Raw genomic sequence first — 288358 nt, forward strand, 5'->3', positions numbered from 1 at the left:
CCGCATGTGGCTCTATGGACGTAAGAGGAAATCTCTTAAGTGGACCTATCCAATACATCAAAACAAATCAGTGTTTTGTATTTGTAGAAGAGTATTGACAGGAGACACACTTCACACTGCCACAGTATGTTTTACAAGAGGTTCTTCACCTATATCACTGCTGACAACCAAAATATGAGTCAGTTAAGTCATGAATACTGATTAAGTTGCTGATAACTGACTGGGAAATACAACTACCTCAGGTAAATATTCCTCCCTATGTTTAACCAAGATTCACAAGCTCAATAGCAGAGCCGACATAGCAATGTCCACAGTGTATCAACATGTAGAGTACTACTTGTGTGAGCTTTTAAAAATGTCTAGTGCTGGGTAATTTTGTAACAATTTGTGATTGCTCCAGAATTCAGGATGCAAATCTTTGTTCTAATCTTTTGGTAGACATGGCAGTCTCACCTACACATTACAGAGACATACAAAAAGGACAGGAAGCCATGTTGTCCCATTAAGAACATTTCAGTGTGACAAGGACCTAAGTGTCAAAACAGTGTTCTGCAGAACTCAAATGCTTGCACACTCTCTTGCATCACTTTGGTTCGTCCTAATAACATTTACACATACATAAATCACTAGCATTGCATCCATAATAATGTGATTTTCAACATGCACTTCTGAGCATGTAAGGTGCAACTAGTACTTTTTTTTAATACACTTTTTAGAATAACTTTCTTTTTACTCTATAACGAAGGGCTGAAGATGACAAAGCACATGAGGGAGAATCTATTCTATGTGATTTAATTGCACTGTTACACTTGGGAGTGAAAACCTAAAACTGAGAATACATAGGAACACATTCCTTTACATGAAGCAATCCTCTGCTGGAAAACAAAAGAAAAGAAAAGAGTTAAGACACTGGGAACCTGGAGGCCACTTGATCTTAAGTGAGTAGTTCTGAATGGAGAATCAATACACAGTCATCTTTCCTTTAGGTATAGTGTTTGTTTTTCATTCTAGGTTTTCAAATGATTTGGCTGGCGGGGGAAGGCTTCGCGCGAGGAGCTTTTCTTTACAAGCAGACGCCTGCACGTCCAGCAGGAGATCAGTCCAAACACTCAGGCCTCGTACTTCAAAGCCCCCATCCTGGGCTGTCAGGTCTCTGAGCTGCGCCAGCACCGCGCTGCGTAGAGGCTCCGGCCCTTGGCAGAGGCAGCCGACACGCTCCCGCACCTCCCGCCAAGGCGCCGCCGCGCCTTCTCCGAGGCCGCCGGCCCCCCACTCCCCGCGCAGCGGGTCGTAACGGAGCCGGCTCCCCCAGGCCGCCAAGAGGCTCAAGTAAGGGGCGCGCAGCTCAGGGTGGCGGCTGCAAAGCGAGGCCGCCCACGAGGCCGGCAGCAGGCGGAAGAAGGCGGCCAGGCGAGGCTGCTGTTGCTGCTGCAGCAGCCAAGGGAGCAGCGCCGCCCTGGCTTCCGCTTCGCCGCCGGGCTCCAGCAGCGCCGCCGCCACGGCCCTGTGCAGCGCGGGGCCGCAGGGCAGCTGCTCCAGGAGGGCGCCCTCCTCGCCGCCTTCCTCCCGCAGCCGCGCCAGCAGCAGCTGCCCCTGGGCTCTAGCCGGAGAGGCCTCGTGAGGAGGCGGCGGCGCCGAAGGGAGGAGGAGGAGGAGGAGCTGGGCGGCCGCCTTTCGCCTCGCCAGGCGGTGGGCGCGGAGCTCCCCGTCCTCGCCGTGCAGGAGGGCGCGCAGGAGGGCGCGGCAGGCGTCGGAGGGCAGCGCGCGGTTCTCCAGCAGCGCCAGGCCCAGCAGCTCCGGGCAGCGCTTCAGGTGGCCGAGGCCGAGCGGCGCTCCCCGGCTGCGCAGGCGCCGCTCCACAGAGGCCCAGATGCCGCGCTCGGGCGGGAGGCGGGCGTGCAGCCCCTGGAAGAAGCGGCCCCAGCTCAGGGCCCGGCGCACGGCCGCCGCGTCCCAGCCTCGCACCAGGCCCGAGCGCGACGCCGCCAAGAGGCTGGGCAGCAGCTCGGCTGGGGAGAGGAGCGTCTCCATGGCGACGGGCCCAGCAGGGGAAACAGCGGCTCCTCTTGCCGCCTTTCCTTGGCGCCGCCGGTTTGAACAGTGGAGAGGCCCGCCTTCACGTTCGTGAGGCTAGCCAATCAGAAGGCAACTCTTCCCTGGATTGCTACTGGGCGTTGGAAACGCAACTCTTTCTGTTTGAAGCAGGCGGGCTGAAAGGGTTGCCACGCCTCTTTCTCTGCTCTGTAACTTTTGATCACAGGACAATTCCGTCTTTTTTTCCTTTTTCTGTGGACCTGCGAAGGCTGCGGGTCAGGTGGCCGAGACCAGATGTTCCAGGACGGGACAAAGCTAGAGGGTTGTTGTGCAAGAGATAGATTATTTGAGCCTCGTTCCAGTAAATGTCCTCTGTCCCTACAGAATCCACGTAGAAGGACCTGCTGTCTGAGCCCCGTTTGAACTACTATTGAGTTCCTGGCTTGTCTACCTGGCTCAGAAAACAGGGGGAACAGTCGCTGCATCCCCGAATAGTGCACTTGAAAACTAACCCCAAATTGCGGAGGAGACAGCTACTGACTGTGGGCGACCTGCTGTTAGATTTTAATAATAATAATAATAAGGATCAAAGAGCCACTCGTTCAGATTAGCCCTAACATTATTCACCAGCAAGCCTTACTGATGGTCCTCTGAACAACTTTGTGTGTGGCACATACTCAATGTCAACTTTTCACAAAGTTCTTCCCCCTCCACCTTCCCCTAAAACTGCCAGGTCAGTGGTATACACTGTGTTTATCATGTGTGCTCCATGTAGCCACATCTTTATCGAGATGGACAGCAGTGGTGTAGCATCATTTTATGTGCCTTACAACATGAAGATTAACATACAGTAATTAAAATAGTAGTCATGAACAATAAATAAAACACATTAAAAAGTACACACAAAAATTGAACAGAGTGTTGGTGCGAGTTGCAATCCAGGAAGATCTGGACGGCCATGGGTGTAGCCGGGGGGGGGGGGGGCAGCTGCCCTCCAATCAAGTAAATAAATAAAAAATACAACTAAGTGAGGTTCTGCCTTCCCTAACATGAAGCCTGGCTCTGCCCCTGTGGAGGGCCACAGATTCCCCATCCCATTTTTAAATTTAGTATGAGATGCATCTATTAAAGTGCAACTGAAACCCAGTTTTAACGGTACTGCATCAAGTGGAATTTGTAGTCCAAAACATTTGGAGGGCTCTGGTGACTGTGAAGGCTGCTCTTAAGATTTGCTAGCCAATGCTTCAAACTGACCAGATCATTTTTTGACCGATTACAGTCTCTGAAATGAACCCACTCCTGATTTCAATTATGAAAAAGCTTCCCTGTAGTTTCATTGTTGTTTCTGACCTTCCTTTCAAAACACACATAGAGAATATTCAAGTGTAAATGACAAACTACATGTGTAGTTCTGTGTTGAATGACATATAGTCATGGAGAACTTCTGGCCCTCCAGATGTTGTTGTACTCCAACTCCCATTATCTCTGGTCACAGTTTCATCACCCCTGATGTACAGAACCCTCTGCAAGAAATTTGAAAAGGGGATCCTGTCCGTTTTCTCATAACTTCTGGTTTAATATGAGAAAACCCAGCCATTTAAAATGTTTGTGCTGCCTTCACAACTGCTTGAATGCCTGCCAAATGTGTGAAATTTGATCAATAAAGGAGAAAGTACTCTTTTGTTAGATAATGTGTGTCCCTCAAGGGAGTCATTGGATTAGAGGCCTCAAAAAACCAATTCCAAGCTATAAAAAGGAAACACTCCAGTATTCCAGTGAACTATAACAGCAGAAGACTGTGCACAACTTCATAGCTTCATTATTTTGCTCGAGTTCTGCTTTATGTTAAACTCAGGTTTCAAACAAAATATTCACATTATTTTTGGACATATATATGTCTCATCACTTCTGTTCATAAGCCAACAGAATCCACCCAGAATTTAAACTTGTCTGACAGGTTCTTTATAAATGAGTGCAGTGGCATGGAAACTGTGGCTTCTTCCCACACAGCCATGGTAATATTTGGAAGCAGAAACCATATGGCTAGACACACAGCACATTTTCACTCATTTATTGTTCTCCCAGCCAGGCAACAACTAGGCTGCAAGAGACCCTTGTGATCGGCCCTGCCCACCTTTTCTAGTTTTGAAACATTCCAACGTAACTTAGGCAAAATGAGAGGAAAGTGACCTCTGTTCTGCTTTTGATACGTACATATGAAGCAGCCCCAACTCCATCTCTCCTCCCCCAGACCAGTACAATATTTGTATTAAGAAAACAAGAAGGAATCGCTTCTTCTATATATCCTGTTGCTGTGCAGACAGCTGCTTTTTCAGTTTAGGATTGCTTTTGGCATACCCTCTAAGTACTAAACAGAAGAACATGTGTAGATGAGTCTATAATATTTACTTGGAAGTAGGGCTGTGCACACACTTCCATTTACTGTGCATCTGCTTTGGGAAGTGATGCAACACACAACAATAGCCACAACCCAAATATATCCTGCCATTTCTTATGGAATACAGTTATTCCCCGAATGATGAGTTATCCCCAAAACCACCTTCAATCCAAATTGAGAAAAAGAATGCCTAGCTGTGTTTTAAGTTGGCAACATGTGCCTGCCAACCTAGCAGTTCGAAAGCACGTCAAAGTGCAAGTAAATAAATAGGTACTGCTCCGGCAGGAAGGTAAACGGTGTTTCCGTGCACTGCTCTGGTTCACCAGAAGCGGCTTTGTCATGCTGGCCACATGACCCAGAAGCTGTCTGCAGACAACCGCCAGCTCCCTCAGCCAGTAAAGCGAAATGAGCATTGCAACCCCAGAGTTGTCTGCGACTGGACTTAATGGTCAGGGGTCCCTTTACCTTTTACACAGCCCAAGTCCCACGGTGTTCAGTATATTCCTTTGTCATTTAGTATAAGCAACATAAGGCATACTTCAGAGTCAGTGATCACTTTTGAAAATCTTGATTTTTTTCCCCAGTGGATTTGAAATGAGGAAAAGTAAAGAAGTGTGTTCTGATCCATCAGCCAAACATTAATTCATTCAGAATGGTCTTGAAACAAAATTGTAGATTAGAGGCTTGGAGTGGAGTTCTTAACTCCTTTTTTATGTGTGAGACAAAAGGCTTTTTTCCTACACAGGAGAGGTTTACTTGGTATTAAAGTGATATTTTTACACTAGAAAGTGTGATATTTTTACATGTATAAAATCTGGTGCAGGGCAACTGTGACTTCCGCAGAAAGCTGATTGCTTGGTTATTGCCAGAAAATTTTGGGGAAGATAGTTTGAAGTTCATTCATTGGCAACTAATGGCTGGACAATCTCCTCCACCTCCTACTCCAATGGGCAATTTACAGATAGTTTGAATCTGGAAGTGAAAGACAGCAGAGTTTAGAGCTATGCATTTAACTTACCCAGTTGATTCCTGATTGGTCTATGGGGATCCACACTGCTGGTTTGGAAATCTAATGTACGATTGGGATGAGTGGTTTTCCTGCCAGCTAAAAGTGTCTGCTTGCTTCCACTAGTGTATTCGTGCATAAAATGAACATTACAAAGATACCACAAGTGGCCACGTTCTTTCTTATGAAGGAAGCTAAATGCTGCAGAATTGCCCCTCTTCTTACTAGCCTGGGGGAGATGGGAGCATCTGAAGATTCTTATGGCACAAGCTACTTGGATTTTCTTCTGTGTCTGCCTATACCTTTTGAGTTTCTTTCAGGCTAAATGTCCTGATACTTCACAGCTACCTTGAGAGAATCTGTAGTTATGTGTATGTGCTTATGCACTCTCACACGCCCCACCCACAGACACAAAGAGACAGGGTTTTTTTCTTTATTAATCTGCAATAAGTTTCTAAGTGTCTGTTGTTTCCATTTTCATTTCTCCAAAGCTTTTTATGTGCATTCTTCCAGCACATTTCTCATTATTCTCTCAGTCTTTCCTCTGCTGGATAGCTAAGCTTTCCAGACATATAACCTGAAATGTCCTGGGAGAATTTACATAAAAACAATAAAGCCAAGGAAATGGAAACCACAGAATATATACATCAGTTTTTCAGCCTTTGCTACGGAGCACATTGGTTCTTGTTTGCTGGGGAATTCAACTTTCCATATTAACATCCATTCACTATGAGGCAAATGTACAGAGCAAGGGATGCTTGAAATCATTTGAGTTGGCGTGTGTTTCATGACTTAAGTGAATACTCTGAATTTGGTGGCAGGGCTTGTATGTTAATCTCATTAACCATAAAAAGAGTATTTGTGCACAAATTCTCACACATCAAGAAGAGTGCTCTGTGCAAAATCATCCAAATGGTAGGATCAAGCTAATGCACAATTTAAAGAAGCAGAAAAAACATTCATATGTTCAAGGAAAGCTGAAAGGTGCCTGCAAAATCTAATGGTGCATTTGATCATTCTAAACCGGAAAGTTTTGGAAACAGAATAGACTGTGTGAATCAATATAGCAATACAGATACTGGGATTGGCATAGGCATAGAGAGATTCTTAGCCAAAATTGCATGGGAGGGCAGTGATTGGGTCTGCCCCTGTCATGTCGAGAGCTGGGGGCTGGGGTGTCGTTTAAAATACAGCCGTGCCTTGGTTTTCAAACAGAATGCATTCCTGAAGTCCGTTCAACTTCCGAAACATTCAGAAACCAAGGCACGGCTTTCGATTGGCTGCAGGAGTGTCCTGCAGCCAATCGGAAGTCGTGGAAGCAGCGCCGGATGTTCGGTCTCCGAGGCAAAGTTTGCAAACTGGAACAACTCCTTCTGGGTTCGAGTTCCAAGCTGTTCATGAACTAAGCTGTTTGAAAACCAAAGTGTTATGTACTGAGTTGAACAGGATTCAAAATGCAGCAGTCTGATTGGTCCTAGAACAATGCAGCAGTATGATTGGTTTGCAGGAGCCACCCAATCCAGCTCCAGATGGAAGTGAATCCACAACCTGATTGGCCTACAGGAGAATTCCGGAATTAGCCAATCACGTGCAGCCCATTGGATAAATAATGTATATAAAGCAGATACTCTGGGGAAACTTTCATTCCTCCTCACCACTATGAGCTGAATGAAGAGCATGAAATCCACTCTCGACTCTGAGTATATTTCACAAAGTATGACTGTACTTTCAACTTACTTGGGGGTTATGGTCCAGGGATAGTGCATAAAGCCAAAATCGTGTATAGTCAAAACTCCAAATGCCTTCCCAAGGCCACTTAACACTTTCCCTGTGCCTCTGAACACTCTCCAAAGGTGAGCTCAATGGCAGGTAGGATTGTTGACTGTACTATAATGTGCACTTTGCGGGTTACGTCCTCCTATCATAGCAAGGGGCAGTTCATTAATTTGCCTCTTTGCAGATACGTGAAGCAGAAGGCAATACCAAGTGTTTGTCTGCAGCGAACCAGACTTCTGAATAGCATTTCTTTGTTCATTACCATAAAAACATAGTGTTTATGTTTGTAATACAGCAAACACCAAGTGTTATGGACCTCTCCACAATTCTTTTCTTGAAGTATTCAAATGACCAAATAAATACAATTATTCCATGTTGTTGTTCTTTAGTCGTCTTAGTCGTGTTCGACTCTCTGTGACCCCATGAACCAGAGCATGCCTTGGAAACTCTCACTTTCTTTTCAGAGCTTCTCCTTTTTTATGTCCATGGAGTTTTCTTGGCAAAATACTGGAGTGGTTTGCCAGTTCCTTCTCCAGGTGGATCACATTTAGTCTAAATTCTCAGCTATGTCCTGTCCGTCTTGGGTGGCCCTGCATGGCATTGCTCATGACTTCCTGAAGTTATTCAAGTCCCTTTGCCACGACAAAGCAGTGATCCATGAAGGGGTATTCCAGGTACTATGATACAATAGATTAGAGCTGATATTAAAAACTGCAACAACTTCATCTGCAAACTGAAGCAGAATAGCTCATGAAAAATAATGACGCTTGATTCTGCTGAATTTAAAAACGGATCCTAAATCTTAGCATTCCGGAAAAAATGTATGCTCGGACTTGAAGCCTGGAGAAATTGGCATTTAATTGGGTTTTAATAGGAAAAAGGGTGGGTGACACAAATCATTTTCTTTCTGCCTTTACAGTAAGCAATACTGGAGATGATCCAGAAACGTTCCCTTTTCAAATATTTCTCCTTCCCAACACACCCGATTCTAACCCTTATCATTTTTAAAATAGTACTTTTACTACTGAAGGAAGCCCACATGGGGTTCTCAGGTAGCTGCCCATCCAGGCATTGACCAGACCAAGCCCTGCTTAGCCTCAGCAATGTGACAGCTTCATATACCCCCAAGACTCAGACCATGTTCTGGAACCTAGCCAAGAAAGTAAAAAAGCTACACACAGGGACTTGATAAGCAGTTAATGGTCCCACTGATTTCAGTGGGAACTATTTATTGGGGAGCATATCCCGTTCAATATGGTGAGGCTTCCTTCTGATGAGCGCCTGAGGGCCCCATCCTGCCACTCACCACCTGGTCTAGGGCAGGGCCTGACAGGCTCCACAAAGGACTGCTGCCACTGCTGCTGGGCAGAGAAGGCTCCGTTTTTGTTTTTAAATTGCTGTTATTTTTTAACTATGTCATTTTAAATTGTGATATTAATGCTGCATTCTTAGTTTTAGATTTTGATTTATGTGGAAATTGTTTTCCATTTGGTTGTGTATTTTTTGATGTGGTTTATTTATTGTTTATGTCTTTTGTAATTATGTAAATCTTGTCATGTTGTAAGCCGCCTTGAGCATTGTTTTTAACTGTGGAAAGGCGGCATACAAATAAAATGATGATGATGATGATGATGATGATGATGATGATGATGATGAATGGTCATGCATAGAATTGCACTGCTACTGTGCTTGAAAATGTTCAGTGAATGTGTCTGTTTTCTTACATTTACATTCTGCCTTGCTTGTGTATTAGAACTCAAGAAGGCATACTTGTGCTTCCCAGGTAATCACCTGCTTAGCTTCAGCAAGATGGTAGCTTCATGTGCCTATAGACCTTTTCCTCCCCCCCCCTTTTTTTTGTATTACAGATTTGAAGACCCAATGTCTGAATTCTCAATAACTTAAAAGCAAGTAATATTTTCAGTTAAATGATTCCTAATGTGAGAGCATGGCTTCTCACTCTTAACTCTGCCTATCACATCCAAGAGTTAAATGAGTAGCTTGCTTTCCGTTTGTCTTCATTATTGGCTTCTCTGGACATCTGCTTTTAGAGCTGGCTTGAAATTTGAACCTGCTATATTCAGCAGCATGTGTTATTAATGTACATTGGGTAAGCAGCATGCCCATTGTTTGTAAATCAGAATATGATTAAGAGCAATAAGCAGCAAAATCTCAGCCAACAGCAAATTAGGAAAACGTGCTTGAAGTGCAGGTCCTAAATGCATAGAAAAACAATGTCATTTACCAGAAAGGAAAGAGAGAGAAACCGAAGATGCTTTGCAGTCATCCTCAATAACAGCTGTGCAGCTTCACTGAAATGTCTCAGGGCCAGTTCATTCTGCTGCTTCTGCTGCTGCTGTTGTCATCTGTTCAGTATTCGTAATAGCACATCTAAAAGATCAGAAATTTTGGTCCAGTCCTTCCAGGTCTGTGTGGGTTTGCATGTAAAAATGAAAAAATACACACACATGGAAATGGAAAGCTAACATATCAAAGAGATGACAGTGCTGAGGTGCTACCTTTCCACATTCAGATTTTCCTACTTGGGGTATTTTGATATGAAGAGTATTTGAATATGTAATTATGCACATGTTTCAAGTGGCATAATACCAGGAGGACTGTTCGAATAAGCTTTCAAATCTTGCGAGATGGTATCCAATGGAGTTCTTGGCAGAACCCCAATATTGATTTGGCTACTTTCAGAGAGGCACAAAGATGTTGGTCAGTAACTTACTTCAACATGAGGACTGGCATTCCCATGGTGAATTTCCTGATCCCTATTTTTATTGTGAAGCAGAGCTCCCCAGATGAATTGGGCTCATCTATTCAGTGATGTTGCAGCACACTGAATGCTAGTTCTCTGCTTCCTTGGAGGTTTTTAAGCAGAAGTTGGATGGTCATCTGTCATGGATGCTTTAGCTGAGATTCCTGCACTTCAAGGGGTTGGACTAGATGACCATTGGGTCCCTTCCTACTCTAAGATTCTATGATCACTCAAGTGGGTGAAAGGTGGGGAAGCTTTGATGGCCCAAACTTGTTCAGCTTCTCAATACATTGGGGGTAGTGAATTCACGCTGAATGTAATATATACACCTGCTGAGCTTCCTCTTATTCAAGATAAGGGAGATGTGATTGCTCAGTCCATATAGACAAAGCAAGGACCTAGTGGGTCTTGATGTTGCAAATGCATCTCAGAGGTGCATTGGTGGAGTCATATTTGGTCGTAGATATGAAACCTGACCTGCCTTTTTCAAGGGTTGAAATTTCTCTTTGAGACTACAGATGGCTGGACTTGCCACCAAAGTCTTCAGCAGAGGCTCAGGACCAGAGGAAGGTGGACCTGCCAGCACTCTTTAGGCTCTGCAATGTTTAAATGGACGATGACTTCATCTGGTAATGGAAATGGGATCCATACTTGGAATGGGGTCAAAAAGTTGGCTCACACACGTGAAAGGCTAAAAAACAAAAGGAAACAATCTCAAATTAGAACCTGATGCTATCTCCTATTGAAATTAATACACTTTTTTTTCACTGACTTCATTAGAAGCAGATTTGTCATTTTAAAAAATACTTTAGAATACTGCAAATACAAGGTCAATTTCACACAAGAGCTAGCAAACATTTGGAACACGTTACCAGGGAAGGAAACTGAAACAAAAATATTAATGAGTTTATGAGAAACTTAGATTTGTATCCTGCAAGGAAGAGACTGTATAGTAATATAAAAAGCAGAAATGTGGGATTATAGATAAAGGAAGTGCAGATGGGCAAGCTGACTGGGCTTTACTTTGCTTTCTACAAGTTTTTAAAAATTGTATTCTTCTGGAATGGTAACGTTTTCGGGCTTTCTTTTCTTTGTATCCTTTCTCATGTGCTTTTAAAGGAGTAGTTTATTGCTTTTTTAGAAAAGCAGTTGCTCTGAGTCTTAGATAATGCAATAATATGATTGTGAAACAGAATCATAGTGTTTATGTGCAGGATATTTCAAGTTTTCAAAGCACTTCATATACATCATGCCAGTAATCCACAGAAGAATGCTAGAAGATCGACCAGGATGCCTGTTCCCATGTTGTGAGGGGAGAACACATGAAAAGGGATTGAAGGTTGGCAAAAGAGCTGTCTTCTTTTTTTAAAAAAAGAAAGAAAGTGTAGCATAAAAAGATAAAGGTACCCCTGCCCATACGAGCCAGTCGTGTCTGACTCTAGGGTTGTGCGCCCATCTCACTTAAGAGGCCGGGGGCCAGCGCTGTCCGGAGACACTTCCGGGTCACATGGCCAGCGTGACGAAGCTGCTCTGGCGAGCCGGCACCAGTGCAGCACACGGAAACACCGTTTACCTTCCCGCTATAAAGCGGTACCTATTTATCTACTTGCACTTAAGAGTGCTTTCGAACTGCTAGGTGGGCAGGAGCTGGGACCGAATGATGGGAGCTCACCCCGCCGCGGGGATTCGAACCGCCGACCATGCGATCGGCAAGCCCTAGGCGCTGAGGTTTTACCCACAGCGCCACCCGCGTCTGTGTCTTTTTTTTTTTAAAAAAAAGAAAGTGTAGCATAGGCTGTCATAAATCATGTGATCATTTACCCAGATGGTTCAAGAGAAAGGATTACATTGACTTTATGTTAGAACACAGGTGAGATTCAGTGCTGGCTGGTGTCCCTTAGGACCAGAAGAGTGGAAGACATGGAGACCAATAGTTGGTGGAGCCAGAGCCAATGATTGGTGGAGCCATTTCCTGAAGAGGTTGCAAGAAGGCAGGCAGATGGAGGCTGGCTGGGGGCAGATTGAAGTTGCTTGGGCAGTGCCCCATTTAACCTAACAGACCAGCCTCTGCTGGTTAGATCAGGGATATAAGTTAGAGCCTTCTCAGTGATGGTACCGACCCCCTCAGCCCCCTTCCTAGAAATATCTACCTTAGCATCTCCACATGGGTGTCCTCCAGACATTTTGAGCTACAAGTCCCATGTTGCCTGGGGCTGATGGGAGTTGAGCCTTCAGATGTTTAGGACTACATCTACCTGGACTCTTCCTTGCTGCAGGCCCTTCGTAGCCAGCTGCAAGTATTTCTTTTTCCATCTGCTTTTGGCATGAGAATAATATTTTCTTCTTTATTCTGTGCTATTTTATGACTGTTCTGCTTTCTGTTTGTTTTAAAGTACTGTTTAAATGAATGTCAACATGGTTGTAGGAGTACGGTGCTTTGCTGTTGTTTTTTACTCTGTAATGGGAGCTAATAAAGTACAAATAAATGAAAATAAAACAACACAATGCCCAGACTCAACCGATTCAACAAATAGATTCTTGGAAAGGGATCCAATGTCAGTCAGATCAGTACAACATCATAAACCAAGCAGAGGTACCACTGTTGCAGGTTTGCTATATGTAAGGGTGAGATATTATAGGAGCTTTTTCTGACAGCCCCTTTGTTTGATTTCCACAACTTTCATTCCAACTCTTTTCTCTCCTCTGCATCTCATGCCTTCTTATAACTTCCATGCCACACTCATAATCAACAACATTTATAAAATTACAAGACAAGAAAGGCTTTTATGAATGGGAAGTGGAAAAAGTCATTAATTCAGTTGCAAAACAACAACACAAAAGGGAAAATCGGAGTTGTAGCTAACCCTACATTGTTCTCTATTGGATTTATGATGGCACCTTCCCAATTTTAGTGACTGAGAAGATTAAAATTTTGCATCGGTTCAACTATAGGCCAGCTGCTGCGACAGGTGCTTCTTGTCCAGACACCCAGATAGCAGGCTGATGGGTCATAGCATCCCAAATGGTGAACTTGGGGATAGCCCAGATATGAAACATCATAGCGTGCCCCTTAACCTTGGCCAACCCTACCAATCAACAACCAGCAGATGGACTGCTTGATTTCAGGATACACACTCAATGCCTATGCCAAAACCTGCTGACATTGGTAGTCCATAAAGTTGTGGTAGTCCCAATACCACTGTCCTGTATCTCATTGTTATTATATTATACACGGCCCCCTCCCTGCCTGTGGCTGCTCTGCACCTGGGCCCACAAGGCATGAATAGCCCTGATCCAAGGACAGTTTTGAGCCTCTTTCCATTCCAATGTCTCATCTGCTCTTCTGGCTTCCCAGTTGCCTCAGAATATTCATGTGGAAAAGCAGAGTTTTCTTCAAACATGAGCCTTGCAACCCTATGGGTTTAGACCACTGCTAGTCTTGCACATGGATAGCCAATATGGTGTTGCTCTAGAAGTTTTGGACTACAACTTCCATAACCTCTGACTATTGACCACCCTGCCTGGGGCTTTTGGGAGTTGTAGTCCACAACATCAAGGGGGCATCACATCTCACATCTCATTAAATGGGTAAACAGGTCCACTGGCACAAAAGTTGAAGACGGAACTGCTAGACAGAGAAAAGCTGCAATCCAGTGGCACTAGGGAGTACATCCATATTGGTTTTCTTTAGGATATCAGGCACATGGATGAGCACAGCTGACCCCCAAAGTACAGATGTATGAACTGCTTCAACCTATACTGGCTCCCTCCCTTTTCAAATGAGTGACTGAAATAAGGCAGAACTAGCCACAAATGAGGACTTGAATTGTAGTGTGGTAGAGGCTAGGCCATGGGACACGGGTAGCGTTGTGGTCTAAACCACTGAGCCTCTTGGGCTTGCCGATCAGAAGGTTGGTGGTTCGAATCCCTGCGATGGGGTAAGCTCCTGTTGCTCAGTCCCAGTTCCTGCCAACCTAGCAGTTCGAAAGCATGCCAGTGCAAGTAGATAAATAGGTACTGCTCCAGCGGAAAGGTAAACAGCGTTTCCGTAAACTACTCTGCTTTCGGTGTTCCGTTGTGCCAGAAGCGGCTTAGTCATGCTGGTCACATGACCAGGAAAAACTGTAGACAAACACCAGCTCCCTCAGCCTGTAAAGCGAGATGAGCGCCGCAACCCCAGAATCGTCTGTGGCTGGACTTAACTGTCAGTGGTCCTTTACCTTAACCTTTTTTAGAGGGTAGGCCAATGTATTATCAGTTGCTTTCTAGGACCAACTCAGTAACAATAACACTCCCATTCTTGAATTTTAAAATGTTGGGGTTGATCATGAGGGACCCTGAAAATGTAAGGCAAGACGTTAGCATCTTAGATAACATTTTTTATATTTCCTCTGCAAACCTTATTAAAAGCTGTCCTTTGAAGAGTCGCCAAACTCGGAGACAAAATTCAATCACAAGTGTGAAACAGAAAAGGCGCAAACTTTGTTTGAAGTGCAAATCCCTCCATTATTTGTAGCTTATAATGTAGATTTCAGCTGTATGTTTGGCAGTCTGGTCTAACCAGGCCTTCTTCTATAGGGTTTGCTCTGAGTTGTGCAGATTTACTAGCCTTTGTTAAGCTATATTTTGCAGAATGCATTAGCATTTGATGGCTGCTCAGCAAAAGCAAGAATAAAAGCTCAGTAAATGTATCACATGCAAGAGAGAAAAAAAGTACAGACTAACTAAATATAGACATTTTGGCATGTTCTCCTCCCAGCCATATGTCTTGGACCATTGTTTAAGGCACGCATTATCCACCATTTTAAGGGGGAGTGTGTATGTGGCTGCACAACCTTTCCAACTTTTTTTAAGCGTGCTCCACAGTTAAATACACATATACATAACTGGCTAGTTTATAGCCTGGAATCTGGAATAAGTTCAGAGATTCATTCCAAATGCAGGCTTTTTCTTGAGCAAAGTATGAAGTCATGCATTTTCTGGAAAAATTTGGATTTTCTTGATCCTGTGTACTTCAAAGTGCACAGAATCAAGTTTAAAAGACCATTTACCAGCAACATATAGATAGCAAGGAGGAGTATGACTGGTGCCAGTGGATGGACTAAGTTCTTCTCCAACTATTACAAAAAGCAATTTCCTCCAGTTCTGCTAAGGTGGTACAACCCATGTTTCTGTCCCCAAGGCAGCTGTCAGTTTATTTGTGTGTGGATTTTGGAGGAATGGCTTCAATCAGTCTGGCTTCAGGCGTCAGGGAAGAAGTATGGTAGAAAAAAGCAATTTCTATTTTATCTATGCAGCCTTTGCCAACCTGGTGCTCTCCAGACGTTTTGGATTATAACTCCCATCAGCCCGCTAAAACTCCTGTGTTGACTGGGGCTGATGGGAGCTGTAGTGCAAAACAGCTGGAGTTTATCATCTGAAGCTGATCTCCTGTAAGGAACAAACTTCTTCAGCAAAAAGGAGACAAATAAACAGAGGAGGTGGGGTCTGCGATCTGTTTGGGTTACTTTAAATCTGTTTGCATGTGTTGGGGCCATTGCAAGAAACTAATTAGGTAAATTTGGTTAGGGGCAGCCATTGTTTTATGTTATAGAAGATGGTTTTAGTTGCTGATGTATTAAAAATAAAATGGATTAATTGTGTGATCTAGCCACGTATTTGATTCTTAACTGAAAACGGTGGTTTGGATGTAATGCTAAACCATAGTTTAATGCTATGACAAAAAGCCTAACCTCCCTCCAGGCTCACATATTTCCTCTTCCTCATCTGGTGAGGCTGTAAGGAGTTCAGAAGCCTTTTCTGATTTTTGCTTAATTACAGTTTACCTTGTGTTGTTCAAGCACAAAGCAAACTATGGTTAATCCTAACTATGGTTAGTGGAAACAGGACAACTTAAAACCATAGTTCATGAAGCTGATTCATGTTCACTTTCCTTAGTTAATATTAACTACACTTTTGGGTCTGGAGGATGTGCTGAACTCTGCTTATTCTTAAATAGAAACAGGAGGTTCTAATCTCCTCCTCACAGCCTTGTGAAAGGAGCAGGGAGTATGTGAGCCTGGTGGAGAGGCTAGACTCAACCTCATAACATCTGAACATATCCTCTATGTTTAAAGCAGTTTGTTGTATGTTTTTTGCATTGAATGTTTGATAGTAAAAACGTTGGAGCCAAGCCAATCAGCTGCAGAAGACACACAACTCTAAAGAAGCAAAATGGTCTTAAGTCTGGAAGTTATAGTTTATTATAAAATGTTTAAAATACTACGTGCTGTCCAAAGAGTTCCTGCTAAAATATATTCATATATTACAATCTAAGAGTCAGGATACAAAAGAGGAATATACAAATATACAAATGAAAATAAGGTTGGAAGGATATATAGGAAAAATGATTAGATATAGAAGATTAAGCAAAAATGAACTGAGGAAAGAGAGAAAGTAAAATAATAACATATTAAAATAAATTATTAAGTTAAAAAATAAGGTTGAAAGGACTTGCTGAATTAAAAATTTGAATTTGAATACAGAAATGGGAGGTGTGGGGAGGTCAAGAAAATAAGTAAAGGGAAGTTGTCATGTAAAGGATTTAAACTGTTTTTTTTTGTTTGTTTTTTTAATGACTGCAATTTTTCTTTGTATTTTCTGTTTTTTTCTTTTTTCTTTTGTATTTTTTCTTTCCTGCTCTTTGTGTTGTATTGTGTATTTTTTGTTTTCCCCCCCATGTTTTCTCTGTAATCTTTAAAAAATTTGAATAAATATTATTATAAAAAACAAAAAAACAAAAAACAAAAGAGGAATATACAAGGTTATAGAAAGATTACGTATCGACCAGGTGGGATGGCTACTATAAGTGAATAGCTCAAACACCATTTCTTTCCATAGGAATTTATAGTAAGGTACTGGCCTATGCTGCGATGCAGCCAGGTAGACTGGGGTTGCTGGCTGGACTAGGGTTAAACTGGTTTGCAGATCAAGCCTCAAAGAGTGCAGTATTTACACTTACAACATTAGCAGGACAATTCACACCCCAAACTGAAATGTGCTCAACAGGCAAGTGTTCCTTTTGAACTTGGAATTGCATGCTTGGTGCCATGCTCTTGGAATTGCAGCTGTATAGAATCAGCTTCCGATGGAACTTAGACAAGCACCTGGCACCTTTCATTTTTAGGCAGTTATTGAAAACATATATTGTAAAGAGGGCTTTCCCTGAACAGTAGCTTGGCTATTTTATATTGTACTCTGTGTGTAATTTTGCAATTTTATGCTTTTAAGACCTGTATTTTAGATCGTTATGTACATTTCTTTCTTTTTTTAAATAATATTTATTCCAATTTTAAAGGTTACAAAAAGAAAACACTAAATTCACACTAAATACAAACAGACAAAAAAAAATAGAAAATAAATATACGAACAAAAAACAAACCAAACCTTCCCGTAACTTATTTTTCATCTACTTATTTCCTTGACCTCCTCACACCTCCCTTTTTTGTATTCTAGTTCAATTAGATGTTTCAGCAAATCCTTCCAACTTTGTTTTTATCCTAATAATTTATCTTGATATACTGTTATTCACATCTTTCACAAATTAAAAAGTCACTTTTAACCTAATCCTTATATCATTTCTGCTAAGACCACATTACTTCATTCCAACAACCTTCTAACATTCCTTAATTTTACAATGTTTCTGTAAATAGACTTTAAATTTTTTCCAATCTTCTTCCACCGACTCTTCACCTTGGTCTCGGATTCTGCCAGTCATTTCCGCCAGTTCCATATAGTCCATCACTTTAATCTGCCATTCTTCCCGGGTGGGTAAATCTTGTGTCTTCCAATACTTCGCGATGAGTATTCTTGCTGCTGTTGTTGCATACATAAAGAAAGTTCTGTCCCTCTTTGGCACCAATTGGCCGACCATGCCCAGGAGAAAGGCCTCTGGTTTCTTCTAAAAGGTATACTTAAATACCTTTTTCATCTCATTATAGATCATCTCCCAGAAAGTCTTAATCCTTGGGCATGTCCACCAAAGGTGAAAGAATGTACCTTCGGTCTCTTTACATTTCCAACATTTATTATCGGGCAAATGATAGATTTTTGCAAGCTTGACTGGTGTCATGTACCACCTGTATATCATTTTCATTATATTATCTCTTAAGGCATTGCATGCCGTAAACTTCATACCTGTGGTCCATAACTGTTGACTTTTGGCATTTCTGTTGTACAAACACTTTGGAAGCATTTGTTGGAAAGTGGTTTACAAATCCGATGATGATGATGATGATGATGATGATGATGATACAGTGGTACCTTGGGTTAAGTGGTACTTAATTCGTTCCGGAGGTCTGTTCTTAACATGAAACTGTTCTTAACCTGAAGCAGCACTTTAGCTAATGGGGCCTCCTGCTGCTGCCGTGCTGCCGGAGCACAATTTCTGTTCTCATCCTGAAGCAAAGTTCTTAACCTGAAGCACTATTTCTGGGTTAGCGGAGTCTGTAACCCGAAGCGTATGTAACCTGAAGCGTATGTAACCCGAGGAACCACTGTAATAATAATTTATTTATACTACGCCCATCTGGCTGGGTTTCCCCAGCCACTCTGGGCAGCTCCCAACAGAATATTAAATACATGATGAAACATCAAACATTAAGAACTTCCCTAAACAGGGCTACCTTCAGATGTCTTCCAAAAACAGATGGTTGTTTATTTCCTCAGCATCTGATGGGAGGGCCTTCCACAGGGTGGGCGGCACGACTGAGAAGGCCCTCTGCCTGGTTAAAGAGATGAAATGCTCTAATGATTGCATATGCTCCATGCACCCTTTCTAGAGTGTATGGAATAATTTGTATGCAGAGTCACTATTTGCATAATGTCACAATGTTTTAAGTCATTATTCCTGCAATATCCTACCACAGCTGCCACCGAAGTGCCCCCAAATTTTCTGCCTACTGAGCACCAAGCTTCTTATTTAAATGGCAGCAACTTTATAGCCCATCAGGTCTGGGGCAGTTCCACTAATTGCAATATAACCCATGCACAACAAAAGTGAGTAGAGCCAAATGTGGAAGAGCATTGTCATTTTACTAACCGAACTATTGTTTATGAAAGAAGATCTGCGTAATGTTGGGACTTGTATAATCAGAAATTGTTGGGTTACATTGGCACTCTGCTCTGCAATCCATTTGAGATATAGTTGTGCCAAGCAAAGGTCTCTTTCATTATAGCAGTGCCAATTTGTAGGCTCTGCTCCAGATAGCATGTCCATCACATTGTGTTTAAAAGATGTGCTCAACATTTCCAGTATTTTAAAATCCCATCACCACGAGGCAATTCCCTCTGCAGCAAGGCTATCTCAGCTTCCATTACAGTACATGAGGACTGGTTACGGCTGTACTGGTGCTAGAGAGGACCAGTGCAACTAAAAGAATGCTCTGAAGAACAACATTGTTTAAAATGTGCTTGGAAAAGTCCTGGGATGTTGCACAGGTGCATCTGTTCCAAAGGCAAATTATGTCTTATGAATGTTAGAACGATGTTGGACAGAAATTAAGGGGTTTCCAGCTGTAATGCTTAAGAGATATGAAAAATAAGGTTTAGAAATAAGTAAAAACTAAATGGTGAGGATTTGCTGACCTAACAATTTGAATTGGAATACAAGAAAGGGAGGTATGAGGAGGTCTGGAAAATAAGTTACAAGAAAATAAGTAATGGAAATTCTATGTGTTTTTAATTATTTTTGTATTTTTATATTTTTGTATTTATGTTATTTTTTTCCTTTTTTTATTTCACATTGTATTATTTTTGGAAAACTTTAATAAATATTCTATAAAAACAAAAAACAAAACAAAGGCAAATTATGTCTTAGGCAAGCAACCGGTTAAGGCAAAGTAATTGAGATTAGTCCATTGTAACTACAAGTATTTGCATAAGAGCTACACATTGGAGCATTTGGAGCCCAGGAACCATGGCCGTCTTACCCATAGGCGCTAGGGGTGTGGAGCACCCAGGCCCCGGGCTCTCAGGGACGCCAGGCCAAGAGTCCGGGGCCAGAGAGTCAAGTCCGGGGAAGAGCCAGCCCATCAGTTGGAGAGCCGTGGTGGGCTCTTCTATTGCAGGCAGCTCTGCGCCGTAAGTTCGGGGGAGACTGAGTCAGCGAGATGCAGAGCCGGCCAGCCGGCTCCACCCTCCTGTGCGCCTGGGACTGGGCAACCTGGGGGGGGGGTGCTTGGCAGATCTTTGCACCCCAGCACCACATATGCTTAAGACAGCCCTGCCAGGAACTGACCATGTCAAAAAACTGTCAGTTGTCAGTCCACAAGTATATACTGACAGTATTTTGGACTGGATAATTTTAGGTACCGGACAGTCATAGGCTGGAGCAGACCTGTAGTCCAGCATCCTGTTACCACAGTGACCAAGCAGATGCTCTGTGTGAACCAGGTCTTGGTCTGGGGATTCAGTCAAGTGTTGCAGTTCTCTGCATATAAGGCACTTCCTTAGGAGTCAGAGGTGTACTTGCATGAGACCTACAGATGCAGCCCTACCATGAAGAAAGGTGAAGTGATGGTCTTAGGCTGTTGATTTTGAGTGCTGGTGAGAATGGCATAGCGGGAGACAAACAAGCCTGACTCAAGGAGGCTAGGACAGACATGAGGAGCCTGTGGCCCTCCAGATATTGATATACTCCAATTCCCATCACCGCAAGCCAGCATGGCCAATGGTCAGAAATGATGAGTGTTGTAGTCTAACCGCATCTGGAGGGCCACAGATCCCTCCCCTTGCCTTGCTCTAGAGAGTTCTTTTGTGCAAATCTTTCTGCTGTTCATTTAATTGACTCTTAGCCAGGAGAGCTTTCTAGGAGATTGTACCATGTTAATTAGCGGGAGGGTTTCATGTGGACATCCCACAACATGTCTTTAGCCAGCAGAGAGAAAGTGTATGTGGAATTAATGTGTAAGTGGATTAATGGTATCTGAAGAAGTGTGCATGCACACGAAAGCTCATACCAAGAACTGACTTAGTTGGTCTTTAAGGTGCTACTGGAAGGAATTTTTTTTTTATTAATGTGGTTTGAGCTTTATCAAATGCCTGGGAAAGGGGGAAGATGCCCATGAAAGTTAATACTACAGCAAACCAGCCACAACACTTTATTGTGTTTTCAAATCAGTGGGAACTTTGCCACTGACTTCAATGGGATGCGCCTCTCACCCAATGATCTTTTTAGGAAACAAAGCTAAAAATTAAACCATCTCCATAAGAAACATTTTACAACATACTGTGGTGTCGCAGTAAACGCTTTCCAATAAACCCCAGCCTGCTGCTTATTATTTTTAAAGGGTATTTCTCACCCATCCCTCCTTCCCCTCCACCAGAATATTGGAAGCAGCATAAATAAGAGCTGGACCCTTCTCAACCCAAAGTCCTTGCCAATAGTTTGTAATTCAATATCTGCGTTTCAAGGCTGGGTAAACCGGTGTCAATTGTATTTGCCGTGTCGTTGTTTCAACGGCCCCCCCTTTCCCTCCGCCAGAAAAAAGTAAGCGTTAAACTTCCGTTCAGTCTATGTGGACTGATGAAATGTAGGAAATCTGTTTCTGGCGAGGAAAAAAAAAAGGTTTCCCAAAGAGAGCACCAAGTAGAGAGATCAGAAGTATGAAGAGTGGCAGTAGTGCTGCTGCTGCCGGGCTGCTCAGGCGAGGAAAGCAGGACGGACTGCAAGAGAAGAGCTTTGGGGCATCGCGCACAGAAAGTGAGTGAGAATTTTTTGCAAAGGGCGAGAGAGGCGGGCGTGAAATGCTGGCTGGCTACTAATAAATAGCCGGGGAGGTGGGGGGAAGAACTCTGGTGGCCGCCGCCGAGAAACATTAACAAACATCTGACGGGGGTGGGTTGTTTTCTTTCCTTTTTTTGCAGCTGATCTAAACAAGGGGAGGGCGTGTGTTTAAGTGCGCGGCGCGTTGTTTGTTTCACTGCTGCAGTTCAGTTTAAAGGAGAAGACTTCAGAGGAAAAGAAGGGAGCCGTTTTATCCCTGATCGGTCCGCACCTCCAGGGTTTTCTATTGTTTGTCCACCTCGCTCGCCTTGCAAGGCGTTGGCGAGCAAGCGGCTCACCTTCCCAGGCACTTTGGCAAGAGGGGAAAGCGCTCTCGTCCTCTCGCCCACGCGGCGGGCTTAGTCTCGCCTCGCCAAAGTTTACAAACAAGCGTGCAGCAGGAGTCTGCTTTTCTGCGAGTTGGGAACGATCGCATTTTTAGTACAAAGTTTCAAAGTTGGCAGGAAAGGAAAAGAGGGGAACGGTGCGTGGTGCGCGCCGCTTTCTTTCGAGCGTCGTCGTTTCCACTTTCAGGAGCTTGCTCGCGCTCTGCAGCAGAGCTTTTTGCGCATGAAAGTCAGGGCTGAATGCAGATAAGAGAAAGCCATCTCCGCGCCCCCCCAATGAATGCTGGCATTGTCTTTTCCCTTAATGAGCGGGCTCATCGCGTATAGAGCGAAGCCCTCGCTTTAAGCCCTGTATCTGCGTGAGGTGGGGAATATTGTTGTATATACAGTATGTCTGCAGCATTGCGCCAGTAGGTAAAAGTATTGTTAAAGAAGCTAAGTTCAGATTTCCTTAGCGATCTGCCGAAAGGAAGGGGGCGGGGCGGGTGGATCTAGAAGATCGTCAGGAGAGCTCCATCCAAGGTGGGATGGAATACAATGATTTCTGCAAATTAGATTTTTGTAGCCGGTCCAAAGAGGGATAAGTAACTAGGCACCTGGAGTCTCTTCGCACACCCTCCTGGATCCACTGAGGTCTAGACCATCATACGGTTGTATGGGGGGAATATCCAGTTTGAGCCTGGATATTCACTAATCAGTGCCTGACAGCCTACTCAAGTCTCATTGAGGGCTATAGGTAAGTGTGGCTAGGACTGCAGCGTAATTCTAGGCACGCCTTCTCCGAAGTGCCACTCGCGATCAGCAGGACTGCTCCCTTGGTCAGTGTGTGTAGGATTGCAGGGTAGGAGGATTACGCAGGGCGCTTCAGCCTGCCCTGTTGCACCGATTTGAGGCGGTTCCGTTCAGATTGATAGCCCACCACGTCTAGGACGTTGGGGTTCGGGTAGTAGGCGAAGCAAAATAAATAACTGCGAATGAAGGAACGCAGAAACGATCGTTCATGAAACAGAACATCTACAGGAAATCTACCGCCTTCTGCCGCTGGGTTAATCACGCTGTGTGCAAAAAAAGAAATATAGTTACTTTTTAAAAAAATAATAATGCATTGTTCTCTGGAAACATCCGCAGTGAGCGTTGCAGCAAGTGTTGGCGAGGGCGGGGTCGCTGGGCAGAGCGCTTCCCTCGCTTAACTGCGGATCTGGAGGTTAACCCTGTCCAGCCCCGCTGGGACAGCGCTTTAAGGCACAGCCCTCCCCGCTCCTTCCACGGCCGATCCCTCCTCCAACTCCCCTGCGGTGGAGAGAGATACAGACAAGCGAGCGAGACAGGCTCTCTATTCTTGATGTGTTTTGCAGGGGATCAGGTTACCGCCGGGCTTCTTCAGACTGCTGCTGCCTCCCACCCGCTCGAAAAATGATCGAAGCTCTTTCCCGGAGCGGGGGGGGGGGGATCTGGGGGACGGGACTGGGGGAGGAGAGCTTTCCCCACTCCGCGGGGAGGGTTTTGCCTCCCTTGGCTTTGAATAGGAAACGCAGGGAGCTCGTCTCTCTCTCTCTGCACCGCACCCCCTGCTCCTCCTCCCTGCCTTCCCCGTCGCATTGCAGGTTTCCCCCACCTTCTAACGCAGCTCTGCGTAGCTTCGCATTTGCCATCATGCCCATGAACTGCAAGGAGGAGGGGAGAGCGGGGGAGATATTTTAAATGATTATTATTATCAGCCTTTCTCCAAAAAACGCATTAAATCTTGGATCAGGGCTTCGGTGATGGCAATCCGACGGCGTGCCAATTGTGATGGGCTTTGTGGCGGGCTGTGACTGAATGGGAAGCTCGCTGGCCTCCTGCAAGGCTGTTTCGAGGGGCCGTAGAGCGGCATGGAGGGACTAGGCGCGCCTGCCTTGCCGAGGTTTCGGGCCCCGCAAGCGCGACGCTGATCGGAGGAGCGGGGCGGGTGGAGGTCGGTCGGTCGGTCTCATCTAGATTCCTTAGGGAGCGGCAGGAAAAGCAACAGGTTTGCTGTTAATGGTGGGATGAAAACAGATGCTAGCGTTGCAGTGGGCTTCCTGGTGGAGAGCATCTCCCCAGGACCTCCTTTCATAGCAGGGTTCACCTCTAGAACATGCTGTAGGCTGAACATGGAGAAGGCTTAAGAACACCAGAAAGCGGTCACACCAATCCTACATCAGGCTCTGGATTGCCTGCACTGACTGGCAGTTGCTCTCCAGGGTTTTAGGCAAGGAGTCTTCCCTAGCCCTCTTTGGAGGCATGGCGTAGCCAGGATTTATGTTGGGGGGGGGCAGGACCAAGCTATCGAGACTCCATTGGTCAGTTTAAGTATTTTTATTTATTTACTTGATTTAGGGGGCAGCTGTGCCCTGCACCCCCCTGGCTATGCCCATGCCTGGAGGTGCTGGGGACTGAACTGTTACCAGGGACCTTCTGCAGGCAAAGCAAATGCTCCACTACAGGGCTGTGATCCCTCCCACAATGAGCTACACATCCTTTCCTTCCCCCACCAATCCCTGGGTTCTGAGCCTTCTTCCCCTGTTAGTTCCCCAGCGGGTTCCTCCCACCATTCCTCTGTGGCCAACCAGTCCATGGCAATCTTTCTCTCCTATTCCACTGAAGTTCTGGGCCACAAGGGAACAGCTCATGAGACTCGGTTGTGGTGTAGTGGTTAGAATGCTAGACTAGGAACTTGGAAGACCAGGGTTCAAATCACCACATGGCTATCAAGCTTGCTGAAGTGACCTTGGGTCAGTCGCTGCCTCTCAGTCTAACCTACCTCTCAGGGTTGTTGTGGGGATAAAATGCAGACCAGGGAAAGAACCATGCGCTCCTTGGAAGAAAGATGGGAGAGAAATGTATTAACTATAACAATAAACTCCTTCTGTAGCTTCTACCTGAGCCACCATCACCTCTACCAATGGCTTTGCTAAGTCTGGTAATATGGCAACTATGTTTCTGGCCTCCACTTTCTGTAGTGACCCAGGGCTTCTGGTTACGATATCTCAAAAAATGGTGTCTAAAAAAGGCAATAAAACTGGAAAGGAGTTCAGCGCAGCTTCCCTGCAATGGTTGACTTTTAAAATTTAGAAGGGCCAAGTTGGCCAAGAAGGAACAGGATAGATTTATAAAATTATGCATGGTGAGACATAGTCTCCCCCTTTTATAATACTAGAATTGAAAGTAATCCAGTGAAACTGTCAGGACTGGGGAAATTAAATATTCCATACATCATACTATTAAACTATGGCCTTCTCTATGACAAGTTGTGGATACCCCTTTCAAGTTAGAGAAGAGGATCAGACAAATTTATGTAGAAGAATAAATCGGTTGATTCTAGTTATGAGGGGTATTTGCAACTTTCCAGTTCAGAAGTGGAATTCATTGAACTCCAGTTGCAACAGAGAAATAACAGAATAGAGGTGTTACCTGGTTCTGTGCTTCCTAGAGGTATCTGTTTGGCTGCTGGGACTAAGGCTGCTCTTATGTTCTCACATGATCTGAGTAGCATGGGAATAAGATGCCGGTAAATGGCTCTGTGCCATGAACATAGCAGTAGAAGAGACCCGCAAATTGTAGGAGTCAACTAGGACAGCCTGACCATGTGATTATCACATCATCAATGCCCTGTCAGGTTGCTTCAAATGTTATGAAAGGTGCAGGTTAAATCTTTGAATTCAAAGATGTGATCTGAAGCTAACTTGAAGCCAAACAGTAGGGTTGTGCTCTGGATTCAGCAGAAACCTAATTCCTGAGTCCGATTGTGTGGGATGTATTATCACTGAAGCAGTCAAGCACAACATTTTCCTGTTGCCTAGAGTGGACCCACAGGGAGTTGTGGCTCCAGACAGGGAGGACTTCCTCTCACACCTGCTCTGGAGCCTCCCCCCACTCCCCGTGTGTGACCAGGTAGATGGGTGTGACCCTAGCAGACCCTACAAAAGGGCTAGCCATGCAGCCATCTTCCTCTCTTTTTGGACTCTTGCTCTTTTGCCATCTTCCTCTCTTCTGGCTCTTAGCACATGGCTCATCCTTACAGAGGATGGAAGTCACAAGGTAGAAAGTCTGAGGCATAGCTCGAACTTCTTTTCTCTACAAATGTACCAGTAACTGTAACCACAAGAAGAAAGCCTGCCTTCAGAATACTACTGTGAACTGAATGCAAGTAAACTTTACTCTTACTTTTAAACAAGACTGTCGGGCTATTATTATTTTAAGAGGGAAATAAAAGGGAAAACTTACCAGGAACAAGCCAGACTGGATTGCTTAGCTTAAATGATTCTGACGAATCCATCAACTTGCTTCCAGCAATCTTCAAGGGAATCTTCAAGCTTTGCTGCTTGCTCACTAGTGTGAGTAAGGAGGGATAATATTTAATCAATATATCCTCTCCTACTTTCCTCAACATTCCCACAGACTGAGCCTACTGAATTAGATTCAGGCCTTGGATGAGGTCTGGTTGAGACACCCACCAATTTCTGCAGATTGGGTTGGAGGACGCAGAGGGAACTGGGACTGTCCAGGGATGGGGTATCAGTCAAGCAGGAGAGGAATGCATCAGGAGTGCTATGAAAGGCCAAGACCTAGGTGACTGCTGTCTGGGTCTTCTTGGGAGATGGGAGGAGCCCAATGCAGCTTGACTCTCCTTTCTGCCTGATGCCCCGCAGGATCAATACCTCCACTCAACACCTGTTGTGATCCCGCATGGTGCAGGGCTCTTCTTTGTGGGTGCCTTCCCTGCAAGGCCGTCTTAAGGGTATCTGGCACCATGGTGCAAAAATCCCTCCACCCCCCCCACATTTCCCTCCCAGCGGGGAGGCTGGAGGGTGGCTCCTCCAGCAGGGAGGAGACTCTGGGCGCAGCAGAGGGCAGCAGGGCAGAGGGCAGCAAGCTGTTGCTGGGAGGTGCCATGTCCTGCCTTTTCTCGACCTTGGCGCCCTTCAGAACTTGGCGCCGTGGTGCCCCGCGCCACTAGCCCCTATGGTTAAGACGCTCCTGCTTCCCTGCAAAGGAGCTGCTTCAGAAGCAGTACTCTGCAGGATCTATGCCTCCACTCAACAACTGTTGCATGGTCCTGCAATTGGTCCTGCATGGTGTTTCCCAGGATGCAAGCCACTTGTGAGGCAGCATCCTGAAGGCTCAATTCCTCTTCACAACAGCAAGCTTGCAAAGGAGCATCCTGCACAACCTAACCCCCATCCTTGATTGGGAGGGAAGGAGAAGGAGTTGCAGCAGCATCTTCCCCTCCCAAGCATATGTTTAACTCATTTGGGGCTGGATTTGTGGTGGGGCAGGTGGTCCCTGGGTTGACCCAGATGGCCCCTTCTGGATCAGAGCCTGGCGGCAGATAGGGAGGGGGCAGCTTGAGCATGGAGGTTTCCCTTTTTCCAAATAGGTAACTGAATATTTGTGCCAGGCTGAAATCCTTGGTTTGGTTGACTGCAGTGTGCCAAGGTGAAATTAAAACATGTGGTCTGAACAAATGAACTGCAGGATCCAAAGTGCAGACTCATAGGTTCAATGGTGCCGTTGTCGTTCCAGTATCTGTATAGTCCAATATCCACTATAGCAGTCAGAAATGCAGAACTGGATGTGAGACGTGTGGCATTTCACACTGTTTGACAATCTTTGGATCTTGGGAAACAGAGGAATCACCTGAGGCAGAGAGAAATATACCTGTGCTTGCAGCATGCAAACTGTATTTTGTTGCAGTTCATTAAAAAATTTAAAAAAGCATTCCCAAGACTGAACAGACTCAGATTGTCCAAGTTAACCACTCCATTCCATGTGCAAAACCTTCCTTTTTTGTCAAATCTTTTTTGTTAAGTTTTACATTGCATATTAAAATTCAAACATTAAACATGAACATAATCATTTAGAACAGGCTTCCTCAGCCTTGGCCCTCCAGATGTTTTGAGACTACAATTCCCATCATCCCTGACCACTGGTCCTGCTAGCTAGGGATCATGGGAGTTGTAGGCCATAAACAGCTGGAGGGCCGAGGTTAAGGAAGCCTGATTTAGGATTCCCCAAATCCTTCAACTCCCCTCCGTCCTTCCATGGTTACCATTGTCAATCTTTTCCCAACTGCTTCTCTTATTTTCTCTCTCTCTCTTTTTTTTAACAGTCCATTTTAACCATAGTTTTTAATACATTACAAGCATTATTCAAATCCTGCCAAAGTTTTTAGTTGTTTACAGTGTTCTCTTAAATATATTATAATTCCCCCCCCCCCATTCCTTCTTGAAGTTCTTCTCTTTCTGGTTTCTGACTTTCCCGGTCTGTTTCGCTATTTCGGCATAGTCCATCATCTTCATCAGCCATTTATCTCTGGTCAGGACTTTGTCTTCTTTCCATCCCTGGGCCAGTAATATCCGCACTTCTGTTGATGCATACATAAATAATTATTTCTGCTTCTTTGGTATCTCTGCACCTAAAATTCCTAATAAAAAGCCTCTTTTTTTTTTTCCAAACATTAGTTTAAACATGTTTTCAACTCATTATAAATCATTTCTCAGAATGCTTTTGTTATCTTGCACGTCCACCACATGTGGTAGAACATGCCTTCCTTCTCCTTACATTTCCAAGAAACATTTGAAGCAGTTCTATACATTTTTGCTAATTTTACCGGCATTAAATACCATCAGTACATCATTTTCATACATGTGCTAGACCTTCCTACCAGGAGAGACAATCAAATACAGTGGTACCTGTGGTTGCAAACTGGATCCATTCTGGAGGCCCGTTAGCAACCTGAAAGGAACGCAACCTGCGTCTGCGTGGGTCATGATTTGCCACTTCTGCACATGCGCATGACGTCATTTTGCGTGTCTGCGCATGCGTGAGCGGCAAAACCAGGAAATAACTCTTTCCGGTACTTCCCGGTTGCCACAGGACGCAACCTGAAAATGCTCAACCTGAAGCAAACATAACTGTATCCTGATCCGCACTGACTCCCTTACTCTCAAACAGTTCTACGCTGATCTTGGTAAAACTACTGAAGAAAAATGAATTTGGAAGTTCTCAGGCTTTTAATGACCAGCTGCAAAAAGATAAATATATTTGCTAATTTCTTTTGGTGTTGGCTTCCAACCCACAAGACTTACATAAGTATTAAGCCTCAGTGTGCAGCCATGTGCCAGGTTCCTGTCCCACTGTGCTTTAAGCACTCCATGCACTTTGTATCAAATGTATTCATAACACAAAGGACAAAGGCTGCTTGTGAACTGGAGTTTACTTTATCAGAATAGATCACATTTTGATGTAAGCCCTTAAAAATTCTAATTGATTAATGAGTTTCAGATGGTGGTTCGCCTTCTTCCTCCCCACTCCTCCTTCCCTTTAACATGTGCAGCATGCTTCCAGCTAATCTGGGAGAGTTCCAGAACTCTGGGCTAAATTGGTTGCAGTATGGTTTATATGGATAATAAAATAACTAGAGAGAAAAGATTGAATTTCCTTGCAGAAATATAATTGTGCTTGCTGAATATGAGCGAGCTTATGTGTTATCCAGTTATTTGTTATTGTTGTGGGAGGGGAAATAACCATTAAGATTATCCATCTTGTGTACCCTCAATGTAGTTAGAGTTAATTTGTATTTTCTTATATTTTATTCTCTAGCATAGCCTAAGATCCAAGGATAACTTGAGCAGCAGGCTCTTAGTAAAGAGTATTCTAGTTCTTCAGTGGCTGCACAGTTGCCGTATTGTCTTCCACTCTCAGTATAAGGTGTGGAGGTGATCTATAACCAATTTTTGCTCAGCGTAGGGATGGAAAAAATGTCAATTTCAGTTCTCTAAAGTTCTCATTTTCCTAGTATTAAATTCAGTCCTCAACATTTCCACATTTTTTTAAACCCTCATGAAAATTTGTCAGCATTTTAATGTGCATTCCTCCTAATAAACATATTTTTGTATGCATTTTTAACTAATGGAGACATGTCCCCGATTGTCTTGTATCTTACTTTGGTACTAGGCCCCCCTTCAGGGGCCAATGGAATAACTTTTTTTTTACCCTTTGGGACCTCCTTTTTTCATTGGAACCCTCCCACCTCCTTAATGAAGATTGGGGTGGTGGTGGCGGTGTTGCTTCATATGGCTTCTTCGAAGGAACAGTAGTTGCTTCCTGTTCCTAAGGAGCCCCTCCTAAGAGGAGCCACTTTAAATTTAAGAAAATTAGAAAATGTGCTTCTATTTTAGCAGGTTTTCAATTACTGATGTTTGCCTCTGCTGTATTGTACTTCCAGTATTATTCTTTCCTAACATTTCTAGTATTATTTATATGGGTTTGTGTTTCTGTGTTTCTGTAGCATTATAGTTTACGACGGTTTCATAGTATGCTTTTGGTGCTTTTTGGCAGAAAACTATTACAACTGCTAGAAATAAATAAAGGTCTGGCTTTAATTCTGTTCACTAAGAAAGTCTAACGTTTTGAGATTCTCATCTTCCATTTCCCTCTGCCTACCCCACAGGGTCTCTGATAACTTAATATAGCATAAGGGGCTGCCTTATATTGAGCCAGCCAAATGGCCCATGTGGTCTGGTGCTGTCTTTTCTGTCTGGCAGCAGCTTAGCAGGGTCTAGTAAAGAGATCAGAAACCTTCAGCCCTTTAGATGCTATTAGACTACAACTCCCATCATATCTGACAAATGGGGTTGATAGGGGTTAGAGTGTAACAACATCTGGAAGGCCACAAGTTCCAGAATCACTTGGAACATACAGAAAAGCTGCAATAAAATTAATAAAAGCCACCAACTAAAAACATCTTGTGCTGTTAGCGTTTAAGAATTATTGGACACCAACATTTTATTCGGTGCTGGAAAGAATAAATGTGATGCAGTCCCTGCTGAGTTGTTTGGGATTGAACCAGGGCCCTGCTGCCTATGCTCTACCACTGAAACAATCCTCTCTCTTGTTCTGTGTGCATCGGCTTATCAAACTGCCTGTTCTTCTCACTAGTCAGCTTTCCTGGGCCATCATTCCACTCTCCATCAATTGGTTTTCTTCACTCAGGCTTTGACCTGCAATGGATATGCCTCTGTTACTCCACTCCCTGCCTGGACATACTGCTTCCTGTGTGCTCAGCTACCTATGGCTCAGATTTACAGTAAATAAACATAGCCATTATGGCTAGTAGCCATTGACCGCCCGAGACGCCATGATGTTATTTGCATCAAAGTACCTCATGTGAAAGTTATAATTGGGGTTGCATCTTAATTTTTGGACTGAATCCAAGGTGATGTGTACACGTTGCCTAGATGCGTAACTTGCTCTTAGAAGCAAAACCTTGGTTCGTTCATCATTAGGAGCTGTTGGCAATGTTATCCTGCCTGCGTAAGCCTCCGTTTGTGTGGAGATTCAAATCTCCTTACAACAATAATTACATTAGCTAATCTATATACATTGTGTGAGCACAATGTAAGTACTGTTTTATGAATATCGGATCCCCACGTCTCTCTCATTCCCAGCAACCTTCTTGGCAAGTTGCGGCATAGAACTGCAAAATGTGTGATTTTTCCTCATTCCTGTTTGAAAAGAAATCCATCAACGCTGTGAACCAAACCAGGAGGGAGACAAAGAGTCAGAAGAGTTTTGCTCTTTTCTAATGCCTTTTCTGTGTTAATGAGAACTAGCAGGGATAGCAGAAACTTATGTTAGACCCGGCTGAACTTCACTTTGGCTTCTGATCCCTCGCTGCTCATTTCTTTCCAAAATGGATGCTCTCCAGCGTTGTTACTGTGCAAGCCAAAGATTCTCTGCACTTGCAGCTGGTAACCCCCTCTGTTTAATTAGTGTGGTTGCTGCTGTGCTGTTCTGCAGCTTTTAGTCACTTTCTGAAAAGGATCTCTTCTTGTTTTCCTCCAGTGGCATATAACTAGGGTTGGCCAGTCTAGCGTCTGCTTGACACACAACCTTGACAGGACTGTACTGTGGCCTCAAAAGTCCATGCACCATATTTACAGTTATTAAAGCAATCTTAAATTATGTAAACTTTTCCTCTTTGACAGTTTAGAGACTGATTAGAGATACGTTCAAGGCAGATGATGAAAAGCAAAGCTTGCTGGGAGGCTCAGTTTGGGCCACGGGCCAGGCAGAATGATACAGTTGCAGCTGTTGCTCACTACTGTGAGCCGGGAATCGCCAAAGCAGTACTCTTAAAAGGCACACAGCCAGTCTCCACTCGCTTAATCACAATAAATGGTTCAGAGGAAGGCTAGCTCTGGCAGGTGCAATAGTGTCCTGCTTCTTAAAGAAATGGGATTCTAGTCCACAAGGAATCTTGCAGCCTCAAATATTATGATTGCATTCCAAAAGTTTGACTCTTAAAAGCTATTTATTATGTGGTCCTTGTTTTGGGGTGTACATTCCCTCCCACCCCCATAATGTAGGATGCTAACTAATGCTAGGCTATGCAATCTGCCCCCATTTAGCCCAGTATTGCCTAATCTGGCTTTCTGCCAGAAATATTTGCTTTCACCTGCTATTAAGTCTTTAAAAAAATAACAACAAAAAACTGGAAGTGCCAGCATTTGAATCTGAGACCCATGCATTCTGTTTTTCAGCTATGGTCTTTCTAGTGGGATAACCTGGAAAATGCTTCTGTGATCAACACAGAATTGACTAAGGGCCCATCTCACTGCACATTTAAGTTGGGATCATATCACTTTAAAGATTCATGAATCCAAAGAATAGTTTTGACACCCGACACCCTTAACAAACTTCAGTTCCCAGGATTCTTTGGGGGGAAGCCATGCCTTTTAATATTATGCTTTAAATATATAGTGCAGATGTGGCCTAAACCTGTAATGTTCCACTGCTGCTGGTCTAATACTCCAATTTATGGACAAATGCAACCCAGATTAGTTGATAGTTTATGCCAATATCACATCCTCTCTTGGTTGAGAAAGTGGATGCTGTCTATCCCACCCTGATTGATACGACTTGTGCTTTTATAGTTTGACAAATGGTGGAGGCCAGGGCTGCATAGTGGCTAAGAATGTGAAGTAGGAAGTCTGTGGCTGAAATCTGTCATGAGGGACACAGCTGGCATTAAAAATGCCACCTCAGCTTCATCCCTCCCCTTTCCTGTTTGGGGTATAGAGATAACAATACCGGGCCAGTTTACAGCATTGTTTGAAGGATCACAATGTATAGGAAAAGCTTTGAACACTCAAAAGTGCTATTTAAATCTTAACATTCATTGCAGTTCAGATTAGCGGGTGATGGATAACACAACATTCAGCTTGTTGTAGTTTGTGCATTATGATTGGTTTTCTAAGATTCACCTTCAATACAATGAGAAAGTGCCTGAGCAAGAGGTAGTTACTTAGCATTGGGGGTGATAAATAGTGAAATACTGTTCACGTCTATTTAAAAGTAAGTTCAACTGGATTCACAGCAATGGGACTTACTCCCAGGTAAGTAGGTATAGGATTACATAGGATTGTGATGTAAGGTACCAAACCTACATCCTTGGTCGCTGCATATGTGGGACTAAATTGAAAAGATAATTTGCACAAGTCCTTGAACAAACCAGTTTTTTCCACCCATACGCGGCTTTAATCCACAGTTGATATTATTACTTTAAAATATATTTATATATTGCAAGTTAGTGTCAACAAAAAACCACCACCGCAACCCAACTTGGCTGCATGATAGCAAATGGTCACCTGACCTCTCTTGCTTACCCCTGGCGATTACTGACAAACATCAGCAGACAGTTTAAATTACTGGGCTGGCAAGCTACTGGGCTGAGCTACAATACACAGAAGACTAAATGCACTACTGTCTAGTAACATAAAAACCTCACTGTTTGGTGGGAGTGAATGGGGAGGAATGCAACCTTCCAGCTTGTTGAAACTGTTACATGCCATTAGGTGTACTGTAAACTATCCTGCCCCAAATCCTTTACTCAGACAATAAGGCTAAGAATTAGAGATGCTTTGTTACTATCTGAGAGGTGGGGCGGAGGGAAAGAGAGGGAACACATGGCATAAATAGGAGGTGCAGCTCAACTGTGTGTAAATAAAGTCCTGCTCCCAGTAAAACTCCATTGTGAAGGAAACATGAAGAGGGGCCTGTTACTGAAGTATTAAGACACTGAAGAGGTAAGTATGTCAAGGGAGGGTTTTTAATGTTTGAGGTTTTTCCTGTGCTTTAACATGTTGTTGGAAGCAGCCCAGAGTGACTGGGGTGACTCCGTCAGATGGGCAGCATATAAATAGGAAAGTTGTTGTTTATTTGCTGGACTGAGGTAGTTCATCATATGTCACAATTTCTCTAGAAGCATACTGTCTTTACCTAAGTGTGTAATGTGTTTATTTTCGAGAAGTCCTGTTCATCTTAAAATCCAGAACCACATGAGGGTATTCTGCAGTTTGATCTTGAAATTCATCATAGAATTGTAGAGTTGGAAGGGACCTAAGGGTCATTTAGTCCTGTAATGCAGGAATATGCAGGAATATACCCCCTGTAATGCAGGAATATGCAGCTTCCCCAGATGGAGATCAAACCTGTGACCTTGGTGTTATCAGCACCATGCTCTAACCAACTGAGTAAACCAGTGTCATGTGCTTGCCAGTTTCCTGAGTGGTTCCACTGAAGATCTGAATAGTCTTAAGGGAGCATATAGGCAAGTGGATGTGGACAAGAAAGATTGGGGTTGAAATCCCTGCTTAGTTGTAGTGAATGACCTTGGGTTGTTGTGAGGATAAAGGTGGGTGAAGTCACATGCATGCTTTCTTCAGCTCTTTGAGGTATGTGATAATAAGAACATTGGAAGAGTCCTTATGGACTAATGGCCCATCTAGTCTGGCATCCTGTTTCCCATAGTGGCTAACCAGATGCCTATGGGAAGCCCACAAACAGTACATGAGCACAGTAGCTTTCTCCTCACTCCTATTCCACAGCAACTGGTATCTGGAGGCATGCCACCATCATCTCTTGTAGCCTTATCCTCCATGAATTTGTCTTTCCCTCTCTTATCCAAGTTGGTGGCCATCACTAAATCTGGTGGGGGCAAATTCCATACTTTAACTATGTGTTGCATGAAGACATGATTTCTTTTACCTGTCCTGAATGTTCAAACATTCAGCTCCATTGAATAACTTCAGATTCTGGTATTATGGGAGCGGGAGGAAAGCTTTTGTCTTGTATGACCACCTGTCATGGATGCTTTAGCTGAGATTCCTTGAGTCATTTCCAACTCAAAATTTTATGATTCTATGCACTTTCTCCATGCTACATAATTTTATGCATCTCTAAAATGACCTCCCTTGTTTGCCTTTTTAACACACACACACACACACACACACACACACACACACACACACACTTTTCCTCATAGGTGATCTGCTCTAGCCCCTTGCTTATTTTGTTTGCCCTTTTCTGAACCTTTCCTGCTCTCCAATAAATTTGCTAAGACGTGGCAACCAGAAGTGCACACATTATTTTATGGTTGCTCCATAGAAATAAAAATTGAACTGATGAACTGTAGCAAAATTAAATGAAGTAAAACTTTTGCTACTAGTCTCATAGGATTTTAAGTTCTCCAGCATAAAAATATCACCTTGGTAAGCTATCCTGAACACCTTGAAATAAGAGTAGAACATAACTCAAATAATAATGGTCAGTATCCAATCCTGGTCATGTTCAGAGCAGACCCACTGGAATCAATGGACCTTAATCCGTCCCTTAATGACTAGCATGGTAAGGTTTCAGGTGAGTAACAGCAGTGCAGAACAGTTTGCCCAGTGTATTTTACTCTAAGCATAAATGCACCGACTTTCTGACAGAGCTGTTCAGCCGTGGAACAGTCTCCCATGAGAGGTGGTGGGACTCTCCTTCCCTGGAGCTTTTTAAAAAGAGGTTGGATGGCCATCTGTCATTGATGCTTTAGCTGAGATTCCTGCACTGCAGGGGGTTGGATTAGATGACACTTGGGTCCCTTCCAGCACTAAGATTCTATGATTCTATGATATTAGTGGACCACATCTAAGAGCTCTCATAAACAGAATGCTGTAGGTGCTGCTATGTTCAGTTTAGTAGCAGCAATGTTTATCATTTTTGTGGTTTGTAACAAACGAGAAGGGAAATAGTTACAATAGGCTAAAGTTACATGAGGGTAGATTTTGGTTGAACATTAGGAGAAACCTATTGACAGCAAGTGCAATTAAGCCAATCTACTAATGACTAAGGGGCTGATGGGCCCTGCCTTGCTGGACTGTTTGTGTTGCTGATGGATTTCCTGCATCAAGCTGAGGGTTGTTTTAGGTTGTCTACAGGCTCTGTTCCAGCTCAGTGATTCTAAGACTCTATTTTGTGAGCTCTGTCTATAAAACATGGGAACATATGTTCTGGACAGTGTTTGACCAAGTCCAAATCTGTCCTCCTTCCATTGCTTTTGCTTTCAGTTCCAGAAATGAATGTTTGCGTATGGGAGAAGAGTTTATGAAGGCAACAAGGTAAACCAGCCAGTAGTCTTTAAGAGAGAAAACACAAGGGGATGGTGCCCCTCTGCACTGTACATTTAAAGCAGTATCATACCATTTTAAATAAACATGGCTTCCTTCAAAGATTTATTAGGAGTTTTTAGGAGACCCTCCATTCCCCTCACAGAGCTACAATTCTCAGAGTGGCTTAACAACCAAGCCCTCTTCATGGGGAACTCTGGGAATTAAAAGTTCTCAGAGGGGACTAGGTGTCTCCTAACAATTCTCAAGCACCCTTAACAAGCTACAGCTCTCAGGAATCTTTGGGGTAAGCCATGAATGTTTAAAGTGGTGTGATATTGCTTGAAATACATAGTGCAGATGAAACTGATGTTTGGTGCCAGCAAAATATAATGCATAGTAATTTTGTTTGTTTTACCCAGTCTGGAAATTCAGTGCCATGGGTAGGATAATAAGGGGTCCATATTTTCCCCTTAGTGGCCTATTTTTAATTATTTAAAGTTCCAAATTCAGTGTGACACCCCTGATTACGTGGCCACATGATATCCTACTCAATTTGCTCCAGTGATGTGGTGAATGGCTAGATTGTCCCTAATTTGCCTGGGGGGAAAAGGTGTAAAACTATATCCTTTGCTTCAATGTGTACATGAAGCAGCATTGATATATGTGCAGTTCAGCTAAAACAGATCTCTACTCCAACTCTAATCCAACTCTCCAAGTCTAGCTCAAATGAAAAAAGGATTTTGCAACATTGCTGGAAAATGCTCCAGGGAGGGGAAATTCCATTGTTGTAGGACAGCCACTTAAAACAACATCTGTATGTCCTCTGCTAGCTGATTTTACACATAAGTACATGGATATTATTCTAAGGAGGTTCCACGTGATTAATCTTAAAGACCGAGTGGGGTATGATAGGGGAAGGAAACTGGTTTCCTAGGTATTTAGGGCTTTACGCACCACAAGCAGCATATTGAAACCAACAGGGCTGGTTGTAGTTTTTTTGTAGCTTTGGGTCACAGTTTATAATGATCATTCAGATTCATAACAAAATACAGGTTAGAAAAACACAAACGTCCTGTAGAGTTGCATCTTGCCTTTACATATTCAACAGAGCCTCATTCATGTAGGAATTTAATCTACCATATTTTTTAAAAGAGAGATCAAAACAGCTCCAAGGGACTCAATTCAGTTTATGACTATGGTGTTCTACAAGGGTTTTTAAAACCTGTTTCCCCCATGCTATTTTTCCTACTTAAAATGCTCTCCGGCTGATATCCCACCCCCCATGTCTGTCAAAGGATGCTTGGACTCAACCCTGCAATTCTTTAAGTTCTATGATCTATCTGCATTTTTCTGGATGTTCAAATATTATGGTCAACGTTCAAATTTCCTAACTCATTTACATAGCAGAGACAGTACTCTAGATAGGCAATGAATAGCCAGTACAGTACAGTATTATTGCCTTGCAGTTAAGGGTTTGTGTGTGTGTGACTTGTTTGAGCATCTATGCCTCACCTTTCTATGATAAAATGAGATTTAACCAGCTTGCAAATTAACAGTATAAAACACAGCAAATAATAGAATCATAAAATTGCAGAGCTGGAAGGCATACAGAGGGTCATCTAATCCACCCCCCTGCAATGCAGGAAACTAAACTAAAGCATCCATGATAGATGGCCATCCAGCCACTGCTTGAAAACCTCCAATCAGGAGCCCATTCCACTGTTAAACAGCTCTTACTGACAGAAAGGTCTTCCTGATGTTCACTCGGAATCTTTTTTTTGGTAACTTGACGCCATTGGTTCAGGTCCTACCCTCCAGAGCGGGAGAAAACAAGCTTGACCTTTCTCTGCCTATTTCTGCTATAGGTAGCCTTATATGTGTGAGTTTACATGATAAGTGAAATGTTGATGTTTTATAAATACCATTATCGTCTCACAGCAGGGAGACTGAGCGAGGCTGCATGTACCCTGCAGTTGTTTGGCAATTGCACAAACCATTCTGATGCTTACAGAGAAACCTGAAAGTGTGGTCCTTTGAGAGAGACTACTAGATCCCTACTGCTCTGAGTTGTGTAACATGCTGGATTATTAGCTTCTAATCCTGTTGCATGCTGAAAAACCGTGCTGCTTTTTGGACCTTGCCCATTGACTGGGACACTATCCAGATTCCTAGCTTGACTGATTCTTTAGAATCTGAAAACTCCCCTTTGGTTCAGAATGGCACATGGCCTTTTCTTGAGCTTTAAAAAACAAACAAAAAACACCTCCACCTTGTGCTCTAAGGTGAGGCTGCATTCGCCCATCTTTGACTGGGATAACAGCCATCAGCCATGATACTGAGTTTTGAAAGATTATTTGTGGGATAAGCAATAGAAATGCACACTGCCTCCCTAGTGGAGGTTACATTTAAGGAAGAAACATAGTAGATAAAGCCTTGGAAAGTCGCAAACGTTGTGAGATAGTAGAAAAAGGATCTCTCCCCCTCACCATTACTTGTGCAATTGGGAGGCTCTCAGGCTACTGTTTTTTCCCCTGTTTTCCTTTGGCTACTTAAGAAACTTCAACATCATATATTTTGATCTTAACCTGATTAGCACTTCTAGTGCAACTGTCCCCAGATATCTGTGTTAATGATCTGTGTTTTCTGCAGAAGTTATGATCTTTGTCATTTCACCCGTTCTCAGCTTGGTAGGCCTCATGTTGATAAAGTGACATTCTGGCTTTTGAAATGAGAGAAATATGCCTATTTTGCTCTAGCTATTGCTCCTTCCCAACTCCACCCGGTGATTCTAATAAATTCAACTGCTCTTCACCCCTCCCCCCTGCTCCATTTCCTATCTGTAGATTGTCTTAGAGACTTAGGTAGGAGTGCCCAGGAGTGGTGCAGGCTAGGTTGTGTCACAAGGACTCTGCAAAGGCTTTCCTGACAAAACAGGATTTGAGGAAAGACCCAAAGAGAATCAGAAATAATATTTGCAAATCTAGAATATTTTTAAAATGAATGAATTAATTACTATGCTGCTTAATGCCAAAAGAGGCATTACTATACAGTACTCAACCGGCAAAAGTCACTGAGCAGCTCCTTTGGCACTGTTCTGGGGTCATTTTTATATATGGCAGCATCCTGTCCCGTCCAATTAAGCATGTCATGGGGAATCTCTACTATTTATTTTCATATCTATTTTGCCATGCAATTTGCCCCTTTCCCTAATCACCTCTTTTTTTAATTATTTGAATCTTTTAAATCCCTGCTTGCAGAGATATTTGACAACATGCATACCGAGGTAAGTACAAATGTATCCACCTAGCCCATGTTCCTAGACTATCACTAGCAAAACACTCTATTATTATTATTATTATTATTATTATTATTATTATTATTAAAAGCAAACTGGTTGTTATCATGTACATTGTTTCATGGAGCAAACCTCTGTTTGTCTGGCATTACACTCATATTGAATGTGACCCATTGGCAACTATATATAATAATAATAATTACAAGTCTTGACACAGCATGCTAAACTAATTCTTTCTTTTTACTTCTACAAAATAGGTAGCACCAGTGGTTAAAAGATGTGCACCTCCCTCAGCCCAAAGGCCCGAGGCCCTGGCCTCTCCGATATGCACCAGTATAGCCAGTGGCTGGCTAGCAGACATGAGGCTAACTTGCTGCCGATGAAGGAGGATTTGGCCCTGTGGCTGACAAACCTGCTGGGTAAGGTTATTTTTCTATGCTGTGATTATTGCCAGAGCTTTCTAAGGGGCAACAGTAATTATGCTTTGAGTTCCTGAAGCGCAAGTGGAAAGTTCTGCTCTAGGGTGACTGTTAGCATTCTGGAGTCTGTCATTCTCTCCTCCTGTTGAATTGGGATGCTTAGTGGGACATTTTAAGTGACTTCCCAGCCCAGAAAGCCACAGAGAAACAAGCACAGGCTTAACTGTCCTTCAGAAGTGATGACATACTTTTTTGTTAGGTACTGCTGTACATGGAAGGGCAGAGTGCAGAGCCACCGTTATTATAATATATTTATTTATAACCCACCTTTTTTCCCTGACAGGGACTCAAGGCAGCTTACATATAACGATAATAACAGCAAAAACATCAGGGGGGGGCGCGCTATTCAACCATACATATAATTACAATAGAAACAACATGGCAATGTCAGAAGTCCAGGTTCCCAGCTTGATAACACAGTAAGCGTAGGTAATTCAAAAGGAGGATTTAATGCAAAAACAAACAGATAGCTCTGGACAGCTCTAACAAAGCCTCTGGTACCATTACTCAAGATGAACCTTCTGAAGACTCCTTCCGGCGTCAACAGGAGACATTGAACTTACAACCCTTACGTCTCTTGTTTTGCTTCCTGTCTAGCAGCCCTCCCATTCGCCGACTCTTAGGACTTAGTGGATCAGCTCCAACATCGTACTGTTCAGAGAGGTTGTCTCTGAGTTGGTTTGTGCCATTTTGTGTCTCCTGTGAGCTTTGGCTGTGTTCTAGCCTGCTCTCAGCTGCTGCCTTATCAGCCTGCCCATCAAGGTCAGGAAGAGCCAAAGTCTGCAGCTGCCGGCTCTCCCCTGCATGCCTGACACCTAAGCCTCTCTGTTCCTGGCTGCTTTCTGCCGTTGGCTGCACATCTTCCCTTGGAGCTGGCTCATTCCTGACAGGCACCAGCCATTTCATTAAAAGCAATAAGTTCCCCAAAGTCATCACATGTTAGCAGAAGGACAACAAGGAGGGAGCCAGTCTAGCTTTTCCAGGGAGGGAGTTCCAGAGTCTGGGAGCAGCCACTGAGAAGGCCCTTTCTTGCACCCCTTGTGCCTGCAAGGGTGGCAGGAGCATGAGAAGGGCTTCCCCTGAAGATCATAAAAGCTAGGCAGGTTCATATGAGGGAATAAGGTCTTTCAGATAGCTTGGACCTAAGCCATACTATATGTCACAACTAGCACTTTGAAATTGTGCCCAGAAACAGTCCAGTAGCCAGTGAAACTTTTCTAACAAGGGAGTCGTATGCTCCTTGTAACCAGCACTGGTCAGCAATCTCTTCAAGCAGTTGAAGTTTCTGAGCACTTTTCAAAGGCAGCCCCAACTTAGAGTGCATTACAGTAAGCAGGAAGTAACTAAGGTGTGCATCACTATGCCAAATTAGACATCTCATGGAATGGGCAGAGCTGGTACACTAGCTTTAACTGCTTAAATGCTCTCCTGACCACTGCAGAGACGTGGGCAACCATGCTCAGGGCTGATTCTGGAAGCACACCCAAACTACAAACCTGTGTCTTCAGGGCTACTGTTACCCCATTCACCACAGGCTGAATCTCCACGCCCTGCTCCACCTTCTGACCAACCAAGGGTACCTCTGTTTGTCTGGATTAAGATCCAGTTTGTTCACCCACATTAAATGTCTGGTGTATTGCACTGTCTGCCTCAGAAATCCTTGGCAGGCTTTTTCAGTATCTCATTAAGCATGCTAGTGGTTTCCTGCCCATACCTTCCACTCTCTTTCCACATGCATAGAACTTCTTCAGTGATCACTCGTAGCCAAGTAAGATTGTCTTCCATGAACACGGTCTTAACAGTAAGTAAGTAAGTGACTGTGAAGGCCAGTTCTGGATCCACACATCCTTCCACAGTGGGGACATAGGTTTCCGGGCAGGAGTTGATCATGGTGAGGGTTTGCCAAGCGTGCCTTCCTCTTACCACATTTCTCCCTTTTGTCCTGAGTTCGCATAGATAGCAACATTATGAGACAGAACATACACCTGGACCTTATGTAATAGCCTTCACAAGTGGGACCAGCAGCACAATGTCACGGCTGGAAGTTTGGGAGGCAGCTGAAGCTTGCTGCTTTCCTCCAGGAAAACACACTCTTTACCACTGAATTGCAGCAAACGTCACTCTGTGGAAAGCCCATTTGATGTTTGTTCTGATTCAGCAGTAAAGAGCCAGTTTTCCCCAGGGAAAGTGGCAGGACAAGCAGAAGTGCAGATGAGCCCCAAGTTATGTATTTCCAATAATAAACAACTTTGTTATTTTATTTCATTGCAAGCATCTCTCTGTGTGTGATTAAAACAGGTAAAGTCTTCTCTCTAACAAAAGTTCACACACCTTATGCTGCTTACTCTTAATATTAAAGAACTCTAGGGCTGAACAGCAGCACCCCACTTCCAACAGTTATAGCATATCCTCACTTTTGTTCAGGGTTCCAGCCAGCCATTCAGGGAGTGATATTTCAGACATTTGCATGACTTCAGATCAGAGGAAATTAGACATTTTAAATGTTTCTGTGCTGGAACCAACCTAACAGCATAGTCCTAAGCATGTCTATTCAGAAGTAAGTCCTATTTAATGCAGTGGGGCTTATTCCAAGGTAAGTGAGATAAGGTTTGTAGCTTAAATTAATTCCAGATGAAATTAATGTGACTTAACTTATGATCATTTCCCCCCATTAATTTCAATGACCTAAGTGAAACTAATTTAATCTAGATCCAATTTATGTTCATCACAGCAAGTGAAGACAGTTCATGTCTGAATTTCCCACAATTTATTAATGTTTAGCACACAGCATGCAATTTAGATCTTTCTGTGTCCTTGTTCAGACATATGTATATGTACTTTCATGTTCTTGTCTCTCTGTGTGTAAGTGATATGTAGCTTGAAAGACTGTTAAGGCATCCAGCCTACTCAATCTATTTACTGTCTCATTTTAATTGCACGATGCTAGCAAGTACTTTCCTGTGATCTCCTGCTGCTCCGCCTCCTCATCTTTTCCTCCTGTTCCAGCAGTTTTGTTCTTTTTTTCCTGCTTTGCTCTTTTTTTCTGGTCAAGCTGCTCCATCTACAACCATTTGCTTCTGCACATCTTTCCTCTAATTTATATTCATCAGAAAGTGGCTACCTAGGACAGAAATAATGTGCTTAAAAACAGGCATTTCCTTCTCCTTCCCCAAAGGTGCAGATTGTATAGTTTCATCTGCTACTGATGTCTGGTGCAGCATTGTGGCAAGAGAATCAGGAAGGCCCAGCTTTGTGTCTTCCCTCTGCTATGAACTCATTAAGTAGCCTTAGCCACTTTCTCTTAACCTCAGTCCCCTCACCTGCAATATGGGAGACAATAATACCGAATGCATAACGCACTGTGAACACCTGAAAATGCCATACAAATATTACGTATTGATGATGGTTTCTCCATTCACCAGAAGCTATAGCATCCTGGGATAAAGGTTGCATATAAAAGCATCTGTGTTGAAACACACAATTATCCTAGCACATTGGTTTTCCTCCTTTCTCTCATTAAGATGCCCTTTCCACATCCATTTCTCTGCTGAGGAAGATCTGGATTTTCAGGTGAGGTTAGTAACCAAATATCCTCTCCCAGGCAGACAGCTCTTTCCCTCCCATATTATAATTTAGAGAAAGAACAGGACTGACTGTCGGGGATTAAAAAGGCGTGCAAGCATTTTGTTAGAATGAGTAATGGACACATCTAACACTTCAAAGCTCCAGGAAGAGTTTATAACTCCTAAAAAGTCTGCCCTGTGTGCTCATTTTGACATGGATCAGGACAGAGAGGAGGGGGAAGTGCTTTCTGTCTTGAGTTCCAAGGTCCATTTCCAACCCTTTAAACCAGAGCTGGGGGACTTCTGCTGCTCTCCAGATGTTGTTGGGACTCCAACTCCCATTAACCCCAGTAAGCATAGTCAATGGAGAAGGATGGTGGGAGCTGGAGTCCAGGAACATCGGAGTGGTGGTGTCACAGGTTCCCAAGCTCTGATTTAAGCTGGAATTTCCAAAGTTGCATTTGCTCCCCTTTTACTTGGATACAGAGATCTCTAGTTTTGGGGATGGTGCCAGAACAAGGATTTCGTGGTTTGAACATAAAACATACAGCTTTAATATTAAATGAGAAAATCCTACAGAGAGGGCTTTGTTTGCATTCCTGAGCAGGCAGATTTCACATGGACAAAGTCAAACATGAAATCAGCAAGGGAGCATGCATAGCAACTTGAGGCTCTGACATGCCACACCGAATTTTAATTCTTTATAAAGCTTCACAGGAGGGTTGGCACTCAGAAAGGGTATCTTTGGGATTCCAGTGCAGGCAACTCTGTTTTAATTATGAAACAATATAGTAAGGCATTATTAACATGGATAAACTGCCTTTTGGAAGCAAAATATATTTGTGATTCTGGTATGCATATCTAGTCTATGGGCCCATTGAATTCCTTATAGCAATAGCTAGCTATGTAGTTCAGTTTGCACGGTAATGGGAATCTACCTAACTTGCACTTCCAAATCAATACATGATTCAAAATGAAGCTATCCTTTGAAATTTAGTTTTCTGGATTTTGTGATGCTGTGCTCCAGAGAAATATGCATATACTTTTGTATGTGTATGAGAGAGAGAGAACTTGCTCAAAACACAACCCCCCCCAAACTGTATATTTTAGAACTGTGCATGAGATTGTGTGTGATTTTCATGCATTTTTTTTTAAAAAAAATGCAAAGTTTTGTGATAATGAATGGAACTAAATTTAAAACTGAAAAAAGTAAAAAATGAAGGAAACTCAAACAGACAGATTCCTCCATCCCTATGCTTCCTCTTCTAACTCCACCACCCTCAGCTGCATAAGGCCTTCCAGCATAGGGAGGGTAGGGAGAAAGTAGAGACATTCCATTCTATCTCAGTATCACTGCTAGTTAGTTGTATTTATTGAGAGTGGCTGGAGAAACCCAGCCAGATGGGTGGGGTATAAATTATTGTTGTTGTTGTTGTTGTTGTTGTTGATGATGATGATGATGATTTTCTTTTCCCCCTCAGGCTTCCCTAAATGCAATACATAAGCTCAATTATGTCTGTGTTTAAAATGCTGCAGTTTTGTGTGTTTCCTCTAATAATTTTTGTATCTGACCAGGAGGTAATGCTCAAACGGTAATAATGATGTAGAATTGAATCTCTCTATTTTCATCTGAGGAATGTTGGAGGGTATGCTGTATGAAGCTGTATTAAATGACTCTGCAAAAAACAACAACACACGATGCCTTCTGGAATCACAGTTGTACTACATAACATATTTTTCATTAGTTGCATGTCGAGGTCCCCAAGCCACCCCTCAAAATACCTCATAACTCACACATAATTTTTGTTTAAGGTTTTTGGCATAATTTTGGCCACAACTTTATTAAAATACATACCTGTGAGTGGTTGCTTAGGCATTGGTTAAGACTATCTGTCCCCCCCGCCTGGGACGGAACTGACTTCCGAACTCCCTCGGAAGCCAGTGAAGGGAAAACAATATTGGGGGGCAATGGAGCTGAGTCACAGGCCCTCACCACTCACCCACATGCTCCCCAGAGCTTGCCGGCCCTAGTCCCATTTCAGGGATTCGGACAGAATCGTGGCAAGCCCCTGGATTCCTTTAACAGATTTCCCTTCTGCACCACCATTGGAGGGGCAGGCCAAGCCAATCCTTACCCCTCCTCCAACCAATTTATAACCAATGCCTAACCGCAACCTTACAAGTTGTGACAATTTGCTACGTAGTAGGCAAAAACCAAATGGCTCAGCCAATCAGCCATATGGACAAAATTCCTACCAGGCCCCTGCCCCAATGGCAGACGACCCCATGGCAGGCATAGCAAGGTCAACCGGAACTCAGGGCGGGCGGGCGGGTGATCCAATGCACTCAGCGAAAGAGAAAGCAATAAGCTGAGTGCCCCAATATTTAAAACCTTTAATCCCACCCACCACATTGCAACATGCAATTTGCCCCAGCAACCCAGCCATCCAATCATTGCCCCAGATCAGCATATTTAACCCTGCCTGGCAACAGAGGGATGGCTCGACGGACCCCACTGCAACACGTGCTCTCATTTCAGGGAGAATATGCTTTACAGATGTTGAATGCAAAAACCCATTCACTTTGTAACAAGTACTTCATCTTGGTTTACAAAATGTAACAATCAAACCATAAATGTGTGTCAGACTATAAAATAATCTATGTGGGTTTAGATGGTGTTGGTAGAAGCATCTCTCCCAGCATCAGATTAACTTTTAAAATAAAAAAATTGCTCTATATTTATCAAATCAACCCAAAAGGTAGGACAGACCCATAAATCCTGAGACAATATGTTAATTTAGAAGAATGACCATTTCATTCGGACTGGAAAGTGTAAAAAAAACCAGCCCAAAACTATGCTAAATGGAATGTCATTTGTGACAATTACACTATACACAAATGTATCAATCTCTATTCAAAGCAGTGAGCAGATCCAGATTCTATTAAAATGTTAAATTCCAAGGAAAGAAATATGAAACTGCTCTGATGAAACAGATAGTTTTTGCAAAGTGAAGAATGTCGGGAAAATAGCTTTCTTTGCTGTTGGCTGGTGTTTGTACACTAACCTGGCAGTCTGAGCAGCTGGCACAGAGGTGACCTTGAAAATACAGATTTCCTTCCTCCCTGCATTATTTCTACTATGTACTGCTCAAGTGGGTCCTATGACTATTATCACACAGGTGATATCACACACTCCCCTTTCTGGAAATCTGCAGGCTTCATGGCGTATTGATTATTCAAATACTAGCCATGTGTATGTTGATGTTGTAACATGCTGTGCAGCATACAGTATATGAAATCCCACATCAGAATTGCCATCTGAATCTTCCCAAGGCAATTTGTGACAACTTGCTGGTTGAAAGCTAATGCCGTACTGTATATCCTATTTTGTTTTGGTAACAGCAGAGACTGTTATGGTCTCAGTTCCTTTGAGAAAATAAAGTTTTCTGGGAAGAAGATACCAAAAGTGATTTAAATATTAAACTTGAGGAAATGCAAGCATCACTTATAGAGGATCTCTCCAAAGACAGAGGCTACTTTAGAATTACGATTTATCTGCTTTCCATGTAATTCTAACTTGCTATTTGCTGTGCAAACAAGTGTGCCTCTCTTCAGTTGTCTTCTTTACTTTTATTCAGCTAGTGGAAAAAGAATAATTTGCAATAATTTAAATGCCAAGCCTGTTAAATCTATTTTTGATTTGTTACTTAAACTTTCAATTTGGGGTGCCAAGTTAAGAAAATCTGTGATTTCTGCATTGTTATTACACTCGTTTTATTTTTGGATTTCGTTTTTGGGCTGGCTACAACATGAAAACCACAAAACGCACAAGATAACATATCAATTTACAAATTTAACCAAAGAAAACATAAACTGAAGCCTCTTTTATTTGTTGAAAGTTGAACCCAAGCCACTCAAACCCCAGCTAAAACAGAGTGCTTTTTAAAACTTCCAAAAGTGATTTTTGCTGAGGTTTTTTTTGCAAAGCCCTCCTAACAAATCATTGTAATCATAACTTGGGACACAGAATCATAGCTAGCAACGTTTCCCCTTTTTAAAGGCAAATTCCCTTATTCCGAATAGGATTCCTCGCAAGAAAAGGGAAAAGTTGACAGCTATGCACAGAATCAGGACAGTAAACTTTTTACTGTTTGATGTAGAACAGCAAACTGATTCTCCCCCATGTGTATTATACCCAAGTCTGTCCAAAGTTTGGCACCTTAGACAAATTAAAAAACACAAGTTTTTCTCCCTAGGGATAAAAATAGTACAATAAAAATAAATGAAAAAAAGCTGTTCTTTCAGGGCACCCAAAATCAGCTGCCTGAGATGGCAGCAAGGCATTTGATTTCAGCAAGGCATTTGACAAGGTGCCCCATGATATTCTTGTAAAGAAGCTAGTAAAATGTGGTCTTGACTATGCTACCACTCAGTGGATTTGTAACTGGCTGACTGACTGAACCCAAAGGGTGCTCATCAATGGTTCCTCTTCATCCTGGAGAAGAGTGACTAGTGGGGTGCCACAGGGTTCTGTCTTGGGCCCGGTCTTATTCAACATCTTTATCAATGACTTGGTTGATGGACTCAAGGGCATCCTGATCAAATTTGCAGATGACACCAAACTGGGAGGGGTGGCTAGCACCCCAGAGGACAGGATCACACTTCAAAACGACCTTGACAGATTAGAGAACTGGGCCAAAACAAACAAGATGAATTTTAACAGGGAGAAATGTAAAGTATTGCACTTGGGCAAAAAAAATGAGAGACACAAATACAAGATGGGTGACACCTGGCTTGAGAGCAGTACATGTGAAAAGGATCTAGGAGTCTTGGTTGACCACAAACTTGACATGAGCCAACAGTGTGACGCGGCAGCTTAAAAAGCCAATGCAATTCTGGGCTGCATCAATAGGAGTATAGCATCTAGATCAAGGGAAGTAATAGTGCCACTGTATTCTGCTCTGGTCAGACCTCACCTGGAGTACTGTGTCCAGTTCTGGGCACCACAGTTCAAGAAGGACACTGACAAACTGGAATGTGTCCAGAGGAGGGCAACCAAAATGGTCAAAGGCCTGGAAACAATGCCTTATGAGGAACGGCTAAGGGAGCTGGGCATGTTTAGCCTGGAGAAGAGGAGGTTAAGGGGTGATATGATAGCCATGTTCTAATATATAAAAGGATGTCACATAGAGGAGGGAGAAAGGTTGTTTTCTGCTGCTCCAGAGAAGTGGACACGGAGCAATGGTTCCAAACTACAAGAAAGAAGATTCCACCTAAACATTAGGAAGAACTTCCTGACAGTAAGAGCTGTTCGACAGTGGAATTTGCTGCCAAGGAGTGTGGTGGAGTCTCCTTCTTTGGAGGTCTTTAAGCAGAGGCTTGACAACCATATGTCAGGAGTGCTCTGATGGTGTTTCCTGCTTGGCAGGGGGGTGGTCTCTTCCAACTCTATGATTCTATGGTTGCTTTGCTCTACCTAATAGTAGGGCCAGGCTTGCTTATGAGGGAACACATTCTCCTTCTGCTGATAGAGAACAGAATGAAGAACAGCAGCTATACAACACAATGAACACTTTCTGGCTCCTCTGTGGAGGTACTGGGTGGGGGACCGGGATTCAATTCAGTTCACATTGAAAGGTGAACCTACCTAATTTTCACAGCAATATGTGAACCAAAACACAGCTGATCTTTGAAATTGGCAATTGTCCAAATTTCTAGTGCCGTTCTCTAGTCAACCAGTGTGTACAAAAGTGCATATACTAGGGTGAAATGTGCATATAAATACACACACACACACAATACAAAATATTAGGGAGAATTGCTTTGCAAAAATGTGTATCTTAAGGCAAAATTGGATATAAAAATGTGTATATTATGGGAAATTTGCACTAAAATGCTGGTGAATTTTCATGAGGAGCTTTTGGCTTTTTTGTTTTTTAAAATCAAAAACTGATGTGGAGAACAGAAGTGAAGATGAGGAAAAACGAGAAGCTGAAATGGATAGACGTATTTTCCCATCCTTAGTTCTGTACCAACTGTATGTAGGAAACATACCTGGCTATTTCTGGCAAGCTCAGGCCTACCCCACCCAGCTTGGTGCTCTCTGGGCCCCTGCTGCATAGTCTACTCTGAGAAAGACTATGATAGTTGTCAGAGCCACCCGAGGTCCCAGCTCACAAGAGACCAAAGTCCAGTCCAAGTTATGTACAAAAGGATTTATTGAAGATCATTGTAGCCATTACATCCCAACTCCGTGGCTCCGCATCTGTTACCCTTAGATGTTAGAAGTCCCCTCTGAGTCCGTCCCTCCCCTGCACCAATTTAAGAGGCTTGTACTGCTCCACCTTTTCCTCTCTTTCCTTTTCCGCAGGGTCTTCCTGCCCCCTGTCTTCCCTCTTTCCGGGACTCCCCAGAGGCTGAGTCTTCTCCCGCCTGCTCCCCCCTCCTTCGTGCTTTGGCACCAGGCTCCTCCTCAGAGCTCTCCTCATTTCCGCGCGCCTCTATATTTGAACTTGGCGCGCGTACGTTGCCTCTGACCTTCCTTTCTACAGTTACGCTGCTCTCGGTACTACACTCCTCCCTTTCAGGCAGGACGTCTTGCTCCGAACTCCTCCCCCTTCCTCCTTCCTGTCCTGCTCTTTCTGACACACTGGCAACTCCCCCCCCTCCACTCCTTTCTGACGGGGGAGCTGGTCCCGCTTTGCCACTCCCACTGGGGATTCCCTCTTCGTTCCCCTCTTTCTGACTGCTTCCCTCTCTATTGCCCCTTGGCTTGACCAGGGGGGCTCCCTTCTGGGAATCCTCTGATTCGCTAGACGGACTTTGGGACAACCTCGGCTCGTTGTCGTCCTCTTCCTCCTCGCCCTCGCTCTCTGTCTCCTCTCTCCCTAAAACCCTGACAATAGTGCTGCCAATGGGAACTTGGGAGCAAGGGACATGGTATATACATACTGTATAGACAAGGCAATGGAAGAGAGGAACTGAGCTTGAGTTTACTCAGTGCTCTGCTCTCTTGGTGAAAATAGGGCTGGGTGGTTCTGATCTTTAATCAGATGGTATTTCTAAATTGCAGTATCATATTGAAATGGAACAAAGGCCCTTTTGATAGAATGTGTGAGGATTCATGCAACCTCTGCCCTGAGTGATCCCACACTTTCTTCCACAGACTGGTCTACAGGGGGATTCTAAACACATTCAGAATCCCTTCTTTGATCAGGAGCCCTGAATGGTTAGGATTCCTTAACAGATGTAAGTGTGGAACTGTATTCAACTGTGCTCAGTCCTCAAAGGTTAGGAGTGGCACATCCATGCTCCCTACCCCGTTTGAGCACTTACATGTTCTTTGGAACACCTGAAGGAATCCTGCATATAGGTTCTGTAGGAAAGCTATTGCACATGACTGCTGCCCATATCTGTTACAAAATGGAAATGGATAAAGCATTGAAAACTGAAACAAAGAAAACCTTATCCCAAGACTCACCTCAGTTCTTTGCTTTTTGTTCTTGACAGGTAATGAAAGCAAACAAAATGCATTAGTCTGTCTTCTCAGGCACATATGACATTAGTTGGTTTAGTCATTCTGGCAGCCTTCCCCAGAATACATAATAATTCATCAATGGAGGGGTGGGGAAAGTCTCCCTCCCCCCCCTCTCTCTCTCCTTTCCTAACCATTTTCAAGCAAGTAAGTTTTTCTTCTGCAGTAAAATCTTTTAGAAAGTCTTCTTGAGCAGGTCTAAATGATCATGATGAAACAGACGGACGAGGCAAATTCTATGGCTGTTAGTAACAGCTCCTTTCCACACAATTTGCCGCTGAAAAATAGTGCCAGGAGCTTGGGCACTATGAAATTCATTCTACTGATGGTCTCATATTGTCCCCGGTTGGCACTCTGCTTCCAGACATGAAAACTAGTTGTAATTCAGCTAATGGCTTTGCAGTGCTTAGTGCAGACAATGTTCCAGCCAAAGGTTTCCTAGCTGCATCCTGGTTATTTTCCTGCCTTTCCTCTTTTATTATTGCAGTTTTTCATTGTTATTTCTTAAGGAACCAATTCCGTGTTTATCCACTCATTAAAATTGATTTCTTTAAAAACTCACCACCACATTGACTTTTTTCATTTTATTTGCAGACATTGAGAAGTAGAGAGAAGCAGGGTAGTATTCACCTTACACAACCCCAACTATTTCACAATCCTATAATCATGGCTCGCTCACAGAGAGAGAAACCATATTTCAAAAAATATTAATACAATAATGTGCCTGCTCCACTTACCTTTTGGGTCCATAATCAGAGGTTTATTCTAAAAACAACTCCACTATTTATTTTCAACAACTGGTGACCATGTACTTTGATAATATGACATCAGATTCCTTTTAAAGACACAACTATAATTTGGCACAAACTAAAATTGCAATATAAGCATACCTGCTCAGAACATTGGTAATTGTCAAAGCTGATGCTGAATGCTGTTATTTTTATTCCATTTCAGGAAAGGAAATAACAGCTGAGACCTTCATGGAGAAATTGGATAATGGGGCTTTGCTCTGTCGGCTAGCGGAGACTTTACAGGAGAAATTTAAAGAAAACTGCATTGAGGTCAACAAGATTGGAAAGGTAAATGTTGGTTAAGTCATGAGACAGCATGAACAATCATTTCTTTGAAAAAGTTTAATAGCCTTCAATATCTCTAGATACAATGACCCACCTTTAATGTTTTATCTTTACTCGTCGTCTTTCTTCTTCGCTCTCATCACCCACTAAAATGATCGTGGCAGCATTGATGCAAACAACTTTAGTCAAGGCACAACTCAGCCACAATTTAGGGGCTGAAAAACAATGTCATTTCCACACTAGACATTTAGTGCTACACTTCGTTCACTCCCTTTTTAATGGGGCATCTCCATAACTTAGAATTAAATCAGAGCCATCCTGTGTTACCCCTGTGTTCCTCCCATCTTTTTTCCAGATTGAAGAAAATCTAACTTTTTCATTGAGCTACTAATATCCCCAGATGTGGTTCACCTTAGCACTAGAGTACCCAATGTGGTACCCCCCCCCAAATCAAGGCCTGCTGCCCCTTCCTCTTTCCTTCTTTCAGGTCTTTGGTTACCTGGTAGGGGATGCATACTTTTTTTTTGTCACCCCCCCCCCAGTGTAGTTAGTGGGTGGCTCACTAGACTGGACGGATGGGAGGTTGTCTGCTATTGATGGGATTACAATTCCTCTAAAGAAGTGAGTATGCAACTTGGATACTTTTAAACATTAAAAGCTTCCCTAAACAGGGCTGCCTTCAGATGTCTTCTAAAAGTTTGGTAGTTATTTTTCTCTTTAACATCTGGTGGGAGGGCATTCCACAGGGCAGGTGCCACTACTGAGAAGGCCCTCTGCCTGGTTCCCTGTACCTTGGCTTCTTGCAGCAAGGGAACCACTAGAAAGCCCTCAGCGCTGGACCTCAGTGTCCGGGCCGAACGATGGAGGTAGAGATGCTCCTTCAGGTAATGACTTCATCTTGCCTTCCTGGGACTTTGCCCTCTTGGGACTCTGCGTCCCATGCTGGAATTTGACAATGCTGAGTTCACATTTCCTTTTTCACTGGAGTCATTTGGATTTCACAGAGCCCTTTTCTTTCCCAGTGGTCTGTGGGAGTCATGTGAATGAGATTAGAAAACCTCATTCCAAAGCTATGCAGTGTGTGTGTGTTATTTCACATTCTGTAGCGTAAGAGTGCAAAGAAATGGCAGGGTAATGGCCTTTGTGTCATTGCCAATTGTTACGGAGGCATCCCCTCCCCACCCCCCTGTTTCACACTGTAATTCCCTGTGTAGAAAGTCTCAGGCAGCAGACTCCACAACTGGAAAATGTGGGCCTCGGTGCCAAGAACGTTATCCGAGAATAAGAGTGCATGAAATTCGGCATAGTATGGATTCCATATTACCCCCTCGAACCATTAGCCTCTGCCGCATTCATAATATACGTGCTGTCATGGAGCCATGAGGCTGTGCAGGGATTGAGAAGCATAGTATGGCTTTCATCCAGCTGCTACCTTAAAGATGGCTTTTTGCGGCAGGCAGCTGGGCCTCTTAGACACTTCAGCTGCTATTAAAATAGATAAAGCACTCTGGATATATATATATATATATATATATATATATATATATATATATTTGTAGGTAGGTGTGGGCTGATACAAAAAGTGAAACAGCTGCCAGAGGAACTGTGCTGGAGACAGCAGCCAGGCTGCAGCTGAGTGAGGGGGCGGCTGTCAGTGTATGAGAAGGCCAGAGCAGGGAGAGAATATTACAAGTCAGTATTTTCATAAGCTTGAAGGAGTATGGGTGATTTCTGCATACTGTGTCAGGGCTGAAATTTTTTCCCCTGAGAAATACCCTGTCAGTCACTGGCTTTTCTATATCCCCCCTCCAATCAATTAAAGCACTACCGCTGAACCTCCTGAAAGCATTCCTTAAAAACAGTAATGGAAGTTCTCTGTGTATGGCCAAGTCACACAGCTTTGGATGCAAAAGAATAAGTTATTAGACATGCACATTGGATCTCAATAATGGGTATCTGCTCCTCATTGATGAGTAGGCCAAGGAGGAGATGTCTTTTAATTATATGGGGAAAGAAACACACAGTGAAATTTACTGGGATGAATCAAGATGGCAGGCTCCCATGCTGGAGGTTATGTGATTCAGCACATAAACAGAAAGGGTGTGGGAAGCAGAGCTTGGGAAAATGAGATATGAAATTGCACAAATTTGGGAATCGGCACTGTCAGTGAACTCAAGAGCCCTTCAATCTGCCATTTCATGTACCTGGCATCAGAAAAAGGAACTGCTCTAGAGGTATTTGTTATGGTGAATCAGAGCACCTGGTACCCCAAAACAGTTCCATTGGAAATCAATGCAGTGATAATTAATGCATTGCCTCAGTGGGGCCAGTGCAAAGCCTAGTCTCAAATCCTGGAGGACTATCTCCAGTCAGTGTAGACACACTAAGGTAGATGGACCAATGGTCTGACTCTGTTGTAGCCCACCTAGGAGAAGGAAAACTGTGATCCTAAACCTCCTCTGCAGGAGAAGAAAAGGCTAAGCAGTTAACCCTACACAAATCTGGAGTGGAGATGGCGCCTTGTCCACCTCCTTCTGGTCAACTTCCTGTGTTCTGCGATATCTATGACACAGTTCTTTGGAGACAAGGATTGCTGACATGAGTATTTACCATATAATCAGGCCAACCATGTGGGAAGCTGGCATGTACCTCAGTGGCGTGTGACTGAAGCCAAATGGAATTCATTTTCATGGCAAGTCAGCTGTAGTGTTGACATTATATTTGAATAGATCTTTATTGTTTCTAAATGCTGCGGTTGAGCTTTTAAGCGGCAGCGTTTTTAATATAGGTGTTCAGAACCAAAATATAAATAGGCGTTAGATGCTCAAGCTTCTATTTACCTTAACCAAATTGCTGTTTTCAGAACAAAGAAACACAATTATCAATATTTTCAAAGCTAATGTTAATTGGATTTAAAGACATAGCAATCTCTTAGGAGACAAACTAGCAAAAAATGAGCATTGCCTTCAGAAGTATAAAACGTTTAAGGCATTATATTTCCTTGCAAAAGCAAAAATTAAATTAGCAAAACATAGGATTTTCTCTTCCTTATTTGTCAATAAGCGTTCATGTGCTTTTGAAAAGAAACAAAAGGTTGAGCTTTTCTAATGATTGCATTTGGTGAGTTTCTGCTTGTCATAGAACAATTCAAAGGTACTTCTGGAGGGTAAAGTGGCAATTCTGGGGAAACTGAACATTTTTTTTGCAAGAGTTGAAATCATGTTGACGATGTTCCCTAGAGGGTCAGAAGACCTGGTCTTTTGCCCTCTTGAAGACAGTGTTATCTTCAAAGTTGTGGAGGGCTTTGGTGACACTCATATTTCATCTTTGCAGTGACTCACTTGGAGTGACTAATGCTATAAGGTACTGGTGATGTCAGTCAGATAAGCACCATCTGGCATTAAGTGTGGTCCTGTATGACTCCACCTTCGATTGAAAAGGAGAGAGAAAAATAGGCTTCCTTTGCATATTTCCTTTCTTGCTGATATGCTTTCAGAGGCCACAACAGCGTAGGGGTGCATCATTATCTCCTTCTCAAACTGATGGAATGCAAGAAAGTGTACTGGTCCTGTCAAACTCAATTTGAGCACTGCTGCCTCCATAGTAGAAAGCACTGGGAATAGTCTCCATCGAAGCATCAGTGTGCAAAATTCCCGATAGCAAGACTATAAGGGTCCCATTGTGAACAATCTGGGACAACTGGGGAACTGGGAGTTCACATTAGGGGCATGAAATTTCCATGAGTCATGTGGCACACGTTTGGTTTTGTCTGCAAACATGCCTGGAGCTGCTTCTCTAGATAGACATTAAGGAATATTTTGCAAATACAAGCCCCCTTGTTAAGTACGTTCATGCAAGAGTTGTGTTTTTTTCATGTCACTGGTGTCCAAAGTTTTTAGGCCAGACACCACAATGCCTTTTTTCTTAACTCAGAGGTCTCTGTACTGGGAAGCACCAATCCCTAACACCTTCTATCACAGAATGCTGATGTAAACCTTCTGAAACATCTGGTGTGTTTGGAACTGTTTGGAAACCACTGTCCTATGCTGCTATTCTGCCCTTTTGTTTGGCCAATTTACACATTAGAGCTGCCACATGAATTTTTTAATTTGTTGAATGTTGCTATTTATTATTATGAATAAAAATCTATTATTTTATTATCTACCATGTTGTTAATTACATTAGAATGCTAATTCTAATACTATCACCAACTGTCTGGGTGCTGGTACGAGTCATGCAGCTGGGCTGATTTGCTACATTTGCTATAGGCAGAGGGCCTTCTCGGTGGTGGTGCCTGCCCTGTGGAACGCCCTCCCATCAGATGTCAAAGAAATAAACAACTATCTGACTTTTAGAAGATATCTGAAGGCAGCCCTGTTTAGGGAATTTTTTAATGTCTGATGTTTTATTGTATTTTTAATATTTTGTTGGAAGCTGCCTTTCTTTTCTTTTTTTGGTAACTTGCAGTAGCGTGGGGAAAAAAGGCCTCAACTACATGGCAAGCTAATACACCCAGATGGGGTGGATTAAAGCACCTTCCATATGGAGTGTATTGTATCTCCAGGGGAGGGACCACAGCTCTGAATCTTACAAGCAGAAGGTCCCACGTTTAATCCCAGTCTTCCCCCATGTTATTTTTTAAAGGGTCAGGTAGCAGGTAATGTGAAAGATGTGCCTAAGGCCTTGGAAAAGCATTGCTAGTTGTAAATCACAGGAGACAATACTGAGCTAGATGAACTAGTCAGATCTGACACAAAGCAGGCGGTTACAGTGGCTGAACCAGTAGCATGTAGACTGATCCTTAAAGCCTTGATTGTTCACTGTTTCTAAAACTTTGATAATTAAGACCGTCCTAAATATCACAAGAGCAGGCTACTGGCAAGATGTTGTCCCTTGCTGAGAGAGCTGCACTGGTTGCTGATCTGCTACTGGGTAAAGTTATTGTGTTAATTCACAAAGCCTGAAATAACAAGACCTCAAACTCCTTGAAGAATGGCCTGATTCCTTATGGTCCACCTTGATCACTGAAATTTCAATTCAGTTTGCATTTAAAGGTAAAGATACCTAATTCACCCTCCCTGAAACAGCCTAGGAACCAAAATGCAGCTACTCTTCAAAGTTTACATGTCTCTAAATTTTGCAGTGCAGTTCTGTAGCCAGGTAATGTGCACAGAAATGCACATTGCAGGGCAAAGTGTGCATATAAATCAATATATTAGTGAAAGTCACATACAAAAATGCATTATATTAGGGGGAATTGCTTGCAAAGATACATCTATCAAGAAAAATATGCACAAAAATCCTGATGAATTTTCCTGAGAACTCTTTTTTTAAAAAAATGCAAACTGATGTAGAAATGTGAAGAACTGAATTTAAGACTGGAAAAAATAAATAATTGAGAGAAACTGAAATTGACAGATTCCCCCATCCCTCGCGGAGATGGGGCCCTCCATTTCAGCAGCATCCCACTTGCTTGAGGAAAGTTGAAAACTTTCACGGGACTTACTAATAACTAAGATAGGTTCAGGGCTGAGGATGTGGGATAGCTAAGTGGTTGACATTTCAGTTTAGCCATTCAACTCTTAAAAGGGCTCTTCGGTTCACTAACATGAAAATAATTGCAAAACATAGCCCAGGAATGTCCCTTCCCAGCGCTTCTCAACCCTACCAAAAAGCAACAAATAATACCTCTGTGTATGGATTTTTAGAACCATTAAAACAGCATAAAGAAAATGTAATCATTCCAACCTGGATGAGGATTTAACAGTAGAGTGGATACAGAGGAATATAGCGATCATTTCTGAAGGGCCTGATTCCATTTTTTCCCTGCCTGTGAAACCTACCTGTGGGACGCCATGTGGTATTTGCATTATGACTAAATTTATATTCCAGCAGATTTAAGAGACAGGGAGATTCAGTGACAGTTATGTTAATAAATGCTGGGGATTTGTATAGTAGTAAATGGCTGGTTCTACCCATGTTATGGCTAATGACCTACTGCCCCCAAAACTGCAGGTTTATTATTATAGCAAGTGTGATTCTGTAAAAAAGTGATTCATATTGCAGGAGTCCATTTTGTAATTTTCTCCCAGTGGCTTGGATTTCATCTCCTTGCTCTCCAGGCCATATTTTACTTCTCCTGACAGATAGTTAATTTGAGAATTTCGCAGCTGTACAAACAAATTTAAAACGCCGAGGCATGTGTGGTATGCACAGAGCCCACGTTAGCTTGGAATTATTAAAGCAACTTTTTTTTCAGATTTAAAGTAAACTCAAATAACACGTGTGTTAATAGTTATCAGGATAATATTCAGGGCATTCTTCCAGCTCTCTCTGAAGAGGGATTGCCATTCTGGTGTGACTACGAATGGGTAATATTGGGCTCTGAAATAAAAGCATATCAAACAGAAGATGGGAAAGTTTTGTATCTGTCAAAATGGGTATTTAAGAGCAGTTTTAATATGTAGGCACTCAAATGGTACAGTCCTCTCAGATGACAGTCTCATCTCAGAGGCATGTGTGTGATTGGAAGGGCGGAACTGCTTATCTGACCTCCATTATTGCTGTTGCTGTGGTGTAGCAACAAGGGTGGGGAGGTGAGGTAGTGGCAAGGTTGGCATGGCGCAAACACACTGGTAGAAGCAATCTGGTGTATATGCTAGTGGTTTGCACCATGCTGACCTTACCATTCATTACCTTGCCTCCTCCTCACCCTCCTGTTACACCGCAGTGACGGGAGATCAGGTGAGTAGCCCTGCCCCACCAACCACTACTGTGTGAGGATGAGATCGTGAATGCAATGTGAACAGAGGGTGGAAAGAGAGAAACAAATATGCCCTGAATGAGGACTGGCACCAATGAGTGGCCCTGTGTATGCAGACAAACACAGGAAAGCACATTCAGCCAGTGAATACAACTAGGAGAGGAGGACAAAATTGTAGACAGGTGACACTGGAACTGTAGCTGTCAGCAGCAGTACCTTCCAAGGCCCACAGCTGTTTTTAACTAGCTGTGGTGTCGATTTTTGTGGAGAGAGAAAAGGGCATACATTTGCAGGGTGTCCCAGGAACAGAAAGTAATAGTTGGGTATACATTTATTTTTTAATGCTCTTTCACATCAAAAATTTTTTCCTCCATGTAATAAATCTATGCTGTAAGGAACAAGCTAAGCCAGAACCCTTTTACCTCCTCAACATGGAGGGATATTAATTTCCCCCCCCCAAATGGGCAACCTGCCAGTATTGTGGGCAGATTTAGTCACATTAAAGGAGTGCTACCAAGAGTGTCTGCAAGTTTGAATTGGTGCTCCATTCTCAGCTTGAATTCAATTTAGATTGTACTTAATAATAGCCCTGCAGCATAGGCTCTTGCACTGGCGGAGGAAGAGGAGTGCAGGGGGAGCGCACCGCTCCCGGCAGCATGAACCCCAGGGTGCCATCGCGGCTGCCCTCCAGTGGCACGCCCTGCCCTCAGGACGTGCTCCTTGCCCCCAGGACACGTGCCAGCCCCGCCCCCGCCTGCTCTCCGCCACTGGGCTCTTGACTAGCATACAAATTTTCTCTAGGAAAGTTTCAGCCACGCATTTCATAGGTGTAGGTGAAATAGAAGTTACTGGCCTGCAAGCACCATTCAAAAGCCTGGACACCACATTTTGGACCAACTGAACATACAAGTGTCCAATTCAATGTCACTTTTTTTTTTTTTTTGCCTGGGCCCACAAGCATTTTAATCAAATGTGATAAAAAGAGTGCCAAGTTTGACTTTTAAGGAAAAGGATTGGAAAGAAATACAAGTTATCAGAAAATTTGTATCAGGTTAGCTAACCTGTGGCTCTCTAGCTCTTGTTGTCTATCTAGCTCACTATTGTCTATGATCCAGTATTAGCTTTCCAGGATCTTTTTTTTTATATAATGATATTTATTAAGTTTTTGTTTAAACAATAATAAACATACATAATAACATAGTGTTTTCCAATATCCACATTTCATTCTCATCTTTGGACTTCCTCACATCTCTTGTTCCTGCATTCTAAACTCATAGATTTTGCTAGCAAATTATTAACCTATTTCAATTCATATGATGTAGTTTTCCAATATTAAATCTCAAATTTCCAAAATTTGTCTTTTCTTTCAATTGCATTTAGATTTGTATTCCTTATGACTAATTTGTTGGAGCCGAACTATTACTAATCTTACATCTTTTTTTAACATTCATACAATTTACAATATTTTTGTAGATAGTCCTTGAATTTCTTCCAATCCTCCTCCACCAATTCTTCTCCCAGGTCTCGGATTCTGCCAGTCATCTCCGCCAGTTCCATATAGTCCATCAGTTGCATCTGCCATTCTTCCAGTGTGGGCAAATCTTGAGTTTTCCAGCATTTGGCAATGAGTATCCTTGCTGCTGTTGTAGCATACATAAAAAAAGTTCGATCCTTCTTTTGCACACTCTGGCCGACAATGCCTAAAAGAAAGGCCTCTGGTTTCTTAGGGAAGGTATACTTAAATACCTTTTTCAGCTCATTGTATATCATTTCCCAGAAAGCCTTCACTCTAGGGCAAGTCCACCAGAGGTGAAAGAATGTTCCTTCAGCTTCCTCTACACTTCCAACATTTATTGTCAGACAAATGGTATATCTTTGCAAGCTTGACTGGAGTCATGTACCACCTATATATCATTTTCATAATGTTTTCTTTCAAGGCATTACATGCCGTAAATCTCAAACCTGTGGTCCATAACTTTTCCCAGTCAGCAAACATTATGTTGTACCCTATGTCCTGTGCCCATTTTATCATAGCTGATTTGACCGTTTCATCCTGTGTATTCCATTTTAGCAGCAAGTTATACATTCTTGAAAGTATCTTAGAGCTGGGTTCTAACAGTTCTGTTTCTAACTTTGATTTTTCCACCTGGAATCCTAACTTTTTATCTGACTTAAAAGCTTCTTTGATCTGAGCGTAATGTAACCAATCTCGCACTTTCCCCTTTAGTTTCTCCAAACTCTGCAACCTCCAGTTGTCTCCATCTTTTTCTATTATTTCCCAATATTTCGGCCATTTGGTCTCCATATTGAGTCTTTTTGGGGCCTTAGCCTCCATTGGTGATAGCCACCTTGGGGTCTTATTTTCCAATAAGTCTTTATATTTTGACCAGACATTGAACACTGCTTTTCTGACAACATGGTTCTTGAAAGCCTTATGTATTTTAACCTTGTCATACCACAGATATGCATGCCAACCAAAAGCATTATTAAATCCTTCCAAATCTAAAACATCAGTGTTTTCAAGAAGTAGCCAATCTTTCAACCAGCAGAAAGCTGCTGATTCATAATACAACTTTAAGTCTGGCAGGGCAAAGCCCCCTCTTTCTTTAGCATCAGTTAATATCTTAAACTTAATTCTGGGCTTTTTGCCCTGCCAGACAAATTTAGAAATATCTCTCTGCCACCTCCCAAAACACTCCATTTTATCCACTATCTGTAAAGTTTGAAACAGAAACAACATTTTTGGCAATACATTCATCTTGATAACAGCAATACGTCCTGACAAGGAAAGTTTCAATCTTGACCATACATCTAGATCCCTTTTAATTTCAGACCAACATTTTTCATAATTGTCTTTAAATAAATTCCTGTTCTTTGCTGTTATGTTTACCCCTAGGTATCTTACTTTTTTGACCACATTTAATTCTGTCTCTTTCTGAAACCTTTCTGACTCTAAAGGAGTCAAATTTTTTCCCCAAAACCTTAGTTTTTTGCTTGTTAAGTTTAAATCCCGCCACTCGACCAAACTCATGAATCAGTTGCAATACCCTTTTAGTACTAGACTCTGGCTCCTGTAAGGTCAAAACTAGGTCATCTGCAAATGCTTTCAATTTATATTGTTTCGCTCCGACCTGAATACCTTCCACCAACCGGTCTCCCCTAATCATATTCAAGAGCACTTCCAGGACCGATATAAACAGCAAAGGGGATATAGGGCAACCTTGTCGTGTTCCTTTCTCAATTCTAAACTCTTCTGTCACCACATTGTTAACTATCAATTTTGCTTTTTGCTCTGAATAGATTGCCTCTATCCCATTATGAAACCCCCGCCCCACTCCCATTCCTTCCAAATTTTTCTTCATGAACTTCCAAGAGATATTGTCAAAGGCCTTCTCCGCATCTATAAAAATTAACACAGCTTTTGTATTAATGTTTGTTTGCAAAAGTTCCAAAATGTCAATAATATTCCTTGTGTTAGCAAACAAGTGTCTACCTGGGAGAAAGCCTGCTTGGCCCTTATGAATTACTTCATTAAGGACTTTTTTGAATCTTCTTGCTAAAATGTCTGCAAATATTTTGTAATCCACGTTTAAAAGGGAGATGGGGCGGTAGTTCCTAAGTTGCGTCTTTTCAGATTCTAATTTGGGTATCAATGTGATGAAAGCTTCTTTCCACGACTCTGGTGCCTTCTTCCCCTCCATAATTTCATTGCAAACCTCCATTAATGGATGCCTCAAATAGTCTTTCAATGTCTTATAATATTTGGAGGTAAGCCCATCTGGCCCTGGAGACTTGCCCAATTGCATGTTCTGAATGGCCTCCTCAATTTCTAATTGTGTTATTTTGTAATTCAGGATTGTTCTGTTCTTGAGAGACAACTTTGGTAAACCGTTCTTCTTTAAAAATTGTTCTAACTCTGATTCATTTTGTGGCCCCTGTGTATATAGTTGTTTAAAGTATTTCTGGAAGCACTTTCTGATTTCCACCGGGTTCTGAATATTTCTTCCCTCAATTTCCAAGTTTGTTACTGTGTTCAACTTTTGCCTCTTTTTCAGCTGCCATGCTAGAAGCTTTCCACATTTATTTGCCTATTCAAAGGATCTTTGTTTCATTAACTTAATTTTCCATTCCACTTCTTGATTTATCAATTTTGAATATTGTTCTTGATGATGTTTAATTTCTCTTAAAATCTCCTTTGATTTCGGTCTCGATCTTAGCTTCTTCTCACCTTCTTTAATTTTCTCCAAAATCTTATCTTTCTTGTCATTCTATACTTTTTTCTTAATTGTATTTTGTTGTATCAGAAACCCTCTCATCACCGCCTTACTTGCATCCCAGACAGTTCTTTTTTCCACCGTAGTGTTCAGGTTTATCTCAAAATAGTCCTTCAAAACTTTTTGGGCCTTTTTGATAATATCCTGGTCTCTAAACAAATTGTCATTCATCCTCCATCTGAAGGAGCCGGTTGGAGTTAATCTCATATCCATCTTAACAGCGTTATGGTCGGAGCAGGTCTTTGGGCAGATTTCCACTTTTTTTATCTTGGGCGCCAGGTATAGGTTGTGGCCAAGTAACACTTCACCCATCATCACTTTTGTCATGGGAGCTCAGCAGGCTTCAATGAACGTGGGCTCAGATCTGGAATATGCGCACAGAAAATAATGCATTTGAGCATGTGCTTTCTTGCATGGCTGAGTAAAAACTAGCCCCCCCCTCAAAAGAGATTTGCTGGTGAAGTTGCATATCTGGATATGAATGCACACTGCAATACTCATCAAGTTCCTACTGACTTCAAGAGATGTATCTGACGTAGAACTGATACATCTGTATCACAAACAAAGCATAACTAGACTTGGATCAAGGCCAGTATTTACATTTTGGCTCATATTGTCTGAGAAAGTATAATCCATGCTTCACTTACCTCCTGACTGGATTAATGTCCTTTATGTGAAGCTGCCTTTGAAGAGAGTCCAGAAGCGTCAACTGGTCCAAAATGTGGTGGCCAGACTTCTGTCTGTTCTTTTTTTTAATATCAGCTCTGTTGGCTTCCTGGTTTAATCCAAAGTGCTGGTTCTACCATTTAAATACTTAAATGGCTTAGGATAAGAATGTAAGAAAAGCCCCCCAAAAGCACCTGAGCACAATAGTGCTCCCTTCGCTTAAAATTCCCAGAAACTGTTATGTAAAAGGCATACTGTCTCTGGCAGTAGAGGTACAACATAGTCACCTAAAGCCTTATCCAAAATGAATTTGTCTAATCTTTTCTAAAGCCATCCGAACTGGTGGCCATCATTGCATCTTGTGGCAGTGAATTAAACTCTTCATGAAGAGGTATTTTCTTTCGTCCATTGTGAATCTCCCAACATTTAGATTTATTGGATGGCTTCAAATGAGAAAAGGAGAAAAAGAAAAAAAAAACTTCTCCATATGCACTTTCTCCACCCCATGTATAATTTATCAGATTACCTTAGGGACCCCTCGCTCCCAAACGAACCAGTCCTGGGATGAAATCATTGTGGGATGCCTTGTTCTCAGTGCAAGATGTGATGGTCCTGGAACTCTGGAATGCATTCCCAGTTCAGGTGCATCAGGATTAAGGCTTCCTCTTTGTACATCTTTAAGATACCAAGGACACCTTTATTTTGATGGGCTTTTAATGTGCAGTTCATAGTTTCATTGCTCCCTCTTTTGATGTGTAAGATCCTATGCCTTTCCTTGGCTATATGGTCAATTTTTAGAAATTGCTGTTTGTTATACTTGAAGTGTTATGATTATATTTCATGGCTTAACAATTATGCTGCTCTGGGGCATTTAACTGATAGATATACTCAGTTTATACTAAAGGGAATTTTTAATGTAACTCATCTGTGCTGCTTTGTGTTACTGGATTTTGTTTTGGTAGTTTTTTATATCATAAATTTTTAGGGTGCTGTAAACCACGTGTCAATTTTTCTTTGAAATGTGCAGTGTATATATTACTTAAATGAATGAATGAATTTCATTTAATATTACAATAATAGATCCTTAAAGACAGCATTATACATTGACAAACACATTAAACTAGAGTTTCTTGAACTTTTTCGTTCTTAGCACTATCATGAAAGCCTTGTCTCTTTCGCCTTTCTCAGAAGCATTGAGCATAAGCATCATGGTAGATCTTGTATACTTTTTATTTCACTGCTTTGCTGCTAATGTATGGTTTGAATTGGGAAGATGTAACCCTGTGTTAACATTTGTTAATCCATCTGGACAGGATTATTTTCACATGACTTTAAAGCTGCTTGGAAGAGGATCACTAGTATCCTTGTCTAGGCTGTCAACAATATCTTACACCCATGTTTCAGAGACTCTAAAAAATCAGTACCTAATTTAGAGCAGGCAGAATGAAATAGACTTCATCTGCAACAGCAACTAGGTCTTGCATCCAAGTAGCTAACTCTAGTTAGTGAGTGGCAGAAACCTGCTAAGTGACAAGAAATGCACAATTACAAGGTAAGTGCTTTAAGTGGGGTATCAAACATCACTCCATGGTGCAGGACATGCAAAGAGGGGGGCACATGTAGCACACCCATTTTGCATGCAGAAGGACCCAAGTTCAATCCCTGTTATTGCCAGGTAAGGTAGGGAAAGAGCTTGCTCAAGATCCTGGAGATTTATTGCTTTATTCCATATAGAGCCAGAGCAGCAAACGTGGTGCCCTCCAAATGTTTCTGGACTAGAGTTCCCATCATCCCAGACCATGGACCAGATTGGTTGATGCTGATGGGAATTATAATGAAACGCTCCACAAAGGCTACCCTTGGTATAGACAGCACCAAGTAGACAGCTACATGGATTAATGGTCTGGCATGTATCTGGAGTGGCAGGGGTTTCGGGAGAGGAGCCTCTGACTATGAATATAGGTGATCCTGATCCTGTGATGGACTATCAAAGGAATGCAGCTTGGACATCAGACCAAACTGCTGAAAAGCCCCATAGAGGCCACTTGTACCTCCTGTAACAAAGCTCATTCTAATGTAACCTTGCAAACTGTAAACTTGCTCCTTTTGGATGTTCCCCATTGAGAACAGTTTGAACTTTAACTCATGAGAAGTTCCTCCATGGCACCTATGTCTTTCCTAGACTGAGTTCTACTTTTTTCGCTCTAGTTCCTCAAGCACTGCTTCGGCACTTCTACCATATCATCTGATGAAAAACAACTAGAGTTGGGTTTCATGTGAGCATTGGTGACACCTCATTCCTGATCTCCTTAGATGACCTCACTCAGTAGCTTCATAGGAGATAGTAGCAACAGGGGGACAAAATGGAACCCTGTGGGATCCCACAGCATAAATGTCTTGGGGCCAGTTGAAAGTCTTCCCTTGACCTTTTGGAACTAACCATTAAGGATTGCAGGGGGGAAAGAATCACACTTATGCTATTTCCCCAATCCAGACTCTCACCCAGCCTAGATCCAGTCCCCTTTGCATGATCTCACCTTTCTCATGTGGTTCCTCCCTTCCCATGTTTTGAGAGGTGGGCAATACTGTTTGTGTCATGGGGAAGCAGCTCCACCGATACTGCTGTTGTAAGAATTGTTAGTTTGTGATGATGATGGGTGAAGTGTTACTTGGCCACAACCTATACCTTTGACCAAAGCTCTGTGCTAACTGATTCCAGGCTTTTGTGACTCTTCTATAGATACATAAGTAATATTGCTCCATGAAATCCTAGAAGTACTTCATTTTCTCCATGATTTATCACCTCACCATCCCAGACACTTGTTGGAGTGGAATGATCTGTTCTATATTAAGAGGGAAAGAGAGATATATTGTTTTAATTGTCAATAGAAGGAGTTTGGATTCCCATTTGTACTAGAGACACGATAATACATCACTGTCATATTATTTCTTAAAAGTGCTTTAAAATCACTTGGATAGCTTTATAACTGCTTAGTGTGTTGTAATGGGAGATTGCATGGGAGCGCAGGGAACCTACATTACTGGATGATGTTACAGCTTCTGGGCATAAATGCATGAGTATGGTTTGGTTTATGGAAATTCCTTTGAAATTAAACAACTGATTAGTAGATCTTAGGAACAGATGCACCTAGTTACATTAGCTCTGATGGGCTAGTGTAATTTTGAATTTTAATTAAAAAACCAGATATTGGGAAGAACTTAGGCTAGATAGAGCACTCCAAAATGTTACCTTGATGAGGTTCACTTGCTTAGTTTTGCATTTATACTTGCGATACATTCAGGGCCAGTCCTACCATTAGGTTGAATGAGGCAATCACCCACCCTCTGGATTTGGTATGGCAGACGCCCAAAAGGAACCTCTAGCATTGTGTGTACCTGCCTTGTAGCCCGTTCTAATCTGACTGATACATGCTAATCTTTTACAAGTCTGGGGGAAATAGATGAGTTTATGGGCCAAATCAGATGTGGATATCAGAGAATTCATGATCAACCTTCATTTCTCTCTATATAGGTATTTAGGTTAATGCTCCCCCCCTTTCCTGTTTTTCTGATGAAAATCATCTCACCTCTGAAAGTGCTGCTTGCACCACTGGAGAAAACAGGAAAGTATGTTGGTGCCTCTCCCAGCACAACAGTCCCAAGCAGATGAGCTGTACAAATCTACACCAGGATCAGAATAGAACCAAACTAGCCAGACAACAGGAGAGGGAGAAAGACAATGGCTTGTTGTAGCATATGTGTTCATGCTACAAACAATCACAGCTCTGTAGGCATGATGAGTGTGCGCAGAGAAGCTTACCTTCAGAATTTCAGACACCGAGTTAAGGCCAGTTTGGAAATTTGGCTCTGTCTGTTAACATTCCAACATGTTTTTCAAATCATGGAGCCATTTTTATATATTTATGTATTAAAAAAAAAAACCCTTTATCCAGCTTTGAATTCCCAAAATCTCAGCAGCTTCTTTGTGGTTTCTGATTGGAAGAGTTTTTTTTACAGAAAAAAAATTAGAATCTTTATCGCAGAGGCAAAAATGAAACATTTTCAGAAGAGTGTCAAACTTAACTTCAGGAATTCATGAATGAAATCCCTTGTGAACATTTTGGGTGACAGCATCAACATCTCTGAACATCTGTCAGTCTGAAAAATGACAGCAAAGGCAATATTAAATTTTTAAAAAGGAAATTCTTTCTTTAGATTATCTAAATTGCTATCCTGGGGTATTTGCTTGACACTTGGCTCATAAAAGGTAAAGCACCATTTGGAACTAATTTTGCAGAAGAGTTCAGGGGAAAATGGTACATTTTGAAGAATTGCATAGCATGAGGCTGACCATTAAGAAGCAGGGAGAAACAAAGGGAGACAAGATAAGTTGAATATGACAACACATTCCATGTGGTCCTGACTGCTGCTTGGAATTTGCACGGATTTTTACATTTATTACTCATATTGCAGTGTGGAGCTGTCTGCATTATTCTTTAATGGTCAGATGTTGATACTTCCAAATAATGACCTTGCTCATTATTTGGGGAAGTTGGCATAACTGATGGTAGTTCTCTACCATGCATGCAAGTAGTCTTTCAAACTTTTCTGACTCAAGACCCCCACCTTTAACGCCAGATTGCAATATGAGACCCTTTCATCTTTCTATCTTCTCCCTCTTTCCTCTACAATCTTCTATTTTTATCCTTAGAATTTCATTCAAATGTCTTTAACAACTACAAACTCTGGTATAATCCACCATAGATCAGGGAAGAAACCAGCGGAAGGTCACAATCCATCAGTTTGAGACAAAGGTTTACGGAAGGGAAGGGAACCTACTTATTGTATTTCTGCCACTATCTCTGACCATTGGTCATGCTGGCTGGGGCTGAAGGGGGCTGGGGTCCAACACCACCCAGGCCACTTTTGCCATCCCTGGCTTACTATAATAGGTCAAAGGGTTGTTGGTGTTTGTTTGAAAAGCGTGCACACTCTGCTTTCAAGGCTGAACTGGTGATTTAGAGCAGTGTTTCCCAATGTTTTGCCAACCATGGCCCCCTTCCGATCTTGTTTCCTTCCTGTGCCCCCCCCCCGGGTGTAGCCAAGGAGGGGCAGGGGGGCAGCTGCCACCCATAAGTAAAAATCAGTAAAAATCAATACATATTTGAGGTTCTGCCCCCCCTAAAAAAGGCCTGCCTCCTAACAAAAATCCTGGCTAAGCCCATGCCTCTCCATTCTACTAGTAGAAAGGTAGCTATTTAAATGTTTTGTATGTAAATAGAACAGATTTTATTTATAATGTTTATAATTTAAGCACGGCTCCCCGTGCTTTGGGCACCCTCCAGAGCGCTCCCTGTGCTTCGGGTGAGTGTCTGCAAGCCTTGCGTGCCTGGCGGGAGCCTGCAGCCTGAAGCACGTGGAGCCCTCCGGAGGGTGCCCCGAGCTTCGGGCAGGTGTGTGCAAGGCTTGGGGCGGCAGCCGCGGCTGGGGTGGGGAATAATTTTTTTTTATTCATTCCCCCCCCCAAAAAAACGCAAGCTCCGGGGGCAGCTGGGAGGCGCAGCGCGTCTTCCCGCTGTCCCCGGACCTGGTCTGCAGGCGGGCGGCGGGGAGAAGAGCGCTTCTCCCTGCTGCCGGCCCCACAAGCGCCTGGGGGGGAAATAAATTTTTTTTCCTTTATTTCCCCCCCAAAAAACTTGGTGCGTCCTATGGGCCGGTGTGTCCTATGGGGCGAAAAATACGGTAATCATTTCCAATCAAAACAATTATTCGAAATGGCATTTTACCCCCACCAACTTCTTCTAAAATGCTCCACACAAGCGTACATGTGAACAAAAACGTAAAAAAATGACATGTGGCCATAGCTCAAAAACTTGACCTGATTGAGCAAAACCAATGTGATTTTTGGATTCAGCGCATCAGATTCGTCCTAAATCAACTGAAAAAAATGCAGACAACAAATTTGTTGTTGACCAGTGTTATGTGTCATTTTTCTTTTCTTTTTTTCATTGTTGCGCTCTGCTGTGAGCAGTGGCAATAAACTTAATAATAAATAAGCAAATTAGTTACCTTCACTGTTGCAAGTCTGTCGTCCATTTCACCTATCATATGCCTCTTGGAAAGTGCTGTACTGTCACTGAAACTAGAGGCAAAGAGGTTGATCATGCAAAGAGCTCTGCTAGGTCAGGCTGAAGACCCATCTAGTCCAGCATTGTTTTGCAGTTGCCAACGATATGCCTATGGGAAGTCTGATAGGGAACCAGATGCCTTAGGGAAGATTAAAAATGCAATTGAGACATATCTGAGTTGGGCAGAAAACCACCAGGGCATGCCTGTACAAGGTTTATTGTGCAGCTGCAATGTTGTCCTCTATCTTCATTTATTCTTAAAATGTGTTAATTGCTTTTCCAAACAACTTGCTGCTGAAGATGGCTCACAATTTTAAGAAAAGGTAAATTCAAAAATACAGATGAATATAATGCTACATTTATAACTGCTAAGGGCAGTAAAAGATCATGTATCCCAAATGCCAAATAATAAAAATGTTTTTACCAGATGTCTGAAAGAATTAGGCAGGCCCCATTTATGGAGGGCGTTTCAACACTGAAGTGTCATAACAGTGAAAATTCAGTACTGAGTCCTGCCTAGACTGCGGCCTCACAGAAAGATGGAACTTAGGGAAGCCTTCTCTTTCATATCGTGTACTTTGTAGATCAGCCAGTACTCAGGTGTTTTCCCTCAAAGCCGCCACACCGAAAAGGGAGAGGTGGGGTCCTTGCTTGCTGGTGGGGAGCTTTGACAGGGAGCTGCTGGGAGAGGCTCCAGCTTCCCCGTTGAAACCGTTCCCACCCACCTCTTCGGGGCTCTCCTCCCGCGCTCCTGCCATGCACAGGAGGCTTGGGAGGCAAGCTGCACGCCCAGGCATGCAGGGAAAGGAGAGGCCGCCGGCAATGCCGCACAGCTTCCCCACTTGCTGGGGCGTCCGTGAGAGGGCGGCGCTGTGGCACAGAGCACCACTAAGCTCTATGGGAAAGACAGCTCTGGTTGGGTCCATCCACGTTTTGCATCACTATATTTTGGCCTCTCTCGTTTATGCATTTCTTTTTAATATCTTTAAGTCACAAGCAATAATACTAGAGTTCCAAAGCTAGACATGATGCAGTTTCCCCTGAACTGTAGGCCTTATGTTTGACTTCTCCCCCATGTAAACAAATTCCTCTCTGTATGAAGAACAGTGTGTTTGGCAGGGGGCTACCACCTCCCTGACATGTAAAGCTTTCTATGTCAGTTCCTCCCTCCTCTGCATCCTCTTTGGGTGGGTGTTTAAAGATGGGATTCTGGCACCTACAATCTGAAGTGAAATGGTTCAAGAAAAACTCTTCTGTGTGATTCTACTGTATGTGTAGATCAGCTGGGGGGAAAAGAGAATGGAAATGATAGCTTCTTTAGGCATAGTAAGGAAAACCTGAAACTCATTTTCTATAATCAGTGAATGATAATAGGTATGAATGATTGCTGCAACACCAAGAAAATATTAGCTATCATATTTTGATAACCTGGGTGAGTCAAACTGTTGGGATCTTTTTCTGATAAGCGGCCTGGCTGACTACAACCCCCACTGTTTTAGGGCTTACTTATTCACAGGAATTTCAAAGTGAAATAAAGAAAGGGTAGCTTCTCTTTTCGAGAGATCTTAAAATATGCTTTGAGTCTCCCCAAAGCAAACATTTTAAAAGCAAAATTATGGAACCTCTTTTGGAAAAATTATATCAATCTATTTCTTTTTCCATGTGATTTCATAGAGCCAGAGCCCCTCTTGGGGTGCCGAAGCAAACCTGACCACATTTTTCCAGGCTGACATCATCTGTTTCACTCACACTTTCACATCCTGCATTAAACCTCCTGCATGCACATCAACAAGTCAGGATTGTAAAAGGAGTGTAACTGGGGAACTGTTTTGGGGTGATATTTGATAGGAGCAATTGTGCGCACTGCTGTTTTAGAGTAACTGTGGCTATAGTCTACTATGTCAACAAAAGTCACTTTTGCCATATGGAAACCTAATTATGTCAGGATGATCTGTTCCAAAACACTTTGGAGAAATTCAAGTCATTTAAACAAAAAGTAAATCAGTTCTTTTCTTTTTTTTTTTAAAAAAAAGCATTTGAGAATCAACCTTCCTTAAATAACAGTGTTCATATTTCAGAGTTAGAACTTACAGTTAACAGATTTGAGAATAATAAAAAGGACTTTTTAGTTATTTTTAGGTGGTTGAGAATTTATTAGGTGAGAAGAAAACATAGATATTTCCCCACAGTCCTTCAGTATAAGTTTAATCTTACTTTCATGTAAGGCACTGAGTAAAATTCTGGCTCTATGGATATAAATGGCAAAATGCTCCTTGCCTCCCCACTTCAGTGTCAATAGTATTTTTAATAATAAACAACAACTGTCCCACAAAGACCCACACATTAAAGCACATTCAAAGCATATAACCTCCCCTGAGGGAATGTAGTTTACCCCTCACAGAGAGACAGTTGCCAGCTGCCTTTACAAACTACAGTCCCCAGGATTCTTTGGGGGAAGCCATGTGCAATGAATGTGCTTTAAATGTATGGTGTTAATGTGACTGATGGTATTTTGGTCTCCTGCACATGTTTGGCCCCATTAATGGGAATTCCTTTTGTGTGAGCCCCATTGAGGTACAGTAAAACTGCATACGGACAGTTCCCATGCATTTCAATAGGGCCCTTGCCCAGCAGAAGTCCTGCATCACACTTAAATATAGTGCTGTAGAATATTCTTGCAATGACAATTTTAACGGGAAGAGCCCAATATGGGATGTTCACTCACAATCCCTTAAGCATCAACCAGAAATGTTAAGGAAGTCCTAGGCATTCCAGAGCATGCTCAGTTCACTTGGGTCATTGGCCAGGCCTCTGGTCCTCATTGTAGGACTCTATCCTACAAGATGTATGACACAATCCAGTGGTTATACAAAACAGGGAAAGTTGGAATGTAGGAAGCTGCCTTATACTGAGGCTGACTATTGAATCCCGTAGCTCAGTGACTGACAGATGCTCTCCAAATTCTCTGAAGATGCCATGGACTGAACCTGGGGCCTTCTCTGTGTAAAGCTCTAACCCTGAGCTCCTGCCCCCCCAACTACTGCACTCTGCCCCCAAGAAACAGAAAGGTGGATAGTGATAAATACAAGCTACTGTCCAAGGAAGCCTGGCCATAACAGATCTCACTGAGGAACTGTATGGCCAGAGGCCATCAATACTTGCATAGAAGAGGTGTCAGCAGTTGTCATTTGTTATACAATAGAAATTCTGCTGAAATTCTCTCTTCAATGCGACTATTAAAGGTGCAGGAGCCTTGGTAGTATTCAGTTATAGTCCTATTCAAATAAGACCTATTGAAGTAGACCTACGTGACTAAATTAGGTTCATTATTTACATTGTGTCTACTCTGAGTAGGATGTAGTTGTATACAACTCGCTGTCATGTTTGGCATTTGAGAAGCTTCCAGATAAGCTTTCAAATCACCCCAGGGGATTCCTGGATCAGAGCTTGAAACCACTTTGCACTATGTGATTTAGGTAAAGTTAAAGGGACCCCTGACCATTAGGTCTAATCTTGACCGACTCTGGGGTTGTGGTGCTCATCTCGCTTTATTGGCCGAGGGAGCTGGCGTTTGTCTGCAGACAGCTTCCGGATCATGTGGCCAGCATAACTAAGCTGCTTCTGGCGAACCAGAGCAGCGCATGGAAATGCTGTTTACCTTTCCGCCGGAGCAGTACCTGTTTATCTACTTGCACTTTGACGTGCTTTCGAACTGCTAGGTTGGCAGGAACAGGGACCGAACAACGGGAGCTCACCCCGTCGCGGGGATTCGAACTGCCAACCTTCTGATCGGCAAGTCCTAGGCTCTGTGGTTTAACCCACAGAGCCACCCGCGTATGTATGTGATTTACATACATTTAAAAACACCGGTTCTGGTATTTGACCTGCATCCCAAACAGGAGGCAAAAGGGAAAGTAAGAGGAAGGAAAGGAAGTGTCTTGCCAGTGCACCCCCTTCTGCATCAGTTACGTCCCAATGATATGTTGCTGTCTTTCTGCTCCTTCTGCACAATGGTTGCTCCAAGCAGTGAGTCACTTCTGTGGTTTGGCAGTTGCTTTCTGGTTTGTCTGTAGGCTGCCATCTGGAGAGTTTGGCGGTGACATAGTGGCTTGAGCATGTGCTTTTTGCGTTGTGGCTCCAGTTCTCTGGAATTCTCTTCCCTTCGAAGTGAAGCACGCTCCAGCATTGTCATGTTTATGTCGTCCGTTAAAAACTTTTCTTTTCTCTCCAATTAGCCTATTTTATTTCTGCGGTTTTTCATTCGTGTTGGTGTGTATGTCTTAATACTGTTTTATGATCTGGATTATCTTTCATGTTCTGTTTTCGTTCTCCACTCAGGTATTCTCTGAATATAGAGCTACTTGTAAATTCAGAAACAAACAAACAAAATTTGTGGGGAGAAGGAGGGGACCCCAACATTGTAAATTTGCCAGTAAAAAAAACCTAACTCAGTTTATATACCATTATGAGTTTGGGGAAGAAGGTTCTGTACAGAGACCCTTCTAATCCCTGGCTTAGCAAGTGTTAACATCTAATCGAGGCTTCTAATTCTTGGAATAGCCAGGTTATCCTCTTGGTGAGGTGTAGGGAAAACAAAGGGAGTGGCTTTGTGGGAGCCGGCAAATGGGTGGGACAGATAGTGAAAAGGACAAAAGCCAAAGCTGAGAGCTGAGATTTTTTTTTTAGGCAAGCTGGGGGGAGAGCCAGAGCAACGTTTGAGAGCAGTGTTGGATTTCTGTTTGAATTCAAGGCTGCAGCTATGGGAGAAACAAGACTCTCTTGGGGTGTTGATGCTGTGAGCCCCTCCATCGTAGGCTCAGGTTGTATATATGTGTAAAGAACTATATATCATAAAGACACCACAGTCTCTGCTGTGCTACATTCCCAAAGGAAACATATATGCTTAGAATCCCTGGAATATTGCACCATTTGGAGATTGGAGTGGCGGGCATTAGCTAGTGTAACAGCACCCTCTCTGTTCCCAAAACTATTGCATCACTTCAAGTGGTCCTTTGGGCTTGGATGCTATATCAGCTGTGATTCCTTTGCCAGTAGCTGAGGTTATGTGAAGCCCATTCAATCCCATGTTGTTTGGCTTCCTTTCCCTACTGCCCCCCCCCCCAGTGTTTTGTGATGCTTCCAAGAAATTATTTGGGACTAGTTTTTTTACCCCTTTTTTTCTTTTCACAAGCAATCTATGTCTGGACATGGAGCTGGAAGCTTTTGCAGACATCATTTGAGCTTCTCAGCGCTTGGCTTATACAAAATATTGCATTTTATAACCAGATCCAGAACAGAAGCAGATACTCCATAAATCACTTTAATAGCCAAGCTGCACATTTTAACTATTTATTTTTAGTCTTGCTTGCTCTGGGATGAGAAAACTTTGAATGTGTATGGCACTGTCACACCTATGTATCCTGCCAAGCGGATCCCCTCCCCTTGTTCTTAAAAGTTGATGTCATACAAAAACTGGCCATTTTTAGCAGTAGGGCTGAGAAAGTGTATTCATCTCCAGCCCTCTTAAAATTCCAATCATCTACGAGTTTTATACATCCTGTAAGTGTAGACGGAGGCTGAGAAGAGGGGCACTTTCACCCGATCCAACACCCCTTCAAGCCCAGCACATATGGGGTTTGGGTTGAAGCCCAAATATCCCTCTTCCCCCTACCCCCAGAGGGGTGTATAAAAGACTGCATAGCAAGTCTGGGTAAAAAAGAGGTCAGTCAGGGCCCCTGCGCCTTTTGATACGTGGACGAGGGAATTTTCGTAGGTGTAGCTTGTCATGCAAGCTAAACTGTCTAAAATTCCCTCTTCTGCACAACTATTAAAGGTGCGGGAATCCAATACTTTCTTTTTCTATCCACCTGCAATAGGGGTTATGAAAGATCTAGATGCATGTGAGTGGAAGTCTTTCCACAGCCCTCTGGGATCTGTATGTTCACACAATTACAATCAGTGTAATAAAACTAGGAATATTAAAAAAAAAAAATCCTATTGATTAACTGGAAGCAGGCACACCCTGGGAATATTTATCGAGAGGCATGTCCAAATATTAATAAGCATCCTAAATCATCATGTAATGTATAATTTTCTTTCTGTTTGCATTACAGATAATGCCGGTGAGGAGAATCCCATGCAAAGCCAATGCACCACCTGGATCCTTTTTTGCACGGGACAATACAGCAAATTTCTTATCCTGGTGCAGAGATGTGGGAGTAGACGATACTTGTCTATTTGAATCTGAAGGTTTGGGTATGTGTCAACTCCTGCACATCACAATTTCCAGTGTACTTATATCGGAGCGTCAGTCATGTCCCTAGTGATTATCACTGGGGGCAGAATCAAATCAAGGTGTCTTTGAAATCATGACGCACCATTGAGTCACTTTTTTAAACAGAATGTTCTAGGCCACAGCTGCTTATTTGTTTTAAAATACTGCATTCAAAATATTACAGATACTGCCTTCTATTAAATGTGGTATTACTTTGAGTGGTGATGAAAATGAAGGATGTTTTGTGGAATTTCAAGAGAAAACCTGTTCTAGTTTAATTTTGACCACAGTCAGTTAATTCTGCTCTGCAATATTATGGACGGTTACCTTGTGACAGTCAGTTTCACCGCACACAATGGAACTTCTGTCCTGAATGCATACAGAACACCCTGTGCCATACTGATGGCTGCTGCAGGTCACGGATATTTTGATGTCAATAGTCACTAATCAGGATATTAGGAAGCAAGCATAACTCCACACTATAACTGAATGAAGGGCCTTAGGCAATGCTTAGGCTGCTCAAAACCTCCTGGCATGCTAGCAGAGAGCTCCACCTGTGGCAATGCACAGCGAACGACAGCAGGGCATGTTGGGTGTGGGAATGGATGAACCACATCAATTGCCCCTTTGTTCCCTGACAAAATGGCACAACTTCATTTCAGCCCTGGGGCTGGTGTAGTTAATTCCCTCCCGCTACTGTGAGTTGGTAGGAAAGAAGAGAGGAACTGAGCGCCCAAACCTCCTGCCCTATCCTCAGTGAATCTGCACAGTGGGTGTGACAGCTGGGCCATAGGCAGATCTCTTTTCCTCTTTGACTTTGTTAGTAGATGTCAGGGGCTGGACTGAGGAGGAATGGTGGGGGCTGCCCCCTTTCTCTTGAACCTTCCTGAGAACAGTAGGACAGTATAGATTTAGAACAGTGGTTTGCAAAAGGGCATAGTTCAGAGGCTGCAGAGGGGAGAAACTGGGAAATATTGGAAGAGGAACAGCAGGAAGAAGAAACACCAGGGGAGAAACAGCTGACAGACTTAGTGTCTTTGGAAAGCATTCCTGAGCCCCCCTCTCCCAGCACCAGGCGAGCATTGAGGGTAGTCAAACAGAAGGCTCAGAGGCAGAAAGCTCAGATTAGCTGACGCAGGGGTGACGTAGAATAGGAGAGATGTAGTGGGGTGGGACTTTACTTGGAGCAAAACCATTATCTCGGGGATACTGCATTAGTTCATCTCTCACTGTAAATATTGAATAAATTGGTAAGAACTTTTATTATCTATCTGCTTACTGGCTGCCACCGTGGGAGGGATCAGATTCCCAGAAGCTTGACAGTAGCTACTGTAGAACTGGGAAGATGTCTAATTCTGCAGGACTGGACCTTAGTTGGATCACACATAAAGTTTCACTTGTATATTCAAAATCGGCATTTTATGAATGAATGAAGGAATAACTAAATGCTGAAACAACATCTAAATAATATTGGAACTATGCATTCCACTATGCATAGTTCTTGGTCTTTTAGTTGCTGGCTCTTGAAAAAGGAATTCTATCTACATAGTTCAATTAAGCATGCTTATTGGATCATTATTATTGGCATCATTATGATATCCTCCAAATATTTCTGTATACTTAGCATGTGACTTTGTCAGCTAATTGTATGATTACTGTTCTCTTATTATGCATATAAAAATAAATACACTCTGGAGTGCAAGAGAAATGTGAAAGTGGATGTTACTGCATCATACCAGACCCAGTCGATATACATTTCAACAACAGCCAGAATTCTGTATGCCCAAGCATGGGAAAAATGATGAAGCAAGTAGATTGGTTCTCAGTCCCCCCCCTCCCCCATTTTTCAGGAAAATCTGAAAACAATGGAATATTATTAAATTTACAGTGATGTTAAATGGCGAAGAAAGACTAGTAGATGGGATTATTAACCCAAACTGGCAATAGGGAATTTGGAGTGTTGGGAAGTGGTGTGGAGTATATGTTGATGTAGAGGATTAGTAAAAGAATAGTAATAGTATCCTGCTGTTAGGATGTGAATAAGGATAAATATTGGAAGCAGGCGAAAGCCATAGAGAAAGAGACAGGCTTGATTTCTGCAGGAATCCGAGGTCGTGGCTATGGGAGAAGCAAGATCCTCTAGGGGTGTTAATGCTGTGAGCCCCTCCATCTTAGGCTCAAATTGAATATATGTGGAAATAAACCCTGTATCATAAAGACATCACAATCTCTGCTGCCCCTCATTATGAGGAAACCAAACCCTGGGGTAAGCTCCTGGAACCTCTGGAATCTTGCACTGCTTGAAGATTGTGGTAGCATGCAACAATATTTTCCTGTGGAGGAAAAAAAGAAGAATTAATAACTCCAGTAAGCTAATTCTTATTTTAATTTCATACTTAGGCCAAAAACAAGTCCCAAGTGAACTAATAATTAAGCACAACACCAAAATTACTACAGCTCTGTAATAACTGCAATTTATTGCTTTGCACTGTGCACTTGAAACTGTTTAAATGAAAGAGGGATGGTATTACTGCTGGACTGGATCCAAAGTTGCCTTGCGTGAGTGAGTGGAAAGGCACCTTTACTCACACAAAGCTTTGCTGACTTCACTCTCCATCCCATCCCACACAGCTGTCCAACGCTGTTTGGGAAGGTTCTCCCAACGGTCAAGCGGAGACTTTGGTGGTGTTTCCAAAGGTCCGCAGTGGGGAGGAGAAAGGGGCAGGAAAGCCATATTGCATGAGTGGAACTCTGCTCATACTTACCCAGACCCACCCCTTTATTTTCCCCAATAGCATTCATGATCAATTTGCCTACATGAAAATTGTACCATACTACTTAAACAACTCTAATTCCAACCAAGACCCTGGATTCATCAGCTGAGGCCCTTCTGCGTGTGCCTCTTTTGAGGGAAGGGTGGAGGGTGGTGATATGAGAATGGGCCTTTTCAGTAGTGGCTCTCCTCTTGTGGAAAGCTCTGCCCAGGAATGTGTCATCACTATCAACTTTTAGGCAATAGGCAAAAAGGTTTCTTTTTATCTGGGCTTTCATCCTTTAATTTGGATGAATTTCATCCTTTTGAACTGTGGGATGTGTATCAATGTGTTATTTATTTTGTGCTGGTTTTATAATGTTCTTGATCTTTGTACTGTTTTGCCAATAATTTTGAGTCACTTTTGGGGGAAAACAACCAGTAACTGCAAATAATAATAGCATGTGTGTAGAGTTTTACCTATAACTCTTTGCTACACTCGGCAATTGTTTTATTTTGAAGTCATGTGGTTGTTTCCACAAAATGTAATCCTTCTTCCCAAACAATTACTGCTTTTGTTGTTGTTGCTGCTGCTGTTAATATAAATATTTTATCATTTTTTAATACCAAAGTGCCTTACAGGATAAAAACTGAAATAGCAATCAAGTTCCAAATCAAATATAAGAATAGGACATAAAATGCTCATCCAAATAAGAAATAAATTCTAGCCACTCTACTTTTAGTCGCCAAGAAATAAAGGTGAAGGATTAAATAGTAAGATACAGAAGCTTGGAAAATGACTTTCCAGATTATACACTGACCTTTTTGCTGGCTGAGTCATCCAGTGAACTGAAGCAGTTTATGAGATGGACAAATTATTTTTATCTTGACCACCTCTGCCTTCAAGAAGCAACAATTTCAGCAAAGTCATAATCTTAATAATATAATTTTTCCTCCTTTCATGCTTATGACAAATCTCTTTTGATACAAAATTTAGGACAACCTTTTGCCTCAAGATTGCCTTTCAGCCGGAGATGAAGAGAATCAATTGTTGGGTTGGACTTGGAATCAATTAAAAAGTGAAAAGCTGTTGTGATGGAAGACAAGTCTGCTGGAGCACTAAATGAACTCACTGTGCTATCATCAAGAGGCTTCTGTTTTCCACTGCTCAAAAGGTTTTTCAGTGTGTGCAGCTCTTATCTGGATTGCAACTGATCTGTTTGCCTTCCTTTTCAACATTCTTTTCCTTGCATTTTTAATATGTGAGAAGATTGTGCTATCCTCATTCTGTCCTTGGCTTCTAATATTACTTATCATCATCATTACGTGATAATTATTAATGTATTTTATTACATATATTCCAGGCATTTATATACTGCCCAAGTAAACATGTCCTCCACTCAAAAATCAAAATCAGTCAAATATGTACAGCTAATTAACAGCTAAAAATGCTCATTTTTTAGTTTTTTGGGTGTTGGCATGAGGCATTATGACTAGACCACTCCAGCAAAACAGTGTTAATGTGATGATATCCTTTTTAATATGAATGGCAGATCCAAGCCACTGTTCCCAGTGACTATCCTTTGTGAAATATGTGTCGAGAAGTCTTCCAGTTGGACGGCCTCTTGCTCTGCTCCGGTCAAAGTCATTACGATGAAGTTAGCACAGCTACTTGCACAAGTAACGACTCACACAAGTTTTTTTGAGAAAAAGAAATATTACTGCTTTGGGGGCTGGGTGTGTGTGTGTGAATGAGGGGACAGTTTTTTCTCAACCGACTACTTGCACTGGTGTTGCACAGCTACATGTTTAGAGAGCTTGTGCCACACACATCTGTGCATTGCCAGGGCTTTCCCACTACCACACAACTCTGGAAATCCACCTCAGTTACAAAGTTGGCCTACTTGAACCTCTGCCCCGTCCCCCAACCAAGCTTCAGGGCCGTAGAGTGTAATCCCATAGAATAACAGCTACCTAGGGTGGTGCTGTGGGTTAAACCACAGAGCCTAGGACTTGCCGATCAGAAGGTTGGCGGTTCGAATCCCCATGACGGGGTGAGCTCCCGTTGCTCGGTCCCTGCTCCTGCCAACCTAGCAGTTCGAAAGCACATCAAAGTGCAGGTAGATAAATAGGTACCTCTCTGGCGGGAAGGTAAATGGTGTTTCCATGCGCTGCTCTGGTTCGCCGGAAGCGGCTTATTCATGCTGGCCACGTGACCCGGAAGCTGTACGCCGGTTACCTCAGCCAATAAAGCAAGATGAGCACCACAACCCCAGAGTCGGCCACGACTGGACCTAATGGTCAGGGGCCCCTTTACCTTTAGAAAACGTGATCCTCGGGACTGAATCTCATGGATAAGTTATCTTCTTACGGCTATGTACTGGATTATTTTCCAGCCTGCAAGCTGCCAGCAAGGCACCCCTTTCTTTGTGTAAAATATTTTTTTAAAAAACCCTGTCAGCACATGATTTCATTTATCAATTGCCATTTGCTCCGACTGAGCACTAAAGAGTGGTTTTCCCAGTGGGAAAGCGGCAGGACAAGAGGAAGCATGAATAATCCAAATGGCAGGATGGAACCTATAGTCAATCTCTCATAACCTTGCTGGGTCTTTCACACAGCAAAAAATGAGGTAGAACGTGTTTCAACACACAACATTATGAAATCCTTTACTTGCCTAGCAAGTCAGGGCAAGGGTGTGATGGGAAACTAACTGGAATTCATTTCCTGAAATTAAATAAATTATATTTTGATTGAATACCTTTAGACATGGAAGAATAATCAGTTTCCTTCCATTTCCCCATACTTTTCACTGAATACTTGTTAAAGGGAAGACTTGTTATCCCTTTTGATGCTAGTGCAATTTAAATGAAGAAAAATGGCAATAATTGTATTAGAAGCCTTTCTATTCGCCTGTTAGGCGATGTACTTCCCACACATGCAACAAATAAAAGACAGTGAAGGATAAAATAAAATGTGAAAGACTCTTTTCAATAGTGCTGTGAAATATGTCCACACATGACATATTTGAAATACTGGTATTTGCAATGCCTTATGAAAGACTTTTGTATCTTTGTGACTTTATAGTTCTGGCAATGTGGTGGTTGCCAGGGCAACTCAGCTTTTTCATGATTAGTAAGACAAATAGGTATGAAAAATCAGTGTAAATTGTGAAGGGCATAGCAAATGTTTGTTCTCTCTTCCTTCTTTGGCCAAGTGTTTGTTGAGCACCTTGGTGCACCTGATTTTTGATGTTTGCTTCCTACTATATTTTGTTTTTTCTTTCTTTCTTTCTTTCATTCATATATATATAAACAATACCCAGTTCCTGCTGCTTTGGAAACAACTAAACACTAATATTCCATTTGCCCTCCTGTTTTGACTTTTCTGTAAAAGACTTTCACCTTCTGGATTATTTTTCTATTTTTTTATTGTAAAGGCATCACAAAGGGGTGTCCTCACGACATTTAACATTAGAATTTCATAAATACATAAAGCGGTTCCACCATGAGGGGGCAGGACCAGCAGTTTAAAAGAGCAATAACAAAAATGGTGAGGAAGGAAGGCAACTGCACTTTGCAGGCCAAAGAGTTCCATAATCTGGGTAAAGACGTTGAGGAGGCCCTGAATACACAAAGTTGTGGTTGAGAATTCAACCCATGAGGTAGATGCAGACAAGTTAGCAACGTGACAGTTGTGGGACAGGCCAGTTGTCACTGCAGTAGCAGTTCCACCCACAATCCGGTACAAACTGTCCCTGATTTGGCATCAGTGGGGCGACGACTACCTGTGGATGCACCCAGTCTGGTATTCTGTCTTATCACAGATTGGTAGGCCTATGTGACTTTATGTTAGCAACAGGGGATTTGGCAAACCTAACAGGACTTCAGTGTCATGGCAGCGGCACAAAGGCACAACTTGCGCCACTGTTGGAGCACACAATCACTACTGCTTGATGGTTTTCTGCTGAGTCGGGTGGTATTCAACTAGGTTTTACTCAGCATAAAAGGTAAAGGTAAAGGGACCCCTGACCATTAGGTCCAGTCATGGCTGACTCTGGGGTTGTGGTGCTCATCTTGCTTTATTGGCCAAGGGAGCCGGCGTACAACTTCCGGGTCATGTGGCCAGCATGACTAAGCCGCTTCTGGTGAACCAGAGCAGCGCACATAAACACCGTTTACCTTCCCGCCGGAGCGGTACCTATTTATCTACTTGCACTTTGATGTGTTTTTGAATTGCTAGGTTGGCAGGAACAAGGACCGAGCAACGGGAGTTCACCCCATTGCGGGGATTCGAACCGCCGACCTTCTGATCCGCAAGTCCTAGGCTCTGTGGTTTAACCCACAGCGCCACCCGTGTCCCTTTTACTCAGCATAGGCCCACTTAAATATATGACCATGGCTAAGTTGGCCCTATTATTTTAAAGGGGTCTACTTTGAGTAATGCTTAGATGAATACCACTTAATGTTAATTTATCATAATACTGTAGGTTAAAAATTGTGCAGTAAGGTTTGGTAGCAGTAAAAGTGATCCGTACATATGTGTGCAACGTGCTCAGAAAGAAACATGTTTAATGGCCTGATGCTTATCTATGTTAATATGGCTGGTTCAGATCAACCCTACTGCACTTAGGAAATGTGACCCACTATTTCACAGTGACAACACAGTAAGCCAAGCTATGGTTTACTGATGGTGACTAGCAGGCCCTTTGCCCTTCCCCGTTCCTTTTTACTGCCATGCCACACTGAGCCAAGTCAAGATTTGGCTTAGCATATCGTTCAAACCAGGGCTCATTATTGAAGTCTCTCACAAACCATGAGTTTTAGGTGTTGCAGCCAAAAGGCCCAGGAAGGAGCAAAGTAGTTGTTAACGCCTTTCCAGGAGGTTTGTCGGGTTTTTGGTAAACCACAGTTTGGTTGACCATGTTGTGCAAACCAGTCCAATATACTTAGACAGAGTTATATGCCCTTAGGAAATAATCTCTTCCAGAAGATGCAATCAGAAGAATGTACCTCTAGAGTAGTTCTAGGGTTGTTTACATTGTGAGAGACACAGTCAATTTGCTTTCAGAAGTTCTTTCTTTGGAGGTTGTTCATTTGTGTTTATTTTCACTGGAAGAAGGTATTTTCGATTCACTCCTTTGCTCAGTACATGGGGTTATTGTCGGGTCACACTAGGAACGCTGCCTGTTGTGTAATGAGTCAGAGATGAATCAGGATTCCTTTTTATCCAGGGTGCTTTTTAATTTGAGTTGCACCTTGAGTGTATAAAGCAAGTCAAGTTTGAAGCGAGTTCAAGAGGTACCTTGGGAAGAGTGATAACACAAACAAGTTCTGTGAACCGGGTCAGTTTTCTTGTGGGCATTGTAAATGTGCTGCTTACAGGCCTCTCTGTCTGGAAACAGGCCTCGCAGCATTTGATTTTCATTATGTTGGGGGGGAAAACTCCAGTTCACGTTATTTTAAAACATTATGGCATGCCCTGTGGGACTTCTGATTTGCTTCCTTTGACAGCAACCCCCTCCCATGCTTTTGAAACCCCTCTCAGGTTTTTTTCTTTCTTTAAAAGGCTTGCCATGGTATCTGGGCAGCTTCTCTTTCAGAAACACAAGTACCAAGCCCCCTTTGGCACAAAGAACTAGTCACACAATTTTTTTTGGATCCTGTATTATGTTTCTTTTTTTCTGTGAAAGAAATAGGCAAAATGTGCTATTGCTCTTCTGTGATGCAGGACAGAACTGAAGTTCTGTGTCATTGCGGCAGTTCTCAACCTGTGGGTCCCCAGATGGTGTTGGACTACAACTCCCTTCATCCTTGAGTTCTGGTCTTGCTAGCTAGGGGTGATGGGAGTTGTAGTTCAACAACATCTGGGGACCCACAGGTTGAGAAAGGCTGGTTTATTGGTTCATGGCATTTGCAAACTTACTTTACTTATATTGGGTGGGGCTCTTCCACTTCACAAAGAGGCCTACCCCACCTGCAGAAGTATTCTGTTGATGTTTGCCCAATACAGATGTGTACTTATTGAAAATAACCCAAGGTTTATATATGTGGTTGTGAATGCAATGTTGTGGGGAGGGGGGTGGTTGTCCAGTGAAACCAAGAAAGGGAAAAAATGCAGGGGAAAATCAGGTACAGAAGCTTTCTGATATGTTCTATTCCACACGCAGTATGATACAGTATATACTAGTGGGATATAACTGGGCTAAGTATGAAAAATAGTCAATATTAGAGGTGTGCAACTGCTTTGGGCACAGTCTGAATAACAAGGAGGACTGAGGTGATTTTACCCTTCCTGGAGCTGAATTGCAATGTAAACAAAACACTCCAAGTTGGATCAATTGGCTCCCCACAAAGCCTTGTACCTTTCTGTCTCTCGGTTTATATGTACTCTCTGCTTTCTCTTGTTTTTCTGTGTGTCTGTTTTTCTACTCTAGGTCCTTGAACTTTGCAAGGAGTGAAACTGTCAACATGCTGATTGTGGAGCACTGAAGAGCCCTCAGTGCTTCTTTGTTGGTGTTAAAGCAGAGGACCTTTTTAAAAAAAAGAAAGTTAAAAGCTTAATTTAACTTTAAAAAATGGTCACAGTTCTGCTTAAGGGGGAGGGGTGAAAATCCTCTTGAGCTCTTCAGCATTTAAGGGCAGCCCCACCCTGAATTGTCTTAATATGGATTATAGAGGGAAATGAAACCCTTTTGTTTCCACTACAAAGGCCTCTGGACCTCCAATTGGCCCATTCCTAGGATCCCCAAGTGGATTATTTCAGGGGGGAGCAGAGGAAAATGCCCTGGAGGCAGAAGGTGGAAAATGTGTAAAGTCCATTATCAACAAAGTGCATCCTGCTCCTTCATGGGAGGCAAACCAGACATGAAGGGCAACAGAGACTTATTGACAGACCTGTCACAATCCTGCTTTGGTTAGAAAGCAATGCATCCCATTGCATGCTCCATACCTTGCCTCCTTTTCTCTTGGTGACCCTGGTCTTCTGGCTTGCCCATTGCCTCCCACCCCACTCAAGATGATAAGAAGTTTGACACACCAAAAGCCCTTAGTATAACCTAAGTGGCAGACAGATCAGCGATTGGGTCTTCGGAACAATTCTGAAGTCCATTATGGGGCTTTTCCTGAGCATCTTCCCATTTTTTCCTTAAAGGGATGCTAATCCAATCTTTAACATGGACATCTCAGTAGTTTCCAAAGACCACTTCCTCAAATGTGAGTCAGACATCTGATCCAGAGTGCCTATGTGAACAATGCAAAATTCTAACAGTAGTCTGCATTCTTATTATAGTTCTCCATGGACTGCTTCGTGCAGCCTAAACTCCTGCTAACCACAATAGGAGTGTTTTGACAGAGGACAAATGGGTGTTTGGCTTCCTCACTGTATTATTGAGATCTTCTGAGCAATTCATTTTCGATGAATATGACTGTCCTATATTATTGAATGGTTATAGGATCTGGAAGCCATGAACGCACTTCACCTCTTTCTTCAAAGACTCCATGCAGCAAGAAAAGGGTTTGCCTTTAGTTATACTAGCATGCTAATATGTGTGGTTTGTTTTTGGAGTGTTTTGACATGTATATTTTTCCATCCTCAGTGCTTGTGACACTAGCATACATACACTTATGCATTTATATGACATACATAGGTGTGTGACTGACTTATTTTGATGCAACACATGTTCTTAAAAACTTAATCAACTTTAATCTTTAAAGCAAGCCACTGTTTGCAGCAGTATATTATATTCATCCTTTGTTTGGATACTCTAGAATTTTCTGCATATTCAACTTCTTGATTTATATTGCTTTAAAAATTAAAGATACTGGATGACTATATTTACATTATTCTTTCATGTCCTAAGAGACAAAGGCCCCAATCCAGCTGAAGGTGTTTCTGACTGAGGCTGCAGTCTATATCCATATACATGGGCAAGTCTCATTGAACTGAGCATGAATGTGTAGCATAAGTTCCACTGCTGTTATGATTCAGTTCGAATAAAGTGAAAAATATGTGTGAATTTTTTCAGACTGTTTGACTGAATACATCCCACTGCCCGTTGCATCAGGAAAAGTTTTTTCCTCTGTCTGTCCCCCCCCCAGTTTGTTTAAAATATCCACATTTTTGTATGTGATTTGTCACTTTGAAGATTTTAAAAGTATTTTTGTATCATTCTGTTATTGCATAAATAGTATTATTTTTGACAAAAGTTGTGTAGTTATGAAAATCAATCTTTTTAAAAAAGTTATATGATTCTTACTATGCTTACTCCTACTTTCAGAGAAAACTAGACAATCTGTGGGAGTCAGATATCTGTGTTTAGTAATTCTCACTAGATGATCTCTCTCAAATCCACATAGAAGCTGGTAATTTAGATTTCTGTTTAGTAGTGAAATAATGGAGACAGAATCACAGTAAACAAGAAGCAATACAAAAATGAAGAGTGTTAAAGGTGAGGACCTGGAATAGTGCACAGTGAAAGAAGTGTTAGGTTGCCATATCACTGGCGGTAGAAGATTGGCACACAATTTTACTGAAGTTGGGGGTGTAGTGGGTGGAAGAAAGGGCTCAATGCACGAAATTTTACAAAAAAAGAGCTGTAGCAACTCCATTAACATTAGCAATGTGTGTAGGATGAGCCAGGATCAACTAAGTATTGATAAAGATTGGGGAAATATCAACTTCAGAAATATGATTTGGGAGTAGAAAAACTACACAAAGTACCGTATCCTCTATTTGCTGCCTTCTTTATTTTCTATCTTCTGGATTGTATCTTAGACTTAGAAACACAGCCCCTCCCAACATCTTCACCTCCCATTCCTCCTTCACAAACAGCTCTACAAGTTCCTCTCTGACTCACATTATCTGACCAATCCATTCTGAACAACCTTAGCCAAACCTTTCCTTTTCCTTTATTGCCACACAGTTTCCCTCAAGTACATTCTGACCCTTCCTCCTGCTGACACGTCCAGATAATATGGATTCCTGAAGAAATACAGACAGGAAAGGAAACTTTATTTTCTGTGTAACATACTGGCACTAGGTGAAAGTGCAACAAGGAGGAGTTGTAGCAGTAGTAGTAGGTAATCTTCTTCACCAACACCACTATATAACAAAGATTAGGACTATATTTAGAAGAGGCCATGTTTATGACAATCATTGCTCCAGGGGTTTGCTTGAAATGTATTCCACAGAACCTGCCTCTCTGTGAAAGTTAAAACTTTTATGGATAAAAATGTCACAGTTGGAATTTGCAATGTGCGCAAGCAGTCCAGTGACTTGTAATGCATACAGTACTATGTTAGTTGTATCTGATTACAGTGTATTAGGATAAAGGATATTGATTAATTTATAGCAGAGATGGGAGTTCTATGGTCTTCCAGATGTTGTTGGACTTCACTTTCCAACAGTCCCAGCTAGCACAACCAATGGACAAGGATAATACCACGTGCAGTCCAGAAACATCTGCAGGGCCACAGCCCCCAAGCCCTGATTTATAGAACCCTTGGATTATTAAAAGCAGTATGTAGTCTATATCTGTAGTGGCCAACCTTCTTTACAACTAGGCAAACAATAACATGCTACTGTTGCACACTATAGTACATACGCAGCCCTCTGTGTTTTGGCATGTTTTTAACCACTAGTCCACTCACCTGGAGAGCAGGCAGCAACATAGTGGGAAGGTAAACGTGTGCTGCTCTGGTTCGCCAGAAGCGGCTTAGTCACGACCTGGAAGCTGTACGCTGGCTCCTTCAGCCTATAGAGCAAGATGAGCGCCGCAACCCCAGAGTCGTCCGTGACTGGACCTAATGGTCAGGGGTCCCTTTACTGCTCTCCTTGACACCGGCAAATTCCAGCTGGCACCATTGCTGCATGTTGAACATCCATGTTCACACACACCTTTCTGAACATGTTTGTTTCCTTTTGTTTATTTGTAAAAAGAATTATCCTGCTTAATATAACCCCCCCCCCAAAACCCCTCTAAGTGTCTTACATGAAAACAGTAACAATTCGACAGCATTCAATAAATTATCCTAAAAGCTTGATAAAAATCAGATTAAAAACAAAAGCATGCTCATGGGTGGGGGGTAAGTAAATTCTGTGGAGTAATATTATTATAAATATACCATGAATCAGGTTGATTTTACTACAAATTCTATGTTTATTTGGACTAATTCAAATGGCTCAGTCCCGTGGATTTCAAAAGAACCCCACTAGTGTAGGCAGCAACTAAATGACTCATACGAAATGGTTAATGCAGACGGTATACTAATATTGCTACTGATGCTTGGGGAGAAATTATTGTAGGCTGTAAGTGTACACCAGCTGCACCAGAGTGCATGCCAGCGGTTGGGTCGCCATCTAAAATATGATGAACTCTTAAGAAGATGCAGTGCTTTGGGTTGTGCCCCATGTAACTCCTTCATTACATTAGAGTTGGCATTAGTATGGAACTAATAGCATTGCTATAGACCCATTATGATTTTGGCAAATGCGTGTGTAAACAGCAATTCTATTTCCAGAAAAGAATTCAGTTATACTATGCAGCACTTATTGTATCATATAGAACTCCTCCCTCCAAGTTTCACATGCATACCCGTGTCTGTACTGAGCTCAGGAATGCTAGCAATTTTGCTTTTAACGTATCGGCATATTCTTATCACTTCACCAGATACTTGGTATTTTTTAATAGTTGGCTAGTACCTGCACTGTCTGTCATGCTCTAACAATGATTTCACTCTCTCAAATTGTTTGTCATGAAATGCATGAAATGTGTCTGGAATATGTGAAACAGCTGCACAGCAGCGCATTCCTTTTCATCAGAGAAGCGAAGCTCTGGCAGAAACTGTCTCTCGCCAGTTCAGTTGTCTCATCATTCCATACTATGTCAAGTCTTCAAATGCTGCCTCATTAAAATAAATTAATAGGACACGTCTGGATAGCGCACAACATGTTTCAAAACTTTGTGGTTTCTTGTGGTGTGATTGCATCAGCGTATCAAATCTTGTGGAGTTCAAACCATGGAGGACTATACCTATGGATGAATACTTAATTTAATAGATTTAACCACACAAGTAAGCATATCTATTTTTTTAGAAGAAATTGCCCCATTTGTAACCTGACCATTGTGGGATGGGAGCCACTTGATTTCAGCATGGTCCTGTGTCATACCACAGAAGGAACAGCTGTAGAGAAAAACACGGTTGTTTGATATGGCGCACCACACCCTTTGAGAACCATTGCATTGTTGTTGTTTAGTCGTTTAGTCGTGTCCGACTCTTCATGACCCCATGGACCAGAGCACTCCAGGCACTCCTGTCTTCCGCTGCTTCCCGCAGTTTGGTCAAACTCATGCTGGTAGCTTTGAGAACACTGTCCAACCATCTCATCCTCTGTAGTCCCCTTCTCCTTGTGCCCTCCATCTTTCCCAACATCAGGGTCTTTTCCAGGGAGTCTTCTCTTCTCATGAGGTGGCCAAAGTATTGGAGCCTCAGCTTCACGATCTGCCCTTCCAGATCGTTTTGCATTGCATTACACACTAATAATGTGTGAAGGGACTATGGTTGTGTGTGTGTGTGTGTGTGTGTGTATGTGTGTGTTCCATCTTACTAGAGCATTTTGGTCAGACTATGTAATGCAGATATGAAATATTTTTGATATATTGCTGTCTGATGATTGTTAAAGTATTGCTTTTCAAATATTGTCAGTTAGCTCCACTGATGAAGAAGTTAATCATGACTCTTTCCCTTGAAAGAGTTGTATCTAACGCCAGTCCTACTCACAATAGACTCATACATTTCAGTGGGTTTATTTTACGTATAAATAAACTAAACTGACAAAATCATTATTCATTCAATACATCCTATCTACAATATGCTGCCTTTCTAGTTGAATGCCCCCAATATGTTTTGAAAATGGCCTGTATTTGGTCAACCATAAATCTGAGATAAGGATACTCTAAGTATGGGAAATCTGTGGCCATCCAGATGTTGTTGGACTTCCATCATTCCTGACTATTGGTCATGCTGCCTGGGACTGATGAAAGTTGAGTTCAACAACATCTGGAGGGACACAGGTTTACCATTCCTCCTGTAAGCATTTCTTGCGGATGTGCTAGGATTGTTTGTTTCATGCAGATGCAAGCCTTAGTTTTATTTGAGTGAATATTAAATAAAGTCATTGCCCCCATGCTTTTAGCTACAGACCAAAATTCTACTGTCTCATTCAGTTTAACACTCAGTACCCAAAAATGTATATATCATCAAATAAATATTATTTGGATTCAGGAAAAAACAATTCTGCTGAGTGCCCCAGATATCTATTGATGTTCAACAACAAGTTTAGGTTGCATGTGGAAAGAAGCATTGCCTGTTCAGAATATTTTTTGTCATTATTATCTTTGATGCAATATAAATGAATGAATGAATGAATGAATGAATGAATAGGATGTCAATTCTGTTAATCCTACCCTGCCTCAAAATCTCTTATTATATTAACTCATTCTGAAAATATAGCTTATAACAGCCTTTCTTTCATCTAAAAACATCTTTAAGGAGTCACCATTTTTTATTTTAAAAAATCTTGATAATATGATTTTATTACTTAAGCCATTAGACTGCAATCCTACGCCCACTTATCTAGGAATAATCCTAATTAATCTCAGTGGAATTCAGTTTTGAGTAGAAATGTCTAGGATTGCACTGTTAATCATCTGCATAAATTTGCATAAGAATAAACCATAGGGGCCATATCCCAAGCTGGTACAGCAGATTTCTGTGTGTGCAACTGAACTTCCTTTTACTCTCCTGTCCCCAACTAGCACTCACACTCTTCTGGAGAAGAAGTGGGGCACATGAAGAGAAAAGGAAAATTATGCACATGGAGCCTTAGATACAACTCTAGAGCTGGAGACAAGAAAGAGGACTCTCTAGGTGAAACATCCATGCGTCTCATCAAGTGTCATCTTAAAAGACCACTCTCACCTCTGTACGAGAGTAGAAGTACTTCTAAGATGGCAGCAACATAGCCATTCTTTATTTGATTGTGTTTCTGTGTCAATAGTTCAGGGCTGAAGCCTTGAGGTTCAGGACCAGCAAACAGACTGGTACATCACTCAGATACATAAAATATCTCTTTTGTAAGTACTTTCTGTCTATTCTTATTTTTTTCAGTCCTCCACAAGCAGCCCAGAGAAGTGTGCCTTTGTTTGCTCGAACTTGGAAGGATTGCTGCAAGGTAGGCAAAAGTATTTGAAGAACTGAGCAATATTTGCATTTTTGACAGCAACAGCTACTGAGAAAATGATGGCTTCAGCAAAGTTATATTGGCCAGGATCAAGACAGATGTCCACCAGAGGCTGCACAGGAGCTTATTGTGGACAGTTGTTCAAACAAAAACAAGCCTCCTTTAATATGGTTGTCTGCCATCTTTAAACCAAGGCAAGGAAACCAGCAGGTCTTTCTAAATCGGATTATTTTTCTTCTGCAAGTTGAAACATTTACAGCAATAACTGCTGCTGTTTTTGCTATATACCTGAGTTAGTCAGATTGGGCTGCTGTTGATGTGTAAATAGTAACAAGATGATGATGGTGATGACGATGACGATGATATATTTGGGTCATCTGAAATAATGGATCAGTCATTGCTTGTGACCAGCCAATGTCCTTACCACTCTACTAAGTCATCTGGCGCATATAAGATAACTCAAGGGACAGGAAAGACATGCCCCTCATTCATTCTCTGAGAATCATGCTGCTTCTGAGAGTCTTGAAAGCATGGCATGAAGTGAAATACTGGCACCCCCCATTCCCCCAAATTCCCTCGTGCATACAAGGTGGTTTAGGAAATGGCATTGTGATATCAGCCACTGAAAGCCATGAAGGACTGACTGAGCTAATTGTGTGAGATGAGTAGATGGATTTTGCGTTGTCCGTTCGACTTCTAAATTACATTTCATTTTAGTGCTTCACCCATATACAATCATGTGTGGATTTAGTTCTACCACGTTAAAGGAGCTGGAAAAGTTTGTGTTTTGTTTCTTTGAACTGAGAAGGAAGGATTGTGGCTGGACAGCGGGAAAAACATTTAAATCCATCTACTCTGAAATATGAAAAATGTGGTAGGTCAGATTGTGTAAAGAAGCAGGGAAAAAAGGATCTGCATTCCTTAAAAGAGTACAAGAGCTACATCTGATGAGTAAGGTTGCATGCAGGTGTAGAGCCAGGGCCCAGTGGGAACTGAGTGATTTACAGCCTGTCAGCATCTGCAGACAGACAGGAAGTCAATGGATTATATATATAGGTGTTTGCTCCAGCCTAGGCTGATATTTCATTAAACAGAAGGGACCAGCTAGCAGCTACTACAACCCAATATGATTTCACTTGTCGGTTTCTCTATTTTTTTTTCCAAGGGTCAAAAAACATGTTCATAAAATTTGAACCATAGTGGTAGCAATCCTCTCTGTGCATTGGGTCTTTTGTTTTTATACCATGGGAGGCTTCTCATGTCCCAGCAAAACGTATCTATTTTCATTGTTTGAGTAGTATATTAAAAAATTGGGCGGTGGGGGTAGAATTTTAAAATGTAAGAGAGTGCTAGTTTTGGACTAGAGGATCCAGACCTAATCACATCACTATTTCACAGTTTAGTATCACAGGTCGTAGCTAAGGTTATAAAATGCTATTTTTTAAAAAGAAATATCTCCATCATATTGAAACATAGGAAGCTGCCTTATACTGAATCAAACCATTGTTCCATCTAGCTCAGTATTGTCTTCACTGACTGACAGTGGCTCTCTAGGATTGCAGGTAGGGGTCTTTTTCCAGTCCTACCTGAGGACTGAACCTTCCACATGCAAAACCAAGCTATAGCCATTCTCCTGTTGCTATACTGCAAGGTTGATCAAAAAAGGACATTCCCTTCTTGTGCCCCCTTTCCCCCTTTTGTTTATGATTGTGGGAACTCAATCAGAGGAAGAATTGTAGCTCAGAAAGAGTAAACATGTTTTGAATGCAGAAGATCCAGAACTCAATTTGTAGCATATCCAAGCAGCAGGGAAAGACCTCTGCCTGAGACTGTGGACAACCAAGACTCTGCCGGTCACAGTAGGCCAGTGATGGCCAAACTTGGCCCTCCAGCTGTTTTGGGACTACGCTTCACATCATCCCTGACCACTGGTCCTGTTAGCTAGGGATGATGGGAGTTGTAGTCCTAAAACAGCTGGAGGGCCAAGTTTGGCCATCACTGCAGTAGGCAATGCTGGGCTAGAAGGACAAGTAGCTGATACAAGGCAGCTTCTACAAATGGAGCTACAGGTGTTCGTTGAATTTTCTGCATTTCCCCTTAACTGCTCATGGACGTGAGATGAGGAGCCTCCTGCGAAGAATCTGTTCTTTCCTTTCTTTGCCTCCAGTATATCTTTTTTTCTGCTGCTGCTGTCAGTTTTCACTGGTTTTCCATAAAATAGGAGACTGTCTACAGTGACAAGAGAACCCCCTTCTGTGTTTTTGTAGCTGGCTGGCTTTATACAAATGTAATATAGTCAAAAGCTGTAAAAAAAAAAAAAAAAAAAGCTAGTCAGAAAGACTAGCCAGTGTGGTATAGAGCAGTGTTTCCCAACCTTGTGCCTCCAGCTGTTTTTGGACTACAATTCCCATCATCCCTTGCCACTGGTCTTGCTAGTCAGGGATGATGGGAGTTGTAGTTCAAAAACAGCTGGAGCACAAGGTTGGGAAACACTGGTATAGAGGTTGGACTAGGGCCTGGGAGACCAGGGCTCAAATCTCCTCTCAGCCATGAAGCTGAATGGGTGACCTAGGTGCAGGCACTGTCTCTTAGCCTAATTTACCTCAGGGTGTTGTGCTGATATGGAGGGCAGGGAGGAGCATGTATGTCACCTTGAGCTCCCATACCCTCCAACATTTCTCTGATGAAAATAGGGATGTCCCATTCCATAAATGATAATTTTACTATTTATACCCCACACATGTTGTTGGCTTGCCCCAGCTTCCAACATGTATAATAACATAATAAAACATTAAACATTTTTTAAAAAAACTTCCCTATACAGGATTGCCTTCAGACGGCTCAGGGTTGGATAACTCCATACCCTCCAAAATTTCTCCAGTGAAAATAGGGACATCCTAAGGAAAAGTGGGACATTCTGGGATCAAATCAGAAACTAGGATGGCTTCTCTAAATCAGGGATGTCCCTGGAAAATAAGGACACTTTGAGGGTCTGAGCATATTAGAGCAAAGAGTGTGCTCCAAGAGTGTTGCTCAGCTAGGGTAAAGCGTGAAATCAAATACTGTTATAATGATTTTAGGTTTTTTTTTACACTTTTCATAAGGCAATGTAACTGTTATTTTTAACCTGTTGGAACTGGTTTTGTAAGCACTGGTAACCTTCTGCATTCAAAGGTTTGGCGTGGAGCCTCCTGGATTAATAAAACTGGAGAAAGAGATTGAGCAAGAAGAAACACTTTCAGCCCCTCTTCCGTCCCCCTCCCCCTCCCCCTCAAAGTCGCCTGGCAAAAAGAGCACAGGGAAACTTCTGGATGATGCGGTAAGTGTGCATTATCAGGCCTCACGCAACACATCTTTCTTGACAGGTGATTGGTGGGGAGTCTCCCTTTCCCACTTTTGGTAAGGTATATTGATACACTGGATAAAAGAAGGGTAACCGTTAACTACCCTCAGTTTGAAGTAACATTTGCGAGAAATGAGGTTACAGGGAACCAGACAGAGGGCCTTCTCGGTAGTGGTGCCTGCCCTGTGGAACGCCCTCCCATCAGATGTCAAGGCAATAAGCAACTATCTTACTTTTGAAAGACATCTGAAGGCAGCCCTGCTTAGGGAAGTTTTTAATGTTTGACGTTTTATCGTGTTTTTAATATTCTGTTGTGAGCCACGCAAAGTGGCTGGGGAAACACAGCCAGATGGGCAGGGTATAAATAAATAAATAAATAAATAAATAAATAAATAATAATAATAATAATAATAATTACACCTGCTCTTCAAGAAGTTGGTTGATAGCACTTGTTAGGGAGTGGTTTACTGAGAGATAGTCTGGAAAAGCTACGGTGCCAACTCCCCAACTAAATGGCACTATGCATTTTGAACTAGGACTCTTTGAAGTAAGTCCCAGCCAGTATAGTAATTTCTATTCCTCACTTACATTCTGCACTAAGGAAATTCAAATTCATATATATATATATATATATATATATATATGAATCATATATATATATATATATGGTTTGTAGGTTATTTTGTGCAAGGATATAGGTAAGCAATGGTATTTGAAGAAAATGGTGAGGAAAGAAGAATAAAGCAAGTGAAAATGAAGAACCAGTTCAGCAGAGAAATACAGTGGTGCCCCACAAGACGAATGCCTCGCAAGACGAAAAACCCGCTAGACGAAAGGGTTTTCCGTTTTGGAGGCGCTTCGCAAAACGAATTTCCCTATGGGCTTGCTTCACAAGACGAAATGTCTTGCGAGTTTTTCCGACTTTCCCCTCCTTTCCCCCCCTTTTTCTAAGCCGCTAAGCCGCTTATCAGCTAAGCTGATAAGCCGCTAAAAGCCGCTAAAAGCCGCTAAACAGCTAATAGCGCTAATCCGCTAAGCTTCGCAAGACGAAAAAACCGCTAGATGAAGAGAATCGCGGAACGGATTCTTTTCGTCTTGCGAGGCACCACTGTAATATGGGATGAGGGACAGAAAGCATGACTAAAAGCCTTTTTATAATAGCTCAAAGCACACAGATGTTCTACCCTGTGAATGCTGAAGCCTGTGAAAGATACATCATGCAGTGGGTTGTATCTGACTGAATCGTTCTCAAAGTGGACTTGTTGAAATGAGTGGCCTCAAGCTTAATTCTGATAGATTTTAGTGGGCCTAGTCCATGAGTATGAATTGGTTGAATAAACCCTCTGGTGGAATTCAATGTCACACTTTTCCAATAGTTTTGTCTGTACAAGTATCCCAGCTTGCCAGATGGAACAATACCCCCTCCTGCCAGGTGCTGTTCAGGCAGCTCTCCCAACCCTGCCAGAGCCAATTGCAGGAGGTATGTGGGGACTTTGGGGAAGGAGGGGTTCTGCTGATGCGGCTGGTTAGATGAATCTCTAAACAGTGAGGGGATCCATGGGTTCCAGGCACTTACCCAGGTTTAGTTTCCTTGGAATGAAGGTCATCAGAGACTGTGGTGTCTTTAGGATATATTTATACAACCTGAGCATAAGATGGAGGGATTAATACGCCAAAAGATCTTGCTTCTCCACCAGTCACAGTTTTGTGTGTAGCACAGAGAAATATGCCTCTGTGTCTAGCTTCCAACCTGCTTTCTCCCTAGATCACCCATCCACTCTTGCAGTTGTTCCTCTGTACCTAGCAGCTAGGTGTGGGAGCGAAGGCCCATCCATTTTTTCCATGGCACAGAGCAATTTCTTTGGTTATGCTAACTAGTTAGCCGCAACCATTGCCTAGAGAAAGGGACTGGTTTGGCAAGCTCTCATACCTACAAACCCCCACAGATCCTGGAACCCAATAACTGGAAAAGTCCCTGGGAATCCCTCAGACTGACCGTTCAGACTAATAACAATGCTGATATAAGCTTAAAACACATACACACACTGCTGTAAGGCAGTGCAATCACATACCAGTGTGTGAACACTTGAAGGTGGACCAAGTGGAAGACCAAAGGTCACAGGTATAGATATATTGTGATATAAGAGCAGGGAGATGAGGAGGAGGCAAGGGTGCAGAGCAACTGAGAAGGAGCAAGAGAAGGAGCCTGGACTGGGGAACAGAGAGGAAGCCAGCAGGGGGTGTAAGAAGGGGTGTTACATGATCAGATCAGATCCGTATTATGAATGTGACTGGCTGCGGCTTCAAAGCCCTAAGCAAAGATCTTTCCAACCCTGCTACCCCAAATGCTTTTAACTGGAGATGCTGAAGATGATTGAACCTGAGACTTGCTGAATGCAGTTCATTGATGCATTTAACCTATGCAGTAACATTCACTTTTCACTCTTTATGGAAAAATCACACTGGTCCTGAATAGGCGGTGTTCTGAACAACCAAGGGTTAAAGAGGAAAGTAAAAAATGTATTCTAAAAAAAGCACTTGTTGCTATGGCAACTCCTATATCACATGGTGGATGTGCCACCTGGGAGTTACAAAGCGCTCCTTGAAAGCCCCTGTGCCACTCCTGAGCTACAATGAACAGATGGAATTTGGTGTATTTAACAGTGCTTGTGAAATGTAATTTGCTGAAATGCAAACTTGGTTAGGTTTAGCATCCCCCCCTCCCCTTCCTGGTTCTTTAACTTCTCAAAGTCTTTCACTGTGGCTGCCAGAGACAAAGCATAGAAGAGGTGACTGCAATTCCTGTGGGTGAAGAAAAAAGGAGAAAAAAGAGCTTATGAAGTCCGATTTAAGTGACCTCCTTTAATTTACAGACTATCAGCAAAACGCAAACACATAAAACTAGACTCCTTAGGGTAGTGATAAAGCAGGATATCAAATCCAAACTCTTCTTCTTCTTCTTCTTCTTCTTCTTCTTCTTCTTCTTCTTCTTCTTCTTCTTCTTTATCAATTCTAACAAAGACGTCTCGGGTGTAAATTAACATAGTTGAAAATTTTACAGCAGCCTCCATATGCACAAAGTTACACAAGACTGAATCCCAGCCTCCAAAACGCATCTTCTTTCTAGATTTCCTCACAGTAATATTGCTGTGGATTTGGGGAAATAACAAGAGCAGAGTGAAAGGCTTCATGACTTGTTTGGTTTGTACTTTCTGTTGCTCTTCTAAGGCTAAATAGCAAAATGCAAGCGGGAAAAATCCTTAAGAATTGTTTTGATGCTGCTGCTACCATAGTGGGTGGGGGAGCCTCCCCTTTCTCCTTCAAAGACCCTCCAGCATGCAGCAGATCTTTGTTGGAAAACTGATCATGCAGAGACTCAGTTCATGTGTTTTCCGTCCTTTTGAGGGTAGTGAAATCTATCCCATGGGAATAGGAATGATTGGAGGCTCTGGTTGGCAATGGAAGCTATTTGAACAGAAGGAGGGGCTCATGCAATCATTGAGAACCCATGCCATTTCCCTTTGAAAAGATGTTGGATTTATATGTCTAGTTTAGTATTATCAAGAAATTCATCAGGTTGATCAGCTGAAGACTGAAGAATACATGCCCCCATTTCAGTGCCTGCTGTCTTAAGACTTTGTATGGTGAATGTGCACGTGTCCATTTTAGGTACTAGGTCGGGAACATTTTTCTTCATTGCTTGGATGTAATGGGGGGGGGGGGAAGAACCAGGCTTAAATTTACAAGTGTTGAAAGTTCTTTGTTCAGACCATTAGAAGGAGTCAACATAGCACTGTCTTCATGGCATCCAGAGTGGTGATGGGCCCCACTTTACAGAGGATATTCCTCTATTTTGAAAGGTTGCCAGAGGACAATCCTATAATTGAAGGTGTCTTCTATTTAATGGCCATCCAGTCCAAATCTTATTTAAAGGCAAGAAACCAAAAAAAGGGAGAGCAGGAGAGTTGAAGTTGCCCACCAACCCAGTCAGCAGACTGAGCAGGCACACATGCCGCTGATGCGTTCCCTACTAAGAGATGCAGTCTATTTTAGTTTTTTAGAAAGGTATAGTAAATATTTCTGAATTTGTGTCTATAAACAAAAATGCCTTATGCAAAGTGGTGTCCTCATTTTTGGCAATGCACAACTGGCCACCCTACTGTACTCCCAATGTTCTGAACTCTTAATATCCTAGAACAGCCCATCTGCCTCCCATATCTGGTTCAATCTAACAGAAAGAAAGAGCTACTAATTCTTCTTTTAAAACATAACCTCCCATTTTGGTAACAAGACAAATACCTTCACACTTGAAGAGCCCTAAGTCAGTGAAAGCCGTCGGTGTTTAAAGTGACATCATGCACTACAGCTGAGTAACCAGACTTCAGCTAGGTAATGAAACTTATTAAAATTCAGTCTGAAAATCCCTGAAGGGAGTGGCAAACAGGACTAAGCAAAAGACATGCAGTAAATGGGTCAGTCCAGTAAGATTTGACATGGGTTTTGCTGCTCTACCTCTTGAGATATGACTGGCCCCAACTCTGATGCTAGTGGAAGACCTACTTATCCAAGCAGACATTTATGGTGATCTAATTACCAGACAGGTTTATTTTGTTTTTTACTGTTTTTTTGGGTTGTGTGTTTATGTGTTTTCCTTTTAAATTTTCATGATTGTATCCCACCCTGATATTGATGGTGAGTAGGTTAATATATGTTGAATAAATAATAATAAGTAGCAATGTCAAGCACACTTCATACACGCACGGTATTTTAATATTACAGGAAGGATAAACACACTTCCCGAACACAAAGAATTTCTATAATCTTTTGGCAAGCTATTAAAATATACCAGATAGCATCCTAATGTGATATATTTGCTTGTAAACTTCACAGAGACATATGGTTGGCAATTGTCTGAGGCAAGATGCTGAACTAAGTACCGGTAGTCCTTCCGTCTGACCAGAAAGGCCTTTCTTATAGCCCTCTGTGATGTTATAAATAACCCTTTCTAAGAAAATGTAAAAGTCAATCTTTCACCAGTAGTTATTCTAACAACATCTTTCCTATGCTCTCAGTCTCGCTTCACAGACTGTTGGCTTCTGAACTAGATCTCCAAAGGTCTCTGGGGTGGATGAAATCTTTAGAAAGTGTGCCTTGCATTTTGCTTCATTTGACACCAACACATTAGGTCAACTTTCCTCCTAGAGAACTACATTGTGTGGAAATTATTTTATGTGTGTACTTGTCAGTGTTAAGGTTAGATATAAAATAGCAGTAATACCTGAATGTCAAATTAGAGTTCACTCAACCAGATCTGCTCTTTGGCAGTGATGTCTGTGCTCCTTGCATCTCACCAACAAGTTCAAGATACACCAAATGTTAATGCACCTTAACCATATCTCTTACAGTAGTGGTTCCCAAAATGGATTGGTATGGGTGGTTCATCAGACCAGCATTCACAGGTAAAATGCAATGCAAAGGAATCATTTAAGCCGTAAATGGAGAATGCAATTAGCAGCTTTCATTCTCACTTCTGATTTACATATATATTAGGTTTATATTTAGCAAACACTTTATTCAAATGTGGGGTTATATCAAAGCAGCTTTGATTTAGGCCACACCAATACTTTCATTAAATTATTTTAAACATGGTCACATGAAAAACATTTCCCCATGCTATATTCTCCAGATCTGGCTTTCTATGTACATTATGTTGCCATCCTACATGTGATGCATTGCTACACCAACATAGGACTCATCATAGGAAGAATGCAATATAAAAGGATAACTTAAGCAGTAAAGGGAGAATGCAGTTAGCAGCTTTCCCTCTCACACATCACCACACCATCATCAGGCTCATCACTTCCATAGTTCCCTGACATGCTATTATGTAAGGACAGCAACTCAATTTTAATTCAGCAAGCACTTTCCCCAGGACAGTATCACATTCAGATTGTTTCTTTCTGAACAACTGAGGAGCATTACATGAGTAGAGCTCATAGACTGTGTTCATTATCAGCGTTAATACCTCAGGGTACAGTGGCACACCCACCCACAGCACCCTTTGGGAGAAGAACCTAGCAGTTTGCGTGTATTAGTCGCAACAAGGTTATACAAGTCAAAGTTCAGGGTTTCCCAGACTGTAGGCTGGAACTTCAGTGAGGTTACTCCACAGAGGAATGAGGCCTGCAGTCTCTGACTGCTGCTTGCTGAGTTATCTCAGAGTGAAGGTGAAGCTGTGGTTGGGCGATAGGCAGCACCACGAGAGGCCTTGCCCCCTTTTGCAGCAGTCCTTTGATATTGGAAATGATGGGTGTTTGTGTAAGTTTTTTGTAAGTATGGAGTGAGTGAGAGAGTGAGGCAGGTGGATTTAATTACAAGTACCAGTGGAGTCTGGTGCTCACTGAAACCGGTAAGGAGGAAGCAGAGGAGGACTTAGGAGAGTGCTACCGGTTTCAGTCACACTAGTCATGGAGCTTCAGGGGTACTGCAAAGGGTGCTGCAACTATAGTTTAGAATGGAACACAAGAGGTTGGAGGAAGGTGCTGGATTTTGGGTGTTGCTCAGCGTGCCGCTGAAATTTGAGCCCCCAATGTCTGCCACTGGAGGAAGGCAAGGAGGCTGATGAGGACAGAGCCAGGAAAAGGTGGAACTAATTTTGGTTTTGTCCCCGTCTTTCTGCTTCCACTCTGAGTTCTACAAGAGCAACACTGAGACTAAGGAGGTTGACAGACAGTGCCACCCCTAGACTGGTTTGTAAACAAGGAGGGATGCAGGTGGGGGCTGGCTGAGAACATTCCGAGCCTGGTGCAGCAGTGTCCCAGTTGATTTAATGGACCAGCCTCCAATGAAAGGCATCTAAATTTCTGGCACAGTCTGAATACTGCACAATAGTGATGTGATGGGTAGAACAACGAAATAAGAAAGAACAGGTGCTTGGTTTAGGAGCTGGTGGGAAAGATACAGTTGAATATAATCTGTCCTAATGGTACTGTAGTGCACTAAACAATTTAAAATGATAACTTACCCCCTCTTTTCCCCCCAAAGGTCAAACATATTTCTGAAGATCCTCCTTGTAAATGCCCTAGTAAATTTTGTGTGGAGCGTCTTTCACAAGGAAGATACAGAGTTGGAGAAAAGATCCTTTTCATCAGGGTAAGAAAGATTTACTATTCAACTTGCAGAGTGACGTCTGGAAAGCACTTTACTAGGAATTAGCATTATCTTGCCATATACTTGTCATCATTACTGGATAGAGTTGTGCAGGGGCAGATTTCACATGCCTCCATACATATGAACATCTAGCTGGGATAGATAGTTCCTATAAATTACATAGTTAAAGTAGTTTGTTTTTTTTAATGCTGCTGATCTGTCTGCTTCAATCGTCATTGTCCACCCCCCCCCAACAATTGTTTTATTGCCTATAAGAATGCAGTCAATACTGATTTGTTGCAGGAGATCCAAATTTCATTTTCATGGGTACCACTTCAGCTATTGATAATCACATTGACCCCATACTCAAACTGCAGAATGGTATTTTCTCCTGCCAAGTGAATCTACTGGAAAATACATTGAACACTGCATGGAACCTAGTTCTGTGAGTGCCACAGGCCTCACCTGGATAACACCTGGGATGTGAATAATGAAGAATAATGTCTACCTGAGAAGCAGCTTGGCCACTGTTGCTTTCTGGAAGAGAACATGGTGGGGTGAGGAAGTGGGGAGTTCAGCATTGATGCAAATGCATTGGCGACACCAGTCTTGGGCTCCTGCCAGTGCATTGGCAACATGCTCACTTCCCTGTTGCTTCCTCCTCCCCTTTCTGATATGTAACAGCAACCTATCTGCCAGAAAGCTAGTGTAGTGGCTTCCTGTCCCCCATTGAGTTGCTTCTGGTTAAACCTTCCCTCCTTGCTTGTGACAGTCCCAATGAAAATGGGTCTACTCTTGATACTGAAAAGCAACGACAACCCAGATGTGATTGGTGGCCATGTGACTAAAGTAAAATTTAGACTGAATCTATGCTGTTGAAAAGGCAAGTTTTCAGCTCGCTAAACACTTTCTCTGACCACTTTATAACCTTTTAAAAAGAGAAATATAGTATTTTTAACTGCTGAGAAGCTATTACTCCACGATTTAGAAATGCTGTCCCTAAATCCAAGGGCTCATGCATAATCTTGTTTAATGTGGATAGTCAGTTTCCTGTACCTCTCTTAATTATCCATTGTCCATATGACAATCTCCTCCAACCATTGCCTTCCCATATGTTCCCCTCCCTTAAACTGGATTGTCACATACTAGGGATACTCTGAAAAGGAGAGGGTATGAGAAAATCTAGACTGAGGGAGGAGAAAGTGATCATGCTATTGCTGAGCATGTTTCAGTGTTGACTTTGGACAATGAAGACTGGTTTTCTGGGTGCAACCTGGTGATCCCTGTATAAATCAGGCCCTGCCTCTGTTTCCATCTTGGTTGCATGCAAAAATAAGCCACTGATTTTAGCATGGTTGCATGAAATTGGATTTGTAAAAATAATTTAACAGTGTATTATTTGAGTTGTCATTTCAGATAAGCTGAAACATGTTTTACAAGATAGTGCAGATGAGTAATGAGAGTGAAACTTAAGCCTTTGGTAGATGACATGTCACCTACACCCATATGCCTTGTTCAAAAAGCGGTTGTATCTACATTGGATCTTGAATAGTCAAGTGGTTTGGGGAACTTTATGCTACACTTCTTAACAAAGGAACAGTTCCTCCAGTGCTGGTTTACTCACTTGAAGTCAATATGAGTCACTCCCATATGAGTTAGAACAGGATTGGACTCCAATACCTGAGTTAGGCCAGCAGTTCTTAAATGGTTTTTCTTTGTATTTATTTCATTGGATGGAACTGATAGCGACTTAAGCAACTGCTGTATACTAAGTCGAACCATTAGATCATCTAGTTCAGTATTGTTTATACCAGCTAGCAGCAGCTTTCCAGTTCTTCAAGCAGCGATCTCTCCCAGTTCTACTTGGAGGTGGACATTCTGGATGCAGAGCATTACTCTCTCCCTGAGCTACACTCCTTCCATACAACAGAATGAGTTGGATCATAAGAACTATGAGGAGAGAGAACTTTGGCACCCATCCTCCCTGTTCTTCTGGAAAGCCACTCCTGAGAATTAGAGGAGCTTCTGGAATGGAGTGTGATGAGGTCTGTCGGTTGGTGGACTATGGTCCACTGATCTCTTACATGCATCTCTCCTTGCTCCAGAGGATCCTCACTTTCAGGAGAGGTGTTTTTTTGTGGAGATTCATGAGGCTGAAGTGGGGAGGAGAAGACAGGAAATTTCTCTTTCAATTGCTTTCGGTGGCTTGCAAATTTTGAAATCTGGCCCAAAGTTGGAGGTTTCCTCCATTTGAAATATTTAGAAAATCATTTGTGGGCCGTAGGTCTGTTAGATCCCTAGTTTCTGGCTTACAGAGGCTGCAGATTAATCTAACCTTTGTTTGTGATTACTCTTTTTGTGATTGCCATGCTGCTTCCCTTCATATGAAGCAAAATTGGCAACAATTTGCAAGGAGCATTTTTGTGGCCCCCAAACACTAATTGCTTATACCTTCTCATGCACATGGCATTTTTAAAAATCAAGAATGGCTAACCTCACTTGGCCTGAAGATCACATTCACCCTTGGTCAACCCTCTGGGGAGCACATGTGACTACCCACACCTTGTCATGCACAGGCGACACATGCAAGCAGATGCTCACAAAGGTACAGTGCGTCTTCCAAAGCTGATCTGTTTAAACTAGCTGAAGGCTGTTGTGTGTCTCTGATCATCAAATGATTACTTTGCTGACCAAGGAGAAGTCTATTTGCATCCTCATCAGGGCACCCCAGTACCATGTCTCCTTTATTTTCTTTCTTTCACCGTTGTCCCCAAAATTGGTGGTGTCTTCAGGGATGAGGAAAACTGGGCTTGGGGGCTAGATTAGGACCCACACTGGAGGTTAGCCGTCACTGATTTAAATGTCTGAGCATGCTTAGGATTCTTCTCCGTCTGTAAAACTAAAGGAGTTATCTAGATGCTAACTCACACGCCATACTTTAGCAAGGAAAGGCAGTGCAGTTGCTAAGGAAACAGAGCAAGGACATTTCTTTGGGGATTCACTATATTAACAGGGGCTTGCTTGCCTTTCTGTTTCTCCAGAAGTGTAGTTATAATGTCATGAAGACTGACAGCATTGAAATCCAATAAATAAAAAATTACATTTACTGCACAAATAACCAGGCAGTATAACAATTCTGAAGGGCTCCATTAGGTAGGTAAAAGATGAAAGAAAATATAACCAAAATGCAACAGGTATTAGTGATATTGATGGTGTTTATTATGCCTACAGCACCAGCAGTGCACATGACACTTTACAAAGAGACTTAGGCCTTGTCCACGTTCTGCTTCTCCGCTGCTTAGAAGGCATGGGGCCAGGAATTTTTCTACTTGTCCCTTGCAATCTTGGTGTGAGTCTGAGCAATTTTGCCATTGCCCTGCTGCTTTCTCCTGGAAAACCCACTCTGTAATGATAAATCAGAACAAAAGGCAATCTGCAGGAAACCTGATCGCCATTTGCTCTGAATCAGCACTAAATAATGGGTTTCCCCGGGGGGAAACACAACTGTGGATAAGCCCAGAAATGTTACTGGAGTAAAAGTTGGGGAGACAATGGGAGAGAGAGGTTGGAGGAACAGAAAGGGCAGATGTATCAAGAACTGAATATGAAGAAATGATGTGCCATCCACACACATACGTATGCAGTCAGAGCAATCCTAACCTGGCCTGCAGGAGGAGGATCAGAGCGGTGGTGCCACCACGACATTTGAAACTCTGCTGTCTCCAGCTTCTCAGAATGGAAACTGGTGATGGGAGAGCATGGTCTCCATGGGGCTGTCCCTGAATTAGTCTGGCCCTTCTCATAGCCACAGACATGCCTTGGACCTGGTGTTCACCTCTATGGATGTTGGTGATCTGACACTAAGTAAAAGTGAAACTAAAGAAGTGCCATGGTCAGATCACTTCCTGGTGCAACTGGACTTCTCCTTGACCCTCCCCCTCTGCAGGAAGGTGGGACCGATTCGGATGGTCCGTCCCCACCACTTAATGGATCCAAATGGTTTCCAGAGAGTGGTAGGGGATGCTTTATCCCATGTTGATGGCCTTTCAGCTGATCCTCTGGTGGAATGTGGCCTTTCAGCTGATCCTCTGGTGGAATGTGGACCAGGGCTATTGACTGGTTGGCTCCGAAGCGCCCTCTCTGATTGCATGGAGCCTGGACAGCCCTGTGGTTTTCTTCAGAGCTGAGGGTGAAGAAACAATAGCTGAGACAGCTAGAGCGTTGGTGGCGGATAACACATTCTGAAGCTGACCGGACACGGGTTAGAGCTCAATATCGAGCCTACCAAGTGGTGGTAGCGACAGTGGAGAAGACTTTCTTCACTGCCTCTATTGCATCTGCAGAAAACAGCAGCAGGAGACTCTTTCAGGTGGTTCGCAATTTAATGGAATCACCTGCTCCATCAGGGCCCAGTACAGGCCATATGATCTCCTGCAATGATTTTGTAAAGTTTTTTGCAGATAAAGTCGCTCAGATTCGGGAAGAGGTAGACTCCACCATGGGAGCAGGGCCAGGGTGGGAGAGTGCTAGAGTCCTGTCTAGTCAAGTTGCATGGGATCAATTCCAATCTGTTACCTCCGAGGATGTGGACAGGCTGCTTGAATGAGCGAAACCAACCACCTGTCTCCTTGATCCTTGCCCATCCTGGCTTATAAAAGCTAGCCAGGAAGGGCTGGGCGATGGGCTTCATGGGGTGGTGAATGCTTCTCTCTGTGAGGAAACCTTCCCAGACCTGCTGAAAGAGGCAGTTATCAAACCGCTTCTTAAAAAACCATATTTAGATGCGGCCAATATGGCCAACTATCTTCCAGTCTCAAATCTTCCATTCTTGAGCAAGGTGATTGAGCCAGTGGTTGCTGAACAACTCCAGGCACGCCTGGAAGAAGCGGACCATTTGGATCCCTTCCAGTTGGGATTCAAGCCTCATCATGGGACTGAAACTGCCTTGGTCGCACTGGTCGATGATCTCCGGTGGGCTAGGGACAAAGCTGAGAGCTGTTTCCTAGATCTGCTGGATGTCTTAGCGGCTTTTGACACTATCAACCATAACATCCTTCTGGACTGTCTAGAGGGGGTATCTTCTATGGCAATGAACTGTTTTGGATCTTAAGCTGCCTCTGTGTGGTGACCGGAACTGAGAGCAAGTTCCACTGCATGGGTACCTCAGCTCAGTTTCCCAACACTATCAATATTACCTGTGTAGATGGGTTAGGAGGTAGGATCACAGTCTTAGGCGTCATTTTGAAATTTTTGGGGAATAGTTTTCCAGTTTTCTTTTGGGGGGTGGGGGGTTGGAAGCCTTTTTAAAATCACTCAACACTTTCTGTTTTGGTAGTCTGAAGTTTAGTACCTTATTTCCAGTGCATTTCATTGTTTTTCTCACTTTCATCAGAGTAGTAGATCTCATATGTAAGATACTTTGCATATGATGCCCGTGCTCTTTTTGAGGCATAAATGTTTTCTTTGAAACTGATTCTGTTGCTGAATAATGTGTTTAACTCAGGAATCAATTATCAGCTTTTTGAGATTTACGTTTTCACCTTGATCTAGCTAAATATTTACATGCATCCCATTAAAACCAATGAAACTTCAATTAGTCATGACTAATTTGCTCCATTGTCTCATATAATGCCATTCTCACTCTTATGTGGAGGCAAATTTGCCACTCTCTCATCACCTCAGGGGAGCTCTCAAATGGTTTCTCCCTGGGGAGGAGTGTTGGGATGGTATGAGTGGATAACTGGCCAGTTTGGATGAGGAAAGAACAGGGATATATATTCCCTGTTCTGTTGTTGTGCCCACCCTTCCTCCTTTTTGCAGTGTGGGCTTTGCCAGTCTCCTGTTGAAGGGGCTGAGTAGGAATTTTTAGAAGAGCCTCCAATTGGCCTGGGACGCCTCTTTTTTGCCTTCTCCACTCTTTTGGAGTGGTGCAATTTATTGTCACTCAGGCCTTTAGTCTGGACAGGAAAGACAGTTTAAGATCTGGGGACCTTTAATCCTGTGGCATTGCCCTACACTGTATTTGCTTAGTGAGTGACAGGAGTGCCCTGTGGGCTGAACATGTGCATCAGGGTGAACGCCAAACAGATGGGGCCACAGTATCCTTGTCTGATTCACAGATCCAGGGTTTGTGTAACAAGGAGGAGGAATTTCTTAACCATCGTTGTTGCAGGGCACAGGTAGTCACTTCCGTCACCTCAGGAATTGGGAGGGAGATGATCCCCCCCCCCCCAAGTAGGGAAACTTCCTGCTCAGACTATGTTTTGTTTGGTTGAATTGGACTAAGGTTACTTGGTTTTCTCTGCAGATTCTCAAGTTTTCCATAATGTTAACTGTAAGCGGTGTCTTGAGTCTTCCTTGGAGTGGGCATGATGGCAATTATGGTCTCATAATTCATTTTAGCTGAATTAGGCCCCTTATACATTAATTTTGTTGGTTTGGCTTCCATTTATGCCTTCAGACAGTCCTTTAAATCATTGCTTCTGTGCATTTTATACCCTTTTTTCATCAAGAGGTAATGGGTAACCAATCACTTCAGTTTTCGTAGCCAAAATTTATGAAGAATATGGGAAACTTGAAAGAGCTCAGAGGAGAGTATGAAGGTAGTGAATGAAGGTAATGCAGAAAGCATGTTGAGCATTGGGAAAAAACAAAAGTTTTCACACACTTAAATATCTTAGAAACAAACAACTGTTCTTCACTATCAGCAAAGAAATTGCAGAAAGATATAGGTCTGAATCGGATCATTCCTTCTGCTGGCCACATCTTGGGTTCTTTCATGGAAGGAATGCTTCATCGTCTTGTACTGATGGCATCAATATACTGGAATGTCTTGCTGCTGACATCTACTGATCCTTTTAATATCCTTCTATGATTGTAAATCCTCACACTGTCACAACGCAATGACTGTTTTTAGTGAAAGAAACATATGGCGATATGAACCTTGCAGTTTTGTACATGAATGTAGCAGCTTATAGGATCAGACAGCCAAATCCATGCAAGAGCCTTACACAATCTCTGTCGTCCAATGCTGTCCTTTCAGGCAGAGGAAGGCACACCAAACCTCTCCTTCTACATTGGTGCTGTACTGGAACATCCTGAGAGCAATCAGATTTGCTAGAATAAAACTCTGAGCTCAGGTTTTGTGAAAACAAAGCAATTCTGAGCAATCAATGGGGCTTTCTTTTAATTAATCATGGATGGGTTTGATATTATGGATATTTACATGGAGAAGGCTGTACCAAATTAGTCATGTAAAATGTCTTATCAAATGTTATGTTCTGGGCCGCTGCAGCTAAAATGAATTGTTAGAACAAGACTACCCAATTAAGCCCATCACGTGTACAATCTCTGCATATTGGAGCCTTTTCTACATTCAATTTTGACATCAACCTATGGCCTCTATTGTATTCTCCACCTCTTTTCCTTTATTTCCTCCTACATGTTCTTTTCTGGTAACATCTATAAATGTGCTTTGGGTTTTACAATGTAACGATCATTTCCTTTCTTACTGTTTGTATATGCGTCTTCTGTCTGTCCACCTGTTTGACAGGAAAAAGAAAACTAATGGATTAGTTTCCTGTCTCACAACTGTGTTCTGTTTCTTGCGATTAGAGCTGCACATCTCAACATGCCTCACCATTGTTTGTTCATGAAAGTTGCAAGGAATTATTAATTTATTGTAGCAAAGCCCTAGGTTCAGATGTAAAAGTGAAATATACTCAGAGTCGCAAAGTGATTTCATGCTCTTTATTCAGCTCATAGTGGTGAGGAGGAATGAATGAAAGTCCCCTCAAAGTATCTGCTTTATATACATTCTTTACACAATGGGCTGCACATGATTGGCTAATTCCGGAATTCTACTGTAAGCCAATCAGGTTGTGGATTCACTTCTATCTGGAGTATGATTGGGTGGTTCCTGCCAACCAATCATACTGCTGCATTGTTCCAGGACCAATCAGACTGCTGCAGTTTGAATCCTATTCAACTCAGTACATAACAAAAAGTTTCTCTCCTTTCTCTCTCTCTGAAAAGGAATTATTAATGAATACTCTGTATCCTGCTTTTTCATCTACTATGAGACCAAAACAGCTTACTGCAAAGCCCTAAAACAATGCCATAAAATGTAATTCTAAAGTGTAATTCTAAAGAATATAACACAGCAGCGGCATACTAAAAAACAACCATTAGCAGCATAGTTACAATGACCTTGGACTTGCATGCTCCCTTCCCTCTGGTGCAGTTGTGAGAAGTTTGGAATATTTGGTGAGCTTTGGGATATTTGGTGTATCATTCAGGTCCTATTCTGTGGCTGCTGTGAAGTTTAACAGTTGGGGGGTGGAGTTAGGCATCTTGCTCTTTGAAGGTGAACTGTGAGGGGAGGTGGTGGAGAGGTTTGGGGAAGGTGTGGGGAGAGGAGGGGTGTGAGGTGTAAAGTAGGGCTGCCATATGTCTGGGTTTTCCTGGACACATCTGGGAATTTAAGGTCTGGGGGGGCGGGGATTTTAAAAAAATAAATCGGCAAAATGTCTGGGAAAATCCCAACATATGGCAGCCCTTTTCACAAGTGTCAGTTTCAAGTAATTCAAGTAGCACCAAGGGGGTGTTTTCCCCACTCTCTCTTCTGCCCCTCCACCCCACCCCACATGAGAGAGATGCCAAAGGAGCATGAGGCTCAGAAATCTCTTGTTCCCCAATGAGCTCACTTGCTTGGTGGAGCCTGGGTGTGGCTGCATTCATCAGAAGGTGCTGCCCCAGCAGTGATGGCTGTAAGTTGTAGCTCTGCTCGCTGCCCACCTCCCTTGGAGCAACTTCGCAGAATCCCATCCCACAGCCGCTTCTCTCTCTGCCTACTGCGAGCTAGAGCACCACCTTGCCCCACTCTGCATGCATGTCAGGCTTCAGGAAATCTGTCCCCACCCCCCATGGCAGGCTGCCAGTAATAGATAGACAAAGCTCTTACCAATGTCGTTCATTCAATATTCACAGAGAGAGGCTTAGAAATGTTGCCTCTTGGAATAATTGTGTTGCTCTGAGTAATCTCCTCTCCCCTTCCCTTCTCAGTCATCAACAGCACCTCTCCCCCCCCCCCCCTTTACGGTGGCTGCTTCAGGCCATTTGTTTCTTAGCTTTTAGCTCTCCCACTTTTACTGCTCGCCAGGTTCTGGGTGAAGGGGGGTCTGGCATGCTTTCTAATGATAACGTGTCAGCCAACTGCTCCGGCTCTGTTTCTCCCCCCTCCTGTTCTCCCATTATTTCCCAGCTTTGTCCCTCTCCTATCTCTGAGCTGTGACCTTCTGCAAACCACTGTTATAAATCTATACTGTCTTCCTCTTCTCAGGAAGGTTTAGGAGGAGGGGGAGGTGGTCTCCACCATTTTTCCTCACTCCAGTCCCTGACAGCGCAGCACCGAGGGGCTGCCCAGCAGTGACTCCACTCTGTGTACCTTCTTCCACTGCTACTAGGTTGTTGCTGGTACAGCCATTAAAACAAGTATGTTCATTTCAATCCTTCTCTCTCTCCTTTTTGAAGCAAAATGGGTGGCTGTACAGTGGTGCCCCGCAAGACGAATGCCTTGCAAGATGAAAAACCCGCTAGACGAAAGGGTTTCCGTTTTGGAAGTGCTTCGGAAGACGAATTTCCCTATGGGCTTGCTTCGCAAGATGAAAATGTCTTGCGAGTTTTTCTGACTTCCCCCCCCTTTCCCCCCCCTTTTCTAAGCCGCTAAGCCGCTAAGCCGCTAAAGGCCGCTAAGCCGCTAATAGCGCTAATCCGCTTCGCAAGACCAAAAAAACGCTAGACGAAGAGACTCGCAGAACGGATTCTTTTCGTCTTGCGAGGCACCACTGTACAGAACTTATTATGAGCTATAAATAGTAAAATGACCATAACAAATGCGCTTAGAAAACATTGCTTGCTTTTCAGCCATTTTATCTTGATACAGCCATAGGCACCTGAACAAATGCTCAATAAAAGGAAACCATCATATAACGTGTGTAAGCTTTGTGCAAGCCAGTCAGGATGAATGTTCAATAAACAGGTTGTCTGGACAATTTAGGATCAGCCGCGACTACCAGGAATAACAGAATGATATGCTTGGAGAAACACTGTCAAAATAAGTTCACTGGTATGCGCTGAGATGGACATGACACAGACTGACACTGCTTTAAAGGACTTGTCTGAAAATCCTCAAAGAAGGTTCAGCAGGCCAGTTCTTTGAGAGTGTATTTTTATTCTATTTTTATCCATACACAGCTGACCAGAGGCACTATCTTGCACCCAATATTGGGGGGAGCAGCATGTGTCACATACATGTTGCTTGTCACATGTGTGTGACATCATATGCACGATGCACTCTCGACATCACAGCATTGGGAGGAGCTGCACAGCTTTCTCTCTCACGCTCAGGAGGAGCCAGTCGCTGAACCACTCCATGCTCAGCCTCCTCTGCCCCCTCAACACTGGGGGCGCCTGACCCCTGCCAGCAAATATTAAGGAGGCCTAGGAATTGGCATGTCTGCAGCTGACTTATTATCAAGTGGTTTTTAAAACTGAATTTTCCTTTTCTGGAAAGATATACCTGGCATCTGGCTTCAATTTCAGATTAGCCACAAGTCACAGACCAGTCACTTAAACTCTATGCCCTTTTGATGACAGCCTTATTAGTGTTTAATGAATCTTAATTCAGAGCATTTGGATACTTTCGAGTGGAAACTGTAGTCGAAAAGCAAACCAGCTCCCATAAGGGTTATTATTGTAGGACAATTCTCTTCAGTAAGAAAATGTTCTATTAGCATTTCTCTCTTAACTGACCAATTTTGAGTGTATTGTGTGCATATTGTGCATTTAACTGGTCAGCGAGAGCTACATATATAACCACAGGCATATTTTGTATTTCTGCTCACTGTTCTCTGCTGGAACTGAATCTTCTTAAGGCTGTAGTCTGTGCACATATATGGGGGAGAAAGTCTCTTTTTCATTCAGTGTGACTTTCTTCTGAGCAGACGCACCTGAGAGAGGGATAGTCATGAAAAAAAAGTTCATGTATCCACATTTCATAGTTTTCTGTGATTGTTTGCAGCAATTGCTTCCCAGCTTAGGTACTTTTGCAAAGCATTATGAAAGGGATTAATCACTACATGATCCCATCCAATCAGAGGTCTAGTTGACTATGTGACAGTATCATTGAGGTCAGTTAAAACTCTCCCTGTAAGAGGAAATGTACCCTCATTGCCCAGGCTAACACTCCCTGTTTTGCTGTTGCATGGAAAGACCCCTGTATAAAACTATCTGTAATGTTTAATAATGCATTTATTAAACATGACTAGTTGGAGCAATTGTAGATGAAAATGCATATCCTAATGAGTGTAATGCAATTTGGGTGGACAAGGTCTGCATTTGCATGTGCATCTAAGTACTGTTTTAATACTTCGTTGAGTGGCTGGGGCAACCGAATCAGAAGGATGGCATATAAATAATAAAATTATCTTCGCTGGTGTTGGTGTTGTTCACATTCTGGACCAACTAGTCAATCACATGCAACAAATGCTGGTCACGGAAGGATCAGCCTGGTTGCTTTGGCACAGCGGCGTAGCGTGGGTTGTCATCACCCGGGGCAAGGCAAGTAATTTGCGCCCCCTAACCCGGAGCAAGGCAAGTAATTTGCACCCCCTAACCCGGGGCAAGGCAAGTAATTTGCACCCCCTAACCCGAGGCAAGGCAAGTAATTTGCGCCCCTAACCCCTAACCTGCCGCCGCTGCCAGCTTCTTCTTGCTGCTGCCTGGGCTGGTCGGATTCGGTTCTCTCCCGCGCTCAGCGCTGCGCTGGGCGGCAGCTGCACTGTCCCTCCCCCAGATAGTCCCTCCCTCGCTCTCTCTCCGCTCTGCACCGCAATGCATGCCTGGCACCCTCCCCCTCCACAGTGGGCGGTGACCCAGCAGCTCGGATCGGATTCGCACAGCCAGCACTGCAGTGAGAGAGAGTGAGTGAGCCAGGTAGGGGCAGAGAGCTGCGAGTGCGAGCGCCCCCCCCCAATGTTGCGCACGGTGCGGCTGGCCCCCCCTGCACCCCCACGCTACGCCACTGCTTTGGTAATGGGAGAATATTAACTATTTTCCTGATGCATGCCCACTTCTGATTGGTTTTGCACTCTTTTGCCATGAGCTATGAAATGTTGCTAAAAGGTGAGTAGATCTTTTGCAAGAAGGTGAAAATGTTTGAGTATTTTGGCTCTGCATGACAACAGAGGACAAAGTTAGCTTTCCTTTGCAGATGAGAATTGGGTAAACAGTAATTATTTTTTCTCTTGCCTTCTGTCAGGTAAATGACAAAATGTTTCATTTTTTGTTTGTTTTGTGTTCTAAAGAACCAGAGCACCAGCTGCTGCTTGCTATCTGATAGCTCTCTAACAATGAACAGGAATAATTTTCTATAATAATCTGGATTCTCTTTTAAACCAGAGCATCAAAGAAAAGTCTGTGAATGTATCATAAGGGAGCTATAAGTAGGATTGCCAGTTTTTTATGGCCCTGGGACTCTGTGTCTTCAACAGCAACCTGAGCCACATAAATTAAGCAGGTCCATCTTCCATTTGAGAAGATCACCTAAACCACCTCTAAGCCTATGTGTGTCTTCAGGCTGGAAGATGAATTTTCATAGAAATTCCCAAATGCTTCCAATATTCCAATAAGTATGTTTACTTACATATGATATTTGTCTAAGGCTGCAATATGCACTTATTTGGGAGTATGCTTTGCACAGTAAAGACACACAAAACTGGAATGTAAAATAAATAACATTATATAACATTTACAATCCATATGCTATCAGATTAACTTCCAGATCAGGAAATGAGAACATGAGGAGTTATTCTTCATTCTGTCAGAGCAAAGTATGTGTGTGGGGAGGAAGGGATGAGAGGAGCAGAAACTAAGTTGAGAGCTGGCAGTAGAAATGGCAGCTGCAAGTTTAGAAAGAATAACAAACTTGTTGCATTGATGCTGCAACTTGAGTCAAACTTTGGTGTATGGAGTATCTCTTTGCATTTATTACTTATTGATTGTCTTTTGAAAAAATGCTTATGAATCTCAAAGCAATAATAAAATATCCATGTACTATAAGGTAGGATATCAAGAGGGAATGTTTATCCAAGCCACGTGTTACAGACTAATAAATAAGAAAGCAATGACCGTCTGAGGGTAGTGATATGCAGGAGAGAAAGGGAACAGAAAAACTATTTAAAAACAACAGTATTTCTGAAAGATGTCTCATTATGCACTATCATTTGTCCCATTCTCTTAATGTTTTCCTCAACATGAGCCAATTTAAGAGAGAAGTGGGCTGATTTCAATCTCAATCAGTCTCCATATTTTTCTAGAATGTGCACTGGCCACCTGTATGTTTTAAATTTGCAAAGCAAGAGTGCATATTCAGGCTCTCTTAACAATTGAGACATGAATATGTGTTAGGTGATTCTGAGCTAACACCAAGGCATGGCCTTGCTAGGTCAGACCAAGCATTACAGTCATACTTTATACAGTGGTACCTCAGGTTAAGTACTTAATTCGTTCTGGAGGTCTGTTCTTAACCTGAAACTGTTCTTAACCTGAAGCACCACTTTAGCTAATGGGGCCTCCCGCTGCCGGAGCACAATTTCTGTTCTCATCCTGAAGCAAAGTTCTTAACCCGAGGTACTATTTCTGGGTTAGCGGAGTCTGTAACCTGAAGCATCTGTAACCTGAAGCGTATGTAACCCAAGGTACCACTGTATCCCAAATGCCTTGCGAGTTGAACTTTTTTTATTTCATTTTTTTTTTTTTTTTTGCTGCAAACTCCGATATGAGTGTTCCTGTTTGCAAACGTTCTTTGGAACACGAACGTCCGATGTGACTTCTGTGGCTTCCAATTGGCTGCAGGAGCTTCCAGCAGCCAATCGGAAGCCGTGCCTTGGTTTCCAAACATTTTGGAAGTCTAAAGGACTTCCGGAATGGATTCCGTTCAACTTTTGAGATACGACTGTATTTGTAAAAAAACAATAGCTAACACTTATTGGGTACTCCACTAGAAACTGTCCAGTAGTCCACCAGTGGACCACAATCTGCCATTTACACATTCCCTGATCAAAGGGGTTTAAACCTGCTGCCTGTTTTCAACCTGTAGGTCCCCAGATGTTGTTGGACTACAACTCCCATCATCCCTGAGCTCTGGCCTTGCTAGCTAGATGTGCTGGGAGTTGTAGTTCAACAACATCTGGGGACCCACAGGTTGAGAAAGGCTGATATAGTCAGTGTCTCCCCCCCCCCCGATCCTTATTGAATGAAATATTGAAGCCTGATTTTGCTCACTCTGACAAAAAAATCATTGGAGTAAAAACTGATTTGGCTATAATGTTCCTTGTTGTTTGGGAAATGCCTTTTGGCTTTCTAAGCAGATCAATATTTGATTTGTGTAAGCCTTATTGCAACGGTTGTAGAATTATGTGCTACAAACATGAAACATATAATTAAACTTTGGGTGGTGAATGTTTTCATGTATGGATTTGAAAAGAGCTTTGCACAATGTTCTTAAACCACCAGAAAAATCTCCCTTTAAAACCTTTGCTGCAGAGCATTTGCAGAAAAGTGGAACGCATTCTTGAGCCATGTTGACATCATAAAGCCTATGGCACTTTGGCTTTCCTTCTTATTAGGGTTTCTTTTTCAGCAGAGATGTCCTAACTTATAATTATATACATCAGAAGTTTAAAACACTGGAGCATTCATAAGGAGATGGAATTGCCTTTTCAAAATATGTTGCTTTAAGGGATCTTTGATTTATAGGATTGCTTCTAGCAGAAACATTTGAACATATAAACGAGAAGGCGCTGCATAGAGAAACTTAGAAAGGACGTAATTACATGACCACCCTCTGAAAGTATTTCTACAGGAATGCCATCTCAGAATCATGTGTGGTCTTTCCTGACTGTTCCAAGGCAGCAAGGAAGGAGGGTTGGTATTCATGAGCAATTCAGTTACTCCATTTCCCCAATCACTCTGTCACTGTATCAGCTACAACCAAAGCTTTCCAAACTGTGGGTCGCAACATGTTAGTGTGTCGGCTGCTGTGTGTCGCAACATGTTAGTGTGTTGCACAAACGCTCCCCACACTCCTCCTGGGGTTGGAAAGGGTTATTTTAACCTTCAGATTGCTAGTAAAACTGAATTACTGTGTTGTGAAATGATGCAAAACTGAATTACTGTGCTGCAAAATGATGCATGTCTAAAAAGTGTGTCACCAACTTGAAAAGTTTAGAAAGCTCTGAGCTATACTGTATTTGAGTTTGCTTCCTCTCCTTAGAATATCAGCTCAGAGAACACCTGCAACCAACATCTCCGAACCTTGCATATATTCACTACCCACTAAGGGCTGATTCCACACTTCCACTTGTGCTGTGCCTAGAAAGCACAGGTTCAAGTGCTTTTCTGCTTGATCCACATTTTCTAGACATGGGTGCAAACAGTTTCCCTCTTGTCCCACTCCCTTCCAAGGGAAAACCCACTGTTTCATGATAAATCAGAACCATCGTGCACACTTCTTCAGATATTTGTGCCAAAACCAGGCCAAAACCCCAACTGAAATGGATCTGCATGATTACTATTACTTCTCTGAGATGCTTCTGATATCTGAAGAAGTGTGCATGCACACGAAAGCTTATACCCAGAACTAACTTAATTGGTCTCCAAGGTGCTACTGGACAATTTTTTAAATTTATTTTGACTTCATAGTATGCTACTGTAAATCGCTCAAGCATTTCCCAGGTCCACTGAGACCTGAAAAGTTCTGAAAAAAGTAGTTCAAAACATCTAGAAGACATAAAGCTAGGGAAGGCTGGGCTAGGGTGAATGACCACAACAGCCAATGTCTTAGCAAATTTACAAGGTAAGTTCATTATTCCAGATGTCAGTTTCCATAGTGTTTGTGGTGCTAAATTAGGAAGTGAAAACAGGAAGCACCTCAGAGAAGTAATAGTAATCTTGCAGGTCCATTTCAGTTGGGATTTTGGCTTGGTTTTGGCACATAAACTGCTCTGGTTGCCCTTTGTGATTACCTTTGTCGGGAGAATGATGGGGGAAATATGTCCTTGTTAATTCTGCTGGACCTCTCAACAGTTTTTGATACCATAGTATCCTTCTGGAGCATGTGTTTGAGTTTGGGGTAGGTGGCACTGCTTTGCATTGGTTCTGGTTCTACTAGGATGGTCACTCCCCGAGGATGGTCACTCCCCAAGCATTCCTTGGGGAATGCTTTTCAGTCTTCAGTGTGGTTCCTCAGGGCTCAATTTTATCATCCATAGTTTTGGAGTACATTGTCAGTAATGTGCCGATGGCACACAGCTCTCCTTCTTTTTTATGTCTTCAGGTGTGGCAATGGATGTGCTAGACTGTTGTCTTTTTTCAGTAATGGACTGGATGAGAGTCAGCAGACTGAAGCTCAATCCAGATAAGACCTAGGCATTGTTAGTGGGTGGTTCCCTAGATCACATGAGTGGGAGGTTGCGTGCTCGTGATTGGTGGGTTACATGCCCTCTGAAGGAACAGGTACAAAGCTTGGGGGTACTCCTGGGTCCTTTGCTGTCACTTGAGGCTCAGGTGGCCTCAGTTGCACAGAGTGCCTTCCATCAGCTTTGGCTGGTGGCCCAGCTGTGCCCCTATCTGGACAGGTATGGCCTAACTTCTGTTGTCTATGCTCTGGTAACCTCTGGGTTAGATTGCTGCAGTGCGCTATACATAGGGCTGCCTCTGAAGACAGTTAGGAAACTTCAGCTGGTACAGAATTTGGCAGCTGGGATGCTCACTGGAACAAGACGGTTTGATCATATTACACCAATCCTGCCTGACCCGGCTGGCTGCCAATTAGTTTCCAGGCCCAATTCAAAGTGCTGGTTTTGACCTATAAAGCCTTAAATGGCTGAGGACTACAATTCCTCAAGGTCTGCCTCTCCCCATATAAATTGACCCAGACTTTACAGTCATCATTTGAGGCTCTTCTTCATGTACTGCCAGTAGCAAGCATTTTGCATGTCAACACCATGTTAATTGATTAATCTGTCATTTATTATATAATCTGGATTTGCCTGTTCATGCTGCTGCTACTGCTGTTGTTAGTACTACTACTGTGAAGAGTGGTGACTTTGGGTGTTAGAAGCATTAACAATTGCAATATCAGCATGTCAAAATTTCCAATTGTAAATAGCTTCATTTCTTTGGAGTGGTATGACTTGATCAGTGTGGATCCCGTCCCCCATACAGTTAAATGTGCTTCCAGTCTTTGGCTCAGTGAATTAAAGAAGGGATGCAAAATCAATTTATATAGATGAATCCAGATATTTATATTTATATTCATATTTATATATGAAGATGAACATTATATGCTGGTTGTAAGCTATTGTTCTGTGCGCAACTTGGATTGAATCCAGACAACTTTGCAAAATCAATTTATATAGATGAATCCAGATATTTATATTTATATTCATATTTATATATGAAGATGAACATTATATGCTGGTTGTAAGCTATTGTTCTGTGCGCAACTTGGATTGAATCCAGACAACTTTGCCTTGCCTTTATTGAATTTTACTCTTGTTTTTTTCAGAAACAAGGCTATTTCGAGCTAATTGTATTGGTTTGTATTACCAAACAGTTGCTTGTTATGTCATGTTGCTCACTGTGGTTTGCTAAGAGGAAAGGAAGAGAGTCATATAACATTTTGAGACATGTACAAAGAGCCCTGTTTTTAACTTTCCTTTCCCCTCCCTCCTCCCTCCTTCCCCAAGGTATATATGATTGTAGTGAGCCAAGAAAGTGATGTCATGCCCATTTAATGCTGAAAGTGTACATTGTTCCTTCACCCTGCTTCTCTCTAGAGCACACGTTGTCATCTTTCTTTTTTTGGTGGTGGTGGTTTTGTAAATTCAGAATTAATGAATAGTGCCCACTTGCAGATCTGAATAGTGGCATTCTTCAGTAAGCAGGGCACAAATGTAATTTCTGACTTGCTGAAAGCAGGCTCTAAGGACCATATAGCTCTCTGGTGACTGTCCACATATGCTATGACCCCTTTTATTGGTTCTGGAGCAGACAAGCACACTCATGTATTCAGTCCCTCTATACCACTTGCATGTTTATCTGAGCCCCTTCACCCATCTTCAAGGCAGATGGAAATAGAATACATTTCTAATTCTTTAGGAAGTTTTTCACCTGTGTACAAGTAGGTGGGTATACCTATTGTTATTGTAAAGCACTATTCCAGTACCTTACCTTATTGGAGATTGATGTAGATATCTTTGAATAACCTAGAGGCTTACCGTATTGGCCTGAATATAAGCAGCACCCGCAAATAAGCTGCACCTTTAAGATTAAAGGGGGGGAGAGACAATACCTGAATATAAGCCGCTCCCTTAAAATTCTGCAGGCACTTGCACCCGTTCCGTTTTACCGTATGTCTGTTTCAGCAGCAATATTGTAAAAGCCAACTTTTGTAAGGTCGCAAATTTAAGCTGCACTAAAGTACTTTTCATGGTCCGAATTTGGGGGGGGGGGAGTGTGGCTTATATTCAGGCCAATACGGTATTTGGGTGTTCTTGTTGGTGAATTGGGAGTGGAGATGTGTGGAGCAACACCAACCCTTTGCCTTTGCATGACTAGCACAACCATCTGTAGCTGCGAAACCTTCATGCATGCAGGTGAACTCACAAAACCTGCACAATCAGCGTGCCAAGTCACGCATAAGCCTTCCTGTGTACAGCCGAATGCTTGAAGACTTTGCTTTTGTAGACAGTTGTGCTGTTCCTGAAAAAACTAGAGTGTGGGGCTACATGGCACGATCCCACTTCCATGTTAACTAATGTGGAAATAAGAATCGATGAATATGGTTTTAAGTCAGTTGGCGTTCTAAAAATATGTATAATTTCCACATTGAAACAATCTGTGGTGTCCTATGGATCCTTACAAATGTCCCGTTTAAAGAGACTGAGATGCTTCTATGGGATTTAGTCCTCGAATCATACTTGGCTCTCTGACCCAGCTTTGCATGATTGCTACAAAAGACACAACGGAATAGCCTTATTATGATAATTGCAGCACAAAGTAGATGGATCAGGACCATCCTGCTATGTTGTATATTAGTTTTGGTGTGGTTCAGGGGATATGTAAGCTATCTCATAGTGCCATTTGTATGGGATTTTAGGACTTCCTCACATTATGATCACTATACCATGGAAAGAATTGAAAGGAGACATATAAGACTGAAAAATATGGGCCGTGAAAGGAATAGCTTAAGAAACAACATTTTAAGGAAGGATAGAAAAAAGATGTGGATCTGGAAAGGGAAAGGCGGTTTCTCAAATATTTGCTAGGTGATAAAAAGTAAACAATTGTGACTAAGCACAATTGTTATCTTAAACTGAACGTACATTTCAGCTAATATTAAAAAGTATTTCTATCTACAAAATGAACAGTTCAGCAGTGGAAGAAGCTGTTTACACAGGGTATGAAATCTTAAGTTTTGAATATTTTAATATTTAGGCGATTTTTTTAAAAAAAATAGTATCGTATAGAGTTTTGTAGATTTTGGATAGCCTTCCAATGAGTATGTATCTTGCTGAGAAAGGGGCACTAAAAACTTCACAGAGTCTCATCAGGAAACTCATCATGTGAATAAGCAATGAGTCCGGTATCATTTATTTATTATTGTACCCTACCCTTCAAACACATTATCAAGGAGGCTTACTATTAAAACAGTATGAAGTAATGAATACTTTTAAATAAGCAAAAAATAATAATATCAAAAATCATTAGGGCAGCATCCAAATAAAACAGATCAACAAAAGCAAAACAAACAAACAAAAAACCCTGGGAAAATGCAAAGCTCTTTCCCTTGTGCCCAAAAGACTTCAGAATGGGTTCCGGGTGATCAAGGTTGCCACCCACTGGACCTCGGGTGCCTGAGGAACCCAGAAAAATCTTATGGTGAGGTTACTGGCAGGCAGCAAATATGGAGAGTGGGACAGCTGACCCTTCTGTCTACTTCATCATATTCAGCTTACTTTTGTGTCATTAAAAAAAATAGCACTTACTGTATTTTTTGCACCATAACACCCACTTTTTTCCTCCTAAAAAGTAAGGGGAAATGTCTGTGCGTGTTATGGAGGAAATGCCTACGGGTGGCATGCCTACGGATTTTCCTCCTCTAAAAACTACGTGCGTGTTATGGTCGGGTGCGTGTTATAGAGCGAAAAATACGGTATTTTGTGCAGTGTAAGCTTTCATAGGCAAAAATACATTCAGTCAAATTTCACTTCATATAACACAGGCTTGTCTAACAGGTCAATTGAGATATACTGGTCAATCACGGGCTGTCCCTGGCCGGTTCTGGTCAAATTTAGGACCCCTACATATTCAATAAATAAAAAAAAGCTGAACAACTTTGGCTCCCTAAAAAAACCTCCACAACTCTGGTCAATCCCCCAAAGACAATGGGTAGATCACTGCCAGTTTTTTAATACTGTGAGTAGATCGCAGTCTCTTGGGAGTTGGACATGCTTGACATAACAGTTAAAGTTAGATCTTAGCTACAAAGATGCTTGCCATAATAAATACACCTTTCACATGCAAAAGGAGTCTCTGTTCAAATGTTTTTCCCAGTAACTTAACCAAGAATTGGATGAGCACTTCTGTGCCACACTACTTTATTTTCACTCCTGCTTTATTTGTCATTTACTGTAGCCCCTAAACCTTCCTCAACCATGTCAGGACCTAGAAGAAGGAATATTGGCAATGATTATGTTTTCTAGAGATGGCAATGGACTCAGATCTGGAAATAAGTTTCAGAATTCAGTAATGCTTGGCTCAAAGGAGAGGTAAACTATGACAAGCTCCTGAATTCTTCTGCGTCTTGGATTAACATGTAAATCAGAGAAGACATTCCTGGTTTATTTACTCCTTTCAAGTGTTGTTCTGAGTTAAGTTGCTGCAGAAACCCACGCCCTGCAGGGTACAGTAGACTTAAGCTCCCTCTCTCTTGCCCATGTACCAGTTTGCCCAGATGCATCTCTTCAGACCCTATATATATATATATATATATATATATATATATATGTTTCTGCACTAGTTATTTATTTATTTTGTTTCCTACATTTATATCCCACCTTTTATCCAAGGAGTTCAAGGTGCTGTACACTGTTCTCCCCCATCTCATTTTACCCTCCCAACAACCCTGAGGGGTTGGCCCAGGGTCATCCTGAGAGCTTCATGGCTGAATGGGGTTTAGAACTCTTGTTTCCTGAGTCCTAGTCCAGTATTCTTAACCCTTTTGCCACACTTTGCTTAGGAGGCTGATATGAGGAACTGGCCCTGGTCATTGGGAGTGGGGGGAAAGCTCTGTACTCCCTGGGTGGGATTCTTGTTCTTGCTTTGGCACATGGAGGCAATTTTGATGGATGGAGTGTTAATTTTTCTGAATGTTGGATTGGCTCAAAAAATAAATAAAAATCTAAACCCTAAGGTTTTTGTTTTTTAAAAAACCCCCATATAATTTGCAAGTTAATTTGAGGCAAACAAAGGAGAGTTTGCCTCTTTCTTCTATTTTTCCAAAGCAGAAAGTTTTGCTCTCTGTATGTGTAGCCCCAGAGTGCATCTCCTTCAAGACCTCTGGGATATTACATGCATCTAAATTGATGTCTGTGAATGCTGATCCCCTCTACAGGGCCCAAACAAGGCATTGTAATAAAGAGACAGACTATGAGGCTACCCCATCAGAAAGCTACTCACTACTTATTTGTGAGGAAACACCTTCTTGTCACAGGGCCAAATTCTACACCAGAATCCAGTTGTTCATGCTGAAAGGAAATAGGAGGATAAAAGCTCCCGGATACTCTGTTTCAGCAATCAGTAGAGTTTCTTTTTTTCTTTTTTTGGCATTTAGAGTATATTCCTAGTCCAAGACCTTAGCCAGAGTCTGTAAAGGGTTTTTCTTTCCTTTTTTTAATATATAAAAAAATAGTCTTCTAGTGTAAAGGGAAAGATATAAAACTGATGAATGTCAAGACATCCAACATTCTCAAATTTCTTACATTAGGGGATTTCAACGGGGCTCTGCCTAAATGTCTCCATGTTGCATTTGGCAGGGAGCAGCACTCTGGATGGCTAATGCTAAACTCAGATCATTTATCTTCAAATCACAAAGAAAAAATAATAATAATATCAGAGCTATAAGGCTATCAAGTACCTCCATAGTTAGGAAATATGGTGTGTAGGGAATACGCTGTATCTCTCTTGGAATCCATGGGTTTGATGTAAAGAAAAAGGTTGTTCATGAAAATTGACCCCTCTGTAGCAATCTAATTAGTTGGATGGATTTCAGAATTAAGTGCCTCCCTGCTTACTCATCAAGTGCCACAAGGATGAAATAGAATAAGGCTCCTCCTTCCCCTCATCTCCTCTCCATCCTGAGGCAGAGATCTAAATTCCACATAACATAGGATAATTACATCCTTCCCCCTTTTACCCAGTTCATACTGACCATGGGGGAAAAGTTAGTTGCAAAGTCTTATCTGGCATATAGGAAAACCAGACGTATCTTTGGCAAGTCATGTTGTTCCCTTTTGTCATCTCTGGTATAAGGCTTGCTCGCTTTTAAGCAGCAATTCAATCCTTCAGTCTGCATGGATTTGTATTCAGTTTTTCAATTTAATCCTATCGTTCAAAAATCAGACATATTTGAAGCATAGGTTCAGCTCTCTTCCATTATGATCTTTGTGGTCACCGACTTACTAAACTCCGTTCAACTTGCCCCATTTTCCTGCATTGCATATATGCTCTGTTCACCCTGATTTTGCATTCAAATACAGAACAAAAGATGGAAAATGTTTCTTTGGACCTCTGAAGTGCACACATGGAAAATTGGCTGTGTGTTCCTCTAAATGGAGAACTAGACACAAAACACTGGTTGTGGCATAAATGCTGGCCCCTGGATCCCATTTTAGGTTAGAGGTGATTGTCTTCAAATACAGTATGAGGACACAATTTGAAGTAGCACTTTAAATATGCATGCATTTTTATGGCAAGGTTGATATTTCCTTGACAAAGGTGGCAACCCTATTTCCTGCTAAAAGTGAATTTGTGATAGACATGATATTAAATTGTACATGGAACAAAAGGATATTTCAAGGCCATGAGAAAATGGGAGAATATACTTCTCAGGTACTGGAACTGTAGCTTTTCATTCACCTTGTTAATTTCATGAGCCTCAGCGTAACTCGGCTACTTCACACAGCTTTCTAATTAACCTTTAACTACTCTCAGGAAGCTCCTTTTAGTAGCAGTTGGTAACCTGGATCCCTTCCCCCCATTGGGATTTGCCTAAGTAGCCTATGGATCTCTGTATGGTTAATGCTTTTCTTTTGCAATTGGAAGAGTTTCCCAAACCAATCTTTTAAAAATGCTATAGGCATCCTAACAAAAAAAAAAACAACCACCTTTTTCCTGGAAGAATGGAAAGAGTGGTGCTGTGTTTTTCTCATTAACGTTTTACATTTACAGGGACTTTTTTTATGTGGGGAGCTTTAGCGATTTAGCAAAAACACTAAAGACAAGTACAACATAACCCTCGGCAAGAGTGTGCAGCACAAAGGCCCGATAGGCTCTCTTTTTTTCCATTATCCTGACATTGCTAAGCAACCAAGGACATATTGCTTTGTATTCTATGTGGCATATTCTGTCATTTTTAAAGCTGCCCCCTCCACTTTAAAAGCAGTGTCATTATTGGGGACCAAAATGAATGAGTTCAAGGATATTATGACTTTCTGTTCCCTGGCACATCTTCTTTACCGGCTCACAGCTGAGGCTCAGCTAGCTTCAGACTTCTCACTTACAGGTTTAATTAAAATTTCTAGCCAGCTCAATCTGTCATTCCTGTTTTCGAAGCTGCTGCTTCAGAGAGGGAGTTCCAGGGTACATCTGCATTGTTGAATTACATCTCCTTCTCCATTGTCTTCCTATGTGTGTAACCCCGAGTGACAGCAACAATATTACTTATTTATTCCTTTGCCACTTATGTGCCAAAAATGGCTTCTAAGCGGTGTACAACTATAAAATCAACACATAATTGAAATGCACAACACATCTGCACTGTGTTCAGGCCAGTTTGAAATGGAAGTATTTGGTGAAACTGAATTGTTGTTTTTCCATAAGTTGTTCCTCTCACTAGCATAGCTTAGGAAATTACTTTGAAAAGTATCCCAGTTCTGTAATGGGAATGGGGCTGACACACACATCTGTAGGGTATTCATTTTCCTTAAACAGAAGGCTAACTCCTTGCACTAAAGCAGATTCATATGCAGACATACTTTATTAGACTGGGGAAGTGGAACCACGCTCAGTGTTTCAAATGTGGGCATACCATAGCTTTGCATAATGGCTTTGTAACACTGGCCATTTTATTTTCAAGCACTTTCCTAATGACCTTTTAAACCTGGAATCTGCCTTTTAACTGCCACTGCAAACTGAGTTGACATTTTGCTTGAGCTATCTACCCCAACTCCAGTAGTACTTGCTTTGGGGAATTGCAGTCAGTTCAGATTGCATTACAGCATATGTAAATCTGGGATCGCTTGCCCAAAAGTACTTAACTTCACATTTGCACTGGATTGGATTTGCATTTGTTGTCCATTTACTCAGTCTGGAGAGGTTCTTTTGGAATCCTTCGCCATTTACTTAGGTTTTTACTGCCCCAATCATTTGGTGGTGTTTGTGAACCTAGCTACCTTACTGCTCACCCCTAAGTCCAGTTCATTTATTTTCAAAGGCTTCTTGATGGATTTTTAAAATATAATTTATGAATAAGCATCAGCCCCAACAGAGATCCTTAGAGGATCCCAATGCTTGAAAAGGTCCATGCTTCCTTACCTGTGTAGCATCTCTGTTTATTATCACCCTATGCCTCCTGTCCTTTAACCAACTAAAGATCCATAGGTGTACCTGTCTCTATGCCTAAGTTTAATCAGGAGTATTTGGAAAGGAAGTTTATTAAAAGCTTTTTCAAAACAGAAGTCTGTAAGCATCAGGTCCCTTCTGCTATTATAGGAAATAGGAAATCAATGTTTTGCAAGCCTTTATCATAAAAATCTCTTTTCCAAGCTAGCACCCTAGACTCTAACTTGAATACCCAGTGTGTTGCATGTCCACAGTGGTGCAGTGGGACTAATGCTGCCATGTGTCACAGTTCAGCTCTGCCCAAACCTCACATCTGATGTCTCTTCAGATGAGGAACAAAGGGAGCAGGACCCTCCAGCAGATTCAACACTGCCAGTGACCCTGAGAAGCCATAGAATCTGGACACCCCTGCCCCAGGACTAGAAAGCCCTACAGGAGCTGTTTGGGTTCATGGTCTGCTGTGCCTCACACAACACCCTTAAAATCTTCTTCCCCAAGACCACAGAAGAGAAGATGGTCAGGCAGGAACTTCACAGCCATTGCCAAAGTGCCTCTCTAGCTGTTCATGGCACTACTTGGGAGAAAGGGGAAGCACACAGAAGTACCTGCTCGGATCAGGACCTCTCTTAGCAAGGAGTTGAACTTCCAGCTCCTACAGAAGCTCCCAGCCTGAGCTATGTTATCACTGAAGCAACAGCTGGGAAATGAACACTATGGAACAGCAGCAGTGCAAATGATTTGCAACATCTTCCCACACCATATGTTTAAGAGTGGCATACTTTGCTTTGCCAACAACAACAACAAAACAAAACAAAACAAAAACAAAACAAAACAAAAAAAACCCAGACCTCATTTAGGTACATGGTATTAGCTATGCACAGTTTGATCTGTTAGTTGCCCTTAGTCCCTATTGAAACCAGTAGGACTTCAGGTTTCAGTGACCCCCATTAAGTTCAACCAACTTGGTCTGGATCAATCCAACCCATCATTCTCTGGACTGTTACCCTTAATGTGTTAGCCTTTCCAAAGAATTTCATTGAAAACATTGGTATTGGCTTGAATCCTAACTTTCCTTCTGTGAGAATTGCAGAGTTCACACTGACATAATGGAGCTTTCCCTCCTCCCCCTTCCCTCCGCAGGGCAAATGGAGAGAGGAATTGGTGGAAATGATCCACATGTGTGAATGGAAGAGCAGCTTAAGATCCAAACCATTTTCTGGTATTTTTTTTCTGCCATTCATAATCATAATAATAAAACGTTGTGTTTGCATTTGTGAACCCAGGAGTACATTGCATATATGCAGATCTCTAAAAGAGGGGGGAAACAGGGCAATATGGCAAGGATATCTTGATTTCCATGTAGACTGGTATGAAAATGAAGGTGTTCTTTATGACGGCATGCTGCAGGAACCTGAGCATTCTATTAGGTGGAATTTGGGAGTTTCTCCCCTTCACTCCCTCCCCTCCCCACCCCTTATCTTATATCCTAGTTAGCTTAAGGAGCTTAAGAGGATACAGTGGTACCTTGGGTTATGAACTTAATTAGTTCCAGAGGTCCGTTCTTAACCTGAAACCATTGTTAACCTGAGGTACCACTTTAGCTAATGGGGCCTCCTGCTGCTGCCGCCGTGTGATTTCTGTTCTCATCCTGAGGTAAAGTTCTCAACCCGAGGTACTACTTCCGGGTTAGCAGAGTCTGTAACCCAAAGTCTTTGTAACCCAAGGTGTTTGTAACCCGAGGTACCATTGTATTATGAAAGGGACAGGGCAAAGCAAGGGGAGATTAATGGAGGGAGAAAGGGTTCAGGACAAAAAGACAGTGTGGACCTGTTGATATTTATTAAATTTCTGTACCAGACAAAATGGTTCTGAAATGTATGGCGTATATACAGCAGGGCTTTTTTTCTGGAAAAAGAGGTGCCAGAGTTTGTGGACCTTTTTTTAGGAGGAGCATCAAACGACCAAAGTTATTGAGACCCCAACACTACAGAGGTGCCCAAATGCACCATATAGGTGCCGGAACTCAGTTCCGGTGAGTTCCAACTGGAAAAAAAGCCCTGATTAACAGTATGTAGACAGGATGGAGAATGAGAAATTGGGAATGGTGTGTGTGTGTGTGGGTGTGTGTGGGTGTGTGTGTGTATTGTTAAAGAATACTATTTGGTCATTCCAGGTGGGCACATAGCAAACTGATCTTGTGCACTATTCAGGCCAGAGTGGTTGAGATGGTTAGCTTGTGCCCATAAGCAAAAGAAAATTAAGACATGAGCCAACCACTTCCACATGTGCAGAGCCACACATGATGGAAGGGCTCACCCACACCTCCACTTTCCCCTAGGAAACCCCATGGTTTCCCACTGAACTAGAACAAATGGCAATCAGGTTTTCCATATCCTGGAGGAGAATGGGTATCTCAATACACATATGTAAAGTACAGAAGGGCTACATGGTCAGATTGGTCAGGCGCATCGGTCAGGTGTGTTATAGCACACCTGGCAGAAGATGACATAACCAGCCGAGGGTCATTTTGTGGGGAGGATTCAATAGACTCAAAAGCTTCTCCTCACCCTACTTTCTCTAGAGATGTATGCATAATGAGGGATGGTCTGTATTGTATGTTTACACATTGCCTTATTTTTTTGACCCCTCTATATTGCAGTTCTATAATATTCAGTGGAGTAGGCCCCACTGAAATCAATGTTTCAACTGAGTAAACATGCATAGAATTGGACTGTAAGTGACTAAAAAGGTTAAAACTTCAGTCTATATTTACAGAATAAAATAACAGTCCATGATCTCTTAGGCTGCAATGCTTTATTCATTTACCCAGAACTAAGCCCCGGGACATCCTTAGACATCATTAAACATGAGCAATGCCTTATCCTCCAGCACCAATCATACATCTTAGAAAGGTATGTAGACAGGCTACCCCCGGCAGCGGATCGTGGGGGTTTGGAGGAGGATATTCTCAAGGGGTTCTTTTGCAACATTTCCACCTATCTGACACTATTGAAAGATGTGCCACAGGAAGATAAAAAGGCACTTTGGCACTATTATGGTTTCTCCTTTGAGTACAATGAGGAATATCATGTTTTGGAGCTTGTGCAACTAGAACCTCTGGTTGTTTTCCCAGCTCCACAGAATGCTGTCTTCCTATAGTATTCAGCACAGGAAGGACATGCTTTGTAGGCAAAACTGGGCTGAAATTAACATACTGTCTCTCACCTTACCTGCTGGTATGAAATTGTCAGATTGCATCCAGCCTCTGTACTTTGTGCACAGAGCATGTCTGCCATCCAGTGGTAGCCATCATCTTTGCAAGTTATTCCTCCGTCAGGTTAAGTTAAAAATGGTCTCCACACAATAGTTCTAGAAATATATGCTTTGCTTTCCAGGAATATGAAAGATCGAATGACTTGGCAAAGCTCCATTCGGCAAATTTTGTTTAAAAAGGAAGTGGGTTTGCATTGTAGCTTGTCATCATTTATCTAATCTTTGGCAATGTGTTGACAGAAAGCAGAACAGTTTATCGTCCCATTGTCGAATGGCTTTATAATGCTGCCTGTCAGCATGCCACACCCACAGTCTGTAAGAGCTTTAAATCTGGCAAGCAAATGTCTGCTTTCTATAATATTACATTACTATAATTCTTCATCACAAGGCTCCATTTAACAACGGGGAAGCTCAGGGAAGCTCTAATGAACATGGGGCCATGCAATCCCTGAGCTTGTCTGTTCAAGCTCTGGAAAAGCCTCAAAGCTAAATGACAGGGCATCTCCAGACTGTCAGGATTTGACACATATCAGAACTTTGGGTTTGCACAATTAAAACAGGTGAAAGTACTCTGGCACCCTAGCTCAGCACACCCACTTAAAAAAACAACAACAACCACAGTGGACTATTTGTGGTTAGGAGCAAATGCATTGAAAAGTGTGGGATGAATGAACAACTAATGTAAAATACCCCATAAGCAAATCAAGATGAATTCTGGTTGTCATATAATAACCATCTCACAAAAAAAGAAAGAAGCACAAGTGTCCAATAAATACTGGGTAGAAACAAAGCTCTGTGTAAGCTTTGTGCGAGCAAAACAGAACGAATGCTTAAGAAATTGGTCTCTCGGAGAATCTCTGTATACAGCAACTGAGAATGTTTAGGGTTATTCCCATACTGTCCCTTTTCCAAGCCTTACTGCAACCCTGGATGGTAGATCAGGATGATGACGGTGAAGAACAGCAGCAACATCAGTACCACCATCATTAAAAAAGATAAAGGATGGTTAAGTCCAGTCAAAGGTGACTATGGGGTTGCGGTGCTCATCTTGCTTTCAGGTCGAGGGAGCCAGCGTTTGTCCACAGACAGCTTTCCTTTCATGTGGCCAGCATGACTAAACCACTTCTGGCGCAACGGCGCACCATGATGGAAACTAGAGCGCACAGAAACAGTGTTTACCTTCCCACCACAGCGATGCTTATTTGTCTACTTGCACTAGTGTGCTATCAAACTGCTAGGTTGGCAAGAGCAGGGACAGAGCAACGGGAGCTCATCCCATTGCACAGATTTGAACGGCTGACCTTCTGATCAGCAAGCCCAAGAGTCTTGGTGGTTTAGACCACAGCGCCACCTACATCCTACCACCATCATACTGCCAATGGACAGGTTGACACTTGCCTAAGCGAGTTTGTGATCTAAATCAGGAACTGCTTTGTGTGTAACTCAGCTTGTATGCTACACTATGATTTATTTGTTATAAAAACTGATATTGTACCTTATGGAGAAGCACAGTGTTAGCATTTAGCAGCATTTAGTGGGCTCTGTCCATGGATCATCCACTGTTAAAAAGCACACCACCAACTTTTCTCCGCAAGGTGGAAACAGGTAAGGATACAGAGGCATTGTGTGAAATGCAGCTAACATTGAAAGGATAAAATGTGTAAGTTCTTTTTCAAATGTTCTGCCATCGTTATATTGCATTTGTCTACTGTTTCTAGTATTCTGCCTTCCAGCTAATCTGTTGAACACCTGTTATATTCTTCAGCATTCAGCGAAAAGCACATTTCCTTAGTCGTCAGCAGCCTTATGTTGGTACAGTGCCATCTCAGAATATTGTTACATATAAAACAGCACAGAAAGAAAGTGTACTGACCCATAAGGAAGGCAAACAGTCTCTGTGTAGCCATTGAAAAGCTGTGGGGAGAAGGGGAAGAATGTCTCACTTAATGGATGAATAGCCTGCAATGGTAACTTGCAAATGGAAAATATAAGTAGGTGTTTGAAAACACACATTATAGTATTCCCAGGAGTCAAAGGTGTTCCAAATTCTAGATCCAATTTCTTTTAAGCTCCTGGTGTTGGAATCTGACTCATTCATAAATGAAGATTCCATTACTGAAAACAGTAATTTACTATTTGGAAAAAATGGGCCAAAACTGGACCTGGAGCAGAATAATAAGCAAATTAATATGACAGTATTAATTAGCAATGTAATTTCACTCTTGTGGCCTATCTTATACTTGTGGACAGTACATCTTAGAATGAACATATAAATAACAACAACATTAAGTATACTCAAATAATAAACAAAGAATATTCCCACCCACTAATTCGCAGATAAACAACTATTTTTCCTCTTTAACCAGCTGTTTCTAATCAGCTGTGGGTAGGTCCTGTGCCCCCCCCCCCGATGAACTGACATCTCTGCTCCCTCTTCACAGGGGAGCAGTAGCAAAGCAGAGCAGACAGGTGATAGCAAAAGTTTTGCCTGCTTTGCAGTTGGTCTGGCTACTGTTCCTCTCCAGCTGCTGCTGGTGGGGGTGCCATATAAATGTATTGATTAAGTGATGTGGATACTTTGGCTTCTTTTTTTCTAGCATTGGGATGGATCCATACTACCACCCATGGGGTTATTATTTTTATAATAATGATGATGCTTTAGATGCCTGCTAAATGCACATTTATTTCAGCAAGCCTATTTGGACATATGGGACTGAATTCAACTACCCCATTCTGGTAGTGGAAGCCCTGCACAAGAACTCCTTCTAGTGCAATGGGACTTCGCTCTCCTTCTCTCCCCATTTCCTCTCTGTGGTTCCCCCAGGTCTGTGCTCAGGTGGAGGAGAAGACACACCTGGCAAAGCAAAAGGACTTTCTCTCTGGAAGAAAGAGAGGAGGACACATTTTAGTGACCCTGATGCAAATGCTTCTAAAGAATAAAACTGAGGTCATGCAATGGGTTTTCTACTGGCACTGTTCAAGTTAGCTTTCTAATCTAGTGTGTGAATAGCAGGGTGGGGAGGGGCTTTCAAGAACAACATAAATATTCCCATTTCCCCTACAACCGAAAATCTGCTAAGGAGCTTTCGTGTCTGAAATGGTAAAAGCTTGCCGCAGGCCAGGAATTCCTGAATATCCAAACTAAAGCTGACACACTTGACAAATAAGTGTCAGAATCTCAAAATCATTCAGATCTGCTTGTGTAGCTGAAATTTGTGACATGACTGGGCCAAGCAGGGGGCGGGAATGCCTTCAACGCATAGCTGTATCACATTTCAAAAGTCCAAGCATTTGTTCCCTGGGTAGAAGGGTGACCTCTAAAGGTTTGCATTGATTGATCTACCCCAGAGCTTATGAATCTTTCATTCAGTGCTAACTTGGCAGGAGAGAAATGGCATTTCCTTCAGGCTATGAGGTTTCTTTGAAGTCAAGGCATCTTCTGCATCTCGTGTTTGCAGCCATACTTAATTATTGCTTTTATTATTCCAATTTATTTTATTATTCTGTTTTTATTAATCTATTATTCTCCTGACTGAAGATTAAAGGCAGAGAAGAAGCCAGCAAAACAAATGCTATCCATCTTTGTGTTAAAAATGCTTTGCAAAACCCTCTGGCTGCAATCCCCCACCTGCTTAGCTTGCGTAAACCCCTTTGGCTGCAGTTGCAACTGTTGTAGTTTTATAAATGTGACTTCATGTTTGCTTCTCCTAAACTTTGTTTCTTTCATTAAACATTAAAGCATTTTATTTTAAATAAAAAGGAAAACAAAAGGGTATATCAGGCTGAGTGCCATTGATGTGTTTTATGCAGAATACTGGGATGCAGGTGGCGCTGTGGGTTAAACCATAGAGTCTAGGGCTTGCCGATCAGAAGGTTGGCGGTTCAAATCCCCGCGACGGGGTGAGCTCCTGTTGCTCGGTCCCTGCTCCTGCCAACCTGCCAATGAAAGCACGTCAAAGTGCAAGTAGATAAATAGGTACCGCTCCGGCAGGAAGGTAAACGGTGTTTCCATGCGCTGCTCTGGTTCGCCAGAAGCGGCTTAGTCATGCTGGCCACATGACCTGAAAGCTGTACGCTGGCTCCCTGGGCCTGTAAAACAAGATGGGCGCCGCAACCCCAGAGTCGTCAGTGACTGGACCTAATGGTCAGGAGTCCCTTTACCTTTACGCAGAATACTGATGTGAATCTCCTACTAAGCACCCACAAACAGCCTTTCACCATGATAGTATGTTCAACCTTTTGCCCTGTGTTGTGATGTATGTCATAGTTATGATGTTCTGTGATGTAGATTTTTGTCAGAATCCGTATCATGGCATTGGTTTCCTTGTCACGTGGGGCATCCCAACGTTTCGGGTGGTCTAAGGAAAACCTTCACTATCACAATCACCAGCTTTCTCGGGTGTTGATATCTGGCTTAGGCTGATTTCCACTTAAAAGTGGCTGTACTTCTGTTGTGGTTAGATGCAGTGAGATACTTATTTCTAAGAAGCACTGTTGCTTCCATTATCTGTGCAAAAGCAGCTGAAAGTGAGCTCCCCAATGAATTGTCCTCCTATCAATGCTGTCACCGATTTACATTGCTCATGTCATTATTGCATTATTGCCATTTGAAGGGAGGAAAGAAAGTCTCGGGGTAGGAGACTTTCTGTCACTGGAGGTATTTACCTGGAGAGTAGATGACTCAGGCTGTAGCTGCAAGCTTTCTGCAGTGAGCAGTAGGTTAGACTAAATAATCTAAAAATTTATTCTCTCTTTCCACGCTTTTGTGTCATGTGCAAAGCTGCCCAGTATCCCTTTGCTTTCCCAAGCTATGAGGGCCACTCAGCAGTTCCTACAGCCCTGTGATGTTACACTGCCGCCTCAGCTGATGCAAGCACCGTAAAACAGTGTCACATTATTAATCCCCCTCCTCACATATTGCCACCTCCATTTTAATAACACTCCTGGTTTCTCTATACAAATTCAATGGCAGGTCTTGTGAGAGAAGAGCCCTCTTGTGGCAGCCTCCCAATAGTAAAGATTTATGTGATTCATAAATGTCTCCTGGAATCATTGCGATTAAGCATTTTCCTGCTTTGGTTTTAGTGCGCTTATGGTAGCAGCATTGGCTGTGGGCATGTCTGGAATTTATTCCACAATGAAACACAATGGCTACGCTGTCAGTTTGCTAGATTCTTCCCTCCCCTCTGACTTTTTAACTTCTCCTCTAGGAGAGTCTGTGTAGCGATCAGCAATAGTATTCCTAAAGGCACATTAGTCGGGCTTGTTGTGGGAATATTTCAGGGGAAAGTATGGAGGGATTGTTTTCAAATGAGAGAAGTACAGCATACAGTTTCTTTTATTATTGTTTCATCAAATTGCCTAGTTCTGGACCCAGAGCAACAGAACTAGCAATTACTCCACTGTTGCAAATAGGTTTACAAAAGAGTACGGTAATATTACCAACATGATTTTTCGTTTTCATTGCCCAGCTGAAACACCTCATAACTTCTTTCCTGAAAGTGGGACTAAAATGTATGGTATGATAATTTGACCGACAGCCAGAGGAGATGCCCATTCTATTGTTGAGAGTTGTCTGTCAAGAGAAAATGGTGGAATAATTATAACTGAAAACTTTTCTTATGTTGACAATGATTTCCCAAGCCTTCCTAGGAAGGCTCATATGAACTAGTTTCCAGGGAAGGCGTTGATTCCTATCTGCTCCCTCCTGATATGTGTTATCCTTCACATACTCTGCCAATTCTGGACTATTTATGAACGTGATTTTGCTTTCCTGGGGCCCCTTAATGTACCTTAATGTTTTGCTTATTCTTTCTTCCTTTGGGCTCTGGGCAAAGCCAGGTATCAGTTCTGTCGCATGAGGTGCCTGCAGTTCACCATAGGGAATTCTGAAGAGCTTTGTAATTTATCTTCACTCCCAATCTGGATTTTAAAAATATCCTATTTGTTACGATAACACTTTGAGCTCAGTTCTAACACTGTCAAGGGACCATACTGAGCTCTTCTGTCACATCCACCTGTGCTGGAGCAATCTCTGATAGTAGTTATAAAAGGAATTCAATTATGGTGAAGAAAGCAAGCAAGGGGAGAGACAGAGAGATTCCTTTTCACCTTCCATTCAACCTGGTATGTTTGCAGTGGCAAATGATACACTTTTTGAGATGCCATCATTATACCCAACCCACACTATTCCTCCAATGCACATTTTTTTCACTCAAAGAATTCTGGGCATTGTAGTTTGTTAAGGGTTGCTGAGAACTGTAACTCTGTGAAGGGTAAACTACATATAAAAGTGCCTAGATTGGCAGGGGTTTCCTGCTCAGTGTCAGTCAGATATTTATTATTTGTAGCCAAGGGCCATTCTAATTTGTGGGCTCCTTTAGGAGGAAGAACAGGGTTCAATTATTATTTTTTAATGTAAAAAATGAGATATTCTAAGAATTAGTTTCATATACATTTTCGGGAATACAAATTATCAAAATTAAAAATGGTAAGGTTTCTCAGACCATTTAGATTAAAAAGTGCTCTTAGAAGTCAACATGGCTTGGAGCTGCTCCGGGTGCTGGAGCAGCTAGCTACGGCCCTGGAGATGGTATTATAGGGGAAATGGGGAAATGCAATATCATACTGTTACAGCATGATGCCCAGAATTCCCTACTTTGCAGGTCTAAAAACACAGTTTTGCTAAATGTTGGTGTGGTATTAGCAAGAGGGTTTTTTTTTGGTATAGAATTATGAATGTATGCTTCTAGAGAAGGGAGACCTACGTCAATTCCAAGTAATGCATCATGTGTACTCTGTGCGACTCTTTAAGTAGCACACATGGATATTTATTTTGGATTATATCCAGTTCACCCCTACTATAAGTAACGTGAATAGCTGTACCATGTAAGAAGCAAGATACGGTTTCATCAAATTTCTTTTTTATAAAAAAATATGTTTTAAGAAACAATGACCCTTACTACAGTAATATGCCTTTCTAGCTCTCAATAAAGAGGCAGATGAAATTTAAATTGCCTTAAAATGAGTGGGCCAGGGAGTATTTTTCACACAAAAACCACGATGCCCTGAGTAGTTGAATGAGTGACAATGTTTAATGAAATGACTATCCAGGACCCATTCATGGCACTTATACCTTTGGGCAACCAGCACCACTTTGGTCTTACTGTAATTAATATGCGAGCTATCCTGCTTGCAATATGCTCTGAATTTGGAAAGTAATCTTGTACCTACTTGGGATAATGAAATAAGAGCCATATTGTCTAAATAAAGCAGCAGTATAATTTTTTGTTCATTACCAGTTTTGGCAGGCAGGGAAGAGGAGAGGAAAGCTCTAAACTACATCATTTAGGGAGATATTAAACAATAGCGGGGCCCAAATGCAACCTTGCATTGCACCCATGAGCAAATGTATACTGTGGCAAAGCTTTGATTGCCTCCCCTGCAGTTTCTGCAATAGCATTGCAAGTGTTTAGGACTGAGCCGTTACTCCCAGTGATTTCAACAGGATTACAGTGAACTGGGCTTTGAGTGTTTTCAGGAAAAAACTTGTCGCTCGCAAACATTTCAGGAGTTATTTTCCCCCTCTCCCTCTTTTCTTTTGCAAATTCAGATGCTACACAACAAGCATGTGATGGTTCGCGTAGGAGGCGGCTGGGAGACGTTTGCTGGGTATTTGCTGAAACACGACCCGTGCCGAATGCTGCAGATTTCCCGAGTGGATGGGAAAACATCTCCGATCCAGAACAAGTCTCCGACCATCAAGGATATGAACCCAGACAGCTACTTGGTTGTTTCTGCCCATTACAAAACCAAAAAGGAGATTAAGTGAAATGTTCATTTGGGACTCTGTATATGTAGGCCCATGCTATCTTCTCAAATGTAGTTTCATTAGTTGGTGCTTTAAAAGGACTCCTGAAAATTACATGCAGACTGGAAATGGCAACCCATTTTGTGGGTTGTTGAACTGTAGAACTATTTATTTCTAGTGCTGTTCCTTTTTATAGCAAGTTACCCTTGATAGGTTAATTACTACAATCTGATTTTTAAAAAACAGACATATATTTTTAGCCAAATTATTACTCTATGAATGTATTCTTAGAATGACTTATGAGTCACATTAAAGTAACAAAATGTGATATATTTGTACAAAAAACATCTATGATTCTCAATTATTTGCCCTAATTCAGAGCTCTGTGGTTAACCTCATTATTGGCATCCAAAAAGCTCCAGTTACAAAAAAAGAAAAAAGCTGGGTAGCAGATGAGAAAAACCTCTGTCTGAGACCTTGGAGATATATTGCCAGTCAGAGTAGACACTGCTGGGCCAGATAGATATAAGGCAGCTTTCCCTGTTCTGACACACACTGTGAACTCCTCTGTTTACAGGCTGCCTCATTCATAGATGAGACCTGATTTTTTTTTTAATGCATTCTTCTGTGCACTTCATCAACCCCCACACTCCCTGCAATGAATGGGATACTCTTACAGGCAAGAGAATGCCATACTTGCATCACATAGCTCTAGGCCTATCAGCAGCTGCTGTGCCAGTGTTTACTGCATAAGAAGGTAGATAACTGGTGGGAAATGCCTGTATATTGTCTTAATATACGGCCTTTCCTAACTGGTGAAAGAAACAAGCAGCAAGCATGTATAGGTTTGAAAACAAAAGAGCAGCCTCCATAGAATGCATGCATGTGTGCCATTGAAAGCAACATTAAGAGTATTTTTCTCCTCCCCTGCTATAATCTGTTTTAAGATGTTTCAATATGGTTCATGTATGCTTTTGGTTCCTAAGCTGCATATAACACCAGATATTGACGAGATGGCAATGCGCTGCTGGACTACAAGTCAAATGCCACCTGGGATTCCCCATTCCCCTCACCCATTACTCTCTAAACCAGTGATGCTGTTGCAAAGCAAGCTATCTCAAGTGACTGCATCAGAGGTATGCATTAGGTGAATCGAAAGACAGTAATCATATTTACATCTGAACAACAGAAAGGCTAAAGCTGGCCTTGACAATGATAGAGAAGAGTGCCTTGGAATTGTAACAGGATGGAGAGCCTGTATCCTCCAAATGTTATTGGGACTAAAATTCCCATCATCCTTGACCCTTGGCCATGCTGGCTGGGATCGATGAAAGTTGGAATCCAACAATATCTGGAGGACCACATGCCCTTAGTATAAAGAGCTAAAGAGCTTCAGATTGGCCAACATTTTGGAATGGTAAGACTCACGAGCTTGTTTCATAGCTTTAAGTTACAGCTAAATGTGTAAGTCCATTCAGATTTGTTTTTCATAGTAAGTACTAAAGAACATCTGTATATCTTTTTGACATAGGAATGATTCCTGACAGTCATTCTTCCCCAAGGATAGGAAGCCTGTAGCCCCCCTGGTGTCATTGGACTACAACTCCCATCATCCTCGACCACTAGCTAGGCCTAGTGGGATCGAAAACCCAACATATGAAGGTGCACAGCTTCCCCCTCCCTGTTCTGAAACTTTCAAACTTGACATGCGAATGCAATCACCAGTAGTACTCTCATGTATCTGCTGTTTGGGTGCCTGGTATTTGCCTTTAGATTAGCTCTTCCTGGCTGTTGTGCTTGAAGAGTAACAGTATAGCTTTAGGTGGTTATAGAAATGTATAGGCAGTTATAGACCATTGTCCCACTGTGTGATGGTGGGATATTCTCTGCCGCTGGATTTAGTTATGTTTTTGAGCATATTGAATAAAATATGAAAATACTACATGCATTCTCTGTAGATAAATATTGGGGAGTGGTTATGTTACACATCTCCGTGATATATAGGAATGCTAAGGTTTTGGTTTATTGGTTTTGCTAATTTTCTTTTGTCTATACTTGACAACTTTTGTGCCTTTCCTAGAAAAATCATTGTTCGAGGATTATTTGAATGATGACTGTATAAATTTGAGCTGAAATCACATGGTGCATTAGAAATAAACAGATACTTTTAAAAAACAAACTCTCAGTGGTTCATTGCAACGTATTGCTCTCACAAACAAGTAGAGACTGACCTAAACCTACTCAGATTTTGCAGTGTTCTGGGGGCTAAACACTGTCCATGAGCATTACTTATTTATTTTATATACTAGGGCTCACGAGGCAGTTTACAGTATAGGTTTACCTACAAGTAATCCTAATCTGTAGCTATAAGAACAGTCACTTTCCGTGAGCTGCTGATGGAATGGATCTTTTGACCATCAGTCTCAATCCAAATAAGAAGCCTACAAAACTTGGGTGTTCCATGTAGGCTGGCATTGCCTTGATCTTTTCAATGCTTTGTGCGCACAAAATGGAAAATCCCAGTTGAAGGCATCAGACCTCAGAAGACAAGCATGTGTGTAACCTCTGCTCCTATGTAGTGTCATCAGATACCTGGTAACGCTCCAGGGGCATTGCATCAAGGACTCTACCTGCAACCAATATCCTTTTGATATCAAATTACATATTCGACAAGAACCCAAGATCTTTTTATACATTACTTCAAAATCCCTTCGATTTTGGTGGAACTTGCTCATTCCAAAAAATATGGAAAGGACATGGTTTGTCTACAGCTTGTGCATTGCTTTCTTTCTACTACGCGCTCAGGTTTTCAGGACAGTGGGAACAAGATCCTCACCTGCAAAAAGCTTCTGAATAGAGGCTATCTGCTCTCAAATTACTAATAACCTGTTTTTGGGTGTGTGAGACCCCTCAATCATCTTGTTGGGTTGCACACAAACAAGAAGAGGCAGACACTTTGCCTCTGCAATAGCAAATGGGGTAAGCAGGATTGTATCTTTTCCTAAGAAGTCTCAAGTCACCTTTGGAGAGGAGAGTGGTCAGAACAAATATGTAACAGGATATAAAGCTGCAATTCACAGTCTTACTCTCAGTGAAATTAAAGACACTTGGCTCCTGAAAATTTGTTTTAAAGATAATTCTGTATTAAATCCTTCTGTAGTATTTCTGGAAAATATAAGCAAACAGCACAACTCATAACACAAATAAAATTCCAGTACCTTTCTACAACACCATGACTTGCCACATAAAATAACACACTCCTTTCCTCAAACACAAAATCCACATTATTCAAAGCTCTGAAATTCAAAAGTACACAGACCTTTGAAGTATGGCAACTATAATAGCCAGAGAACTATAAAAAGTTCAACCAGTAAAGGGCTGAGACTTCACACACCTACTGTATGCACTGAAAGAACACAGTGGTTTCGCACCAATTAATGTAGAAAGTGCTGACAATGGAAAGCTCTCAATCCAACACGGACCCCCTTTTTAGGAGCTCAACAGAAGTAATAAAAGAAGCATAGGCAACTTAATTCCCAAATTGGCACTTTAATAATAACTTTTCTTAGCATCATCCTCTTAAAGGATGCTCTGCATTACTGGAAATCTAGATGTCGTAAGTGTTATTACATTGGTATTACAGCAGAAAAAAGCAGTAAGTACAGTATGAATGCAACACAAATGCCCATAATTATGTTTGAGGTATCGGTATTTTACAACGTGGCCAGGCTTTCTGCACTATATTTATTAAAGCAATCACATTACGTGAACAAATATGAAGACAGATGCTGGACTCTCTCCTGGCAGATACTACATGATACACCGTGTAAAGCTAATGAGTGAAAGGGAAATTGCCGTAACCCACAACTTTTCTCTCAAAACTGGGCCAAATGCATCACTCCCAACCCAAACCTGTGTTATTTTTGTGCCAAAGAAAGGGAAAACATCCCATTTTCAGTTAACTTGTTAAAGCACTTGGACAGTTTTAGTTATAAATACAGCATAGCTTATGAAATTCAAGACAGAGTTTGACCTGTAGGGGAAAGGCTGCAGACATTATATTACTGTGGGCTAGAAAACAAGAAACATACTTTCTTTAGTAGAAGCTAACTCAGCAGAATGTTGAGAGGTTTTAAAACTGCACATTCCTTCCAACTTAATTTCATTCCCTTTTAATGGGGTATTTTATTGTAGGGATTCATCTGCTCTTTGAAAATCAGCACCACCTATAACAATGCTGTGGGATGGGAAAAGTTAAATAACCCGTTTAAGTTAGAGGAGGTTCATTTGGGCACTTTATTTACGCGCGCGCACACACACACAAGGGTTGCATATAGTTTAGATTTTGTTTTCTACATTTTTTACTGAGAGATTTTTTTAAAAAGCCAAATATGCTTTGGGAGCATGCAAGAAACCACCAACTTAATTTTAAGCACAAAAAGTAAAGGCGAAACCATCTCCCCCATAAACTGATTTAATTCCTTAGTTTTCTTCAAAGAGATTGCATGAATATTCCCTATATTTGTTTCAGAATACTAATTTAAAAATAAAGAAATAGCCAAAAAGCAGAACATGTCAAGGCATTGTACTGTCTACCCAGCCGACATGGCAGGCATCATTCAATACCAACTTAGGGACAACTGCAGGCAGGCAAAACCATTTTGGTTTAATTGTATTTTAAGTGATTCACAATCACATACTCTCAGTGCTGTAGAAGGAAATATGAGAGATAGCAAAATAAATCCCATAAATATTGCCCACTGCCCTCCCAGAGTTAGCATTTTTAAGAATAAGACACAATTTCTTACCTCATGGTGACATTTCTCTTATATATATGAGTTCACCCTTAAAAGGCACCAAAGCTTCTATCCTCAAAATACTCACTCTCACGTTAAGATTTAAGGACTGTGACTTAAATCTTACAAGTGTGACACAAGGGGAGAAAAGGACAGAGTTAAGTATCTGGGCACACTGTAAAAAGCAGAATGGATTTCCGTAAGAATCAAGGCAGGAAAATTTCATTTATTACATACGTGTCTCTTCAGGCCCCTCAAATATGTTAAGACATGCAAAACTCTACAACATGGCAACAGAACTAGTAGGGGACTGTTGATTTTGGCCACCTCTGCTGTGCATTGTGAAGCTTTCACTTGACAATATCCTTAGTGCACATCTTTCCCCTGCCCTGCTATGGTGGCAAAGTCCTACTGCATCTTCAGAGGCAAACAATAGCAAAAACCAGACACCGAACAAGTGCCATTCAGTTGCAAGAACTGGCAAGGTCTTGGCAGTAGGATGTCTTCTTCCCTCCAGGAGCTGCCCTTGGAGTTATCCAACTTGCCACTAGGATGGGAGGAAAAAAAACAACATAAGAAGGTGAAGAGGGGATATAAATTCACAGCCTTGTTTTATCAAGGGATCTTTATCAAGATCAAGGGTTTTATTATACAAAGGAATAGGCTTACATTTTGTGAATCCAGTTCATCTGCTCATGAGAGGCCACATTTAGCTTATGCATTATTTCTTTCATATTTGGTTTTTATTGGACACCTCCAGCAATAATTTTGGACCATCAGGAATGCACAATGAATGCTTGTGTATACTCCTAGGGAATACAATTCTGTTCCACAGCATTCCACTCAAACCCCTAGGTCATCAAGTGAGGCCACTTGTGGCTGCCACACACCTTGGATTTTCATGTCAATAATACCTGCTGCAGAGCTTTAAGTGTGGTGGCACCCAGATTCTAGAATACACTCCCACTGGAAATGAGCATGGTGACAACAATTTGTTCTTTCTGGTGCCTGCTTAAGAAACTTACAATTCAACCAGTTTTGTAGCACTGCTGAATATTATCCCTGCTGGTTTTACAGATGTAGTTAATATATTCATTTTTAACTTTCTTTCTTTGTACACCTCATGACATTATCAAAGAGTGGATGGTTTATAAATTCTTTAAATTTAAAATATTTTTAAAATTATTTACTCAATTTAATGTTTTTGCTTTTAAATGTCATAAGACTCCATCGCACTCCTATTCTGAAAAATAGTTTTCAGTCGTTCAATGAAATTGCTACGCATGAAGCAAAACGTCCAAGGGATTTGGATTCCCTGTGCCAAATGCCTCAACAGCAACAAAGCACTTTACAAGACACAGTTGTCTGCAAAAAAGAAGGCAATTACTCAACTCACTCTCAATAATTACTTTAAAAAGTGGGGTGGGGAAGAAGAAATTACAGCATTTAATCTTATGCATAATTACTCTCAGTCCGCCGCCGCCTGGTCCAGGGCCTGATTCAAGGCGTTTTTCCATTTCCTCCTGTTTCCTTTTCCTTTCCTCCACAGAAGATGGATTCTTTATACCCCGAGAAGCAGACTTTAGAAAGGAACAATGAGACACAAGAATCACATGACAATCTAGAGTTTTTTAAATATATAAAAATCAATACAACAATCACATCAGATATCTTTCCCATTCTGCTTTTTCTTTCCTAAATGAATTTCAGGTATGCATAAGGCTGCTCTTTTACATAAATCTCAAATTCAGTGGATATTAAACTCATGTAAGGTAAAGGACCCCTGGACGGTTAAGCCCAGTCAAAGGTGACTATAGGGTGCGGCACTCATCTCGCTTCAGGCCGAGGGAGCTGGCGTTTGTCCACAGACAGCTTTCCAGGTCATGTGGCCAGCATGACTAAACCACTTCTGGTGCATGGAGGACTGTGATGAGTGCCAGAGCGCACGGAAACGCAGTTGTCCATGTAGACAACTGGGGTACCCAGCATGGTGTCCATGGGCCACATAGCATCCCTGGACATTCCTTGACTCAGAATCCTCTGAGCTCTTCATGGGTCCAAAAGCATCCTTCCCCAGATAGGAAAAAAAGAGGCAAGGAAGATAGATGAAGGCCTGTGCCTTGCTCTGCCCAACCATCTCCTCTTGAAACTCTTCAGAAAAGCAAACCTGTTGCTGCCCGAAAAGTTTGGGAGACTAGAGTTATTTACGATAGCCGAATATCTAGAAGCACATACTGGTGTCCTCCCCACAGCCTTTTACTGTGCATATGATACCTAGAAACTATTACTGGATATTAATTCCAAAAATATTAGCTGTAAAGCCTATACTCCAGTGCAGCTCAGGAATGGCTCTGATGCAATTTCCAGAAAACAGCCATTTATCTATTGTTCACATTCACTCAATAAGGAAGTATCTGAGTCAATCTCTGTGGCAAACACCAGGTTACCTCCATCTGCCTTTTTTCTGCAGCTTCTGCAAGTTGTCTTCTTTTCAGCTCCTGCAGAAAGGATATAAAAAAGAGCGGTTTAAGAAGTTATTTCATACCAACTTTACTGAGGAGGAAATTGGACATCCCATCAGTCTTTGCAATGCAGTAAATTATTCCCAGTTGTTGGGAACTCGAGCCAAAGTTGCCAGTTCTGCCTGCAACTGCATATAAGCTTTTCAATTTCCTAGTCGACAATGAGATGTCCAAGTGCCTCATCATTAGGCAAAAGTGCAACCAAGTGAGGCTACTGGAGGGGGCACATTTCAAGGTGGAAGAATACTGGGGTTCTACTCACCCCAATATCTAACTATGCAGTGGTGGGAAGAAAGAAGAAGACAAACAGTGAGGTGGCGTTCATTTCCCGCAGCTCAGGGGCAGAGCACATACATTGTATGCAGAAGATCCCAGGTTCAATCCCTGAAATCTTCATCTCCATGTTGAGCTGGGAAAGTCTCCGAAAACCCTGGAGAGCTGTGCCAGTCAAAATTGACAGTACTGGGCTAGATGGACCAATGGTCTGATTCAGTGTACCCCGGGTTGCTTTGCTCCTAGCCCATTTACATGCACACTTGTTTGGGTAAGAGAGGGCCTGCCACTCCAGTTCAGGAGTGGAAAGGAGTATGAGGAGGAGAGGGTGTGGATGTTTGTGCTCCAGCCCAACAACAGTGACCAAGTGAGTGACCAAGTGAGCAGTCCGGTCCAGCAGCAAAGTAAAATATGGAACATGAAGGACCTGAGGGTAGGAGAAGGGGAAATCGAAGTAAACCAGTGCCGGGAGACAGATAGACAGAGAGATAGACAAGACGGATTTAATCTCTGTGTGCTGCTGAATGAGAAGTGGTTGGAGCAGTAGCCTGGGGTCTGTCACTGGGGGGTGAGCTAAGGGGAGGTAAATCCTCTCCAGCACATTATTTTGAAGACACAAAATGTGTGTGAGTACGAGAAAGATTTCAACACAGGGAAGGGAGCTTTTGGGCTTCCAGGTGCTATACATTTCAACCCCCCTTTTTCAGTGAGGTAGCTCAAGTGTGTTTTCAAGGATCTCCCCACACCCTGCATTTTACCCTCACAGCTGCTCTAAAAGGGTGACCTTGAGACAAGAGACTGGCTCAAGGTCACCCAGGAAACTTTGTGGCTGACAGCGGATTTGAACAAAGGTTTCCTCGAGCCTCGTCACACCCTAAGCACTACTTTACAATAGCTGCCACTTTGAAAATTATAAAAATTGAACCCTTTCTAACAATTCAACTCCCACTGCTCAAGACCGTGGTCAGGATTCCTGGGAAAACATTGGGAGGGGGAGTACATTTGATACCCCCCCCCCAGTCAACCACATAGCATATCACAAATACTGAATTAGTGGACCAGGCTCCACGTGGCCATTTCCCTTGGCCTTAAACAGGCAGAACGTAGCACTTAAGTTGCTGATTAGGGTATCACGTCGACATCGTGTACACGCCTCTGCTGAAAGAACTGCACTGGCTGCCTCTATGCTACTGGGCACCATTCAAGGTTTTGCTTTTAACATTTAAAGCCCTCAGCCACTTGGGACCAAGAAGTTATCCAAGGGACCACTCACTACCACTGCCTAGTAACTGTGCTCCTCATATGAGGCACTGCTGAGAATACTGAAAGTCCCAGAGGTGTGCTTAGCTTATATAGTGGTACCCCTGGTTACAAACTTAATTCGTTCCAGAGGTCTGTTCTTAACCTGAAACCATTCTTAACCAGAGGTACCACTTTAGCTAATGGGGCCTCCCACTGCTGCCGCACGATTTCTGTTCTCATCCTGAGGTAAAGTTCACAACTCAAGGTACTACTTCTGGGTTAGCGGAGTCTGTAACTCGAAGTGTTTGTAACCCGAGGTGTTTGTAACCTGAGGTACCACTTTACTAGAAACCAAACCCTGAGCATTTAGCCCTGTGGAATCAATTACCAGCTGAAATTTAGATAGGCATCAAGCATATTGATGTTTAGGTGGCTACTGGATGTATTTTTATTTAGGAAGGCTTTCCCCAAGGTACGACCCAGCCATTTATGGATTATTAATTGTACATGGTGTTGAAATGGTTTTAGCATTTTCAGAGCCTGTATTTTATCTCTTTTTTAAATCTCATACACTGTTTCAGGCTGTGAAGCAGTTTATACACTTGTAAAACAAACAAACTATCCCAGCTGCTCTGCCTCCGACCACATTCAGCAGGCAGGTCTGATGGGAGGATTTCTAACTATGCTCAGCTAAATGTGCTTAGAATCCTCCCTGGCCCAATACACAAACCAAATAGGTTTTTTGAGGGGGAGGGTGTTTTACTCACCTGTCAATTATACTACTTTAAATGTGCATTTTATGTATGATATTCACCTGTAATGTTTTGTTTTGGTATTTTATAGTGCTCATTTGATGTTTCAATTCATATCATCACTGCTATTTTAAATCTAGAGCGGAACAGAAATGTTTGAAATAAACAAATGTATCATTGCACATCATGTAAAGGTAGGATTAAAACTTCAATTCGATACCATGGAGGGAAGATACTGATATTGCTGTAGTATCAAGAAATCAATTGGTCTATATGCAATCCCAGGAAATCAAGCTGCCAGTGATAAATATAGATTTCAGAACACAAAGTTTCTGGATTTTACTGTTCTACAAACTACCAAGTTTACCTGTAGCTTGTGTGCTATTAAATAAGGTACGTTGTTATAAAAAATGTATTGTCTGGGTTATTTTTAATAAAAATGCTATTTTTTCTGCGAAAATAAGTAAATAATCAAGTTACAATTCTACGCATGCATACATAGGAGTAAGCCCCTCTGGAGATTGTGGGTTTTGCTTCTAAACAACTACACCGTCTTGGGTTAGCTATTACGATTACCCCCGAGCATTCTCATACCAGCAGAAGCCTTTACAGAGCAATTAGACAACTGCACTTCGTACACTGATAAATATTTCAAATATCCTTGAACTATGCATCCAACAGAAGGCTTAATCTCTCTCTCTCTCTCTCTCTTATTCTCACTAACAGCAAAGTAGGTGCTCTTTTTCCAGCAGAACTCTTGTACACTCCGGAGTTCTGTTCTCCTTTTGAAGCTTAAAAACCACCACCAAACTCACTGGTCGCTATTCCTCTGTGCCTGTACCTGGGATCACTGGTGGCGCCTGCAACCTGGTGGCCCTTTTGAGCGCACGATTGTTCCAACTCTACCAACGTGTGAAGGCAAAAGCACGTAACAAGACACTCTATTGAGCGCGATAGGATTTTATTCCAAGCTGCTAGTCCTTAAGGGTGTGTCCCTGGCTAACTTCTAAGGCTTGCGATCCTCCAGCCGTTGACCTGGCCCTCGGCAGGGCTTCCTTCCAAGTAGGTTTTAAAGCTTGCGTCCCCAGGAGTTGGAAGAGATCTGATGGCCACGCTTTGCGCTTTATCCGACCCGGGAAGGGAGGGGAAAGGAGATCACTAGAAGAAGCGAAGCGCCTTCTTTCCACCTGCGCGTCGCTAAGAAGGGCGGGGGGGGGGGGAGAGAGAGAAATGTTTCGCTACTACTGAATGGCCAGACTTCTCTATGTTTGGGGACGGAGGGTGGAGTTGCATCTGGGGTGGCCCTTAATGGCGAAAGGGGGCTCGGAGGGGGAGGGAGACGGACTCCCCGCGCTTACCGGGTCGGGCGTCTCCACCACGTCGTCGGCGGCTCCCCCCATGCAGGGCAAGCACATCCCCATCGCCGCACCCCTCGGCCGGCCGCGGCCGGGCAGCGCCGACGCCTGGGAAGCAGCGAAGCAGGGCCCGCCCGGCTGCCCTCTGGCCTCCCCGCCGCCTCTCCGCCGCGACGCTGCCTTCCGCGGAGGGGCCGGCGGAGAACGGCGCCCCCTGCCGCTCCGGAGCCGGGGGGAAGGCGGGCCGCAACGCCGGAGAAGGAAGGAAAGAAAGAAAGAAGCGCGTCTTAAGGATCGGGAGAAGAAGGAGAAGGAGAAGGAGAGTCTCTCTCCATGCCAGGGATCGGGAGGGAAGGAACTGGAAGGGAAACGGCCAGTTCAGAGGACCTGCGAAGTTGCGCGTAGGGTTCTGGTCGTCTAGTCTCGGAAAAGATATTGTAGGGCATGGGAAAGGTTTAGGGGGAAAAGGACCCCCGAGATGATCCAGCCGGGGTGGGAGGGAGGGACTCCCCTTCGAGGAAAAGTCGCAGTGTTGTGGACTTTTTTCGGCCCAACCTTTTTTCGGCCATGCCCCACCTAAGCATCTCTAAAATCCTGGTGCACCCCCCCACACACAATTAATTCTTATTATTCAAAAAGTGAACTCCTATTCACGTGGAGGAAGCCTAAAAGGCCATTAACTTGGTCTAAACAAGCTTCCAAGTTGCCCCCCTTAAAAATCAAATCCCCCCCCTGTATTTTTTTAAAATATAGGTATGTGCGGGTTTTGTTTATTTCAGGGTGGTTTGTTTGTTTGTTTGTTGTTGTTAAATGACTCTGAGTCCCCTTTGGCAAGAGAAAGCAACCCATAAAGTCAGTAAATAATAATGCATTTAAAAGGTGGTGCTACTGACTAATATCATGATGAAGGTCTATCAGGCTTGTGTGTAGAGCACACCACTTTATGGAAGTGAATCATGGGCAACTTAAATACCCTCCAGGAGCCACACCTCAACGCCTGTCATGTGCGCTGCGTCAGGAAGATTTTGGGCATCGCGTGGCAGGGCAGAGTCTCACCCAAAGATGAGCTCTTGCAAGCCCACATTGTTTGCACTCCTGCCTCAGCGGCATCTGCGCTGGCTTGGTCACATCCAGCTTCATTGGATGCCTATGACCAAGCTGGCTTGGTCATGGAAGGTGACAGGATCCCCAAGGATGTGCTCCATGGGGAGCTGGCTTCAAGCACCAGGCTTGATGGCAGATGAACTCTGTGTTACAAAGATGCCTGCAAATGTGACGCGAAGGCTGGCAACATTAATCCCACTGTGTGGGAATCCCTTGCAGATGATCACAGTGGCTGGAGACAGGTCATCTAGCCACAGCAGTGACCAGAGGAGGGATGACTGCTGGGAGGAGCGCAGAAATAATAAATGCCATGGTACTTACTTTATCAAACCTTTATTAGGCATTATGGAAATAAAACCTTAAAAGAGAAAATAACATATAAAAGCCTTGAAATATATATAAAAAGGCAGCAGTTTGCTAAATGCATATATATATATACATATAGAGTCAATGGTTTTCCTTGTTAACCTGCTCCTTGGAGGACTGCTACCAAAAACTCGGCTACCCCCGCCGTTACCCTTTGGTCAACGTCGGATAGGTAGAATCCCACACATTCACCTTGCTGCGGTTCCAGACCACCCAAAAGAGGGGACAGCACGCGTTGACGGAGCGTACTGTACAATGGGCAATGAAGGAGAATATGCTCTACAGTGTCCGGGACATTCATAGAGCATCTGCAGAGTCTCTTGTTTCTAGGAATGTTTTGATATCTTCCCCTGACAAATGCTGAGGGAAAAACATTCAAACGGGCCAGCATAAAAGCCCTACGTTGGGCTGGGATTATTAGTTTAGTGACGTAATTGGCTCTGCTATCTAAGATATTTAATTCATAGAATATGGGGGAGCAAATTTTGTTTACAGCTGCCATAATATTTTGTCTCTCGACATCCTTTAGTCTAGTTAGGATATTATGGGAAATATATTGCTCATTAGAATTGTACAGGGGCTCCAGCTCGATGCCTAAAGATTCAATCTTTTTTTCGAGGTGCTGATACCATCTTGATTTATAGGAGTCTTTGAGCAAATCAGCGAGCAGACTTGATGGAGGGCAGCGAAAGTGGCAGCGTAACCAATACTTTATTGAGGTGGACCATGCCCAATATTCCATTGTGTGTATGCCTATTTCTGCACACATTGTTTCATATTTGATCGTAGCTGGGAGTCCAAGAATACGTCTCAGAAAGCTAGAGTGAATCTTTTTTAAATCATTGTTATATGCTTGGACCCATAGCGGGATTCCATAAAATATCTGGGATTGCACTTTTGTTTGAAATATCTGATTTGCCGCAGGAATAAATTGATTACCTTTCTGATAATGAAAACGGGCAAATGCCATGGTACACCTACGTCAACACAACTGGAAGCCTTCATCCGCCCCAGCTGCAACAAAACATGTCTCTCCCATATCAGTCTCTACAGCCTTAGAGTGCTTACTGGATGGTTTGACGTCACTCCCAAAGGTGCATTCTTCCATTTTCTGCTGAGACAGATGAATGCCAACTAGACATTTATAAAATTATACATGGCATGGAGAAAGTGGCTAGGAAAAGTTTTTCTTTCCTAACACTGGAACTCATAGACATCCAATGAAACTGAATGTTGGAAGATTCAAGACAAATAAAATAATTGGAGACATGATTGGAGACAGTGATTATTCTGAATATTAGTTGCTGGTATTCCATGAAGGCATGTCTCCCTCCTTTTTACTCATGACTGCGCACCCCACACCTTTCACTCATGGGTTCACACTTGTAACTAATCCCATAAATTGATACACCTTTGAGTTATAGGTTGGGTTTTTTGTGTGTGTCTTCAATATTTTGTGTGCAAGGTTCTGCCACAACCATATATGATGCCAGTTTAATGTAGATTGTGTCTTGCCGAGTAACTTTATTAATAAACTTCAGTGCATTACATCTCCCTTTTTCTAGGCAGCCACCTGGCTAGGTACAGATCTGACCTGCTTCACTTCAGCAAAGTTGCAATATTACACGTGCCTGCAGATGATCACAGTGGCTGGAGACAGGTCATCTAGCCACAGCAGTGACCAGAGGAGGGATGACTGCTGAGCAATGACATCTGAGCAATGGAGAGGAACTGTGTACCCTTTCTTGGACAGGGTGCTGCCCGAAGCTGACCCAGAAACTCCAGCGGGTGCAGAATGCTGCGGCGAGGCTCCTTACAGGGTCCTTGCTGTGGGATCACATTCATCCAGTGCTTTACCAACTGCACTGGCTCCCGGTGGAGTACAGGGTCAGGTTTAAGGTGCTGGTTTTGACCTTTAATCCCTGTGTGGCCTAGGACCCACGTACCTATGGGACCGTCTCTCCTGGTATGCCCTGCGGAGGACCTTAAGGTCCATAAATAGCAACACTCTAGAGGTCCCAGGCCCTAAGGAAGTCAACCAGGGCCAGGGCCTTTTCAACACTGGCTCCAGCCTGGTGGAACACCCTGTCTCATGAGACCAGGGCCCTGCGGGATCTGATTCCTTTCCACGGGGCTTGTAAGACAGAGCCGTTCCACCTGGCCTTTGGTTTGGACTCAGCCTGACCCTTAGGTTTCCATCCCTTTGTGTGATCTATGGGCTACTTTTAAAATGAGGCTGCATTTTAAATTGCATTTGAACCTGTATTTTAAATTGTGTGTTTTTTCTCCCACCCCACTCCCCCCATTATGCTTTTACTGTATTTTTTACTGGTGTTAGCCGCCCTGAGCCTGGCTCTGGCCAGGGAAGGTGGGGTATAAATAAATTTATTATTATTATTGTTATTATTTACATTTTGAGTAAAAGAGAGAAGGGAGGGCGAAAGAGTAACAATGCAACAGAAGAAATAAAAAGTGAAAGTGGAAAGACCTCCTAGGCTTCGCTTCAGTTGAAGATGTAGACAAGCCAAAAGCAGTCAAGGAAGGCACAGAGCTGGTGAGGGGTGGTGCCTATGGAGAGTCACAAGAACTGACTAGAGAGGGATGGAGGACTGAATCTAGCCCCTGGTCCTAATGTCCTCAACCTCTGTTGTGCAGGATATCAAGTGAATTGTTACTGCTACAGTTATAATGATGATGAATAATTATCCTCTCCCTTGCTATGGGGATTGGCTTCCAATCATGTACTGGCACCTGGTTGTCCTTTGCCGTTGATGATGATTGGACTTTTGGGCTCAATTTCTGTCATTTTAAGCAACAATGTGGCAACAGAAATGGACAAAAGAATGCTAGAACAATACTTGCCAGTGTAGTAATCAGTATTCTTTGCACAGAAATAGTTTTTCAGAATCTTTGGATTCTTGAGGGTTTTCCTAATCCATCAGCCCCCCCCCCCTATAAAAACAACAACGTCAATGGGAAAATTGCCGGAAAGTGAGAAGCTGCCAAGGTTTGGTCACTGGGGGTCCATCAATGAAAAATGCTCTAAAAGAGATTAGTGTAATCTCTTGAGATAATACCACAAGGTTATAACCTTCTGGAATTGGACTTGATGAACAGTAAAGCTTCTCCCAGTTCTTTTGAGATAATAACCATTACTTAGACAGAAAAATGACTGAGCACCTTAATACTTTATTCAATTATCTCAATGATGAGTGTAAAAAGATTGCTTTCCCCTTGATGTGTTTTTCAAATTGCAATTTGAGTGGCCTTTGAACAAACTAGAATTGAGAGAACACCTCCATATAAATAATAGCCAATCAATGCAGACAGGTTTATAGATTGATATATGTCTTTAGTATTCACTTCAGAGTGAAGAGGAGAATATTTCAATTTCAGTTCAAAGTGGTTTCTAATAGATCATGCTCTGCTTGTAATGTCAAGCCTTTTTCAGGTATATAGGATTTGGGGGAGCACAGCAGAAGTGAAGCCAGATATGTAGGGAGAAAGGGCACTAGTTAAGCAAGTACAGTGTTCAAATTAATTTCCAGTTCATCCTGGTGAAGCCAATATTAAAGGCTGAATTCCGCACACAAATTGTTTCCTCTGTAATTAGCTGTTTGACACAGAGTATCTTCTAGTTTCTCTTGAGCGATGCTTGGGATTTAGTGGTACCAATAAGCGCCAATTGCTTTACTTCCACATAACAGTAGATTGCTAAATCCATTGGTATGAACTTCCTCTTTTGTAAAATAATAGCTGTTAAAGTTAAATAATAGCTGTTAAAGGCCACCTCATGAGAAGAGAAGACTCCCTGGAAAAGACCCTGATGTTGGGAAAGATGGAGGGCACAAGGAGAAGGGGACGACAGAGCACGAGATGGTTGGATAGTGTTCTCAAAGCTACTAGCATGAGTTTGACCAAACTGCGGGAGGCACTGGAAGACAGGAGTGCCTGGCGTGCTCTGGTCCATGGGGTCACGAAGAGTCGAACACGACTAAACGACTATCATCAATGGTTCATCAATGGCTCATAAATGGTTCCTCTTCATCCTGGAGAAGAGTGACTAGTGGGGTGCCACAGGGTTCTGTCTTGGGCCCGGTCTTATTCAACATCTTTATCAACGACTTGGATGATGGACTCAAGGGCATCCTGATCAAATTTGCAGATGACACCAAACTGGGAGGGGTGGCTAACACCCCAGAGGACAGGATCACACTTCAAAACGACCTTGACAGATTAGAGAACTGGGCCAAAACAAACAAGATGAATTTTAATAGGGAGAAATGTAAAGTATTGCACTTGGGCAAAAAAAAAAATGAGAGGCACAAATACAAGATGGGTGACACCTGGCTTGAGAGCAGTACATGTGAAAAGGATCTAGGAGTCTTGGTTGACCACAAACTTGACATGAGCCAACAGTGTGACGCGGCAGCTAAACAAGCCAATGCAATTCTGGGCTGCCTCAATAGGAGTATTGCATCTAGATCAAGGGAAGTAATAGTGCCACTGTATTCTGCTCTGGTCAGACCTCACCTGGAGTACTGTGTCCAGTTCTGGGCACCACAGTTCAAGAAGGACACTGACAAACTGGAACGTGTCCAGAGGAGGGCAACCAAAATGGTCAAAGGCCTGGAAACGATGCCTTATGAAGAACGGCTAAGGGAGCTGGGCATGTTTAGCCTGGAGAAGAGGAGGTTAAGGGGTGATATGATAGCCATGTTCAAATATATAAAAGGATGTCACATAGAGGAGGGAGAAAGGTTGTTTTCTGCTGCTCCAGAGAAGCGGACACGGAGCAATGGTTCCAAACTACAAGAAAAAAGATTCCACCTAAACATTAGGAAGAACTTCCTGACAGTAAGAGCTGTTCGACAGTGGAATTTGCTGCCAAGGAGTGTGGTGGAGTCTCCTTCTTTGGAGGTCTTTAAGCAGAGTCTTGACAACCATATGTCAGGAGTGCTCTGATGGTGTTTCCTGCTTGGCAGGGGGTTGGACTCGATGGCCCTTGTGGTCTCTTCCAACTCTATGATTCTATGATTCTATGATTCTATGATTCTATGACTAAACAACAACAAAGCTGTTAAAGTAGATTAGCCACCATTTGTAGATTTGAGTTGGGGTGTGTGTGACATTTATCTCATTCAAGTCATCTTTCTTCCCCCAAGTCTCTCAAGTTCCAATAAAAAGACAGAGATATTCCCGCTGCCCCATCCATACAGTGTCTATTTTCCAAAAGGCACAACAACTCCATGCTATGGTTTATGTGCATGAGAGGAGCAGTTGCACCTACAGATTACTGAGCTGTTACTATATGCTAGAGATGTTCATCGGCTCTGTATGTGGTCTTAATACCCTGGCTATTGACACTTGAACCACCTTCCTTTTGTGATTGTAAGTTGTTTTGAACACTTCAGTTCCAATATATTGTTTTCTAAAGAGGGTGGGACGGGGGGACAGGTTACAACTGAACCGGCTGTGAAGAACCATATATAGAAAATGGCTATTGGACCAAAATACTTGATTATTTGAAAATCAGGATTCTGCTATTGGTATGTGTGAGATGGGTAGGTATTTGTACCCCTGGCCATATGGCACTGTGGCAACTCAATAATCTTTGTCCATTGTCTTTTACGTGGTAAGTTCCTTCACACACAGCCTCACAAAATGCCATTATAATACAGTACCTACCTAATTATGCTGTAATATAATGGCATTGTGTAAGGCTGTTCGATAAGCTTTGAGTGTACATTCAAAGCAAGTCGATTTCTGATTCTGGCATTGCTAATCTACAGGAGAGTGGAGACTGGAATGTTAGGATAATGGAATGTTAGGATAATGGACCAACAGGATAAATACACCACAGAACACCCTGTCACTTCTTTCTGAAAACTAATATGCATTTGCAGTGTGTTTGCATGATAGTTGTACCAAGCCTACATGTTGTGAAAGCAACCTAAACACTGATTTGTTCAAATAAATACATTAATTTGTTCTGTGATTTTTAATGTGATTATTATTTTCAAAAACAATTATTTTAACTATTTTTTGTTTAGCAAGACCAATATGGCTCCTAAGACTTTAATTTGTTACTACAGGCTACAACTCAGTGGTGGACTTTGGGCTTTCAAATTTCAGCAGCGCCCTGTGCAATGCCAAAATTCAGCACCTCTCTGCCTCTTGCCTTCCATTCTAAGTCATTCTAAGTCACTGTGGGTGAACCAGTCACACTCCCCCCTAAATCCAGCTGCCTTTATCTCTGACCTCCTGTCTATTTTCCCCTCTTGACTCACTTCCAGATGGCCTCTTCATTGAGACAGATTTGTTTGAAGAGTGGCTTGACAACCTTGGCTATTTAATGCACAGTCGTTCTGATTTAAAAAAAATAAAAAAAAAATTGGTGGGGAGGTTATATGATGTTGCCCCTAAGCAAGTGCATTTTCTCCTTCAATTTCCTTATCATAAAAAGTCAAATCTTTGGGGAAAATTTATTTGTTGCACAGGAACCCTAGTCAACTTTTATTGTGCAATGTGAGTTCAGATTCCACTGGGAATTCATGACAGCCTGAAAGCTTCTTAGGTGTTCTTTTTCTTAGACTCCTCCCTTTGCAATTGTCCTCTTCGTTCCTTTGGGTCATACTTTCCATCTTCCCATAACTCTCTGTATCTTCTTTTCTCCCTCTTTTTCTCTAGGCTCTTAGACCTGTCCTGCCCTCTCAAGGATCACAGCAACCTTAAACTGATGTTTAGACAGATGATGACTTTTTTGCTAATACTTTTTAACAGCAGTAGAAATACATAGCGAACAGAATTTCAAACGTGATTGCTATAACTGATGGATGATCAGAGGAGGAAGGGAACATGAGTTGGATTAATTGATGGAACTGGTCATGTTCAGGACTGATGAATGGAGATGAAAGCACAGAAACTTGATAAACGAGAAAACCCGACAAGAGGAGGAGGAAAAATATCCTATAAATAAAGATTCAAGGTTTTGTTCATAGCATGAAACATAAAAAGAGACGTGGAATAATTCTTGTGTTTCAGGATAGTTACATATATAAGATGCACTCAGTCTTTATATCTCTTGCCCTCACCTTGCCACGGTGATCCATGTGACAGTCACCTCCAGACTTGATTAATGTAACTCGCTCTACATGGGGCTGCCCTTGAAACTGACCCAGAAACTCCTGTGGGTGAGACTCCTTATGGGCTCCTCGTTGTGGGAGCACATTCATCTGATGTTATACCAGCTGCACTGGCTCCCGGTGGCATACTGGATCAGGTTTAAGGTGCTGGTTTTAACCTTTAAAGCTCAATATGGCCTAGGACCCTCATACCTACAGGACTGCCTCTCCTGGTATGCCCCAGGGAGGACCTTAAGGTCTGCAAATAATAACACCCTGAAAACCCCAGGCTCCAGGGAGACTGGCCTCGACCAGAGCCAGGGCCTTTTTGGCCATGGTCCCGGCCTGGTGGAACGCCCTGCGGGATTTGACATCTTTCTGCAGGGCCTGCAAGACGGCGCTTGGAACGCCCTGCGGGATTTGACATCTTTCCGCAGGGCCTGCAAGACGGCGCTGTTCCACCAGGCCTTTGGTCGAGGTTCAGTCTGATTCTTTTCTTTCTGTATAAGAACAAGCATTAAAGAGCATAGCTGTCAACTTTTCCCTCTTCTTGCGAGGAATCCTATTCAGAATAAGGAATTTCCCTTAAAAAAAGGGAAACGTTGACAGCTACAATTAAAGAGGCCTCCTAATCCTCTCACAGGTCCTTTAAAAGACCAGTGGTAACAGTTGGCCCTGGAGAATATTAACCACTCTCAATTTTACCCATGGACTGCCATCTGTCCAGATTTTAATTTGCTCTCAACTAATTTTAAGATGTATTTTAATTAATTGATTGTCTGTTTTTATGTTCTTTGTATACTGTGTTAGTTTTATGATGCTAGCCACCCTGAGCCCGGCTCCGGCCGGGGAGGGCGGGTTACAAATAAAATTATTATTATTATTATTATTATTATTAGTAGTAGTAGTAGTAGTATATAAAGGGCTTTCAAACAGTCCACACTGCACTTTAAAATCCTGACAATCAATGCTGTAAAGCATAGCATCACCTGATTGGGGGAAAGACCCTACCCACCTGTCAGATTTGGCCCGCCAAACATGGAGAAATTAAGATCTCACCCACAAACCAGAAAATGTTTCAGACACTTCATAGGCAAAGTTGAGCCACTGAAATCAGTGGACTTCAGTTAGTCATATCCAATTCATTTCAGTGGGTCTCCTCTGCTGAGGACTTAGTTGGCCGCAACTCAGAGTGGAGTTTATGCTTAGGGTTTCCCTTCCACGTTGGGCAAACTCTTGGTACTATTCAGTTTTGCCCCATGCCTGGAACTTCAGAGAGGGGTTTTTGAGCAGATAAATGCAACAGCAATGCAAAGCAGGAACAGCAGAAATATAATCTTTTGTAAAACAAAGATAAATGTGAAAGGACTTCTGGGAATATTTTAATCTCTGCAGCATGAATCAGTGTGGGTTTTCCCACTGCAAGAGAGCTGTGCCGTGCAACAGCGAGCAACAGCTGTGAAAAAGCACTGCATGAAATGATTTGGTGTCCATTTATTCCTTGAGATATATGGCTGGAACACTGGGGGAAATATATTACAGGGGCCATAAAGATGGGAGAGCATGGCACAGCTTTTAGTTCATTTAGTTCACATCCTTGACTAGTTATAGGATGGTGCCATTCCATATATTTTCTGCTTTCCCATCCAGCCTGCTTTGAAGATCTGACAAGTGGCGTCTGCTGCTTTTTAAGATTATTGTATTTGCATTTTCCGGGCATGCTACAAACAGCAAGGCCTGAGAGTATGGTGCTTTATGCCTGCATCCCACTCGTGCTAGGAAGCTATGACAATAGGAGCATTCAAAAAGCATGTTCCAGTTAATGTGCTGGGCCAGAAAGGCAGAATCATCGTTGCTAGTTCTTCCATCCCTGACTTACACATGCTCATTAAATGTCTGAATGGAGCTTCCTGTAGACTTGGAAGCTCCATTCAGGTTTCAAGGAAAAGGTATAGTTGTTGGCACCACCTCCCATCTGTGTTAATTTGAATGACAGACTGTCTCATACACACTGGTGGCAAATGAAGCCTAACAGCATCAGTAGCCTACAAGAATCCAACCCCCTAGCCTGGCTTACGAATTCCCATACATAGCACACATATTCTAAGCAGAGAGGCGTTTTGTGGCTTCCAGCTACTGTCCTGCACTCTGCCACTACCACCAAACCAAGGGGTTCCCCTGCACATGACTTCCATTGAGATAACTTACAATGGAACATAATGCTACCCACAACTGCCATATGACTTGGGATCGTCCAGATTTGGCAGCAGTTCTAGTGGCATCCATTGACTTAAATACATGGAAGAAAATAAAAGGAAAGGAAACAGGAAAGGAAAGGGGGATATTCATCACCATCCACTGTGATTGTTTTATTTGCCTACATCTTCCTCCACCAGGTTTCATTTTGCTTACAGACCTCATAGGAGATTATTTTCCTTATAGTCAAGTCTTTGGGAAATGTGGAGGAAAGGATGTTAGATACTGATATAATCTCCAGATATAGGCTGCTTTCAGATGACCAGTTACCTGAACATTCATCCTGATTTGTTTGCAGGGAAATTAGATGATGTTGGTTATTTAATAAGCCTTCATCTGAATTGTTTGTGGGGAAGTTGGATGATGTATCAAAATGACGAGAACCAGCTCGCCATCCGTAAATAATCAGTCTCACGCCAAGATGGGTTGAAGAAGTCTGGCCGCAGCTCTCTCTAGAAGCTGCTGCTGCCCCAACCTTTATTGTGTGCCCATGAAAAGATACAAATTCAAGGAGAGAGCTTTGCCTCAGTCAGCAGATAAAAGACAATATAATACATTAGTCTCATGTTCTCACACCAGACCACGTATTTGATCATGTTATACTACGTGGACCAATCATTGGATGGCATGAGCTGTCCACGCGCTGCTCATGCTTCTAAGCAATGCTTTCTACTATGAAATCATCCTTGCAATAATAAACTTTTGCCCATGCTCTTATGGACAAATGACCATATTCCCACATCCCCTCTTTTCTTGTTTATATTATAAGAGGGACCATTAGTACAATTAGCAAAATTTTTCTTAACCATGTTCTATTAGGTAGCCAAGAAAACAACCATTCCATGGATCAAAACCTTCGGGTGGATTCAAAGGATTATGGGCTATCATTTGTTCCATATAATCAGTAGTAGCAGAGATATTAGTCAATTGATCAGATATATACATACAGCAATGAAATTGAATCAAGGCACAAACTCCATCTTTGGAAGCAAGGGCCTAAAACATTAAAAAAATAAAAAAATTAAGCGCTACATCTCAAAATCATTTTTCTCAGCAGCTAAAAAGGCACTAGCCAAGCATATTATGCTTGCTGTAACTAAAAAGATTGCAACAAGGTAGAGAACAGAGCCCATTGTCTTCTCAGGCCCTGCTAAAGAACCACATTGCAACTTGCTCTCTGTCCGGGAACCATGCCAAAGCACAAGAATGAAACAACTGGAACACACTGAAACCTCCTCACCCCCTGTCCTGCCAAGAGTCCACAATAGTTCCAAGACAGCTTTCTGTACATGCTCAGGGGAACACACCATGGGGCAGGACTCCTGAGGGAGGAGAGAAGAAGAAGAGATCTGGGGGGTAAAAACCAAGCGATGCCAGTATAGCGAGGGCATCCTTCAAAGCCAGGCTCACTTCCCAAACAAGAGGCAGCAAAACTGTCATGATATTTGGTGGTTGAAGTGGCTTCCCAGGGGGAAGGGGGGCCAATGCTGTAGGTACGAAGATGGCCTTTCAACGTGCCGGGAAACACTGGAACAGCTGTAGAAGGTGACTCCATCCAGGGCACGTCAATATGGCGATGTCTCCAGCTGCAGGGTGGGTTGAGGTCAGAAGGCAGATTCCCACAGGCAGACAGCGTAAAATACGGTTGCAAGGCGCTGGTGTCTCCTTGGGCGAAGACGAAGTGAAGTTCAGCAGGCGTAAAATCCTTTCTGCCAAATACCCAGGGTGGCCAGTGTGAGATCTAAGATGTGCTTCATAAAATTGACAAGTCCTGGCCTGTATCAAAGATGGGGCACTTTGTGCTGGGGTGACATTGCTGTGCGATAGATCTGCACTGCGCATGAAAATGACCCACTTCGCCACATCCAAAGCAGGTTTTATCCTTGGCAGGATTCTGAGACACGGTGGTGGACAAAGCCGTGGCTAGCAGGCAATCAGTCCCCACCGATTGGCAGGCTTTAAGCATATCTGCAATGGCTATATTGGGAGTTGTCATCAAAGGGCGTAGTGCTTGTTTACAGTCCTCATTCGCATTATCAAATGCAAGCTGGCGAACAATCACTTCTTGGGCTGCCATGTCTTGAACTTGTCGCTTAAGGGTGTTATACAAGCGATCGACAAATTGTCCAGAAGGCTCTGTAGAATCCTGTCTGACGCTGCCCCAACGGCCATCTCGCTCATTTTTGTCATCAGGTACAGAAGACAAAGCTTCCTTTATGAATCTCAAATCAAACTGTTCGTGCCGGGCTGGGCCTCCCCCCGGGGCGGCAGGAGCAATCACAGGAAAGAGATTAGGAGTTGTAGAATCAAAGGCCAGCAACGGAGCAGTGGTGCGAAGGGCCTCTTGAAGTGGGGTGGAAGCGGTGCCAGATGCCTTGGGCAGAGGAGGTGGTGGCTTTGGAGGGACATAAACCGGAGGATTCGAAGAAGGCAACGTGGGATGCAGAGGCAAAGGAGGAGCCAAAAGGACAGGTGAAACAGGCAATGAGGCAGCCAGGAGGATATTTGCAGGAGTTAAGCTCTACATAGCTTTGTAGACTTTACACCAGGCATGCAAAACTTTGATATCAATTTTAGGATGGTTCTGGAAAAATTGCCCTCTTTTTCCCCAGTCTTTTAAATTCAAAGTGCCATTTTGAGGATACCAGGGGCAGTGGGTGTCCAGAGCTAGTATAAGCGCTTTGAGGTCGGCATCAAGTACAACAAGGTTGTTACTGGCAAGAAGGAACTTAAGTTCATCAAAAAATTTCTTTTGTGGCGCTGAAAGAGACTGCCCCATAATAGCAAAAAGGCCGGGAACACTCACCGGGGATCCAAAGTGGATGAAAGACGCGTCTGAAACCCGTGCCGGGCGCGGTGAGTGCTGAGAGGGCCGCAGCCCCGAAGTCCGAAATCAGTCGAAGTCCGAAAGAGACTGCCCCACAAAGGCAGAAGGACAGGGAGCGCTCACTGGGATCTGAAGCGGATGAAAAAGGTGTGGAGAGCGCTGGACGATGAGAAACAACGTGGAGTCCGAAGGTAGTCACACGGGGCACCAAATGACGAGAACCAGCTCGCCATCCGTAAATAATCAGTCTCACGCCAAGATGGGTTGAAGAAGTCTGGCCGCAGCTCTCTCTAGAAGCTGCTGCTGCCCCAACCTTTATTGTGTGCCCACGAAAAGATACAAATTCAAGGAGAGAGCTTTGCCTCAGTCAGCAGATAAAAGACAATACAATACATTAGTCTCATGTTCTCACACCAGACCACGTATTTGATCATGTTATACTACGTGGACCAATCATTGGATGGCATGAGCTGTCCACGCGCTGCTCATGCTTCCAAGCAATGCTTTCTACTATGAAATCATCCTTGCAATAATAAACTTTTGCCCATGCTCTTATGGACAAATGACCATATTCCCACATCAAAACAAGTGCCGTCCCATACTCTCATTGCAAAATGTTCGATCATCTGGGGAAGCTGGTTTCTTGTGTAAGATCTCCCAATGAAATATAATTGTGGAATCTGAATTTGCTGGTACTGTATATGATTGAATTCCACCTGAAAATACTGATGGCCTAGAAGTGCCCATATCCATATATCCTCCAGAAATTCCATGAGTGCCATTATTTTCTTTTGCTTAAAAATAAAATAAAATATCGAGCCTGGGCAGGATCTGAGCAGAAGGAAAGAAAGCCTCTTGATTAAACGAGAGATCTGCATCAAGGGGGAAGCACAGTGATTATTGACCGGTGTGGTCCTATCATTTACATAAAATATTGTTAGTATTACACCTCAAACACTAAGCTGCCACCTAACCTATATACAGGACACAATGGTCCTATTTTATCTCACTGCTCCTTTTTTCCCCATTCAAAAACCATATGCTGCATTCTGTATTACGACACTAAATAAGCAGGCCCAGTATGGATCATGAGTCATGTTGAGGGTATTGAGCTGATTGCCTTAATTAGGAAAGAATATTGTCTCTGGTTATTAATAGTGATAATCATTTAAGCTTATCTGTGTGGAATGTACTTTCCTCAATTACTCAGGGTGCTAGTTTTTGGTAATAGCATACCACGTATACTTTGACTTTGAGGTCAAATAAGGTTAATGCTTTTCAGTTCATGATAATGGCTTTTTCGGTAATCTTGGAACTGGGTAATTGCATTAGCCAATTTTGTAAAATCTTGCTTCGCAGTGAAGGTGAGCAGTTATCATCAAGTAGCATTATCAAAAATGTCGCTTCTTAATGCTTTACATCAATGTAAGAAACTTTGCATTTGCTGAAATGCAAAGCAAATTTGGAACGTTTTCTATAGCAGTGTAAATCACATCCTACCACTTCTCTGGAAATTCTTGCAACACTTTAGCATAGCTGACAAACTGTTATCACATAATTCAGATTGCACTCCTTTCAAGTGGGCATAATATTTAATTTCCTGGGAAGCCTGCCTATGTTATTATAAAATCAGTTACTTTTTCTTCCTTGTTCCACAAGATGGGGCTATATAACAAGGTTTTTAACTTTATGGAAGTGGTTTGCCATGAGTATAATCTATCCCTTAAACTTCAGGGACTGTTAGTATGTGACAGGCTTCTTTGAGCTCTGCTGCTTAGGAAATGTGAAGACAGAGGAAGCTTCCTACAAGCATAGATGTTGCAGATATTTTGGACTACAACTCTCATCAGCCCTAGCCAGCATCGGGATCTGGGAAAGTGGCTTTTTGCTTAGGGTGTGAATTTCTCCGTTAAGGAACAAAGAGAAATAGAAAGCTGCCTCGTTTTGCTAACTTGGAAAGATGGGCAAGAACCTTGATGGTCAAGGTCTTCACCATACTTCTTTCTTAGTGCACTTTTCAGATTTTTTGTCCATCTTGAGCAGGACTGGGAACCCATGGTCCTCCAGATGTTGATGAACTTGAACTCCCATTACTTCTGACCACATTCATACTAGCTGGGGCCGATGAGAGCAGGAAAGCCACATAGAATCATAGAATCATAGAGTTGGAAGAGACCACAAGGGCCATCGAGTCCAACCCCCTGCCAAGCAGGAAACACCATCAGAGCACTCCTGACATATGGTTGTCAAGACTCTGCTTAAAGACCTCCAAAGAAGGAGACTCCACCACACTCCTTGGCAGCAAATTCCACTGTCGAACAGCTCTTACTGTCAGGAAGTTCTTCCTAATGTTCAGGTGGAATCTTTTTTCTTGTAGTTTGGAACCATTGCTCTGTGTCCGCTTCTCTGGAGCAGCAGAAAACAACCTTTCTCCCTCCTCTATGTGACATCCTTTTATATATTTGAACATGGCTATCATATCACCCCTTAACCTCCTCTTCTCCAGGCTAAACATGCCCAGCTCCCTTAGCCGTTCCTCATAAGGCATCGTTTCCAGGCCTTTGACCATTTTGGTTGCCCTCCTCTGGACACGTTCCAGTTTGTCAGTGTCCTTCTTGAACTGTGGTGCCCAGAACTGGACACAGTACTCCAGGTGAGGTCTGACCAGAGCAGAATACAGTGGCACTATTACTTCCCTTGATCTAGATGCTATACTCCCATTGATGCAGCCCAGAATTGCATTGGCTTTTTTAGCTGCCGCGTCACACTGTTGGCTCATGTCAAGTTTGTGGTCAACCAAGACTCCTAGATCCTTTTCACATGTACTGCTCTCAAGCCAGGTGTCACCCATCTTGTATTTGTGCCTCTCATTTTTTTTGCCCAAGTGCAATACTTTACATTTCTCCCTGTTAAAATTCATCTTGTTTGTTTTGGCCCAGTTCTCTAATCTGTCAAGGTCGTTTTGAAGTTTGATCCTGTCCTCTGGGGTGCTAGCCACCCCTCCCAGTTTGGTGTCATCTGCAAATTTGATCAGGATGCCCTTGAGTCCATCATCCAAGTCATTGATAAAGATGTTGAATAAGACCGGGCCCAAGACAGAACCCTGTGGCACCCCACTAGTCACTCTTCTCCAGGATGAAGAGGAACCATTGATGAGCACCCTTTGGGTTCGGTCAGTCAGCCAGTTACAAATCCACTGAGTGGTAGCATAGTCAAGACTGCATTTTACCAGCTTCTTTACAAGAATATCATGGGGCACCTTGTCAAATGCCTTGCTGAAATCAAGGTAGGCTACATCCACTGCGTTCCCTTCATCTACCAGGCTTGTAATTCTGTCAAAAAACGAGATCAGGTTAGTCTGACATGACTTATTTTTCAGAAATCCATGCTGACTATTGGTGATCACAGCATTCCTTTCTAGGTGCTCACAGACTGTTTGCTTAATGATCTGCTCCAGAATCTTCCCTGGTATTGATGTCAGACTGACATGTTCCCCACCCCTGAAAACACAGCTTTGGTTTAGTCTTGTGGATCTCTTGGGTTCATGCCCATGTTAGCATTTTTATTTTACCAACCATTCAACTGCTCTGCCCCGCTCTGCCAGCTGCTTCTGGCACTAGGGATTGAGCCATAGGTCGGAGCCATATTTTATATATGTTGTAACATCACTCTTTCCCCTCAAAGTGGTGCAAAGCCACTTGAGGTTTCATCTTTTCTTCCCAGCCATTTCAATGCTCAAAATTATGTTCCTCCTGCCCCACTCCACTCCCAATTGCTTCCCTATAACTATTACTATTATTTAAAAGTTTTATATCCTGCTTTTCGATAAAAGAAACTTTCTTCCTACGATCAGATTACAAAGTACACGCATCAAAAGATAGTGAACAAAATGCAAGTTTCAGGCAATTAAAACTTCTACTTCAGAACACTACTAAACAGCCAGCACATATACAAGCAAGGACCATAGCTTAGTGGGACAGCATCTGCTTTGGACACAGAAGTTTCCGAGTTCAACCCCTGGCATCTCTGGGTAGAGCAGAGAAAAAGGTTTTTTGCCTGAAACCCTGGAGAGCTTCTGCCAGTCAGTGTAGACCAACTTTTTGTAACCTTTGGTCCCCAGATGTTGGACTACAACTCCCATCATCCCTGACCACTAGTCCTGCTAGCTAGGGATGATGGGAGTTGTAGTCCATCAACATCTGGAGACCAAAGGTTAAGAGCGGCTGGTGTAGCCAATATTTAGCTAGAGGGTCCAGCAGACTGACTCAGTATAAGGCAGCTTCCTGTGCTCCTATTCTCCTATAATAACAACAACCCATCTTAACCTAAGCATGCACATTCCCATTATAATCAACAGCAAAAAGAAAGCAAGAAGAGCCTCTCATCATTAAGAGATCCGCAGCAAACCTTTCCACAGCATCAACAGTCAAATTAAAAGCCCTCGTAAACAGAGATATTGATTCACGTAATTCTCAAAACCCTTAGTGAGCTGACCAGGGGAGCCTACAAGCCATTACTACTGTCAGACGCTTTATGGCTACTTTGGGATATTAATTGCCTGTATGCTCACTTCATCTCCTTTTATCTAATTTAAGTGACTTACTAATTGTCAAATTTTTAGTGCTCATAATTGAAACGTGCTTTGAGTAACAGAAGCAGGTGTGGCAGAGGCATGGCACTTGCTTTTGAGAAGGCTCACTGTTGCTTACCAGGAGGGAGAGGTGGGAGAGGAGGGCGCCATGGGACAACTGCAAGCTGAACAATATAACACAACACAATGGCCAATAACAATGGCACTAAACACTTCATAGACTAATACAAAGGATCAGAAATTACAACCAAAGTCTCTAAATCTTCTTCACAAGTCGCGGTAGACTGATTCAAAAGTTCGATATACAGTGGTACCTCAGGTTAAAAACTTAATTCGTTCTGGAGGTCCGTTCTTAACCTGAAACTGTTCTTAACCTGAAGCACCACTTTAGCTAATGGGGCCTCCCGCTGCCACCACACAATTTCTGTTCTCATCCCGAAGCAAAGTTCTTAACCCAAGGTACTATTTCTGGGTTAGCGGAGTCTGTAACCTGGAGCGTCTGTAACCCGACGTACCACTGTATACATAATCTGTCACCAAATTTCACCAGAACAGAGTTTCTGGATAACCAATCTGTTTCGTTCAATGTTCAATCAGCCAATCTTGATCAATTCTTCATCAGTGCTCATATGATACTGTAGTCACTACAGTATCATATGAGCACTGATCCAGATTTTCTACAGCATTTGTATTTGCTTACATGTACGATTGGCTTGTTAAGAAATTGAACTGCATCCTTCTCATATTAATTCTTACAAGTCTGGCTGATGAAGAATTCCTGCTTGGCAGGGGGTTGGACTCGATGGCCCTTGTGGTCTCTTCCAACTCTATGATTCTATAATTCTATGATCAAGATTGGCTGTTGAAACATTGAATGAAACAGATTGGTTATCCGGAAACTCTGTTCCGGCAACATTTGGTGACAGATTATGTATATATTGAACTTTTGAATCATTCTACCATGACTGGTGAAGAAGATTTAGAGACTTTGGTTGTAATTTCTGATCATTTGTATTAGTCTATAAATAGTGTTTAGTGCCACTGTTATTGGCCACTGTGTTGTGTTACATTGTTCAGCTTGTCTATATTGCAACACAGGGGTCTGTTTATGGGACAAATGCAGGTGTGGAGCCAGTTGGGCGCTCCTGCCAGTGCATTTGCACCATGCCAACCTCCCTGCTGCCTCTCCCTTCCCTCTTCCCAGGTATGCAACAGAGGCCCACCTGTGGAGAAGCTAGCATAGCAGCTCTGCCCTGCCCAGTAAGTTGTTTTTTGTTGCTTCATAGCACTGTGGAGTTGAAAGGGACCACAAAGGACATCTAGCCATTGAAGAAATCAAAGCTAAAGAATCCATTCAACTCCTGTTTAAAAGCTCCCAATGAAGCTGTGTCCACTACCTTCTGAAGGAGACAGTTCCACTGTCAAAGAGCTTACCGTCAGAAAGTTCTTCCTAATGTTTAGTCAGAATCTCTATTGTAGTTCTGTATTATCATCAATGTATCTTTTACTGTTATTGTAATTATATGGTTACTTTTTATAAAGTGCTTTGAGCACAAATCCATGGGAAACATGGTATATAAATAAATTGATTATGACTACTTTGGTCTGAATTCTTTGTGTGTGTTTGCTTGCATTTTGTGTGCCAATACAGCAACCCCCCCCCCCATTTTACAATACTGTTAACATTTTCTTGCTGTTGGAATATCCAACTCCCCACCCCAGATATCTCTGTTTCTATTTTTGTTTTCAGGGGATTGTGTTTTTGTGAGGGTTTTCTTGGTCAGTTAAAGTCAAGAGGGGTTTGAAGTCCAGGCTTGGCCTGTTTTGTATGCTGCAGTCATCAGTCAAAAAATGCATCAGTTTGACAGCGTACTGCGATTGCTATTTCAGCATCAGCAGAAGAATGTTGTGGTTTCGTAGAGGAACGTCCTGTCTGTTGAACTGCGTGGTTTCATTTTTGAAGGACTTAAAGGATGGAGGAGTGAGGATAATTTCTTGCTATTCATGAACTTGAATCTCCAGCCCAAATCCTCCTGGGTAGCAATGGGTTAAAATGCTAACTAAAACAATCATGAAACTCCAATCCTTCAAAAATGTCATTCCATTGCTGACAAAGGAATTACTACAAAGGAATTTCAGAAATAGACTGGAAAGAGAAGCTGCTGAATTACAACTTATCACCAAACTTAAAACCATGGAGAAACCTGGTCTGAACAAAGACCTTGGATTCTTATCTCATTATACATGACAAAGCCATTTTTCACCTTTTCACCCCTTGCTTTTTCCTGTAAGACCTATTGCAGTCGTTAAGAGTCGTCAACAGGCTCATCACAGCTATCTGCCAATCACCCATTCCCACCACCCTTCTGAGTAATACCCCTCCCCACCTTCTCACTATATAGAAGGGTCTGGAAGCTTCTGTTTCAGTGTATCTGAAGAAGTGTGCATGCACACGAAAGCTCATACCAAGAACTGACTTAGTTGGTCTTTAAGGTGCTACTGGAAGGAATTTGTTTTGTTTTGACTATGGCAGACCAACACGGCTACCTATCTGTAACTGATTCCATTGCTGAGTCAGGCTGGGGTGGGTGGGGAGACAGAAATCACATGGAACTTGAGATGGATTCTAATGCTCGCTTTTCAAAATCTACTATATACAGTGGTACCTTGGTTTTCAAACTTAATCCGTTACGGAAGCCCATTCCAAAACCAAAGCGTTCCAAAACCAAGGTGTGCTTTCCCCTTAGGAAGTAATGCAAAAGGGATTAATCAATTCCAGACTTTTAAAAACAACCCCTAAAACAGCAATTTAACATGAATTTTACTATCTTACGAGACCATTGATTCATAAAATGAAAGCAATAATCAACGTACTGTACTATAAAATAAATAAGACAGTATTGTAGATAATAAAAATTAAAATTAATTTCTTTTCTTACCTGCACTGCATTGTTTGGATGGGGGGGGCTTTCATCCATTTCTGCAGTCATACAATCAATCAATCAATCAGTAGCTGAACTTGGTTCCACACAGCCACAAAAACAAATTAACTGAAAAAGCCTCAAAAACAAAGACGCAAAATAAATAGCAAAAACAAAAGCGCCAAACTTAATCCGTTCTGGGAGTCTGTTTGACTTCTGAAATGTTTGAAAACCAAAGCACAGCTTCTGATTGGTGCAGGTGCCCCAGAAACAATAGCCGACAACCACATTGGACATTCAGCTTCTGAAAAATGTTTGAAAACCTGAACACTTGTTTCCGGGTTTTCAGCATTTGAGAACCAAGGCGATTGAGAACCAAGGTATTTGAGAACCAAGGCGTTTGAGAACCAAGGTACCACTGTATTTCTAGGGATTCCACCCTAGAAATAGTTTGAGGAAGTAGGCTGCTCTGGTTGCTTTAGCAATAAAGTAGAAAGTTGCAATATAAATATCTTAACACATAAATAAAGCTCTGATGGTTCCCCAATGGGAGAGATTTCCATACGCACGAAGAGGCTACTGACTTTGCAGTACATTTATATAAATTCAGCAATCAGCAGGTAGTCATAATATAGGAGGTAATTTCTTAGGTGTTCTACAATTCTACACAACTTCAGACCATACCCTGCTGTTTTACTTCTTTGCTCAGAGCCATGGAGAGAGGGGACACACACATTTATTTCTCTAGTCTACTTTCCTTCATCCCTCCCTCTCTCTGATGTCCACTGCTTCTTTCTCTTGGAATGTGGAAGAAGTCAATCTGTCTTGAGCTGTAAATAATGTCAAAGGGACCCGGTGACAGTGTAAGGTAAGACAATCTTCACTATAAGAAACCCAAAGATAATTGCACCTCAGCAGGCACAAGGTTGACAGCTCATGGCAAATTCTGGGCATCATTAAAAGGCAGTTTTTATTTATGTGCATAGAAGATTGCAAGGCCCCTGCTATTTTCATTTCATGTCACGGTTGTCAAGTGTCTCAGCCCAGCTCTGAAAACAGGAATCTCAGAAGGTAGCATTCCTTAGTGTAAGTAGAAGAGTGATTAATCCTGCCACGCAGGCAAAACATATGATTTAATCACCTCACTTTCCATATTTTGAATGTCAACTAATATCTTTTGACTAAAACATTCTTAGAATGGCAAGAAGATATGACAATGGCTAAATATAGATTGGACCTGTGCCTGTGGTTCATTCCATTGAAATTTGATTTCCTCTAAGCAAAACACAAGCCTATTTCAAACCATGATTTTATGTCTTTGGATTTGGAGACAATTTCTGTTATTGGAAACCTTTGGCTATTAAACTTCACAGAAAACAGTGAAACAGAAGGAAATCACACGAGTCTACTATATATCCCACAGTTTGGAGGTTGTAAACCAGGACCAATATACAGGGAGAGGGGACCAAAATTAAGAGTGATTTTTGATAACCACATCTACAGGTCCTTTCATATACAGTACATAGAAACACGATTGAGGAGCCACTTCTGCAGCTGTCACTCCAGAACTCTTTATGTGAATCCTGCAGCCATGTGGATCTTTCTCCTGTGACTGCAATATCCATACAGATTTCTTACTGGTATGGTATCACACCACAGGTTAATGCCTCCCATGCTACAGAGCGACTGCAAGCTCTCCTTGTGAGTGGTAAACACGTGTGGATATATGAAGGCAATATGGCTATCGCTGCTCTTCTCTTTTTCTTTTTGTCAGATGGGTCAGCTGTGACAACTGCACATGTAGTCATAGTGAAACCAGCAATTTCAGAAAGGGACTCACATTCTGACCTTTGGTTACAATTGTGATCCACAAACGCCAGCTGTTTCTATGGTACTTATATGGCAAAATACATTTAGCGTACTTATTGCTGATCTGACCTTTTCAAAATTCTGCATCTTGAGGGCAATATCCTGACATTCTCTGCTTGTTTGCAAGTCCTTTTCACATGGCTGCTCTTTAACACGGCTCAGCAGCGCACATTACCCTGTCCCTGAAGCATCAAGTATGCAAACAGTCAGCTTGAGCAGGTAAAATTGAAATACTTGCTTTTAAAGGTAACATTAGAGAATGCATTTTTTCCCCTCACTAACACTGCTGCTTTCAAAGTTGTGAGCATCACTGTCATAGGGACTTGTTCTGTACAGTCAAACTTTCCTTTGTTGATTTGAATTACTATATATTGTTGTTTTTTTAGTTGCCTTGTATAGCTGCCCAGGAAATATTTATTAATGGGCATCTATACTTATTTAGTAATAATCGTAATATAAATTAATATGCCTTTCCGTTTGGTGATGCCCATATTCTGTTCTGCACATAAATTATGTTTTGCTGGCTGTATTTGTGCTACATCCCCAGCTTGTTGAGTCCCACAATGCTGCTTTAATTACTGTGTTTTACCAAGGAAATGGCTCTAGCTGTGAGAGTGAATGTCTGGGTTGCAGGGTAAATAAGGCTGAGCCTTTGCAATCTCTGCTCTATCCCCAGCATGCCTGCTTTTCCTGCTGTGAACACAGGGGAGCATGCTGGGAAAGTGAGTGCAGATTTGCATAACTCAGTGTGGAGTACTTGCTGCTGCTTCAGCTAGTCTTTTTATTTATGTGCTAGTGTATATAACACCATTGCTCCTCAAGGAAACACAGACCCCTCTGGAATAAAAGAACTTAGCACATGTGTATTTTTCGGAGAGCAGGTTTCACAAAACAAATCTCAGAAGTTTATGGGGAGGGGAAAACTATTGGCTTGTCTAGCTTAGATGGCTTTGGAAAGGGGTGTCATAAATTCACCGTCAAACATGACAGACGAAAGGAAGCACTTCTACACAAGTCACAGAATTAACATACAGAATTTCATGCCACAGGGTGAGGTGGTGGCCCTTAGCTAAGATGACTTTAAAAACAGATTAGACAAATTTATGGTGTATTGCAGGCTAAAGTGAGATTGGGCCTGGAGTTCATTCAAGGGCATCTTTAGTAAGAAAGGAGGCAAAATCCCCAGCTATGTCACTAAAGCCAATTTGGCTTATAAAATCTGTGACAATTAGGGAGCCTGAATAGCAACCACTTTCTCCTCTGGGTGGGAGTATGTAATCACAAAGTATTAATGTTTTATGATTCTAAAAGCAACTTGTAGTGTAAGCCACAAAGCCAGAACATAGATAAATAGGAAAACTAACCATATGAATGCCCATGAATTCAATAAATAAAGATGTCCAACTTCTGCTATTCAAAATGAGAGAGGGGCAAGGAAGTCGAGAAAAAAATACGTAGATACTGTTTCACTTGGATATCTCTCCTATTTATTTTTCAAGTTGGCCATTCTATTTCAAAAGGTTTTAAGTTTTCATGCCTTGTGTTAGGATACTAAAATATGGGGTGTGATACAATGAAATGCCTTCTATGAACAAGACTTTCTTGCTCATAGCTGTCAACTTACAGATTTGAAAATAAGGGACCAGCAGCCTCGAAAATAAGGGATCAGCAGCCAAAATAAGGGATCAACAGTTACTTTGATAAAATACGTATTTTGTTGCGTGCAAATGGCTTTAGATACCTATTACCATATAGCATATATTTAACACAAAAAACAGCAACAATTTGTTGTTGACAAAGCACAGCTGGACATAGAAAGGGCCCCATTACCTTCAGTAGCTTATTTAAGCGACATCATCAATAAGGGACAGCAGCGAGACATGGCGCTGGGATAAGGGACTGTCCCGCCAAATAAGGGACGCTTGACAGCTATGTTCTTGCTGCAATGAATACACACACACACACACACACACACAAAATGGAAAGGAGAACATGAAGTTTATATAGCCAGGGTAGCCAACTTGGTATCCACCAGATTTCAAAACACAAATCCCATCAGCCCCTGACAGCATGACCAATGGTAAGGAACAGTGGATGTGGCATCCCATTGGCTATCCCTGTATTCAATCTAGCCAATAGCAGCTGGGAATGCACTATTGAGCATAAAAAAATATTCTCCATTAACATTATGATGCCTGCTATCAGGTTTCAGCAAATATTTTTTGTAGTGCTTATTAGAGATTTAAAGCTGAACTTATCAAAACCAGTTGGAATCCTCTCAAATGAGGTAGGCATGAAGCATCTTCTGGAATTTCAGAATAATTGGATAGCACATCTGTTAAGACAGACAAGTCTAGGCTGGCTTGCTCAATAAGGAAGCATTTCATCACAAGATACTCGGAAGTTAGTCAGCAACCATTTTTTTAAACAAGGTGCACATTTATGTATGTAAGGCTGAAGCATTTATGTATTTAAGAAGGGAGTTAACCCTCCTATTTGAATATGGAGATAGACAAAATGTTCTTTAATCTTTGAGACCTCAGTGTGATCAGCAACTGATCAGAAGATGGAACAACCTTCCTCTTATTAACCCTGATCACCATACTTCATGCATTAGTTACTTCACGACCACATTACAGTAATGCACTCTATGGGGGCTTCCCTTGCACTTGATCCAGAAGCTCCAGTTAATGCAAAATGCTGCAGCACAATTGCTGATATTATTATTATTATTTATTGAATTTATATACCGCCTTATAACCATGGGCCTCAGGGGGGTTCACAGAATAAAATCAGGATATAAAACTGCAAAATACCTAATAAAAATAAAAAACAACAACCCAATAGCCTCACCCCCTAAAAAACACATTCTAAAAGGGCATAGGATGTAAACTGGATCAACCAAAGGCCTGGTTGAAAAAGAACATCTTTGCCTGGAGCCTTAAGGTGTATAATGAAGGCACTAGGCGAACTTCCCTGGGGAGAGCATTCCATAGACAGGGAGCCATTGCAGAGAAGGCCTGTTCTCATGTTGCCACCCTTCGAATCTCTCGAGGAAGCACATGAAGGGGGGCCTCAGAAGATGATCTCAGGGTCTGGGTAGGTTCATATGGAAAGAGTTGATCCTTGAGGTATTGTGGTCTTGAGCTGTTTAAGGCTTTATAGGTAAAAACCAGCACTTTGAATTGGGACCAGAAACTAATTACTAGCCAGCGCAGTCGGACCAGGATCGGTGTAATTTGCTCAAACCATCTTGTTCCAGTGAGCAACCTAACTGTCAAATTCTGCACCAGCTGAAGTTTCCGAACTGTCTTCGGAGGCAGCCCTACATATAACGCATTGCAGTAATCTAACCTTGAGGTTACCAGGGCATATACAACAGCAGTTAGGCTATCCCTGTCCAGATCGGGGCATAGCTGGGTCACCAGCAAGAGCTGATGGAAGGCGGAGACTTCCGGGTTAGCGCCATCGGCAATGGCGGAATTCCTCTGATCCAGAGGAACCTGCTCCGCGAAAATCGTGTCTTGCCGCCGCGGCGAAGGCGGAGACCCTTTAAAAATCCCAGGCGGAGGAAGCCTGGGAATGTGGGATTCGGCTGACACCAGGAGCGCCCCCCCTACACGCAAGGAAACCCCTTTTTCGGGGATCCGAAGCGATGTGGGGTGAGCAGTGCGGTGTTTTGAATCGACCGCTATTTTTGTGGAGTGAAGCCGCACAGCCGATGCCGGAGAGCGCTGACCTTTTCCTGTGGACAATTGGACTCTAAACAAGTACCCGTGAGTAGAACGGAAAATTGGGCTAAGAAACATTTTAATTTGGCACTCGAGAGGGAAGGTTCTAAACAGGAAGTCCGCCTTCCACTTTTGTAAATAGCCTGAAGCAAAAATTGTGCAAGCTAAAGTCTGGAAAGTTGTACATAAAGGTTTAAAATTCCTCCTGTTTTAACCATCTAAACCCCTCTTGGAAGCAGGAGTAAAGAGGGGTAATTTTGACTGTTTAAGCCTGCAGGAGAGAGAGTAAAGAAAGATAAATTTCCACCGTCTCAAACCTAGGAACGGGGTGTCAGAGACAGAGATTTTTGGTGAAGTTCATTGACTGTGAAAGGAGCATCCTTTGACAGATAGTTAAAGAAGAGAAACAAATTGTCTCCAATGTTGCCTTTTGCATTTAAAAGAAACAAGAAATCTGAAAAATGAAAGTAACTTTCTTTCGTTGGATCTGCTTTCAAAAGATGGATACAAATAGAAATTGTCTCCTCTAGAGGGAGCTTCTTAAATTGTTGCTGGAGTCGATCTGGGGACTCTACAGCTGTGGTGATAAGGATTGTGGGATCAGACTGTGACCTTGAACAAAAATGTGTTTGGAAGAAGTTTTGGTGCTTGCCTTTTGCAAGACAAGCGCTTTGTTGGATCAGATGCATGAGAAGATCGACTTGATGACTGTTGCAATCAAAAATTTTGGACAAACAGTGAATACAGAAACCATCCAGGAGCCAACTCAGGAACCTGCTTTGACAGAGCAAGTGCAAGCGCAGAAGATAATGGAGGAGGCTGCTGTTGAACCTCAAGTAATACAAATGGAGAAGCCCGAGGACCTACAGGAGCATAAGCCGTTGTTGTTGAAGGTTGAATCTGGAGTGGGCCAGGGGGGGTCTGGAGTTGTGGGGGCCCTTAAGTTTGGAGGGACTTTGAAACATGCCTTTAAATATTTTCTGGACTACACTGTTGATTGTGGGGAATGGGACTGTGGGGAATGGGCCGATCTGCTGAGGAGAGACGGAGATATTTTTGAGTTGGAACATCCCCGAGACCTACTCCTCAATGAGAAATGAAAGGAATTAAGAAAGAGATCAACAAAAGATAAGGTAAAGTGCAAGTACAAACAAGAAGAAGATCTGCAGAAGGGACATGGAAAAGACTTAAGAGCCTCGGACATAAGATTACCAGGTTGATGGACTAGATGGAACGGACAGTAAGGACTGACATAACCTGAGACCAGGAAGAAGAGACACTAGAGGAAGATTGGAAGAATTTTTTTTACTTATATTGGGAATTAGTGTAAAATTAATGAGCATTAGGAAAATGTTGGAATGAAAATATTTGGCTTTAGTAGAAATGATATAAGGAATTATGTACAAATAAATATTAAGTTTTAAGCTTTAAGGTATTTTATAGAAAGATAAGGTTAAAATAAATTAAGGTAAATTGAATGACAGAATATAGTGAAAGATGGAAAGGATTTGCTGAGTTAACTAATAGGTTAGAATGTTAAGACAAATTATTCAATAAAAATTGAGAAAGATGGAAAGAATTTGCTGAAACAAATAACTAAACTAGAATACAAAAAGGGAGGTGTGAGGAGGTTGATGAAATAAGTAAATGAAGGATGGAGATATGGAATATTGGATGTGTGTGTGGTTTTTTTTAATTGTTATTGGTGTATTGGTTTTTATGTGTGTGTGTTTTCTTTTTTGATGTACTGTTATGTATGTTTTGTTATTTTTTTGTTTTTCTCTTTTTTGCCTTTCTTTGTAATTTTTGAAACTTCTAATAAATATCATTAAAAAAAAAAAAAGAGCTGATGGAAGGCACTCTGGGCCACTGAGGCAACCTGAGCCTCGAGCGACAGCAAAGGATCCAGGAGTACCTCCAAGCTACGAACCTGCTCCTTCAGGGGCACTGTAACCCCATCCAGAGCAGGCGACCTCCCAGCCATCTGGTCGGAGGAACCACCCACTAACTGCCTCAGTCTTATCTGGATTGAGCTTCAGTTTGTTGGCTCTCATCCAGTCCGTTACGAGGCAAGACACTGGTCCAGCACTTCCACTGCCTCACCTGCAGCTGTAAAGGAGAAACAGAGCTGAGTGTCATCAGCATACTGCTGATAGGAGTGAGACCTTGTCAGCATATAACACAAGTGGTCAGAGATCTGTACTGGTTGCCGATTTGCTATCTGGCCAAGTTCAAGTTTTTAGTGTCAGTATACAAAGGGCTCTTGTCAGTGAGGTTTGGGGCCTCAGCAGATGCTCAACCCTGCTCCAGTCCAGGTCACTACTTTATATGCATAGTGCAATTAATAGTATCTTTTCAAATGGTAATATTGGTTTCTTTCTGGTAGCTAAATGCTGCTACAATCTCCTCTCTCTCTCTCTCTCTCTCTCTCTCTCTCTCTCTCTCTGATTCTGTTCATTCTGTTTAGGAAATCATTGGCAAGAAAAGTGATAAATAAGTTATGCCATGTAGAATTTCTCATTATCTCATATTTCTATATTTTCTGTGCTCCATAAATTGTTGAGTGCTGCAGAACATCATTAGGTGTATCTCCTTAATTAGATAAGTTGTATTCCATATACTGTAGATGGTGCAATTTCAATTCCCTTTTCCTTCTGAATAACAATAAGTGATTTCCATGTTAATCGAAGTTCTGGCTCCTTCCCCTTTTGCTGCATTGTCCTGTGATTGATGTCAGACAAAATCGTAAAAATAATTATCTTTAGATTACATCACCATTTATATACTGACATTGTTTGGTGTGTGTGTTTCTAATTCTCTGCAAGCTGACTGTTGGTAGAGGGTCGGCATGTAAAATAGTAATCCTTTTCTTCTTTTATTTCCCTCTCGTTTAACCATGTAATGGTTAATCATTGCAGTCTAGTGGGGAATTGTGCAATCTACCAAGCATGTCTGCTGCATATCTTCCTTTCAGTTCAATAGGGATTACATGAAATACTTTGTCTTCTATGCTTCTGTTGAGATATCTCAGAGGAAAGGTTATGCTATTGTGAAAATGGGATTTACATTGGAGATATAGTTGTTTCCCATGTTGCCAGCTTTTTGATGTGAAATAAATAAATATTATTTTCCTTCAGGCATTTAGAAATAGCTGAATATAATATTTGGTTTTTGCCACTGGGTTGTTTGATTTAGTATGTTTATTGGTTTTATGGGTTAAGTTATGCTTGCTATATAGTATTTTAATGTAATTTTAGGGGGGTGCGCAGGTCTTGGAGTCGCTTTGTATCTGTGCATTAAAAAAAATTCTGATCAGTTTCTGCATTGCTCTGTGAAACCTCCCATTCAACCTGTAATTTGGCTCCTGAGTTACTCTGTATAAAATGAAGCTCTGTGCTTCCCCATTCACTACATGTAATAGAGAATCTAAAACTGGCTATAACCTTACACTCATTCGGTTAAATTGAATGAAATTTACAAGCACAGGACACCCTCCATCTAGGGTGGGTTAAGCTTACCAACTTGCAGACAAATAAGTCCAGTGGCTTTTTGTGGAAGGAGTAAAGGGGATTCCCTTGCCTCCATAATTACTTACGGGGTAGAAGTTTGACTCTTACTCTTTCTTACCTTAAAGTAATTAAGAGTGGTGTTTTTTCTTGCTTGTACATTTAAACAACAATAATAACAACTTTGCAGCTTCACACTGACCTTTATTTCTGGTGGTCGTTTGTGTCCTCCAATAGGCTTTAGAGGCCTCCTGATAAGAAGTCAACTTTTGGGAGACAATAACAATTGTTCCTGAGCTTCAGTACAAATTTGAGAATCTAGAGAATGGGCAGTTGGTGATAGGAGGAGCAGCCGAAATCCATGTCACACTTATCTGGAGGTCAGCATGATCAAGTTGATTTTGGCTGACTGGAGGTAACTGGTGGCTGAAACAGTTCTAGATCCGTTCCATTTGCAACTATGGCAAAAGTATTGTTAATGAAGCTGGTTCAGAACTTTATCCTTAATCCTAATGTATACATTGGGCTTCATGTTCTTTTATATGAAGTGGAAAATGATGAATTCATGATCATATTCCTCAATATATTCCCCAAGATATTATCTTGTTTTGAAAAAAGAGTTGGTAAATCTTTGTATCTATGCAGTTACAAGGACACACTAAAATCACTGCATTGCAGCTGTTTTGGTTTTGTTAAAACCTGGGTCCACTGCCAGCCCTCTTGTCCTGAAAGGAAACACAACCTTTCTTTGAGCACACAGGATCTATGTACAAGGAATTCAGACAAAATGTAATATGGAGTTTCCTGTGAATGTTGAGAGAATACCTTTGGTATGATCATCACAATGAATACAACAGAAACTTAATTTCTAAGAGGGAAGAGCTGTAGCACAGTAGCAGTGCATCTGATTTGCATACAGAAGGTCCAAGGGTCAAATCCTGGCATCTAGAGCTGGGAGACAATCCTGCCCCAAACCCTGTAAGAGTAAGAGTAGACAGTACTAAACTAGATTGACTCAGTATAAGGCAACTATATTTTTTTCTTTTCTTTTTTTGAGGACTCAAGCCCCTCAAACATTATAATTTAGTACTATGGAGGAGAAGAAACCTTTAGTTCTCAAAATTTTTGCTTACCCCATTCATTCATTACATGATGAATCACCTCACACCCCCCCCCCACTTTTGCCACATTAACCTTTGTAAATGTAGCTCCACACTTGCAAAGAAATTATGAACTTTAGTGCCAGATGGTTTGCAGAAAATGGGATTAATCTCGTGTATATTTTCCATTACTGTGAAAAACCATTCCTACATTGTGTATCTACTTGTCAGGGTAATGGCTGAAATGGTTTCCATGGTAACATATGTCTCTCTTTATTTGTTTAAAAGAATATGAAATGCTCTGAACTCTCACACAGCTAGTGTCGCACAGAATTTTGTTAGCAATTCTGGCTTCTCTGCATCACTCTGCTATCATCTTTACCTTCCTGGCTTAGAATGCACCTCTCCATTTGCAAAGGAGTTCATCAGTAGTTGCTACTCACCCTCTAAGCAATAGGGCAGAAACTGCATTAGTTTCAGAGGATTGCAGAAAACAGCAGTGATTCACAAAACAAACGCTGATAACACAGACATCGTGGCATTGACAATGCCAAGCCAGTTAGCATCTATCTTCTGTGTCTACCAGCTCCCTCTGGTATGCAGGCTGAGATCCTACTTGTGTCGCCAGAGTGGTGCATGCTCTCGTTATCTCTCGCTTGGACTACTGCAATGTGCTCTATGTGGGGCTACCTTTGAAGGTGACCAGGAAACTGCAACTAACCCAGAATGCAGCAGCAAGACTGGTGACTGGGAGTGGCCACCAAGACCATATAACACCGGTCCTGAAAGACCTACATTGGTTCCCAGTACATTTCCGAGCAGAATTAAAAGTATTGGTGCTGACCTTTAAAGCCCTAAATGGCCTCAGCTCAGTATACCTGAAGGAGCGTCTCCACCCCCATCACTCAGCCTGGACGCTGAGGTCCAGCGTCAAGGGCCTTCTGGCAGTTCCCTCACTGTGAGAAGTGAAGTTACAGGGAACCAGGCAGAGGGCCTTCTCGGTGGTGGTGCCTGCCCACCATATGTCAAGGAAATAAACAACTACCTGATTTTTAGAAGACATCTGAAGGCAACCCTGTTTAGGGAAGTTTTTAATGTTTGAAGTCTTATTCTGTTTAATATTCTGTTGGGAGCTGCCCAGAGTAGCATTGAACCTGATAGCATTGAACCTCATCATGTGTTTTAATTTAGCAGCTTCACATTGCAGATAGTGGCAGAAGCAAAGAGCTGCTCCTTTCTTATGTATGAGAGACTGGGGAGAATTGAAGTTTTCCTCCCTCATTCATCCTCCCCCTATGTTGTCATGAAATGCTCTTCAGCTCATCAGGACCAAAAGGGCATTGGCAGAAACCGTTGAAAACACTTCAAGTCCCAGGAACGACTGCTCTTCCTGTCCTGATACCGTACAAAGTATTTCCGGATAATGGAGAGGGAGGGAGAAGGTACAAAATCTTCCTTCTCCCTGCTGTTGCTACACTGCTTGCAAATAAGTAAGGGGAAGGTTGGGAAGGGTGCTTTGAGCCCTTCGGAATGGCTTGGGAAATGAGCCATTTTGCTTCTGTTTTGTTTGGAGACAAACTAGTTCACATTTGAGTAAGTATGGGGAGAGTTCACCCACCTTTAGTACAATGCAATGTGCTACCTTCATGTATAGATATTTTATTTGCATTAAGCACCTTGCTTTTTACTCCACCCTTTAAAAATACCTGCTTGGAGAGGAACAAAATCAGCCATACCAGCAACCACTCAAGTAGCACAAAAATGCCTACATTTCCACTGATGTTTCCAGAATGCGTTGAATTTAAATGGCTTCCCAAGGTTTCCACACTTCTGTTCTTGATAATGAATGTCACCTATTTTAATTACTCTGCATGTGGAAATCTCAATCCCTGCTGACATATATTACAAACAATCCATAATTTCGTTAAGGAAAGAAAACTGATTCACAACTAAACAGTTTTATTTTTTAAGCCAAGTGTGCTTCCCATAAATGATTACAGCATATGTTCTTGTGCATGTCCTGAGGTATCCCTGAGAAAATATCCTGTTAATAAATCTTCAGGCAGACATTTTTACTAGAGCACAGCAGTGTGCTGAGTACCTGGTTGGTACTTTTTCTTTTGTTCTCCTTCTGTTAGGCATCAAAACCCTGTAAATATACAAGACAAAAATTTGGCTCTCTTTCGTATTTCTATGATGCTCCATTCACTGGCAATGGAAGTGATATTATTTTATAAACTGGCTGTTTCAGGATCACTAGAATGACAGAGTTGGAATGGACTTATTTTTTTTTAAAAAAAATAAATTTTTATTAAGATTTTAAAGGTTACATGAGAATATATATATATATATATATATATATATATATATATATATATAAACACAAAAAACCACCAAGTTAAAAGCAAATCACATCAAAAAAGAGAATAAAACAGACAAAGAAGAAAAAAAAGATACATACAATTAAAAAAGAACAAGTCAAGCCTTTACATAACTTTCTTTCCTTAGCTTGTTCCCTTGACCTCCTCACACCTCCCTTTTTTGTATTCTAGTTCAATTAAATATTTCAGCAAATCCTTCATCTTTGTTTTTATCCTAATAATTTATCTTAATATACTGTAATTTTACGTTCTCTTCTTTCACCAATTAACAAACCATTTTTACTTTATTTAATCTTATTTCTCATTAAAATTAATATATTTGAGCTTGATCTCTTAAAAACATTTCCCCTAGGGTCATAAAATTTCATTCCACGATTTTTCCATCCCTCATTAAGTTTTTTAAGTCTCCTTATATACACTTTAAATTCCCAGTCTTCTTCCACCGTCTCCTCTCCCTGGTCTCGGCCCCTGCCGTCACTTCCATCAACCCTCAACAGTCCATCAACCTGGAGATCTTATATCCGAAGCTCTTTTCTTCACGTCCCTTCTGCCGGTCTTCTTGATGATCTTTGATACTAACAAGCAGATCTCGGGGATGCTCCAACCTAACAATACTTTTATTCCTTCTTAATAAGTCGGCCAGGTCTCCATGGTTAAAACTAGGGCCCATAAAGCATTCCAAATCTTGTTTCGCAATTCCTCCAAATCCAAAGGCCCCAAAGGCTCCAATCTTCTCCTGGCCCAAGTCCATATCCCAAAAGTCAATTGATCCCTGAATAAGGGAGTCTCTCCAACTTTCCATTTCCAGACCAGGCCAGGCTCCCATCTTCATAGTCTGGCTTTTTCTAGTTACAGTCATATAGGGCCTCAACTTGTAATCCTCCATTTGCATCTGTAAGGTTGAGGCTCCCCCTTGTATAGCTTTATATTCAATGACAACAACTTTCTCCTTCTCCGATTCATCCATTTGTTCAATTAGAATAGATTCCTGTGCCAGATCAACTTCTGTGCTGATGCCCACTTTTGTTCCCAAGATATCAATATTAGTAGCCCTGACATCTATCTGTTTATGCAGCTTTCCCAACAGATAAATTGTCTTATTCAATACAGACACTACATCTTCCTTAGCCGACATTCTTGAGATGCTCAAGGTCAAAACCTGGTTTCCCACAGTCTTTATCTTAAAGTCAAATTCTCCAGCTGCACTTTTGTAACAATGTCCCAAAACTCCCTCTAGAGGAAGACAGTCTCCATTTGTATCAATCCTTTGCAGCACAATTCCAAAAGTAAAATAGTAACAGTTTTCAGTTACCTTTTCTTCTTTTTAAGCGCAGAAGCGGACGATGGAAACAATGTCTTTCTTTTATGGCTAGCTGTCAAATTTATCCTGTTCACCATCAAAGGTCTTTTTGCAAACCGTTCCCAGGTTCAGAGATGTGGTGATTCAGTTTTTGATTTTTCACCTTCTCCTGCAGAATCACTTGGTCAGAATTCCCCCCCTCTTCTCCTATTTCCAAGGGGGTTAAGTAGTTTCAATCAGTGGAGTTTTAACCCTTTACATGAGACTTTCCAAGACCTTAGTTAACGACTACTTTGCCTCAGTCTGTTTACAGAAAGGGAAGGTGGACTTCCTGTTTGAACCTTCCCTGTTCGGTGCCAAATTAAATTGTTTTAAAAGTCCAATTTTCCATTCTACTCACGGGTTGTTGTTTAAAATCCAATTGCCCACAGGAAAAAAGTCAGCGCTCTCCGACAGCAGCAACGCGGCTTCACTCCGTGAAAGAAGCGGTCGATTCAAAGCACCGCGCCGCTCACCCCACGTCGCTCCAGATTCCCGATACCGGGTATCCCCGCGAGTAGGGGGGGCGCAAAAGGTGCCAGCCGAATCCCAAGTTCACAGGCTTCTCCACCTGTGATTTCTGAGGGTCTCCGCCTTCGCCGTGGCGGTCAGACCCTGTTTTTCACGGAGCAAGTTCCTCCCGAACGGAGGAGCTCCGCCATTCCCGGAGGCGCAGTGGCGTAGCGTGGGGGGTGCCAGGGGTGCCGGCCGCACCGGGCGCAACTTGGGCAGGGGCGCACTCGCACTAGCAGCTCTCTGCCCCTACTAAAATCCACTGGTTAGGGAGCCCGCGCTCGCTCGGCTTGGCGAGGAGGTCGCAGAAGGGGGAGAGCAAAGCCTTCTGCCGCTGGCAAAAAAAGGAGAGGAAGCCGGGCGGGCGGGCGGGCTGGCTGGCTCGCGGGGGTCTGGCTGCGCCTGCTGCTGCCGTTGCCGCTGCTGCCGGGCTTTGACAGCTTGGCGAAGCGGAGGGAGAGGTAATTGCGTCTCTCTTTCCACTGGCCGCCTGGGTAGTGAGCCGAGCGGAGCAGGGAGTCTGGCAAGGGGGCGGGAAGAGACTTTCCCCCCTTTTTCCCACCTCGCCTGGTCAAAAAGGAGAGCGGAGTCTCCTCAGGGTGCCCTCAGGCAGGGCAGGGCAAGGCAAGCAGAGCGAGGAGGAGAGAGAGGGGAAGGGGGGGGGGAGCAGCCAGGAAACGACGCGGTGTGGAGGGGGAATCAATTAAGGAGAGAAGCCTCGCTGCTGCTGCTGCTTGGGAGAGTAAATTACTGTACTTGCCTTGCCCCGGGTTAGGGGGCGCAAATTATTTGCCTTGCCCCGGGTTGGGGGGCGCAAATTACTTGCCTTGCCCCGGGTGCTGATAACCCACGCTACGCCGCTGCGGAGGCGCTAACCCGGAAGTCTGAGTTGGAATGGACTTAAGGTAAGCTTCTTGTTCAGGACATCTGGGGATGAAAGCATCACCTCTAAAATTGGACTGTGAAGGATGTAGATATGAGTAAACCATCTGTCATGTTCCATCATGATCTCCATCACCAAAAGGATGTGACCACACAAGCAAAGTGGAGAAAGGCAAGTCCAGAGTTCCAGAGCTGACCTAGTACCAAAGCAAGATTTCGGACCTAGAGAGTCAAAGGTGCAATTTCTCAGATTTCAAAACCATGGACAACATTCCTGCAACTGTGGAAGCAGGCACATGCTTTCTCAGTACTGACATGGAACTTTATAGTTTGAGTAGGGAGTCAAGTCTAAAGGCCCACCCTCTGAATGTTTCATCCAATCAGTCTTCTAGTCAGCAAGGCTTCAAGAACTGCCTCTCCCCATATACCGTAACTCTGCGTTCATCATCTGAGGCCCTTCTTTGTATGCCTCCTCCACGTGAGGTCCAGAGGGTGGCAACACGAGAACAGGCCTTTTCTGTAGTGGCTCTCCATTTGTGGAATGCTCTCCCAAGGAAGGTTCAGTATGCCACTTTTCCACCCAAGAAATCATGCTCACAGCAGTCATTGAGATAACCAGCTTTTAACTTACGCTTAACAGATGTAAAAAATGCAAGGGTCAGAAGCTACATTCAGAAGTAGCTCCCCTGTTGGAGCAGAGCTGCTAAAGTAGCTTCCCTGATGCTGGGAGGGGGGGAGAGAGTGAAGCAGTGGGGAGGTCAGCATGGTGGAAATGCACCCACAGGACTGTTGGACTGGCTCTGCAGATGTGTTTTTACTGCACTGACCTTCCTGTCACTGCACCCTCCAGTAGCTAACAGTGACCCACCTGCCAGGAAGCTAATGCAGCAGCTCCACCCTGTGAAGTGAGATGCTTCCAGCTGCTGCTACATTGTGGCATATACTAAGCCTCATATTTCCTGAACCTTAGTAATGGTTTGGGGATTGAGAAACACAAGAAATCCCTTAGTGTTGAGGAATAATAAATAAGTGCACTTTCACAGTCGAGATTTACATATCAAAGTATAATCTCTGCATGTTTCTAGCCAGGTGTAACAAAAACAGACATTATAAAGAAGTACAGACTTTCATTCAGATGCTCAGATTGTTCAAAAAGTCAAGCAGAAAGCTTGGTGTGCATGCTCTGAGTTTTGCCATAAAATAAAGGCACCTGCTGTTTTATATAAGAAAGGTTTACAGGTGTTCTATGTATTTAAAATAGAAATGCAAAGTCAACAATGATTATTTAGTTTGAGACCACTTCATGAATAGTAAAGCTAGACTGCTGAGTTGGTGATTTCATCTTATTATCATAGCAGTTTGAATGGTGATTCTTGGTGAAGAGTAACCCACTGAGAATGCTATTGTTGTACTTTCCATTTTCAAAATGGCAGCTTTCTTCTCCGAAGAACAGAGTCCCAACCCCAAAAATGGTTAGATATGTTTATAGTCCGATTGAAATTAGTGAAATTCTTGATAGCAGTGTTGTTCTTAGGGCATTACTTAGGACTACAGTGTGTGGGGAGAGGAAGTTTAACCCTTTTCTTCATCAGCTGTGCTACTTAGCCAATTTTTCTTTAGTGGAAAGTTTTCGTTGGTACCAGCTTTTTTCCTACAGCTAATTGCAGAATGGAGACGATGCTTTGTATCTCCTTCCTGTAGGCTGAAGCAGACACCACCCACACCTAGTATGAAATTTTTGTATTAAATAATTTGTCCACACAGTTATTGTGTGTGGAACTGTCTATTCCTTTGAAATAGGGTTTTATTCATGCTCCAAAACAATTTGATTATTTCTTATTTATTGTATATGTTTGTATCACATCATAACAATCCTGTGAGACAGATACGGCTGAGAGATAGTGACTGACTAGCTCAAGCTTACCCAAAGAGGAACTTTGTAGCTGAACAGGGATCATATTTGCTAATGCAGACTTTTTGTTTGAAATGCACAAGATTAATTTGCAATCAGCATGCAGGTGCTGCAAGCCACACAACCGTCCCTTTTCGATGGCACAACAGAAGATTAAAGAGTAACAGAGATTAAAGCTTAAGCACGGTACTTTCACAATGCAGTGCCCCCCCTCACTTGTTCGCAAATGAAGATACCGGAGATAGGGTAACTCTAGAGGAATTGCACTATTAACCATCTCTGAAAAGGTTTCTTGCTGAAGATAATGGAAAGAAAGCTATAGCCTTGGCAAGTGACAGCATTATAATGGGGAAGTGGATTTTCATGACATTCACATTGTCACTGATCAAAATGACCAAGATAGAGGCCTCTCTTACATTCAGCGCATTTGACAGACTTTGCTACAGTGGGTGCTACTCAGTAGCCATATAGAATTCAATCAATATCTAATTCTATGCTGTCTCAGACAGCTATTAGGCAGCACTGCAGCAAAGAAGTTTCCAGTACTCTTTGGTGCTAAGAAGCTAAAGACACCTTACATAACAAGGCAATTCAAAGCTAAGTCAAACATCTCCCCTCCCCCCATTTTCAGGTTGTCCTACTCAACACTAATTTCACATTCATGTGAAGAACATAGTTTGCTGGTTGAGAGTTCGCAAAAAGAGGCAGTTGTAATTTATGTTTTCTCAGTTACTGGAGCTGTCAGTTCACAGCCACTGCAATCACCAACATCTCTACAAGTTATGGGGTGTGCACTCAGGTCTACATGTAGGGCAGCCCAGTGTCAGGTCCAGGTTTCGATGGGATCCTTGGGTAAAATGTCCTTACTGTACATAGGGGCCAATTCCTAGGTGCTGTAAAATAAAATATTTGAGGGGGCTGGGCCTCCACAAAGATGGTGAGCATTCCCATTCAAATGGTGTGCGCACTGTATCATGTGATCGATTATGTGGGGGTGGGGCTTACCTGGGCTCCCACAATATTTTATTCAAGTTGGTACCCCGTTACTGTACTTTTCTCTCCCTTCTCTGTGCTGCTGACTTGCTCTTAGGGGTGGATGAATGTGTCAATTCAGTTTCTTCTCTTTCCAATCTTAAATTTAGTTTGCCACATATTTTCATCAATTTGCATTAAGAAAAGTTATTGGAAAAATCAGCATTTAGTGCACATTATGCGTCATTGTATGTTCTTTTCCTTAACGTGCTTTTTTGGGAACACGCTTTGACAATATATGCACTTTCCCACACTCTTTGGCTGGAGAACTGCATTGCAGATTTTGGAGAATTGCAATGCACCAACCCCTACTGTATATACAAAGGCCAGAGCTGTCTCAAGTTCGTATCAGACCAGTTAAAAATTATTGTCTCATCTGGATCTGTGTATAATTTTCTTGGAACAATGATAAATCTTTGGGTTACCTTGATAAGGCCTGCTTGTTTAATTTGGGCTGAGAAAATTACCATAGAAAACAACTTGTAGTGAAAGCATTTTTTATTAGTCTGAAGGCCTTTTCTTTACAAAGATCTTATTGTTTCTTTTGACAATATGACTTCACCATACACACACACACACACACACACACACACACACAGAATAATGTTTCAAATTCTTTCTTTTCTTCCAAAGCTGAAGGTATTAGCTGTAAACACAAAGATTAATTTTCTGACTTAGAAGTGCCACCTTTATCAAGCAGTGCTGATCTCCTGCAATTGCCTTTCTTCGCTCCTGCTCCATCTGGCATGTTTGTTTGTTCTGCGTGGATTTGTGTTAACTTCGCAGCTAATATGGTATTGAGTTTTTACAAGCATTTATGTTGTTGTTTGAGATCGGGAGTATTTTCCAGGTCAAATGATATATTAAACCTCTACAATGGGAGACTCGTACTAAATGGATTTCTTTCATGAATGACAGGAAAGGGAAATTGCCTTGACTTTCATGGCCCCCAGTTCCCTTATTCATTACAAAAAATGGCTTAAATAATTTCTCAAAATATGTAGTATTGACATTTAAAATTATTAGGATGTGGAATACAAAATGTTTATTAAGCAACAACAATCCCATTGACAATTTTACACTGTCAGAAGAACTAGCTCAGACTGTGACAGCATTATGAACGCAGGTCACATCACAAGCATGTAAGGCAATGACCAGAGACAAGACTGAACTAACTGGACCAAAGTCCTCACTCAGGAATATAGAAGGCTGCCTTAGCCTATATGTTTTATGTTGTTGCCCTGTACGGCCTTGTTACCTGCATCCCTTTCTTTTTCAGCTACTGTATGGGCAATCTATCCAGAAGATAAATTATATTTTGAGGAGTTAGTGATCTGACATGGTTGCCCTCTTCTTGCCTCTGTTCCTTCCCCCTCTCCTTGTCTCTTAAGTTCTTCGATGGCATGTGAACAGCCTATAACGTCTTAATCAGTTAGGAGGGAGAGATAGTGATGAGTACCTTCTTTGATGCTGGACATTGTTTTGAGAAAGTAAGGCATTGGGAGGGGGTGGCTAATGAATAATCTGCACATAGCCAGTAATGAATGATCTGCACTTAGTCAACTGGGCAAGCAGCACAGGCTAGCTATCTAGCTATCTATAAATTGGATGGTTTGGGGCAGAACTGAGAGAAGCCTGTGCATAGACTTACGGCCGCTGGGCCGTGCAAACTGAGGCTACCTGGGGGAGTCACTTTGCCACTTCTTGAGGGCTTATAAGTGACAGATTAAAGTGCTTGCTTGGTATGTATATATTGCTTGCTGTTTAGAATGAAATCTTTCTTCTCACACCCTTGTGTTTTGTATTGCTTCTGAATCTCATTTTAAAAGAACCACCTTGCATTTGGCAAGGAATATAGCCATTCAAAGTTCTCCCATTGCCCCCAAAACACTGCTCTTTGTCCCTTGTTGTCCTGTATGCTTCAAACAGCCTCCTGGAATGTTTGTGATGCCACCTTTCCTTTGCTCCTAGTTTCAGCATCTTATTTATATCCTATGATACTGCTAAATCCCCAATGTGCTAACAACAGTATATCTGAAAGAAAACAATGAGAACTCTTAAAAAAAAATCTATTGAAAGTAAAAGACAAAAATACAAGCCCCCAAGAAAACTGGTAAATTCAGGGAGAAGAACCTAAACAATAAAAGCTGTTTAGTGCGATGAATTACTTACAAGACCAGTGAGTGTTTGTCAGGTGGTCAAAAGTGAGTAATGATTGTTCCTGGCAAATATTGCTCAGAGGAAATCTCATAGTTTGGGCATCTTCACACTCTGGCACCTGGAGAAGAGCCTTCTTCAAATATCTTAAAAAATGGTAACCAGTGAATTTTTTAAAGATCCTAGTATGTTTGCAGAAGTCAGTCCCAGGCCATTGTGTTTTGAACCAGCTGAGATTTCTGGACCATTTCTAAGTGCAGCCCCACATACTGCAGGTTGCAGTAATCCAGGCTGGATGAGTCTAAGAAATGGTGCATCTCGTGAGTCAGCTGAAGCTGGTAGGAAGCCCTGGAAGCTGCTTCATGCTTCATGAGGATTTAGCAGCAAAACTGAATCAAACAGTCTGTGAACCTGATACTTAAGGGACTGTAGAATAAACTGGACACTGTTTTCTTTGGAGGGACAGGCTATTCGCCGCCGCTACAAGTACCTTTTTTCTCATATGGAATGATATTCAATTCATTAGTCCTCATCTAGCTCATCGCCTACTCCAGAAATTTGTAGAGAAGTCTAGCTGGATTGCTATTGCTTATTCACTTCACAGACCACTACACCGGTCTCAAGGAGAAATGTAAGCAGTCTGACTTTCCCTGAGCTGAGCTGTAGGACCTTCGGTGTTTTAGCAATTATCCTCTATTCAGTTTTAGCATGAGTTACATTCGGTCAGCTTCCTCATCCTGGGTCCTCTCCAGACAATCATGATTTTGCAGAAGAGATCCAATCACATATTGACAAATTTAGGTTTATGCAATTAAAGTGTGTCAGATTGCTATAGTGCTCTTGCACAACAAGCACCACTAGAAAGAGTGATAACATTTGATGGATAAGAAATTGCATAACCTCTATGCAAACAAATCAGGATGAATGTTCAATAAATAGTAGGTATTATAAAAGTTCTTGCTTTGTGCAAACAAATCAGGATGGATGCTCAATAAATAGGCCATCCAAAGGCACCCTGATGCCCTGCTCCTAGTAGCCTCAGCCATCACTGCTACATTGGCTGTGTCAGACTGGAATTGGGATCCTAAACACCTAGAGGAAACAGGGCTGAGGAAGGCAAATGCAGGCAAGGACAGTACTACTGCTACAATACCATGGGGGTGGGGAGAATAGCTAAGCAAACCCTTACTAGGAACAACTCAAAATAACTGATCATTTTCAATCCAGTTCACTTGCTTCCTAATGGGTTGTTTCAGTTCTGTAGTTTCTTAGTCAGCTCAAGGTTTCTTGCCAGCTCTAACCCTGATATCAAGTAGGTTTTTTCTTAGCAAAGGTGGGAGCACTGGAGGCTTGCCACTCATGGATTTTTCTGTTATCAGAAAAATGTAAGAATCTATTTAGATCAATATCTTGACTCATCCCTGTATCTTAAAATCATAGACTCATCATGATAATCAACTGCATTGCCTTTATCTTCCTGGAAAGATGCTAAGTGCCTCTGTGACTTTCAGAGATAGGTCTGGAGATCCCGGATTAAATGAACTGGGTGTGAGTCATTGTCAAGATATTCCAAGAAGCTGTAACCCAAGAAATTCTAAGGACAGATTCACAAATGATGTAAGATGTCAAAATGTTCTACATAATAGTACCCATTGATTTCCTTAAAAATGCTTTGTATTAACCTTCCTTTTAAAAAGGACCAAGTGATCAGTAATCTGTTAATAATGACACCTGAATTTTTAAAGTTATCCCTTTTTCTTTTTTACCCAATATCCATTAATAATCCCTCTATCATACATTGGTGCAATCACACAGATGTTGCACATCTACATAAATAATCACCAGGGGATTTTGCATAGTGTGAGCTAAACAATATGTACTTACAACAATTTCAGCAGTTGTGTCTGAGTAATTTTGAGTACTCATTTGCTTTATTATTAAATGCTGTAGAACAGTTTTCCAGACAGGTAGGCCCAGTACGTGGTCTATGCTCACAAAACAATAATCTTTGCAGGCCTTCTCCATAGATGATCTTTATATAAAAAACATCTGAATGTTTTCATTTACAGCAACTTAGTAAACAACTACTTTAACGGGCTTAAATAGTGCCATGAATTAAATTGGTTTCTCATCTTCACTTCCTCCAGTGTTGTGTATAAAGCTGCTTATGGAAATTAACCTGCAGGCATCAGGGTGCTGAAGGACACAAACAGCCTACTTTGCTTCCTCCAGGTAGCAATAAAAAACTACCATAAAACCATTTCATTATACTGAACACCACATGATCCAGGCCTATTCATATAATGAGACCAACAAAAATAAGGTAGCAATTTCTATATGTTTGATAAACTTCCAGGACATACAAAACTGTATTCGTTTTTAAAAAAACCATGCAAATGTCTGAAGAGTCCACCAAGGACCTTTGAGCAGCCATATGAAATGTAGGAAGCCCCCTGATACTAAGTCAAGTGACTGGTCAATTTAGCTCAGTAATGTCTGCACCAAGTTGGGAAACCCCTTTTCAGCCTAAAGGTGTATACCCTTGGGACAAGGCTGGGGAGCCTATTTTGCACAACAAGCAATATATTTATGGCCCTCCCCATACTGTGGACCATATTTGACAAGAGGATGGGGCCACCCATCTGCACATCATTTGACTTCTGCCCACCTGTCAAAGTTGATGCTTGGATTGCGAGAAGAGGTGTGCTTTACTAGTGTGTTACCTGCAGGTAAGGGGCTGGTGAAGCAGCATCCAGGATGCTTTAACTCTCCACTCAGTAACTGATGAGTGGAGAGTTCAATCTTCCTTTTTGCAGGAGCCTGCTTCACCAAGCCCTGATTGACAGGTGGGTGTGGTTGGGGGAAAGGGCACTGAAGGGCTAAACTGGACACCTTGGTGGGTCAACATTGGTTCTGATCAATAGGTTCTCCACCTTATGTGGAATATTCCAGGGGCCACATGACAGTGATACTAGGGGCAAGAGGCAAACATAGGCAGAGCAATGGATTTTGTGAAGTAGGCTACATTCTAGCCACACAAAAGCCAAAATCTTCACACTCACACCCCTTTCCATTCATGCATGCAAGAGGCATTCTCATAGTCCAAATGCATATTCCAGTCAGGCAAAACCACTTAAGGAAGTGTGAAGGCTTAGTAAAGATGTGACCTGAAGAAAGAATTGGTGGCTGGGAAGAGTCACAAGAGCCTAATAGAGAGGCTCATGGACCACATTCTGCCCCCAGGCCTAAGGTTCCCATTCCTCATCCATACTGACTGGCAGTTTCTCCCAGGAGTTTCCAGAAGTGGGGAGATGTTCCCTAGGGACTACCTGGAGATGCTTCAGATTATACCTGGAACATCTTGCATCTGAAGCAAATATTCCACCACTGATCTACAATTCTTTACTATGAGAATGTTGAGCATAGTTGAGACACGGACAACTGAGAGAGTCACATGGGGGAATGGGCCTGCTTGATCCTCCAGCAATCTACATCTATACACACACAGTGATTATTTTAAAAAGAAAAGAAAAAAACAATGAGCACAGTAGGCAGTCTCTGTGTCTTCCTGTGCTTATAGGAAAGCACAGTGGAGGACACCATGAGGTTTGAGGAAATGTGGGGATTGAAGGCTGCAGAATGCAGACCCCTAGAAAGATTATTTGTAAAATGAACGGAAAGATACAGCTCTTGGCTACTTTAAAAGTAAAACCTTGTACCTGCCCAATGAAAATGTATTTGAAATATTCTCTCCCTTTCCATAATTTTTGCATGCAATTTATGATATATTAATTGGTGAAAATTCATAAACACAGAGACACAGATGATGATTTTTAATTATTATTTTTTGCATAGCTTCATTACAAGCAAACTTACTAGCTGTAATTCATTGATTGTTCATATATGTGCTAAGAGATAATTAAGGCTAGGTCAGCCTGGGCTATGGAGAAAAGTAGGTCTCCCTGGAGGGACCTTCTAAGTTTCATTTAGCTAGGATTAGCATAGTGGAAAGGTTTTGCACAGTCCTTACTGACTGTGAACAAGCATTACACAGATCCCCTGCTAGCAAATGTCACATAGCATTATAGAAGTGAAGGTTGGAGGAGAAAGGCAATCCATTAAATGGCCATCAGCATACATATATCCCTCCTGAGAGAGAAACTAAGGCAGCCAAAGGGTGCCTTTGTCATGTCATGTCAACAAAAAGCCCTACCTCCTCTCTTTCCCTTTGCTAATAGAAATCTGTCAAAGCGTCTTCTTTTCAAAATGTCATGCAATATTGATAGATTTCAAAATAAAGCATCAAGGTATTTGACAGTTAGTCAATGAGCAGCTGCCATGTTCATATTTTCTTCCACAAGGCCTGCACTTAGGGAAAGGCACATTCTCATTCTTACCTGAGGTAGCATTTGCAAATAGGTAAGAATGAAGCCAGTGATCTTTACATTAGGAGGGGTTTTCTATTCAGAAATCTCCGATTGTCCTAATGGAGTTTGTATGGATCTATTCTAAGCTGAAGATTTGAATTTAAAAGCAATTGACATAAGCCGCAGTTATGACAGTTGTTCTGCCTCAAGAGACTTCCACAGTATGGTGATCGGAATAAGTGTATGAACTTGAGGAGCTGAGTGCTGAGCAGATACAAAATGAATGTGAACAGGCAGCACTAGCCTATTTTTCGCCTGCTGTGTATCGACAAGCTTGAATTGCAGTGTGGTTAGCACAAACCATGGTTCGTGGGGGAGGGGATTTCTCTTCCTCTTCTTTTTTAATCTTAAAATAATTAAGAGGTGGCGAAGTACTTCTGCATTCTTGCTGGTACATTTACTAAAAATTAGCAGCTCCACACCAGTCTATTGCCTCAGTAATGGACTGAATGAGAGCCAATAAATTGAAATTCAACCCATACAAGACAGTGGATTGTTAGTTGGTGGTTCCCTGGACTGGATGGACAGGATGTGTCCTGCTCTGGATGGGGTTGCACTCCCTTTAAAGGAGCAGGTGCATTGCTTGTTGATCCTTCTAGATCCATCACTGTTGCTTGAGGCTCAAGTGGCTTCAATGGTGTGGACTACCTTCCACTGGTTTTGGCTGATGGTCCGACAGTGTCCCATCTGGACAGATATAGCCTAACTCTTGTTGTCTACACTCTGGAAACCTCTAGGTTAGTTAACTGCAATGCACTGTATGTGCAGCTGCCTTTGAAGACATTTGCAAAACTGCAGCTGGTGCATAATTTGGCAGCCAGGCTGCTGCCCAACACAAAGCAGCCTGAGCCTGTGACACCAATTGTGGCACCACTGCAGAGGCTTCCAATTAGTTAATCAGGCACAGTTCAAGCTGCTTATTTTGACTTCTAAAGTCTTATGCAGCTCAGGAGCCCAGAGTCTCAAAGACTACCTCTCCCCGCATGAACTTAGTGAATTCCATGATGCCAAGGAGAGCAGCAGATGATTTAAAAAAACAAAACAAATAAATGAAGTTTTTAACATTAAAAGTTAAACTTTGAAAGCCCCAGCACCGAATGGTCGCACCCTCTTAGTTTCTCTGCCTTTCGTTCTTACTGCACTAACTGGATGATTCATATAAAATAAAAATATGCAGATCCTCTCCCTTTTTAACATTCCTTTTTATACGCTTGTAAAATGCTCTGTGCACCTGCACTGCTCTCTCTATAATAAATAGTAGCAGTAATCCGAGTATGAGGCCTGTTAAAATATAACTTACTAGTGGTTGAGTTAGAGCCTTCCCAATGCTACACACACATGTAATTCACTTTTCAGATTTTCAGGTACCATGTCCTAAATGTTCTGGGGCAACAGCTGAGGATATACCTTTTTTACTTTCTCCACCTTTATATTGTGAACTGCCCTGTGTTTCGCACCGCTCTGAGATCTATGGGTATAGAGCATAATAATAATAATAATAATAATAATAATAATAATAATAATGATAATTTGCTGCTATTTCAGTAAGTTATTGCTAGAGTCCTTTCACTCTAATGGGAAAGGAGAGGACAGCCTGTTCTGACATGTCTTTTGCTTATTTGGGTGATACTGCATTCATTCCAGTGCGGTGGAGTTTCAGTAGTTTGACAGCCAGCCAGAGATGGCTTACAATTGCCATTCTCTGGACTTGCTCAATGCTAGTTGAGAATATTGGTGGCCATATTACATTTGGCCATTCACATCCTGAGGTGAAACCTTCTACAAAGTGGGTCCATATGTCAGCATCGTTGTTGGACACCTTTCAAGGTCCACACACAAGGCTGGGAGCCCAATGTTGTCCATCAGACTTCCCTTGCCCTGATGCTTCTATGCTTGCCATCCATCCACTAGCTTGTTCTCTCCAGCTGTCCCAGGCAAAGTGTGGGCCAGCAAAGGGAGTGAAGAGAAGTGGCAAAATGTGCTACAGGGGCAGAGCAAGTGGGAAATAGCAGGAAGAAGGAAGTCCGTTGAAGGCCTCTTCTTCAGAGACCCCCGCAAACCTGGAACACACTGAATACCTGCCACTGCCAGCAATCCTTCCATATCACACTCTTTAACTATCTATTCAGAAGGGTCCAACAAGTATGGTGTAGTTGTTAAGAGTGCCTAAGAGTGAGGTGACTCAGGTTCAAATCCCCACAGAGCCATGAAGCTCACTTTCATCCAGATTTCTCAACCCGATCTGCCTGACAGGACTGTTATGATGATAAAATGTGGGGAGGGGAGGGGAGGGATAATCACATATACTGCCTCATGAAACAATCAGCTATGCACACCTATACCATGGGACCAACCAAGAAGGCAAGCATGAAGGTACGATGTTTGAGATACTTACATTATGTGAACTGTCCCTTCCTGCATTTTACCCAGTGATGCTCTAGAAGCCTTTGCTGTCCAAAGAAAAACATTCTGTTACAACACAAAGACAAAATATGGCAAGGGAGAGGCAGAATCAGAAGACATACTTCGATTGGTCCTCTTCCTACATCAGGGAAATGGGAGACGTGACAGGAAACACAATAATATATCAATTCAAGCCAGTGAGGGGAGTCTCAAAACTGGTTTATTCATAGATGCAGATAAGGGATGGGTCACCTATGGCCTTGCAGATGGTGGTAGACCCCCAGATCCCAAAATCTCTGACCAATGGCCACTCTGTCTGGAGCTGATGGGAACTGGAGACCAACACTGATCTGGAGGGTGACAAGTTGCCCACTCATGGTGTAGATTAGTGTAACTGCAAGCAATGACTTACTTGTGTACAGTGGCTACCACAGGAAGAGCTTCTATATCTTTGCAAATACAGTGTTTTTTTCAATGGAGTTCATTCACACATCCAGCTGTCTGTCATTGTTTTTAATGCTGTAACCCACCCTGAGATCTTAGGGTGAAGGATGGGCAATGAATCAATCAATAAAATATCACCATCATCTTCATCATCACCACATGCACCAAAATCACATGTAGAGAAATCTCATTGTGCCCAAGTTCAGGGTTCCTATAAATTATGGGACTAGGTCTGACATTTTGAAGACATCATTATATGGTCGGTGTTGTGAAATGATCTGATTCTTCATGACAAAGACAACTCGCAAGAAGATGATTTGTTTTCTGAAGCTTTTCCATCTGGCTCCAGCAAAGCTCATAATGAGCAGCTTTTCATATGCTGACATGGCAGGAGGGAGACTGTTTTACTCAGTTTTTTTGGGGGGGGGACGCAGGGGGATGCATACCTCTAAACATTTTGTGAATCTTTGTACTTTTGTCCATTTACTGTATTTATTCTATCCGATTTGAACTATAAAATGGTGATTTTCTTGAGTCAAAATGAGAGTACACCTAAACATTTTTTTTAAAGATAAAAAAGCACTGATTAGACTGTTGCATTGGAGTCCACTCACAAATCAGTTAAAATGTGCAAGAGCATCACCACCACCATTAATTCATTGAGTGTGTATACAGTGGTACCTCGGGTTACATACTCTTCAGGTTACATACGCTTCAGGTGACAGACTCCGCCAACCCAGAAATAGTACCTTGGCTTAAGAACATTGCCTCAGGATGAGAACAGAAATTGTGCTCCAGCGGCGCGGCAGCAGCAGGAGGCCCCATTAGCTAAAGTGGTGCTTCAGGTTAAGAACAGTTTCAGGTTAAGAAGGGACCTCCGGAACAAATTAAGTACTTAACCTGAGGTACCACTGTACTGCCCTCCATCCAGAGATTCCAGGGCGGTTCACAACGAGAAAATACAAAACAAAGCTGCAGCAAAGGATGGCAACCTCCAGTAGGTTCTAGATAGTTCAGCGGTTTAAAGTCTTGTAGTGATGTGGAGGGAGAAATAACGCTTGCTGAGCATTACCCTGCTTAAACTTTTTAACAGCCCAGCCTATTTTAGAACATATTCACCTTACATTTTACAGCAAAGTTCAATTATAACTGTTGAGAGATTCAGCCATTTAGTTTTTTTCATTTATTGGCTTCCCAGACCTTTCTAAGACGAAGTAATGATACACTGATAAAAAAGGTGCTGAAAGCTACTGTTCCATTGACAAGCTGGTGGATTAATAATGGTAAAACTCAGAATAATAGGCATCCTGGAAATGATTTCCCTGGTGCATGGTAGGGAAATAGATTCTCCTTGCCACAGCAAATTCTTCCTCTTTAGTTAATCTAGAAATATATCTTAACCGGAGTGAATATTTGCAATATGAAATGGACATCTGAGCTCTATCATATCTTGGAAATCTCTCCACCCAGATAGCAATATTTATTAATGCAGACTTATAAAAATCAAACATGGAATAAAAGGCAGCAGTAACTGAAGAGAATAAGGAGAATATATATTCATAAGAACATCAAACTGTGTGAGCATTTGCTTCTAGTGAAAGTCATTTGAGTTTTGGAACAAGGCTGTATATGCACCAAAACCGATCTTTTGCTATTTGTTTTGAGCATAGCATGAAGGGAAAGCAAAATCAACCAAAGTTCCCTGAGGCAGGAGAAGGGAGTCTTAAGCCCAGGACCAAATGTCAAAGGTTACAAAGTTTGGGTTTATTTAGTTTGCAAGACAGACAAACAGAGGGAGAGAGAGAGAGAGAGAAGCAAGTGAGGATATGACTGAGGCATATACAGTCATACCTTGGAAATTGAACGGAATCCGTTCTGGAAGTCCTTTCAACTTCCAAAACATTAAAAAACCAAAGTGTGGCTTCTGATTGGCTTCAGGAAGCTCCTGAAGCCAATCAGAAGCTGTGGAAGCCCCGTCGAACGTTCGGCTTCCAAAAGAACGTTCAAAAACCGGAACAGTCACTTCTGGGTTTCGATCGTTTGGGAGCTGAAATGTTCGAGAAATAGTCTGTTTGACTTCCTAGGTATGACTGTACAATTATGAGTGGTGTAGGGAAATTGTTTTTTTTTTCTCTGTCTCCCATAAAGCTGGAACTCAGAACCATCAAATGAAGCTCAGTGGTGGGACATCCAGGAGAGATAAAAGAAAGTACTTCCTTGCACAGTGCATGGTAAATTATGTAAAATTCATTTACACAATTTACTGTGATGGCCACCAATTGGTAATTTTATAGAGGATATAGACAATTAATGGAGGATAAGACTTTCCATGTCTTGATGGTGATATACATGGTCAGTTTATGGGCCCCATACATTTTGTACATTTAAAATCTGTACATTTTAAAAACATTCTGATCAATTTGAGAGATTCTCTGTCCTCTCAGCTTTGATCTGTGTTTTGGATCCTGAGCTGCTCTGTGTACAATGAAACTCTGTTGTCCCTGTTCATCGTAATATAGAATCTAAGAACAGCTATCATTTCCCCTTTCGTCCAAAGTGGATGACATGTACAGGCACAGGAGCCCATCCAGAGTGGATAAAACCTGCCAAATTGCAGTCTCATAGCTCCAGAAGCGTTTTGTTGGGGAAGTAATAGGGATTCACTGTCCTTTCCATAATCCTGTATGAGGGGGACAGATTTTATCTTGCTCTTTCTTAATTTAAAATAATCAAGAGGTGTCCATGTGATGTATATTATTGTTTTTACATCTTTTTTTTCAGGGGGAAACCCAACAACTTTGCAGCTTCACACTGGCCTTTCTATTACTGTGGTTGCTTGTGTCCTATGATAGCTCTGAGAGGTTTAAGCTGTTACAGGGCTCTGATAGGCCTTATAAAGTGAAGCTGTCTAGAACATTGCTCACAGAGTTCTGAACAGCTCTCTTGTTGCTTGTTAACGTGGAGGATATTTTTTAAAAACACACCAAATGAATCTCATTTTGGGGGAAAAGAAATCCTCCTCTGCTGTGCTTTAACAAAAGACAATCCAGAGTCATTCAGTATTTTGCAGGCAACATTTTCCACAGCCTTACTTTTGAGAAAGTCCATGGATCTAGCTGGGTGGGTTACTGACATTTCACTTGCACAGGCGGAGGGAAAAGACCTTCAAATCATCTCAATTCCCTTCATTATTCAGCCACTTTACAGTGCCAGTCCACACCTCTTCTAAACTACCTCCAGAGTAGGGTTGCCAGGTCAGGAGCATCCCAGATCCTGAGATTTCAAATCTGAGACCCAGTGGAAGCCCCTGGAGATGTCACAGGGTGGGCCTTGGTAAGGGAGGTTATTTGGGAGACGGGAGCAGAGGAGGGCAGACTCCTCAAAGTGCCTATGCTATAATTTGCAGCCAGATCCTGCTGGGCTGACATTTGCCCAGTTGTAACCCAGCAATAGGCAATCTTTTGAGAATGGTAAGCTGATTTTCACATCTCAATTGCAAGACGGGGCAGAATGTAGTTTAGTGGGGTCTTAATGGGTTGCTCCGGGACACGGGTGGCGCTGTGGGTAAAACCTCAGTGCCTAGGACTTGCCGATCGTATGGTCGGCAGTTCGAATCCCCGCGGCGGGGTGAGCTCCCGTCTTTCGGTCCCAGCTCCTGCCCACCAAGCAGTTCGAAAGCACCCCTAAGTGCAAGTAGATAAATAGGTACCGCTTTATAGTGAGATGGGCACACAACCCTAGAGTTGGACATGACTAACCTGTACAGGTAGGGGTACCTTTACCTTACCTTAATGGGTTGCATCAAAACTTCATTAATTATACTTTTGAGGAAGTCTTCACAAATGGAAATGTTCCCCAAAAGTCTTATTAATCCAAAGGTAGCCCACCTACTTGAGAATATGTGAAGGATGAAAAATTATGCAAAGGGGAGCAAGATGACACATTGGTGGCCTAGATGTGGACAAGTGGATATCCATTGCCTATCTCACCTCAACCAGTCACTAAATCTTCTTTCCAAAAGAGCTGTTTTTAGCCCATTGTGTGTCATTCAATGGTTTTGTGGTGTTGAGTTGTTGCTTCTTTGAGGGGTTTGTGAACTGTCACATGAAAGACACTGTAGCTAGTTCAGAAGAGGAAGTCTAGAGTGATAAAAATAACTTTGGTTCTACAAAGCTGTATTGACTTTTGTTTCCTTTTAGTGAAAACCATCTATTCCTGCCCTTTATGAATATCCGTTCCACTGAACACTGCGTGTAACAGTAAATTATAGTCAAGTTCTTCAGCTGCCAATAAGAGATCATCCTGACCTTCACAAGATAAACACACACACAGGGATTGTGCCCAATAATAATAATACCAAATAAAAAACTTGGCCACGGAACAATATTTGTGCCCCAGTCAAAGTCAATAAGATCTGAAGGTAACCCATGGAAGTATTCTCTTTGATTAAGAAATTGCCTGGGGCTCCCGTACCATCTTTAAAATGGAACCGTCAGTGAAATCTTTGTTGTTCTGCTCCTGATGATAAAAGAATTTCATGTAGACGGGGCAAATATTTTCTCTTTAAACAAGTCCCCCCTCTTTCCTTCACCCCAGAATCGTGCTTCACTCTTGATAACAGAGATGAAAACAAAGCAAAGCACAGCACCATTCTACATTTTTTGGCTGCTCAGAACTCAGGGGAAATTTTCTATTCCTAGCTGTGTGCAGTAATGAAGTAGCTTTTCATGCTGAATTTCTTTACATTTGGAGATGTTCTATTTGTTGTAATAACATGGAAGGAAGAGGGAGTCCCTTGTGGGAAAGGGTGTGAGTTAAGGCCGTCGGATATGCCTATGAACACCTCCTTGCCCTTCCTCAGCTTATTAGATAACATTAAAAACAAAAAAAAACCTGGCAGATATAATTGGATTGAAGGGGTGACCTTTGACTGCCAGAGTTAAGATATCATTCCCATATTTGTTTGTTTCCTGATACTTGTCATTCCCATATTTGTTTGTTTCCTGATAAGACTCTCCTCCCTGAAAGAGAGGGGAGTGGTTGTGGGCGGGAGCCCAAACTCCGCTCCTAGCAGGGGGCGTTGCCCCCTGCCTCCAGCTCACCTGGCTGGCACTCACACCCCACCCCCCCGGTGGGGGGGGGCGTGTCCAGCCTTTATGCTGCAGTGCCAGCCTCTCTCCCCGGCCTCATTTCTCTTCGTTAGCTCGGGTGGCGGTTAGGCATTGGAATTATGTGTTGTGGTGTGTCGAAGTGCTAGGTGTGGCCATCGCCTATGCCTTCAATTTCTAGGGGTATTCCGTTAAAGGAATCTGGCGGTCGTGTATTCCGTCCGAAGCCTGCTTGGCGGGAGGCCATGGCACGACCCTCGGTGACATCAGGGGTGAGCCTATAGTTGGATTAGCATCAACAGGTGATGAACCCCTGGTGAATAAACCCACTTGTTTCACGATCCAATGCCTAAGCCAATACCTTTTCATTGCTGTAATCAATAAAGTTGTGGCCTTTTCTAGCCCATCAACCTTATATCATGTGTCCCTGTGTCTTCATTTCACTTTGTGGGGTTCAGGTCCTCGAACCACAACTTGTGGCTTTTTACCGATACTCATGTCTGTTTACTGCCTCAAACATAAATGATTTGCTAAATCAGTGCAAGTGAATTCTATTTAACATTCTGGCTCTCCATACAACTTAACTGCTGTGAAGACTTGTGACAGACCATATTGTGTCTCTTAATACCCATAAATAGCCTGTTTTGTCAGAGCACTCCAGGTCCTGGTGAAGCTTCAGTCAACAGAGATGGAATGGGAGAAGTGGGCAGGTGTCATCTGATAAGTGAACTAGACAGCTCAGAGGACTCAACTAAGATCCGGAGGACTGTGGTTGGTTCCCAGGAAGCTGGAAATTTTTGCACTGTGAGGGGTCTCCTAACAGCTCAACGCTCTTATCAAACTATAGTTCCTGAGACTCTTTGAGGAAAGCAATGCTGGTTAAAGTGGTAGAAGTGAGCTATAAATGAGCAATGTGGATGAGACCTTGTAGTTCTTTTAGTTAAATTTAGTTGACTGAGGAATAATTCCTCATTATTGCATTTTGTGATTTTTATATTTTTTAAAAAATCATGGCTAGGGCTCTCCTAAGCTGGAATAGACCTCTCTGGATCTCTAAGAGCGTATTGCAGTGGGAGAGGACATCTCCAAATCAGGAGCAGAAATTTTGCACTCCACTGGTGAAAGGTTCCTCTATCCAATTTCAGTTTAAATAGAAGCCCTGTAAGACACAGCCCATAATGTTCTTTAAGTTTGCCCACTCCATCTCCTGAAGGAATTTTGAGGAAATTAAGGGGCTGTAAGGGAGAGCATGGAGAAAGTAAAAATCAATTACTCGATCTGCTTCCCATTCATGCAATGTTGAATTCAACCCGTTAATGACATTTAGGGTGCCTGTACTGAATTGGCAACTGGAGCTATGCAACCGTAAATGCAGCAACAAGAGCTGATTGAGTAGAAGATGGTGTTTATATCTAGTCCGTTTCACTCATTAATTACCCTCTGCAGCACCTTTTCTCTCCTTAGGATTTAAGCTTTTTGTGCTGTCATTGATGTTTCCATCTCAGACCTCCACCGAGGTCTATTACAGCCCTTTTACACAGGCACAGAATCCTTGATACAGCTAGGTCACACCCTGCCACCTTCACTTTGTTCCACTTCACCTCCAGTTGCCTTGTCTTACTTGCTGCAAAGTAGAGTTTGCTCAGTTGCACTAAATCTGTTTCGCAAGTGAGGGAATGAGGGGCAGCAGAGGTTACTGATGTAACAGAATGGAAAAAGACGGGAAATCCTAAAGATAACTGCAAACTGGGACCAAACTCAATGTGACACCCACTTATGTCCCCCTCCTCCAACAGTTTGTCTCTCTTTCTGTGCTTTTAAATGAAAACCAGCCAATCAGCAATGAAAGTGTGTGTGTGTGTGTGAGAGAGAGAGAGAGAGAGAGAGAGAGAGAGAGAGAGAGAGAGGAGTTTTAATCTCTGGGACTTCAAGACTAGCCCCATGTGCAGTACACTACAGCAGTCTAAGCAGAATGTCACTAATGTATGGAGAACTGAGGCCAGCCTACTCAGATCTAGGAATAATTATAACTGGTGAACCAGCCACCCCAATAACAGATTGGAATCCAGGGGTACTCGTGGAATACTTATCTGTTCCTTCAGGTGGAGGGCAACTCCTCCAAAATAACAGGTCATTTTTTATAATTGTACATGCTCTTGTAGTTGTTGTTGTTATTAATATTAATATTATCATATACCACATATTTTCCCCTAACTAAAATGTTAAAAAACAACAACAATCCATCAAATGTTTATGTTGATTTCTCTCTCTCCATGTTTTCAAGAACTCTTGGGATGTGTCCAAGTATCTCAACTGAATTTGTTGAGTGATCAGATTGATAACAGCCAAAAGTGTTTCAAAGTAAATATGGGAGGTGTGGTGCTTCAACCATTTCTCTTGCAAATTGCTGGCCTTCTTGAATTACGCATTTCAGTCTCAAGCAGATAAGGGAAGCAGCCAGCCATTGATGTCTCTGAGTTTTCAGCCAATGAGGATAGATTTTTGAAACCCCTGAAGAAATTCCATGGCAAAAGACCAATTTTTTATAGTTTATTATTTCCATTTCAGTTGTATTATACCATCATATATTTCTGTTTGTAGCTAATTTGCTTAAGCTTGCAAAAGGGGAAATGAAAAGGTTTTTGTTTTTTAACAAGTAAGTTGATAGAATTTGAATATATCAGCATATTGGAATGTTTGCTGGTTTGTGAACAAAGCTGATGACTTGGCAGAAGGTTGGCTATTTTATTCCCCAAAAAGCTTTCTCCTACATTTATCTTTGCTGCAGAGAATGATGTTTTCAGAGAGAATAATCACTATAAATTTGGATACCAAATTTATTGGAGACTTTTTTCCAATAAAAAGAGGACAGTGAATATTTATGAAAATCTCAAACCATCCAGTTTGCTGTTTGCAAACAGCTTGCAAATTCAGATAAGGGGACTAATGCAATGGGTTTTGTGTATGTGTGTGCTTTATTTTTATTTTTTTAAATCAGCAATCTGTTCAACCAACAAAGTGAAAAAGTAGAATGTATTGAAAGCATAATTTTTCCTGAATATGTCACTAGGGGTGATGTGGGTTTCTGTCAGGTTAGCCCCCTGCCCTCTCCCATCCCAAAAGAGTAATAATCTTCCTATTGAATGAAATCAGTATAGCTTCATTACAGACAACTATGTTAGTTTTGTTAAGTTGTGGGTGAACATATCAGACGACACAGTGATTCTTCAAACAGCTCTTCTTTATTCAGATGCCAGAATAGAACTAACTGAGGAGCTCAGTCAACCTGCTTATATAGAGCTCCAGAACAATTGTAACTGTTGCAACTTTCTAAAACTATCCAATCACAGAACGTCATTTTTCGATCCTTCATTTGCATACAAACTATCCAATCACAGAACGTCACTTTCGATCCTTCATTTGCATAACTATCTACAGTGTCCCCCTGCTGGCCCAGGGTGAGAACATCAGTACATAACAAGTTTGTTCTTTAGAGACTCAGGGTAATAGATTCTAGCTACAGACTAACAAACACATCTAGTTTGTTATCCTCATTAGCTTACTAAAAAATTAAGTAACTGTGATTCCCCCCGCACACACTCTTACATAAAAACCAGGTAATTTATTTCCTAAGCAGTACTTAAGAATATATATACCATATGTTTTTAGATGAAGACAGAAGTGCCTGGCGTGCTCTGGTCCATGGGGTCACGAAGAGTCGGACACGACTAAACGACTAAACAACAACAACATGTTTTTAGAGTGGTACCAAACTTTTCTATTTTTAGTGATATCTATGCCTACTGCAGGGAGATACCTCAAAATGGTGGGGTTGTGAAAGGAATTGTATGTGAACTGTACATGAACATCATTCCTGGCAAAGGAAAGGGTAGAGCTAAAGGTAGAGCTAAAGACAAACTAAACAAGGTGTGGTGGATGACAAGATGGGAGACTAGTGGTAGTCATGTTTAGAGCTCCCTTAAAATCAGTACTTCATATAATAATAGGATTATTCCTATTGTTATTAGAATTTATTCGTTGCATATATATATCATCGCAAACCTGTACATGGAACACTTTGAAACCAATGCTTTAGACAAGTCAGAACACAAACCCAAACTTTGGCTCAGATATGTTGACGACACCTTTGTAATTTGGCCACACGGGAAAGAAAAACTGGATAGCTTCCTCACACATCTCAACAACTTACACCCCAAAATACAATTCACTATGGAAATAGAAGCCAACAACCAACTTCCCTTCCTTGACGTCCTAATCTACAAAAAACCTGATGGCTCCCTAGGACACACTATCTACCGGAAAAAAAACACACACCAACCGCTACTTACATGCACAATCACACCACCACCCTGCACAAATAAACTCCGTAGCCAAGACTCTCATCTCCAGAACCAAACGCCTGGCTGACAAAGACCACTTGACAACTGAGTTACAGAATCTCTCAAACGTGTTAATTGCCAATGGATACCAGCAAAACAGGATTACGAAGCTAATCCAAAAGGAAACACCCCCCAAAAACCAAGACACAGAAGAAAACAATGGCATGGCCCTCCTTCCTTATATCAAGGGCACTACAGATAAAATTAGCAAAATCCTCCATAAACACAATATCAAAACAGCCTTTTGCACCAACCAAAAAATAGCCAATATCCTCAGAAACCCCAAGGATAAAATCCAGTTGGAAAACCAAGGGATCTATGAAATACCCTGCAAAGTCTGCCCAGCCACGTACATTGGACAAACAAACAGACGAATAAATGCACGTATCGCAGAACACAAGAATGCCGTCAAAAAAGAAGAAAAAACTTCCTCTCTTTTCCAACACATGAAAGAAACAGGACACGAAATTAATTTTGCAGATTCCAAATTGCTCTTTAACACGGAACATCACCACAAGAGAATAATCATGGAAGCCATCGAGATAGAGAAACACCCTCACAACATGAACAAGCGTGACGACACATCCCGCTTGCCAGACATCTGGAAATTAGCCCTCCCCACAAAAACTGACACCAGATCCAGAGGCACACAGAACGCCAACACCAATCAACCACACCAGACCCAAACCCAGACCCTCTCCACAGATGAATTACAGACACCATCCAGTAGCCAATCCATGGTGGCACCTCCGGATGCTGCACCCCCCTGCAATCCCTACACAGATCTGGCTGACACTAGCCACAAAACCACAGCTCGCCCCTATACACGAAGCCAAGCCAGAGCACAACTAAGTACAGTACAGCCATCTTCTCAGGAAAACTCTTCACAAAGTTCAAGAGGTCAAGACACAAAGACTTTAACAACTAATCCACACCTAATGACCCACCTAAGTGGTACTCAGGATATCACTCAAGAAATCACTCAAGATATCTCTAAAGTAATTAAGGAACAAAAGAAGAAAAGGCACACTAGCCTGGGAACTTCCTCTCTGCCCAGAACATTGGAGGCTATACACCACACCCCCTCTACAGTATTTATAGGAACTCAAACACTGAGATCCTGCTCTGTTCCAGTAACAAGAAGCCGAAAGCACCAGCCTGAAGATGACGAGTGAGACCTCGTCGAAACGTCGCCTAGACACCCCAACTTTTACACGGGAAGACACCCGAGGACACCAAAACCTGCATATATATATATATATATATATATATATATATGGTGTGTGTAACTAAACACAGCTTACAAAAACCAGCACATGCACTGAAACCAACGTAAAACACACTGCAACGAAAAACAAACAAAAAAAGTGTGTAGGGGGGGCCGAAGATCATGGCCACTGGTCCCATCACCTCCTGGCAAATAGAAGGGGAAGAAATGGAGGCAGTGAGAGATTTTACTTTCTTGGGCTCCATGATCACTCAAGCTCAGGCAAACACAAACCACTGAACACATAACATCTTGTTGTTGTTTAGTCGTTTAGTCGTGTCCGACTCTTCGTGACCCCATGGACCAGAGCACGCCAGGCCCTCCTGTCTTGCACTGCCTCCCGCAGTTTGGTCAGACTCATGTTTGTAGCTTCAAGAACACTGTCCAGCCATCTCGTCCTCTGTCGTCCCCTGCTTCTTGTGCCCTCAACCTTTCCCAACATCAGGGTCTTTTCCAGGGAGTCTTCTCTTCTCATGAGGTGGCCAAAGTATTGGAGCCTCAGCTTCATGATCTGTCGTTCCAGTGAGCACTCAGGGCTGATTTCCTTAAGAATGGATAGGTTTGATCTTCTTGCAGTCCATGGGACTCTCAAGAGTCTCCTCCAGCACCATAATTCAAAAGCATCAATTCTTTGGCGATCAGCCTTCTTTGTAGTCCAGCTCTCACTTCCATACATCACTACTGGGAAAACCATGGCTTTAACTATATGGACCTTTGTTGGTAAGGTGATGTCTCTGCTTTTTAAGATGCTGTCTAGGTTTTCCATCACCTTTCTCCCAAGGAGCAGGCATCTTTTAATTTTGTGACTGCTGTCACCATCTGCAGTGATCACATAACATCTAGCACCCTACATTAGGCCTACCTGTTTAACTAGTAGATTTTCCAGTCTAATATAAATATATTTCTCTCTCCAAATATCCTTATTTGCTTTCCTCTTTGTTGTATCCAAATTGGCAGAGCTTATACCACTATGCCCTTTTAGGCAACGTTTCTATCCAAGCTATCCTAACCCTGGGAAATAACCGCCTTACAGGCTTGAGCAATGCGGATCAATCCAAGACTGCATGCATTTCCCCCCCTACAGTTTCTGCCAAGATAGATTAAGAACAACTGGGGTAGGCTGCTCCCACTTCATCCTTTGATGCAATGGCAGCAGCTGTCCCCCTAACATTCTTCAATAGCTGAAGTGACAGATGCTTCCCCACTGGCTGATACCCAGCTGAATCCCCTAGTCACTTGTAATCGGTCACCCCGTACCTGAAACGATAAGCCACACAAAGCAGTCCAAGAATATGCGGGCTGCACAAAAGGAATAAACTCTGAAGCAAAAGTAGCTAAATAAAATTAGCAGTAGAAAACTAATGAGGTTTTTGTTACAGATAGGTAGCCGTGTTGGTCTGCCATAGTCAAAACAAAACAAATTCCTTCCAGTAGCACCTTAAAGACTAACTAAGTCAGTTCTTGGTATGAGCTTTCGTGTGCATGCACACTTCTTCTGAAGAAGTGTGCATGCACACGAAAGCTCATACCAAGAACTGACTTAGTTGGTCTTTAAGGTGCTACTGGGAGGTTTTTGTTGTTGTTTTTTAAAAAAACAGGCTTAAAATCAGATCCTCCCCTGCTCCTGTCCCCTACTTCAACTATGGCAGAAAGAACGAGAGGGGTGTTGTTATAAAGGCAGGTGAGTAAAAGCTTAAGACTTACAGCAAACTCATACTGTGGGTAGTGAGATGGGAAGGCCCTGGTTGTGTTTGCACATTGCAATCAACCATGGTTTAGTGGGTCAATGCATGTGAGTAGGATTCCTGCACTGCGGAACCATATGACCCTTGTGATCCCTTCAAACTTAACTATTCTATGCTTCTATGACAGGAATGAGGCTAGATGCTGCTCATTTCCTCCTCTGCGGCAGCCATGAGGAGATCAGAAGCTTCTTGTTCTGCTTTCAATTAGCCACAGTTTAGTGTTCCATCCAAACCTTACTGTTGAAACAAGCCAACTGTATCATCCATGATATGTTCTTTTTATTTTCCCCCAAAGCTTTCTCCCACATTTGATTTTTTTTCCAAACAGCCCATAGTTCAGATTAACCACCATTTGTCAGATTTGAACAACACAAGAAGTTCCAGTTAATGAAAAACAGAAAAAACAAGCTCTGAACTCATCCTTGCAGCCATCCTGGGGGGTGTATGGAAAGCATGATCCCTAGGCTTGCTTTGGCTTATTCCATGGCTTCTCATGACGTCCAAACACAGCCATTGTGTTTGCTTTCCATAGGATTAAGGGGCAGGGAAAGCCATGTTCCATTTCTATCCACCCCGGTGTTCAAAGAAAACTGCTGATAATCCTCCCAGACCAAATCATGAACAAATGGAATGGTGCTATTTTCCTTTGAAAATATTTATTGCAATTCAGCTGTTGGAACAGTACACTGTACCACACCGATAACAAGCACTGCTCCCCTCTTTTTTTCACTCCACATAAAGAAAGTTCAGCATTGGATTTTGCACTGCCTTTATGAAGTGTATTAGTTGGCAAAGTGACTTCCAAGGCCCTGCTGAAAGAAGGCATATTTCAAAATGATAGGTTTATAAAAACCCTCCTTTATATTGGCAGTCCCATGCCAATCCTTGTTTTAAAATACTGGGAGTGAAATTAAAATTATATTCACTCCTTCTCATTCAGTTCAACTTCATTAATCTATCACCAGAGGCCAATTTGAAGAGAGGGAGGAGGACTAGGAAAGTTACCCTTCTAAGCTCTAACATCAAAATACAGCCTTCTGTGTGGCTGGTTGCACTTTGATAATATGACCACCCTTGATTTATTTTAGTTATTTAGACTCTTCTAAAATGCACTCCTGTAATATTCAATAGAGAAGATAACAAAATTGACACCTAAATCCTGGTCATTTGATACCCAAGAATAATTGGTTCAGATTGCTGTTGTAGTTTGAAAGATATATGGAGACCTTGGGTGAATTCCTACTCTATCATACTCCAAGCAGATCCATTAAAATTAATGGACTTCAGTTACTTGAGTCTATTGATTTCAATGCGTCTTCTTGAAGCATGGCTAGCATTGGTGATTAGGAGAGGCAAGACCATCAAAGAATCCGTAACCAGATCAGACATTCTTCAACTAGAGACATCACCTAACGCAATCAGGGGCTCATTTTAAATGTGGACATTGTCGGATCTGCCCTATGGCGCTCAATGCCAAAGAATTTACAGATCCCCAAACAGGACATACATGGCAAGTGAACCATTTTTCGACTTGTCAAACGTTACAGGTGGTGTGTGGCAGGGACGTCCAACTCCCAATAGACAGCGATCTATTCACAGTATAAAAAAACTGACAGTGATCTATCAGTTGTCGTTGGATGGACAATCCACCAGGATCTACCAGGAACACCTCGCAATCTACCAGTAGATCATGATCTACCTGTTGGGTATGCCTGGTCAGCAAGATGTATGTGAGTATGACACTCCGTTCTATATGAATCAGGATTTTAGAGCATGTGTCCAGAATTAGACACCAAAATTTGGAAGCATCAATGGTACGACACTACATACAACATAGTCACACAGATGAGGATATATATATATATATATATATATATATATATATGCATGCATGCATGCTGTGGTTCTCCAAGTATACAGACTACACCCATACAACAGACCAGATGCAAGGAAGATTATCTTGCAGTTGGAAGCCAGATGGATGTTCCATCTGAATTCATAAAGGTCTACTTCTCAGTTTGGATCTGAGTAGTTTCTTGTTAATTGTTCCTGTGATTTTTACTGTATACAATCCCAGAGTGTAATGGACTGCTAAGGTCCCTTTAAATCTCCACTGGGTTGGGGGGGTGGCGGCTATATAATGCAGCACAGAATTAGTATCTGAGTCAGCATTTCACCAGAAGCTGGGTGCCCTCACATGGCGGGAGCTGACCTAATTGTTGAGCATTAAGTTGCCTGTATATGTCAGTGTAATACTTGAATGGCTGGAGTCTTACTTGTACACAGTTTTTCAACTACAAGATTTAACAGAGAATCTACACTCTGAACTTCATTACAATATAGTTCAACTTTTGGACATGGAGACATTGAATAGTAATTTGTAGGATTGTATAAATCACTTCAAGATTGACCAGATACTTACTCTCTCTCTCTCTCTCTGTGTGTGTAGATAGATGATAGATAGATAGATGATAGATAGATATATTGTTTAAGCTCATCCCAATCAGAGTATTAGTACATGTTATATTGTTATATTTTGTATACAGTACATTTAATATACTCTTATTTTCCTTGTCAATCTGGCATCCGTTGACAGATAAATTAGTGCAGTTAACACTAACTGCCATTGTACTTTGTCTATTTTTCTACAAAACCCGTAGTACTCTTCAAGAGTTAATATTGTGGGTGAGCAGGGGGGCCACCAGGTGGTGCATTGGAAGATGGCCGATAATAACATCTCTCCGACCCACACGAGGTAATTAAGAGGCTGCTATGGGAAGTATGTAGTCTTCCCGACCCCCCAAGGAGATGGGGGGGACTGCCTTGCCAGCGGTGGCCATAATGCACCCCCGGAATCGAGGAAGGCGGTCCGGTCACTTGGCACCAGCCCTCGGTGAAGTCGGCTCTTCCCGGACGCTGTCTCCAATCTGCGCGTGCTGGTTCACTTTAGCTCGGAAATATAATTGGAAATATATAATTGGAATGAAGCTAAAGCACATACATCAAGCAAAGTTCGAGAGATAAGACTGCTGATTAATGGATCTCTGGGATCGGAGTGGCGGGCATGGACAAATAAATCAAGTGATGAAGCGCCATTAAGAGACTGGTATGTCTGGAGTAAAGAAGAAGGGGGGTGGAGCGAAAAACTTTTCTTTTTTTTGCCTTATGTGAGTATTAATAATCCTCCACCCCAAAGAAAGAAGATTTGCTGTATTTTATTAATCATAAGCAGGAATTTAAAAACTGTGTGGGATGAATTAATGATGAATGAAGAGAGGATTGGTAAATATCGGAGATGGAAAAATTCTATGACGCAGTTTTAAATGGCCTCTCGCAAGACAGGCTTGTTTAAGAGACAGGGGAAGGAGAACCAGGACCATTGGAATGTGAATGATGATCGGAATTTGATTAACCTGGCAGAGCCCTCTATGAGATATTTTACAAGCCTGGGAAAACTAAAGGGCAGACTGAAGATAAATTTTTGAAGGAGGAGGGAAATGGCGGCTGTCCCTATGAGATATGACTTGTGGAGTGTGTAAAACCCACACAGACGATGTTTGGCTAACCTGCTTGTGAAGATTATCAGAGATTGCAAAGAAAGGAATATATGACAACAAGAAGAAGATGATGAAGAAAGTAATAAAGAGACTATCTGGATAGAACTGGATAGAACTGTTTAATTAAAGCAGTAATAGAAGTGATGTTTGGATCCTCGTTCGGAGCTTGATGTATGGGTACCCCCAATAAAAATTGAAAAATTTGGCTGTATAATTTGGAACTAATGTGAATTGAAATAATGTGATATGATTGGCCTGTTAATAAAAATTATGTTTAAAAAAACAAAAAACATTGTGGGTGAGCAAAAACATGAGTAGGGGCAGTGAGGACAAGTGTGCCAGATCTCTCCCCATCCATCATTGTTTTCATTATCTTCCAACTTATGGAAGGTGGCTGTATGAAATGTGTTTGTCATGGCCTTTGGCTAGAACAATAAACTTATGAACTGAAGTATGAAATGTGGAGCACCAGAGAGTCTGTGCCAGTGGCGTGCAGTGAAATTTTTCATAGGGCAACAGTTAGGGCCAGAGGCACCAGCTTGGGAGGGCAGTTGTTGGGAGGAGTGACGTTGTGCATGTGAAGTCCTAATGTTGCGCGTGTGAGTAACCCACCTCCCTCTCTAAACTGGGCAGAAGCTTCCCAGGCTTTGGGAAGGATACACCAGGAGAACATTTATGGACTAGCCTAGTCCCCCTAATCCAGGCATCCCCAACCTTTGGCCCTCCAGATGTTTTGGACTACAATTCCCATCATCCCTGACCACTGGTCCTGTTAGCTAGGGATCATGGCAGTTGTAGACCAAAACATATGGAGGGCCGCAGGTTGGGGATGCCTGCCCTAATCCAATGACCACACACCACTGCTCTGTGCAGGTTTTGGAACCCTGAATTCCCTCCCCCCCCTCCGAAATAAGTTTTTTCCTCATGGCACACCATGACTCTAGATTAAACATCCCAACATGTGTGTACTTGTGTAACAGCATAGTCTACTAGGCAATGATGCATAGCAACACCCCAGATCCAACAAATGTAACTGAAGACCCTCCAGAGAACACATTTATCTTAAAAACTGATTCTGTGTTGTTGTTTTTTAAGTGGATTTATTGTGCTAGGGCAACATAGTCTTTTAATCCACATCAATCATGCAAACCTAAATTTACAATATGTACTTGAATCCCTTCTGCAAAATAGTGATAGTCTGGAGGCACCCTTTGCCTTACTTACCCAGGGACATGTTATACAGAGCTCAGAAAAGCATGTTTAATGGGGGAGGCTGCAACTCTATACACATCATACAGTTAAAGCACTCCTTAAAGATTCATGGGAACTATAGTGTGCTAGGGGTGCTGGCAACTGTAACTCTATTGGTGGTAAGCGTCAATTTCCAGAATTCTGAGAAAGAGGGACGAGCTTTAAATTTGCTTTAAATGTATTGCTTGCATCCACAATGGAGAAATCCATGCACACTGCAAGGATTGTGCACAGAAATCCCAATATCTTCCATGTTTGTGGACTACACAGTGAGCAGTTTAGCAGTGAGAAAAGAGATTTTTCTTTCTTATTGTCCTGTAGTTTGGCAGATCATGGCCTTCCTCCTTCAGTTAAATTGGCCTAAGTGTCTGATTCACATTCACACTCTCAGCCTGTTGAGCTTTCCCCAGTAACCATTTTCCAATTCAGTTTTCATTTGGTATCTCTTCACAACATTTCAAGCTTAATATATAATTCTGAACAGAATCTGCTGAAAGGATATTATTTGGAGTAATTTAATGGGATTGGCTTTTATTTTCTTGTTTCTAGTTCCTTTTAACAGCATAAGCCCTGCTTTGAATTTCAACAGGAGCTCCAGGTGTGACAAGTGGTACAGTAATTTTGAGGAAAATGGGGCCCTTGCTTCTTGTTAGTCTTACAGTTGTTATGAATAAGATGAGAAGTGATTGAGTCATTTGTTTAAGTCAGTGAAGGCATGAATGCTTCAGAAAGCCTTATAGTTCTGTGAGGAGTTTTTAAGGTGGATTAACTACAACAGCCTTCTGAAATGTATTGGGAAATCCAGGCTGAGCTGAAATTTCTGCCCCGGCAGCAAATATCTATGTGTGCAACTACTCCAATTCAGAGCACAATTTGATGCATGTTTACGCAGACATTAAGCCTCACTGAATTCAGAATGATATGTGCATGTTTACAGTTGCAGTTGCCTCAGTAAGTCACTGTAGCACAATCATATACTCAGAAGTGATCTGCATGTTGTTCAATGGGACCTTCTCCCATTTAACTCTAGAAGACTGCAGGCATAGGCCTGGATTCATCTAACCCAGCATGCTAGCAGAATACAACAGGATTCCCACAAATACAACTAGGTTACAATTATTCCAGATTCTAAGGACGGTGAAGTCAGAGGCAGCAGATCCAGGGGCACCTCTGAACTATTAGATATTAATATTACACAGTTTGAAGCAATAAGATGAATAAAAACTGACTCCTCTTGAAATAAAAATTGTCTAGACCCAAGATATGATTCAAAAGCTTTACTAACAGAACTTTATTCACAACAGATACAAAAACAATTAATGATACATCAAAATCGTTGTATAATATCATGTGCATATCCCACACATATTCATCTTCTTTCTAATTTGAAATAACTCAAAACAAATCTAAATCAAAGGTCTGTCTCTCCCCACAGCATCCACTAGCCCCGTGCTGTTTTCTCTTCAGGAGAGACCTCATTATTGCATCCTTTGTTCTCTGTGACTTCCAGAGAAACATGCAAAGTCCAAGTCCCCAAGATGGTAATTTGCAACTGAATAACCCCTCTCACATGATCTAAAGTTAAACACCACAAGAGAGAGCAGAGAACAGAAACAGTTAATTATCAACCTGTTTAGGTCCTCAGAAGCTCTTCTTTGCTTTAGTATAGCCCAATGGAATTTTTCCATGTTAAACCTTCAGCAATACACATTCAAACACATAGAGAGTTATTTTCCATTTCAGTGTCAATTAAACAATTGTTCTTAACATGATCTGCTTCCTCCTTTTACCCAGGATGCCAACAGGGCACTTCTGCAGGCAGAGCAGGGAGCTCCATACCAGTAGAGTGGTGGCTGGCAAGAGATTGAAAGGGCTGGTGGAGGGACAGTTCCACCCAATCCAATGCCAATGAGGGATTGCTCTGCCCCTTGGGAGTAAGTGCTTATTTGGGCTTACTAGGGAATAGAAATAGATATGATTGCATTATTAGACTTCTACAAACCCTTGCAGGAGAATTACTACAAATTATGTGCCAAGAGTGTGTTACCTTTCTGGTTCACCACCATAAAATGTTTAGAATATTTAGAAATAAATCTCACTCCTCACCATTTAACATCTAACAGTCATTCAGCATTAAAAGTACAGATCTTTTGTTCTGTAGCATAAATCTTTCTCACTCTTCCCATAGGTAATGCAAAATCTTCCTGCCTGCTTTCTCTGAAAATAGACTTCTTTTTTATTTCCCTCTAGAGTTTACAACAGGTATTTATATCAGCTGCTGAAAAGATTGATAAACACAGTTGTAATCCAGGAATATGTTATCTCCTTTTTGTTCATTTGTGCTACCTGTTTTTTCAGGATTTTGACCAACACATCTTGTGGTGGAAGGGGGGGAAGCTGTAAACAAATTATACAGATTATTGTCCATCACAATTTTCTTTCTCTTTTGGAAATGCATTTGCTTTTGCAGTATTTGTGCCCCATCTGCAATTGCCTTGTGTAATAATTCAAATTACCTAGATTTATCAGTAAATATGTGAGCAAAACATCACCCTAGTGCAGAGAAAAGTAGAGTGTGAATTATTGGACCAGGCACCCACAGGATTAGCTCTTTCGTGCTATTGCTTTTGTAAAATGCTTAATGGCAGAAACACCTTTTGCGATATATAAACATTCTGAGCCTGCTTGGCTGGATATGAAATCGGTTTACTTATCTACATATTATGCCTGTTGAAGAGAAGCAAAATCCCAAGTTTGGGGTCAATGGAATGCAGGAAATCAGATATGCAAACACACAATTGTCTGGTTGCCTGGGGATTGAGCAGCAAACCAAGATATTTGTTAATATCCTGAGAAACTCCACATTAATTTAAAAGCAAGATTTCAACCTTGCTGTAGAGAAACAACCCTCCTCTCCAATCATATTGCATTATGTACATTAAGCACCAAGTGTAACTTCTCTACAGTTAAAACAAAACAAATTCCTTCCAGTAGCACCTTAAAGACCAACTAAGTCAGTTCTTGGTATGAGCTTTCGTGTGCATGCACACTTCTTCAGATACACTGAAGAAGTGTGCAGTTCTCTACGGTTCTCTACGGTTCTCACTGTATATTTATTTTTCTCTAAGGGGTAGTCCAAAACAATTGGTTCTCATGAACAAAATACTTTTGTGCTATAAATCCCAGCCAGAATACACACTTGCTTTTCTTGGAGTTGCTATTGAGGGGAGTGGTTTAGCTGCTTTGCATGCCGACAATTTCTAGTTCAGTCTGTGGCATCTCCAGTCTGTGGCATCTCCATTTAATGAAAGTGTAGCGAACCTTTGGATGTTGCTGGACTTTGTTGTTGTTGTTTAGTCGTTTAGTCGTGTCCGACTCTTTGTGACCCCATGGACCAGAGCACGCCAGGCACTCCTGTCTTCCACTGCCTCCCACAGTTTGGTAAGACTCATGTTTGTAGCTTCGAGAACACCGTCCAACCATCCCGTCCTCTGTCGTCCCCTTCTCCTTGTGCTCTCCATCTTTCCCAACATCAGGGTCTTTTCCAGGGAGTCTTCTCTTCTCATGAGGTGGCCAAGGTATTGGAGCCTCAGCTTCATGATCTGTCCTTCCAGTGAGCACTCAGGGCTGAATTCCTTAAGAATGGATAGGTTTTATCTTCTTGCAGTCCATGGGACTCTCAAGAGTCTCCTCCAGCACCATAATTCAAAAGCATCAATTCTTCGGCAATTAGCCTTCTTTTATGGTCCAGCTCTCACTTCCATACATCACTACTGGGAAAACCATGGCTTTAACTATACGGACCTTTGTTGGCAAGGTGATGTCTCTGCTTTTTAAGATACTGTCTAGGTTTGCCATCGCCTTTCTTCCAAGGAGCAGGCGTCTCTTAATTTCGTGACTGCTGTCACCATCTGCAGTGATCATGGAGCCTAAGAAAGTAAAATCTGTCACTGCCTCCATTTCTTCCCCTTCTATTTGCCAGGAGGTAATGGGCCCAGTGGCCATGATCTTCGTTTTTTTGATGTTGAGCTTCAGACCATATTTTGCGCTCTCCTCTTTCACCCTCATTAAAAGCTTCTTTAATTCCTCCTCACTTTCTGCCATCAAGGTTGTGTCATCTGCATATCTGAGGTTGTTGATATTTCTTCTGGCAATCTCAATTCCAGTTTGGGAGTCATCCAGCCCAGCCTTTCGCATGATGAATTCTGCATATAAGTTAAATAAGCAGGGAGACAATATGCAGCCTTGCCATACTCCTTTCCCAATTTTGAACCAATCAGTTGTTCCATATCCAGTTCTAACTATAGCTTCTTGTCCCACATAGAGATTTCTCAGGAGACAGATGAGGTAATCAGGCACTCCCATTTCTTTAAGAACTTGTCATAGTTTGCTGTGGTTGACACAGTCAAAGGCTTTTGCATAGTCAATGAAGCAGAAGTAGATGTCTTTCTGGAACTCTCTAGCTTTCTCCATAATCCAGCACATGTTTGCAATTTGGTCTCTGGTTCCTCTGCCCCTTCGAAATCCAGCTTGCACTTCTGGGAGTTCTCGATCCACATACTGTTTAAGCCTGCCTTGTAGAATTTTAAGCATAACCTTGCTAGCGTGTGAAATGAGTGCAATTGTGCGGTAGTTGGAGCATTTTTTGGCGCTGCCCTTCTTTGGGATTGGGATGTAGACTGATCTTCTCCAGTCCTCCGGCCACTGCTGATTTTTCCAAACTTGCTGGCATATTGAATGTAGCACCTTAACAGCATCATCGTTTAAAATTTTAAATAGTTCAGCTGGAATATCATCACTTCCACTGGCCTTGTTATTAGCAGTGCTTTCTAAGGCCCATTTGACTTCACTCTCTAGGATGTCTGGCTCAAAGTCAGCAACCACACTACCTGGGGTGTATGAGCCATCCATTTCTTTCTGGTATAGTTCCTCTGTGTATTCTTGCCACCTCTTCTTGATGTCTTCTGCTTCTGTTAGGTCCTTTCCACTTTTGCCTTTTATTATGGTAATCTTTGTACGAAATGTTCCTTTCATATCTGCAATTTTCTTGAACAGATCTCTGGTTTTTCCCATTCTATTATTTTCCTCCAGTTCTTTGCATTGCTCGTTTAAGAAGGCCTTCTTGTCTCTCCTTGCTGTTCTTTGGAAATCTGCATTCAATTTCCTGCATCTTTCACTATCTCCCTCGCATTTTGCTTGCCTTCTCTCCCCCGCTATTTGTAAGGCCTCGTTGGACAGCCACTTTGCTTTCTTGCATTTCCTTTTCATTGGGATGGTTTTAGTTGCTGCCTCCTGTATAATGTTACGAGCCTCCATCCATAGTTCTTCAGGCACTCTGTCCACCAAATCTAAATCCTTAAACCTGTTCCTCACTTCCACTGTGTATTCATAAGGGATTTGACTTAAATTGTATCTTACCAGCCCAGTGGTTTTTCCTACTTTCTTCAGTTTAAGCTTGAATTTTGCTATAAGAAGCTGATGATCTGAGCCACAGTCAGCTCCAGGTCTTGTTTTTGCTGACTGTATAGAGCTTCTCCATCTTTGGCTGCAGAGAATATAATCAGTCTGATTTTGATGCTGCCCATCTGGTGATGTCCATGTGTAGAGTCGTCTCTTGTGTTGTTGGAAAAGAGTGTTTGTGATGACCAGCTTGTTCTCTTGGCAGAACTCTATTAGCCTTTGCCCTGCTTCGTTTTGAACTCCAAGGCCAAACTTGCCAGTTGTTCCTTTTATCTCTTGACTCCCTACTTTAGCACTCTAATCCCCTAGAATGAGAAGAACACCCTTCTTTGCTGTCATTTTTATAAGGTGTTGTAAGTCTTCATAGAATTAGTCAATTTCAGTTTCTTCAGCACAAGTGGTTGGTGCATAAACTTGGATTACTGTGATGTTAAAAGGTCTGCCTTGGATTCGTATCGAGATCATTCTATCATTTTTGAGATTGCATCCCAGTACAGCTCTCGCCACTCTTTTGTTGACTATGAGGGCCACTCCATTTCTTTTACGTGATTCTTGCCCACAGTAGTAGATGTGATGGTCATCCGAACTGAATTCGCCCATTCCTGTCCATTTTAGTTCACTGATGCCCAGGATGTCAATATTTATTCTTGCCATCTCATTTTTGACCACATCCAACTTACCCAGGTTCATGGTTCTTACATTCCAGGTTCCTATGCAATATTTTTCTTTACAGCATTGGACTTTCCTTTTGCTTCCAGGCATATCCTCAACTGAGCGTCCTTTCGGCTTTGGCCCAGCCGCTTCATCAGCTCTGAATCTACTTGTACTTGTTCTCCGCTCATCCTCAGTAGCATGTTGGACGCCTTCCAACCTGAGGGGCTCATCTTCCAGCGTCATAACTTTTATATGCCTGTTGTCTTTGTCCATGGAGTTTTCTTGGCAGGGATACTGGAGTGGCTTGCCGGTTCCTGCTCCAGGTGGATCACGTTTGGTCAAAACCCTCCACTATGACCTGTCCATCTTGGGTGGCCCTGCACGGCATAGCTCATAGCTTCTCTGAGTTATTCAAGCCCTTTCGCCACGACAAGGCAGTGATCCATGAAGGGGGTTGCTGGACTACAATTCCCATAATTTCTGGCCATGCTTGCTGGGGTTGATGGGAGTTGTGGTTTAGCAACATCTTGGGTGGGGGCAAAGGTTCCCCACACTTGATTTACAAGATAGAAAGCAATGGGCTGGTACTGTGCCTGAGAGCCTGGAGGTCCACTGTGGTTCAGAGCAGAAAACCCTAGGCTGGTGGGTCAGTGGTTTGATCCAGTATAAAGTAGCCTCATATGCTGAGTTATTAAAAGACAAGGGTTAGGAAAGGTAACATTGAAATGGAACAGAATGGTGCCACAATGATCAATTTGTTTTGGAGTTTTATTCTGCTCTCAGGATGGGCCAAAGATTTAGATTTAGAACTATGTACAAATATAATTATGGTGCTGGAGGAGACTCTTGAGAGTCCCATGGACTGCAAGAAGATAAAACCTATCCATTCTTAAGGAAATCAGCCCTGAGTGCTCACTGGAAGGACAGATCCTGAAGCTGAGGCTCCAATACTTTGGCCACATCATGAGCAGAGAAGACTCCCTGGAAAGGACCCTGATGTTGGGAATGATGGAGGGCACAAGGAGAAGGGGACGACAGAGGACGAGATGGTTGGACAGTGTTCTTGACGCTATGAACATGAGTTTGACCAAGCTGTGGGAGGCCGTGAAAGACAGGAGTGCCTGGGGTGTTCTGGTCCATGGGGTCACGAAGAGTCGGACACGACTAAACGACTAAACAACAACAACAATGTCCAGCAACATCCGGAAGGCCAAAGGTTCGCTACACTTTCATTAAATGGAGATGCCACAGACTGAACTAGAAATTGTCGGCATGCAAAGCAGCTAAACCACTCCCCTCAATAGCAACTCCAAGAAAAGCAAGTGTGTATTCTGGCTGGGATTTATAGCACAAAAGTATTTTGTTCATGAGAAGGGGACGACAGAGGACGAGATGGTTGGACAGTGTTCTTGACGCTACGAACATGAGTTTGACCAAGCTGCGGGAGGCCGTGAAAGACAGGAGTGCCTGGCGTGTTCTGGTCCATGGGGTCATGAAGAGTCGGACACGACTAAACGACTAAACAACAACAACAAGAAGAAATGAAAGCTTTGCTCTCCTCCTTACAGATGTGTCAAAGGAGTGCAGAGGTGGGAACACATGAACCCAAGGCTCATTCACATAGGGGTAAGGGGAAAAAAAATCAATTCAGTTTGCATCGAAGGGTGAACTTGCCTACTTTATTTACTTTGCTTATTTCCTTAAATTTCTATCCTGCTTAACTGTAAGAACTACTGATTTATAAAGACAATGTTACAGTTAAGAACTAACTGTAAGACTAAACGACTAAACAACAACCGTCAGAAGACAACCTCAAGGCAGTATTACACTCTTTCTGAAATAAGACGCAAACCAAAACACAGACATTCTTAGAAATTTGCACTAATCTGAATTTAGCAGTGCAGATTTCTAGCAAAGTAATGTGTGCAAAAATCCTCATACTGCTGTAAACTATGCATATATTGCTAATAATATACCAAAATGAATTATATTAGGGAAATTGTTTATATTTGCATATTATATTTTGAGGGACAATGATAATAAGTTCCTAATTCTGTCCCAGCAGAAGTTCCAGCATTGCATGTGCCTTTGATGGGTGTGGAGGGAGATTTTCTAGTGGTGAACCTCTTTCTGCCAGTGGAACCCAGCAGAGAACATTTCCGCCAAATCCTAACCTTCCTGGCAACACAGATTACTCCTGTAGATTTTTTATTTATTTATCTTATTTATTGATTTATTTATATTCTGCCATTTTCTCTAATAGGACTCAAGGCAGCTTACAGATAAAAGTAAAAATGACACAGAGCTTTTTCTTTCTTAATGGTTCTTTACCTTTTCTTGGTTTTCTTAATGGCCCATCCCCCAGGCAATCTCCTAAACATGGCAAGCTGTTTCCATGGTTTAACTCCCTAGTTTAACTCCCCAAGCCTTGATTAATTTCTAACACCTACTGGACCCAGGAATTTATCGGATTCTGGCACCCACAAACTCATAACAACATCCATGACAAAGCACAATCTTGATATAAGTTGCTCCACCTATTATACAAACTAAAAATAGTTTGCTTAGGACTGCAATTGATTGAATAATTGATTTTACACTTTCTTGGGAGACTTTAGTGCTTCTTATATTATCAGACCACACAAAACTGAATTGATCTAGTCCCTTCTTATTCACATGCTTAATAATACTCTTAAGCAGAACTGAATCAGTTGCAGATAAAAGGTTTTCAAATAAAACACAGAGGGACTACGATAACATTGTCTTTATAAATCAGTAGATTTGCCTTTTCTCCAAACAAAGCTGGGCTGTACACTTTAAATTGCACCAGTAATAAAAGGTAAAGTTTGTATTTATAATGGCAGGGGAAATAGTCAAAAAGCAACACAATGAAAGCAGGGTGGGAGTAAGTTATTGATTAGCTGCTTTGTTGGTAAGTAGTTTCAGGTACAGAAGATAACTGCCTTTTTGAAATAAAACCACTATTTCCACCTGCTTGTTAAATTGGAAAAGAATCTTTGTTTCCTTTTATGTTTTTGTCAACATAACATTTAACCTGAATTTTTTTTTTATTGTATGAATAAGGGAGGGAGAGATCTGATGGAAAGTGGTCTTGCTGTCCTGTTCAAATTGCTGGCATGTATGCATTCTTTGGGATCCAGATAGCTGCCTGGCAACCATAGAATCAGGCAGCTTCCTTAGTTCCAAAGAAAATATTTCAATTCTCTCAAATATCATTGTTTCAAAGTTCCCTTTGGGATCTGGGCTGGCTTCTGGTTTTTTTTAAGGGAAAAAAGGAGGTTCAGATGTTCAGAAGAATACAAAGCCCATTGAGGCTTCCCCCCTGGTAACTTATACAGTATCACAGCCCAAGTGACATATAGTTTTTCAGGATACATTTGGAAATGATAGTGTCCTCTAGGAGACAGAAATCATTTTTGGTTCTCTCAGTCATTTGACAGGTTTAGTGAATATAATATTTTACAGTCTTACAGGGTTTTTTTTTTTAAAAAAAAAATTGTAAGTGTAATATTTTGCAGTTTGTTTAGTGATCCTTTGTATTTATGATCTTTGAGAGAAGTTGTAGAAAAGAAGAATGCAAGAATGAATGGTGAAATCTCTTAGCCAACTTCTTCCTCTCCCTCTCACCCCCAGCCTGCAGGTTTGGGATATTTAAAAGAAAATGAGGAACAATGGAATCGCAACACACACACACACACACACACACACACACACACAATGCCAGGGGTAGGGAAACATGGAGCTGGAAGCTGATTTCCATGCCCCAAACCCTTCACTGACCCTGACTTGCACCCAATGTGTTTTTGACAGGCTAGAATGTGCCCTTGATCTCCAATGATGCTTCTTGCTTGCCTGGATGAAGGAAAGAGAAAGGTGTGCATGTGGTAATTTGTATAGCCCTGTGCTTTTTTGGGAGGAGGGAGGGAGGGAGGGATATACATTCATACATACAAACAAACAAATAAACAAACAAAAACAACTAAGGTTTATATGTGAATCATTTACCCCCACAATGGAAAGTATTCCTCTTCTTGTTTTGCACCACATTGTGATTAAACCAGACAAACTTCAAATAGCCACAATTTCCTGTTACATCTGGAAAGCCCCTGGACTGTTTCCTATGTTGTTCTAGAAGCTTCCCAAACCCTCTGGAGCAGTTCTTTTGGTGGAATGGACACAAGGGGCTGCAGGGGTAAGGGGCAGTCCATCAAATTAGCTCCTTCCTTGTTTCAGCAAAGCAAAGCATCCCAAGGACAGAGTTCAAATACGCATAAATTAGGGTAGGTTGAAGATCCCTTTGGAAATAGTGTGGAACTTAGTATAGAACATACAGGGAGAGCTAACTGGAGACTGGATGAGGGAAATAAATTGTGTTTTGGAGTCACGTAGAAAAAATAGAGAAGTTAAGAGGGAGCTGGGCTCTATGGGAATAGAATGACTAAAAGAAATAGTGGATGATTAGATAGGCAGGAATTCAAGGGATGAAACTAAATATAAAGGTTCACAGAACATCTCAACCAGGTTCATTACCATCCATGGTTCGACTCATGAAACCTCTGCCCCCAAATATGTAATTACTGTATCTTGAGATCAACAGTTGTCATAGCTGATTGAAATTCCTGTTTCTTTCCATTAACTTTTTTTATTTAATACTTACAGAGAATAGTCCCTTTCCAAATATTACTAGAACATTGTGTACTGTTAATGGAAATAGCATGTTGATTGCCACAGAAATGGAAGATAATTTATCTCTGGTAAATAACAGGATCTGTTCAGAACAGAGAAACAACATGTGTTTCAAGTGTGGGGGCATGATAAAATAATCCTTTGCCCTTGAAGAATCCATTAAGAAACCTGCTCCCTTCTTAAACAACAACATGGTTTTCCTTGTGAACAACACAAGGAGAAAAAATGGGAACTGATGCAGTATTTTTATGTGGAAAGGTGAACAAAAGATAAGTGCAAATTGCAGTGGAAGCCTCAGAGAATTTCCTGTGGAAACAGTAAAGGGCTTTACTTGGGAACAGCTAAAGAACTAACCTCAAAAATAGTCACAAGAGCTGTAACAAACAACCTGAAGTTAACCTCAATTTTCAAGGGAGTTGAATTGTTGCCCACTTGAAGTTCTCAATGTTCATTTTGAGTTCATAGTTGGTGGGGGGGAGGAAGGAACATTGACGATTATAAAACAGAGTAGGAGGCATGAAAAAGGCAAGTTCAATGCCCTGTCCTCTGTGAGAGGTTAAAAAGAAGGCAAAATACAGAACACTTTTAAGAAAGGCATACAAGGAAAAAACAAGACTTTAAGACCAAGGAGACACAACGGGAGTTTGTGATCTTTTTTTCTACTCTAGCCTTTGGCTCAGAGGGAAATGGAAGAAGGAAAAATAGCACAGCTCTTGTCAAGAAGAGAGATACCGTAGATGAGGAAAACAATGCAGTTGTAAAGACGACATGAATGAAAAATAAAAGGGAAAAATATTAGAACAAAGAAAAAGAAATCCTGAGAGCATAACAGAGGAAAATGAAATGAAGAGAATGTAATGGGGGCATATCAGCCCTTGGAATTTTCAGGGAGCTTTACTCAAGATCTTCAGTGAAACAAGAAAATTGCCCTGTCAAAATATATCTCTATCATTCGGGGATGGGGGGCATGGATTGATCCAGAAGTAGTCAATACCTAATAACTGTATTTTTAAACAAAGGTGATAATAAAGGTAGCTGCTTTGTGGAGTTAGATATTTTTTCTAAGTTCACTTCTTTGAAATAATCTCAGCTGGGTTTTTGAAAGGTGGCAAATGGGTTTTTACATGTGTTGGAAGTCAATTTCCCCCCAGCTATCTTATTTTTAAAAGCCAATTATTTAGATGCTTTTATTCTTCTGATACATGTCCGTTCCTGCTTCCCATTGCCTTGTGGGATTTTGAGCCAGCTGATTTAGAAACATTTTTCTCTGTTTCAAGGAATAATTTAAATCCTAGGCAGCAACTCTAAGACTAGTTGTAAACTTTTTAATGGGCCATAAGAAGAACATGTAACTGGGTACAGATAGGTCATAGTCCTTCATTAAATACTAGTCCCACTGAATCCTTATAAACACCTGGAATAACTTATTTCAAAAACAGGATTACAGACTTGAGATGTTTTAACAAGAAGAACTTTTAAAATAATATTCCCTGTCATTTTTAATATCAAATATGCAGGTTTTCTTTCAAGCATTTTAGCACTGCTCCTGAGGATGTCCTGTGCAGGCTGATCCCAGTCCTGTGGTGCTTCTACTGATCTCCCCCAAATGGGCACCACAGTGTCCTCCCATGCCCTTTGAAGCTGCCCTTGAGTCTGGGAGGAGCATCTCATGCCTTTTGAAGATGAACGGAACCTGGCACAGAAGAAGGGGGCAAAGGGTTCACCTCACCTGGCAGCATCCAAATCGCCCTCCGTATCTCTTTTCTGCACATGAATTTGACTTCCATTGCTCTGCATTGTTTCCTGGGCTTTGGGAAGGAGGTATAGTAATACTACTACTACTACTACTACTACTACTACTACTACTACTACTAATTTATTACTTATACCCCACCCATCTGGCTGGGCCTCCCCAACCACTCTGGGCGGCTTCCAACAGAATATCAAAAACACAAGAAAACATCAAACATTAAAAACTTCCCTAAACAGGGCTGCCTTCAGATGTCTTCTAAAAGTCGGGTAGTTGTTTATTTCCTTGCCATTTGATGGGAGGGCATTCCACAGGGCAGGCACCACTACCGAGAAGGCCCTCTGCCTGGTTCCCTGTAACCTCACTTAGCGCAGTGAGGGAACTGCGGTGCTGGACCTCAGTGTCCGGACTGAACAGTGGGGGTAGAGACACTCCTTCAGGTCTACAGGACCGAGGCTGTTTAGGCTTTAAAGGGCTTTAAAGCACCAACACTTTGAATTGTGCTCGGAAACATACTGGGAGCCAATGTAGGTCTTTCAGGACTGGTGTTATATGGTCTTGGAGGCCACTTCCAGTCATCAGTCTAGCTGCCACATTCTGGATTAATTGTAGTGAGGCCTCTGACAGGATCCTGCAGCTCTCTTGCCTCCAGGTGGGCTTTGGGAAGAAGGTGGGAGGGCTCTTGGACACTGCCAGAGCATTGTGTCTGCCTCCCTAAACCAGGCAGAAGCTTCCCAGGCTTTGGGAAGGAGGCATGAGGCTCTGATTTTGGGAAAGAAAAAGGTCATGGAACTGCATATCAGAGCATTCTGTGCCCCTCTAGATATTTTGGGAGTTGTGTTTCCATCAGCTCTAGATGGGATGGCATGGTTCCCCACCATTGATGACATCAGACTGGTTTTCTGATGTTGAAATACGACTTACCATTTTCTAGAATCTACTTTTTAAAGTTTTTCTGGGGCCTAAACTGCTGTATTATAAAGTTGGCAAACTTGTTTTCTTTTGTGGGAAAGGCAGTGAGGCTGGCAGCATTGACTAAAGTCAAATTTGTTTATGCAGGCAAAGGGATATTGTCTGCTTGATGAAGATGCCAGTTTATGCATCCTATAAGCATTTTCTGACAGGCTTGTGCTAGCTTTTGAGTCATATTGAGGATATCCAAGTTAAGAGGTCACCCATGGGCCTTTAATGTCAAATATAGTATGAATATATCGAAAATCTATGCTTCACTACTTCTAGGTCATCCCAGAGGGCATAGCTACAGCTAAGAAACTCAGTGTGGGAAATAAGTAGTCCTAAATGTGGAAATAAATAGCCGTAATATTTCTTATAAGAATCTATTTCTGAGGAATTGGTTACAGATGATTAGAAAATATTGAAAAAAGAATGTAGAATGCATTTTTTTTGTTAACCAAAACTGAATAAAACAACATGAATATCTGGATTTGAAACTTAATGACTGCACCAAAGCTCATATGATGGGACCAAAGTGATAGCTATCATTTTGACAGATAGTCTAAACCCCTTTTGTTCCCTTTTCCCCTGATGATATTCCTATATTTTCCTGGGTATAAGACTAGTTCTTTTGCTAAAAAAAAAGTAAAAAAATTGGGGGTCGTCTTGTGCATGGAACATGGCCATCTGGGGGGATTTTTTTATAATATTTAAGCATATGTCTGGGATTTTGGCTTGGGGCGGGCTAAGGCTGTCCCTCCTGCTGCCTTCCCCCCCTTTCTCCTCCCCCTCTGAGCTGCATGCTGGCCACTGGCTTGCCTCAGCCACCTCTCCTTGCCCTTCTTTCCTTTTTTCCTCCTCTTCCCCAAGGCTGCTCACCACATTCCTCAGCTTAGTTTGCTCGACGGCATGGCCCACGCAAAGTGGGCGTTGCCTCCCCCCATCTTCCTCAGTAACCTGCTTGGGAGCCTCTTTTCCCTGGCTTCCCTGCAGCAGCAGCTGCCACCGGGGGCCTTTGCTTCTGCACCACAGTGCACCTCATGCTGTAAACTTTGGAGGCAATTGCCCCCGAAAAGATAAACCTGCCACCACAGATCATCCAGATTTTCACATCTATTTGATGGTTTTGTTTTCTTAATTTTGGGCTGAAAAAAATAAGGGTAGTCTTATATACATGGGGGCGTCTTATCCATGGAAAAATATGCTAGTTTCTACAGGAACACCATTACCAGTTGATAAGTTTGTCTAACATTCTTCTTCTCTGAACAATTGTTCAAGTAAATTTATTCAATGCCACATTTGGGAAATAAAATGCAAATTAGGGCTTGACTCACACCTCACACCTTGACTCACCTTTCACACAGGCCTAAGTTTAAAACTGTGTGTGGTACATTGGAAGTTGGATAGATTGTGTTAAACAGCATTATCTTATTTCAACAATTATTTCTATAACTGAGGAAGAGCAGCTGTTCTGAGTAACAGCAGAACACTTTCTGAAACACAATCCAAGCATATTCTGTTCACTTCCTCATTGTGGCTTTCCCGCTTCTCATTAATTTTTTTTTTTTAAGGTTGTCTTAAGTTCCCTTCTAAAGTCAAGATCAATAGCACAATTCGTTTCCCTTTTGATACATCATAAATTAAATACACTTCTTGAGACGGATGCCTGATGCTTGCTACAAAAAAGCAGTGAGATACTAAATAGAACCCCAGAGGCTATTTTGTTTTCAAATATTAATGTGCCTTCCTGGTCTGCTGCTTCTCTCTCTCTCTACCCCTCTCCTCCCAAACTGAGATGCTTATTGACAAAGCTGTCCTTAACCAGTGAAATGTTCCTTCCCTTGCCAGCTTCTTCCCCAACTCTTTCCTCAATGCATCAGATTACAGGGTAGACAAAAAAAAGTGCTGTGCCACTGATTTTTAGCAACCTTTGGGCACACTTCTGCCTCTGATGTGATGTTCCTTCCCCCTTAGCAGGATACAGATTGCTTTACAATGAGAGAGTTCAGCCAGTTATGCTTGGGACAATTCTTACTGCAAGGATAGGAATTCCAAGTCCCATCAGTATCAGCCAGCATGGCCAATGGGGATGCCAGTTGGAATCCAACTTCATTCTGCAGGGCCACAGGTCCCCCATCCCTGTCCTAATGTGCCACATATTACATCATCAGGGCTAGCACACACATGATCCTCTTACTGGCCCATGCTTTCTAAGCTCTAACAAGTCATGTTTAAATTCTTCTTCAAAATGACAATGCCACTTTGGTGGGTTTTATTAACTTTCTGTTTAATGTTTTAGAACCAATTCTTAAACACCAATAAATCCAGGATTTAGTAAAGCTGTCACATTAAGGAGCTGTTTGACATACATTTGGATTGTTTGTAGTTTTTCTTGTTGTTGTTCATGCTCCTAATCTTTGAATTTATATTCTCCCCTTCCCACACCAAAAAAAGCAACCCTGAGGGTGGTGATTCAGTGTACTTGGAGATCTACAGTGGCAGACTTCCAGAGAAGGCAAAACTCTACTGTTAGAACAGTCACTAAGTCTGCAATAATTTTGAAGGGTTATGGTCTAGTACAGGCATAGGCAAACTCAGTCCTCCAGATGTTTTGGGACTACAACTCCCATCATCCCTGACCACTGGTCCTATTAGCTAGGGATGACAGGAGTTGTAGTCCCAAAACATCTGGAGGGCTGAGTTTGCCAATGCCTGGTCTAGTAACTAAAGGGAAGGCTTTCTAGGTCCAATTGATTTCCAGGTGAGAATGCTAAGTGCAAACTCAATTATCCCACTGAAGTGTTAAAATTATCTATTTTGGATTGTGTTTTGATGTTTGAAGTGTGCACATATTTTTGACATCAGGGTGGAGAACCTCCAACATGTACACCTCCCGATTTGATCCACATGGCCATTTTCAGGAAACCTTCATGTCAGGTGTGGGGAGGGTAAGAGCAGGACTTCAAAAAAGCAATTGGGAACTTCAAGCTCCCAGTTCCTGTGTTTATTAGCAAAGTGTGGTTCCATCTGCCATCCGGGCAGATGGGAGCACATCTTCAGTCCCTGCACATGCGTATTTCTACTTCAAACCTGGACCAGCCCAGTATTCCTGCTCCTGAACTGTAGAAGAGACTAAAGCCACCTGAGGACCCACATATCCCATGGAGGAAGGGAAGCAGTAGTTAGCCCTTCCTGCTATGACTCAAGGAAGGCATTGATGGCAAAGGCAGTGGGAACAGTTTACATGGAGATTTGAAGGAGAAGAGTGGAGGCAGTGTTTGAAGGCATGCTCCTACCCTGTTAGTTAAGGCAGGTAGGAAAGTACCTTGTTCAAGGCTTTCAAGTGCTCTTCCTCCATTTCTCCTTCAAACTTCCCAGAAAATATGCTTATTATGTGCTTTTTAGAATTTTGGATCTTATTTAAAGCTAACTTTTGAAACTGGCATTGATACACAATGGAAAATACATACTTCTTTAAAAATACAGTTCTAATTTTCTTACTCTCACAGAGGAACTGAGGATCAAAACAGTCACATATGGAGACAAATGAATTTCCATCTGCAGGAAGGACTGTAATACTTTGTATTGCTTCTTGTGATTATGTCCCACAGAAATGGAACAAAACACTTACAAAAAGTACTACTGCTTAAAGATTCTGTTGGAAACAGATACAGTGAGTCACACTTGATAGCTGCCTTCCAAACACATGCTTGATAATATGCTGAGGATAGCAAGAGAATATGGATGATTTGCCCGAACTTCATTAAACAGATGAAGGGGGATGGGCAGGGCTGGGTGATGATGATGTGGCAACCACATACAGTGGTACCTCAGGTTACAAACTTAATTTGTTCCAGAGGCTTAAACTGAAACCGTTCTTAACCTGAGGTACCACTTTAGCTAATGGGGCTTTCTGCCGCCGCACTGCTGCCACACCGCCACCACGTGATTTTTGTTCTCATCCTGGGGCAAAGTTCTTAACCCGAGGTACTACTTCCGGGTTAGTGGAGTTTGTAACCTGAAGTGTTGGTAACCCGAGGTACCACTGTACTGAATTCTCCCTCCTCTTCCCCACAATATGAATTTAAGGAAACGTGTTGTGTAATGCCATCACGTTGTATATTTCCTTCCCCCTGCTCCATATTTTTAGTAGCTGCTGGGTGATGCAGGAGATATCAATTTGTTAGCATCATATCATGCATTTTCATAAGTACCTATTAAGGGACATAACAGAGACAACTGAATGCGAAATTATAATTTTTGTCTTGTAAGAATATATCTTTGAATTGTAGTTGGCATTTAAAACAATATATATGAGAATAATAATCATGCTAGATTTTACAACAAATAGGATGGATACCAGTTTCTTTTTAGAGCTATAGGTTGCTTCTGAATAATAATAATAATAATAATAATAATAATAATAATAATAATAATAATAATAAATGTATTTGTACCCCATCCATCTGACTGCTTTGCCCCAGCCAATCTGGGCAGCTTCCAGCGTATATAAAAACATAGTACAGTAAAACATTAAACCTTAAAAAGCTTCCCTATACAGGGCTGCCTTCAGATGTTTCCTAAATGTTATACAATTACTCATCTCCTTTAACAGTGCTGGGAATAAGATGGAAGCAAAATTAAAATGGAGATGGACACAATGGTTCATATTAAATTATCCAGCAATTTCCTTTGTAGTGGAAAAATATTTTTCCATGATATTTACTCAAATGTAACTTCCATTCAGAAAGTTGCTTTTTAATGTTAATTAACAGTTACCTGTTTGTCGTATTCTGATCATTTTACTCCTTTCTGTTGATGGCGACTGTGAATATCAGTGCTGAAATACCTCTTAATTGTTCCCCCAATTGTCCTAATGTCAGGTTAATTTCCCATGGCAAGATCGGCTCCAGCATTCAAAAGTATTTTGCATATATACTATTTTGCATATATACTTAATACTATTCACCCCATCCTAGTGATCACTGGGCATGGAGCTCTAGTAGTAACACACCTGGCATTCTCCCACTATCACATTCCTTGGAGAACATGGACCTGTCCTCCTTTACTGGAGCTCTGTACATTTATATGGAGCCCTTGCTTGAGGTGTGGTCTGCAAGGATGGATATAGATATAAAGCTGGTCATTTTAAAGCTAGCATTCTTGGTAGCTGAAAATACGTTTGGCATAAAAGCCAATGCTCTCTATGTAGACTTCTGGTGCCCCAAGTATCTCTGAATCTGTAATAGATTAGCATATATATTTCATTTGGAGGTGAAAATGTTATCATATTTCATGGTAAAAAAACATGGGCATTTACAGAAAACCAGTCTTGAAAAATGATGTCTGGAATAATATATAGAACTGTGCTATTTCAAATGGCAACTTGAGTTTTATTTAACTAAAGAAGTGCATAGTTTGTGGAGTATAAAGGAAATTCTGCTATTCTGTGGTATTGATAAAAGAGAGTAAAAAGCATGAGAAAAGACGGTTTTGATTTTAATAACGAGACTCCAACCAATAATACATGACCCACAGACATATTGCAAATCTCCATTCTGTGATCTTTTCAGGTCTCATGTGGTATGTTGGGTCATCTTCGGTCAGTACTTGAATAGATATTTCTATGGAAAACCAACCTACCGTTTGGAAAAGGTGATGGGTATCTGCGCTTGATGTCATTGAACAAGATGGCAAAGTATTAAAAGGTTTTCCTGTAAAAGAGCTCTCCTGGGGGTGGGGGCAAAGACTATCTCTACATTTAGCACATCTATAGAACTACAGAGCAATTGTCACCTAGTCTATAGAAATGACAATGTTACAGTGTGTACTTTCTTGTTGTAGATTGTATTAGTAGCTTTTGACAGCTAAAGCAAGTTAACTTTGTATACGAAGAAAGTAAAATTGGGGTCAGCATTAACATCAGTCTTCAATAAAACTCTTCAAGACATGAATTCTCTTCTAGTTTGCTTTGCTCAATAACTTACTACAGTGGTGCCTCGGGTTACATACGCTTCAGGTTACAGACTCCGCTAACCCAGAAATAGTGCTTCAGGTTAAGAACTTTGCTTCAGGATGAGAACAGAAATCATGCTCTGGTGGGGCAGCAGTAGCAGGAGGCCCCATTAGCTAAAGTGGTGCTTCAGGTTAAGAACAGTTTCAGGTTAAGTACGGACCTCCGGAACAAATTAAGTACTTAACCTGAGGTACCACTGTAACAAGAAAGGGAAAGGAAGGTAAAACAGTTGCTTCAGCCTTTCAGTTCTGGCATTTAAGAAAACCTTAAAAAACTTGTCTTTTCTTTATTGTTAGATGATCTAATTCAGTTTATTTTATTTGTCTGGATCCACTCAATGTTTCATATTCTTCTTGATGTTATACTACTTTTATTTCTCTACGCGTCTGGGTCCTAGCCTCTGGACCAAGAGAAAACAACCTTGTTCCATCTTCCATGTAGATACATTAGATCAAGATACACTATGTCCACAGCATTCCCCTGATCCAATGAACTTGTAACTCTATAAAAAAGAGAGATGGGATTTGTCAGGCATGACTTGTTTTGAAAAATCCATGCTGGGTCTTAGTAACCACAACATTCCTTTCTAAGTGCTCACAGCCTAACAGTTTAATTATCTGTTCTAGGACCTTTCCTATTATTAATGTCAAGCTAACTGATCAGTAGTTACCTGGGTCTTCTTTCCCCCCCTGTTTGAAGGTGGGGATAACATTTGCCCACTTCCTGTTCACAGGGACCTCAACTGTTCTCCAAGAATTCTCAAAGATTATAGACAGAGGCTCTGGGTTTACATCTGCAAGCTCCTTTAGTACCCTTGGATGCAGCTCATCAGGCCCTGAAGACTTGAATTCATTTAAAGTGGCTAGGTGTTCTGTTGCCACCTCATTTCCTATATTGGTCTGCAGCTCCCTCCTTGTATCATATATTCAGTTATCACCAGGTTGGACACTGTTTCCCTTTTGTGCAAAGTAGGTGTTGAGTAGTTCTGGCTTCTCTCTGTTACCTAATAACATTTTTCTGTCTTCTCCTTACTGAGCACCCATTACTTTTTTACTCTTCTTCTTGCCAAATAAACTTTTAAAAAAAGATTAGTTTTAACCTCTGTTGCAAGCCAGAGCTCATTCTAAACTTTGGCCTGCCTGACCTTCTCCCAGCAACTGTTGTCTTGTATACATTCCTTCATTATTTCCCCTTTCTTCTGTTTCATATACATGTCCTTATTAAATCTCAGCTAATCTGTCAACTCCTTATGCAGCCGCACCAGTTTCATTAGGTGACTTCCACTTTTCTCTTTTGTTGGAATTGTCTGCATTTGTGGCTTCAATATTTCACCTTTCAGAAACTCCCATCCATTTTGGGCTCCCTTCTCTTTGAGTATTTCAGACCATAGAATCTCACCCAATAGTTCCTTAAGCTTTTTGAAATCAGCCTTCTTAAAGTCCAGAGTGCATGTCTGACTACACTCAGTTTTCCCTTACCTGTGTATCATGAAACCCAAGAGGATATGATCACTTCCTCCCAGGTTACCAGTACTTCTGTTTCATTGATCAGTTCCTCCCTATTGGTGAGGACCATGTCCAAGATAGATGACCCCCTTCTTGCTTCTTCCACCTTCTGGGAAATGACATTGTTAGTGAGGCAATTAAGGAATCATTGATGGTCTTGTCACATTGGAAGTGTACATGGCAATCCGTATATTTTACAACTATATTCTTGGGACAGCATAGAGTAACTTTATAATTTCTCACACAGATAAACTGTTTCCATTACTCTTCTTACAGGTTGGTTGCCAGGCTGGCACCTGTCTGTTTCAGGAGTCAATGGTGGAGTGTGCCATTGGGGGTAAAGTCAAACTGTTGGAAGGTTACAGTGCCTGCTGTGGTTGTAGGGACTTATATGGGAGAGACATGTTCTGTTGGGCTGTGTATGTGATAAATGGGAGACAATATCGGGGTGAAGGCATCTTTTTCTATTTGTCTCCATGTCAGTCTCAGTTTATTGGTTACTTTTTCTAATAAGGCTGTTTCCATACTATTTGATACCATTGGTCCATGCTTACTCCTGACATGTCTCTCCAGTGCCTGGCTATGATGCTTCTGGCTGCTGAGAGTAGGTGGGTTATTAGCTCTTTATGATGTGAGTGAGCATTATTATCTTGGAAGATGTTTAGTAGGGCCAGTTCTGGGGTGACTTCTAATACCTGCTTAGTTATTTTGCATATTTCTTGTATGATTGATGTCCAGAAGAGTTGGATTTTAGGACATTCCCACCACATGTGGCGGTATGTGCCTGTGGAGGTGCATCCTCTCCGGCATTTTGGTAAGGTTCCTGGGCATATTAGCAATAGTATCTGTGGTGTTAGGTACCACCTGTGAGTTTCAGAGTGAGTTCTTTTCTTTTCGCTGATATGGATTTAAAGGGAGGTTTAGACCACATTCTGGTCCATTGGGTGGGGTTAATCTCATAGCCTATGTCCTCCTCCCATTTTTTTTTATTAAGTCGAGGGGGTTTGTGGGATTTTTGAGCAGTATTTTGCATATTGTGGATACCATCCCTTTGCCGTGTCCCTTTGTTATTAAGAGGAGGTTTTTGAAAATTGTCAGGGGTTTATTTGCTGCTGAATTTACTACTGGAATATTTAAGAAGGCAAGAAACATGTTCTGCTGCAGCTGGGGCAGATGGTTGTGTTGTTGCAGATGCACTATTTCTTCTCTCTGTGCTATCAGTAAGTTCCAGCTGTGAATATGGTCAGCTTCTGTGCATTTTGCCCTTCACCTCCAACAGCAAAATACACCAGGTTGGCCTTATGGAATGTACTATATGATTAAAGCCTGGTCTCCAGGATATGATTTAGTGTAAGACTCACAATCTTTTAGTTTAGTTTAGCTAATACCCCAACTCACAGCTTTTTTATTTTTAAAAAACCCCCACAAGGAAGTCTGCAGCTGGGCATGGAAGATTCACAGTGACTCACAGCATCAGCCTGGCACATAAGATCTTGTAAAGCATATCAGGCAATCAAACACACTGATTAAACACATTGGAAAAATATAATTAGCTCATCTATTTGGAATTATACCATAATTAATATATTGGGGATTTGACTTGAGCCAAGAATGAGACTTGTCTAAGGAAGGACAGATGCATAAATGGGATCAGCAAAATGTTCACAATCATTCCCTTAAATTATTCTTTACAGATCAATGAATTTTTAATAATACATTTCCATATTTGTTGAGAATTTTAAATAACGAATTACAGGCAGAAATGGTCATAGGACTACTCAGTAAAAGTTTTTCCAAATTGATTTTATCTTTGTCCAGTTTTGAATGCAATGGTGCAAGCCTGAATGCTAGCATGCATGAATCTATAGTCAATGCACAGGATACTTTAGATTATCTTAAATCAGAGATGGAGAGCCTGTGGCTCTCCCGAGTTTATTTATTCTATTTTTACTTATTTTAAAGCATTTCTAAACCACTTAATATTTGAAAATCTCTAGGCGAGATACAAAAATGCAACACCAAAACCATAAAAGAGTATAAAAGCAGAGATACCAACATATAAAGCAGCAAAACAGTATAATAGCAATAGAATAAAATCAGAAATTCAGCAATAACAGGTCCAATCTTATGGGTCAAAGTAAGTCCAGTCAAAAATATGTGTTTCTGCAAGATGCTAGTGAACCATACCTGGTTTAGGTTTACCTTGAAGTCTCATTTCAAAAGCTGCAGATTGAAGCAATTTGGTGGAAAACCTGAACAATTCTGCAGATGGATGGTCAGCACACACTGCATCAGACCTACAGAAAAGAACGAATGAAAATAATTTTACATGGCCCATTTGTTAAATGAATAATAAAGGGTACAATTTTAAAGCTTTTCATAGGGAAAGATATGGTGACATTTCAGCACAAAGACTTGATATTGCTTGTTCAAATGATGAGGAATATGTGAGCAAAGCAGGAAAGTCTGAGGCCATCCATCAGAATCCTTTGACTCTGCACAAATTATGAAAAGAAATGCGACTGATTGCTGCCTTGTACAGACTTTGGCTGAATTCCTTCTGCAGAAGCCAGAGATAATTTTTATAGGCATTGAAGATGGTATGATACTAGTGCCATTTCCCAGCTCATCTCTTTGTCCCAGCCTGAAGAGGTGTTGCAGGTTTTCTACATCTTTGTAGAACCTTAGAAATCATAGAATTGTAGAGTTGGAAAAAACCCTGCGGATCATCTAATCAAGGGGTGGCCAACTCCCAAAAAACTGGCAGTGATCTTCCCGCTTTTTGGGAGTTTAGGTCGAAGTTGTTTAGTTTTTTTAGGAATGAAAGCCCTGTTTTGGGGGGTTCTGGTCAAAGTTGTTGAGCTTCTTTGGGGGGAGCCGGTGATCTACCAGTGATCTACCACAGATATCCAGATCACAGTCTGCCTGTTGGACATGCCTGATTTAATCCAACCCCTGAAATGCAGGAATATGCAGCTGTCTCATATGGGATTGAACCTGCAACCTTGGCATTATCAGCACCATGCTCTAACCGACTGAGCTATTCAGAAGACACATGGAAGCCTTGACACTGGGACAGTACAAGACCACTGGCCAGCCTGAAAGGGGCCTATTCCTGTGCCTCTGTCACCTGTCTTTAGACTTCTTGATTCTAAAAGCAGATTGACAATGGAACCAATTACCTAGAGGAGGAGTAGGTTCTCCTTTGCTGGATATCTTCAAGCAGATTCTGAACAGCCACCTGTAGAGGCTGCCCAAGTTCTGGGAAAGCCAATATCCAAGTCTATGATTCTAGATTGATGTGCCCTTGATCCTCCTGTCATGAGTCTGTGTAGCTTCACTATTCCTTATTTAACTACATCCTCTCCAAGACACCTCCTTTCTTTCACTGGACCTTCTGCCTGCTCTGGATCCTTTACTTACCAAAGTACTGATGTCTCTGTAGGCAGAGAAAGCAAACAGGAAAATGTGATATTAGGTACCTAGAACCAGGCAACTACAGGTTGGGTCAAGAGACTTCAAAGCGCAGATTGGCCTGCCCTCAATTTTTTACATGGGTAAGATTAAGTTTGCCATCCCAACCCAAACCCCTTTTGCTATGAGATCCACTTGCTTCTTTAATGGGTTGTAAACAGCGTGCAATTATAAAATGTTTCATAGCTTCCAAACTGTCTTTGTCATGATACTCTTGAGAATGAATAAAACAGATTTTTTCCTTGGCATCTAAATTGCTACATCTGGAGAGCTGACAATTAGAGGTATATATATCCTAATGAAACTACATGAAGGAGTCTGGCAGGACCTGCAAAAGTGACAGTCCATAGCTCTGCATGTTGCCTGGAAGGCAGGTTATTGTTGCGATATGTCATTTTGCTAGGTTAAACAAGTATTTAAGGATCCTATCTTGGGGAAACCGCTGGGGTTTTTTCCTTTGCACAGACATATGCTGCAACTGCAGTGGGCATTTCACTTACTTTTTCTTTCTTTGACAGAAAATCCCCCTGGAAAATATTTGCTATATTTCCCCCCTTCCCTTGTTTGATGGCAGGCTTCAGACCTGATTTTAATTCTATGTCATAATAAAGGCAATAGAGACTTTCAATAAAATCACAACGGATCCAAAAGTGGTGCTCCATCTGCTAGACTGTCACACAAGATATTATTCTTCAAAAGCAGAACATCTCTTGAGAGTCAGTAAAGCAATCTTGGGCACCAAAAGGGAAATTCCAGTCCTCACTGCTAGATAATGCAAGTCTGGAGTACTCTTTGCAATAGTTTGCAGTAATGGGACCAATTCACCACATAAGTAAGTCAAGAAATCCAAAAGATTCCTGAACTTCCTTAGAGCAAAAATGTTTCGTGATCTCCATGGAGATGCTCTGAAATTGAATCTGAAGTTACTGAACTATCACATAGCATACTTTCTGGGAAAGACAGATAAGCCATTAAATATATATATATATTCAATTAATAATAACAGATAGCAAGAATCTAGCACCTGGAAATTACTTTCTGTCCTGTTGTGATTTGAGCCTTTTGGCATTTATGGAAAGAGTGCAGTAGTTCCCAAATCTTGCTGCAGATTAAGCTCCCACAGAGGCCTCTGTCTGTTTTTAAAACACACAAAAACTTTTGAATTCACTAAACTCAGGAAGAGATGATAGTTACATTCCAGTGTGGTAGACCCAGACCATTATCACGGTATTTGGAGCTTTGATCAGGCACACTTCTTTGGGTGTCCTTTCAGATTGTTTGGTAGTCATTCATCCAAGATGGCTGCTTCTTGTTGGGACTGGTAGGGCAAAAAGCAGGGAAGCCAATAGTAGGTGAAACTGGATTCAATCAGAGGTAGAACTAACTAATTCTAGCTTTGTCCCCATCCTCCTTCCTGTTGAGACATTGAGTTTCTCCCAACTCTATCTGGAGAAAGCGTAAGGACTGCCTCAATGAGTAATCATCTAAATCTAGTGCTGGGCAAACTCTTATTGGCTCTATTCAGAATCAGCTTAGCAATGACAACCCTCCTCAGTCAATGCCTGGAAAAAGGCAACAATATTTTTTCCTGACAATAGCTGGTGCATACAAATTGATTGTGCCACACATGCATATCTTGTTGCTCCCCTGTAAACAAACATATCTGGGAATGAAAGGCGATAGATGTGAATGGGGTACAGGAACAGCATAAAAAGAATAGAACTACAAAAGACAATCCAACAAATGGACCTAAATAGAGAAGATACACACCAAATAAAAGGATGCTTTTGTTGGGCATGTGATCCAGTAACACAGTTCAATGGTGGGGATAAACATTAAAGAACTCTGTCGTTTCAAAGAAAATAGAGAGTTTAACTTTAAAGAGCTTTTTCACATATGTCTACAAAGATGCAGGCCAGTCTGCTTGATGTGCATGTGAAGAAACTTATTAACATCTCACTTTACATTTGAACTGGAGGAAAAGTTGGGAGGAGGGGGTGAGTAAATATTCACAATATTTATTTATATTTATTTAGCAAAATTGATATATTGCCAGATCATAATAAAACCTCCAAATGGTTTATAAGGCAGTACAGCTATATGTGGTAAGATGGGCGATATTGTATTCTGTGTAAGTTAATGCTAACTCTGGTGACATCACTACATAAGAACTTAAAAGAGACTGCTGGATCAGGCCAGTGGCCCATCTAGTGAAACATCCTGTTCTCCCTGTGGCTGACCCTGTGGAAACCCTGCAAACAGGACCTGAGCACAAGAACACTCTCCAGTCCAAACATGGAAGCAGAGCCTTGCCTCCACAACCTGTGAAGGCAGAGCATAATGTTAATCATGGCTTGTTTCCACTAATATCCACCATCCTACATAGGTTATACTCTTAGGGATGCGCGGTTGGGGTGAAATAATTCTGCTTTCATTTAGTTTGCGTTTCTAAAGGCCACCTTAATTTAGTTTCACATTAGTTTCGTTTCACAATAAGCTCAGGTCTGCCGGTACTCAAGGCCACTCTCTTGCTGAAACTAAACAGATCTGGGGCTGATCGGTGCCTGGCCTGAGGACTGTCTGGGAACCTCATGTACATTCCCTTGGTTTCCATTAAAGACAGCATAGTGTAGTGGTTAGGCAGGGGTCAGCAAACTTTTTCAGCAGGGGGCCAGTCCACTGTCCCTCAGACCTTGTGGGGGGCTGGACTATATTTTGGAGGGGGGGAATGAACGAATTCCTATGCCCCACAAATAACCCAGAGATGCATTTTAAATAAAAGGACATATTCTACTCATGTAAAATCACGCTGATTCCCAAACCATCCACGGGCTGGATTTAGAAGCCTATTGGGCCGGATCCAGCCCCCGGGCCTTAGTTTGCCTACCCATGGCTTAGAGTGACAGACTAGGACCTGAGGGACTGCAGTTTGAATCCCCACTCAAACATCAAGTTTACTAGTCACTCACTCTCAGCCTAATCTACCTCACAGGGTTATTGTGGGATTAAATGAGAAAGGGGAGAATCATGTAAGACCCATGGAGAAAGTGGTTGGATATAAATGCCATTAAAAACATGAATAAATACATGATGGACAAAAGGTAAGACATAAATGTATTAAATAAATTTTACATTATTTTCACATTATTATTTTTAAGAAAACATTGCAGTGGAAGTGTAGTGATACAGTTTCTTTTTTCCCATGGCAACTGGCAGCTGTGCTGAGCTTGTAAAAGGCCTTTCACATATGTTACTGAGCACTCCTCTGAAGGCAACAACATTTGCTGCCTAACAGTGTGAGTTGTAATTTGGTTATTTGAAAACTTAAACGCTATATATAGTTTCCCTCAAAAAATCTGTGTACTCTTCTGCAGGTTAAAAAGTGTGTAGAAAGTGAACATGTAAATGCAGTAGAGGTGCAGGGCAAGAGGAGCTGCTGAAAAGTTTAGAAAGGCAAAAGATAAAGGTCCTTTTAAATTCAGACTTCGGGTACTGCCGGAGGTTCCTGTGGCACTAGCCATCTGCAGCTTGATTCCAAGTACATTGAACAGTGATAAGACAGGCATCCTGCAGAGGGATTTAGCATGCCCAAAGGACCCTAAAACCAAAGCATGAGGGAAGGTTTTGTTGGTGCAAGGAAAAAATTGGTATATAAATGAGAATTTCCTGGATGCCAAGATCGAGGTTTGGGGCAAGTACTCCTTGCGGAGAGAACCCCAGCAGAGATATAAAATCACAAAACATAAAGCAAAGTAAATAGAGGCTGTTAGACCTTTAAAATATGCCCTTGTGAGTTCCAAAACTTCCTTTTCCCCCTAGCATAGAAAAAGGCCAAATGTTTGGTAAGTTACGAAGCCTCCAAAAGTCAGATTCATGTGCTTTCCCATTCAGCATTCAGAAAAAGTTGTAAAACTTGGTTTAGTTGCAAAGTGGTTAAAGTTCCTCAATTATTGCTGTAGGAAATCAAGAATAGCTTGTGAGAACCATATGGTCTGAGCTTGGAGCAACCAGTTCAGCCCTCACATGTTGAGCTTCTCAGGGAGGCTGAGGTGGAACAAAGGCTTGATTACCTAGTCCCTCCCAAGCTGAGCTAAGCCTGGTGGGGCATCTTACTCTATGGCCTTAATCCCTCCATGCATTAATTAGACTTAAGCATATTGATTATAATCTTTTTATGCCAACTTTGTCACTGCATGCCTCTCCTTTTGCAAATGACCTTCACGTGGCAAAAATGGCACCTACAATAGAAAGCAAAATTGAATTATAATATTACTAATGCATTTTTAAGGATTAATTTAAGACATTTGCATACTACTTAATTAAGCCCATTTCTCAGCGGTGTACATAAAAATAATGCACAGAAAATGAGATAATGAAACAAAAAAATTATCACAAAGCCGATCATAATGTAAAATATAATAAAAACACATTCAACATGCAAATTGCACTGAAAGGTTTTCTGCAACTTGGGTTTTTTCCTTGATAGTTAGTGCAAATCCATGTAAATCTTTAATTTTTAATCTTCTGTGAGTACTCAGAAGTCCGTACATTAGGCACAATAAAACCCCGATGGTGAAATCATAGCGGCTGCTTCTTAGGAAACCCAAGGGACTTCTTCAGTTTGCATTTCTATGTTAAGCCACTCTCCATTCAACAACTCTTACAGCACAATATCATGAATATCCCTCTCCATCTTTTCATCTATCAAGACTACTTCTACAACTGCACCATTATCTGAGAAGCAAATAAGCCTTGCTTTCTTTTTATTCTTTGAAATTAAAAGGTTGATGGTTGGCTTGAAGCCCCAAAGTTGATGGGAGATAACTGCTCAATAGTTTGACTACAGTGCTACTCCTTGTTACCTCTGTGTGAATCCACCAAAGTTGAAATTGTATTTTCTGAAAGATTACATTTAGTCATTCATTTCAAGCTGCATGAGAACTGAATACTGTACATAAAACCCCACCCCTTTTCATGTTTTAAGCTTAATAAAAAAAGATTTTTTTGAGCTCCAACAGTAAGAACTATTGATTAAAGCAAGTGGGTAGAAGTTTTGACTGCATCCAAACTGAGTTGAGATCATTCAAAAACTGTTTAAGAGAGACAACATCGAACATATGAAAAGAACCCATTTATATTCGCCAGAGGGGGGGGGGGGGAATCAAAGTCAAGGCTGACGCTTAGGCATTAACTTGGAGCTGTGTTGCCAGACCTTTGTGAAGCAGGAGTTCAGTTCTAAGCTTCTGAAGTCTTAATGCTTTGTTTGAAAACAATTGCACTTATGCAAACTCACAGTCCACAATCTGTCAGAGAGTTAGGTATGCTTAATACCATTAAAATATCTGAGATTAAAATGTAAAGGTAAAGGGACCCCTGACCATTAGGTCCAGTTGTGGACGACTCTGGGGTTGCGGCACTCATCTTGCTTTATTGGCCAAGGGAGCCGGCGTACAGCTTCTGGGTCATGTGGCCAACATGACTAAGCTGCTTCTGGTGAACCAGAGCAGCGCACGGAAACGCTGTTTACCTTCCCACTGGAGCGGTACCTATTTACAATGTTACCTCGGGTTACAGATGCTTCAGGTTACAGATGCTTCAGGTTATAGACTCCGCAAACCCAGAAATAGTATCTTGGGTTAAGAACTTTGTTTCAGGATGAGAACAAAAATTGCACGGTGGCAGCGCAGCGGCAGCTAAAGTGGTGCCTCAGGTTAAGAACAGTTTCAGGTTAAGAACGGACCTCCGGAACGAATTAAATTCTTAACCCAAGGTACTACTGTATATACTTGCACTTCGTGCTTTCGAACTTCTAGGTTGGCAGGAGCAGGGACCGAACAACGGGAGCTCACCCCATCGCAGGGATTTGAACCACCAACCTTCTGATTGGCAAGCCCTAGCCTCTGTGGTTTAACCCACAGCGCCACCCGCGTCTGAGATTAGGTGTGCTTAATTCTCCATTGGACTGTGGCCTGGATTTTCTGTGTCATGATCACTCTTAACATCTGAGTACTCTGTCTTGTTATTTTTTTTCTTTCTTGAGCATCAATATATCCCTGAATTTCGTATGAAGAAAAAAATAGATGGCTGCCCGCATGCACCAATGGTGGCAGCCCCCCCCCCATATGATGATAAAAGGTGCCTGGCTATATATTTGTTTACCTGATACAAAGGTCATTAGGAGGATGAGACATCATCACATCAATTTTTTCCATGGAGACACTATGCCATGTGTTAAGCCTGGGCCTAGGCAGTTCTCTTCTGCATGCTTAGAAGATATGGAAGGAGCAATCAAGGATGTTCAAATAAGATATAGCACTTTTCCTTTTATTTCTGAAATCTTCACTTCAGTAATTTTTCTTTCCCAAGATTACTTCCCCTGCCCAGGGATGGACTTTTGATAATATGGCACCCTGAGCGAGGACAAAATTTGGCAACCCCCAAATTTTTCTTATTTTCACAATAATACCTTTTGGTACAGTTGCCTTTTTATGGATCTTCTCAGTAGGTATGCATGTTGTTGTTGTTGTTGTTGTTGTTGTTGTTGTTGTTGTTGTTGTTGTTGTTGTTGTTATCTTGCACCCCCTCTGTGTAGAGCAGCCAGTGGCAGAGGAAGGGGGTGTAGTGGGTGTGGGCCGCCCCGGGTGACGTCACTGAGGGTGCGTGTGACAAAATGTCAAAAATATGTTTAATAAATAAATAAATAGAAAATAAAAAATTGGGCTCACGAAACTTTTTAGTTCAGTCAACAAACGCAATGAAACGCAGCTGGCACTGGGCGCCACACCATGGGGGTCAGCACTTACCATGGGGCCTGCAATGTGCCTGAGCCACGTGTCTCTGCTGAGAGTGACATGGTGGCTCGGGCGCCTGCAGGCTCTGTTTTGCCTGAAACGGCAGCGTGGGACTTGTGTTTGCCCACCGCCTCTCCCTCAGCCACCCTACAGCTGAGGGGGAGGCGGCAGAGAGGCTCCATGCAGAACACCCCTCCCCCATGGGCGACTCACCCCGCCCCCGGCTGCAGGATGAGCGCACCGCACTGGGCACCCGAGCGGCTAGCTACGCCGCTGGGAGCAACTGCCTGTACCACACTAAATCTGGCAGTGCCCTGCTTATGCAATAAATTGGACATCTATGCTTTTTCTTTTCGCACAAGATCCCAGTCAGATGGAAAGAAAACAAGTGACCAAATCACAATTCATCTTTCTATGCTTCTATGCTTTCACATCATCCAAAAGAAAATGATCTTGTATATACCAATGCATGGCAAAGTGATTGGTGAATGAGGATTAATTCTCTAGCTATATAATGGGATGGGGGTTTTTTAAGCCACCCATTAGTGTATGCAAATATGCCTTGAAAAGTTATTAGTGTCTCTTTGCTAGGTGATTAAAAATCAAATATACTTCTTCCATCACCCCTGCAAGTGAACTCATGCTTTTATACAGATGATTGTCTTTATCACTTTTCTGCAGAGAAGAGATCAAAGATATTCTTTGTGTTTCTCATCTTTAGACAAAGAATGCAAGAAATAAAGCATTCCTGTTAATTCTGCATGTGTTTGGTTACAAGGTGTTTGCATTGCATTCCTTACTGTTCATTAGGTGCCCTCCATTCCTATTAAAGGGGGAAATACAAATAGAAAGGAAGGTCTCTCTCTTCCATGAAGTCACGTTTTTAGACTTCCTTCAATTACAATAATAGAAACAACCTCAGCAGTTTCATAACACCAATTTTAGATTTTCGCCGTGTGCTTTTGAAATGGGAATGGAACTTTAATTGTACAAAAGCACAACAGAACCCTCATATTGTGCTGTGAATGGTTCCTTTTGTGAGGTTTCTCAACGTGATGCTATTCTCCCCTCCCCCCAGGATACTAAAAGAGTGATATCATTCCCAATTAAACTGGGCTACTTTGTAAGGTCATGGTGACCTTTAATTATTTTCTGAAACTGATTCATCATAGGAGTGCCGGGCACCTCAGGCACCCATTTAGGTAGTAAATTGCAGTGTTGAAAAGTGTGGGAAATAAGCACCAGTAGAATTTTGACTAAGCTAAACCACATAATTAATTGTAAGGATAAGCAACTACAACAGGGATAGGCAACCTAAGGCCCGGGGGGCTGGATGTGGCCCAACAGCCTTCTCAATCTGGCCCTTGGATGGTTCGGGAATCAGTGTGTTTTTACATGAGTATTTAAAATGCATCTCTGAGTTATTTGTGGGACCTGCCTGGTGTTTTTACATGAATAGAATGTGTGCTTTTTCTCTGGGTTATTTGTGGGCATAGGAATTCATTCATATTTTTTTTCAAAATATAGTCCAGCCCACCACATAGTCTGAGGGACAGTGGACCGGCCAACGGCTGAAAAAGGTTGCTGACCCCTGACAAGTTACATCCTTAAAAGCAAGTTACATCCTTAAAAGCACTTTTCCTTTGCCAAAGGAGAGCCCAGGGATGGCTGATGTTGACAGTTGGATGAGGGTACTGAGACATACTCCTAAGCCATACACATCCTTTTTATAAAGAGGAACTTAGAAGCACTGGATACATTTTTTATTACTGCACATAAATACATCAGAAATCTTCAAATGGAATTGTTATAATCCATAAAGGTGAAGACAGACAAGCATTTCAAGTGTGGTGGAAGTGACCTGAACATACATCCTTTTGATGCAGAAAGCAAATGCCAAGAATGCAGTGAATATGTCAAATTTGATAATATATTTCTATATATTTCTCTTCTATCAGCAGGTTAACTCGTGTCAAGATAGGGGAGGCTAGTTCAAACAGAGAAAAGCTGTGTGAAAGCTCTTTTTCCCAGAGAACAGGCAAAAACAGGTCCATGGAGAACTCCAATGGGTCTTGCTGGCTCAAGCTCTGTTCTACAAATGTTGCTGGTGGAAGATGTTGTCATAGCAAAGAACAAAGCAGAAAGCTTATGTAGGCTGACAAGTAGGGTTGTGTGGTAAAATTTTTACAGTCTTTCAATTTTGTGAGGCTGGGATGACAGTGGTAGTGCAAGGGACTCATCCTCTGTCTGAGGATGGTATGAAGACTGTCCTCTTTTGCTGGGCGGGCCTCAGACAAAGTACTGGCAGCTCTCCACTGAGAAAGTGTCCTGAGTCCTCATCAAAACTACCAATGTCTACTAGTCACAATGACAATGACTGCTCCCCACTTAAAACGGGGGGCGCCTTTTGCGTGGATGCGTGCAGCCCTGGATCTGGAGTGGCCCCATCAGCATAGGCTTTGCCTTCCCTCAGGTGGGATACCTGGAGGTCCCCGCCTAACATCTGGGTCTGCAGCCAAAGATCTCCATTTCCTGGTTCGGCCAACGTGGAATGCGATGGGATGCCCTGCTCCCTCGGTTGCATCACGAACTTGCGTTCCGCCATCCGCCAAACACGGTTGTGCTCCACCTTGGCAAAAATGACTTGATTGTGCAAAAAAGCATAATTCTGATTAAAACAGCGATCGCGGACCTGGAAAGCGTACATGCCGCTCACCCCAACATCACGATTTTCTGGTCCGAACTTCTGCCACGCTTGCATTGGCGTGGCAACATCAAACCCACTAGACTTAATTACACCATTGAAAAAATCAATAGGGCAGTGCGCTCTGCAATCACTCGCATTGGAGGTCGGGTCGCAAAACACCCCAACATTAAAGTCTACATGAAGGAGCTATTTCGGCCCGATGGCGTGCACCTATCAGACCGTGGTAACGAGCGTTGGCTGAGCGACATCAGGCATGGCCTGATTGACTGGTTGGAGGATGGCAAAGGGGATTTTCAGATGTAGGTAGTCTTGGCCGCAATCTTTGCGGTCTCGGGTGGCGGTATCAGGCCTTGGGCGGAATCCTTTAGTCCATCTTCCTCTTTGCGGCGGAGATACCAGGGTTCCCCGTTAAAGGGGTTTTTGAAGGGAGGCTTTGGCCGTACGCCGAAAGGTCGTCATTGCTCTCCCCTGCGGCGGCGTAACGGGGGCGGCTATCTCTGCTTGAACATATGTTCTCCAGAGCCGGCCCATTCCCCCCACACACACTGGATAACCCTGATGCTCCCTAGGTCCCCGGCTGGGGACTAGGGAGGGAAAACGCCCAATGCCTGAGCCAAGGTCTACCCACATTTGAAATTTAATAAAGTTGTGGCCAATTTAATCCCATAGCATGTTGTCTAGAGTCGTTATTCCACATGACAGGGGGGACCACTCGGGATCTGGGGACTCCGCCTGTCCACGCAATGACCGCTCCCCACTTAAAACGGGGGGCGCCTTTTGCGTGGACGCGTGCAGCCCTGGATCTGGAGTGGCCCCATCAGCATAGGCTTTACCTTCCCTCAGGTGGGATACCTGGAGGTCCCCGCCTACCCCAGTGAGTTGTCCAATCCCACCTGGGGGAAGCGTTGCCAGGGAAACCAGGCTAGGTAAGGGGAGGGATTACCTGCCCACACAATAGAGGGTGGATCTTAATTGGTAATCCTCACTTGGCTCCAGAGCTTCTCCCACCCTACCCACCCTCAGTTAATGTCTTCTTTTGCAGGTTAACTTTTCTTCATAGGTATTGCAGGTTAACCTGTCTCCACAGGTATGCGGGCGCTGCTACGATAAGGTCGCTGTTAAAGGGCCGGAAAGGAATTTCCCTGCATTGGCAGGTTTCGCCTTTCCCGTAGCAAAACGTCACAACTTTGGCGGTATCAGGCCTTGGGCGGAATCCTTTAGTCCATCTTCCTCTTTGCGGCGGCGATACCAGGGTTCCCCGTTAAAGGGGTTTTTGAAGGGAGGCTTTGGCCGTACGCCGAAAGGTCGTCATTGCTCTCCCCTGCGGCGGCGTAACGGGGGCGGCTATCTCTGCTTGAACATATGTTCTCCAGAGCCGGCCCATTCCCCCCCCACACACTGGATAACCCTGATGCTCCCTAGGTCCCCGGCTGGGGACTAGGGAGGGAGAACGCCCAATGCTTGAGCCAAGGTCTACCCACATTTGAAATTTAATAAAGTTGTGGCCAATTTAATCCCATAGCATGTTGTCTAGAGTCGTTATTCCACATGACGGGGGGACCACTCGGGATCTGGGGACTCCGCCTGTCCACGCAATCATATCTAGTATGCCTCTAAAGACAAGTTGATGAGGAACATGAGTGGGAGAGTCCTACTGAGCTTGTGGGCTTTCCATAGATGCCTGGTTGGTTAGTATGACTCAGAGGGCTGCTCTTATTTTCATGATTTATTCTGCAGATGAAGAACAAATCTCAGCATGTATGCTTATCAAGTACAAAGCTCTGTGTGACCTATTGTGATCAAGGTCTGTGGTTCTGCTTTGCGTATGACTCACTCTTCCACAAGCACTCGCAATTGTGCTGTCAGAAGCAAACCCTGCCATTAGATATTAACCTTGAACACGCGCCACTGCTAGGTTTTGCTTTTTCTTTTTGAGCAATAGCCTTAAGTGTATGTATTATTCCTCTTACAATAGAAATGCCTGGACAGATTCCCACTACTTCCATATGTGAAAAGTTTCATTAAATGGCAAATAATATCTGAAGGTTAAAGTCTTTTCAAGGAAACTGTAAACATTATTCAGGCACGGTGCCAGATTTTTTCCGGGAGCCTGGGCAACTTTGCTTTGGTGGTCTTCACTAGCAAGAGAAATGTAGTAAAATTCCAGGCAAAACCGATAGGGAAGGGCCCTGAGAGAACCAGGAAGCAGAACTGGCTGCCGGAAGAAAGTGAGCCAACTAGACAGGATGTATGCCATGTGATTGGTCCTGTGATTTCTCTAAAAAGTAAATAGCAGCCATGGCAGGTAGGGGTGGGATATAGATTGGGAACTTGACTTAGATAAGGTGGGCTTCAGTCCTTTATCACCACTGTAGTCTTGAATTAAATTAGCCCCCACACTCACATGATGACTGAGAGGAGATCCACATGACTTCTCTGGGAATTGTAGTCGGTTAGGGGTGCTGGGAACTGTGGCTCTGGGAGGGGTCTCTTGACAACTCTCAGCTCTCTAAACCAACTACAGTTCCCAGGTGTGGTGTGTTTTTTTGGGGGGGGAAGCCATTATTGTTAAAATTGTATGAGTAGTTTCAAAAGATGGCGCAGATGTGATGTAGTAACATTTTCGTACAGAAGGCCAATATATATGCTCCCCCCACCTCTTTAGTTCAATGGTTATTATTAGTTATCACCAGACTAGAGATTTAAAAGAAGGGTATTTCTTAATATAAAGTGTGATACAGTTGTGTTCAAAACAGATATGTGTGTTATCATTGAAGAAGTGAAAGGAAAGAACTCAGAGAGCCATCTTTAAAAAGTCATCTTTCTAAATAAACAAAAAAACGAGGCACTACACTTCTGTAAAACAAGAAAATCCTTAATAAAAAAAAATATTTAAAATTAAAAATAAACAGAGATTACAAGACAAACTCCTCTGACAGCAGAGCTGAAAAGCTCCTATAAATACTAAACAGATTCTAACATTACTACCAGACGTTGTGTTTAGGGTGCATTTCTATTTACTGAATCAACATAAGATGGCAGTTGTGCCAGCAGCAGATGGAAATCAATATATTTATGCGCATTTTTACAAAAAAACAACAACCTCAACTCTCTCAAGAAATGGTTTCTTACTCCCCAAGAAACTGATTAACACTATGCAGGTTTTTCAGGGTACTTAATATTTTCAAAAGAACAACATTTGAAAGCAAAGTAGTTGTCTACTTGAAGATTTCCCATTTGTCACTTGTGTTTATAATCCGCTTGAATGTTCCAAGCTTCAGTCAAGCACTTGGATCACGTAAGTCAGAAATTCATGCAGGGAAGAAGAAAAAGCCACAAAGCTGACATTCAATCATAGGCTGCTTATTTGTCTTTAAAATAAACAGGTACCATATTTTTTGCTCTATAAGACGCACCAGACCACAAGACGCACCTAGTTTTTGGAGGAGGAAAACAAGAAAAAAAAAAATTCTGAATCTCAGAAGCCAGAACAGCAAGAGGGATCACTGCACAATGAAAGCAGCAATCCCTCTTTCTGTTCTGGCTTCTGGGATAGCTGCGCAGCCTGCATTCACTCCATAAGACTCACACACATTTCCCCTTACTTTTTAGGAGGGGAAAAGTGAGTCTTATAGAGCAAAAAATACGGTATTTTAATCTCATTTTTGAAGTTGCTATTCAAATGTTTCATGGGTTCTCTAAGGAATAGGTTTGTTAAAATTTTTGGAAATGCATCATCCTAAGGCAGAGGTGGGGCACTTGTCATTTGTGGGCTAATTAGGCCCACCAGGATCCTCATTTGTCAGTTCAGACCAAGCCACATACACCTGCCTTATACCTAACATTATATGTGATGCCCATTGTGGGTCAGATGCAGCTGGGCCAAAGGAGCTTTGCACCCACCGGGCCCTGTGCATAAGTTTTGCCAACCCTGCAATTGATAGTTAGGACTTGCAAAGTCCCATGTGTGGAGCTGCATCCCTAAGGTCCCCAGACATTAGGGAGAACTTTCTGATGGTACAAAAGTCTGAAAGTAGAACAGACTGCCTCAGAAGGCTGAGCGATACAGGGATGGTACAAGCTGTTGGCTCTTGGCAGTTTAACATTGATTTGAAGCTTTCAGTGTATGCATGTTTTTCACATGATTCACAGAACACTGTACAGTGGTACCTCAGGTTACAGACATTTCAGGTTACAAACTCCGCTAACCCAGAAATAGTACCTCGGGTTAAGAACTTTGCTTCAGGATAAGAACAGAAATCGCGTGGCGGCAGTGAGAGGCCCCATTAACTAAAGTGGTACCTCAGATTAAGAACGGTTTCAGGTTAAGAACGGACCTCCGGAACAAATTAAGTTTGTAACCAGAGGTACCACTGTACATCATTACAGTGGTACTATGGTTTATGAACAGTCCTGTTTACGAACTATTCGGTTTACGAACTCCGCAAAACCGGAAGTACCGGTAGTGCTCTGGTTTGCAAACTTTATCTCGGTCTACGAATGGAAGCCGAATGCTGGAGGGCACCGGCGGTGGGAGGCCTCATTAGGGAAAGCACGCCTCGATTTAAGAACGGTTTCAGTTTAAGAACGGACTTCTGGAACGGATTAAGTTCATAAACCGAGGTACCACTGTACAACAATGGGCACAGTAGGAATAGCCCTTCTGTCTGCTATGCAACCCCAATTTTCTCCAGAGGGTTGAAGGACTCCCTCCAGAGCAACATGGGCAAGCATGACGGCTGCGGGAGAAATCGCCTCCATCACCTTTCCATTCACAGAAGCCTCTGCTGAAGAAAAGCGCCTTCCATGAGCAACAAAGTGAATTGCTGGGATGCATCTTCCTTCCTTCTTGTTTAAATTCCTCAACCTGCAGTCTCAAATCCCATTTTCTCAACAGTTTTGTAAATAAAATATTGCAAGCTTTCTCCCTTGAATCAGCTTGATTCTGGACTGGCCTGGACTGGAGGTGACTATATGTGAGACCTCCAACGTATTTTAGAACTAATTGGCAACACTACCAACTCCTTAAACTGTGTTTGATTTTCATGACATGAAGACCAGTAAAAAATGAGGGACTCTTCAGTAGCCTGCCCAAATAAATGAGGCACCAGTTGCTGCTGCAGCTAGGAAGGCTATGTGCTTGTAGAAATTTTATATAGTACATTGTAGTGAGCAGTCCTGTAGCACAGAGTATCACCGTCTTTACTTATTCTGAGATCTCATTAAACTCAATGGGCCAAATCCATCACTTTCACTCCGTTGCTATACATGGCCTGTACAATAATGGAACCTGTGAACTGAGGTACTGGGCAATGGAAAGACTCCATCACGGAGCAATGAAATTGTACCAGAATAGTGTGGGGAAGCTATATATGTCATGGTAGATTGACTTCAGCTTCTCTGAATGACTCTAACTTTGCTTGGTAAACTACACCTTTGAACTACATTAGAGGTGACAGTCTAACAGAAGGGTTCTGTACCTGCAGATCTCTGTGCGGCAATACTAAGCACAGCTTTCCTTGATGGTTTATTGTGGAAAGGGCAAGAGAAATATTTCTCATTTCCAACCCCTTATTTTCTTCTGGGTGAATTTGATTCTGAGAGTTGTGAATACAAAAGCAGGTGTCCTTGTTTCTATTTGTCCACCTGGCCCCAGGGGAAATTTTCTACAAGGGAAAATATGATTTAGGAGATACAAATTTCCTATATAAAATAGTATAATCATACATGTATATAAGCACACAATATAATTTTTTAATAAACAAATATTCATGGAATAAAATATTTGAATATTACGCAATCACATATTTTACCATTTTTACTATGTGAAATATTGGTATAAAAAACCCACAATATTGGAAGATCCCAATACAAAAATAGAACAGTCAATTTATTAAAAACCGAAAGATGGTTTCACATAAAAAATCACAACTGCTGAACCAGAATATGAGTACAGCAGGATAATAATAATAAAAAACATTTCTCCAAGGAACACATATTCATTGAAATTGAACCCAAATCTCTCCAAAGGTAGTTCCAAATTAATCCAAGGCTGCAAACACTCGCAGCATTTTGTTCTAAACTCAAGGGAAAATGAGTATTTCCTAGGTAGTCCACACACAATCCACATCTATTGTATATGTTTTGCCCTGAAAAGCTGTTATTGAGAAACTGGTTTCATTCTGAAAACAAAAGCCCGCTGCAGATTGATTCTGTATTACTGGACAGTGTGAATATTTGAAAACAGAGGTAGGTGGTCCTGGCAATCGGTTGGTTGTGCATCCATACCTGCCCAATGACACGATGGGTGGATGTATGCCAAGAGTTCAGCCACCACTTCATTCACCCTCACCAATCAAGGGGAGAGTTTTAAAACGCAAATCAGGTAAACACATCCACCTTTGTCATAGACTGCAGGATCTAGAATCAATCTGGATCAGAAGGAGCATGAGCACAAACAATTCTGGATTGAGAAAAGCTACTTTTTGTGTTATGAATGGATTAGTGTGTATGCAGTTCAAGGGTATCTAACTTCAGTGGGAGCCTAGTCTGCTGACTGGTTTCAGAATATATTATCAAGGAGATAATATATTGCATATAAGACACTTCCAAATGAAAAGGTTGCAGCATGCAGTAAAATTTGCATATCCATAAAAGGTGGGAATGCCATTTCATAGAGATGGTAACCTTTCTCTCTCCCTAGTGTTAACCTAAAAACAACAAGCTGGATAAAAGTCTTTAAAAATACATCTAAAACTTTGGAAGAGACATATAACTGGCAATGGCAAGCACATCTTTAAAACACTATTCTTGAAAGCTCACACTGAAAAGTCAAACCAAAGAGTTTGCAGACTGTGAAGTTAAACCTCCCCTTTCATCTAATCTTGTGGAAGAGTGGAAGTTTACTCATTTGTGGGGCAGGAAGAAAAGATCAGACAAAGCGTGTTCTCACTAAAGGAGAGCACATGTTGCGGATGGGGCTAGGCAAAGCACCTCGTAGTTGCCAGGCAGGATAGATTGAAGGGGCCTGGCTTGGATTGGTGGTTGGTATTGCTGGGGTAAATTTGATGTTGCCAATTTGGGGGTGGGAACAGAGGTTATTTAAACAAGGTCCACAGCAAGCTGCTTTCTCTTTCGCTGTGGGCACCGGATCACCCGCCCGCCCTCCCTTGTTTGGGCTTGTGCTTTGACCTTGCTATGCCTGTCATGGGATCGTCCGCCTTGGTGCGGGGGCCTGGTAGGAATTTTTCCATTTGGCTGATTAGTGTGTGCCATTGGGTTTTTGCCTACTGCGTAGCAAATCGTCACAACTTGTAAGGTTGGCGGTTAGGCATTGGTTTAAAGTGGTTGGTGGAGGGGTATGGATTGGCTGTGCCTGCCCCTCCAATGCTGCTGCTGCATGGGAATTCCATTAAAGGAATTCAGGGGCTTACCATCCTTTCGTCCAAACCCCTGGAATCGGGTTTGGGCTGCGTAAGCCCTTGGGAGCATGTGGGGAGAAGCTGAGGGTCTGTGCCGCAGCTCCAGTTATCCCTGATCTTGTTCCTCCACACTGGCTTTCGCTGGAATCCGGGAGTCAGTGCTGTCCCCCAAGGTGTGGGGGGGGGGGCAGATAGTCATAACCAATGCCTAAGCAACCACTCACAATTTGTATGTTTAATAAAGTTGTGGCCAAAATTATGCCAAAAACCTTAAACAAAATTTTATGAGTGATGTGTGAGTTATTGGGGTAGGGGTGTTTTGGGGGACCTCAGCACACAAGGGAAAGGGTCCTTTCTACCCTTAAACACCAGATAAAATGTGTGTATGTGTGTGGCGAGGGGAGAATAAGTCCCCTTTTCCCCAGGGAGTGAAAGAGAAAGGAATTGATTTCCCTACTTCTTTTCTTTTTTAAAAAAACTAATTTATATTCATTTTTAAAACAATAAAACATGAAAATCAACCCTTTCAATCAATGCAAAACAATTCAGGGGGGAAAAAACACAAAGGAAGGGCAAGGATTGTTACAAATAAATCATCCACTATTACTCAATCAAGTGGAAGATTTGAGCAAACAGGAAAACAAAATCTAGATTGCTGGCAGTTTCAAGTATGGCTGCCCTTCTTCTGTGGAATAGCATTTCTATCTGCACTTTTTGGAAACAGTTGAAGACAGGTGGGTCTTTACAGTTTGAGCGCCCACTTGTTAGGACTTTAATCTTGTTTTTCTCAGGACCGTAAGACAATATAGTAAATATGTAAACTAGTCTACCTAGTATGGGTTTACTGTGGGAAAGGGTTCAGAAATCAGGGGCTGTGACAGAAACAACTTTGCTCCAAGGCCTTATGGAGCACTTCTTGACCTTGCTGGAATATGGATAAAAGCCTTACCAGTTGATCCCAGAAAGTGTGGAATGTTATAAGGGAAAGACACTTTCCATTTTATACTGTGCCTGAAGATAACCACGATACAATGAGCAAAGCCTGTGTATCTCTGTCCTTCTGTATTGATCTTTCCTCTCTGCAATATCAGTGCTACCTTCAAGGAGCATGATTCATGTGGCTTTTGAATGTCAGCATCAAGCTGGAAAGACTGATGGGCCCTGCACTCTCTCACGACTTTGGCTGCCACCACTCCAAGATGACACTTCACAAAGCAAACTCGAAAGATCAAATGCTGCCGTCTAAGCCTGGGGATGGGAAGCCACGTGGAACTATCTTCCATCTCCTGAGTTAAGGAACAGACAGGACTTCCCATGGAGATCCACAGGATGACAAAAAGAGCACAGATTAGGGAGAACATGGCTGCCTGCTTTCAAGCTGAAGCAGGAGCAGGTGGACTTATGTGGACACCTGGGGAGTTATTTGAACCTTAAGTCTTCTTGGCACAAGCTTGATTTGCACATTTCCTGAGTAGGGGTAGTTCCCACTCCTGTGGTGACTTCCATGCAGCTTTGGTATAGTATATAATCCAGGTCACAGAGATGCATCTTGGAAACAGAGAGAAAAAAATGTTGCAGCAATAGAAACTTATACTCAAAGCCCAGATAATAATAATAATAATAATAATAATAATAATAATAATAATAATAAAAATAAAAATAAATAATTTATTATTTGTACCCCGCCCATCTGGCTGGGTTTCTCCAGAGATTAAGAATAGATTAAAACATTAGACATTAAAAACTTCCCTAAACAGGGCTGCCTTCAGATGTCTTCTAAACATCAGGTAGTTGTTTATCTCTTTGACATCTGGTGGGAGGGCATTCCATAGGGTGGGCGCCACTACTGAGAAGGCCTTCTGCCTGGTTCCTTGTAACATGGCTTCTCACAGTGAGGGAACCTTCAGAAGGCCCTCAGCGCTGGATCTCAGTGTCTGGGTGGAACGACGGGGGTGGAGACGCTCCTTCACGTATACTGGGCTGAGGCATGCACAGATGCATGTCACTTGATAGGGTAGAAAAAGAGTAAGGAGAGAGCATTAAGTCTTGTTTTTAGCATGAAGAGTGTGGCTAAACTTTATTATGGAAACAATCTAGTTGCTGCAATATGACCTGCTTATTTAATAATAATAATAATAATAAGCATTCCTTCAACATTTGTTTGCACAAAGTTTATGGGAAGGTTAGGTGACAGTGTCTGTTTATCAACCCATCAATTCTAATTTGTTTGCAGGGAAACTGTGTGACAATGTGTCAAGCAAAACATTTCCCCATCAATTTACTTATCACAAAAAGTTTAACCAACAGCTTCCCACCATCCTCAGTCCAGACCGCAAAGCCACCAGAGAGATAAAAAAAATATGGCACACATTTATATTTTATGTATGGGTGTGTGTGTCAGGCCACTTGAGGGACAGAGCTTGCCTCCCTCTGTCCAGCAAGTATGTGTACATAGCACACCCATATGCAAGAAACATTAATTTGTTTACTGAAAATGTCAATTAGCAGATTAGAGCCAACCAAAGCAGGTCAGTGAAGTACATATCATTTGTACACCGGGGGCATGTGATATGTTTGGGGAGTGAGACCTCATAAGGGCATTGTCAAAACATTTCTACAAATTGTCTCATTCCATAGAACAGAACACAGAAAATCTCAAACTGCTTTACAAACTTTGTTTACCAACTTGACTTTTTGGAAACTACACTAGCAATGGCTAGTGTTTGGAATTCCATCAGTGGTATAGGTTAAGAGCCTTGTATCAAAATGCGCAAAGCCTGAGTGCATGTGATGGTTCTATTTTTATTATCAGCAGAGTGAGAAAAGGACAGGGTAAAGGTTAGCTTTAATTAGTGTTATTCCTGTGACATTAGGAGAGCATATCCAGGATTTTAAATTACTGTAAGGGCATCACCTGGACCTTAGCTTGATTTTGCATGAGCAGGTGAAATCAAATTCTGAAAACTCTCTTAAAGTCGCATGCAACACAGCTTGGTGCTTGCATTCATTGGCTCTGCTGGGGCTGGAAAACCAGGTGCAGATCCAAGCCTCTGCGGTGCCCAAGCAACAGCCCCACATGAACAGTTCCTGATGTGCCTTTTTACAGCAGACAAACAGCTGCAATCAAAGCAAATATTCACAACCACCAACCAGAATTTTGTTGGGTCCAGAGACACTCTGAGAACTGAAGACAGTGAGTGCAATGGTTCACTCCAATTGCATTAGTGTGCTGCTGCTGCTTTGTGACTGAACTGCGAGCTGGATAATTTGATAGTGTTTATTGCTGATCCTGTTATATTCCTGATATAGTCACCTGAAACCTTCCATTGAAAGGCGGTCTAAAAACACAATAAATCTATGCCCCTCCCCTCTGTATCCAACTAATGTCTTATAAAAAGGGGATTTTCACTCGCACAATAGGACCCCATACCACTCCCAAATCTGCTTCAGAGAGTTGTGGGATGCCAGAAGAGATTTAGAAGACACACGGGGTGGAGGAGAGAATATTCCATGATGCAAGCAAAAAACCTCACACTGGCTCTGTTGTTGACACCCTTGCCTGCCTCTTTGCCCATAGGGCTGTTGTGAGATCACTGCCGCCAGGTGTCTGTACATATATCTAGAGAATGCTTCCCCCTATTTGGATCCCACTGCCCCATTTCTTGACCCTTCTTTTCTTGCTCTAGTCTTCCCCAGCTGACATGTGGTTCTGATGATATTATGTACTGAAGTTCTCACCCTGGGCCAGCAGGGGGATACTGTAGATAGTTTTTCACTCAGGTCCATGTATGCAAATAAGGGATCGAAAGTGACGTTCAGTGATTGGATAGTTACAGAAAATGGTTACAGTTGCATTCTAGTGGAGCTCTATATAAGCAGGCTGGCTGAACCCTTCAGTTCAGTTCTGTTCTGGCCTATGAATAAACAAGAGCTGTTTGAAGAATCGCTTTGTCGTCTGATATGTTCACCCACAACATAACAGATGAGGTCATCAGGAGCCCGACTGCCCACCTGTGACGTACAGAGTCACTATGCAATTGGGATACTGTTTTGTGCAAACATGTACACCATACAAATGGGCACTGAACATATGAAATTCAGCCAATTTCTCTTTGAAGTTTCTTTTGCTGACAGTACATAAAAATGAAAAGGAATAACTGTCAAATTTATTAACCCAAAGCACTCTCTGCATCTGCCCTCTTTCTTCCACCGAAGTCTTCTGTTCCCAAAAGTGTTGGCTCAGCCAGGTTTGCTTTCCTTTTCAAAAGCCATTTCTTTTGTGATTAGTAAAGCATCAGGCACATATTTTGAGCCTTCAAACAGCCCGTTCAGGCAGCTTCTCCTAGCCTTTTCAATAGAATAGTTATTATACGGGCATGATGGGTTTTCTTCATGCAAAAAATAAAATAAAACATCAGTCACTGGCCCATTTCCCCTACCTCTCTATTGTCTGCAGTGAATATATATTTTAATGACTAACTATTCTAGTTTCAGGGTATTTCCTTTCTTTCTAAGAGTTTGGAGAGTCTCTCCTTAATTTACTGCACTCCAAATTATACTGAGAACTGCAAAAAATAAAATAAAAAATCCTTTCCATCAGACACTGTTCTCAAATCTGATTCACACTTATTGCAAATATTTACATAGGAAAAATGTACCACAAAGATAATGAAGCTCTCCTGAAAATAATTCCCTACATACTCTCCTGAAATAATATTTGATACAATCAGATGGAAATTTAATGACTGGAGAAATGTATTACTCTCTAGTTTGTGCTGTAGCAGTTTGCATATGATCAGCCTAAGTCTCTTGGGTAGTACTGTATTGTATTGAAATATGTGAAGGAGCTCCTCTCTCTCTCTCTCTCTCTCTCTCTCTCTCTCTCTCTCTCTCATATCAGCCTGCCTGTTTGTTATGTTCAGCAATGGGGACTCTTCTTTACATCCCTATATTATGGTAGGGTCATTCCGTGAGGCCACAGGATTCTACCTTCTCCATTGTCATTATGGAACAGGGGAGGAATTCAGTTTGGTTAACATTTAAAATTGAACCTATTTAATTCGCAGTTTCAGAAACAATATATGAACTAACATCTGTATTTCTCCAAAATCTTGAAGGAAGTTGTCCAGGCAGGTAATGCAGCAATGAGACTAATGAGTGTTCGTTTTATTTTTGTCAGAACATCAGACAAACATGTACCCTACTGATGTTACCTCTTGTTTTATTGTCTTGTCCTGGAAACTTTTTTTAAAATGCACATACTAGACTGGAATGGATCTAAACAACCAGTTTCATTCTGCCTGAAACCATACCATCGCTACCCTCTTGAGCACTTTACCACAAAAGGAGATATTTGCCACTGAACAATAGTTATTTAACACTTCTGAATCCAGGGTGGTCTTCTTAAGGAGAAAACACATCAGCCCCTCCTTCAAGACAGATGGTACGTTCCACTCTTCTAGTGAAACATTATTCACTCTCTGGACCCACTAGTCAACCCCATTAGCCAAGATGGGCAGGGGTCAATGGAGAAGGTATTCCCTCAAATAAACTGGTTCTAAATTATTTATGGCTTTGTAAACCACTGGAAAGCCAGACAGCTTTTTAATATTTTCTTAACCCATTTTTCATTCATTTTTAAAGGCTAAATAACATTTGTGTATGTGCCAAAATTTGATATCATCCGCTGAAGATCAGGATATTTAGTGAATATGTTGGTCCCAAAGACTAAAAAAAAACTGAACAGTGAACGAAAGACAAATATATCGAATGGGGGAGGGAGAATTAATTTTGCCTTTGTAATAACAATTCTAAGGGTACCCCTATAAAATATTAAAAATAAAACCAGATACTGGCCCAGGCTATCATAACGAATATGGCATGGAAGCCTGAGAGATGCTTTGTCCTTCAGAGGTTAAAGACTTTGCATACAGAAAAGGGGACTCCTGGGAAATGGCATGCAAAGTTCAGGAAGTCACTAAGGAGAAGAGATCATGTAGGGAAGGAGTTTAGGAAGTAATTGTGCAAATAGAGCTAATACGGCCACATAATGTGTGGCATTAATAATACTCCAATGAGCCTGTTTGTGGAGAAACATTAAAAGAAGTGATACCATTTATCGTATGCCACAAGAGAAAGTCTGGGAATGAAATTGCCACATAACTCATTCCATACTTTTACAAATAAGAGGCCGAGAGGTTGAAGAAGAAGAAATTCACTTGTTCTTCCACCAGTGAGAGCCTCCAACAGATCTCTTCCTCTTCTGTGAATGGCCCAATCTCTGGATCCAACTCTGCTAAGAACAACAAATAGAGGGGAAGCCACTTAACTCTGTCTTATGTACTGCTACTACTACTTAAAAAATCATGCTTCAAGGAAAGCCTGTAAAATCCTATTTTTAAATGAGAAAGTTAAAAAAAACACAGAAAGGCATTGTGCTTACAAAAATGTCATGCCTAGCTCAAATTAACAAATTAAAATATAAATTAAAATCTCTCTCTTTCCCCCTCCCTCTCCCTCTCTCATGATGTAAAATACTGTGAAGATAAACTTCAAAGCTTTGCAAGGACTGCCTCAAATTCTCTGAGGGGATTTTTTTTTGAGCACCGTGATAATGTGGAACTATAAGATTAAAAGAAATTGTGTGCAGGCTTCACACAGCCATTGTGCATGTATATTTTCCTTTAATATAAAACACTTGAATAGATGTACAGTGGTAGGCAAAATGTATTCAATTACTGGGTTGCTTAAAGAACAGGCCGGGGCTTCTGAATAGAAATTGCCAAATGTACTGTTGAGGAGGTAAATTTCTAATTGAAATCCGAGAATACTTTTTTCATGTTAGGAACAAGCAGCTTTCTGTTGAGTTAATTACAAGCAACGCTATTGGCACTTCCAGATCTACAGCCTTGGAGACAAATGAAATCCTATGAACAACATGTTCAATAATTTTTTGAGCAGCACTGTTTTGAGAGACTGACATTTGAGAGATTATGGAACAACACGATGAAAAGATGTGCCTCTTTCCACTAACAATCATCAAGCCATGTGTTGGGGTAGAACTATAAAGCAATTGAAATAAATTTGAGGCATGGTCCATTAAAAATTAAGCACTTTTAATTATTGCTAAATAATGAAGGATATGTTTAATTCTTCCATGAAAGTTGATGAGACTCAGCACTGCTTAAATTTGTCTGCTTGTACATATTGTTTTTGTTTTGAATTGTTTAGTTCCTATTACAGGGAAATGCATTGGATCCAGAATTTGTTCCCATTGATGGTAAGTGGAAATTTTTCACTGACTTCCCCCTTCCTCTGTAACCCTCCTTTCATGCTGTATCAGACAAATGTCAAGGAATCAAATGTATTTCTTTGAAAACTTTTTATCTCATCTTTCTCTTTCAGCATGAGGCACTCAAGGCAGCTCACAAAGCAACCAAGATCAATAAAAATGCAAACCTAATAAAATATAAAACAGTATAGAAATATCAGCCTACATCTGTCCCATTTCATTTTAGCTGGCACTCAGTTACAGCTCAGTGCAATTTTTTTACCATTTTTTTTTGAAAGAATGCATGAAAAGGTCACATTTAAATTGTGCACATTATTATATACATAATTGTATGCATTTCTCCAAAAATACAATATCGCACCAATGCTTTTCGATGCATTTCCCCATAAAATATGCATTTTATACATATTTTAAAATATGCATTTTATACATATTTTAAAATATGCATTTTATACATATTTTAACTGCAAAATGCACATTTTTGTGCATACTTTTTGCATGCCAAAAATTGCAAAATCTAGAGAACTGTGTGATCTGATCAGGATCTCTGTTCCAATCCACAAGCAGGTTCAGGAATTGGATTGGTCTCCCACAAAAAGTAGTTTGAACAAATTCCTCCTCCACCCCTACATTAGGTATAGTCACTAAGCTTCTCCATATTATCAGTTTATTAAGCATTCATCCAGATTTACTTGCACAAAAATCACACTGAGAGTACACTATGGCTGGTCTTCATTGAACATTCATTCTGATTTGCTTGTGTGGTGTTCATATGTCTTCCTATATCCAACACTTTTCAGTGCATTTCAACATGACTTTCCTAACCCCACAAAGTTTGGTGTTGTATTTTTTATTTTTTAGTGGATTTGTTGTGCTAGAGAGATGGAGAGGTGTTATCCTCTTTAATCACAGAAACCTATATTTCTGCTTTGTACTTGCAAAATTCTGGCAGCTTGGAGCCAACCTTTATCATCACCACTCCAAAAAAGGCATTGGAGACAGAGCAAAAACTCACTAGGGAATCAGTATTACAATTTATTAACCAGGGACTAAATCATCTCAATTCCCCCCACCCCCTTGTATCCTGCTTTACTGGCAGCCCTGATGACCTGAGCTTCACTCAGCTAGCCTTTGCAAGCTTTCATCTTCTTGTATATCTGCAATTATTTCCCCATTTCCCCCAACTTGTGATTTCTTCTTTGTCAGTGCGTGACACCAACAGAAACTTAACTAAAGAGCTTGATTTCTTTTCTTGAATTACCAAGTCTTAACAAGTCTTACTGGATATGTTAGGTTCCTTAGCATGGATAAAATAAAAAAATATGTTAGGTTCCTTAGCATGGATAAAATAAAATAAAAATGTTATGAGAAATATATTGGCTTTCCTAGAATGGTCATCATCTTGATAAAGCTAAATTTCAACATTCACATTTCTGGTAGACTTCATTAAAACTAGCCTTATCTATTTAATTAAAAGCAAGCTTCACTATAGTGAGGAAAACAAATTAACATAATATACTTCAGCATCTCATGGGAAAAGAAAAGTACTTATCTTTACCACACTAATTGCTGTAGTTAGGATTTTGTTCAAAACCAATTGGTACTTGCAAAAGGTACAGATGTGACAGATGCAAGACTAGGGTAATCGGAACAGGATTTAGATACCCATGAAGCATGTTATTTAAATATCAACGTACTGTCATCCTAATGAAGAAAAATTATTCATTTAGCACACTAATCCAATACTGCCAAATTCTTTGTGGTGTTATGTTGATTTAATAATCTAGAGTATAACAAAATGTGTTTGTTCATTGTTTTTTTAAAGCCATCATAGAGAATTGCAACAGCATGTGTTGAAACAGGAAGGATTAGTACCTTCGCTGCATAATGAGGCAGAATGTATGCCAAACACTGTTCTTGCAAAGAAATGATAAACAGGAACTTAATAGATATGTAGCCGCTTGTTAACCATTCATAAACACAGTCTGTTCTTTTCCCATATGGCTGTAATGTTCACCTGTCAATTGACACGCAACAGTTCACTCGCATCCCTTTTACCTGTGCCAAGAAATAATTCAAGAGTGGGATCTAGAGGCCTTTGTACTATTTGGACAGTAGTGAGGAGGGCAGTAATTTAGAAAGAAGGCCTTCATGGTGGTGGCACCTCAGCTATGGACAGGCTCACCATGTGTCTTTTTTGAAGTCATGTTGTTGCCAGTTAGAGATTTTTTTGTACAGTGGTGCCTTGGTTTTCGAATGTCTCCGTTGATGAACATTTTGGTTTTCGAACACCGTAAACCCGGAAGTAAACCCGGAAGGTGCCTTAGAAGTCGAACATGAAACGCGGTTACTGTATTGAGTTTTCCATATTGAGTTTTTGGTTTTTGAACATTTCAGAACTCGAACGGTCTTCCAGAACAGATTATGTTCGGAAACTGAGCTACCACTGTATAAAAACATGCTTTATTCCCTTTTAAAATCTGTGATTTCTATCACCTATATTTATTAAATCTTTCTGACCTTGTATGGTCCAACCCAATACATTTGCATCCAAGCATTTCCCTGGTGCATCAGGAACTCTATTGCAAGCCCCACCCAATCGCTGCCACCCTGCTCCTTAGAAAGCAACCAATAGACTCTTTAGCTCTGTAGGCTTCTGTTTCTTTCACAGAAATCAACTAAGTACAAGATGCTGATGCAGGCAACATGGGTTTATTTAGCCTGTATACAATATTTCAATATTGTATATTGAATTAGGATTTAGGGCAGCAGGACTGGTTCCCCTACAAGGCCAAGGGGGTGCCTTTCCATCTCCTTCCCAAAGTCTATTATGCGCTGGGCTTTGGGAAGCAGGTGTGAGAGCTCTGACAGGGTCCTGGAGTCCCACAGCCTCCTTGCCAAAGCCTAGTTAGTGCTCTTCCACTTTGGGAAGGAGGGAGGAGGGCTCCAGGACCCTGCCAGAGCCTCGTGCCTCCTTCCCAAAGCCCGGCACTTCCTTTGCCCGGCCTTGGAAAGGCACCATGAGGGCTGAGGGGGGCATCAGATTTTGGCCTCATACAGGATGTCATATTACCAAGATCCATCCCTGCCCCAAGACTAAGACAGTAGCCAGTCATGCAATAGAGAATGACTATAGTCCATGGATTTAGATGGCAATGAGAAAAGCATGTTGATTCAGCTTGTGTGGGTACTACGCCATTTGAGTCAGCTAAGAGAGGTCAGCTTGCAAGTCTGCATCACAGAGATAAGCAATGCTGAAAGGATGCCTCTGGTTTTCTAAATTACAGCTGTGCACACTTTTTCTGAATAAATGCCACGTATTTCAGTAGTAATAATAGACTGACTTGTAATGAAGCAAATGAAGATCAAATCCTTTCATTTCTCGGTCATATGGAGGCAGTGAAATGCTACCTGTGAAAAGCTCAGAGCACTTTTGCACAAGGTTTTTCACATGTGACTATGCCAGATGATTGGTCCTTGCAGCAGAGTCACCTGCAAAACTTCAACTCCAAGTGGTCCTACCTTTTATCTCTGTATAGGAGATTGAGACAAGAGCTAGACCAATGGCTGGCATATTGAAGGTGTGGAGTTGGCTCAAGCCACATTGTGTCTGTGCTGGCTAGGGCTGATGGGAATTGTAGTCCAAAACATCTGAGGGCAACTGATGGAGGGTAAGAGAGTGAAAATTTCCTGGAACCTTCTGCTCGGGTGAGAAGGACACTTTTTAAACTTGATGGTGTGCACCCCTGACATTAATGCCCCTCTTTCAGAACACTATAAGCTGTCAAGGGCTTGGATAGTTATATCCCCTCCCACAAATCTCATTTTCAGCCCCCAAAAACAACACTCACGTGCCCTTGACAGTCCATATTCCCTGGAAACCAGTGAGAATAGGACCATGTCAAGCCATTTCCCCCCTTTAATTTACTAACTAATATAATGTATAATGATAAAATTTTTGTAACAGGGGAGTACTTGCTGTTGCAGAACTCATTCTCCACTACCCTTCTGAAGGCAACGGACCACCAAGTACGGTACTAGAAGGATGATGACCAAAGATGATAAGCAGTGTTACACGTTAGGTCTCGGAGGTCCACTCTATACATTGGCTGGATCTAGACACATCAAAGTAGCGTTTCAGGAAAATGCGTTGGAAACTTTGTATGAGAAATTGCATTGGCAAAAACAGAACCCCACAGCACCATCTGGTGTCACATTGTTATAATGCATATACAACGCATATGAAACGCTTTTTCTTTGCCAATCTAGCTGAGTCCATTGTGAGGAAATTGTAGCCATCTTAGAGGAGCAGAGGGCAAGATGCACCTAGCCAGCTTGTGCAAGGACTTTCACTTGCACAGTGGGGATTTCCTGTTTTCTCTTCCCCTGTGCACCTTCCCTCCTCAGTTGGCAAGGATTGGGGGGGGGCAAAAGAACAACCAGAACAGCATGCAGAGGAGGAGAGAGGGAGGTCATTCAGTCTGGTACGCTGAAATGCTTGCACAGACAGAAGGACTGGAAGAGTGCAATGTTGAATTCCTCCCACAGAATGCCAATGACAAAGAGAAGGCAATTTTTTTCATGTATAAAATCATGACTCCTTCAAAGAAGGGATGTTTTCTATTCAAGCTGGGTGGGGATCCCACCACTGCCATTCTATTTACACTTCACAAAAATTACAACAAAAGGTTTTGCATACATCCAAATGGGTTTCCCACTTCTGCTCAAAGAGCTTTCTTTTGCCCTCTAACAAAGCTGTCCTTGTGTATTTTGGTGCATGTATATTTTTTACTTTGGTTTCAAAGCTGTCCTTGAGCTAAGCCAAGTCATTCTATATACTGGTCTGTTACAAGGAACATTGCCCCATCAGTGGAATTGCTTCCATTTGTTTTAAAATGCTTTATACCATTGCCAGTAGAAGCTGGAGCTGAGGACTTTTGACAGCTTATTTGCTCAAAACACAATGCATTACAGCCATTGCCCTGTGCAGTTTCCCTGACCTCTAAAAAACTTCAGCATATGCTTCTTCTCCTTCTCAAAAAAGAGGGTTAATGCATGTGGACTCAGATTTGCAGCTGCCAAGAACTGACAAGATACTCCAGCGGCTTCCCAGGCACAAGCCATGATTTATACTCCATGATTATCTTGTCCTTGTTACTGGTGGGGGTAGAGAGGCCTCAAAGTATATATGAGCATCACTACATGTTTCAGGAAATATTGGTACTATATTAATGACTCCCCACCCCAGCAAAACTGTAAAGTGTGGAAACGAAGTATACACGTCTTTAAATGTACAGTATCTATGAAACTTAAGGCACTCTGATTGAATTTGAGCATTTTAAAAATGGACATATGCCCATATTTTACCTCTAAACTTTACATCTGGCATGTTTCTACAATTACTGCAATGTGTTGCATTACCTTTAATTTGTCTGCTGGTAGAAGACAATGGAGCATACAAGGGTGAGCACCCTATTTTGGGCAAGGGGGATACCTTTTCCATCACACAGGGTATCCTGAAGGCTACAGTAGTTCCTTTTTAATGTATTTTGTGAAGCTTCCTTTTTCCTCCAGCTGGAACTCACCGTAAGGTTCCAGCATCTCTCAGGTGGGTGTCATTGATATTCTAAGAGAACAAGCGAGGTGTTTATGGTGAGTTCCAGCATCTCATTTTCTAGAAAAATGGTTTGGACCTGTATTTTCAAGGCTGTAATCCTAATTCTTTCTTCTGCAGTCTGGTGGGGTTTTCTGGAGCAGTGGGGTCACTTGTTTCATCCCCATAGCTGACAGGGCAGAAGTTGAGGGCAGCCAGGCCCAGATTGGGCCCAGCACTGTCCTACTTTTCCAAGTGGTGTTAGTTATATTATTAATCAAGCAGGAGTAATATAAAACAAAGAACTTTATTCAAACAAGCTTGCATTTGATTCCTAACTCTCTCTGTCCCTCCTGCTCTGTCTCTGTACTGTCTTCCCGCTGTATCACAAAGCTTCTCTCCCTGTCTGCTGTCCTCACCCTCTTACTTAGGTGTAATCTACACATGTTAAAAACATTGAAAAAGTGCTTTTTTAAAATAAAGTTTTGAAAAATGCATTCAACCTGGCACAACTCACTGTCACTATCTAGTGTCGCAATTGTGTATTGCACTTTGCAACAGATTTGAAACATTTTATTTGCAGTGTATAGCTCAGTCCTTAGTTCCACTTACATTAAAAGGTAAAAGTAAAGGACCCCTGGATGGTTAAGTCCAGTCAAAGGCGACTATGGGTTTGTGACGCTCATCTCACTTTCAGGCCGAGGGAGCCGACGTTTGTCCACAGACAGCTTTCCGGGTCATGTGGCCAGCATGACTAAACCACTACTGGCACAACAGAACACTGTGACAGACGCCAGAGAGCACGGAAATGCTGTTTACCTTCCTGCCACAGTGGTACCTATTTTTCTACTTGCACTGGTGTGCTTTCAAACTGCTAGGTAGGCAAGAGCTGGGACAGAGCAACGGGAGCTCACGCCATTGCGAGGATTCGAACCGCCAACCTTCTGATCAGCAAGCTCAAGAGGCTCAGTGGTTTAGACCACAGCGCCACGTGTCTGTACTTACATTGATCCACACACAACAGCGGTGGGGTTGGTTCATCCCTGCTCGCAGAAAGCCCTGCCAGCCTGATGCAAAGGGGGTTTGAATCGCTCTGCCTGTCAGTCTCACTCCTTATGTTTTCTGGCAGCTACCAGATCAGGGTTGGCGTCCACACCTGTTGTTTTTAGGCAACTGCCATGGCCCATTGCTAATGCCTGTCCAGGACTTTTCGCTTGGATCAGAACCAGGAGGCTGAATCTGGCTACCCTTTTAATTTACCACAATATCCATAAACTGCTATCATTTTGGGACATTATTTGAAATCTAAAGAATGGCTTTTCTCAGCTGCCCAGTACTGCTAAGAACACAATCGCCAAGTAAGTTGCTTTAACTCGAAAGAACACTTTGAGCCATACAGAGATAAATTTCCAACCTTTAAAGGCATTTTAGCTGGAAATGTGGCATAATGGAATGTAACACTTATATTTAACTGCCTTTCTCCTGCTGCAACTCCATTCACTGCTGAACCTTCTGAACTTTTATGAAGTTCAGGTTTAAGCGAATTCACTATGTTTTTAAACTAATAATCTCCATCAGCTCTTGCATGACCTGCAGTTGGAACAGGCCCATTCTCTGGGTACTTTTTTCTTCCTTTATATATGCCTGATGCAGTTTACAGGCAGCAGAGACACATTTTCCCCATATTTAACCACCTCAAATCTTTCCAGTTCTGGAAAAAACAACAACAACAAAAGTTCGCATCAAGCCTTTTTTTGCCTTGATAATAATTTTCTCCCTTTTCATTGATTATGTCTTTTTTACTCTGTTTTTCATATGTATTTCATTTGATGGCAAAATACTAATTCATGGGGAAGGGCTCATTTGATTTGATATTCTCTTCTTTGTTTGAGGTACATTGTCTTTTTTTTCATTTCAAAATGTTTTTCTCTGAAACAATCAACTGTAGGAGCAGCAGGAGCTGAAAAGTGTTGAGTAAAAATAAGCATATATATATATATATATATATATATATATATATATATATATATATATAATTTCCAGTAGCACCTTAAAGACCAACTAAGTTTGTTCTTGGTATGAGCTATCGTGTGCATGCACACTTCTTCAGATACCTAATAAAGATAGCATCACTGGTGAATTAAAGATATTTTACAGCAGCCTGTCACATTTCTACAAGCTTCCTTTCTGCATTTCTTTTACCATTTACACAAACCTTGCTGAGTCTTAAAAAATTGTTTGGCTACATACAAGATTAAGTCTCTCCAATCAGACTAAATCCCAGCCCTTCCTACATCTCACAAACAGAAAGAGAGGGTGCAGAGTTGCCTGCTTGCATTCTGACTGGTTTTGACATTTCCCTTCCCTATTGGCTTTTAAAGCTGCCAGTTTTTTAAGGGAGCTTCAGCAAGAAGAGCTTGCATGGGAATTGGGAGTTGCTGGCAGCAACATAAACAATGGCAGAAGTCTGAGTAAAGTAGGGATGGAGGAGGGAGTGGCTGTTTTAAACAATGGCAGAGGGCTGAACAAAACTGGAATTGAAAGGCACAGAAAGTGAAAAGAGGTGATTCTAAATCACGGCAGAGCTTTGAGTAGAGTGAGCAGGACAGGACACTTAGGGGCAGGAAAGGGCATTGTGAGTACAGTGAGTTGCAGGTTTGAAAAGGTTTGTTGTACCTATCAATCAAAAAACAAATAAATTGTGCTTTTCTCGATCTGAGCCATTATGCCAGAAAAGAGAGTATGTCAAGATTGCTGATCAATCATAGCACTGTCCAAGTCACAAATATTTTCAAACAGACTTTCACAAGCTCTTGGGGTCTCTTCCTCTTTGATCTAGCTGTCGCATGATAACTACAGAACAAAGTGATAAAGGAAGGAATAAAACCATCAAGCCTTTAGAGAAATAGTTTAAAAATACACAATAGCTAATGCATCTGTGCAGGGTAGGTTCCTAATTTTGTTCTTGTAACTATAAGGCCCAAGGAGAAAGGTCTTTGTCTTTGGAGAACAATGAGCAAATGAACACCACAGTGTTCTGGAAGGGCGCTGATTGTGGCTACAACCTTCCATACTGTGGAAATTCATTTGGTGACATAAGGGAGGCCTGGCACCAGGCTACTGGGCTTGATTAAAACATAGTACACTGATTGGAACTTGAGTAGGCTACAGATTATTGCAGCACTGATGCTGCAGTGGCCAAACATATTTGGAAGAGAATAGAAGGCAGATGACTATAACTGGTTATGATGAAACTCTCAGTACAGAAAAATAATGAGCTTACAGAATCTCTTATAATACACCATCGGTTACCTTTCAGAGGTTGCTGGAATCCAACTCCCACCAGTCCCTGCCAGTACAGACAATGGACAATGGAGGCCATAGCTCAACCACATCTCTAGGAGACCACATAGACTACTCCTGGTGTAAATAGCTTTGGGAGCAATATCTCAGAACAGCATTTGAAAGGATCAAAGAGTCATTAATCTTCTGAGCAATTCTCTTGGATCCACAAGAATTTGGACCATCTCATATATTCACAATGGCAGGGGGGTTCTCTCTACTGTTATGGCACCATCTACACGATCCAGGATTCTACATTCTGTCCAGCAGTGTTTGTTTCCCAAGCAATTTAAAAAAGAAAAGAAAAGTGAGTGCAGTTTGGAGGCATAATCATCAAGGGAATTGTTGCTGGGTGAATGTATGCAAAGCCAGCAGACAAAATATGTTTCTCCAGATACAATTCTTAAGGTCTGTGTGTGCAAAATGGGGGTGGGTGGGCGTGGTTTGCTATTTGGCTGTGTGAATTTGCCCACTGGTGATGAATGTTGCAAGTAACACACAAAAAATAAAAATCTACATTTGGTTTCAGACATCAATTAGCTGGTTTGGCCCATTCATTTGTAAAGCCCGCGGTTGTGATTATCTGTTAATTATGCTTTTATGTCGCTTAGGTCTTTCATCATCAGGTGAAGATGACAAGCCAGGATAGAACTATGAAGATTTCAGCATATGATACAAGCTGATTAATTACTAACTTACTCCTTAGCCACTCTCCCTGTGTGCTTTATATGATTACAGCCACCCTATATGGTAATTTAAGCCAAGATTGTGACTGCCCCACGGTTACACTGTGAGTTTCATAGCCAAGACATTCCTGCCCAGACCCAAAAAATTCCAATAAACCATGCTGAGGTGACCTTTTCATTATGTGCCCAAATGATAACACAGTAACAAAGATGTCACATTTTAAGCGGCAGGTGTCGCAAAGCCATCTCTATTGAACATGGGTCCCTATTTGTATTTGTTTCATTGTTATTTGTTTAATTGAATAATTTTTGCTCCATTCTTCAGCAAAAATAAAAATAAAAAATAAGGCTCCCAGAGCAATTTAAAGGTCAGTATGAACAAAGCAGCCTTTGTCCTCAGGTGTACAATCTAAAAATATGATACAAAAGGAAAATGGAGTAGGTGGGAGGAGGAAATAAGCAAACTCAGCCACCATTTCTTATTAGTGTTTTAGCAAAACAGTTTGAGAAAAAGGAGAAAGAGGAAAGCCCAGGTGCTTGGAGGAAAAATGAATTCAAGATTGAAATAAATCTTATTTTAAGCATATAGATTTTCCTGCAAGAAGAAGAAGAGCAGTCAAAAGTGGCTGGTCTCTCCGTGGTCCAGCATCACTTCTCTTTCTCCCTTCTGCTACGGCCTAATGGACCAGCTGCTGCAAGGTGATATGCTTCAATCAATATGTGATGAAAGGAACAAGGATGACCATACTCTTGTTCTGAGAAGGGAAAAATAAAAATGTTGGTGGGGCACTTCAGAAATATGCTATCAGAACAATATACCAGACCAAAAACCAACAAACCAAAGTGGGAAGCACGAAACCTGTGTAGAACAATACCTGCATTAATAACAGCCCATGATTGCTTCCACTCGATGTATATGCTGGGCTGTTGAGTTTGCACATATTTTCTGGCAACTTAATGGCCAAAGTAAAACCAATAAGGTGCTTGATCATAGGCCATGTGAACACTTAACATAAGTTATTTTCTGGAAGTAATATCTGAAGTGGTCCTGACATTCGTTTCAAAGTCACTCATGAGTCATACCTGCATTCTTCTCTCATAATGATTCCAGTCTGGTAATCATCTAATAACCATTTGCCTCCTGTAATAACTGTTTGCAGTGCTGGACTTGAATGTTGTGTATCATTAATATAGCTCTATGAAAAGGGATTTAAGGCTCAGAAAGGTATATTGATTTCTGTGATGACCTGCACATGTATTATTATAGCATTTTAATCATTGTGCGAATGCAAGGCTGTCCTATTAAAATCTGACCTCATGCTGCTGAGGTCATTGGGATTTGGGGAACACGGAGCTCCAGAATTTGCTGTTCTTTGGGGTAAAATGTAAAAAAAGAAAAACTGTGAAGCGTGTTAAAGTCACAGCATAAATATAACTTCTCTATTTATATACAGTGGTACCTCGGGTTAAGTACTTAATTCGTTCCGGAGGTCCGTTCTTAACCTGAAACTGTTCTCAACCTGAAGCACAACTTTAGGTAATGGGGCCTCCCGCTGCCACCGCGCTACTGGAGCATGATTTCTGTTCTCATCCTGAAGCAAAGTTCTTAACCCGAGGTACTATTTCTGAGTTAGTGGAGTCTGTAACCTGAAGCGTCTGTAACCTGAAGTGTCTGTAACCTGAAGCGTCTGTAACCCAAGGTACCACTGTACTGACTAGACGCAGAGGATAATTTTTCACTTACTTTTTTGGTTATTATTTCTTATTACATTTTGTCCCAAAGGAGCCCAGGACCGCAAACACCAAAATGCTCAAACAGAACCATTAAAAAGAAAATTATTGTGATGCCAATAAAGGTTGAATTAAAAATAAAATTAAAACTTATTTAAAACATTTTAAAACAATGGAAAACATCTATTGACATTAAACATGGAGGGATCAGATACTTCAATGGACATGGCAATTCTCTGAAAACATCATGGCTCAAAAGTAATTGAGAGATGGAGAGACATTCATAACAAATTCTGTAATGCCAGGAATAACTTAATTAATTAAAAAAACTGGCATACTGGAACATGCCTCTGTGCAAAACCAGACAGTACTTTTCATCATATACAAAAATTTTGGTTTCAACCCACCTTCCCAGATGAATGAATTCTGGTAGGAATTTGCTTGCAGGTCCTCCCTCCATGAAAATGTATTCTATGTTTGACTGTATTTTGATTTATTATATAATATTCCTTAAAAGTTTAGCAGTTTATGAATATTTCTATTAAATAAGTAAGCAAATATAAACAAAATTAGGGAATAGAATACCACGTATGGGCAAATAATGGTATATTCACACTACTGCTAAATGACAAAGAATGCAAAAATGTTTAAATGGATATACCCACAAGAGTTACATTATAATTGCTTAAGCTGGCCATCTAACCTCTTTTATGAGAACATACTCAAGGCCTTAACAGTGGTCAAATCCTGCTAAATGTAGATGAACTGCAAAATTATGTCCTTACTGATAGATTGTGCAGCATGATCCTATACAAATTTAAAAGTGATTTCTGCCATGTCTGCTGGGCCTTACTGCCCCTAGTTAGTGTTTGTAAAAGTACAGCCTTAAAAGTGAGGGAATCAGCAGTGTCTGTAAAGCAATGCCTTTATTAAAAGGTAAAGGGACCCCTGACCATTAGGTCCAGTTGTGACCGACTCTGGGGTTGCAGCACTCATCTCGCTTTATTGGCCGAGGGAGCCGGCGTACAGCTTCTGGGTCATGTGGCCAGCATGACGAAGCCGCTTCTGGCGAACCAGAGCAGCGCATGGAAACGCCATTTACCTTCCCGCCGGAGCGGTACCTATTTATCTACTTGCACTTTAACATGCTTTCAAACTGCTAGGTTGGCAGGAGCAGGGACCGAGCAACAGGAGCTCACCCTGTCACGGGGATTTGAACCGCCGACCTTCTGATTGGCAAGTCCTAGGCTCTGTAGTTTAACCCACAGTGCCACCCACATCCCTCCTATTGCCTTTATTACGACCAGCTAAAATGTTGCATAGTAAGTGAGCAAGCTTTCCAGGTCTCCAGAAATAATTTTGAGGCTGGATGTTTAGCGAGTAAAATGAGAGGGAAAGAAGACTACAACGTATGGATTAGCTTTTCCACCATGCAAAGTAATATTGTGTCTCCGCCAACTTTTTGAAAAGGACTCTTTTGGCTTTTGAGTGGGCTATTGTAATGTTATTACTCTGCAGTTACTTTTGGATTACTTCCTATTAATAACATTTTGGACTGTAGATTTCAACCTTTGCCCCTTCATCTGGCAACCTCTTCTGAAATCTTTCAGGAAGAAAATGATTCATTTGAAATGGTGCATCCTGGCAAGGTGAAGAGTGTCTTCTTTAGAGTAATCAGCCACTCTTCAGGGAGCCTGGCTGCAAAGCAACCTTGTAAACCCAGCTGGCCTTCCAAGCTAGCCAGCTTTCTATTCACTTTACCTATTTCAGTGAGGAAACCAGTAGTCAGGCTTCAAATGAAATGGAAAGCTTGAATAAGGAGGGCACTTGAATTCTGAGCATGGCAGAAAACCCAACTTGTTAAGTAAGTCACATCTTTTTATAGAACCACTGAAAATCTTTGATAATCAATTATTACGCTAATGTAGCCTTATCTAAGATAAGAAGCTACTAGGTGAGAAATGGCTGGGCTATCAAATGCTTCCTCCTCATTTCAAGAAGTCATTTAGGACAGTGCCCTGAGTGCTCATTGGAAGACAGATCATGAAGCTGAGGCTCCAATACTTTGGCCACCTCATGAGAAGAGAAGACTCCCTGGAAAAGACCCTGATGTTGGGAAGGAGAAGGGGATGACAGAGGACAGAGGACGAGATGGTTAGATAGTGTTCTCGAAGCTACCAACATGAGTGTGACCAAACTGCAGGAGGCAGTGGAAGACAGAAGTGCCTGGCGTGCTCTGGTCCATGGGGTCATGAAGAGTCGGACATGACTAAACAACTAAACAACAACAATAGTGCATAAGGTGGAGAAGTTCAACTACTCATTCAGACTGTACTTTTAAAGATTCCAAGGCTGCTAGAAGCATAGAAAGATTTCCTTCTTGTTTCTGCATTATGCAACAGGACACCTGCTGCCTCTGCTTCTCCTGGAAGTTTCCCCCTGCCCATGTACACACAAAAAACTTAATTTGCTACAGAGCGTCTCTCAGCTGGTAATTTTTATGATAACATTTTAATCGTAGAATTGTAGAGATGGAAGGGACCGTGAGAGTCATCTAGTCCGAGCCCTGCAGTGCAGGAATCCTTTTTGAGGAGGTGCAAAAATGGTGATGTTGCATGGAAAGTACAATTGTGTACAGTGGTACCTCGGGTTAAGTACTTAATTCGTTCCGGAGGTCCGTACTTAACCTGAAACTGTTCTTAACCTGAAGCACCACTTTAGCTAATGGGGCCTCCTCCTGCTGCTGCACCGCCGGAGCACAATTTCTGTTTTCATCCTGAAGCAAAGTTCTTAACCCGAGGTACTATTTCTGGGTTACCGGAGTCTGTAACCTGAAGCGTATGTAGGTACCACTGTAAATGAGTTACTCACATGGTGACTGTTCAGTTGTCTAAAGCCTCTTAATATTGTTTATTGTTGTTGTTGTTAATAATGGAAAAAGAAGAAGAAGGAGAAGAAGAAGAAATACACGAGGTTTAGCAAACCGGTTATATTTGATTCTTAACTATAGGCAAGAAAAAAGGCTTTCGATAACTAAATTATGCCTCTTTTGGAATCTTTGGCCTCTGTGGAATTATTGACTTATCTGGTCTTCTACTCTCAATCAGCTAAAAAATAAGGAACACGATGGAACAAGATAAAAGCGAAACACAAGGTGAGTGTAATGAGTGAAACACAAGGTGAGGAAGGGGAAGATTGGGGTGTAAGCCTTTCTGTATCAGCTGAGGAAGGCTTCAGATTTCCAGCTCAAAGCAGTTGTTGTTTGAGGGCACTGTTGTTTGAGTCACAGCACTCAGGAGACATTCCATATATGTTACTAAATGTTCACTCATCACAATGTGGCTATAGAATCAAGTGGCATCTTACACGCTGAAATGGGCAATCACAAATTTGATACCACTGGCCAAATAGACTTGGGTTCTAAACTGAGTGAGGAACCTACTAAAATGGGCTCCCTCCCCTGCTGCTCAAGTTAAGCCTCCATTACATTATGAAGTCAGCTGGGCCAGGGAGTGTACCCCACTCTCCTCCCTCATCTATCATGGATGCCTTAGTTGAGATTCCTGTATTGGAGGCAATTGGACTAGATTACTCTTGGGGTCCCTTCCAACCCTATGGTTCTATGATTATATGATTTGAATCACTTGAGTAGGGCAACATCTTAATAAGGCTCTTTATTATTAGAATCACATTGTTCTTCTTCTTGTTGTTGTTAATTTCTCATCCGTCATATCAACTCACAATCATCTTATCAGTCATATGTTTGTTAACAAAGTCCGCAATCACCAAGCACAGTAATCAAAAGCAATACACATATATATGTGACAGCCCTCAGAATCCCAGGCAGACTGGACTTCAGGATTTTTGCATGGTGAATATAATTGCTGGCAGATAGCTACACCTATAACACCAATTTCCTTTCCATTTGTCCCCGTTTTCTTGCCAGTTTTCCTCTGCTTGAGTAACATTGAGTAGTTTTTTAAAAATTCTTTAAAAATTTTTTTAAAAAATTCTTTTAAAAATTCAGCATGGTGGAAGCAGGGAAAGGAAGAAAACAAAAAAAGCATGTATTTCATCTACTGACTATTAGGAGGATCACTGCCTCATCAGTTATAATTACTCTTCCTTTGCTATTCAGTGAAACATAACAAAACATTTTTTTTAAAAAAAGAAAACCATTTTGTTTCTGTTTCAGTTCCCTCCATAACTTGGATAGCAAACAAAAACACAAGCAGGAATGACAGCAATATTTTACATTTCAGTAGCTCCCTGCTTTCTCACTGGCATCCCATTTGCTCGCCTTGATTTCTAGCTTTGAGCAAGATGAAATAAATATATTCCTAAATTTCCCATAGGGAGAGCTTCAAGGAGCCGTAATAGATAACTTCAAAGCCATCTAGAAAGACAAATGCAAGAAGCCGCATTTGGGGTTGCAACCATTTTCTCCTCATCATTTTGACTGATGAAAGCAGAGTTGCATGATCTATCTTAATGTATAATACTTTTTTCTTTTCTTTTCTTTTACCTTAGGAGACTTCAAACATTGTACTACCTATCTGAAATGATGTGATCATCATGACCGAACTGCATATTATCAGCTTTTTGAAGAATACAGCATATTGCACTTACCAAGCTGCTTTACTAGAGGAAACAGACAGGCAGGCAGAGGCCAGAGTTTTCCATGACATTTCTTCGTTCCTACAAGCAGTCTGAATCATATTCACAGTCCTGTTATGATTTGATTTTCCTTCTTTAGGTGGAATTTTTACATGCTTCAGTAAAAGGGGCTTGGCTAAAAAGTTTGAGGGTGGAAATGTTGAAAGGCAGCTAACAAGCAAGGCCATTAAAATAATCAGAACCTTTATTGAAAAAGCAGGCATTTCTTGTGTCCTTTGTAATGCATTACATTGGTACCTCAGGTAACCTGAAGCGTATGTAACCTGAAGCGTATGTAACCTGAGGTACCACTGTACATTCAACTTGCGTTTCTAAGCATTAATGCTACCTGTTCTCATTGTTCTTTCAAGGCTTGCATGCACACAACAGCTAATTCCATATTCCAGACATTTCTCTTGCTGTTAATTTCCATGTTATATTTAAACTTTCACACAATGTAAAAGCCACATCTGGAAATATAGTGGAACGTAGTGCAAGTTTAGTGCTAATTTCCAAGTTATTTGCAAATTGAATTTTTCTGGAAAGAAATAACACAAAAACTAGTGCAAAAATTCCTGCATTGCAAGGGGTTGGACTAGATGACCACTTCCAAAAGTAAAGGTAAAAAAAGGGGCTCCTGGATGGTTAAGTCCAGTCAAAGCTGACTTTGGGGTTGCGGTGCTCATCTCGCTTTTCAGGCCGAGGAAGCTGGTGTTTGTCCACAGACAGCCTTCTGGCTCATGTAGCCAGCATGACTAAACCACTTCTGGCACAACTGCACATCGTGACTGAAACCAGAGCGCACGGAAACACCATTTACCTGCCTATTTGTCTACTTGCACTAGTGTGCTTTCAAACTGCTAGGTTGGCAGGAGCTCAGACAGAACAACGGGAGCTCACCCCATCACGGGGATTAGACCTTCTGATCGGCAAGCCCAAGAGGCTCAGTGGCACTTAATTCTATGATAGCAGCCACTGGTAGCCTTAGCCTCCAAAAATTTGTCTATTCCCTTTTTAAAGTCATCTAAGTTGGTGGCCATCTCTATACCTTCTGAGAACAAGTTCCCTGCATTGTAAGTTTGTACATTTCAATATTAATATAAGCATTGCAAACCATATTATGTATTTATCCTTCCTTTCCCTAATTTAAGAATGCTTTGTGTGGTTTGTCGGATAAACACCACAGGGAAAACTACCACAGTTAATTGGGTACTTCATTTAAATATAGGGATGGGACATATGCAAATAAAATATATCCTAGAGATCATTTTATTTCTTTGTTCAAAATCTCTCGAGCCTGGGACTGGAAAGATTCCAGTTTAGTTATTCAACAAAGGCACCCAAACATTTTGAATTGCCTTTTAAAATTATTTTTTATCCTCCAAGCTAAATAGTGCCATTCAAGGTTACTCAATAACACATTCTCATCCTTTCGTTTCTTGGCATGCCAACATAAAACACATCTTGTAACTTATTCTTAGTTATTTTGCTTTCTGCTGCTGTTTGATTGTTTGTTCTATGTGTTTGTTTGTTAGCTTTGCCTAAAGGGTATTTTAAATGTTGGTGTCTGTCAGCTTTTTCGGATGGTTGCCTTTGGCAGGGCAAGTCTTGTCTCAGGAACCTATTAGAGTGTCAGCAAGCACATAGATAGAGATGATCCAGTTGCCCTAGTGAACTTGGATTTCCAAAAAGGTTTTGGCAAGATACCTCACCAAAGACTTCCAAGTAAGCTTATCAGTCATGGAATAAGAGTGTCATGGATCAGGAGTCAGCTTCTGAAGGGGGAGAAGGTGGAATGACTCCTTCAAAGACTCAGAGGAGAAGGCACTGGTGAGAGCCAGCTGGCTTCAGCCTTCTTAAGCAGAGCAGTCAGATGCTCGTAACAACGCTTGTAGTTCCTGGTCCTACCTTGCTGCTACCTGCTCGTCTTGACCCTTGAAACAAGATCATCAAATTCCCTGACTCCTGGACCATCTGACCACGTAGATTGATGTTCACCCAACACTAGGACTGGACCTGACTTTGGATACTGACTTGCCTCCAGACAAGTACACCCCAGAGACTCTACTAGTTGGTTGGCCTCCCACTCCACTAGGTTTTGCTTGTTGTTGTTCAGCACAAGACTATGACAAAGAAGAGAGGTCCTCTTGTGGGTCAGGAATTGGGTAAGTAGCAGGAAGCAGAGAGTTAGAATAAATGGATAGTTTTCCAAATGAAGGGGTATATAAAGTGGAGTCCCTCTACTTGTCAGTATTAGGAGCTGTGCTTTTTAACTTGTTCACACAGAACAAGTTAAACTTTTTGACACACAAAAAACATAGAACAATGAGGTGCCTTATACCCAGGCGCGGGTATTATAGACGCGGGTGGCGCTGTGGGTAAAACCTCGGCGCCTAGGACTTGCCGATCGCATGGTCGGCGGTTCGAATCCCCGCGGCGGGGTACGCTCCCGTCGTTTGGTCCCAGCGCCTGCCAACCTAGCAGTTCGAAAGCACCCCCGGGTGCAAGTAGATAAATAGGGACCGCTTACGTGACCCGGAAGTGTCTGCGGACAGCACTGGCTCCCAGCCTATAGAGTGAGATGAGCGCACAACCCTAGAGTCTGTCAAGACTGGCCTGTACGGGCAGGGGTACCTTTACCTTTACCTTTATACCCAGGCAGACCATTCTAGCAGTCTATGGTGACAGTCAGAGGCTCTCCAGAGCAGACCTACCTGCATAACAATGTATGCTGACCTGGACTTCTAACATGGTTCATCGCTATTGATCAAGGCATCAGTGCAGTTGGCATAACTTGATATAAGAAGGCCAAACTTCATCAGCTGTGGGATATTGGAGGTTTTAGTAACCAGCACCACTGACATTGTTGTCTTTTGTTGTTGGATTGAAGATTTTGCTGGCATATAATTGGCTCTGGTTTGCCATTTCAGCCCTCAGCATCTTCAGGTAGGGCTAGGATAGACAGCTGCTGTTAACCTTAGGGCCTTGCTGTCTGGATGGAACTAGATGGATCATTGGCTAAGCATAAGGCGAATTCCTGTGTTCTTGTTTTAAAACAACACATTAACAATATTTCCTTTTTAAACATATGTTTATTTGAGAAAATAATATAAGAAACAAAATTCAAACAACTTATAAACAAGAGATCATGTCACATAACTGCTGATTCAATAAGGCAACACACTATCTCTCTTCAAATTTCTAGTTTATTTTCTTTTTATTTATTATCATCATCATAATTTTTCTGACACTTCATGCTGCTGTGATGATCAGCTTTCCCCTTGAACCTCTCAAGCATTGTGTCATCTGGATGGAAGAGAAAATATACTTAATTATACATAAGTGCGGGTGTCAATGTACATCTTAACAAGACATGCCTTGGATAGGGCCACATGAATGATTTAAGTTATAATTAGCCTTGTTCAATGAAACAAATTGATTGGTTTAATTGGGAGAAATCTCAATTGGGAGAAATCCCAATAGTGTTAGTGGGTCTATATAGAGGAAAAATCTGTTCACAACTGAAACTCTGGATGATAAGAATTTTTTTAATTTATTTGCCAAACAAATATACAAATATATACCACTTGCTAGAACCAAAGACCTCTAAATTATTTACAATAAACAATCTAAAATTTTCATTAAAATACCAATAAAAACAAACATGAAGAACAATTTGCATAAAAAACTTAAAACATAAGATAAAACAATTTTTTTAAAAAATAATTATATTTCATGTATCAAAATTGCATGCTAAAATTACACAGCTCCTTAGGCTTGCTGGACTTTTTTTCTTTCTTTAAGCCAGCACTGAAAACAACATGGTGAAGGCCATATGAATAATATGCAATCAAAGCTAAGATCATACTGTTTTGTTTTTGTTGGAATTTATAGTGTGATACAAATCTATTATCAAAGAACTTGAGATTCTCCTTCATGAGAATTTTGAAGCACTTTAGGAGAACAGATGCCCATATGTAGGCTACCAGAAAACCCAAATTCTCCTCCAATCTGTTTGGTTTCTAACTGCATCATTTGTTTGCTTCTAAAATATAAAGATGGTGACAGTATCTAGGGAAGTAGATATGAAGGGCAACATTTTATCTTCGATAGGTGACAAGATAGGTCAACAAGCCCACACGGCTCAGCAAAGAGGCAACAGAAGGTACCGACAGCTGGCTTTCAATTTAGGAAATCCCATGTGTCTGGGAAGGTTAGTGTGATGCCCTTCATTGCAGTAACCATCAGCCCAGCCCATGTTTGGTGTTACAACTCAGGCAGTGTTTGCTGAACTCTAGTTGACCATGGAAACCTTTTCTTTCCTGTTGTATATTATTAAAACCAACTTATTCTGATTCTTTAGTAACTGCTCCCCTCCAAAAATATTTCCTTTTTGGAGGCAAAATTAATAAGGATGAAATCAGGAGCAAGGTGAAATATATTGTCAAGATCTTTTTTAAAAAGGATATTGCCTTAATCTTGTTGTGATTCTCAAATAAAACCTTTGATGGAGCTAATTTTAATAAAGAGGAAGGTGTAGAAGAGAAACAGCTTGTTTTCCTTCCACAAAGATGATGACACACAGCTCTACTTGAGTGGCGAGGCCCAGGGACCCCAGTTCCCCTTAGATAATAAACACATGAACACAATTTTTTTGAGTTAATGGGATAAATAAGGCCACAACTTTATTGGTTACAGATGTGACGGTCTGGCTTGGGCATTGGGTGAAACCAGACTATATCCTGACTTCTGCATGCCCGAATGAAGTCTCTTAAGGCTAAACCACCAGTAGGGAGAGTCATATGATATACATCAATTAAGAGCCACCCCCCCAGGGTTCCTGATGGGGTCGTGCCATGGCTCTAGCCCATGCTCAAGCTTTGGACAGGAACCACGCCTCCAGTTCCCTTTAAAGGGCTACCCTTAATGAGGAGGGGCAGGTGGAGGCAGCAACAATGCCTCCCATGAACAAGGCTTACCCAATGCCTAACCCTAACCTTACAAAGTTGTGACAATTGCTACCAGTTCTGACAAGGAGCCAAAAAGAGGCCGTCCCCCAAACCATGACGCAATTTAAATGGCAGTGGCCACGCCCCTGGCTAACCAGATTGGTTAGCCGGGGGACATGATGTGTGGGCGGCATCCCTCCATCCACTGCTGGGTCACAGGGAGGTCCTGGATGCCCTCCCACAACTCCATCCCTCGGAGAAGGGGAGAGGTCTTCTCCTTTGCCTCTGCAGGTGGCTGTTCTGGACTGTTGCCTGGCCTCACTAATTTGCTGGATGTGGGAGCGGGCTTATTGGTTTGTTTTTGTTTCGTTATGAATTTTGTATTCTCATTTTGTATTTTAATGATGTGAAGCACCCTGTGATTTTTGGAAGAATTGTGGTATACAAATTGCTATGTTTGTTTGTTACAACTTTTATTGAGAGATCCCTGATCAGCTCAGGCGCTGAGTTTGACTTTCAAATTAAATGAACTTTGAGCAGGTCGAAAATCACAAATGCCTGTAGGGTTAATGGGTAAGCTTGCATATGTTAAATAATGCCAGGAAGATAGGGTATACAGTGTGAGCCAGAGAGCCAGTGTGGTGTAGTGGTTAAGAGCGGTAGACTCGTTTGGAAGATAAAAGGGGGAAAAATATTTACTTTCATTATTATCATTTTGTGTGCGGGTGTGTGGGTGTGGGTGTCTGCACATATGTGTGTTGTTCTATGCAATGTTTGGGAGGAAATAAGATGGTAAATAACAAATAACAAACTAAATATCAATCTATGCAATTTTTATTTCTTGATTGTGTTTGGTGGTAGTATGGCTGTATTGTTTTTTGTAATTGGAATCATTCAATAAAAAATATTTTTTTTAAAAAAAGAGCGGTAGACTCGTAATCTGGTGAACCGGGTTCGCGTCTCTGCTCCTCCACCTGCAGCTGCTGGGTGACCTTGGGCTAGTCACACTTCTCCAAAGTCTCTCAGCCTCACTCACCTCACAGAGTGTTTGTTGTGGGGGAGGAAGGGAAAGGAGAATGTTAGCCGCTTTGAGACTCCTTCGGGTAGTGATAAAGTGGGATATCAAAGCCAAACTCTTCATCATCATCATCATCACCAGTTCCTTGTCAAAAAGTTTGCAATCCATTATAAAATAATACAATACTATAAAGCCTCTGCAACTTGTGAAATGGCAAATATTACTATGATACTTCTGTCAGATACTGCCTCTTATACTGTAAAGCAAGGACACAGTGGTGATTGCTTTGTAAGGGTTACTTCAGACTTATATAAATATTAGGGTTCCCATATTTCAAAAATTAAAAAAGCAAGACACCCCAAAGTTGTTGAGCTTTTTTTTAACAAAAGCACCAAGAATATGCTATTTTTTCCAATTGAATTGCATAAGATCCAGGATAAAGTGCCGCCTTTCGGACATATGGCAGCCCTATAAATATGCATGGCTGATAATATTAAGGGCAGTCTTATGAAAATACGTTAAAGCATTGTTTAAAACATGCCAAATTTTATTTTGTCAAAGTTGGTAAAAAAAATTCCTTCTTGTGACTGTAATACAGTACTAGAAATGGGAGGATCAACACTTCTTTATACAGACTTAAAACTACAAAACACATTTTTGCAGTTTAATACATGTACACAGAAAGAGCAAATGTCTTTACTTCAGATGAAAAATAAACAAAAATTTGAAAGGATTCTGGGACTTGCTGAAATTTGATCTGGTAGCTGAATTTTTAGTGGTAAAGGGATTTAAAACAAATCTTGTTCTAACTTGCAATTTTTAAAAAGGTCATAGCTGCCCAGCAGAGGTCAATGTTGTTGTTGTTGTTTAGTCGTTTAGTCATGTCCGATTCTTTGTGACCCCACTTCTACTGCCTCACGCAGTTTGGTCAAACTCATGCTGGTAGCTCTGAGAACACTGCCCAACTATCTTGTCCTCTGCTGTCCCCTTCTCCTTGTGCCCTCAATCTTTCCCAACATCAGGGTCTTTTCCAGGGAGTCTTCTCTTCTCATGAGGTGGCCAAAGTATTGGAGCCACAGCTTCACGATCTGTCCTTCCAATGAGCACTCAGGACTGATTTCCTTAAGAATGGATAAGTTTGATCTTCTTGCAGTCCATGGGACTCTCAAGAATCTCCTCCAGCACCACAATTCAAAAGCATCAATTCTTCGGTGATCAGCCTTCTTTATGGTCCAGCTCTCACTTCCATACATCACTACTGGGAAAACCATAGCTTTAAGGATACGGTCCTTTGTTGGCAAGGTGATGTCTCTGCTTTTTAAGATGCTG

The 288358-nt window shown here is 42.0% G+C and overlaps 3 protein-coding genes and 1 long non-coding RNA gene across 10 annotated transcripts in view; 1 reads left to right on the forward strand and 3 right to left on the reverse strand.

Moving 5' to 3' along the window:
* Positions 1-3064, reverse strand: part of FANCF (FA complementation group F) — a 4046-nt gene extending 982 nt beyond the window's left edge. Inside the window, exon 1 of the mRNA XM_081877006.1 lies at positions 1-3064. This exon is cut by the window's left edge and continues 982 nt beyond it. Coding sequence (XP_081733132.1) covers positions 1003-2031 — 1029 coding nt within the window. The 5' untranslated portion in view covers positions 2032-3064 and the 3' untranslated portion in view covers positions 1-1002.
* An 18377-nt stretch (positions 3065-21441) lies between these two features.
* On the forward strand, positions 21442-139892 carry GAS2 (growth arrest specific 2). 5 transcript variants are annotated; one of them, XM_081836013.1, is made up of 9 exons: positions 21442-21718; positions 36543-36592; positions 40135-40298; positions 52410-52534; positions 76476-76617; positions 92558-92621; positions 95805-95949; positions 103018-103125; positions 138974-139892. In XM_081836013.1, the coding sequence occupies exons 3-9, from the start codon at positions 40157-40159 to the stop codon at positions 139190-139192; spliced, it is 945 nt and encodes a 314-aa protein (XP_081692139.1). In that variant the 5' UTR covers positions 21442-21718; positions 36543-36592; positions 40135-40156; the 3' UTR covers positions 139193-139892. The 5 variants fall into 5 exon arrangements, with proteins under 5 accessions (XP_081692139.1, XP_081692136.1, XP_081692135.1 ...); XM_081836010.1 differs by lacking the exon at positions 36543-36592 and adding an exon at positions 39842-39867 and having other exon boundaries at positions 40137-40298; XM_081836009.1 differs by lacking the exon at positions 36543-36592 and having other exon boundaries at positions 21443-21718; positions 40137-40298.
* Positions 139893-142700: 2808 nt separating this feature from the next.
* Positions 142701-150273, reverse strand: SVIP (small VCP interacting protein). 2 transcript variants are annotated; one of them, XM_081838826.1, is made up of 4 exons: positions 150115-150273; positions 146415-146465; positions 145377-145547; positions 142701-144514 (listed from the first exon to the last, which is right to left on the reverse strand). In XM_081838826.1, exons 1-4 carry the CDS (start codon positions 150175-150177, stop codon positions 144500-144502), a joined length of 300 nt encoding a protein of 99 aa, XP_081694952.1. In that variant the 5' UTR covers positions 150178-150273; the 3' UTR covers positions 142701-144499. The 2 variants fall into 2 exon arrangements, with proteins under 2 accessions (XP_081694952.1, XP_081694953.1); XM_081838827.1 differs by having other exon boundaries at positions 145434-145547; positions 150115-150272.
* An 89240-nt stretch (positions 150274-239513) lies between these two features.
* On the reverse strand, positions 239514-242724 carry LOC309337474. 2 transcript variants are annotated; one of them, XR_014154338.1, is made up of 3 exons: positions 242039-242724; positions 240553-240809; positions 239514-239667 (listed from the first exon to the last, which is right to left on the reverse strand). It is a non-coding gene; the product is annotated as an uncharacterized lncRNA (long non-coding RNA). The 2 variants fall into 2 exon arrangements; XR_014154339.1 differs by having other exon boundaries at positions 241869-242724.
* Positions 242725-288358: the final 45634 nt, after the last annotated feature.

Source organism: Podarcis erhardii (assembly GCF_964252035.2).
Source record: "Podarcis erhardii genome assembly, chromosome: 1".
Lineage (NCBI taxonomy): Eukaryota > Metazoa > Chordata > Lepidosauria > Squamata > Lacertidae > Podarcis > Podarcis erhardii.

Coding starts and splice junctions, on each gene's coding strand:
- GAS2 (XM_081836013.1), top strand. CDS start 40,157: ATGTGCACCTCCCTCAGCCCAAAGGCCCGAGGCCCTGGCCTCTCCGAT. Junction 92,622..95,804: donor CTTGGAAGGATTGCTGCAAG/GTAGGCAAAAGT, acceptor CTGCATTCAAAG/GTTTGGCGTGGAGCCTCCTG. Junction 103,126..138,973: donor AAAAGATCCTTTTCATCAGG/GTAAGAAAGATT, acceptor TTGCAAATTCAG/ATGCTACACAACAAGCATGT.
- SVIP (XM_081838826.1), bottom strand. CDS start 150,177: ATGGGGATGTGCTTGCCCTGCATGGGGGGAGCCGCCGACGACGTGGTG. Junction 146,466..150,114: donor TGGTGGAGACGCCCGACCCG/GTAAGCGCGGGG, acceptor TCCTTTCTGCAG/GAGCTGAAAAGAAGACAACT. Junction 145,548..146,414: donor CAGAAAAAAGGCAGATGGAG/GTAACCTGGTGT, acceptor TCCTTTCTAAAG/TCTGCTTCTCGGGGTATAAA.